Genomic DNA, 288,358 nt, shown 5'->3' on the forward strand with positions numbered 1-288,358 from the left:
ACCGCAGCCCGGTGCAGCCGCCGGACGCCCGGCACGCCTTCTACCCCATCCCGGAGCAGACGCTTCAGGCCTCGCTTCAGGAGCTCAAGCTGGAGCTGAAGGACGACCTCAAGAACCTGAACGTTCGCATGTCCACGCTGGAGGCGCAACTCTCAGAGGCGTTGAAGTTCCTCAAGGCGAGGAAATCAAGTCCCGGCTCTCCGCAGCATCTTTTTGACATTTCTAGACCTGCTTCACCGGAGCTGGACAAAGAGGACATCTTCTCTTGAAGCATGGAGGACTCATCATTAGGCATCGGTTGACGATTATCTCAGCTGGAATCTGGTAATATCCGCATTACCTGGATTGCTGAGGCTGCACTGGGCGCACCATTTATAGATTAGGCATCAGTGAGGTCTTCAGGACGCACTAGCCTTTATCGTAGGAGCGTACCTGTCAGTTAACACGGGAACGCCGTGTTGTGAAGTTACGGTTATAGTCCAGATTTAGGTGTCATAACACTGAACACCTGAAGGTTACACACAAAAACTGACAGCTACATGTTTGTATATAAATTTGGTTTATTTTTCCATTGCACTATAATGGGAAAATAGCTCAAGTGGTTGGATTTTTTAAGAATCTAAAATCTGAATTCAGTTCAGATTTTGAGATGCGGTTGCGTCCCTTTGGGGAAGGCTCCAGTAGAAACAAGCATGATCCACTGGTGTGTTAGTGAATCATATTGTATGAGCTTCTTTGCATGTCACATAAAAACGGACGCGTGCCTCAAATTGCAGATGGCGCATACGTGATCAATCGAGGCTGCACGACTGCACTCATTTTCATTATCTCACAGCGACAGTGAAAAAGGACAGTCTTTGCAAACGTTGAAACAGTGTCAGAGTAATTTCCTCCAGCAATTGATGAACTCTCTTATTATATCATCTGCCACAGTCATTATGAATTATACAACAGATAACTCTGGCCAAGCAATCTGATTTTCGACAACATCTTTCAAACAGAGCTTATCATCTCCATAAACCATGTTTAGATGTGCTCGATGAAAAATTGAATGCAGTCTTAAATAGTGTGGCGGCACTTTTCCAGCTTTGCTGATATCTACTATTTGTTATTCTCGTATGAACACCACAGCCACATACTTGATACATATATGTATGCTGTTCGACAGCTGTGCATTTTTTTAGCTTGCAGATGCAGATGGTGTGGATTATGGCTGCCCCCCCCCATATGAACATAATAAGGAATGCTCTTTTGCATCATTTCTGGTGTAAAATAAAACAGGCTGCCTTAAAACGACAGCAGCTTAGTTCTTGGAAAGACATCTTGATATGTGGGCTGATTTTAATGGCCACTTGTTTACACCAGTTAGCATGCATGATTTAATGTGTGTGTCTGTCCTCATGCTCACTTGACAAAAAAAAAAAAATCCCCCCACTTGACCACATGAGATACAAGATGATTATTCATAAGGGGCAAAGATCAAAGATGTTTTTTTTTGTTTGGCACACACGTTCGTGCTAAGTGTTTACAATGCTGCTGATTTCATTTAGGGCCCTGTTTTATTATTTTATTTATTTATTTATTTAATATTTGGAGGCAATAACTACTTCCTGGTCTTCAAAACCTTAGACATTACATACATTATTTCCTCAGTGATTGAAATTATTTCTTTGGCCATAAAATGTTGTGACAGATTTCACAAATCAAAACTTTACAGAGCCGAAGTTGATGTCCTCAAATTAGGCTACTCAACTGTCGGACCACCACTAACTTCATATATGATGAAGACATATAGCATCAAATCCTCACTTGAGGAGCGTCCACCAGCAAATGTTAGCTGCTGAGTCTTTTGTTTGTTTGTTTGTTAATTTTTAAGGATCAACTGAAGTTGTTGCTGATTTATTTTGAATTTTTGAGAGAATGTATCAAACCAAAACCTGTTAATACATTAAAATATACCTGATCAGCAGAATTATGTTCAGAAACCATTAGACAATGAAGATGTTGTATTTCAAATGTCATGACTTTATTTTGAAAATGTAATTTTTATCAACATTGTTCCCAATTTCAGTTTCACCACAAAGCAAAACATCCCATTTAAAGAGAATATGTTTCAAAGAGGATTGTTTCAGATGTTATACTGACAATCACCTCTGATTATAAACCAAAACTGTTCAACTTTAACCTGCCAAATTAAATAGAAAACCAAAATAGATCACTGTTAGTTATGTGATATCACTGTATTGTCACAGTGGCCAAAATAAAATCATTCATTCAGTCATTACACAACCCTAACTCCGAAGTAAAGCAGAGCCATGAGTTCTGTTATCGAGCAATAGAAATGTTTATTTAGCTGTTACAAAAAGTTGTTGAAAAGTAACAACAGCTTAATAATATTCACTGAATATGACTAATGATCAGCAGTTTTTGCAGTATCACAAAGTAATGATGAGTTATGCTGATTTGTGATAATGAAGTGCAAAATATATTAATAGCAATCAGTATTCTAATATAAATAGTAGTTATTCTAGTTTTTAACTGTGCCCCAGTAGAAACAGGAGCTCTGCTGCTTCTTGCCTGGATCTATTTTTAGTATACAGTAAAAGTATTCTTTTACATGGCAAAAACCAATAACCCACTATTCTATATTATTTATTATTCATATGGATAATTTATGTTCCCAGCATGCCCTCCTTTTCTTATCAGGACAAAAGACAAGCTAAGAGGAAAAAGACACTGAGGTTTTTCTTTCTTTTCTCTTTTTTTTTCTTCTGCAGCACAATCTCAAGCCTCCATTTCCATCAAAAATTCAGCCGACTAAAAATAAATGGGCATGTCATCACAGAAGTGAGAACTCCTTTGGGTTACAGCCACTGTTTGACGGTCTTTTATGGGTCTGCTAAAATCATGTTGCTGCGACTCTTATCACAGAGAATTCATAAATCTCATGTTTGTGCTCAGAAATCAGGAGGAGAGAAGAAAGAGGTACGACATTAACACAGGGATTTAGTTATGAAAGTGAAAAGAAAGGATCTATGACAGTCTTTTATCAGAGCTACCAGATCAAAGTAGATTGTCTAGATAGCTTATAAAGTTATTACATTATTATTACATGATTGCTTCTCTCCAGTTATGACTGAAGACACTGAGTTCAGGTACAAAGTCATAGCTGTGTTAAAATAATAGCTCATGAGTGATAACATTTTACCTGATATAACGTTCACCACATGACACAGTGGAGATTTACCTTCTGTAACTGTGGGTTTAGGTTTTACACAATTAAACTAATGAAAAACTTGAACTCATGACATCTGAGCCAAATTTCCTCCAAGTATATTCCAGTATAATATTCCAGTAATCATATCTGAGGTGAAATGTTAAATGGCGCATTTGCCACCAAGCTAAAGGCCAAATGTGTGGCATGATACAGTAATATCATGAAACACCCAAGCTATTTTTAAAAAAAACTTAGTATCCCATTATCACAGTATACAGTATATGAATTCCCTATGAACAAACAGAACAAATAATTTTATTTAGATTTTTGTATTATTATTATTTAAGGATTTTAAGTCCCATTCTGAATCACAAAAGTTTGTAAAGTATGACAGTCCAGATTGACCATAACTAGTTTACAAGATCTACTATGTTACTTTTTAATGTAAACTAACCTGCACGTGAGACACTTAAACCACTATACAGCCCTATCTTTATCACCTACAAGTACAGAAAGTAACACAATTATTCATGTACATGTTTACTGAAAAAAGAAATATACTAAGACTAGAGACAACAGGAAACAGCTAGCGGAAATGCTATTCAGCATCAGACTTACCGGTACTTAAAAATAAGTAATGCTGAACTCAGCCCATTTTGTCATTTACCTAACCGTAGCCTCCAATCTGCCCCAAAGACAAAAATGACAAAAAGACAATGGCCAAACCCCTGTCATTTGAAAATCATTGACTTACCAAAATGTTTTAAACTTTTAATAAAATCAACAATGCATAACAATGTCCCATAATGAGGTGCTGACTGTCATAGCTACTGCTTTTTCATTATTTATGTGATTCAATCATTCTAACCCCACAAAGAAAGTAATATTTATTTTATAAATTGTATTTTTTTTCTTTCTCAGGTCACTTATGGTTGCATATTTTCATTTTACCCACAATAAACAGCTGGTTCATTTCACCAATGACACAAATGAATGACAGAAACAAGGATGTTTGTGTATTTTAAACATTAATTTTGAATGACTTATGAAGTCTGTCTTTTGTAGGAAGTTCTTTAATCTTTCATGATGTAAGTGTGCTACTTTTCTTTATTTATTTTTTTTACCTTAATGGGAACAGAAGCATATTTTAGTATTTGCACAGTAAAAATCAATAAGAAAAAATGAATTCTGTTCCAGCTAAAAATCTGATTTTAAGTCCAACTAGACAGATGAAGCAGATGGAGACGGTGCTTTCACTTCCACCTCTCTCAAGAATGTGTGATTGTTTTACCAGCACCATAAATATGCGGCACTAAAAATGGGATGTATGTGCACTCTAAAATTCAGAGACAAGATCCTTGAGAGCAATGTGAATCTAGACTGTGCTGTAACATTTATAAACACAGAAAGTCCTGAGAGTGACAAAAATAAGGACCAGTGAGAAGAAAGACCTTTATCGTAGTGCACTACAGTACCACTTCATATTATTAAAGCCATCACCATCACCTCTGATTGCTATGGAGACGCATGCAGCACTGTGCCTATAACATTTTGCCCCGTACACACACACACACAAAGTAAAATTACCGTCGCTGCTTTGATTTGAACACAGAACTATTTTTGTGGTCAGCTCTCGACAGCTGCCTGGTTATGAAGCCCGACACACAAACATATATGTCTATGTACATGTACTGTATATGCACAGATTATATTGCAATGTTTAGATTCTTAAGAGAGAGAAGAGTTCGGTGTAAGGTTCATGTAATATGCACATGCGTCCATGTTCACACGTCATGTGATGAGAAATGTAACTATTTCAAGCACAATGGGAACTTTGTTATCAACTGTGACATACAGTACTGTGCTATTCATAATAAATATTTTATACGTATACTGTAGCCTGTCTGTTCTCTGTAGGCGCCGGGCGGGCGTGCTGCCTCCACTGTGACCTCGGAGAGTTGTCTTGTCAGTCTCACAGCGTGATGATAAGGACGCCTCTCCCTCTCCCTTCTGAGAAAGTGTTAGTCAGCAGGTGTTTTTCTCCTCGGCTGATCGTCTTACGTCAGATAAACCTCACAGTTTTGTGCTCATTTAAGAGGATTTCTCCATGACCCCCGCTCACACTGATCCTACTTAGTGCCACAGATGTGATAATCCCAAGAACAGACATCAGCTAATGGAAGCAGATCCTCAGAGTCCAGATTATGCACTACTTTTATTGTTTACCGACAACACATCTCGCACTATAATACGACATGTGAGCGGCAGTCCTGTTCACAGAAGATGGACGACTGATAGAGAACAATCAGCTGTTGCTGCAGGAGAGATTGGTTAGTGATAAATATCAGTGATAACACCTCCGACTTAAAATTCACTCATTCTTAAACTAATCTTCCTGGAGGCCTCAAGCTGTGTGATTTCCTTATTGTGCACTATGAATATTGAAGAGGATCAAATTGTTCCTGCAACATCAAACTTTCTAAGCTCAAAAGACACACAAAAAAAGCTCAGATAAGCTTTTTAAAGCAGCTTTATGTTAATTCCCACAACACAGTTTTACCTTTTAAAGCTGCTGACGAACCAGTAAAACCTGACAAAGTCAATTATTTGAGGCAGATGCCAACACTTTTAGGAATTCATCACCTTTAACTAAACTTAAAGAAACTAGACTGCTACTCATTGGTTTCATGTCTGGAAGTTAACAGCTTTTTCTTCAGGCTTCGTATTAGATTAACAGACAAGATCAACTGGATGATCTTTACTGAAGCTGCAAATAATGGTTTTTATATTGTCAGTTAGGATCCAGATTATTTTCCCAGTAAAGTATTTGGAATATGAATTTCCATCAATTTCATCATCTGGATTTGGAAAACAAAAACAAAGAGACTTGGGAAATCCTCACAGACTCAACACAACCTTTACTTCAAAAATAATTTTAATGAGATATCAATAATCAAAATAACTGCTGAATAATTTTCTGTCAGTTGACTGATTTTGTTATTTGGTAAAAAAAAAAAAAAAACCCAGCTGATGACAATGAACTTATACACTTAACTCATACCTACTACGTTTATTTAACTCTTAACAAAAGCCATTATATTCTATATTTTTCATGTGGTCAACAAATCCAATGAAAAGATCAAATACCAAATAGCTGAAACCTTCAGTCAGTCATTATTTAACACAGTCCTGCTGCTGTAACTTCTCACCAGTAAAACATGTATTCATCCGCCATTCAAAACAGTCCTGGATAAACAAACAATTTACTACTATTTCATTTCCTTTCATTTCATTTATGCTAAACAGCAAACCGACCAGCTGTTTAAGGAAACAACCACCTTTTATGAAAAAAAAGTATATATTATTTCATTATTTTCTTAAAGATTAATGTTTGTTTTTGCAAATTGATTTGAGGCTGAGAAGTCAGAAGTCAGAAATCATTTAGAAACAGACCAACACATTATTGATTTTAGTTTGTTTGATTTGTTCTTGGGATTTGTAGAAGAATATATAACAAGATTGGATTTTACACAAACTTCTCTGCAACTCTGATAAAAAAAACTTTTTTTTTTTTTGGTACTTTCTGAAAACTTTAAATTCCTGGAGGAGTTTTATGATTTTGTTCGAGACTGAAGGAGTTTGTCAATCAGTGGGCAGTGAACAGTTTGACTCCTTCAACATGTCTAAAAAAAACTCTGCACAGTTGAGTATGTATCAGACATCGGCTGAATAAAAAGACTGTACATGGTTTCAGGACATAAATAAAGTTGGTGCACTGTGGCTAAGGATGACTCATTTCATCATGCCCAGCATCTATAATAAAATGGATGTGGAGAGAGAGACTTTTGAGATCTTGAAACTTCACATAAAAAGTTTAAATCCAGACATGGCAACTGACTTTCACTGGATTTGGTAAATGTTGTTGGTATTACAACAGCATATTAGCGAAAAATGTCAAACATATTGTGTGATTTAAAAAAAATTCTTGCTCCACAATTAATTTTCCTCTAATTTCCAGTGTAAAAGTGTTGACTTGAAATCTGCAGGGTATAGGTGCTCTACATCTTCTAATGTTAGTGTCATTCTACAGGGAAATAAAGACATTGATCGGGTTCCAGCCGCTCCACTCAGGCCTCAGTGTCTATTGACAACCTCTGAATACGCAACCGTTTCTGTGGCGAGCTGGAGGAGGATGGTAAATGTGAAATTAGCATTTCTCCAGCTCACCGCACCACTGAGCAATACCTTATCAGAGCCACATAGCTGTGACGGAGTCAGAGGTCCATATTTGGCCCTCACGGTTTCTATATAACAGTGATTCACTGCAGCTTAAACGTGCCTCAACACAGCCGAGGCAAAAACATGACTTACATTGGCAACCGCTGTACATTTACAGTATTATTTTCAATATATTACAATGTATGTGCATTTAAATTTACCATAAAAAAGTCTAAAGTTTAAATCTGAGTGTGAGGACAGATTTGGCCCCGGTCCTGCAGCAGGTTGTGAAAACAAAAAAAAATGGCTGCTCAGCTGCACTTGAGCCAGGTGAGGACGGTGGGTGGTGAACACAAGGCAGTGGACTCAGCAGGTCGTGGTTCTGGATGTCCGGCATTCTCACTCTGTCACAAAGTCAAGGTGACTCACGGCGGGGGAGAAGTCCACTCCAGTCCGATCTGAGCGAAGCAGTAGAGGAAGGCCAGCATCGGTGGAGCCATGGTGGACCAGCCTGGAAGTACAAGAGAAAACCGATGAACTCGAAGACTTGAATTCTTATACAAGAGCTGCAGAGATACAGAGAGTAAGAATTTGGTCAGTTCTCTCTTCTCTGCTCTACTGCGTTACGGTTATTTTCTGTTTTCTATTTATAGCAGCTTCTTCGAGGGCCGAGCAGCCAGGTAAGGACAGCTGTCTACTCTGCACCTCCTCCACAACTGGCTTGGCTCCAGATTATCTCAGTAACCTGCACCTGCACCCACAATGCTTTTCAATGGTCTATTCTTTTCTATTCATGTCAGAATCTCATTCACGTACTGTACACACACACACACACACACACACACACACACACACACACACACACGCTGCTTTATGCACAGCTGTACTGTCAGTTTCCTGTGAAGGTGACGTGTGTTGAGGCTTGCAGTGCCGTATTTTAATGATAAATATTTTTATGGTAAACCGATGTGAAGTTTTGTTTTGTGTGGTTTGGCAAATTATATTTTGTATTCTTTAAAAACAGCCTTTATGATGTTTCCAGTCAATTAAGGTAATTATTTATCTACTATAATATGAAATGAATCATCTTCAAGCTCACTTTTGAAATATTATGTAAATGCAAATTAATGATTCATAGCATTTTAGCCCGGGGCTCTGCATGCACCATGAGCCACGTCCCAGTGTTTTGTCTTTGCAGGTATGTACATTTCATTAACACCCTCAGCGTGAAACATATTTTCTATCCAGTCATCCAGCCGCTGCAGAACACAAGCAAACACCACCAGCCAAATGTTATTAAGAGGCAAAACTACTAATTACCAAGCCTCAGTAAAGAGATGGAGAGTGGAAAAAAACTTGAAGCCTATTTCCTCCAGTTGCATGTTACTGTGGCTCTAATCAAACCGGGCTGTAATTAAACCGGTTTCTTTAGCCACTTGATTAGCAGAGTGTGTCGAGTTCAAATGAAGTGAAAAAGGCCGCGGGCAGAGCGGCGACTCAAGACTAAATACAAAGCTGATTAGTGATCAGAAGGAGCGCGCTGCTCAGCCAAGTAGAGACTGACAACTTGTAAGGTTCAGCTCTGATATTATAAGACAGATGGAAACAAAGGAGAACTCTCTGGTTTGACCAAGTGTGACCTTTTTTTTTTCTTTTAGCTCTGCAAGTGAGATCGCTCGAGGAGAGGAAACTTTAGAAACTTTCTTTCTTTGGGTCAAGAAGTTTCTCAATATTTGATGGTACTGGTTGATATTCAAGTGGCCAAGCAATGAATCCTGCTGACATGAGATTTACTGGTAATGATTGTTACAGTATCAGTTGCCATGATAATCCTGTAGTAAAAGTATAATATTGTGACAGCCTTATAATATAACTCACATATCAGCACCAGACTTACAAGACATATCAGTACATTTTAAAATAGAAAGAGGCTTAAAGTAAGTAAAACAGTTACTTCTGATGAAGAAACATTGTCAGACATGACTTTTAGACTAAGAGGACAGAGCCAAAAGTGGAAAACATAACACTGAAAGTACTTCTTTAGTTTATTGATTATATATTTGGTCTAGAAAACATCAGAAAACAATGAAGAATCAAGACAAGATGCTACTTTCTAATATCTTCGAGCCCAAGACCATGTCTTCAGCTCTTGCTATATCAGAAATATCCAAAACCCAAAGTTATTTGGTTTAATACAACCTTATACTTGAATAACGGAGAAATGGGAGAAATAACCATAAATATTTGTTATTTTTTGCCTAATAATGGAGATAACATTAACTTGATTATCAAAAAAGCTGCAGCTTAATTTATTTATGGTAAACTAATCGATTGCTTCTTCATTAATCACCTCAGCTCTGAGTGGCTTCATATATTAAGTAAAAGTACCGAGTGATGACAAATAGTTTGGAGTTTTAAGTGACTTCTTAATTTCAAGCATAACGATGAAAATTAGACAGGACGATCACAACATTTTTTATTACCGACACTATAATTTAATGCGATGACTCATATTGTTAAATGAATATGAGGCAAAGTGTCTTCTGCTCTGTTGCAGCCTCAGGACTGCGACTTCAGAGTGATCTTACCGAGGGGCAATCAGGTGGCCACTTACACTTAGCTCCTCAATAAACATATACGGCTATAGACACACAGTGTGATTAGGAATTTGTTTTTCAGCAGAGAGGTCAGAGTGCAATTACACTACTGCCTGCACTTGTAAAAATCCCAGACAGGCTGATTTAAAAGCATTGATTTCATGCTAATGAAGCAAACCGCGACTCCCCCCCGGTGATTTATTACACAGACATCACAGACATAAAGAATAGCTTCAGGCATTTCTGGAGGATCCATTATTTCTCAATTTAAAGTACAAAAACACAATAACTCAGTGAAAGTGAGAAAATTATGAAGTGGTTTGTTCAGATCCATGTATAACCACGTTAGGTGTTTATTTTTAGCACTTTAATGTTCATCGTAAAAAGCAAACTCAGATTCGCTGTTAAGACTTTTTTAGTTCTTACTCTGAATAATTCACAGCAGAAATGTTTCTTTCAAACACCCTGTTCTTATTTATAGGTTTCTTTTAACTTATTTACACCACGTCTACAGTATTGTGTGTATGAAAGGGGTCAGGAGTGTGAGAAGAAGCACTATGTTTCACGCCGTTTGCTGTGAGCCCTGCCAGGCCTCCAACAAATGATCACTGTCACAATGAAGCTGAACTAGTGACTGGGATACGACCTTCGTCAGGCAGCTAAGACTCAACCCCGTCAGTTAATCTGAAGGGAACATGCCCTCCTCTGAAGAGCAAATTGAGAAAAGGCTAAAACGAAGACAGTAGAGAACAGACAGTGTGAGACGAGCAACAAGTTTAAATGTGTCTCTCTTATTCAGAAGAGACTGAACCTTTCCAGACATATAATACTAATCTAATTTAAATGAAAGAGGTGAATCTTTTCATATTAACAATATATAAAAAATGATCTTTGAAGAGGAGCACCATGTTTTAGCTTCATGGCCTCACAACTTTTGGTTCTGTCTCATGGCTCTCATTAACCCCGTTTCCTGCAGCAGGCAGACGCTTTCAACATTAAAAAAAAAAAAAAAAAAAAGCTTTGATACACCCACTGTGCTCAACCTGCCCTGCAGCAAACAGCACACAGACAGAGTTAGCACCTCGCTGCCTGGTGATGACCACGGTGGAGCATTTAGCAGATATTTCCCTCAGCATTTGGTGGAGACAGAAACCAAAAAAAAAAAAAAAACCAAGCTGCCCTGTGTCAGCTCAGTGGTAAACAGGCATCTGTTTGCTAAGATTGTAACACTCGTACCAACTTTATAAAGATGTCGGTGCTGTGTTTACAGCTTGTAAACACAACACTTGTTGTTGATTTGCTGCCTCTAAGTAGCAAAATCTCAAGTACAGCTGCTTTTAAATAACAAAACAAAACATTAACCCGTGCATTCTCATTCAGCATGAATGAACAGCTCTTATTAATAAATCATATGAGTTATATGATGTTGTATCGACTGTGGTGAAGTGAAGCTCTGGCTGCTTATCATGTGTGGACAGACTTGTGGAGAATCTGCCATCTTGCTTTAGGTACTAAATGAGCCAAATAAAGACACGGGGAGCAAAACAGGGACTGGCACCACCATGAAGCAGATGTCTCTCTATTTGGGAGAGTTTGCCCAAACAGATGCATAAAATGCTCCAGTATGACCACAGCCTCACCCATCCACTGAGGGTACAGCTATATATATACACAAACCTACTGAACAGCGGCATTTTTAATCGCTGTATTATATTTTATTTATGATTTTACTTTCAGTCTATGTCAGCTGGCCTCTCTGTTGCTTTAGACGGGCTACGTTTAGCCGGAGGACAGGCTGTGATGTCCGTAATGACTGATGCTCCACACCGTTTTAAAAAAAAAAACCCAGCTGAAACAATCCTGCAAAATAAAAGGCACGCACAAATCATATTGAGTGAGTGAGTGCTGTGGAAGGCAATTTACCTTGAATGAAGACACGCTTCCAGAAGACTCTGCCAACATGTATCCCCCCAAGAAACACAAGATTAGAGAGGATGAGCATGGCGGTGGAGAAGGCAGAGAGGAAGGCAATGGAGCGCCTTTTCATCGCCGGAGAGAAATTCTGCTCCTGGAAAAATCGGTAAATAAAGAAGTAAAATGCAGGAGGACCACGAGAGGTTTTCAACGTAAATCAGAGACACAATGAACTCAAAGCACCTGACTCTAACGACCTGTGTGACCATAAACTAGGAGGATGACACTGTACCATCAGATTTGATTTCTATTTTGGTGGAGCCAAGGCCAAAAAGCATGAAGAGCCTGGAGGAATCTATTATTGATGTATTGGAACGAGACTCAGATCAGTGTTTTTGTGAGTGTGGCAGTTTCTGTAGATGTAGAGATGGGAATCCTCAATCCAGAGCTGGTTCCTGTAAAAAGAACCACTTCCAAAATATCTCAAACTATCTAGAGCTTACAGCTTACCTGTTGCAGAGAAAATCGATCAGGAATCGTTAAGGGAATTGCTAAAGAATCGGACCGATAAGCCAAATCCATAATGTAATTGGTATCAATATCACCATCCCCATCCCTAATTAGATGTGTTATTAGATCTGTTTAAATGTGCCTCTGGGTATTCTCTCTTATTAAATCAGATTATATGACCCCATCATGTCCACTCATCTTTATGAACCTCCCGTCAAATGTATTCTGCACTGGGTAGATGTTGGATTTCACTCTTACCACGATGGGGTGGATAAAGGGTGAAGCAAAAAGAGACTTCAGCCCGTTTTCCACCAGAATCCCAGCCCAATTCATCAGGGCCCAGTACTGTAGGTAGTCATGGCCGCCGTGCCACAGACAGACGAATCCAAACGCAAGACCGGTGGATAACATCTTGTAAAGAGGGCCGTGTCGCGAGCCTCCCAGCGGCACGTAGATGTATCTGAAACATGAAAAAAAATAAGCTATTAGAGCAAGTGTTTCAAGCTTTCAGGGTCAGAGAGGCAGACACTCTCTCTATATCCAAGTTCAGGCTTAAAACCTTCCTGCCCTGAAGCATTTTATAGCTACGCTGCTATAGGCTTAGACTGCTTGTCTGTATACAACATCTATTGCACTTCTGCCCTTCCTGGGTGAGGGATCCCTCCTCTGTCGCTCACCCTGAGGTTTCTCCAATTTTTTCCCTGTTAAAGGGGTTTTCCTGGGAGTTTTTCCTCAGTCGATGTGAGGGTCTAAGGGCAGAGGATGTTTTTATGATGCTGTGTAAAACCCTTTGAGACAAATAAAACTGCCTTGCCTTGCCTTTCAGGAAGTTTAGAGTCAAAGAAAAATGACAAAGAAATGACAGACAGACAATTTAGTGATTTCATTATCTGGCTGCAGCCACTACTGAATGGTGCAGATGTAAAACAAAAGAGCACTGAAAATGGCGCCACAATGGCACCAGTGAATTGCAAAGAACACCTGTCGCAGAAATGATCATGTCACGTTCATTGATTTTCAATCAAAGAAAACGTTGCTCTGACGTCCAGTGGAAACAAAAATTGAGGCAGTCTTGTTTAAAATGCTGCAACTGGGTAGATGATTCGAAAGTGGTTCCTTTGACGTGAACAAAATACTCCTGACACATGTTTTAGATACTTTCTTGTTTTTGCATTTTAACCCATAAACTGAGGACAGACAGTGAAGTGAAATTAATATTTGATCCTAAAAAACTAAATTCAACCATATAGCTCATGTGATTTTACACTGTTGTACATAAATGAGATTATATTGTACGTGGTGTAAATATAGCAGCTGTGTACTCATGCAACAACCAGCCCACTTGATGTGAATATAATTAGTAAAGAATCAGGCGCACGTTGTGAAGAAGAAATGGTCTCAGATATTGTGAGAAACTCCATCGGTCCCGGAGGGGTCGACAGTCTCAATACGTTACATCAGTCCAACGCACGGACACACGAAACAAACATCACATCACATTCTATCTAAGTGTTGCTGAGCTGGGAACTAATTATCTCAGCCACCCTGTGGCTAATCAATGTTCCTGAAAGATGAGCCAGCATTTTCTGAGCCTTAAATAGAGTGGCCAGCTTGTCCATACTGGAAGATGAAAGTAGGTGCAAGAGCAGATGGAGAGGCACCAGAGCAGACTGAATACCTAAACATACTGAGCATCTATCCATCTGGTCAGATCATCTAAATGCAGATGGATTGGAAACAGATGTTAATCAAAATATGATAATTTTGAGACATTACATTAATACCTGCCTGCTGCAAACTGATGATGCAGACAACAACAAGAGGGTTTTATAGAGTGACAAATATGAACTAGACTGTCAGGCAGCTATTATTGTTGCTGTTATCCAATCCATTTTATTTATAAAGCACAATTTTAAAAACACATAAAGGTTTCCAAAGCGCTGTACAGTAACATAAAAACCATAAAACATAATAAAAAGACAAAATACTAAAGACAAAAGACACAATAAAACATAATAAATAGACTGTCCTCCCCAAATAAAATATCTGTGCACATACTGTAAAATCAACAACCTACGTGGTGTGAAAAGCCAAAGAAAAGAGGTGGGTAGAGTTTTAAAATTAGACAGTGAGGAGGCTGTTATACAGACAGACTGTTCACATGATCTCTGTAAGTGCAATGAGAACCAGAGTTGATTGCTCACCTTTACCCAACCCTTTCCATGCACCTATTTACTTATTTACAACTAATACATCCTAGTATTTGGGATCACACACAAAACTCAAACTGCAATAACTTAACCAAAAAAACACTGAGAGCTCTTATTGGCCTGTAACTGTATATATGTGAGTGTGGTGTGCAGGAAGGGGAAAGCGTAGTGGAATGGCAAAGAATGAGCCACTTAGCTGCCCAGGGAGACGGGGTGTCAGTGAGTTATGTGGAGCACATCATTTAACACCTACGCACTCATCTAGCCCTCTTCAGACAATTTCAACAGAATTTCAGAACTGCATTAAAACCTCTTTAAAAGCTCTTTCACAAGAAGGAACGCCGGGGCATTGTGTCATGGGTATCATTTCGCATCTGCAGCGGGATAATTGCAAGTGATGCCATTAAGCAGGGGAGAAAACAATTTCCAATAAACACAGATTAAAATAGAAAGTTGCATTTGCAATTTAAATTCTGGGATCTTGAGCAAATTAATTGGAGCCACAGCCACTGTCTGCTATCCGCCGTATTTCATTTTAAACTCGTCTGCAGCGTTTGAAAAAGGACATGTATAACACAGAACTAAAGAAAACAACCAGACACAACACAAACGCTAATTAGCGAACAATAACTAAGACGGGGGGAACATTTTCACAGAATATCACAGTAATCTCTGACAACCGTGCAACTGTAGCGCAAATGTAGCAACCCACGTCTATCAAGCCAAGCATAAACTCTCAATAGGCTGCATTCAGCCAAGTGTGCATCATTAGCAGACAAACTAATAGTGTGCGTTGTCCAAACTACAAGTGAGCAGACACATAATGCTCCCATTACGTATGCACATATTAAACAAGAAGGCATTTCTCTGGGGTGCGGCAGCAGTAACACAACACAGGAACTATTCAGCAACAACATGCAAGCTCATAATCATGAGAAAGCCTACATGCAAATGCACCGTCCTCGTCTATTATGATGACACAGCTGGAGAATGGCACCTTTTTCTCTTTTTTTTTTAAAGGATATTCAACCGACAAGTTCAATGCCCCACAGGAAACGAGCTCTTCACAATAAGTGCGCAACAGTATGATTAAACACACTAGTTAAGACAGAGAAACAGAGAGACAGACGGACACATAGATAGATAGATAGATAGATAGATAGATAGATAGATAGATAGATAGATAGATAGATAGATAGATAGATAGATAGATAGATAGATAGATAGATAGATAGATAGATAGATAGACAGATAGATAGACAGACAGACAGACAGACAGACAGAATTTGATTTTTATTAGATGACAGCTCTCACTTTTTAGTTCACATTAACATCTGAATTAGTCGGTCCACTGCTCATGAAGTGCCTCTTACCTGATGAGCCATCGATACAGCCCCTCGTCAAAGTGCCTGAGAGTGAACAAAAACGAATATTTGAGTCACAAATTTACATAATAATAATAATGATATAGCATTAACACCTGAGCTCTGGGCTTCAGAGAAACTGAGGAATGTGTCTTGTCTTCTTCCGTATGACGCATGTGTGTTTGCGTGGCTGCTCTTAGTCATTAAGAAGATTAGAAAAGCTGTTTTTCTTTCTTTTCTTTTTTTTCCTGCTCTCCTGGTGTCTATAAACTGGAGCTGTTAGCTCAGTGATGCCGGTGGACAGCTTTATGCATTCCATCAATGTTGTCAACATTGGCCAACTCAGCACACACAGGCCGGATTGGAGTGCATCAGTGTCAGCATATTGGTCGAGCTAGTCCACTACAGGCGATGCATTTTAACTGCAAAACCAAAAACACAGCCGTCCAGCCCAAGCTTTTTTTGGTATGCTTGGGATTTAAGGCAGCTTAATGTTTTTTACATTCAGGAGCAGAGTTATACTCTACACCCCCTTCCAATTGTACACTTTTATCACACCGTTTTATTATACATGTTAGGAGGTTTGCATTTAATTGCATATTTGTTCTGTTTAACCTAATGTTCACCACTGTATCAGGTACAGTACATAAACGCTAAAATTAATGCAGGCCAACACAACTCCTCCAATAAATCCTGTCTTCATGAAGGTTTTAATGTTCAGTTTGTGCTTAGGTGTTAATACAACTTTACATTAGTTTTACTTTTGAATCTAAATTATTTAATTGCCCTTTGTAAAGCACAAGAGAAATCAATAAACATTATTATTTTTTAAGGTTGCAGTCTGTGCTGCTGTTGAACTGGATTATAGAGGGAAGCAGTTGTTTTATTCAGCCTCCCCTCAGTGATATAAATAGGGTGGACAAAATAATAGAAACACCTGTCAGCATAATCCAATTCAGTTAAACGGCCCCACAACATGCAGTCTCCAGAATGATTACACAGCTGGATCAAGACAGTAAACACAAATGGTCTTAAACACAAACTGGACATTATAACCTTCATGAATGTGGAATTTATCACAGGACTGTATAACATTTGGCTAAGTGTAGCTATAAAACCTGACAACTAAGTGTATTTATAGCTTATTTGGAGCTGAAAGTCTATTTCTTTGTCCGGAAGTGTTGTGCGCCCTGGAGGACTTCAACAACACTAAAGTGGCCAAACAAATGGCACTATAACACAAAACATTCACTGCTGTGTACAGTATATACCTGAAATGTAAGCAGAAACATTGTGGTCTTTAGACTGTTTTATATATGAAGTCCTGCTGATTAAGCTGCTTTATTCCTGTGTAACAAAAACTGCAGCGGGTGTGTTTATTAACCTGAGCAATTGTGACCCCTTCAGCATGAACTGAGCATAGGTTTTTTCCCCCTTCTGCTGTGTAACAAAAGTATAAAATTGGGTTAATAAAGGAAGGAGTCCTCATGACAAATCATTTCACATTGTGGTGGGTGTGAAGGAAATAACTCATCAAGACATGTTTGTGAGAGAAAAGGAATACAAACTGAACCATTACAGAACCTGAATAATAAAATATCTTTCCTGTTTTATGTTGGACTGTTGGACTGTATAATTTACTCAGATGGGGAATTTTCAGTATTTAAAACTGGTACACAGGGCATTTTAGTTTTGGTGATTTTAAAATGCAGACTTTTTTGTTCTGTTTTGTTTTCTCATTTATCTCAGGACAGCTGCTGCAAATCTGTTTTTATTTAGAGGAGGAAAAAAAAAATACTGCAAACTCAGCCTCTGTGAACAAACCATTTCAGCCCCAGTGTCTAAGAATGATATAATGTTCCTGCTGCTGAGGTGACCTATTGCTCTGATTGCCAGTAATAACAGAAGATGAGACAATTCACCATGCCCAGTCTGAATCTGATTGCCGAAGCACAGTGTGCACTCGAGGCACTTCACATTACATGCACCTTTTCCTCATGGATAGCAGCGATGCTAGTTGCACCATTCGCTGGACTGTTAAGGAATTCTATTTGTATAATACTAAATTTAAGGCATCTATGTGATTTATGTGAGCTTCCACTGTGTGATCTCACCTCCACATCCCTGTGAAACTGTACATGATGCTGACACAAGAGGGAAGCTTTGGGGGAAGTAGTTTATCCAAAGTAGCCAGCATGGAGGGAAGGCCAAAGAGAACCAGGTACTTCACATAGAAGAACTGGACGAGGGCCAGGGCCAGGCCACCTGTGAAGCAGGGGAAAGGAGGTTTTCAAACAAATTTCTCATTTTCATGATTAAGGCGAGTTTTTATGGACCGCATCAGCCACTTGAATAAATTACCAACACCTCCTGAAAACTCTAAGAGACGGAGCACTTCACAGCACACATGAGAAAAACTGGATTATGAAGCAAGAGCAATGAGTAAACCAGTAATCACCATATTTGATGGGAGTTTGAGAACCGACTAAATCCTGTGGGGGCAACATGATTTTAAATTCTGCATCTTGAAAACATGTTGAGTGGCAGGGAAACATTAAAGCTGAAATTATTCTGTGCATGAAAGCCAAAAATACCATCCAGCCTTAAGACTTACCCAAGGCCCAGGGAGGGAGAATTTCTAAATAGGTCTCATTAGACTGGATGGAGTGCATGTACATTACATGGATCATGTATTCTGCAATGCACCACCACAGTATGATCCGTGCCGATCTGAGGAACACGTAACGAGAAGCAGATTTGTCCCTGTCAGTCTCCTCGGTAGACCTCCGCATCTGCAGGTGGAGAAAGGGGAGAGCATGTTGTTAACAGGTGCTTCCCTACCAAAAAAAACCAAACCAAATCTACCAAAAGTACAAAGATTATACCAAAAAATCTCAAATGGCTCTCCTTACCTGCTCGGTGTAGTCTTTGTATGTGACAATGGGTCCATTGTAGAAAAAAGGATGATAGAAGGTGTATGAAAACAACCAACAGAGCTGCACAACTCCACCATGGTCTGATGGGCACCAGCAGTGCTCCAGGCTGAAGCTGATGAAGCGAAGTCCACAGACAGCAACACTGAAGAGCAGCAGATAGTATTCCTCCTCGGTCTTGTACCAGCTTCTCTGTGAAATTCAGTCAGAAGGCCAATTATTTTTAAAACATCCCTGGGACTTCATATATAAATAGTGTCAGTCCGACTCTAAATATAGATTTGCTTTTGAAATTATTCTTAACCTAATAAAAAAAAACCCATTAGCAGCTCCCCTAACACTGATAAACATATGCTTAAGCTGAAGGTTAATGAGGCCTGCTTGACAAGCTTGGGAGTCGTGCAGAGGTCTGTCAGGTCTGTGTCACTTCGTCTACTCTAACTATTGTGACTGGAGCACAGTTTCCAGGCTGCAACTCTTGCCTGATGTGTCAAATACTGTGCAGGGTGTTTTTTTTTAAGAGATGTAAAAGTAAAAGTAGTGCAATACCAAGAGCCAGTTTGCATTATAGTCAATCAATGAAGAAATGAATAGATTTAAGGAGCAATAATATTTTCTGGTCTGTAATTAATTATGTTCAACATTGTGTTGTATTGAATAAAAAGCAATTCAACAAAATCTCACTTTGTAGATGTTGTTATTTCATTATCACTGCAACAGGCTATGAGGACTGTTTTCCTTCCTGTTTTCACACTCTGAAAGGAAGATACTGAGCTTATTCCTCAGAAAATAGAAATGAACTGATAGATATGTATGATTTTCAAGTGATTTAATGTGAAGAATAATGTGGCTGAGTGGGCTTTACGTACCTTAAGTATCTTGCACCCTCTTGTGTTCTTTGTAAGCATTACATTTGATGGTAAATGGTAAAATATGATTGAACTGTGACTCTCATACAACATCACATAAATATTGGTGGCCTTCATCATATCATCACCATATTTTCCTCACCATATCACCATATTTTCCTTGGATTAAATGACAGCTTTATTGTTTTATTGTTTAGCATCGTGTAAGTTTAATGATTTTATAAGTGCAGAGATATGATAAGTAGCCAGAGAAACTTGTATTTTGTTGTTGACGCAGTAAAAGTGATTTGCTTATTTGCATTATTTCTGTTCCTATATATACACACACACACCCATAGAGATGCTGGCCATGCAATAAACCCACCTGCACGTCTTGAAATGGTTGGATCTGAATCGTAGAGAGCAGCAGCAAGTTACAAGCCCATGACAAAGCAGGTTTGCGCAACTGGGCCACTGAAAAGGACAGGCCCAGATGTACCAGCAGAACCGTCACACCTTTAACCCCCAACACACTGGTGGCTGCTAAGAGGCCATATACCGCGAGTGCCGGCACCCTAAGCTGTTGGGGAAACATGAAAAAATGTGTTGGACGGAAACATCTCTCACATAATCCACTTAACAGCTACAGCACTGAGGCAGCTGCTGCTTCCTACCTTGGGGTAAAAGATGTTGGTCAATCTTGATATGATGCCATGACCGGTCAGGGTCCACAGTAAAGACTTCTTCGCCCAGTCAGTCCAGAAACTCCACTCAAAGTCTAATGGGTCCTAATAAAAACAAGTTGCCTGACTTTAAAAACACACTTGAGGCTGGTTCAATAGGCTCTAATTTATGAATGAAAGGTGCAACATAAAGTTGGTTCAGATGGGCCTTACCCTTTTAAAACCCCTAAGAAGGCCTTTTTCCAGCTGGAACCCTCTCTCTAACCCTGCTTCATGCTCTGAGGTACAACAAAAAAGGAACTAACTTAAGTTTTTATGCATTTCCATCTCAATTTACTCACATATTAATTTAACAAATAGCCTATTAATGTCTGTCAATCTATATCTTACCTTTGGAGAACCTGTGCAGCTGGTAGAAAGAGTACAGATGTGAGCCAAAGGACAGTATCCAATAAGCAAGGATCTCTGTCCAGGGCAGGGGAGCCAACTGGGCCTTGGATTTTGATGTCATCAGGATAAATCACTGTGCTATAGTGCACCTGAAATACAGCGATTAAGAGATATGTAGTTAGGTATTCAAATGAATAAGTATCAGTGGTACTGTACTGTTCGTTAAAAAAATTAAATACAAATATTTTTCTTTTTTCTTTAGAAAATCTGAGAACACACATCTGTACAAATTGAGAGAGTAAACATGTATTAAAATACTTGAAACACAGTGTAAACAAGCTAGGCGATGTTGCCAGGTTGGGCAGGTTTCTTAAATTGATAGGCTATATTTGGTTGTTAAACTTGTTGTGAGAATTGTTATTGTTGGGCAACTTTCGTACAATTAAGACTTTTTCCACATTTGAAAAGTCAGCAAATATACTGTGGGGTTTAAACTTAAAAGTGAATCAAATATTGTAACTACTGTGTGGTATAAAAGGGAGGTCAACAGCTGCAGCGGTTCAGGTAAGATACTTTATCAACCCCTAGCGCCCGATGTCAGTCATTTCTTTCATCAACTCAGAGTCTTATGTCAGTCAACGTGAACACACAACTCGTTTTAGATTCAATGTGATCTATACTTATCAGTATAACTTTAATTTTTTGCACGAAACTTACGTTCATTAGCAAAAAGGCGCAGCTCATGATAAAAGCAGAACTTGCCTGAGAATCAACACGTTTTAATGTTTTCTTCAGTATTTTAAGTAATTCAACCATAGTTACCAGTGCAGTCAATGGTCTGTAGCAATCAGGGACAACCAATAACGGATTCGGCTAACTTAGTTTTCCAAAAAATGTTGAAGAATATCGCTTAAAAACAAGACGAGTAGGTCGGCACTGCGGTCAAACTGGGTTACTTTCTATCAGTCAAATGTGGCAACCCTGCCGAGCGGACGGGCTAGGTGAAGTAAAGCCAAACAAACTCAGGTAACGTTACTTTACATCCTCTCGACATGGATAATATAAGACTACTAAAGTCATTTCGGCGTATGTGTGTGTGTGTGTGTGTGTGTGTGTGTATACGCTTTCGTGTTGATTTGGCCATTGACATTTTGTTTTATTTCCCCACATTAATGAGTTACCTGAAAACTTAAGCTTTCCTTTTCCTTTTCCTAGTTGAAGCACATTTAGCTAACGTTAGCTAAGTTACACACATGCTAATCATTGAAACGAGTTGCAGTGTTACCTAATAATACTGGGCTGCTGGTGTTCATTGCGTCGCTGTAAGTTGGAGACTGCACTGTCTGTCTGTCTGACAGGAACATACCGCTAACTACACACTCCTGTTTCCAACATTCAAAGGGACTGGACTCTCCTTCTTTTCCCTGCATCACTGTGGCATATTTTCCCCATCAGGGTATGATCGCCCCCAACTGTACCGGAGTGGCTCGTCAGCTTATGCCAGGAAAAAATACTGTGTTTTTTTGTATACTTTTACCTTAAACTGTGATTATAATAATATTACATATACCGAGCTCTCAGACAAATGATTGCTTTTACTTTTGGTAGCCTACCATGATGCACTTTTAAGTAGGAGTAACTGTCCTTTTTAGCATCTTTGATATTCACTGACTGAGATGATACTCATGTAAATACTTACCTTGATATTTAACAGAAAACATAATGACTGGTTTACCCCTATCATTTTTGACTTCACAATACCATATTATTAACAAGACACATCTTATGTCATAGGCTATATGCTGCATTAATTTCTCATATTCTGCACTGTATAGTGTACATTTTTATAAACTATTAGTCAACACTATTAAGATTTCTGGAATTTGGTAAAGAAACAAACACAGGAAAATTAAAGCAGAAGTAAGCGATCCGGTCGTTTTGGCTAATTTCTTGTCAGCAGATGGAGTTAGCAGCCCCCGCCCTCGTCATGGATCTATTGGTCCTCGTCCCTACATCACCACATTCACGCGCATCCCTTGGCTGCACACACAGCCCTTCATGCCGTTCTCTCTCCTCATTGGATAAAGGTTGTAGGATACAAGGAAAGTTTTCTCCTCGGCTTACAGCAGAGCAGAGTGACTGACAGACACTCTATATAAGTGATTGCTGTCGGAAGTTAAGACTTACATTAACACAAATATTCCGCTTACTTCTGCTTTAACTGGTAAGGATTTTCACACTCAAAAAAAAAGAAAAAAGATTTCCCCTGACAATTTAATCACTCATCTAGAGGGTTGTTACAGTTTTATTGTGGATAAACTGTTGGTTACTGAAACAGCAATTGACTCTATGCATGCATCCTCAATCAGGCAGGTCTGTAGCATTTCCATTGCTCAACAAAAGATTGGAGATTCTTATCAACAAAATAAGGCACTAGGAAATAACAAATATGGTAACAAGTTGACATGAAGACATGTTGTTCAACAGTAATTGGCATAAATCAATCCTTCATACATGATTCATTCTTTCCTCATTGACAAAATTTGCAACTTCTCACAAAAACAATAACTTCTCAGACAGATTAAAGGAGGGTTTATACTCCACTAATGAACTTAACAAATAAACTTTTTATGTTTCATCTCTCCATAACATCTAATCTTGTTTCTTTGCCTTACAACCAGATACAGAGCAAGAACATGACCACATTTCATGTATGATTTCAATTATTCACACAAAGATTCAAATTCATCAGCATGACAGTAACGTGTAAGCTCATCTATGGTGTTTATGTGTGCATGCCAAAGTGTATGCATGCATTCATGCTTGCGTGTGTGTGTATATGCACAGTGAGTGAGTGATCACAGTATGAATATTTTTTCACAGCTCGTCGGTCTCTCCATCGAAGGGCACAACATCATTTTCCATGTGAATGCTGCTGGGCTCGCTGCTGCCCACCCAGCCAATAGGAGTGCGGTTGAAGGAAGGCCGGCAGCCGATCTCATGCTGGTACACCACCGCAGGTTCAGGCTCCTCTTTGGTCTCCTCCTTTTCTGGCAGCTGGAATTTCAGGAACTGTTTGGCTTTCTCAAAGCCACCAAAGGGCATGGCAGTCCTGGCAAAGCAAGGTGAGAGAGTTATTAAAGGAATAGTTCAACATTTTGGCAAAGTGGCCCATTGCCATAATCCCTATAGTTTTAGGAGTCGGTTCGTTACCTTTAATTGTTGGTGCAAGCTGTTTTTAGAACAGCGGAGCAGAGCCGCGAGCTGCTCAGAGCTACGCTACAGCGGCTCATGGGATTTCTTGGTTTCCCTCATCAAACTCATCAAATACACAATCCAACAACTCCAAAACGCTCTGGTGGACAAGTGGTGACCTGCACATTCACCACGCTATGAGATAATAACAGAACGTTACCAGACAGAGTTGTTTTAGAGGTAAATTCATGCAAAACTGCTGATGCGCGTTCCCATTGGGGGCAGTTTTTCGGCAAGCAGTCTCTTCATTTGCCTCTAAAACAACTCCTTCTCATAACGTTCTGTTATTATCTCATAGCGTGGTGAATGTGCAGGTCACAACTTGTCCACCAGAGTGTTTTGGAGTTCAATCAAAAAACATGCATGGAGTGCTGCATGGGTATCAGTTGTCTTTGTCTCTTGTCTCTACCTCTGGTGCTCTTCAGTGTGAGGATCCAAATATTAGATAGTAGCAGGAACTGAGGCACTCAGAGTAGGAAGGTGATTTTAAAAAGCCTTTAGTGTTTTGGAGTTGTTGGATTGTGTATTTGATGAGTTTGATCAGGGAAACCAAGAAATCCCATGAGCCTCTGTAGCGTAGCTCTGAGCAGCTCGTGGCCCTGCTCCGCCGTTCTAAAAATAGCTTGCACCGACAATTAAAGGTAACGAACCTACTCCTAGAACAAGAGGGATCATGGCTATGGGCCAATTTGCCAAAATGTTGAACTATCCCTTTAAAGCCATTTTTTGTCACGAAGCACCAACAAGGTCAGGTCTTAAAGGAAGTACCTGTTGAAGCTTTTGTAGTGAGGGTGATCTTTGTGCATGGCGGGACCAGGCATTCCACCTTTCAGAGTGGCTATCAGAGCCTCATCGCCCTTCATGGCCTTCTCCCAGGGTGACACGTATATCTTCACATGAATATGCTTCTTAGATGCATCATCTGTTCCACCTCCTGTGAATGCAACATACACAGCTACATGTAGAGGATATCATGCAATATTTTTGGATCAACATTTTGGAGAAAAATGTTTGTTTCATTTATCAGTTTATTTATAACATATTTTTATTGCCTGAGAGTGGTATATACGGTACCACTTATAAAATACCGCTCTCAGGTCATTAAATGTGTAATTAGAACTGGCAGCTAGTTTAGTTTACTGCAGATCAGCACATAGACTGGAAACATGGAGAAAGAGCTAGCCTGGCTCCGTCCTAAAGAAAAAAAAAGTGCACCTACTACCATTCTTTCAAAGTTCACAAATTAACCGATTATAACTTTAACGTGTCCTGTTACAGGAGTTATGTGCCCGACTATTTCTTTACCATGTTATGTGGCTTCTTGGTGTCTCTGCTGTGCAAATTAAACAAACAGGATATAATGTTTCAATTTTTCCACATTTTCTGCAGCGCGGGAAGGTTGATTTTGTGACTGTGCCAGGTTAGTGCTTACCAGTCCTTATGCTAAGCTAACTGGCTACTGGTGGTGGTGGTTTCTTGGTTGCTGTACATATCTAGGGGCTGTATTCATTTTCCAGTCTTAACTCTTGGCAAGAAAGTGAAAGCCTGTTGTACAAAATGTCTGTTTTTGAATGTTTGTTACTTGTAAGTTGTCATTTTATTGTACAAGAAGCAGAATAAGCATTCCACTCATCCTCATCAACTTATATTAAAGTGACTAGAAATGTATTTATTTAATCATATCTTCATGTGTGAACATGATTTTCAACATTTTGAATGTTAATTTATTTGAACATAAATCCTTTCTTGTGAATGTGTATTTAAATAATTTCTGCAGAAAAGACACTGGGCCATAAAACAGAATCGCTCTAAAATGAAAAGTGATACCAACCTTTTAGTGGAGTCCAGCCTTCTTCTCCATGATGTCCACCTTTCCCATGTTCACCTCCACCCACTCCTCCTGCACCTCCTGCACCTCCTGCACCTCCCGCTCCTCCCGCTCCTCCTGCTCCTGCACCTTTGCTTCCAGGCTTTGGAGGAGGCACAGGGGCTCCTCCAGCAGTCTGTAACCCTATGAAATTCAGTCCACCCTGCTTGCTAACAAAGTGCCCACCAAGGTTTATCATCTCACCGCCCATCTGACCTCCCATGAACTGCTGGAGGTTGTCCTGAAAGAAAGAAGTGTGATTAAAAATAACCAATCATCCCACAAAAAGAGCATTCATCTGTATCTATAGAAATAAGTGATTGGATTTTGTTTTTTCCTCCAAGAACTCTCACCATTGACTCACTGCTGAAGACATCTGGGTTATTCTCATGGATGAATTTCTCCACTCTCTGCTGCCTCATCTTGAACATCTTGGAGCCTCGGTTCTTCATCAGGGAGAGCTCCTCCAGCATGATGTCTTTGGGAGTCCTGATCTTTGTTCCCAGATCGAACTCAGATGCCTCGGGCTCCGACTCGTACTCTAGGTAAGAAAACACCCAAACAATTTGTTTTCATCTTTTACATTTCATGAACTTTCACGTGGTCAATTAGTCAGGAAGATGACCAATCACCGGCACGTACAGAAATAATTTGTTTATATTATTCAGATTCTAAGTAGTAACAAAAAGAAGTGAAACCCAGGAAATGATTCTGTAATGTTGCTGTTGTTTTGTGTTATGTTTTACACTTATGTTTTAATTGCACTGCAGACATAATAGTGTTTATCCTGAAAGGTTAGTACCCGCCTACAGTAACTATCACCTATCATCCCTTTATTTATACAAGCTGTGTTTATACGAAACGGCTGTGCTGAGTGGAGTATCCTAGCCATATGGAAATTTGATTTCACATTCATGCAAGCCTTACCATCCTGAGTGATATGTGATAGGTCAGTAATGATCTTGGAGGGCTTTTTCCGCTTGTTTACGGGGGCAGGTGTTCCCAGAGGCATGTCTGAAAGGCCAGGAGAGGATAATGAGGAAAATAAAATCCAGGGATAGAAGCATAATATGAAAGTCAACCTCTTTGTCTCAAGACAAAAACAAACAAAGCATTTTGAATGTTTAGTGCAAAATAATACCAAACCCAGAGGAGAAATTGAAAGCAAACTGATAAAAGTGAAGTACAGTACAGTAAGTGGTGTTTTCAATGCAACAACTGGAGGAGGTTTCGCTTGATGTTGTCAGTTACATAATGTGTTTCACATAACCTTGCACCATTTAGAGGAAGTTTTACTGATAGCAATATGACGAGTATACTGTATATGAAATCTGAAGTCTTTGTAGCCTCAATTTCAGACTGAGGCTCAAATGCACCAGAATCAGTGTTTTTGTTTTAGTTTTCAACCAGCGTGTCAAGAACACTGTTCTCCGTCAGCACTTAGCGCCATCAACAACCCCTGAAAGTGAAGCCACGGGACCTGAATGTAACACACAGGCAGCACGAGCCCTGCTCATTTTTCAAGTTCAAGGGGGGATGTCAGTGCCCTCGGATTCCCCGCATTCTCCAGTGAAACAGATGTCTGCCTCAAAGGAAATATATAGCTCAATGCATGTTTCTGTTTTGTTTGGGGGCAACAAGAGCCGTCCACAGACTGAGTCAACATAAACAGAAGCACGCTGTGGGCAGAAATCGGTGATCAATGTACCCCCGTGCTTTTCTACTGCAGTAAAAGCGTAGGCCTCAAGATCATAAAATAGCATTTGGCATTATTCATATCATCTGATCATATTCCCCAATCTGCAGCCTTCATGGGAACATGTTGGCGGGGGAAAGTGGGTGTAATACTTTGCTCTGTCTCATCTTTCAAGATAAATCACTGTGAAAGCATATTTGCATTAATAACCACCATTTTTCACCCCCCTTGTTTCGGATATGCATCTGGTTCTTACAATATCCTTATATTACAGTGTTTTATGTGTCTACGTGCATATTAGCAGCTCCAGCTCCCAATCGTTTCTTTAATTCCCAGGCAAGTGGCAAAACATCACATCTCATCTACTGCCTGTAACTCAACCCACTGGTGCTATTTTTAAAAGCCATTTGGAGCCAAGACATTTTAGCGACATGTAATGGCGTCATTCGACTATCAAATGGGCTTGAGACAACCCTTAAGGACACAATACACACCTCCAGAAAACAGTTCTGAGTGTATGTTTGAAGCGCTCTCAAAAACATGAATGGGGTCCAGAGTAGTTGAGGATGTTAACAAGGAAGATTTCAGCACCACTTTAGTTAGTGGTTAGATAATCACAAGCTTAGGGACTACTTGTGCTCAGATTTAACAACCTCCTGTCAGGCTTTGGTAACACTATATAAAATCTCTGTAACGCCCACAGAGAGGGGTGGTCAGCACATTCACCATTCCTTAGGTCATTTTAGGATGTACTGTACCAAGAAAATCTAAAAGCAGTTAAGTGACTCCTAGATCATTTTTTGGTAGAATCAACAGTATTCTCATCAAAAGCAAAGTTGTAATCAGTTTTTTTGAATTGCCGAGGTCTTCCTCTGTTATTTGTTTTCTGCTTCTCAATGCACAGAAATAATGAGTGGGAATTTGTTGCACATGTTTATTCCTGCTTCCCAGATTTAATTCCCAAACTGCTGCTTGATTAGTACAATAAAGCACATCGATGGGATGCAGATCCACTCACCGGGTTTTTGTTGTAATCCTTGTTGGAGAAAGAGACCCTATAAATACCAAACAGAGAAGTGGAGACCCAGGGCTCAATTCTGGTGATCTCGATCACAAGTTTACAAATCCCCTCAGTGCCTCTGACCCTACGTATGGCTGGACCCAGGTCCCGAGAAGTGCAAAAGCCACCCTACACTCAGATGGCAGATCTTCCAGAGGGTTGGGGGTGTGGGTGGCAGTAATGTTGGTGTCAAGACGGGAGGAGGAGGTGGTGGTTTAGCTTAGGAGTATGAATAGGGATGGGGGGGGGGCGTTAAGGCGGGGGGAAAAGTCTCTGTTGGCCAGCTGAAAGTGCTGATGGTGATATTAAGGGAACAAAATCATTCTCACAGATGGGTCAGAAGCCTATATTTAGTAGCAAAGAACGCGAAGAACAGAACTCAGCTATAAGATAACCTCAAAGGACTGGGGTGTGTTTGGGGTACACAGAGAGACTGATAGAGAAGGAGGGAAAAGTATATACAAGTCGACAGCGAATGTCTATGGTTAAGTACATGTGTATGTATTACGGCCAAGTTGGTGTTTCAGAGAGAGGGTTAGCTCCTTTACTCCCTACAATTACTCTAACCTGACACTTAATTGTCACATTTTCAGTTTGTCCGGATCATCATGTGACAGGATGTCATGATGGACAGAGCTGTCAGACATTCGATCTTCGCTTGGCTGAAACAGTTTGTGAAAACACTTGTTGAGAACATTTAAAAGCTAACACACATTATTGTAGTCCGAATGCATGGAAACAATTTAAGTGTACATATTTATTGTAAGAGAAGTTAACTTGTCTGAGATTCATGGTCATTGCGAAGCACACTCATTCCAATTGAGACATTGCAGTGCAAACCATAAATGTCGCTGCACTGTAGAAAATGTCTGGGAATCACTTAAATAATTTGAATTCATTATCTCAGAACAAAATCTTATTGCAAATTATCAGGACTTAATGAAATAATTCAAAATCAGAAACACAATACAACCCAAAACAACACAGAGGTCATGTAGCTATGTTTCGCTTTCTTTTCATTTGTATGAATGGAAAATAATATAATAATAATAATAATGATATTATAACCATTGATGTGATGTTAATTTCTAACTTATTTAGTTTTGCATATTTAGTCACTTTTTTGGTCTTAAATATGGTCAATTGTCCAACATTGGTGGCTTTTTTGTATGATCAGTACTCAGCTTGTATTGTATGTTTTTACTCTTGGGTCCTGTGGTGTCTTGTTTAAAGGAAAAACAAACCTTTTTTGTTTAGGTACCCACAGTAAACGCACTAGATGTTCCACTCTACCTCAAAATTCTTTTAACTCACATATACACTATTTACTACTGTACACTAATCTTCGTGTTTTCTGTATCATTTTAATATAATGTTTTTGTGAAGTAGTCTGGAACTGCAGTTTATAATTATTAAGATTATTGTTATTGGTTTTGACACATCTCCACACATCGCTAGGCTAATTAAATACTTTTTTAGGAATTAAGTGCTGACCAAATTTTACAATAAAGAATAAACTGATGAATATTATAGGAAGATTTGATTTAATATAATAATAAATTTTATTTATAGGCACCTTTCTGGACACTCAAGGTCACCGTACATTGGGTAAAAACAGTGCAACACAAACAATAAGAACAATGGGGAGTAAACAAAATGATGATGATGGAAAAAAAATCAGTTTACATGTACCATGAAACTACTGTACATGGTGGTTTCATTACAGCTTCAAATAGAAACTTTCCAGCGGCTGAAAGTGCATTTTTATTTTTTTGATTTGATCTTTTTTAAGCCGTTAAATTAAGAGCAGTATTTTAATAAGAGAAGCAGCCTGGCAAAATGTCACTTTCACTATGAATAGTCCTCTGTTTGGATATTAACAGTCCTATAAATAGGCGCCCTGTGAGAGTGAAGGTTTGAAACAAAATGCCCCCCTGACAGCAACACTCAGTCCAACGTAGACACCACAGCACCCCTCAGTGGCAGATGTTTCTGTTGACAAGAAAATCCCCAATATTTCCATGTGTAATAACTCCTCATGGGCTAACTCAGTAGGCCTATATCAGTGCATCTCAATCACCACTTAAGGAATTCTAAAAAAAAAAAAAAAAAAAAAAAAGATTCTTAATTTTAATTTAGGGCTAGTGAAAATGTAATCACTCTGTGTTTTGGTTATGGTAACTTAGCCATTGATAGATACTTGTGTCAGTGAACACGAGAGTCTCTCTATTTACCTTGTGACCTCCCTATGACTCAGTGATTCATGATTGTTGAAAATCACGTCCTAAAATTGCACTGTCCCCATCTTCAACTGAAGTAATTTAAGTAGAGATTATGGTGGTGATGTGATATGCATTTGTTCAGATTAACGTTTTCATTTTCTTCAGTCATATTGGCCTGGATTTTACCCCATTTGATACAAAAATTGTGAATAATCTGATTTCCTTTCCATTTTGCACAATTAAGTTGTTGTTGTTTTTTTTATATAAATTTACCTCTCTCCTTCTCTGACATTTTAATGGCAGGAATTTCTTGCATTTAAGTGCACATAACTTTTATTTTCAATCATTTCCCTTCTAGTAATGCTCTTCCTTTTATCTTATCCCTACATTTGTATTCATTAATGTCTCATTAGTATGATTTTCTCTGTCTCTTAACTGCTGAAATGCCTTAAATAAGACACTGACAACAACCCTGATGTATCAATGAGTACTCTAGACTCCTTGTTATGAAATATTCTTTAAATCTCTCTGTTGTAATTCATTTGATTACATCATTTAAAATAATTGGTTAATCAAACCAGGCTCTAACCCAACCTTACCAGGTTAGTCTAGAGTGTGTGTATGTGTGTGTGTGTCTTATTAAGCATTTCCTTCTTTTGAAAGAGTGAAACATATTTTTATTAAAACTAATGTACAATCACAGTTATTTCACCACTCATTTATTAATATTATAATTTCATACATGCAGGTAATGTACTGTACATGAAAAAAGAAGAGCAGGAACACACGGTCAACAACAGGTGGCAGTGTAAAGTCAGAGATGTCAGACAACTGGAGAACTTTCAAAACTAATTTTATTCTTCAAAAATGTATTGTCTCCTATGTATAAACTTCTACTCAGCAGTAACAACAAACATTTTCACACTTATTTAACCCAGCTACACTCAGAAATATATATTTATCATATCTTACACCCCAGCATAACTATATCCACAACCTAGATTTTTTCGGAGCCATAATACTGTGAAAACAAGAAAAAGCTGTAAGAGAGCTGTAAATATTTTGAAAAGTGTAAAAAAAAAAAAAAAAAAGAAATAACAAAAGTTTCTCACCAAGACTTCCACAAATGAAATATTCAGTCTTTATTTCTTACCTGTTTCCATTAACATACTCAATCTTTCAATGTAGATCATTAAATATGTTTGGCCTTCTTCCATTTTGAATGGAGACACTATCTTAACGTCTATGCTTCTTTCTATCAGCTTTTTAAGCTTTTCCAATGAACTTCAGGTGCTACACTTTCTACCATCCTTTCATTTCTACTGACTGTGGGATTTCAGACATTATGTAATCGGTCTCAGTTTTACTACATCTGATCATGACGCTTTTTGTCTTTTGGGCTATGATCTAAAATGTTCCAACTGAGATCCTGTTCAATAATTTGGCCTTCCTGCATCTGGCCCATACCCCCCTCCACAGCCACTGTCATTCCTTGAACCCTTTTTTTAGAAATGCTGGTGCCACTTGATTTGGCAACTTTCCCCTGCACCCCTTCAGATTAAACCACAGTTACACAAAACAAAATACACATTCCTTCTTCTGTGTTATTTGTTTAATAAAAGTTAAAGAATTTACATATATCTGCAAAGATCACACTGATACTAAGGAGGCTCTGGTGTGCCTAAGGGGCAATTGGAAGCTGTGATACCCAGTGACAAGTGTACATTCAGTGACAGCCCGGGCACTTGTTGAATGTGACCCATGCTAAAAAGATAGCATTTCTCTCTGGCTATAGTGAGCACAGGTATTTGGCACAACCTCACTAACACCTCACAAGAGAAAACCCTGTCCTCACATATAATGCCACATTGAGCCCTGGTGTTTAAAAGCATTTTACAATTTTCAACTGGTCATGCATCATTATAACTACTAGAGATTAGGACATCATGGATTTTTGTCTTGGCAATGGTACAGAGTGGGTACAAAAACATTTTGTGCACATTATTTAGTTGTACAAGTACTGAATAACAAAATACATGTCCAGAGATCAAAGGCTTTATCCACTTCCACCTGTCAACATGGTTTAATCCTATGGTCAGGACCATGACTATTTATTTTCAACATCTTTCAGACACTTCAAGTTTCAAAGAATAATTCAGTACAGGCTCTGTTTAGATGGTGTTTCTGCTAAATTAGTAGAAAGAGATCTCCAGTAGCCTTACACAAACCTCCCCCAGGACAGGCATATAGTGGACTATACAGCATACGTTATGTGCTAATGTATTCCCTATCATGATTAATATTATATGTTAGCATCCTTAATTTCACTCGGCTTAGTGTGTGAGTATGTGTTGGTAGTAAGATGAATGTGATAAGCAGAATTTTGAACAGCAAGTAGATATGAATTCAGTTCAATTTAATCATAGCCATTTTTTTTTTTATTTATAGAAATCATAATTCAGGTTTTGGGAAATAGTGATAGGCAATTCTGTAATTAATTAACCAAAGTAATGTCCTTAAAATGCTTGCTTTTTGTTCAGCCAACCACCCCAAACCCAAAGATATTCAATTTACAATGGCCTTTGAATAGTAGAAAATTTTCACATTTGATGTATTGGAGCTAGTGAATATTCAACCTTTTTTGCTAAACAAGAATCCAACCAACAAAACTGTTGATTAGTATTTTGTCAATAATCAGCTAGTTATGCTGGCACTAACTTAATAGCATATGAAGATGTCCAAGGGTGGTTGTGACTGATTCACTAATGTTCACATTGCACCTGGTCTCCAGACGCGGGGCTGGATGCCTCCCTTGGTGGCAACAAAACGTGGTTTGGGTGCTTGAACTGTATTGGTTTTAACTGGGGGCAAAGATGCGAGGATACTGAGCTCTGGAGCACTCTGGAACTGCTTGGCTTTCTGGAGCCCAGTATTGTAGGATACTGGAGTGTAAGGTGTAGGGACTGCAGGGGGCACAGCGTTTGGGATAGGGGTGGCCAAAAACTTTGGCAGGCTAGGCAGTCCAGCTTGTTGGGAGGGAGGTGAGACTGGGGTTGGGCCACTGAATGGTGCTGGTGGCAAGAAAGGAGCCTGGCTTGGAGTGAAATGGACAGTAGGTGGGGAGGTCATGTTGGAGTGAGTTATACGGTCTCCAAGGGTTGTGGCCGAGCGAGGTGCAATGACTTTGGGAGCCAAAGTGGGAGCTGACCTGGGTGTTGGTGTGGAGAATCGCTTGATCTCATAGACACGGGCTGTTTTGATTGGGACCTGCCTGGGTGAGGTTAATGAGCTTCCTACCATTGTTACTGGGTAATCATGCTGATGCCTCTGGGTCTGGTAAGAAGGCATGGCTGATAGATTAGCAGTACTTCCCCCATAGTTGAACATAGCAGAGTTGAGCTGGTAGGGCTGCCTTCTCATGAAATCCAGAGCTTTGATGCCCTCCCTTTGGGAGCCTCCACTGCCCCTGCTGTCAGGCTTGCTTACATCTCTCTGAGGCCCTATAGGGATAGAGGGGCCTAGGAGGGGGTTGTACCCTATAGGTGGAGGGGCACGGACGTTCGGGGAGTATTTCCACTGAGACTGAAGGGACGGACTGAGGGAAGAGTCATAGGGTTGGGCTACATTATGTGATGCCACTTCCTGCTGGTATGGGGTCTCAGGTGGGGTGTCCACAACATACATACCCATGCGGCTCTGCCTTCGGGCAAACAACTCTGCCCCCTTGCCCCCTGCTTGAATGATCTGTGGGACTTCATGGATGACCCGCGGCTTCGGTGCCACAGGAGGAGGCATCCTACCCATGCCAGCCTCACCCCTTTCTTCCTCTGGAGCATCATAGGTAGCCTCAGCAGGTGGTTGGCCATGTTTGTATCGAGTGGATCTTTCATCCAGATTCTGGACCATACATAATAGGTCAGGATTGGGGGAATTCTTTTTGACATCTGGCACATTGAACATAGGTTTGACTTTGCCACTACGCCGCCGGGCGTCAAGCAAGATTCCTGTGCGCCCTAGTGTACCAGGAACAGGGGTTGGAGCTACAGCTTCTGGCTGAGTGACCACTGACACTTGTGCTACAGGTGCCATGGAAAAATGAGGTTGAGGTGGCTGAGCAACCGGCACTTGAAGTGGACGCACTGGAGCATTTGGGTCAGCTGAACCAGGAATTTGAGATACAGGAGGTACAGGGGCTGGAACTATTGGTGCTTGTGGAGATGGCATGGGTGGCATTGACAATGGGGGCACAGCTGAAAATGGAGCCTGGTGAACAGTAGCTATTGGTGGTGCTGGCTGCATTGTTTCTACAGAGGTAAAGATGGCTGGAGGATGACAGGTAACTGGAGTTTCTAGCGTTGGAGCGAAGGGACCTTGAGGTACAGTGGATGGTAGGGACCGGACTAATGGAGGACCAGGGGTTAGGTGTGATATAGCTGGTGTAGCATTGTTAGCTAGTTCAGAGGCAATGGAAAACGGTGGTGGTGCAACAGCTGCTGAGGCAGGACGCTGTGCCGTTTTTGTGACTGATGGACGGAACGTTACAGGGGCAGTCGCAGCTCTGATGCTGATGAAGCCAGGAGTGAAAGGACGTGCTGTTCTGTTTAGAACATTACTAGAAGGTTGATCTGGTAATGGTGTTTCAGCTGGTGACGCAAGACTGGTCAGAACAGTCACTGAAGCAGTAGCTGGTTTGGGTGCCACAGGTGGAGGTGACATCATCATGCTAGCTGTGCTAACTGCAGAGTGGGATAGATCCCCATTAGACACCCCATGGGCACCAACAGCAACTAGACCTGGACCCTGGGAGAGTTCTTGCTGTATCGTTATAGGCCCAGGTGGTATAATCTGCTGAGGTTGGACACTTGATTGCATCTGTGGTTGTATTTCTGAATGCGTCTGGTGTATCTGAGTCTGCTCTTGGACTTGAGACTGTGGAGGACTCTGTGGCTGTGCTGCCTCCACCTTCTTGGCATGCTCAGCTGCTCTCTTTCTCTGCTGCTCAAACAATTGGGCACCCTTGCCTGCAGTTTCACTCAACCCTGGACTTGGAGCATCCTCTGCCCCATCACCACGCCCCTCGCCTCCTGCAGTTGCCCTTTTCTCCAGCATATCCAAGTAGTCACTGTCCCAGGTTGGGTCAGGAACTGAAGAGAACCCATCTTCATCAAACTCTGACTCACTGCCAGGGAATACCCCATCTTCCTCCTGTGAGTCCTGACATCTGTCCTCATCCACACTACCAAAGCTAGTGAGGGTGTACTTCTTAGAGCGCTGCCGCCTCTTTTTGAACATCAGTACTCCCTTTGAGTGAGGGTTGGGAGCGTCAGTCAGCAGGGATGCAATTGTCCGACACTTGGTTTTGGCTTCCTTCACATGCTTGTCTTGCACTGTATCTCCTCGGTTCAGTTCTGCAGGGTATGAAAGCCATAGCTATTAGGAATGGAATAGTACAACATTGTTTGAAATAACCACTTTAACCTTTATACCAAGAACTGACTGACTCAGATGTGAAGATCTAAACCTGTCCTGACCACAATGCTTTCAAATAGCATCTATCTCTTAACTCGCCACAGGAGCGCTTCTGGGAAAATTCCAGGCAAGCCTTCAGCTTCTCACATTAGCTGGGCTGAAGGATAAATTTGCACATTGTTAGGCTTGCATATTGTGACATTTAAGTTAACTGAAAATATTTGCAAGCTTGTGGAAAGTTGCATGTTTTAGGTGGCTGGAAGGAGAACATCAAAGGGTAGCCACAAAATATCCTTTAACTTGTTATGGTATTAGCCAGATTATCAAAGGCAGCCTAATTCTGTTGCCCAAATATGCGCTGCCATGTGAAGAGAGTTCTCAATTTGTCTGTGACAGGCCTCCTAAGTAGGACGTTACAATGTTAAACCTGCACTCAGTGGCAAGGAGGATTTACGAGAGTAAATTTATTTAAGTTCTTAAAACAGCCTGTTGACTTCAAATAGCCCAGCTCTTTGCTTTCCGTGGCCCTATTATGGATGATGGGCTGGATGACAAGTTGTAGAAAAGGAAGTGAGTGTGACTGCTCTCTGTCTAATAACTGTATCATTGCAGTTTTTGACATAAAGACTTGACTGGCTGATTTTTCAGGCTGTAGTAACTATAAACTATACATTATGGCATGGCAAACACTGTGAAAGATCAGCTTCAGTTTCTGACATAAATATGCAATCTATCTTCTACTGCAAATCCAGAGACTGTTCCCTTTTATATCTGCGACTAACCACCTTTTCTTCCACCTCAAGTGAAGAACATTATATCAAATGTTGCAAAACATATACTTTTGTCTTTAATATTTGATAAATTACCAAAAGAGCAGAACGAGGAACAGCCAGAGAGAGTAGAAAAGGAGAGAGGGACAGTGTAAAAGAGTATCCATGCTTTGCTACTTGATACCTAAAAGCAGCTGTAGATGCTTTTCAGTGCTCCCAGACTGATCACTGGGGTTTTCACACGCATAACTGGAGGTAAATATAGTAAACCATACCAGCCATGCTCAACACACTTAGCAAAGGTTGACACCTACTGTACACTAGGCTTGGTTTGGTTAGATATAGTGGCTGGCCAGATTGAGGGACTTGGACATTTACTCACACACACTTCACTTTATGTTTTAGTCATTAACAGGCATAAAAACGTACTAAGCTGTTTTTACTCATCTTATCTGTATGTTGTAGATACGTTTTGTATTTTCAAACAGGGAGTTTGTTACAAAATCAACTTTACTGTTACAACTTTTGGAGTTTGAGAGTTTTGTGATTCTCGAATCAACTAGTAACATTTTTCGGGAATGTGTTGAGGACCTATGTGAAGTCCCATAGACTGTTCCCCCTATCTGTACTTACTGGCTTGCTTGGCTTTTTCCATGTAGGTTGTTGTAAGCTCCTCGTCAATGGGTTTATTCACAGGACCCACCATAGGCACAAGCTGACTGCGGGAGCCCAGCATCAGCGCTTCCTTTGCCCTCTCAGGGGATACCAGTGGCACGTTGGCTGGCTCTAGAAAGCCACTGTCCTCTTCTTGCCCTCCATCGCGTGGCCCCTGGTCATCTGCTGAGGAGATGATGGAGGAGGTCTCAGTGGATGTCTGGGATGACCACAATCCCGAAGCAGGAGGCTGATATATCACCTCCCTCCTTGCCACGCCTGTTAGCCCCGCTCCTCCATCTCCATTTCCCCCACGTGCATCCAATAAAGGGGGGTAAATGTGTGCATCTGGAGCGCTGTCGTAGCCACTCATCTCTGATGTCTCACCACCCTCAGGGGAGGCTCGCCCTGTTGGTTTCCCAGGGGTAGAGTTGCTTGGGCTTCGGCGTTTCTGTCGGCGCTGCCTCTCATAGCCTGCCACATCTGCATCGCTGTCAGTCTCACCATAGTAAGCCTCACTGCCAGGTGGGGATGTTAAGCCACTAGTTACAGAGGAGCGGCTACGGTGGACCTCACGTACAGGTGCATGGTGGGAATGGGTGGGAGACATGGCACGCAGAGCAGCACGGTACTCTTTGTCTATACGGGGAGATGGGGCACGGGTCACAAGCACCACAGACTGGAAACCAGCAGGTGCCCTGCAAACAAGTAGAGACTTGATAAAGGCCTTTGGATGTGATATTAGAAGTAATTCCCAAAATCTGAATTTCAACTGTATGTGAGGTCTTATCATAAGCAGCCCACAATGTTAACTCTAATGTGTGTGATGTTTTGGGAATATACTATTATAGACAGTAATCCCAGTTTCAAACAAATGCAAGTGTGTATTTTTGCAGTTAGGTGTAAATTTCAATTGAATCTCTTGCAAAATATGATTTTTCCCAGTATGTTCATCTTTCACAACACTATAATAATTTTGTTCTTCTGACCTTTTGACCCGGATATGTAATATCCCAGAGGAGCTGTCAATGAGGTTCATGGCCTGGGCATGGGAGAGTGTTCCACATGGCTGTTCGTTGATGGAGATCAGCTCATCAGCTTCCCGCAACCCAGCCCTGCATGCCTTGCTGCGTTTACGCACCTAAACAAGGAAGGAAAGTTCAATTTAAAATGTTTTCGTATCAGATTTTGAAAGTTGGATGTTCAAACTTCACAGGCTCAAGTCAAATCTGAATGACATTCAAAGGCAAGTTTCAAAGCAGTCTCAAGTCTATAGCTCTGATATGAAGAGGTAAGATATAGTAGATCCAAATGTCAACATCAGCCTCTCTGTCCAGATTTTTTATTATTTCCTTCAGAATTGCATGTTAAGCTTTTTGCAACTGCGGGAATGGAAAATAAAAGCCGGACAGAACTGTCCCTCTGTCTTCTCTTGGTTTGTGATAGTGACTGACAGAGTAGATTTAGTCCTGACAGCTTGGTCTTGCTGCGGACACATGCCACATATTGCAGCTCAAGTGGGGTACTCGTGCACACTTTAACAGGGAAATGCCAGCCAGCAGCCATCTTCATTTGGTGCTTTGCTATTTGCGCCTGAGGTCAGTCAGGAGCATGGCGTTCTGCCCACCCTGAATTTCCTCGGATTTATGCTAGCCATGTCAACAAGTCCCATAAAAATTCAAAGCAGGTGTTTGTAAAAACAAATGGACAATGAACTGCAGCGTTGACTGCTCTCTATGCTGTGCTATGCTATCTACTGCTGTCTATGGAATGATTATTGTATGTTAAATTTCAGAGATAAGGAGGTGTTGCTTTGGTTGGCCTAATTAGCTTTATTTCCAGCTATTCTGGTTTGCCTGTAATGAAATCCCACTTCCCCATTTAGCTAAGCCCTTCAAAGTGGCCTGTGCCTGCCAGTATATCAGTTATTCAATCAGTCAGTCACCTTGTGGTTGCAAGTCATAACAGTTATAATACCCTTACATGCCTGCACACACATATACAGGACACTGTCTGATACAAAAATATACATAAAGTCTTATAAATAAACACACGCAAGGCACAAACCCAGCTCTGACACACCGGCTCTTTCAATGTAGCCCTGAACAGCTCCACCTGTTAGGGACGGTACAGTTTGAGGCCTGACAAGATTACGCCTTCCTGCTCTCAGGGGTGAAGGAGCATGCTGTTTTGGATGGTCAGACAGAAACAGCTGTCCAACACCGTGAAGGTGTCCTGTGGCTCTCTTGTGTACATACCACTACATTTTGCATAAGTCAACTACAAGAAGGATTAACATTTTAAAGAACCCACATTCATTTTGAGTTAAGTGCTGTTCTGTGAATACAGTGTGTAATCTTTAGCATATTTTCAAATAAACAAACCAAGCAAAGGGGAATCTTTAGGATAGGCTGTTACCATAACAGAGGTACATCATTTAAATACAATGTTTTTCTTGAATATTTGCGAGGTATGTATGATGAGCTGAAAGATACAGGAAGAAGGTGCATGACACGTTGCAAAATTCTTTCTGTTGAACAATCTTCTTCAATCACACTGACCAACCAGAGGGACAGTCTTTATAAGCTCCAGGTTATGTGGACATCTCCCAACAAAGTTGCTGAGTTTGGGAGGGATATGTCGGAAAAAAAGAAACTTAATGGAACTTCACAGTATTATAAACTATTTAAATAGGTTAAATGAACTATTTCAAACTATTTGAGGGAAGATTCTTTTGAAAATCAGACGCTGGTTTTATTCATGCACAATTTCTGTGGTCCCTAAACAGGAACAATGTGAGGTACGACAGAGGTCCAGCGATCACTGTTGCCTTTGCATTTGAGAGGAAAGGGGACAGATTTATATCTTCCCCCTTAAGCAGCAGCATACTTAGTAGTCCATGTACAAAAATAGCATATGAGGTAAATTTTGAGTGCAGAGCTGAAACGCACACCTTGGCTGACCCCGTGACCTCCTACTTCTCAATCAAAAATAGCCAGCTGGAAAAGGAGTTTTGCCCAGTCAACAATTATTTCAAGTGTGTGTGGGTATGTATTATTGTATGATGTGTGTAGATGTGTGCATGCATAATGTGTGTGCAGGTGTGTGAAAACCTGAGCTATCATATCCAAGAATTAGATCTCTGCATAGCTCTGTAAGATTTATTAGGAGAGAAAGTTGGCACAAGTCCCCTTGAACAGGAAAAATAAGGTTTGTAGAGCGAAGTCACAGATGGTGATGATGAAACTGATGGATACAAACAGCAAAGGATCAATATGAAATCACAGAGTATGATTGTTTTTTTGTTAGTTTTGTTGTTTTTCTCTTTCGAACCATTTTCCATTTCATCTCTCAGGTACTATTTTTTGCATGCTGTTTAATCCTTTTATCCAGTATATATTCAACTTTGGCTAAGAGATGGCTAGACTTGGAGATCTCAGATTCAAATCTGGAAAGCTTCAGGGGTGCCAAATGTGGACACCACTTTCTTGTCCAGGAGGAATTTGCTCTAGTCCTAAACCTCCCTTTAAACTTTAAACAATAGTATTGATATGTAATTGTAATATTTTCTTTCATTGAACTTTATTTAGGAAGGTGTAAATAAATATTAACAAACACAACACATCAACTTCTCACACCTATGTGACTTGGGTCGCAGCCAGAGTGATTTCGGCCACTGAACTAAATCACATTATAAACACATATCACATTCATTGCTCACCTGTGTGGTTTCTACAATTACTAATGTGTTTCTACAAATAAATCTCAAGTTACCTGCCAGCTCACATGACCAGGCATGGCTGGAGTGATTTCTTAACTTAAATTATGACGCAGTGGAAACATGGTAGCCCAACAGCATAAAATGAGATCATGGTCACAGGTGAATGATGTGTAGTATCCACAATCCCACTCCACAGTGTACACATTTAACTGGCCGAGACATTACTGAAGTATAGTGTCAGTGAGTTATTTCATAAGCTGTTTGTTTAATTTTCCAGTCAGTGCCACTCAAGGTTCAGTAGCATTCATTAGAAGAATATGTGACAGGGTTGCCCTACATTCCCAGTTGAACTTGAAGTGTAAAGTTCATCCAATCAATCATCACAGTACTTCTGCATTAAGAGTGTTCTCAAACAAGAGGATGACTCATAGACACATCACATCACAAACCAACCACCATGGCAGCCAATATTCCGATTCAACTTTCCATCAACTTTCCATTTCCCTTAAATCTCCTTCAAATACATCTTAGCTGATGTTTCCCTCTTCATAAGCGAGACTGTTGAATCTAATATGATTTTCTACTTTCCATTTTTAACTCAGCAAACCTCAAGCTGACTGCTTCTGTCCAACCTGCTGAGTGACCCGTCTTACCTTGGCCACCTGGAGCGGCTTCTGATGTTCCACGCCTCCCTGGAGACGAAAGCCCCATGGCGCTCCACCGGACAATGTAATTATCACTTCCTCTGCAACCATTGTGCTTCTCTGTCTGTTTTTTCTTTTTCTTAAAAACTTTTCTTCTTATTCTTCTTGGTTATTCTTGGTTATTTTCCACTCCTCTTTGGTTTTTAATATTTTGTCTGGGGGGCCCTCAGTGCAATGGCCCCATGGTCAGCGGTCAGGGCCCCCTCAGAGAGCTCTGACCTACTCTTTGCCTGCCACACTGTCCGGGTGCTGACTTCTCTCTGAATCCAGCTCCAAGGCCGACGCTCACACCTGAACACACAAACACGCACTCGCACACACTTCTGCACACCCACCCATACCCAGAGCGGGCCAACTATCGTATCCAAGGGAGGGAGAAAGAGAGAGGGGAAGAGAAATATGATGGGACGGGGGTCTGTGTCTGCTTACACTGAGGAATGCCTGCCTCAAATGAGTGAGGGGAGGATCCAAGGCAACACTTGTCCTGTCACTCAGACCTATGCCACTGGGTCGCTGATAGCCCCTCCAAAAATAGGACACCGCCACCAGCACCTCTGCTGCTTTGCCTGCTTCCCTGCAGACCTGGGGAAAGTTAACATTCAGAACATCCAAATGGCACTGTTTCATCTCTGGCTTTACAGCGCTGAGGTCATTAGTAACCTTTAGTTGGGTGACAGGCACGCTCCCTTGGCTGAGATTCGCCACGCTAGGACATTCCAGTTGTAACAAGTTACATTTTGAATACCTTTTTAATTTGCACATCGTAGACAATGAGTAGAATGATTTTGGTGCCGTTTTTTTTTTTCAACTGCTGAGGCTGCTGTGTGTCGTGTCAGGTCATCTGGATCTCGAGACATTCTAGGCTGTCATCAGAGTGCCTTTAGGATAAATGCAAGCTCGAGATGACCAGGCTTGCATACCTGCATTGAAATATAGTTGCGAATCCACAGTGTTGACTGAATGACAAATACTTTGAGACACAGAAAGGACCCATGCTTTTTATTGTATAAAAATGATACGAGTGTTGACATGGACAGAAATATATAATATATGATGTATTTCTTTTTGTGGGCAGGATTGATTTACCTTTATGTTACAGTTGGACCCCACATGCTACAGTATGACCCAGCTGGTCCTGGATGTGGTGGCAGCTGTGGAGAGTCTGGATAAAGACATGTAACACACACAGGCTGCACTTGAGCATGACAATGCCAACGTGCTTTGTAAATTTAACCATGTTCATCATCTTATTGTGTTATGTCATTGGTTTTGCAGGTGATTCTGCCAATATTGTGCAGACAGCAGACACAGCTAGACTAGAGCTAGAACCTGAAGGGTCGTGTCTTCATCAAAAATGATGGTTGGGTATGATGTTGGCATAAAATATTGAATAAAAACTTAAATGACAAAAATGATGGTTGGCAGAGGCTCCATAAGCTCCTGTTTGAACTCCTGCTCCATGGAAAGTGCAATAACACCTATAGGATCTATCCTCCCATCCCTCACTGACAGATTTCTATTCACTCCAAATCCTACCCACTGATGGAGAACAAACGCCTGAGATTGAAAACACTGTGAATGCAGAGAGTGAGAATGCTGTGAATGAGATGCTGACCCCTCAGCTGGACAACTCCCTGACACTTAACCTGGACGTGCCAGCAATAGTTGATCTAGATGTGTTTTCCGTCTTTGACCCCACGGTGCCTCCTTTCACATTTAAGCCAGACGGCTGATGAGTCCTCTCCACATCCCAGTAACATAGTTGTGGGGATGACGACCAGTTTTAATGCTCTCATCATTCAACCCTGCTCGCTGATTTATTGGTTGATGATGTAAGTAAATTGATACATTGATTAATTGATGTGTTTTTTTCATATCAATGACCAATGAACTGATTAAAAGATGATTAAATAGCCTAGTTTATAGGACTGTAGCCTAGTAAGGCATTAAACTATCGTTAGACTTCATAATAGGCCGATGCATATTTACAAGTCACCTTAGATGTATATTGAAGGTTAAGTAAAAGAAGAAATGCGCTTAAATAATTCTTTAAAATAGTCTTCAGGGTTGAAAACTTTGGCTTACACTGATGAAACTGTGCCCAGAATCTCCATTGTCATTGAGAAATAATTTTCTACCAACTATAGGCAGTCATCTTTTGTAAAAAATATTACATTCACTTAATTTCTTTACATGAAGAAAATGGATATCTTGAGAAATTCAAAAATGTATCATGTGTCATAAAATAAATTTAAAAAACAGTCCCAATATCATTAAATGCACCCACACACGTCTAAACTGGAACTTGAAACTTGATCTAATGAAAGCACTGAAAAAAAACAGACCCGACAACTATCTGACAAACAAAACAACACAATCTCTAACGCAGTCACAGTGAACATAAGCTTCCTTTGGGGCATTAAGAGGCCTTTAAACCTGTTGATGGAGGCTGCATGATCCCCTCGCTTGAAAAGCCATACTGCAGGAGGTTACCAATGATAGCTGCTCCCTTTGGCAGCCTTGCTCTGCAGCTGTCTCCAGACCTCAGGACAGTAACCAAGATCAGTCCTGGGTCATCAGACACTCAAAAAAAGAAAAGAAAAAAGAAGTCGAGCTCTCTTCCTGGAGACATTTTCAGATCTAATTGAGCCCAGCAGCTAAAGCAAGTGCACAACCACATAGATACAGCTGATCCAGTTTATGTCAGATCTGCAGGGAAAGTGAAGTATTAGCTACATATCATGAATCATGTAGATATAGATGAATTGTGCCAACCGCTCCCCCTAGTGGTTGAAAGTAGGCAAGTTGTTGGCTTTGTGGATCTCATTAGTCTCCATTTACAGTACTTCTCAACACAGATAGTATTTTAATTATTTTTTGGGCACGATGATTCAACTGGTTTCATTTTGCATTTTGTTTTGAATGTTACGCACAACAAGGGGTTCCAGGGTTACTGCATTGCACTACGTGTACAGATCATATTTGTTTTAAGTACTCTAGAAACCACTTTGGACCAGTGTTTATAAAATATTAGGGTTATCTAAACAGACCTAACTTAAGCAAACTCTCTAGAGTCAAGTATGTTACAGTCTTCCCAGTATTGTTGGGAAAGACTTGAAAGACACTTTGACTTTTGTGAGCAGTCAGATACTGTAACGTCCAAGAATCCTCCAAACAAACACACGAGAGGAGAAAAGAAAAATAAGACTTTGGGGGTATTCTGTGACAAAGCTAAACCAGCAGCACAATGCTGTCTTTGCCGTTAGTGACTGTTTCCTTGACATGCTGAGCAAAGGCACTGCACTGCAGAAAGCTGTGGCTTCTGTGGGCAGGCCCGCGAGAAGTCAGCAAGAGGTCTGCTAAGTCACAGAAGTTGGCTGTCTTTCAAGAAAAGTAAAAAGGTCAAAATCCATATGCAGCATCATGGCTGCAGCGTTTTTCCTTTCAGCTGTGGTTCCGTATGTTTGTATTCCATATGCTTTCTATTGTGACGTGGAAACAAATGACTCACTGGTTGCTTGCTTTAATTTAGGAAATGGAGGAAGCTGAGTGTTTTTTCCTGTGGACATGGGTGAACTGTTAAGTGAGGCAACAACTTCGTCCCTCTCATGTTCCCCCTGTTAATTAGTTTGTGTCTGCCTATCTCTCCTCTCAAGGGTTTCTCCCTCCCTGTGTTTTAGTTTTGTCTCATTTCCTTCTCCTTTTCAATCATTTTTACTGTGGAGAGCTGTCGCTGTTTTCACTGTTCTCCCCCTGTCTTTTCTTTTTTTCTATTTAATAACATCTCTGTTGGACAAATTGCCTTCCTAAGAAGAATTTGACAGACAGATTTGTAGTGTAGCAGCAGGCGCAGACCCAGTGCCCTTTAACGGACGGTTCTGTGCCAGCATGGCCGACACTGCCAAGCAGCCATTGCCAGCCCTGCCCCTCCTCCCACAAGCTTGGATGAGGTGAAAATGAGACTGCCATACAAAGAAACATCATGTAAACTGAGCTTTTAAAAAGGGCAGTGCACACAGTAAACAGAATGTGTGTGTTTATATGCAATATATAAAGATATATATACTATATATAAAGTGTAACAAAAGTACATTCACGATGTTGCAAGGATGGTCACTATTTTATGAGTGTAGTTTCTCTCAAGCTGGAATATTTAGACTGTGCACATCAAAAGGGGAAAGTGGGTGTTTTGTAGAGGCAAATGCAAAAATAAAAAATTTACAATGTTTTAATCTTTCTGATTTCACTTCAGTTTTGGGAAATGCATGCAGTACAACATTTTGCAAATTAAAAATGTATTTGTAGAAGTTAATTTGCTTAGATAGAACATATTGTACGAGACATCATCATACTGTACCCTTTTTGGGAAACACGTTTTACATGACCTCTGAGAGTCTCACATTTTTGAAATGTCAAGTGAAAAGGTTGGTTTCCCCTTCTAAGGAGGAATTATTCTGACATTTGACAATATATTTTTAAACTCTAGCTTTTTTCTGTTCCGTCATTTGCCAGATTTCTTCTGGGAATTAATGATGTTATTTAAGCAGACTTTTTTTAGCGTCCATTGGTATGCAAGTGTGCCATCTAGTTCACTTGTGCTTTAAGTTGGTCCAGATCGGAGTGTTTTAATGGTTTGATTCTTCCTCACACTGCCGTGCCATCACCAGGATGTGTTTTTCTTTACTTTATAGGCTGTGTGTCAGCAAAAAGAAGGTAACGCTCTAAAATTCAACCACTTGAATTTTTCTTCACGCTGACAGTTTCTCTCGTTCTGTGCCACCAGGCTGCTTCCCGCTCATTCGCTGAACTCCTGACCCCGGTTTGTGACAGACTGTGCTGCATCTCTCCCAGGACTCCCACCGTCCTGGGAGAGATGAGTCCTGTGTCATCTTCTTCATGACACAGAGGTGGCAGCATGCCAGGTGACCCCGTAACCTCCGTGTGCTGTCAGCAGTAAGTCACTCACACACACACATACACTCACAAACTCACAACAAACAATGGTGCAGGCCATCTGTCTGAAAATTTGTTATACAACAGGTAAGTCTAATCATACTCTGATTGGTCAATGACAAAACCAGACTGATAGCTCCCTTCACTGGTTGCTATGCCGTTAATTTTCTTGTGTGTCATTTACATGCATACGCAAGCACTGAGCTCTGCTGCACATCAGGTGGTGTAATTTGGAAACTAACCTCTGAAAAAACAAACACTGATTATTTTGGAACAGCCTAGTGGAAAACAAATCAGACAGTTGTTGTATCTGGCAACATCAGTGTGTTGGTTTGTGTGTAACTGTGTTTGTGAACAGGTCATTGCCACCATTTCTGTGTGTTAGCATGCCAACTTTTACCAACAAGCACTAAACTGTAAATTTCCTAAAAGTCAAAATATTTTGCTACAGTTATTAACATTCATCCTGTGGAGAGCGTGGATGTCTGAATTAAATGCCATGCAGTCCGTGCAGTAGTTTTGAAGACATGCCATTTAAAAAACAAACATCTGAACCAGCTTCTGGCATTAGAGGAAAGGTTATGGCACCACTAAAGTCAGTAGGATTCATCATTTGAGGATCACACAATGCAGACGTAAGCCCCAGCTCTGTGCCATCCACACAGTGCTGAGACATTTCAGGCTGCACCGGGCGACTGACAATGCCATTCACAGAGAGCCACACTGCTACACCTTAAAAGGAATAAAGGATGTTATCCTCAAGCTCTAAAAAATTATACTAGGCACAGATAGACCACCAACATCTTTATCAATGATTATGTGCTAGCTGTACATTAATGTAAAGACAAAAAATCCCAGCTCCACTTACAATTAGATATCATGCAATAAAAACTTAACAATGCCCATACAGTAACAGTAACAGTATCAACAACATGCATTCCTGTCTACAATGGTTAAAAGTAGAGGACAGAGTCAATGCTGCATTACTTCTCTCAATATGGAAAACATTACAGTTTAAAACACCTTTATATCAATACAATCAGTTAAAACACAATCATGATTCATATACATACGCCACCAGACAGGCAACACAAGGCCGCTTCACGCTTCCTAAACCAAACACCAACTTTCTGAAGCACACAATAGAATACAGATCAATGAAATCATGGAACTCCTTACCACTGCCAATAACTAAACTCACACACAAACTAACATTCAAAAAGCAAATAAAAAAATATCTTGGAATTTCATATCTGTAAAATAACATACGCACACATACACATGCACACACACATACACATAAAGGGTCTTATGTAGCGTAATAGAATCTCTTGTTGTCATCTTCATTTGTTTTACCCTCTTATTTTATTCTTTTTATTTTATTTTATTTTATAACTGCTGTACATCGGAGTTGTCTTACACAGGTTCTTTGATGTGGATGATAATCTGATGGTACAGAATTAATGTAAGATTTTGTTGACTTGTCTTTATGTTGTGATTGCAGATTTATGTTTAAATGTATTGGTTTTAACTGTGGACCCCAGGAAGACTAGCGGCGTTCTAGAGCGCAGCTAATGGGGATCCTAACAAATAAACAAATAAACAAACAAGGTTAATGGGTGTTTTTCACACCTTGTTTGTGACCTTGACTAAGACCTTGGTGGTTGCAGTGATGCCTAATTAATTGTAAGAGTGAAGACTAATTTGATTTTTCCTTTGGGGAAAAAAGCCACTGAACTGGACACACCACACTTTTCATTGCATAAATATTAAAAGAAATAGACATAGAGAGCCTTATTTTGAGAAGAATAGTCCTTTATTATTCCCCCTGTATCAACTCTGCTATTGCTCTGCATGCATTATTTGGTTAATCCTCATGGTGGCACTCTTCACTGACAGTACCGACAGAGTACACAGACACACACATACCCACACTGAGCTTGTGTAATCCCTTACATTTTTGATGAGTCAAAGCCAGCACTCACTCTCCTCAGGGGACACGTCCGATAGGATGGAACAGCCGAACCAAGGAGGTGCTGTTAAGAGGAGGAGGAGGAGGAGGAGGAGGAGGACGAAGAGGGAAAGTTTACCCAAAGTTAGTGAATTGACATAAGGCTACCACCATCAACAGTGTGGGAGGTTTGTTTGATGTGATGAGGCTGAATGCCCCCCTCCGCCTCCCCCTCCCTCAGCCTCCTCTTGTCAATCTATCATTGAGTAAGGTGAGGAGAATAGGGAGTGGATTGAGTTTCTGCCGGCTGGAAGATGATCCTTGAGTATTTCAGGAGCAGCAGAGACAGATCCTCCGTCAGTGTCACCTTCGGGGCTGGGGGTGGGAGTGACGATGTTTCTTTCGAGGTCTCAGAGCCCACGTCTGCCAGTTGTGTTGATGTATTGAAGAGAAAAGGACAAGTTTTAAGCACCAAATCTTAGATTACATCCTCTGTGTGAGTCAAGTTAACTTTCTTGTATGGAGCTCGGCTCTTCTTCACCTGTTGTGTCGATGATGCCCATGCACTGGAACAAATTGACTTAGTCCCTGACCTTTCCCCGAGAGCCACCAGCAGTTTGATAAACACCTTTTGCGGGGTATTTACGCTTCCAGCAAGATAAAGGGCAACATTAGCATTCATCTCTGATGTTTCTGGCCGGCAGGTTTATGTTAGTTCAATATTCATGCTCCCCTTAGGAAATAACTCCTGTGGGAGATATCTGGCTTTTTATCTTCTAAATTCTCACCTAAAAACAAAAATAGGGAGAGATTGTTTGCTGAGATAAAGCTAAACAAGCATTAACTTTAAACATACTTGCATGGTGTTACCAAATATTAGAAGTGACTTAAAGCAGATATCATCGGCACAGCCGTTTCGGCTAATGCTGTGTTCAAGGCATGCTTTTGAAACCGTAAGTTACAGCTTCAAGTCACAACTACGACTTGGTAGCGTTCCAGGTAACCCGTAGCTCGTGTTTTTACCGTCCTGTTGTCTGTGAAAGTTCCCTATAACGGCCACTCGTAACTTCCGACCCGTGAACTCGTACCAGATCGAACTGGTATGACTTCACAGGAAGGAAAAACACAAAGTACGAGTTTCCTTGAACGCACCATGAGTTAGCAGCCCCCGCCCTTGTCAGGCATCAATTGGTCCTCGTGCTACGTCACCACATTCACGCGCATCCCTTGGCTGCACACACAGCCCTTCATGCCGTTCTCTCCCCTCATTGGATAACACTTGTATCCCACAAGGAAAATTTTCTCCTCGGGTTACAGCAGAGCAGAGTGACGGAGAGACTCGTGTTTAGGCTGAAATACTTCATGTAAGTGATTGCTGACGGAAAATAGGACTATTTAGGACTTATATTAACAAAAACATTCCACTGATATCTGCTTTAAGCTATCATTTAACTGCTAGTAAAAAGTTACTGTCATTTCTATTCTAACCTCACTCTTATTATAAATTCATATAGTTACCTTTCTAAAACCTAATACAGGCAACTGTGGGATGGTACTACAGTGCTCCTCAGTGAAAAACTGTTTAACTTATAATAAAACACAAACTTGTCGTTGTTTTGAGTTAGGCAAGAAAGAAAGTATCAATGAGATCATTTCCCATCTGATCATCATCTACTGTACCATGAATATATCCATGCACATGGTGCACTGTTTGAAATATATATTTAAAAAAAATCTCAGACAGGGCCTTTTTAATATAAAAACAGGACTTTTTATTTTTGTGCTTGAAAATGAAAGTCATTTTAAGACACAAACACACACACACATACACACACACACATACACGCACACACTTTGACTCTATCTTGACAGAGTGACTCTAGATCGAGTGAGTCACTTATTCATCGTCATGAATAAATCACACCCACTGCTACTCTCTTCTACTCTGCACCACTGCCTTTACCAAAACACACCCACTCCCACATACACACACAATCACACGTTCACACACAGATTACTATACAAATACACACTGGGCTGTAAGTTGCATTCTTCGCCCTACACAGACACACTGGCCAAATCCCCCCTATTGCACTGTAGAAAGTGAATTTTCCAGGGCTTAGTATTTGTTGATGAGGCAGTACAGCATGTCCTTTTTTTTTACTTACTTGGTTTTTTTTTGGACATTTTGTTCATCTTTCTCTCCTTTTGTCTTATTTTTTTTAAATCAAGCTTTCACTCGTGGCCCTTTAACCTCTGCAAACAGCTCAGAACATACAAAAGAAAACAAAAGCACACAGAGTTTTTACTAATATCATCTTTTCGTGTCCCCTCTGAAATACACAGGCGGTTGAGGAAAGAGCACAATCCCTCACTCTCTGTATTCCTCAAGAAGACATTTGTCACTTTCCATTTTTACAGCCTCCCTCCGTGTCCTCCCCCCTCTTAGCAGTAAAACGGAGTTCATGTCGCCCTGCATTTCCCTGAGGCAAACTGATGGCTACACCCAGAGACCCAGACGCACATACACAGCAAGACAAAGTGACTGCTCCTTTTATGCCACTTTGTTTATGTTGTATTCTCTCATCTTAGACAGTGAAGCTTTTCCTCTTCTCACATGCACATTATTGCTTTCTGCCTCAGTGTTATGCCTCTTTTTGCGCTCCCATTTGTCAGTTTTACTTCTCTTTTTTATTATGTTATGTATTCCTTTTCATATGTTCCCGTTTCCCACCAATCGTTTCATCTAAACCAGTGTATTTCCACCCACCCCCCTACTTGGTTAGCATCATTCTTACCTCATCATCATCCTTCCCTCTCCCACCATACAGTACTGTAGATCTCAATCTCTCCACCATGTGCCTCACTCTCACTGTGGGCAAAAAGCCTGTGAAATTCCCCACAGGGTGAAGCAACACGAGTTTCCTTCTACAACCCTAGGAAATGGACTCATATCTGAGACATTGATTTCCTCTCAGCATTATGGGAAGGAGATGGCAGTGAGGTGAAGGCTAAGAGCCCTGTGGTCGATACGCATTCTCATCACAACACCGGATGTTCGTTCATAGCTGGATTGGTTTCACTGCCCCAGCACGGGCGGTAATGGCCGTCAGGTGACTCTATTAATTGTGCAGTATCATAAAACAAAAAGAAAGATGACAGAGTTGATTTAATTTTCATTAGGGATTTACAGTATGCTTTAAATTACGCAGGACGGGAAAGGCAATGGAAATATTGGCCATAGCAGTCGTAATAGGCGAGACAGTCAGAATGAATAGCAGTCATCACAGTGTTAGTGACGGTAATTGTGATAACTCAACTCAACTCAACTCAAAGTTTATTTCTATAGCACATTTAAAAACAACCTTAGTTGCCCAAAGTGCTGCACAACGTACAAGTGCTAGCAGTATAACTAAAACAACAAAATCATCAAACATAGATTAACAGTAAAATAGGGCAGTAAAAACAGTTACTAAGATAAGATAAACAGTGGTCGTAGCAGCGATGCTAGTTAATACAGATTGCTTCATTACAGCTTGGTTTTAAATGGTTGCTTCTACTTAAATATAAAATTGAATGAATGACTTGTAGTGTCTTCTAGCTGTTTTATAGTATCTCCAGATGACAGATTTCCTCTGCTGACCCAAAACAGTGGTGGTCAAAGGAATTTTGGTTCCTACGTCCAAACCAAAACAAAGTGGGCCAAGTTAAATTTTACTTTTTTTCATCTCTGTTCAAATGGTGAATGAAAGTTAAACTATGGCCAAGGTTTTTATTTATTTATTTAATTTATTTTTTGGGGGGGATACACACAAAAGACAGTGAATTTTGCATAATGTCACCTGTTGTACTTCTTTTCCCTACCAAGACTCCATTGTCAATTTGCATGTCACTTTTTTTTTTTGAGTATATTTTGCTTACCTCAAACATGATAACGTGGCTGCTATCAAAGCACTTCTCTTTCTTCATTGATTCCCAGTGTGTGCGTACAGTATGAGTTGCTCAAGTTTTCCCAGCCACTGTATGAGGCGCCTGGAAGTACCCAGGAATGTAGCAAGGTACTGCAAAGAGGGAAGCCTCTCTCAGTCTGTCTGTCTGTCTCTCTCTCTCTCACACGCACACACACACACACACACACACACCCCTCTAATGTCTTGCCCATCTTGGAGACAGCAGTTTTTCTCCACCCACCACAGCAGCTGGCACCGGCTCGGCCCCATCTCACAAAACCAAGAATAATCCCCCAGAAAAAGATGACAACACAGACTTAATGGACTAGATAAGACTTTTGGACAAGCTCCTCAGACGCACAGATCTGCCCATTTTTCTGCAGCAGTGATCCAGCCTGAGATTTATTGACTGCAGACGAAGCAGAACAGAATATACAGACTTCTATAGATATTAGCCACAGAGTACTGCCGGAGATGATGGGAAGAATCTGCTCGGTGTGTTCCCTGGTGATTGGCTTGACCTTGTTCTGTGGCCTTGGCTGCCTGACTGAAGCATTGTCATTAAATGAAAGTGTCGGCACAGAGGAGGCGGAAGGGCCCAGACCCCCTCACCTTATCTTTATCATGGTGGATGACCAGGGCTACGGAGACATTGGCTACCACGGCTCAGACATTCACACTCCTGTGCTGGACAAGCTGGCAGCAGAGGGGGTCAAACTTGAAAATTATTATGTCCAGCCTATCTGCTCGCCTTCTCGCAGTCAACTCATGACAGGGCGGTGAGTAATTTCTTCTTCATTACATCATTATTCTGATGGGATAATTATTCAGTTTCTGCAGCAGCTCTCATATAATGTAATTATGCATAATATGGATTGGCTTTTTGTCTTTTGCTCTCATTGAGGCTATATTCAGTGGTCGAGCAACATCCACACCAGACCAGAAAGGGAATAAAATGATAGTAGTTGTAGATGTAGATGTAGTTTTACTCCCTGTACTGCTGAAATCTACCAGTAGATTATTTGTTTTACATTAACACTGGAACAAAGTGTACTTTTATACGGTGGCCCAGAGAGCTCAGTGCACTGCAACCTGAGAAAACACAAACATATACATAAATGCCCTGACTCTCCTGTCTCTCTTTTAATCTTTCCATTGATATTCAGGCAAAAAAAATGAAATGAGGAAAGATCCTGCTGGGATGTGCTTGTTATTCAGTAATCTAACTTCAAAAGTCACAAATGGGCATTGAACTTCAAGTCCCAACCAGCCTCATCACTTTTTAGTGTCCCCAGGAAACACTTGAGTTGTGTTGTGATGTTTTGCACCACATGTGTTTTTCAGACTGAGAGAAACATTTTCTGAATTTGCAGCTTGTTTGTGTATTTACATGTGTTTTTGTAAGTTGCTGTGCACTGAGCTCTCATATCCACTGTGAGTTAGGGATGGATAAAGACAGTATTATTGGATTGGATATTATGGATAAGTAGTATTTTCATTCTAAATCCTGTTTTGGAACATTTGATCATGATCGTGTTGGTTTATATAGCAGAGGTTTATATCATTGACGAAGTTTTGCAGACATAATATTGTATGAGCATCCCCCAAGACTGCATTATTTCTTAAACCATCTGTGAAAATTCCCCATTATTGTGATCTTCTCAAGACACTGCTGCTTGTTCACATCTTTTTCTCACACTCTCCTGATCTCACCAGCTACCAAATTCACACTGGACTCCAGCATTCAATCATCCGACCACGTCAGCCCCTCTGCCTGCCCCCAGACATTCCCACCCTTCCAGAGCGTCTGGTCAAAGCTGGATACGCCACCCACATGGTGGGTAAATGGCACCTGGGCTTCTGCAGGTCAGGCTGCCTTCCCACGGGGCGTGGCTTTCAGAGTTTCCTGGGCACACTGACTGGCAGTGGAGACCACTTCTCCTATCAGAGCTGCGATGGGGCTGAAGCCTGTGGATTTGACCTGCATGACGGAGACAGGCCTGCATGGGAGATGGCCGGCAACTACTCCACAATGCTTTACATAGACAGGTGAGTATGGAGGAATACATTCAATCAAACAGATTCATACATAGAGAGACAAACCCTGTGCATATCTTAAAACTGTTCCCTCTGTCCCACCCACCAGAGTGAAGCAGATCCTGAGGAGCCACAATCCCCAAAAACCTCTCTTCCTCTACCTGTCCCTTCAGGCTGCACATACACCCTTGCAAGTACCCCATAATTTCCTGCACCCCTATGATTCCCAGGGTAATCGTATCAGGCGACACTATGCAGCTATGCTGAGCTGCCTGGATGATGGGGTTAGAGAAGTGGTTCAGGAACTGAAGACTAGTGGGCTCTACAACAACTCTGTGCTGATCTACTCCTCTGATAATGGTGGGCAGCCACTTTCTGGAGGGAGTAACTGGCCACTGAGAGGTGGCAAAGGGACCTACTGGGAAGGAGGTATTCGGGCTGTAGGCTTTGTCCATAGTCCCCTCCTGAAGAGGAAAGGTGTAGTCAGCAAAGCACTGATCCATGTTTCTGACTGGTATCCCACGTTATTGGGGCTGGCCGGGGCCCTGCAGTCCCACCGTGGGCTTGATGGCCACGATGTGTGGGGCACGATCAGTGAGGACCTACCCTGTCCTCGCACTGAAATCCTTTTCAACATTGACCCAGTCTCCAGGAAGCCTGGAGAGCCATATGACAAGGCACTGGTGCTCAACGGGTTTGGGATCTGGGACACAGCCGTGAGGGCTGCGATCAGGGCTGGAGACTGGAAGCTACTGACAGGAAATGTTGGTGACGGGGACTGGATACCACCACAGGCTCTTCCCGTCGGTCGGGAACGCTGGCAGAAACTGGAGAAGCGGCGCAACAAGCTAGGGAAGTCGGTTTGGCTGTTTAACGTCAGCGCCGACCCCTATGAGAGGACGGATATGGCTGAGGCTCGTCCAGAGGTTGTAAAGCATCTGCTGACCAGGCTGGCAGAGTACAACCAGACAGCTGTGATGGCCAATAATCCACCCGATGACCCTATGGCTGACCCCGAGCTCCACGGAGGAGTGTGGGGGCCCTGGCTCAGTGTGGAGGGACAGGAGGGGAACAGTGTCGAGGAGGATGGCAGGAAAGAAAAGATGATAAAGATTAGGCACTGCAGAGTGTGCAAATTAAAAGCCCTCTTCAAGAAGGTGGGATCACGACTAGAGAGGAACACCCTGTTCTTCTAAATGTCTTATCTGGCAACATGAACTGGATTGAAAGGTGTCAGTAAGCCTCAAATGAACTAGGTTGTGTCATCTGAACCTAAACCTGCTTTATGTATACAATACCTGTTAACAGATACCCCTTTTCCACTGAGCTAGTTCCAGCGCTAATTCGGAGCCAGAGCCTGACTTAGCACCAGTTCTTTGCTATTCAACCGCCTGAGCACCAACTCCTGGCTCTCCGTACTGGTTCCAGACAAGCACCAACTCCTTACTGGTCTAGAGCCAGGAACCAATTAATCAGTCGTGAGACCATCGATAAAGATGTAGATCGAAGTTATCAATATTTTATTTTGTTTGTCTAACTGCTTTGTAATTGACGCAAGCACAGTCAGAGCTAAGTGGCCGAGCTACAGGTTGTGACTAACAATTGCCTTTAGTCGTCGTTCATTGCGATGACAACAAAGACAAGTCCCCAGTAATAGTTTAGTGTAGTATTTTCCGGCTCTGGATTGCAATAACAGGAGCAGCAACTGCATTGGGAGTGTGGTTTCTTTGGAGGCACACGAGTTGAACCAGCTAAACACTGGCACTAGCATCAGCACCAAAATAGCACCATGTTGTTTTTGATGGAAAAGGGGTAAAAGAGAGGTGAGATGCCATGTATTATTCAAATGAGAGTGTAGTTTGGAAACAGGGTCTCCTGAAAGGTATTCCTAGTTTTGCCCTTTGTTTTACACATTAAGTAAAGTCGTAGTGTGAAAAAGAAAACAGCTTTAGAGAAAAGGTCAGATTATTCTTACTTTCTCACCTCCAAACATTTGGTCAAGCGTGAAGTTGCCACGTTTGTCATATTGTTGTTTTAAAACCTTTGCGGGGAGTAGGAGGTTTCCAACGTTCGATGATCTGAAAAGGACTTTATTTGAAGCATACTGACACCTGAACCGTGAGGAAGTGGAAAGGAAAGAGAGATGGAGACAAAGTAAAATACAGACCAGCAGAGGACCAAGCAGGTCAGATAGACAAGATAGACCCACAATGAAATCCTGAAGGTCGGCCGATAAACAGGCAGCCTGATGGACAAAGCAGACAGGGCTGTGTGGCTGGCTGAGCAAGCTGACTCATTCACTGTCCTGCGGCCAAACTGCAGCAGGGTGACTTTGGTCCATAGTCAGCCCTGCACAGAGAGCAATGTGTGTGTCATTGCGCATGTATGCCTGGGTTCATGAATGGTTTGATTAGTACAGATAGAGAGAGTGCGTGCATGTGGAACTGACGCTCGAAGAGATGGGAAGAGGGAGAAAGTCACAGAGAGTGACCTCTCCACGTCTCCTGTCCTAATCATCCCAGAGACCCTTAAAGGATGACACAAAGACACCCACGGTGGTTGTGTTCGTCAAATGTCACCTTGTCCTTTTGTCCTTAAGGGTTAGATAGACTCACTTCTGCCTTTGAACGACCTCTGACCACCACACAGCATCCAGTCCCTGCAGCTCTGAATAACAAACAAAAGCTCAGAAGCTGATACCATCAGCCTTGTGATATCAAATCCATCTCCTCGACTGTGCTGTAAAATGTCAAATGTGATTGAAAGGATCTTAATAAAATCATAAATGCAAAAATTCAATTTTTTACTGCAGAAACTTCTCATTTTCTTTCTTTTTTATATATTTCTATTTCTAATAAATTTGTTTTCAAGATATTTCTCAGAAAGAACTACAGGGAATACAAAGAGAGTTTTAAGTTGGTATACACTTCCACCTCATTAATTACAAATAATTGCTGGTGTAACTAAAATACTCAGGTCATCAGGTCACCTGAGCGTACGAAAATTACGAAATACGAAATGTGTCAATACAAGTAACAATTCAACATTTGATAATTTACATAAATGAACTTTCACACCAAATGTCTTAAAGAGCCAGACCAAAACCCCATAATTTACCTCTCTGTCTGAATGCATGTATTATAATGTCAGCATTAGCATCATTCTGGACTGGATTAAATTCAGTAACAATGTCCTCACTTGTTTTGGAATATCTGTGACATGACTGCCATACGGTTAAAGAAACATTTTGGTTTCTGCAAATATGACGTGGTGAAAGGAATAGTTGTGGTCTTTTGTGGCTCCAGAGGGAGCTGCTTGGAATCTGATAAAAATAAGTGTATGATGTCATTGGAGAGTGGGACAAGCTACTTCCTGGGTTGGCACTGAACATTGGCAAAAAGACCTAAAATCGTGAGGTGCAGAATCATCAAGTGTGGATGTAATTCCCAGGGATGCTGTGCCTGGGAAGCATTAGTTTGAGCTCATGCTGTCTGATTAGGTGTGATGCTGATGTAGCTTGATAGGAATGGATCCGAGGTGTTGCTGCTCCACCATTGTTGGGTGTGGATTTCAAAGTCTTTTAGTGTCACACAGTAGCAACAAGACTGTATATTTCTCCCCAGTGGCCTGATAATGAATATTCAGCTGTCTTTCTTCACCACGTCTTCCCCCTCTGGTCAGCTCTCATGTTTGCCTCCTCCTCCTCCTCCTACCCCCTCCCTCCCTCCCTCCCTCCAGTTATCCCTCAGCTCTTTGCTCATTCCCTCTGCAACCCCCCCTTGTCTTTCTTTCTCATTTTGTTCCTCATCCCACTCACTTGTTTGTGCTCATTTGAAAGATCGAGTTAGAAGTATTAGCCGTGTTTTGCTCAGAGCTCTGTGGTGTACAGTGGAATAAAAAGAGTGGAGGAGGGAGGAGAGAGTTCCCCAGGGGCTGCAGGGGGCTGTCATGTCTGAAGTGCTTGTAGATCAGATTAAAATGTCTTGTTTAGTGAAAAAGCTTCAGTGCATACGTAACACACATCAACTAGTTAGGAGAATAAAATTAAATTTGGAAAACTTTCGAGTTTACAGGATGAGGATAACAAATCCCATTAAAAAGGGCAAAATCAATAATGCACTACTTTGTCGCAATAATTTTTGACTTCCCTACCCTGTCTCTGCCTCCACTCATTTCTAATGAAGATATAAATCTTTCAACATGGGTCTGAAATATATAGTTACGTTTTCCAAAACAGGCTAAATAATTTCCTCCACCAGCTGAGTGCTGCAGCTTTTAGCAAAACCATCCACAAAGAGAGGGGCTGGTGGTTATACCACACTTGGATTTGTGCATGACCGTTTAGCAAAGACTGTGAGTCTGCAAGGACGTGAGGACCTGAGTGCATTGGTGCAAGATAACAGTTTAAGTATTATTAATGGGTACAGTGCGCACAGTAGGTGGAAGACAAAACAGAAACATTACATCAGAAGCTGCTTGCAATTTACCAACAATACTGCAATTACAAAAGCAGCAAGTGTCTCATTAGTCGTGCACACTTAGTTTAGGTTCTGGGACTTGTTCGGTTGATTAATGTGTTTTCCAGGCAATATGGAGAACACAAAAAGAAGGGAAATATATATTTGCTACAAAAAGTTAAGGGCAATCAATCACAGCAACTGCAGAGTTATTTAATTCTGCATGGATACTATACCGACCTCAGAAATCATGACTTTTCTCAAACACAGAACTGCAAACTCAGCACAGAGGAGCAGCAGTTACAAGATAGAGCTCAACAGAATAAAACAAACTGTCTCTAAACTATCAAGAAACTGAATAACTTTTATAGAACCGTACAAGAAGAGATGTTCAACCATTTGTCAAAATCTCTGTATGTAATTAACTAGAAAACATGTTGGTCTGATGGTCTCCCTAAATACAAAAGAGTTTGCTGTATCATTGAGATTTGACGCCAACATTTTCTAGATACAAGTCCTGCATGCGTATTGAGTTTTCTCAGCTGTTGTTTGGGAATGGAAACTTTTTTTCTGACAGATTTTATTAGAGAACTCATGGGGGGAAGGACAAAGGTCTTGTTGTAATGTAATACAATGGTGTTTTTGGTGTCTTACAAGTCTACTGTATATGTCACAAGTGAATGAGTACAGCGTGTTCTCGTCTGTGGTTCCCCGATGGTGGAATAAGCTACTGAATGTTCTCAGAGCATCTTCAAGGATATCTTGAAGATTGATCTCTTCCAAAAGCCCCTCCTCTCCTAATATACCTCTAACACCACAACATGTCTAACTGACACTTATAATGCACTTCTATACATAATCTCCCTGTGCTTATGAAACAGATGTGGTACTTAAAGTATTCTGCACTGAGCTTTGGTGTAAGTTGTTTTGGTGAGAGGCATCTACTAAACGGGTGAATGTCATTTTGTAACATCTGGTCCTAAAACAGTTCTGCAGCTACATAATCCATGGGTAAATGGCTTTTTTGCTGTTTTGTTTATTTAAGTTTATTCATTATTTGTTCTGGCGTTTGAGTGAACCAAGCCGTGGCTATCTCTTCCATAAGCTCTACAACTTACTCTTTCTTGTACTGCTCTCTAGCTTCTCTTGAAATTCTGTAGATGCCCAAATCACCACCAAACATTTAGTTTCTTCAGCAGACAACGGCAAATTATTTTTCTCCATGTTGTCAGTCCCTGCCTTTCTGCGCCTCCTTCCTCCTCCTCTTTCCTGCTCGTCTTCACAGCCTGGAATACGACATGCCCACTGATGATGCCACGGTTCGCAAGGAAAAAACAACCATGTTTGGGTTGAATTGAGACATAGGTGTAGAGGAAAAATTGTGGGAAAATTAAACAAAGACAGGAGGTGAAATTGTGACAGAAACAAACACAAAACAGGAAGTTCCCAGAGAGGACAGATTAGGACAGTTTCAGTGTTTATATATGGCCACCTGGCTATTGTTTTAAGTTATCTTGTTGCCATGGCTACAGACACAAAAAAGGAGAAGCCCAAACTATTTCTGTGACCTTTGTCTTTATGGGAAATACTGGAAATCAAACAACTGGAGGCTTTCTAATCTCAACGAATATCCATCTGTACAGTTCATGGCTTACACAACATCACTTCGAGGAGCGCTGAAGCTGAAGGCTCTTTGTTCACCTCTGGAGTAGGCGTGCAGGCGCATAGAAAAACCTCACACCATCCACACTGGACTCCAGTGATGTGATCTGATGAGACTGCTTTGGGTTAACAGCAGCGATGTTGCTCAGAGACCTTCAGAGTCTCGTACATTTGAGAAACCGGTGAAGACAATGGTTAGATGCCCACACATCTGATTCCCAGTACACTGCGATGGCCTGCAGAAATAAGGCACCGTCAGATAATATAAATCATGGAGGAGGTGTCACACAAACACACACACACACACATTCACAAACACACACACACAATGGTATCCAGTACATGTATGTGGGAGGGAGCTGTCATATCCACTGTTGGATAACCAGTTGAAGGTAAGGCTAACTTCACATCTGAGTACTCTTTGATGAAGTCGTGATGTTAAACACAATAGGCTCATGATACTGTTTCAAATATAACTTTTTATTTTCCTGTGATGGACACTGTTCCACGCTGGGTGAGCGCAGCACTTTCTCAACACTCACTCAGTGAGACAGAGCGATATCAACGACTCAATGGGGACACATTCACCAGAGTCTCTTGCACCATAAATTGCAGCCCATTAAGCACTGAAATAGCCCTGATGTACTATTAAATGCTTACTTGGGACAATGGGACAATTTAGTAATTTACAAAAAAGCGTTATAGATCTACTCTAATGTGCTGTACATGGCAGACTGCGTTCCCATAGGAGACTCTTAAGGTTAAAACCTGACAAAAGATTTACTTGAAGGAGCTGTCTCAGTGCCGATAAGGAGCTTTGACCCCTGGGTGTTTGTGCTAAGGAATGACAGTGGTCACTCCCTGAGATAAACACACACATATCAGAAAACATTAAGAGTCCTGTGATGTGACTGCTCAGTGTGAGGGAGGGGAGGCTCTTCAAAGACATGCCGAGCAGCCATGAGTCAAGTTGAAAACGTTCTTGTTGAATGAGTCACTCCCTTTTGGTCCCACAGCACTGATGTTACTGTGTCATCACCACAATGAGGTTTAGCTTTTGGAGCATATTGCACATTGTAGGATTATTTTAAATACCCCACCCTGTCATGCTATGTACTATAATAGTATTTGTCATTTTTTATTGTCATTTCTCCCCGGCTTTGCATCGACTGTATTTCAGAAAACTCACTGTAGTCCCAGGCAATGGATAGATTAAGCCTGGCTTTACAATGTCAGGATTGGCTTTCCAAAGTTTTAAAATGAAAACTACATAAGTGAGGGTCCCCCATGTTTAATTTGAAGTATCTTTTACTTTGCACTTCTGATATCCACGGCAAACAATACAGGTCAGATGGGGAAAGATGAATATATCTACACATTTCCTGTAGTGAGTGAATATGGGCTCAAGAAGATTTTTCTTTGATTTGTAAATGGAGGATCTCTTTAAAAAGTTACGAGTGTAAAACTGGCTATACAGTATGGTGGGGGATGGTCTTATTATCCATCTGATGCATGCTGATGATGAGTTTGCTTAATCTATGGTGTGAAGTATGACATTGAATTGAACTCTGAAAAGTGTGTTGTCATGATTGATAAAACCGGGGAGGATCAGAGGGAAATTTCCCTTCATGATTTAAGGCAGAGCAAGAGCTAAATGTAGTGAACAAAGTAAAATATTTGGGTCATGTTATCATGGAAAATTTTAATGGGACTGTTTATGTAACCTGTCTTCGACTTTGGGAAGATTTATACAATACAATGTGCACTGTTGTGTCATCGTAACCCCTTTTGCAGTTTATAAACCATTCTTTGACTAAGGTGGTAAAGGAGTAGATGTTTGTCTCTCTCCTTACGTTATGTATGCGCCCAGGGTTAACAGCTAGGGTTAGCCTCAGGGGGTTAGGATTTAGCTGCCTAGACCCAAACAAGGACAATTTCTTCTGCCCTCAAATTGAGCTCGTTTCCAAAATTTGCTTTGACCTTTCTGACTCTTCCCAGGAATTTCCAGTGTTGACCCAACAAGTTTTTTGTCAGACATGTTACACCACGTCCATTCTCCAACTCTCTAACCTCTCCTTTTGAAATAAGTTTAGATGCTTGTATGCTCCAATATCCACCTTTAAAAAACAACTTTTACTTCCATTAAAAACTGCAATTCTTTATTTATATGAAAAGTTAAAATGTATTATTTATATACCGTATGTTTTGACAGTAAAGTAATCAAACTTGAAAATGAGTCTAGAAATAATGGAAATAAACAAAAAACTGTCCGTCACAGTTGAAAAAAATGTCAAGAATCCAAACGACAGTTCACTTTCTCTTTTCACTCTAGTCTCACTCCCTAACCTACTTGTTTAGGATGTGAGGAGTTACATGATATGGCTTGGAGGTGGCAAGATGATAAACATTAGGCCACATAAAAATATCTTTGGTTTCAGAAAATGATCTTCTGTTATAAGCAGATAAGTACGTGCAGGTTAGAGGGGAAACCAGTTCCTGTTGACTTTGCTCAGAACTCATGGAGATATCCAACTTGCGACAAAGATTGCGAGCAGATATTACTTTGTTTTAAGAGGTCACGAGTCTGACATTTTGGAAACTGCTGCATGCTCCACACACGGCTGTTACCACCCACCCTTCAAACCTGCCGCTGTACAGCCTGTTCAAGACTCATCTGACAAACACATCACAGGGAAACACAGCAATTCAGCAATTACCACGACGGTACCTCTGCACCCTCACTAATTAGGCTTTCATATAAGAGTGGCTCCCTGTAATTATGGCAGAAACTGGTTGCACTGCTCCTGTGCTCACTGCAAACACTCATTAATCGCCAGCAATGCTCTCTAAACACTGCTCCAGATATTCACTCACTGTTTAGAGGCATGGCAGAGAGAATAAGAAGAGAAAGGACAATCACATGCTTGTGTTGGATATGTGAAATACACTGTGATTTAGTGCTGAGAGAGGTAGAGATGATACTCAAGAACAGTTTTATTAAGGAAATTCCTGTCTGTTTCATCTTTCACTAATATTGGCAATAGGAGGCAGATAGTGGAAGTGTTGAGAAAAGGAGGTGGTAAGGTTACATACTTGGACAGACAAGAAGACAGAAATGGCAGGAAGACAATAGCTACATAGCAGAATTAATGATTTGGCAAACGAGAGGACGGACATCTTTCTATTTATAGCGACGGGAGCTTAATGACTGAACTGAGAACAGCTGTGGATGAAGGTGGCTAATCATCAGATGAGTGGCAGTGGTGGCAAAACTTCATGTGTTTGCACAGATATGTTTTGAGTTTATCATATCATTGATAACATTTATGAGTTATACTGTAAAGTCTTAAATTCTGCCAGTGTAACTAATAATAACTTTATTTGTGGTGAGCTATCTGCCTATGCTTCTTAAGGTTTTCTGGTAAACATTGTTGTAATGTTTGATGAATTGTTGCTGCCTCTTGTCAGTCAGCGGACAAGCAGTGTGGAGGAATATTAAATGGTTTTTATGGACATTTTTGTGTCAGGCCCTATTACTCTGGTATAAAGATTTTGTTGGACTATGAACCGGCCTCCCGGGTCACCAGATGCACTGAGGAATAAAAAACTACTCCGGGGGCGGCGTTTAGCTCACTTGGTAGCACTGCCGCCCCATGTTGAGGCTACAGTCCTCACTGCAGGGCGGCCCCAGTTCGAATCCCGCATCGGGCAGCCCATTCCTGCATGTCATTCCCCCTCTCTGCCTCCCCATTTCCTATCTCTCTCTTGACTGTGCTATTGATTAAAGATAAAAAGCCCCCCAAAATATACTTAAAATAAATAAATAAATAAATAAAACTACTTCGGAGTATTATGAGGGTGAGTCACTAATGACTGAATTTCATTTTTTGGTGAACTATTCCTTTAATGTATGAAAAGTGCCATACAAATAAAAGTTGATGTGATTTGAAAATTAGTCAGGGCCTGCAGCCTTCCGGAATACAACATAAAGAGAATTGTAAACATAAGCTATGATGTCACAACCTGGAACTGACTTCAAAGGGGAAAAAAACGTGATGTCATGATGATGTCACAATAAAGTTAGAACTTCACAGGCTATTTATTGTTGTAGTTCAGACAAACGGTGTAATTTTCACAGCATTCGTTGATCGTTCTTCACACGTAAGTAAGACTACTGACACGTCATGGCTGAACAAAAAATCACTTGGGCACAAATTGTACAAGCTGCCCCTCAGGGTTGTCCAAACACTGAGAGACAACAAACTCCCACAAGTCCAAGCAAGGAGCATCTTGGAGGGCAAGCTTCCATTAAAAAAATGTCCAGCAAACGCAAAATAAAATGGGTAAAACTGGACCTCACTGACTGCCAGGGCCAACAACATCAGGCCAGAGCAGGTGTTCAAGGTCAGCTAAACAAGCCCATACCCCACCTTGAGAAATCTGCAGAAAATGTGGTGGAATTGAAATACAAGCTGAAACAGCAAGAGACTCAAACCCAGCAACTGATTCAGGAGAAAAAGGAAAAACCTCAGGCCAGAGCAGAAGTTCCAGGTCAGCTTAACGGGCACAAATCTGCAGAACAACACGTGCAGAACCCAGAAAAGGTGGTGGAATTGAAAGACAAGGTGCAACAGCAAGAGACTCAAACCCAGCAACTGATTCAGGAGAAAAGGGACCTCTGCTGCAAGGTCAGTAAGACCGAAAGAGATGAAATCTCTCAAGAAGAGACAATCAAGAACCTCAAAGCAGAGTTTGCCAATAATACAGTCTCCTGGATGAAGGTGATAGAAATCACAGAGGCTAAGAGGGAAGAACTGGAGACAAGGAACAAGCAACTGGAAATGCAGGCAGAGGAGTCCCAAGAAAGGTTAAAGGAGATGATGGAGAATGTCAAACAGAGGGACATTCAGATCCAGGAGCTCAAGGACTCTAATGAGACTCTGTCACACACGCTCACTAAGACCTCAGATCAGCTGAGGAGCCAAGAGCATGACAATGGTCTTGAAGAAGAGTTGCTGTCTGAGCTTGCGGATATAGAAGACTCCTGGATAACGAAAGTTAAAGAATTGGAGAAGGTGAAAAAAGACCTACAGAAGGAGACACAGGCCCTGAAGGACCAGAACAAGAAACTCCTGGCAGAAAACCAACTCCGTAAGGACGTGCAGAAAGAACTTCAGGGAGACAATAAAGTTCTCAAGAAGGAGAAGCTACTACTACTGGCAGAGAACCATGTCCTAAAAGAAGATGAGAAGAAGCTGCAGGCAGAGAACACAAGCCTGGTGGAAATGGAGAAGAACCTGCAGGCAGAGAAACAAGTCCATGGGGAGGAGGAGAAAAAACTGCAGTCAGAAAACCATCTCCTGAAGAAGGAAATTAAGAAGCTTCAAACAGAGAAGCTAATCCTGAAGCAAGTGTCTGAAAAACAGCAGGAAAAGAACCAACTTCTTCAGGATGAGAAGAAACAACTGCATGCAAAGACCCAAGTCCTGAGGAAGGACAAAAGAAACCTCCAGGCAGAAAACAATGTTCTGCAAGTAGAGAAAAAAACCTTGCAGGCCACCAACAACATGTTGCAGGTGGAGCAGCAAAACCTGCAAACAGAGAATAATGTGTTACATGTGGACAACACCAAGCTGCAGGCCGTCAACAGCATGCTCCAGACAGAGAAGGAGAACCTGCAGGTAGAAAACAATGTTCTGCAACTAGAAAACAAAACCCTGCAGGCCACCAACAACATGTCACAGGTGGAGCAGCAAAACTTGCAAACAGAGAACAACATCTTGCATGTGGACAACACCAAGCTGCAGGCCGCCAACAGCATGCTTCAGGCAGAGAAGGAGAACCTTCAGGTGGAAAACAATGTTCTGCAAGTAGAGAACAAAACCCTGAAGGGCAACAACAACATGTTGCGGGTGGAACAGCAAAACCTGCAAACAGAGAATAATGTGTTACATGTGGACAACCACAGGCTGCAGACCGCCAACAGTGTTCTCCAGACAGAGAAGGAGAACTTGCAAGTAGAAAACAAAACCTTGCAGGCCACCAACAACATGTCACAGGTGGAGCAACAAAACTTGCAAACAGAGAACAACATGTTGCATGTGGACAACACCAAGCTGCAGGCCACCAACAGCGTGCTTCAGGTAGAGAAGGAGAACCTTCAGGTGGAAAACAAGACTCTGCAAGTAGAAAACAAAACCCTGAGGGGCAACAACAACATGTTGCAGGTCGAGCAGCAAAACCTGCAAACAGAGAAGAACGTGTTGCATGTGGACAACAACGAGCTTCAGGCCGCCAACAGTGTTCTCCAGACAGAGAAGGAGAACCTTCAGGTGGAAAACAAGACTCTGCAACTAGAAAACAAAACCCTGAAGGGCAACAACAACATGTTGCAGGTCGAGCAGCAAAACATGCAAACAGAGAAGAACGTGTTGCATGTGAACAACAACAACCTCGTAGAAGACAACAACAAGCTTCAGGTGGAGAAGAATAATCTCCAACTCAACATCAATGTGCTGCAATTGGAGAAAAAACACCTGCAAGAAGACAAAAACATGCTGGAGGTGGAGAAGAAAAACCTCCAAGAAGAAAACAACATGCTGCAGAAAGAAAACCAAGAACTCCAGACAGAAAAGCAAGAAGTGGAGGAGCTCCTGTTGAAAAAGCAGAAGAAGAAGAGACGCTTCTGTTTCTGGAGAAAGACCAACGTGGAGCAGGAAAGGGGAAAAGAAGAGGAGAATGATGAGAATCAGGTGGTGGAGGGAGCTGCATGTTGTGAGACTCAGGTCGGACAACAGTAGCTCCACTCATCTCCTCTCTTCACCCCACACTTTCCTCTTCTCTATCTATCTATCTATCTATCTATCTATCTATCTATCTATCTATCTATCTATCTATCTATCTATCTATCTATCTATCTATCTATCTATCTATCTATCTATCTATCTATCTCTTGCTCTATCTATCTATCTATCTATCTATCTATCTATCTATCTATCTATCTATCTATCTATCTATCTATCTATCTATCTATCTATCTATCTATCTATCTATCTCTATCTATCTATCTATCTATCTATCTATCTATCTATCTATCTATCTATCTCTGTCCTCATCAAAAAATAAAAATGAAAAAAATGAAAATTCTGCATGCATGAGCCTCTGAATAATGATATACAGAATAACTGTAGATTATATTGCAAGCCTGAGATTCTGAACATTTCTTGGGCGTTTCTTCATGTTGTCAGCATTGCTTCTACCTGTTGGTAGGTGACTCACTGCTCATCCTCCCCCTTCCTTCCTGTAAGATGCTACTTCCTGTGCGCCAGTGCGGGAATGTCGTTGGTCGTAAAATGACAGCCACAGGTATGCAGTTTACTATTGTGTGACAATAAAAAAGATATTTAAGTATCAGTAATGACAAATCAGAAACAACAAACATTGGTTATTTTCTCCTCAAAAATTATTCAAATCAATCAATCAATTATCAAAATAGTTTCTGGTTGTCTTTTTGATTGACTTGAGAAACTGTCTAAACAGGTCTAAAAATAAAGAAAAACTAATATTTATCATTATTCTTGATATGAGGATGTTCAGTTAAGAATATAAAGTGTAGGTGACTCTTAAACGAGAACAGAATAATAATATTTTTGTCACAGAATATGGTTTATGGTTTAAAGTCAGAGAAAACAACAACACAAGGTGTGAATCATTATTGTCAATTGGTGCCACATTTGAGGAGTTCCTCTTTTCTGAAAGGCCCAGTTTAGGAAATGAAAACCATAACACTGTGGGCATGCAGCTCGCTGCTTTGTGCCAATATTAAAATATTGCGGCATCACATCCCACTACATGGCTCGGTCCCTCAAAGATGCTGCTCATATCAACTGGTCTGGTGTCAGCTTTACCTTTACGACCATGAGGTAGGGATGTGAGGGGGAGGTAGTGAAAACTGAATCTGGATCTGTGGCTCCCAGCAGAGCTAAAAAGATCTCGCGTGGCTTGCATCCCACCTCTACCTCTCCTGCCAGAGAGGAGAAAGTAGAAGGAGGTCTCACTCTTACCACAATTTCTGGTCTCAGAAAAAATAAGGGGAACAAAGACGGGTGTGATCTATGGATGTAGTATGTTTTTTGTTTTACAGACAGGCCTTCATTTTTTATTTTTTTTTTATCTATCCTTTTTTTAAAAATCCAACTGACCAGCACAGGGCCTAATGAATAAAATATTGAAACAATAGCCTACTGAACAACCGTGATTTTACAAATAATGAATGGCCGTTGTAATAATGCAGGGATTTAACAGCCAGCCTGGTGTATTTTGGACTGACATTCAGAATTTCAAATTATTAATAAATTAAATAATAATTAATAAATTATGGTTTCAAATGTATGATTTTAATGGAGAAAAAAAATCATTTGATTACTGGTAATGAAAACAATTGTTGGTTGCAGCCTTGTGGTTCCTCTCTAATAACACCAAATTTTCAGGTTTCATAGGCTATAACCAAAGCCACATACATTATGGATATTTGAGTCCCACACATAGCTGATATTGTGCTTTGGTAGCACAAATGTGTAACTAATTTTTGATTAATTAGATTATGTGGAGCTGATTGATATACCGACTGAGATTTTGGGGCTCCAGGGGGTGCAGTAGGCTGAGTTGTGGGAGGCGCTGGAGTCAATCCCTGTGTGGGGTGGGGTAAACCCTGGACAGGTGTGGGCCACTTTTTCTTAATGGAAATTGATTGTGAGAATTTTATTGATAATATAGTGAGAATCTGAATCAGAGTCTGTTTTATTTCTGGCGAAACATGTACAGATGTGCAAAGAAACTGGCTCCAGTCCATCATTCTAATAATCATACACAAAGCTAGAAGCACGGACAACATTATTGTATTTTGACTCTGTGGTGTGTCTCTCGTGTTTTAATGACACTGTCAATTTAAATTCAAATTTTGAGCTCTTATTTACTAAAAAGAAAAAAAACAACAACACAGTGACACGTCTTCTCAATAGAGGATCTTTGTTACTACAGCTCCGCTCCCCTCTCTCCTCCTCCTCCCCCTTCTCTCTCTGTCCCTCGCTCTCTCTCTCTCCCCTCCCACTCTCTGCTCCTCGCTCTGAGCGCGAGCCTCTCTTCCCCCTCTCTCCTCTCTCTCTCTCTCGCTCTCTCACTCTCCCTCCCTCCCTCACTCCCTCTTGTCTTCACGAGTTCTCCTCCCGAAAACCCTGCGTGCGCGAGGCGGCCACTGAAGCGCGAGGCGATTCCTCCCCTCTCCCCTTCACTCCGGTCAACATGGCTACAGTTGTAACCTCGACCAGATTCACAGACGAATATCAGCTGTACGAGGAACTCGGAAAGTAAGCGACCGTCACCAGCAGCAGCAGCAGTAGTGGTGCTGCTGCTGCTGCTGCTGCTCTTGTTGCATTCAGCCTGTGTATGTGTGTGTGTGTGTGTTTGCACGTTTCTCGCCTCTGTGCTGCTGCCATTGTGCGCGTTTACTTCAGTGTTACACGGCAGGAGGAGGGAGAGAGGGGGGGCTGTCAAAAACAAAACAAAACAAACACACAAAAAAGACAGGGAACCTCCGGAGCGACAATAATCTGCAGAGCAGGTTCATGTTCATGTTAAGGCAGGAGGCTCGTGGTTAATCCTCAACGCTGTTTCTCCAGAGGTGTGCGTGTGTGTGTGTATGTGTGTGTATATGGATGTATGTGAATGTGTGTACCATCGCGGATCGAAAATGTGTGAAGCAGCCAGTCGCTCATTTTGAGCAACTTGTTTTGTCAATTTATCTGCAAGGCTGCACGCGTCGAAAAAGTCGTTTGCATTTACCCCGTTGCCTAGTGGCATCTCCAGGCTCCTGTTCAATCATTCAGCTCTGTTGTGCATTTGTAAGCAGACTGCAGGGGCTTACTGTATATGTCAAAGCCAAACAGGGGGAGAGAGGAAGAGAGAGACAGAGAGAGAGAAGGAAAATGCTCATTGTGTCAATGCACCATTGATGTATTGAGGATTTAAAACAACCTAAAGCACCCAGAGGTTACAGTGCAGATCATCTCATCTGTGGCTAATAAGAGGCTGCTTCTCCACCTACCAATAGGCTACAACCGAATTTAAAGGAGGCATCTGCACTAAAATAAAAAAGCAGCCGAGCAGGGAAAGACACAGATTAAATGTTAATTCTGCCTCTCAGCTGCTTCACCCCGCTCACGTTTCTCCCCTGTGAGCTAATGACCGCGGGTCCTTTCATAATAAAAAGCAGCCATCTCCTCCTCCTCCTCTTCTCCCCTCTGTCATGCACTAGTAGCCAGGACCTTCTCCTCACATCTCAAACACGACATATCACACTGTTTTTAATTATGCATGCGACTTCCTTTCCCCTCTCCTCAGGTGTGTGTGTGATTGGTGCATGCCCTCACCAGCAGTGTGTGACAGGTTCACCTGCACAGCCCTGCGCTTTAGCTGTCACACACATTGATGTGAGTGTGATGGAGAGCTTTGTTAACGTTTGAAGTGGTGTCACTGATCCATTTCTTTTTTTTTTGTCTTTTTTTTTGTCTGTGGTTATCGATTTCTCCCACTCCAGAGGTGCCTTCTCCATCGTCCGCCGATGCGTCAAGAAGTCCACCGGCCAGGAGTATGCTGCTAAAATTATTAACACAAAGAAGCTCTCAGCCAGAGGTGAGTGCTGATGCAGATACCCCCATTGTCATTGTGTGTGTGTGTGTGTGTGTGTGTGTGGCTCACTTGCCGTGTTACGCTTTCCAGTCAAGGAGTTAACATGAATTTATGCAAACTGAAAGCTGACAAGAGTAAGCTGCTGTCCACGCTGCTCACACTGGAGTCGGTTTCAGCTGCAGGCTCATGTTGGTTTATTTCCTTAAGAGCAGCGAGCCAGGCGTTCGGTCCCATCCTTGTCAGCGGAGAGATTCCTGAAAAGCTGGAGGCCACTTGGCAGAGCTGTGATGCTGCTGCTGCTGCTGCTGCGGTTTGAGTCGTGCAGTGAGGTTCAGTGGGCTTTGGCAGTTGTCTGCAACCATTTTTGGTTTGTTATGGTTACTGCTGGTCTCTCGCAAAAAGGACTGTGTGTGTACCACCTTGACCTTTTTGAGTCTAAAATGTTCTCTGCCTGGTATTAGAGCACGATCGCTCTGGGCTACAGCAGTGGAAACCAGGGAGAATAGCAACGTAGGTCAGAGGTCAGACGATCAGACGGCCAGGCATCCATGTTTAGTGGAAGTAGAAGTACTGTAAGAAGTAATCCTGATTCAGAGGAAGAAAATGACTGTAGTTGTGGTTTAGGTCGTACAGACTGAGTAAGAGGATGTGACGTCTCATCTTCCGTTCTTGTAAGAAGACGTAATGTCACACAACGTGGACAGAGTTACTCACTTCAGTGACTCAATGCAGAGTTAAAACACAAGTGGAGTAAAATTCTGTCTAAGTTTTGCTGTGCAGTGATGCGTTAACACTAATTAAAGCTGTCACTATTTTAAGAATCACGTTCCATCTGAATTCAGATTGACACGTAATTTATCCAAATTAATTTGAACGCAACCTGTCTCGCCTGTCCTGAAATGCAAGGACACTGATGGAAGGTGAAGACGACAGCATCAGATGATAATTATCAACTTGTAGACTTGCTTGTCAGTCTGTGCTATCCCAGTGGAGGAAAGTAACAAGTGCATTCACTCAGGTACAGATTTTAGGTGCTCGTTGGATAGTTAAAAGGGACCATGTAGTGAAGTAGTTTTTACACCTCTACATTGATGTGACTGTTGTAATCACTAGTTACCTTGTAAATGAATATAGTATATTACAGAAATATGATGCTTTGTTATAGAACAGAAGCTGCAGATCTGAAGATATTGCCAGATATTGCCAAATAATCAGATACATTTTTGTGCGAAATGTCAAATATTTCAAGGTGGCAGCGTCGTAAATGTGAAGTTTTTAATCATTTTGATATTTGGGCTATGAAGTGTCACTTTGGGTGATTGGTTTGCCGTAGCATTTTTCACTGTTTTCAGAGTTTAAAATCCATATAACACTGACAGGGGTTACTTCACTGCAGCGAATACTTTTTACTTTAAACACAACTTCCCGATTTATAGTTGTTTTTTGCAGTGGGCTGGATTGATGTTGATTTTTTTGTTTTTCTTGGACACTTCATTACTTATCAGGTGTTTTTAAGTGGAATTATGTTGAGTAACATTTCACATGCTTTTACTTGTGTTGTTTCGTGTTATGTGTCATGTCCAAAAGGATGCGGTTCAGCTAATCTGGATAAACTTGTTGCCGTTGTCGATTATCCAACAACAGTTCATGTTTCTTGTTGAACTGTTGTACCTGGCTGTGGTAATGACGAATGATGATAACGACGTGTTCCTGATCTCAGTTCTCCAGCGCAATATTGCTGTAAGGAAAGAAGAACCTATGAAAATAAAGACCCAAAGCTGTAATAACCTTGGTTTACCCTTTGAATCAATGTGTTCAGCCTGCCTGTGTGTGTGGGTCTGTGTGTGTTTGTGTGTGTTTACATGTTGAAACGCCACCACCTGTGCTTCAGCATTTGTGACAAATGAGTTGTTGTCATCCCTCTGCCTGTTGCTCTGAGCGTCTCGTCGTCTTTTCCTCTTCCCATTGTTGCCAAATCCAGGCGTTTTTGGCTCTGTTGACTGTTCGCTGTGTCACATGTGTTTGTGTTTGTCTATGTATTTCATCGATTCCCTCGCTGTGTGAGGCTTCGTGCTCTGGTGTGTGTGTGTGTGTTCGTGTGTGCGTGTGTGAGAGAGAGAGTCTGCTGCGTGTGGCTGTGTGTTTGTCCAAGTAGCCGTCAGACCAGACCGGGCCACCAAAGGGTGAGTGATGATGTGAGCTGCAGATCAGGGCCAGCTCTGGACTGACTGGGCTGCTCTTTTCCCAGGGGATGGAGGCTGAGTTTCTGTCTCCCCCCTCCCTCTCCCTCCCTCTCCCTCCCTCCCCCTCTCCCTCCAACACCCCCACTCTTTTCATTTTCCTTCCTTTTTGTGTTATGTTCTCCTGCCTCCCGTTCCCTCCCTCCCATCTCTGTAAACAAAAGATTGATTTGAGCAAAGATCTTAAAAACCCTTCTCACCAGGCGATCTGATCTTGTATGTGTGTGTGTGTGTGTGTGTGTGTGTGTGTGTTGTGTTGAGGGCTGTGTTGGCAGTGGTCCGGAGCTAGTAACCCAGCAACAGCAGGGGTGAAACTCTTCATCCCAGAGGCTGTCTGGCAGAGAGACCGCTTTCTCTGTGTGTGTGTGTATGTATGTGAGTGAGTGTGTGTGTGTGTGTGTGTGTGTGAGTTGTGGTGACAATTATCACGAACACACAAACACATATGCGACTGCTCTTTTCTCACTTAAAGCATAAACACAGTTGCACACATTTTTCTCTCACCTACCTAATGGATCTCACACTTAACTGCCTGCGTACAGCACAAGTCTTCAGTTTATAGTTTCACATTGTCATGCACACATAAACACACACACTAGCCTCTATGTGTGTGTGTACGTGTGTGTGTGTGTGTGTGTGTGTGTCTCTCTCTTCCAGTGCGCAGTGCCCTTAATCAGAGCTGAAATGCTCTGGCACTGCTAGTGTGTTTTTCTCAACACAAGAAACATGTTCTCCTTGCTACACACATACACGCCATGCTTACAGAGCTGAACGAAAGGCAAGAAGAGAGAAGTGGTGTGTACACCGTCACAGAGACGGGCGTCCTGGTGTTGAAGTATGATTCTGCTTTATTTCGACCGAGGCCTTCGTGTCTTAAGGTCGTGTTAACAATCTACTCGCCGAGTTAATTGCTGAGATGTGGGAGCGCGACAACGCTGCTCACGAGTTGTCAGACAAGTTAAGGACGACAAAGCCCTGGGCTAGCCAGATGGATGTGAAGATGAAAACAAGAGGCGAAACAATGCAGTTATTACCCAGAGTGTGTCTGTCGTACACACATCCATCACAGTTCACACACTGACTGACTGTTTCAGTTTCAGCTCTGAAGTTTAACATGAACACAGATTTTTCAGTCGGCGTTATGTGTCTCCACTCTGTTGACCAAACAACTACTGTAATCTTTTAGTCAGTGGATTTATTGAAAGATTATCTTTCGTTGCAGCAACATTGCAGTATTCCCAGACTTCAACATTTAAAGTACAATGTTTGGGTTGTGATAATCACGCATTGAATTCCTTTTAACATGTGATTAATGGAAAGTGCACCATGTTGACACTTGCAAGCTAAACGGTGTCTGCAACATTTCCCACTTGGACATCACTGTCATGTTATTATCTGAGTATATTTTTTACGCCAAATGCAGTGAGGCCTTTGAGAGTTTCAGGACAATAAATAATATATTTAAGTATATTAACATAAAGCAGCATATTAGTCTGTTATTAAACACTTGATTTTGAATTAATAACAAAAAAGGTGCAATTCATTTGGGATGAATCATGACTAACTATATGTGTATGGGCACTCCTTTTTATGCTGATATAATCCCAATTTACAGCCAAGATAACCCAGTCAACATAATCACAGTCATGTCTTCATCAACAGACATGTACAGTAGAGCATATTGTCTCCATGTGCACATTAACATGAATGCATCAGGGCTGTCAGCACACACACACACCCACACACACACACACAGTGCTGCTACTAAGCTGCCGGACGTCTTCACAGTTGTGTGTTAGAAAATCCACACACGCTACATGTTCAGTGTGATCTCTGCTTGTGTGGCTCCTGTCGGTGTTTGCAAACACCCAACGAACAGTGTATCAGCTTTGGTGGTTTGATGTCTGGGGAACTTTTGAGTATTGCTTGTACTTATGAGGTGCGTGTATACGTGTGTGTATATTATGCGTGTGTGTATGTGTGTGTGTGTGCAGAGAACAGGGGATTAAGCCCTGTTCTCTCTGGCTCAGGGAGGGCACATTGGCTGGCGGTGAGGTCAGCGATTATGGCTGGGTCGTGTGGCGTCACATGCATGCGCACAGCCGCTCAGACAGATACTCACACATTCACACGTGGTCTGTCGCTTCTGCTGACATTCACACACACGTGTGCGTCGAGTCGACACAGACCCACATCCTTCATCATCACACATTGTGTAGAGATGGGAGTTTCTTCAGCTTCTTTCTCTTTTTAACGATCTATTTTCTCACCATGAACCTTCAAAGCGTTTTATCAGATCAGTTTATAAATGCTTTGAAAAAAAAGATGTCTTTCTCAAGGAGATAAAAATAAAAGGTCACATATTCCCTTGACCTTAAGGAAATGGATAAAGAATGGTAACATGCATCAGCAACTAAGGCCAGAACAATGTCGTATGCACACACAGCCTAAGGTCAGTTAGCTTAGCTTAACATAAAGACTGGAAACAGTGGGAAACAGGCAGCCTGAATCTGCCAGTAACAAATCCACCTTATAGCCTCTATTATTCTTATTTATTAGACAATTTTTATCGAGAGAACTCATCGACAAACATTTAAACAAGAGAATGACTAAAGAAAAACAACAATACACAGGTTGCAAGGATGTTTCTGCATACTTAAGATTGTAAAAGCATTCAAGGGTGAACCTGTGCATTATCATATAGTGATTCAAAAAATAATAAATAGTGGTCTTTGCAGAAAAGGACTCATAGCGAGTTGCATTCATTTTTTATGAACAAGCCCCCCCCCCCCAAAAAAAAATAAATAAATAAAAAACACAGACCCTGGAAGCCCGAGTACTGTAATACAGTATTTCACAAGATAAGCGGCTTTGACTGTAGCATCAGTTTACAGAACTAGATAACGACAATTTGTGTTAGCCCCAAGGCAGCAGCGAGTACCTGATAAAAATCGTGGGAAGCAGAAGTTAAGAAGGGAAGTGTGCTCATAAGCTGTTGTTGCTATTTCTTTGGTGGTGGAGGGCTCTGTGCGCGCTGATGAGAGGGGGAGATAGAGGGGTCTCTGCTCTCGGTGGCTTTTTGTGATTAGCCACGACTTCTGTGCATCCTGAGCCGAGGCCCTGAATCCGTTTTTTTTTTTGCACCGAGGCAAAGAAGCAGAAGTCAGTGGTGAGACTCTAAAAGCACAACATAAAATGGAGATTAGAAGATATTTTCATATCTCCTCTCTGACAGAGGCTTCAGTACAGTGAAGCCTCATCTCATTTTCTAAAAACCAAACCCTGCGTGTATAAGGAAGTCGGCTTTAGCTTTAGTTTTTTTTTTTTTTTTTTTTTGCCCCGCTCAGCTTTCGTCTGCTGTTTTCCATTTATGGAGCTCACTGCCATCACCAGTCTTCTGCTTTTACAGTGTCCACTGATGATGCTGCACTAAATTAAAAAAAAGGGCCATTTCAGACATGCAGCCTTTTCCTTTAATAGTTGGTCTCATATCTGAATTATACTCAGTCACTTTCACTTCTTCTTACCAGCTCAGATCTAGTCTGGGTTTTCATAGCTCCTCTATCGTGTCGGAAATCTAAATTAAAAACTGTCTCATCAGGGGTAAATTAAACATGAGCGAGTGAAAAATGCTTGTTTTGCACCATCTTCCAAAATCATTATGGTAAATGTATTATCTAAGTTTTCATTTCTCATCTATAAATCTATAATTTGTAGCGGATATTGTTGGGATTGTAAACATTCAACACTCAGTCACTGTGGGCTGAAATTCCTCAAAAAAAAAATTGGCGATTGCAAAACAGGTATATCAGATCTGACAGGTAAAGGCACATGATGTGACATCACTGACTGCAGGGGGATGTGGCCTGAGGAGCAAAATGCTCCAGTGTCGCAGCAGTTAAGGGCTATATTGGCTATGAAATGGATAATATAGATTTCAGTTTCCAGCAGAATCAAACTGTGTGAGGCTGTAACCTGCTCCAAAGCCCAAGATTTTTCAGAATAAAGTGCAAAATAGCAACAAGAAAGAGTAAATGTGTCTCAGGTACAGTCACGAAGGTCAGGAGAATGGACAGCTATACATTTTATAGTGGAAAATATTTATATTTTATAATTATTTGGTTGTAAATTTGTACTTTTCTGAACTGAATTCACTATTTTCAACGTTAACTATCAATTCAGTAGCTTGTGTATGCAACCCCTTTGGACATAGAGACACAAAAAAGACAAGAAACGATGCTGTTGGTGTCTTCTGTTTGACCTTGTTTTGGGTCTCTGTGCCTCCAGGGGTCTATTTCCTCATAATCCCTCTGTGCTGCTTGTGTCTCACAAACACAGGTGTTGCATCACTGAAATGACTCCACACAAGTGAGAGCAGGTCGTGAACCTGTTTTTGGTTTTAGTTGCAGGATTCACTTTTGCAGATTTGAATCATTTCTGTCAGCTGTTTGTAACTGACAGGTATTAGTCTTTAAAGGTGCCATCATGATTAGTAATAATCGTCTTAAAGCGAAGTGAAGGGGACTGTTTATAGAGGCGTGTTGCTGCAGGTGAGAGTCAGATGATGAAATACGCTCTGACGCGTAAATCCATGAGTAAGGCTGCTCTGCACTTTACAGGACGACGAGACAGGTTTTACAACTCGGGACTTTATTACAGTGACAGTCACTGTATCGCCTGTCCCACCGTGGCGAGGTTAATCACTTAATGGAGTATTTATTTTATTGATTATTTCATATTGGAGTATGTATGTTTTTCAGTGATGAATTCATCATTTCCAGTGCTTCGTTTGACTGTTGCCAAACCAGCAAATACAGTATTTACACATTCACATATATTTTTCTATTTTCACAATGACTGAAATGACTGAAATCAAAACGGTTCGCAATACAATTTTGATCGACAGTCAGTTGATTGGCTTAATCACAGGCCCAATTAAATCATGTTGGAACTGCCTTTTTGTTTCTGTGTTTCAGTTACTGTATGCTCTCATCCAAAGTAACCCTCAGCCAGGTGACGTTTGGTGATCGATCTGCAACAAATCAATAGACCACTGTTTTAGTGATTTTCTCAAGCAACAAATGGCGACGTCAGGTTTATTGTTTTTCTTAATTGAATGTGACAAGTCAACTTTTGGTGTTGTTATTATTTTACTCTAACTAATAACATGTTTCTATGTCATGTATATTTTAAACTTTGCTGTATCACCCAGCCTTAATTAGTGGCTGTATGGGTCATCAATTATTCATATTCTCAGTGGCCTGTTCTGGGTGAGTGCACAGACAAAGGGCAGTGAATGCACCGTCTGTAACCCAGAGAGTTTAGGGTCACTCTGCACCCACAGGTGACTTTAACCTAACACCCTGTCTCTACACTGGGGGGGTGGGGGGTACACACAATGCGAGTAGAGCAGCAGCTTCGGGATGCGTTCAGGCGCTGTAGTGAATGTAGGTCACGCAACATTTCGGCAGTGCTCGGAGCAGGGTTGCGTTTTTTTTCTTCACCTGATTGTGCGTCGTCTCTTTGCATCAGATGCACGCGAGAGAGAGAGAGAGACGCACGGCAGAGAAATGTAGCGCTAAAAGGAAACAGTGAAGTGTATCATCTTATTTTTAGCCACAATTACGTGTCACGTATTGTGTCGAACTGTAAAGTGAGTGTATTTTTACACTGTTATTAGGTAAGGCCTTGTGATGTCAGAGAGAGAGAGAGGCTGGCGGCACTTGTCCCACTGTTGAATTATTGAGGTGCAAGGCTGCTCTGCTCTCACTGAGCCTGGACACAAAAGCTGAGGAGTGGAGGAGTGGACCCTCACACTCGCCTCCTTTTATTCATCCCATTTTCTTCCCCTCTCTCCCTCAGCGACCACCCCATCCCCTTTTTTTTGTCTCCTCTTGGATTCTTTCACCACCCCTTTCTAGTCATTTCCTCCCCTTCGCTCCGCAAGGCTGCTGCTGCCGCATCGCAGGCCACGCATGCAGGCAGACGATGTGTGTGTGTGTGTGTGTGTTCAGGCTTTTGGTGGTGGGCTCGTAGTGCACTCGCTGGAGGCTGATTGGCGGAGGGCAGATAAACGTAGCAGCACTGCGCGGTGAATGTTTAATGGGACCAACTGTGAATATTTGATGAGAGGGAGAGAGTCAGAGTCATATGGAAAGAGAGCGAAGATGTAGATATGGAAAGGAAGAGTTCTCCTCTCCTCTCCTCTCCTCTCTGGGTGATAATGGTCCAAAGCAGAACCGGTGCATTGTAACACATGTGTGTACGGTGGCGCCGAGTCTTCCCACAGCATGCAAACCTTATTTTCTTATCAGCACTTGATACTGTGTGTGTGTGTGTGTGTAGTGAGACTCTCCTCCTGTCATATTCATCTTGCCCTCTTTTTCTCTCTCGTCTGTTCATCGTTATCCCCCCCTGTCCGAGGCATATGGCATCATGGGGAAGCCAAGTTGAATAAAATTTTTATTTGCCATATAGTGCTGGATGAGGACAGAGGGACGATCAGGGTTTAATTTGTTACTAGAAGCTGAATGTACAACTTAGTGTCTGGCTGCACCTGACAATATGAAATCAGAAAAAAACATGTAAATAATAATAACAGTCGCTTTCTTAATTTATTGTTTGGTCGCTACAGTGCCAGAAAACTGTATTGCAACTACATGTGCATGCAGGTTCATCTGAGTTTGTGTGTGTGTGTGAATGACAACTTGATCAGCTGCTGTAACGTCATTATGTGTGAGTCACGGAGCTGATGGTGTCTATATGTGTCTGTTCATGTACAACAGATGAAGAAAGACGTTACTTGAAACTATACTGACTATATATGGTCCACAGACTGGAGTGAGCGGATGCTAATGCTAATGTTCCCACCGTTGTCTGGCTCCAACACTTGTGCAAGAAAGTTTCCTCTCTTCTTGAATCTTGATTGATTAGACTCTCAAATTCTTATCATTAAAGTCGAGCACAAACACAGACGGCTCTCTGAATGTCTTTGTTTTATGGACTGATGGTGTTACATTTGAGAAACTGTAATGTGCTTTTTCATTATTTCCTGACAGCTTGCAGACTAAACAATTATTGTAATGGACAGAAGAAATGTCAGTGAAAATAATTTGAAGTTCCAGCGACCAAGACCATATCGTCAGATGTGTCTTGATTCAATTTACTATGATGTAGGATTGAAAAGAGAAGCTGGAACCATTGGTATTTATGCATAAAAGGATCGATTATTTGATTGATCGACCAATACTTGCACAATACAGACTCATATTCATGTATTTTGTTTGTGGTAGTGCAGCTCAGATTCAGCACCAGAGGTGGTTGTATAAGATTTCACACATTCACGCAGGTATCGGGCTCATACTGTATTCATCTGTGAGACGGCCGCAGTAATTACACTTAACAGTTAAATAAGTTACCAACAGTAAAATAATACAGTTTCCTAAATAGAGAGGGATTTTATTGAGATTATTTATTGCGACAGTTGGAAGATTGAGAAGGCAATAAAGCAGGGAGCACACATGGGAGAGGCAGCCAGCAATAATGTGTGTGCGTGACTGTGTGTCCTTGTGTGTGTGTGTGTGAGTGTGAGAGACGATGAGATCACATCACGCAGTAAGAGCTCGCACAAAAGTCTCCAAAATGTATTCTTTCTTTGATTTTCTGCCAGTCTCATAAAAGTTCACATCTGCACCAATACTGTGCTCATCATGTGATCGACATGTGAAGTTAATATTTATATGAAAAAAAGCCACGTTTTTTTTTAACTAAAGAGATTGATTGAGTGGCTTTAGTACAGTAAAGAAACTATATAACATTAATCATCTACCATGATTGTTTTTTTTATTTAATTACTTGATGAATCGTTTCATCTGTTCAATATAAGAACATTAAAAATGCCATTATAATCTCAAACCAAGGTGATGATGCCTTCAAATGTCTTGTTGTTTCTGTCAATCCAAAATCCAAACACGATCAGTTCACTATCGCAAGTCAGAGTGGCTAAAATAACATGAAACAGTTTACATATTTGCTTCAAAGTTGCTGAAATTATTAAGACTCTGATTAGTTATCACTGTGGTGGAAACTATGATGTAGTCTGATTCTTTGTAGTCTGTTAGAATGATTAGTGATGATAACCTATTGAACCCTGGTATGTTAAACCTTCTGTTTGAGGTGAAGATGACAGGATGAACTCATGATAACCCCGTGAGATTGTAGCTACTTTATCGTACATTCCTGTAGGAAAACAATGTTTATTGCACCAGGATTACTCTTTCACCTGGAGGTATCTTGACCTGTGACTGTGGATAAGATCGCCAGACCACTGGTCAGGGGACAGGGTTGAGCATGTCTTACTTTGGTCTTGTTTTTTGACTCCCAACAGCAGACCTAAAAATCTCTGCATTATCAGAATAACTCATACATGCAGCTGTAAATTTGAACATGAATTAAAACTAAATCTATCATCATAAGATGTAAACCTCAATTTATGGTCTTTAAATTTGACTGTTTTCTGTACAGATCTTTTCTTTTATCCTTTATCTCTTAGCAAGTCAAATTATTTTACATTTTTATGATAGTCAAAGTAAACACATTAATAAAGTCCTGAAAAGTCAAAACCATTAGCTCTGCCTGACCGTTTGTGTGTGTGTCTCCATGCTCTTCAGACATGCCCGTGGATAGCCTAATCTATTCCTGATCACACACTCACTCTCGTGCTGTCAATCAAGCAGTGCATCTCCATGGTAACGGCTACCTTGCATGCATTCTGCTCTTCACACCTGACAGCCAAGATTACATAAACCTGGTCAGCGTATTCAGCCCGTGTCATTTACAATGAGTAGTAACACAGTGCTGGTCGGACGCACCTATTGAAAGCACTCAGTCCTCCAGCCTGAGGAAACCTGACTGTCAATCACACAAATTGATGTTTTTTTTTCTCCACAAAATGTGTCTCTGAAAGATGTGACTCTTATTGTTTGCTTTGGTCTTGAGGACTTTAATCTGACGGGAACCACTGACGTAAAAAGTTACATGTCAGGGATTTAACTCAAGAGTAAATGTTTTCGCACTGAAGAACTGTTTAACTGGAGATATCTCTTTGCACATCATTTTTGTTCAGCAAATTCAATTACTTGTCCAGAGCATTACCCACAATGCAACATTAGCACCAAAATCTTAAAGGGAGATTCTGGTGTTTGAGTGTTTGTTTGAGTGTACTGTGGCCTGAAGCCACCAATCTTAAACAGAGATCAGATAAGAAAGAAAACGACACCAGTTATTTTATTAAAGTCTCCCAAAACTACATGTTAACGGTCAAATGACAGCGCCCTCTAGAGGACGTATTGGTTTTAACAGTCGCAAAAGAGGAAGTCCGGTGATATAGTGGATCCTGCTCTAAACCAACAGTCAGTATTGGGTCTTTTTGTTAAAGTTGTTGTTGTTAACTGCAAACACATTGTGTGAAGTGAAGCTCCTATTTGAATCCATACAGTAGCATTGTCTTGTAATGAAGATAATTATTTACGCTCACAGATGCTCAGTGTAGTATAAACAGAGCCACAGGCTGTCGTCCTGTCGTTCACATCCTTTTCTGTTTTGGATGTTATAAATGATAACGTTATAATGGCTGGAGTCAGTCCGTCTCTCAATGCTTTCCTACCGTGTCTCAGTTCAGTTCAATTTCAGTTTTATTTGAGTAGCTAGCACCAAAAGATAATACACATCATGTCAAAGCACTTAACAGGGTAATGTCAAGACCTCACTACAACAAGTAACGTTACACTGGTTCCCTGAACACTTGGATCTTTAAAAACAGATGAATAGTTATTAAACTGTGCATTCGCTTGGAGCGAGTTTCTGTGTTAGCTGTAGATCAATACACTCTATACTGCTCCGAACTGTATGTTGATGTTAATAAGATGGAGTTAGTAGGAATTACATTTCACCGACACTGTAGCGAGTGTGAACGTGCACCGACCTGTTAACAGTGTCAGATATTAGACTTCAGACATATAAACAACACTCATTAGCAGGGTGTTGTTGTTAGTTTTATCGTGGGATTATTATTATTATTATAATAATAAAACAAACTACATCATCCTCAACTGTTTCTGACCTGTTATCAGCCTTTCTGAACCACGAGGGAGGAGACAGAGCGAACCATGGATATATGAAACCCTTTTAGTTGTGGGAACAAGATAAAATTAAGTCAACTTGAAAGTATTGAAAATAGAATAAGCCCCTGCGCAGAGCGGAGGCTTTGAATACTTCAGCCTGTTATGGTTGCCTGAATGTTTTCATTTATTTTGATACCGCAGCAGCATACTTCATTGTCACGAGATGCATATTTCCAAACACTGCTCTTTCTGCATCATTTTACTTCTTTCACCAGGTTGATCTCTAGCTCTCGTTTCACTCAATGATCTCCTTTTTCTTAAAAAGAATGTCCATTAATCATTTCATTGGTGGGTGATAGAGATTATTTTATTTTACAAGATGCAAAACCAGGAAACCACACTGACTTCTAAATTTTGCTTTAATTGCAAAGAAACACACATATGTAGACACACGCACACGCTGACAAACGCACACAGAACGCAGTGATGTGTGTCAATATTTGCTCACCTTTTGTTGTCATTATCTCCATTTACACTAAGGTTTCTTTACACAAGGCTGCTGTTTTCCCAAGTGGAGGATGTTTAACCAACCACACACAAATGCACACACACACCCATTGTTGACGGCACACATACACACTCAGTTTATTGTTCTCTCCTCTGTGTGATGTGATGCTACGTCTGCTTCACCTGAACGATTGACACCTGCCTTCGGGCTCTTGGCAAAGTTAAAATCGTTTGATAATCCTCGCTGAAAAGCTGCTCTGCAGTTCGTAGTATCCCAATAAATCCAATTGGTGTTGATTGTGCCGCTGCATGACTTGGTTGAAGTATGTGCTTGTGTTGACTGGCGCACCACCAGCACAGTTGGTACGTTTGTGTCTGCCTCCAAGGTAACAATCAAAACAGCCTTTCATAATAAAAGCCTGCTCACAGTGAGGGTCCTGTTCAGAGCCGGCTGCCTTGACACACTTTTGTGAAAATGTGGGCAGTGATGCAGGTTTTTGTGGAGGCTCCACTTGATCACCAGTGAATTGTAATTACAAAACTAGCTGCAACAACATTGGAGCTTGATGTCATTGCTTTTTCCAGATCTTTTTTTTTTTTTTTTTTAAACTGACAGCATTATATATTTTTTTTTCCTTTTTATTGATTTTAAATTAGTCACATTTTTGCATGGATGTTGTCATGTATTGAGTTGACCCAGAAACATAACAATTGAAACATCCTGTTGGTCGTTGTGTCAAGGTAGACTGTGCAAATATTTGTCCAGCTCAAAATCATTTAATAATACCCGGCTGCCTCCAGCGTCAGCAGCTGAGGTAATATTTATGAATGGACGTATACAGTAAATAAAGTGTTGTTTTGAAGAGTTACTACCATAGATTTGCACCTTAACTCATTCACTGCCAGAGTTTTTTCCCTCAGTGTACAGCCAGGATTTCTACTACGTTTCAAACAGCCACAGAATATGTTGTGCTATGACTAAAATGACACAGAATATCTCAAATGAAAGGGGAGACTCTCTACTTTTACCAGGAAAAAAAGTGAGTTCATAGCATGTTCCACTTTTTAGTTATCCTCATTTGAATACAGCATGTTTTCTCCAAATTCAGCATTCTGGAAAAACAGGTTTAAATTTTCATTTTCAAGCAGAACTCTCTTTTGAACCATTTATTTTTGACTATTTTTGACTTTGCGATGATTCTCTCTGTGTCTGTCTGAATGTCTCTCTCTCAAATGACCTAAATAGGTTAATCTTTTTTTATTGGTGAGATGGTGGATCAAAGAAAAAAATGCCTTTAATAAAGGTCAAGGTGCGTTCACTTTGTTTTGATATTGTGAATACCTAAGACTTTGATTTCATAGAGTTCATAGGTTTGATGAGACACTTGTTTGCTATGGATATGTGATAGCGTGATCTGAATGAGTTAAGCTTTGGAGTAATTGTGATGGTTAAATGACTTGTTATGGTGAGAATGGAAGCTCTCTGCCTTCCACCTTGCATCTCGCGAGAAACATGCATGGACCGCTTTACGGCACTACAACACGAACACGCCTGGTAATCCGTAATCTCTTGTTAAAGTTACCCTCCTTGGTAGACATTGCTCCACAGAAGCTGGCCTTCCTGCCAACTTTGTAGAAAACAAATGCACATGGCCAGGGGCTGTAAGTTTTTACGACAGTGAAAATATGCACTCAGAAACTGTAGGGGGAGCTCTGTAGGGAATAAAATACGACCAAAACAGCGAAAAAAGTGGCTGACTTGCATAGTTCCCCTTTAATCACTGGAAAGTGGCCATGATATAATATACATGTAAGTATAAATAATCCTCTCCAACCTGTGCAGCAGCTCAGGCAGCACAAAGCGTTATAATCCTGCCCAAACAGCGTCTGATCCCGTGTATTCACGTTGCTCTTTGGCACATATATCAAACTTGCTCCACAAGCTTCTACATAAACACCGAACATCGGTGACTTTGCACGATATGAATCGCAAGAGAGATCCTGGCAAATGTGCAATAACATCCATTATTTGCTCTCTAGGAGGATTAAGTTCCTCATTCAACTACGACCGCTGCTCAGCTGTCAGACGCCGTCTACGTCAGCTGTCACTCTTTACACAGCTTTACAGGCTGCATTAAAACATTTTGTTGTAACTGCGGATACGTGTTTGTGTGTGTGTGTCTCCTCATGTCTTACCATGAGGACTGGCGGTCTCCACACAATGGAGGTCATTGTCCCTCCTTTGTGGGAATAACGACGAGATAAGTCTGTGTGTGTGTGTGTGTGTGTGTGTGTGTGTGTGTCTGTGTGTGTGTGTGTGTCTCCCTGGAACAGCCGCTCATCGGTGATTAGTTATCACAAAACGAGGATCAAGGCTGCACTCTGACACATCAAGGCTGGAAACCCAAGGCTGTGTTATTCATGTGCTGGAATAAAGGTGCCAGTGTTTGGCCCCAGATCTATTCTTGGTACAAATTTTAGATGTTGTCATGACACATCTTTTTAAAAACATTCCTTCGTTTAGTGGTGGAGTTAAAGCGACCAGCAACAGGGGCCGGGCTAACAGCGCTAACGCAGAGAAGTGCTTTGAAAATGCACTTCATGACACGAGGCGGCGAGTGAACTGGCAGACAAGTTCAGATAAATCTAATTTACCTTTAATCTCGTGTTGTATTTGCTCAGCCACGGTGCAGGATAGCTGAGATAAGAGCGGCAGAAAACAGGACCTGCAGCAATTTAAAGAAACCACCAGTGGCACCTGTTTATATTGAGCCGTGTTATTACTTTTGGGGAGGAGGTGGGTCGGTGTTTTCACCTCCGCTGAGTGAGAGGAGCGACAAACTTTCACAGGCTTCACAAGCTTTCTGTTTTCCATCCATTATTTTGTGAGAACAGTGACACTAAGAACATTAGTCTGGGGTCACTGGACAAAAATGATGAGATGATGATGCAGCACTAATGCCCAGGATTTTCTCACTTCAAATTTAATGAAAAGCGAAGGTTAAAAAAAGGATTCTGTCACAATACCGCAACACTCCTATGGAAAATATTCTCCCTCTGTGGTGCAGAGGTGTTTGTCTGTTGATCGAGTGGTTTGGAGGATTTTCCATTAAACCTGGTTCATGATCCTCAAAGGATGAATCTTTATGAGCTTGGTCATTCTCTTTTCTTCCAGTGCCTACAAAAGGCAGTCTCTAATTGTCAAAGACTTGAGGTCACTTTAATTTACCTTGAAAACTGAGGTCCAAAAATATACTGAGCTCCAGTATTGTTAGCATGTTTGTAGAGTTTTCTGCCAAGACAGTCTTGAGATTTTGACTTTTGGAGAGCTTACAAAGTTTGGGACTGCGGTCTGGGTCTTTTTTCAGGTGCAAACACCCAATAAGAGCTTATTTTCCACTGTGTGACCTGGTTAACATTGAGCTGAAGCTAAAGATTCAACAGTCAGCATTTTAAGATTAATTCACTTTTGGATTCAAGGACAAAATTTGGATGAATTACGCAACTATTTCTATCCCTTTCCTCAAACATCAACTACATTTTGCATTGAAATTTGAACAATTTGAACTCTGGGGATTCACAGCGGGCTCATCTTAATCACTCCACATATTTTGAGTTTCGGCGCCTACTAACTCCCTGAATCCTCCTGTCAGGAGTCACAATTAAACTGTCCTCAGTAGTGTATCAGTAATTTAAGGATCTAAACTTAATAAGTCTCTGTTTTCCCCTTCGGAAGAGAACAACCTTGAAGTGTGGGAATACTCTGTGGATTAGTTTTGTGGCTCCTTCCAGCTTGGGCTTGTTTAATCCACCGTTTGTACTTAAATATCCCATAACAACAATGACATCAGCTACATTAGCTATAGCATACCTACAGGTCAGCAGTAAATTACACGGTGTGTATGTGCAGCCTGTCGCCGTTCGTTGCAACAATGAGATCTGTCCATTGTAAACAGTTTACCTTCCAGAGAGGGAGCTAAAGAAAGAAACCCAGTTTAGGATTCATGAATCCTCAGATGTAGAGCCATACCATACATTAAAGTGTTTGACAGACTGTGTATAGCTTTATGATGTGTATTGTTAAGACCCAGATGCTATAAAGCAAAGTTGGATCACCAACCAGGAAAAGTACAGTCGAGGTCAATCTTGGTTCACACAGTTTAGTCAAAAGGTGTAATCCTACTATCCACAGTCTGTGGATTGATGGATTTACTGTCACTGATTGACATGATGTGGATAAGAGGTCAGAAAATTGTCTGAAAACCAAAGATATTTTGTGTTATGGTGACAAAAACCAAAACCTAAATGCCATTTTTCCTATTAATTTAATTGACTTATAATTCCCTATCAATTGATTTCGATGCAACATATTGAGGAGCACGAAGGTTACAGAGCACAAAGGGAGAAGATGTTGACAAAGAGACTCTGAATTTAAAATGAACCAAATAAAAGTACATCATCTATCCATGCATGTTTCAGAAACATCATGTTCTTTTGTCTCCTGTCTGTGAAGGGACGGGAACAACAGGACTGCAGAGTAAAGAAGAAAAACAAAAAACAAACCAGTGCAGAATATTAATGATTCACATGATACTGTGCATATAGTATCCTCAAGCCAGCATCTCCTTTAAGAGATTACAGGATTTTCTAAAGTCTGACACTTGAGACAAAATCCAGAGAACTGCCTCTGTGGTTGTTGTTGTTGTTGTTATGGCGCCAGCGAAATTATGCTGAATCAGACAGCTATTATCAGTTCCTGTTTGCAAATGGATGCACAGTCGGCTCTCTCTGGATTAATATTATACAGAATAAAAAACATGATTAAGGTTCTGAAGATCTGTCTTCATTTTATACGACTACTAAGTGGGTGTATGGACATCTATCAGTGATGGACATCAGAGATAATAATGATCTTGGAGAGCGTTAGCAACACTCAATATAAACCTGTTTATTGTGTCTGCGCGGTCAGACTTGACTACTTAGGGTTTTAAAGTGCTTTAATTGCCTGAGCTGTCTGTCAGAGTCTCTGCTGCAGCTCCAGCCGCTCACTGTGTCGATATGGGAGACGACTGAGCAGATCAAACTACAATAATTACTTAACTTACCTTTTAGTTTTTAACACCCCAGCCCAGCCTGGCATGCACCTGTCCCTCTCACCTCGTCGTGTCTAATCTTTCTCTCACGTCTCTCCATCCAGTTCAGTTTGAAACCTGTCTGCACACGAGTAATTTGACTATTATTCATTGTAAGTTGATATTTTGATTGTTGACATGTGCCATGCTGACATGTCAATCATACACAAAGGTTCATCTGAGTAAGCATAACTTCATTAATAGAGCTTAACTACTTTCATATTACTCTTGGACGTAATGAGCTGCACACGCCCTAATCTTTTGATTCAGTGCATGAACCACAAAGGTCACCGAGTTTAAGTAGTTCGTGCATGTAGTTCAACAGTAGAGAAAATGAAGCCGAAGACAGAAAAGATTACATGTTGAACATTTTCAAAATAAAACCTAATTTCCTTGTTTCCAAAACTGTGAGGTCATCATCATCATCATCTAACTGAATGTCCTTTTTAAAGCTTCATTTATTGGCTCAACTGAACACAGACTGTCTCTTTAAACATGCAGAACATAATGCAGAGCAGAGTGAAAAACAAAATGAGGGGGGAGAAGGATACACAGTGTGTCACTACATGTTTTGGTTGAGTTACTCTGATATCTCTCAGCCCCCGACACACACAAACACACACAGACATAAAGGCAGTAGACACACACACACCATGCTGCTGTTTCTCATCTGAAATGTTAAGGGGCTGTGACTAAGCAGGTCTTATTCTCATAATCATGAGTTTGACTTGAGCTACAGTGAATTTAAACATGCAAACACACAACCTGTGTTCAGATGTGAATTTGAAACAGTGGGAGCAGCTACAGGGTTTGAACTTGAATGACAGTATTATGGGAATAATAATATGAGCTGTGCATTCAAAGCCAAGCAGGTCGGCCTCATTATTATCATTAGCAGTTGAAGCTTTTCGATTGTTTGCATTATAGTGCGACTCTGGAGGAATCAGGAAAAACAAGAGGAACAGGTTAATCTAGACACTGAATATGTAACCTGCTGAGAAATGCTGCAGCTTTTCATAACATCATGAGATTCAGTGTTAGCATTGCATCATGTGGTAAATATTGTGAAATCTTGTGATATTCATGAGCGTATTGTGTCCACCAACTTGAAAATACTATCTAGCTGGGGGGGCTGATTTTGTGTCCCACTCCCAAAAAAATTCCAGTCCACAGAGATATATATATTTCTAATGTGCTATTAGGGTCGGTTGTCAGGGTGAAGAGTACCTAGATTTTAAACATCTGGCTTTCCTGAAACAAAAAGTCAAAATGAAAAAAAAGATGTATATAGAGAAGATAAAGGATGAACAAGTTGGTAGCTGAGGAAAAGAGGAGGGGAGCGAGGGACCAACAACAGTGTCAGCAGCAGCCAAATTTGAACTAGACGCTATTAACTCTGCACCAACCACAACCTCCTAAAACACCAAGACAGAAAAGAAACAGGACGAAGGAGAGCGCCACCGTCAGGCAGGGAGGAACAACACAACACAAGCACAACATACCACACAACATTCCACACAAATATTTATCAAGTATGACTCAGAGTCATAACACTTGTTATAATGTAGGTGAACACATGTTTTACACAACATTGTGGTTTTCCGTGCACTGGTGTGCAGCTGTTTATCTGTATCAGAGTCAGATTATACTTTATTATCCTCAAAGAGAAATTAGTTTTGGGTTACTCACATGCAGCACATCACATCACTGTCTCCATGATACAAAGACGAGAATAAAGACACTAAATCATGACTAAAACTTGTACATATTCACTGATAACATTGCACAACCCTGTGACCTTAAGCTACTTTATTTAAAATGCTTTATTAATGTGGGTATAAATGTAATGTTTCCTTGCGGGTAGGAGGTTTCTACACGCACCTCAGGAATTTAAACCTATAATTGGACATGTTTTTAGCTCGCTCATATAGTTAGATTCCTTTCCTTAGACAGATCAGTTCGTCCTCCACCTTAATCCAGATTCAAATATCTATCAGTATCTCTGAGATCGACTGGTGTGGATTTCCTCTTGAGGATGAGTCCTGCTGACTTTTCCTTTAGCTCCACCATGAGGTCATGTCTCCCATCTACTCCACTGTGATCCAGTCTGCCCAGTGAACACAGATCAAACTCCCAGTAAGACACCAAACAACTCACAGCAGCAGAGCAGTGTCGAAAGTCTGAAAAATAAATAATCAAATTGTTGCCACATGTACTGTATATGTGAGCTTTAATACCATATTTGGTATTATCTCCATTGTCACCAGACATTATCAACAACACTATATTGATTTCCCATCACTCCTCATTACGTTCACATCATCACACTGTCATCTCTGAGGAGGCGACGTGAGCCTCGGCTCTGTCCCAGTGACACCACACTGACCTCTCTCAGCGACGGGACGTCAGTCTGGAGCCACTTGTTGATGGAGGAAGTGTTGGCTGGAAGGGAAGGAGAGAAGGATCGCATAAAAATAATCATCGTCAGAAACTCTCCTCCTCTCTAATTTTCCCGTACACCTCCATCTGTCGGCGTTTCTCTTTCTCTGTTTCTCTTACTCTTTGTCTCTCACTTTTTCTGTCTCATTGTGTCTCTGTCTCTGTGCTTGGTGGTGCAGGGCAGGCCAGGTCAGTGTGATTCAGGGCTGTAAGCCGGAGGAGGATTGGATCTATTTATAGTCTTGTCTGTTCTGGGCCACACTGACCCGAAGTCTCTGTCTGTTTTTCTTTGTGTCTGCCTGTCGGTTTCTGTCAGTCTGTCATTCATTTATCTCATATCTCCTGGTCTCCCCTTTATCTGATCTTCCCCACAGATACATTATCTCCCGGTGTTTAACAACCTCGGCCTCACTGTTGTAGCCAGATGCTCACACTCAAACTCATGTCATCTCTCCACACAGTGATCATCCAGTTTTTACCTTTTTTCTTGTGTGCAAATCCTTTATCAGTCAATTTTATTTATTGTCCTAAACAACGATCCTGAGAAGAGCTTCAGGAGTGCAGATATGTGATTTGTTTACTTGATTAATCTGCAAAGTGAGTCATTTCTCCACGAAATGTCAAAAATGATGACAGATGCGAAAAGATACTTCAGCTCGCAGAGATGATTGTAAACAAATCAGTGAATCTTAAGTAGTTTAACTTGATAAATGATTCAATTACATGGTTTGAAAATAGATAATCATGTTTCTGTGGAAAATATTCTGTTGTAACTGTACAGTATGTACAGTACGAACGTTTCTCAGCCATAAAAACTCGAATATATCGTACCTAGTATTGTTGGTACGTATGAATAGGCTGTTCATTCTGTTTTCATTTTGTTTGTTTTGATCTATTGAATTCATTTTATGAGGAGAGAGCGATGAAAAGTTGGAGGTACGAGTGTACAGGACGACAGTTTCTCACTGAGGAAGGGGAGAGTAGATCATCATGTACACATTAGAACATTATACATTATATTTTCTTAATATATTGGATGTATTTGCTGATGTCATTACTCTGTATGTTAACAGAGTATCGTCTCTTATTGGTATCATGACTGGATCTGTGAGTTCACTATCGTTTGGTCAGAGACACACCCAGTTACTTTCATCCAGTGTGTTTGTTCCAGAGAAAAGTGTCCAGAAGTGGTTTGTGTAGTTCCTTTGTGTCTTTGTGTGTGTGTGTGTGTGCAGTGAGCAAGCAGGGCTGAGAGCCATGCTTTTAGCGATGCTCACAGCGCCGTTTTCATTGACATGACTGCAGTGTCGCTAAAGGCTTCAAATGGAATCACTATGTTATTTAATGGCTTAGCTCGAATGAAAAAAGACATGACACACACACGCAGAGATGCACTCTAATACAATACACCACTTGAAATGTAAGAACATGTCAAAAAACAAAAACACCACTGTGACCAGAAGTGCATGCGAAACAAATCTCTGCCCTTCACCTCCCAGTCACACCGACAAACACACACACACAGATTAGGTTTGACATTTTAGTATGTTGTTTATCTGTTTTGCACCACACAGGGTCACAGATGCCTCTTTTATCTAATAGCATTAGTGGATGACACTTCATCTCCACCCATAAACACACATGCACATGACACGCACACAGTGTATCACTTGTAATACCTGTGAACAGATGTAAGAGGTGATTCATAGCGAATAAACCTCAAAGCGCAACAGTCATTAAAAGTTATTTCTGTTGGGTGCGTGCGCGAACACGTCGGCGTGCGATGAAAGGGTCAGACTGGGTCGTCCATAAAACTCTCTCAGACTGTGAGCATGAATAAACAGATATACTGTAGTGCTTGTCATTTTAAATAGTGCGCCATAAAAAAATCAATTGCATGCACTCAAGCGGACGGTTGAAAATAAAATTAGAAACTGTACTTGCACTGTAGCGCATGATTAATCTTGAATTCTTGAGTAATTATTTCTCCAGCTACGCAAATATTATTGCAGATATTGTCATGACGACCGCTGCGCACCTCAGATTCACCTGCACTGTGTCGACTTCAACAATCTGGGCAGTGTGTTGTGTTGGTAGCAGCTGAGCATGAGCGGTCTGATGATAAAAACTGTTTTGCCCTGTGTGTGTGTGTGTGTGTGTGTGTGTGACATCATCACGCTGATATCCAGCTATTCTTAGGGCGCCGATTGCTGATGATGAAGAACAGCTCGTTGCAGCCGTGGTCGTCGTTGACCCGGGCTGCTCGCCGGCCTTGGAGGAGAAGATGAAGAGACTTTGATCTGCAGACTGACACACTGATGATAGTTATAATCTTGACAATGTCTGTCAAGCCTCTGACGTGCAGACTGCAGACTGTGAATGAACACTTTGCTAAACTGATAAAAAGTGCCAAGTTTGAAATACTTGGTGTTTGGTTCGCCTGATGTGATTTCGGTGCAGTCGGCAGAAGAATCAAAAAATCAAATCAAATAAACTTTATTTGTCCCACCAGGGGAAATTTGGGCAAGGGAGTTATGACAGCTGCCATGTACATGTAAAACATCCATACACAGTACATAACATACAATAAAACAGTAACAAAGGCAAACAAATCCAAGAAAAGAGAAAGAAAGAAAGTGCGGGGTGCAATAGAGTAAAATACTTGTGATACAAATTCAAATAAAAACATACTAAAAAACTAAAAGAAAGAGCAAGGGATGTTGGTATAAGCCAGCAGGTGGACAGGCAAACCGGATGTAATTGATATATAAGAGGCAAGATGAACTCCTAATTCAGCAACAAAGACCAAAACGCCGCAACAATGACCAGAGTGTGACACCAAAGTGTAAAGAGTAACATTTGGCTCTGTATATGTGTGTGTGTGTGGCTCCTGCATTAGCTGTAAAGTCGTCTCGGCCTGTTTCCCTGCAGGCTGAAGTTAATTGATGAACACGGGGGGTTATAGATCGTTTTACAAATACTGGATGTGGGCTGAAAGAAGCCATCCATCAATCTGTCCGTCCATCCATCCATCCATCCATCCATCCATCCGTCCGTCCGTCCATCTGTCCGTCCATCCATCCAAGATGAGATAGTAATAAGGGGAGGGCTGGATGGATAAATGAATATGATGATGTGCCACGCCATCGGTCATCACTCAATCCAATTGGGCTAAGTGCTGTGTGTTGTTCTCCCTGGAGCAGACGCTACGATATCACAGCATCTCTCCGGAAAGCTATAAAAGGGGCGTGTGTGTGTGTGTGTGTGTTGGTGGGTGGAGACGGTATTGGCAGCCCATGTGTTCCTCCTTCCACTATTGATGGTGCCATTAAACATCAGACACACACACCAGCTCTTTCTCTATGTGGTTCATTTAGACTGTTGTATTCCACTTTAGATGGTCAGAACTGTTTTAGTTTGATGATCGGTCACTTTTTCAGTCTGGGTCCGAAACATTATTATTTTGTTTGTGGGATTTACACTTACACACCCTGCAGCCTCATACGTCGAAGCTTTCCAATCCCGTCTGCTGTCTCCAAACTGGATAAATGACATTTTAAATTTGCTTTCATACACTCCCTGTCTGGAAAGTTAGATGTACTGTAGACTGAGGTTACCGCTTATTAAGATTCACTGTATTTCCTGTAGTTGAACAATATGTGTTGAGGAGAGGGGTGGCAGGGATATATTGATACAGCACAGGGTATCACAGTATTTTATGTGGCTGTTTTGTATTGAGGCCAAGTATTGATCTTTTACTTTATATAAATTGCAAATACAAATGGAAGTTTTTGGCACTTGAATACTAGAGCTACTTTGTCTGACTGTGTTCAGTCTGTCTGCTTGGACAATCTCATTTGCAGGAATAGAAAATGATTTAAGAGAGACAAACAGACCAGAGAACTTTATCTAATTAGATAAAACAGACGTTGACAAAGTTTTTCGTACAAGACAGTGGAACAATAAATCCCGCTCTATCACAATATGTGATTACAATACACCTGATATGACTAAATTATAGCAAAATAGCATTGGGAACTGGACTGAACTGGGGATTTCTGTCACAGTGTTAATCAAAGGTGATATTTGATGTTCACTTTGCTGATCGTATTATTGAGTATCCAGCTGCGGAGATACATTATCATATGGGATTGAATGGATATTGCCACAACAATTTTGAGAACAGTTTCACTCTAATTACATTCAGTCTAGTATATTGGGCTCTGTCACGTCTAATTCAGCTCCTTTCAATTGGTTCTGTTCCTCACTTCCAATCTCTCTCTCCTGGTGCTGTTGGTTTTATACAGAGCCTGCAGTTCCCCCCTCTGTATTTGACACTGAGCGGCTTCTGTTAAGCTGTAGTCAGTTTCTCTTGTTTCCATTCTTTCTCTACACAGTTTGTCCTTTTTGAAGCCTGTATTTATTCTCTCATCTTTCTATTGAAACTCCTCAGTCAGCTTCTAGTGTTTCTAAGCAGCCAGCTGCCAACACTGTCTGCCATCACAAGCATAATAAAGCCATCATCTCAGGCCAGCGTTGCAAAATAGTCCTATTTTTGCAGGCAGATCCAACTTCTAAGAATACAAGCAGCCAAAATAGCCCATTATGGCTGTGAGAGGGAGGTTGAGGAATGTCTGCACCAGGCTTTGATTCCTCATCCTCTGAACACTCTGGTCAGATTAAAGCTCCTATGTGTCCGTAGGATCTGAACAAAAGCGCGGATACTGAAGTGAACAGGAAAAGGCCGGCAGCATGTACACTTGTCTGTACAGGGCTATATAGACACATGCAGGATACAAGCTGCAGCTGATTGGCTTAGCCCTGTGGGTCAAAGGTCCAGGGGTCAGACTCGGGGTGGTGGTTTATCCCTCTGTGTGTTTTCCTGCAGGAGCTTGTTTTGGCAGCGATTTATAGGAAATCGATGCATCAACCTTTAAATCTCCAATCAAGACGTGACTTTTACACCCACACGTTCCACCTTTGGTTCAGCGACAGTGAGTGTGTGGACACGTAATGGCTGTATTTTTTTATTATTTTTTTTCGTCTTTCTTTGCTCCACTTAGATCTGACTGAGCCTGCTGAGCCTGCATGGATAGTATTGTACTTTTATAGCAATGTGTGACGTTAATGAAGTTGTAATCATTCACAGAAAGCTCAGGGAGAGGTCGAAGGATACAGGAAGCATCAAGAAGAACAAGAAGTCCACATGAGAAACAAGCTCATGTACAAATTTTAAAAGTCCAGCGTGCACCAGTTCTCATAAATGGGGATATATATCAATATCAATATAAACTGAATAGCTTAGATTAGTTTTATACCTTATTTGAGTTATCTTTAGTTTGTTTTTTCAATGCATTTATTTTATTGTTGACAATTAAAGATGAAAATGTATTAAAGTTTGTTTTATCTATTGTCCAAAAAAAAAAAATCTGGACAAGGAGCTTCATCTAGTTTCAAATTTGATTTAAAAAAAAAAGTTTTTAAAACTTAACAACCTCTTGCATGTAAGTTCCTTTAATTTACATTTGAATTATTCACCAATAACATCGGTGCTGATTGACGTCCTCCTGCCCTCATTGTTCTCGTCATCAAACTTCTCTCAGCAGTTACATCAAAACGTTTCATCCTGGATGAACACTGAGGTTTATTGAATTAAGAGAGGTCACTGGTGACAGTTCAGTATGGCTGCCCTCATTATAGCCGGTGCTATTAAGCTGTCGTGTGTTTAAAATGCTTCTTAGGCACACAAGACCGCAAATTACATATTTACATTGTAGTCATGGAATTGAGTTTCCATTGCCTTTTAAAGGCCCCTCCGTGTTTACTGTGGAGGAAGGAAGTATTTCCTATTCTCTTTTCCTGCCTGTGTTTTTCCAGCCAGTCCGGGGAGGGTGGTGTGAACAAGCTGATCATAGCCTTTCTCTAACCTCTCAGTCACCTCAATCTGATCAGCCAAGTTCATTGATCACACACAAGTCAATTAGTTTCCTCTCTAAGTGTGGGAGTTCCCTTTTTTTTGCCCGCCACTGTGTTCACAGACGAAGCTGCACAATCGACAGCCATTACTTGAGTTTGCTGACTCACTGGAGCTGAACTTCCTCCTGACTCTAGACTCTCTTTTCTTCTTCTCTTCTGTGCCCTTCTCCTTTTTCTTTTCTTCTCTCATTTCCAGAAAGTGACTGAAATAAAACACAAATCATCAGCGGCCTGTTTCGATTCGATCAGCCACAGTTTTTTTTTTTAGGGTTCATCTGAGGACATGAGAAGATTAAATAATTACTCCAGAACTAATGACTCAGACACATCATGACATTTCCTTTGCTCCCTTCCACTTTGGATGGCATTTGAGTTATTTTAATGATTTAATTTATCACCCCTGATTCATTTGTACCTGTGGCGTTTTAATCAGCAGAGGAAAAAGAAAGGCTACTAATGTTTGCCATCATCTTGACACCACGGTGCTGCCTAAAGCCTTGGACGGGACGGGGATGGATGGATTAGGGATGTCAAGTGCTTCTCCCTCTCTTTCTCTCTTTCTCTCTTTCTCTCTGTCACACGCACACACACACACCAAAAAGAACAACAACAACATCCACAACACACACACGCCCACGTAAGCGGCCCATCTGTCCTCTGAGGCCAGCAGCTGGTGGGAGGCATGGGACGGTCCAGTCCGAACTTGACCTCTGACACCTGGGGACAGGCCATGCCATGCACTGTATCGACGTACTGTAACAGGCCTACAATCTGTCTTTCTGAATATAAAGCTGCACACACACACACACATGGATGTCCTCCCCATCGCCATTAGAATCATTAACTGGACACTGATTATATTAAGGCCGGACCCACAAGACTAATTTCACTAAGTGCAAAAAAGCTTGTGCTAGAGGTTTTTATGTGTGTGTATGTGTGTGTGTATAGTATATAGCTGTCCGTCTGCTGTCTGTTTGTGCAAGCTCATCATAATTGACAGCCGCTGGCCTCCTGGCTCGTCTGGTTCACTGTGTGTCTCACATTCATGACGTCCTGTCACAGTTTGAAACTCTTCGCCGTCTCTTTCAGTTCAAGTCCGTTTGATTCACGGCTCCAAACGGCAAGTTTTGTTGCTCTGAGTGGAGGAGGAGGAGATGGGAGAGAAAGTGAATTAAGTGTGTTTGTGTGTTTATGTGTCTGCAGCCGCACCGTTAAAAGAATTTTTTTAATCAGTTCACACAGTGACTGGTGCTGGTGTCTCTGAAATCCTCTGAAAACAAGATATCAAGTTTTAACCATTGCAAAAGTCTTTACTTTAGAAAAAACTAGACAAATTATTTATTATTTATTAGCACTTAAATATTGAACATGCGTTAAAAGGTTATGTAGAAAGAGCTGTTTTCATGCTATGTTGTAAAAGTGATACTGAACAGCATGAGCTACAGTGATGTAACTCTGTTGTTGTTATTGTGGTAAACTTGTGCCTCAATGGGTCTTATTGTGTGTCGACAGACTCACCAGAGTGGGTTTATACCTGTGTATGACGTGTTTTCCTGATGTTTTGGACATAATTTGTTCTCGTCCTGGTGCTGACCTCCTCTCCTCTCTTTTCTGCTCTTTCTTTTTTCTCCTCAGATCATCAGAAACTGGAGCGAGAGGCCAGAATCTGTCGTCTGCTGAAACATCCAAACATAGGTGAGTCACCTGAGAGAGAGCGAACAGACTAATGGATCAGTGGAACAGGGGTATTTAGTTGAGAACATTGGGGGGAAATCATTTTGTTTTTGAGGTAAAAATATACTGTTATTGCAGCAGATTTCTCTTGTTTGATATAAGTGAGGCTGAGGTGAACTGGCTTTACTCCATTATTGTTTGGAGAGCCACAGATCACACTGCTGTAAAACTAATGACAGTAATTGTTGTAGTCTTATTTAGTCATGTGTTTTGCTTTATAATTTTGCTCAAAACTGTGCCTGAAAACCTCAAAGAACATGATTACGACTATTTTTTGAAAAAACTAAAGTACTGTAAACACCAAGTTTGTTGCATTTAATACTTTGACTTTGACGTACTATATCCCAAAGGAAATTAAAATATCCAGTTGCACAGACATACATATAATATAAAGGCATAGACAAGCAATCTATCACAGATGAGAAAAATAAGAAAAATATACACTATAAACATTATATATGTTATAAAACTATGTACATACAGTAACATATGTTATGTTAACGCTGTGGTCTCTGATTGGTCAAGATTAGTTTTAACCACAATGATTCATGCAAGTGAAGGTATGTTTTTGAGCAGTAGCCGACATTGTGTACAGTGAGAGATAGACGGGAAAGTCGGACTCGAACCTACTGACTTGTTGGTTATGACTAAATCCATGTGGTATGCATTCTATCAGATGATCCAGCGACGACCATTTAGGATTACCTGTATTTGTAGATTTAGTATGATTAACTTAAACGTGAACAGTTGTGTCTTTTTTCTGTTTTTTTTTTTTAGTTTTATCTCACTTTGCAGTTTAATGCTGTCACTTAGGCAAATGACCTCGGTTCATAGGCAAATCCGCCAGTTAGCCGATGTGTCATGGAGTAGGACATTTGCATGGTGCGACTGGCCGACGGCCAACGAGGTGAAGTGAGTCTGAGCGCCAGCCGCCAGGACATGCACAGTCAGCTGGTCGCATTAATAAGATCAACGCTGTGTTTACTTTCTGTGCTCCATGTGCATGTCTGTGTGTGTGTGTGTGTGTGTGTGTGTAGCTGGATTGTTAATGGTCACTAGATATTTACCTCAATTTGCACAGTATCCCTCCCGTCAGGTTTGTCGGTGCAGGGCAGACTGATGTGGCTTTTTTCCCCCTGACACGTCTGTTTTTTATTTGACTTTTATTTTGAAGTGTGAAAACACTGTATCAGCATCAGCGTCTCAGAGGTTTGTCTGCGAGCTGATGTCCGTCATATTCTGCAAACTTGGATTCATATGAAAATGGCCCCTATCAGAAACAAAAACCATTGGCATTGGAGTCACCTGTTAATTCATGTCTCCTAAGTAGCAACAGTGGATCTCTATGGTTGGGTCAACATTGTTTTGTCTCGTCTATCTCCTTATATTGACCCAGGAAACAGCATGAGAACATAAATTAGAATTTGTGGCAGTGAAATGCACAACGCTGAATCACAATGAGTTTGAAGATACGCTAGAATAATTTTACGAGAATGAAATCACATAAAAAGTAATTGAATAGCAGGCGTTTATAAAACCATACTCTTGTCTAAATGAAGGTCACAGTAATTCAGAGATACTTGTCAGCTCGGTGTAAACAGAGATCTCTCTACCTGTTAATTCGATTTACTAAAGGCCAGTTTTTTTCAAAATGTCAGACTTTTAAAAACACACCCCCACCCTCGAGATTCTTTGTATTTCTTATGTCTGAAATCCAGACAATGGGCGGTGGCCCCCATGGTGAGGAAGGAAATGTTGTGGCTCCTTGTGGCTGAGCTGCCAAGTGTCTTATCACAGTAGAGACACACACAGAGAGAATATGATAACAGCATAATAGGCAGTCTATTGGTATCTCTTTCTTCTTCATACCACCTGATTCCTGCTTTGTCATCATCCTCTTCTTTGTCCTCCTCTTCTTCCTCCTCCTCCTCCTCCTCCTCCTCCCATGGCTGCTCTTTTTTTATTATCCCATCTTCAGGGCGAGTGCTTGTCAAGTTTTCTTTTTTCTCTAAGTCATCTGAAGGAGACAGAGTAATATGAGACATTTTCAGGTCTAAATTCAACATCTTCACCTCCCTTGACACAAGCAGCTTTTTAATCCACCAGTGAAGAGGAGGTTTCAGCTGCTGGTTAAAGTTTTTTCTTTTGTTGGCATCCACCTCTCACCCCCCTCTGATGCCTCCTGCTTGATTCTTGTGCTTCGGTAACACAGAGAAATTAACAACATCACATCAGTTATAGATGATCAGAGCATGGAAACTGCTCAGTCAGCTTCGTTGCCAACCGTCCAGGTGGCGCTCACTCGGCTTCAGTGGCTCGCTGTCGAGTGCTGTGGAGTGGAGACGATGTCAGACAGCCAGGCAGGGAGAAATGCTGCTTCTGCTGGAAATCTCATCTCTCTGGTGGATGTATCACCTGACCCCATGTCTGTGTGTGGGTGTGTGTGTGTGTGTGTGTGTGTGTGTGTTAGATGAACACCACTGCACACACACACAAGGGAAACTCCTGTCCGGTGAGAGATAATTGACTTTATTTATTCATCTCTAACTGTGGATGCTGTGTCTGTGTTTCCTTCTGCCTCAATAGTACGACTCCATGACAGCATCTCAGAGGAAGGTTTCCACTACCTGGTCTTTGACCTGTAAGTAACACTCACACACACACTCTCACGCACACACACACACACACACACACACACACACACAGAGGTCGTAGGTTCAGGCTGGACTTCTCCAAGATAAATTGCTTCACCTACTGTAAGCAAGAAGGAAGAAGAAATTGTTTTCCCTTTTTATTTCCCATGACGGATACTACTCACAGCTCTACAGTGTATTATCAGCTTTTCCACTGAGCCGCCCTAAAGGGAAGGATTAGTACTATTTTCACACGTGTGTGTCTGTGTGTGTGTGTGTAATGTAAATATCACTCACCTTTCACTATGTTTACTCCTTACTCCTTGTGTTGTGTCTGTTAAAATCTAAGTGGTGTGAGGTCCTTGCAGTGTTGCCCTAGTTTGTCATAGTTGCTGTCATCAATACCCAGTCATACTCACAATACACAGTTATCCTCTGCCTGTAAGAATGTGTTTTATGTTATACCACTTTATTATTGTTGGTAAAGACAGTCTTTAATGTAAGTTAAAGTTGGGTTCATTCTTAATGTGTTGATGATAGCCGATGCCAACCGTTAGCAATCTGAATGTATTTTTCCGTAGACACTTGCATGAAGCTAACGTATCGATTTCTTATTTCATTGTGTACTTGTATACTTGTGTGTTTTCTGTACACAAAATTGTTGTGTATGTAAGTGTGTATGTATCTGTATGTTTAGTTTTATAGTTTTTTAAGAAAAGCTCTATAACAGAGGACCCAAAGCAACATTTCTGACACTGCTGTCTGCTTGTTCAGCTTCATCAGTTTACAGTTTAGGTTTCACAGTGTACATTAGAAATGATCAGAGTTACACTGACAACAGTTATCAGCAGCTGTTTAATGATCAAACATGATTAAAGGCATGAGACAATGGACAAAATCATGGACCGGAGGATTCAGAGCTGCGACTGTGAGAGACACTGAACACAGGAGACACAGACACATGAACACACAGTGTGTTGTGTTGGATCTATTAGACTTCTTACATCAACAAAAAACCTTAATCAAAATCCTGCAGTTTTACCATCCGAGACACCAGAGTCGCTGTCAGGTGTATGATATATGATATTCTCTGCAGCATTTTTTTATTCCTTCCGTTCATTTGTCTCCAGAAAACAGTAATAACACTCGTTTTTGTTTGTGTGTGTCTGTGTGTGTGTTGCAGCGTCACTGGCGGGGAGCTGTTTGAGGACATCGTTGCTAGAGAGTATTACAGCGAGGCAGATGCCAGGTACAGTATGTCATCCTGCTGACTTGTGAGCGTGTTGTGTCGTCCATCTTAGTCAGTTTTCCCGCAGACTACAGATTCAATGGCCTCTATGGTAAAAAAAAAATAAAAAAAAATCACTCTGCCGAAGCAGAAAAGTTTGGTTATAAGCACAACATGTTTTGCCGTTTAAATCTGTGTTAATGTACTTTGTGCTTTGACAGCAGAGGAAATGGTTTCTGCAGTTCTCTGAGGTTGTTTTCGGTGCACACACAGTATACACTTTCTCTTTGACTATGTGACGCTGGGTTTTTAGATTTAATGTCATTAATAAATAATGACAATCCTAAGTCTTCAAACCTTATTTCAAAATTGCAGTTGGTTTTTGCACTGCAGCGCACTACAACACACAAAATCCTCCTCTGCTCGTGTCCTTTTCTTTGTATCTCCCCTCAGTCAGAACATGATTTATATAATCTGTCATCTCTTTGATTTGTACCAGGTGAGACGTCATGACGTGATTCGAGTTCATAACCCAACAGATCAAATATAAAACAATGCTTCATCTCACACGGGAACTAGATACAAGCCGGGTCGGGTCAGGCTGGGGCGTGGCCATGTAGACAGTCTCAGTCTCGGGTCAAACCTCATGTGCATGTGAGGATTCAGCTTCAAACACTGTCTTTCTTTCTTTCTTTCTTTCTTTCTTTCTTTCTTTCTTTCTTTCTTTCTTTCTTTCTTTCTTTTTAACTCTAACTGGGGCCATCATGCACACATGAAAGCTGAAGCGTGGGCACACAAAACTTTCATGTTTTCACTGCCGAAAGCCCAGCGAGACCCCATGTCTGACAGACCACGACCACATCCGCAGGTTGTTTGTCTGGATGTCATTTTAATATCTTCTCGTAATTGGACGCGGCAGAATGAAATCATGTTGTTGGACTCATCAAATATACAGTAGGTGCAGCCAGATGAAGCCACATATAAGATACAAGAGAGCTTTATTGTCATGTGAGCAGTGTACAAGTACACAGTGAGATGAAACTGTGTTTCTCCAGGACAATGATGCTGCGTGAGAAATTAAAAACAAACATTAAACAAACAGCACCAGCAGCATTAAAAACAGAGATGGTGCAAATGGCTTTAGAAACAGTGCAGCTGACTCATCTACATCAGTGCTGTTTTGTTATTTGTGTAGCAATAGATATTATTTAGTTGTCACAATAATTGATTACATTTCTAGCCATATACAGTAATATAGATAGAAAGGCTAGATCACAAAACAAGTCTGGGCTGTCTAGTGGATGGACACTTATATTTGGGATTAATTACCCTCTGATATTGATCTGTAGGTATGTATCTAATACCAGACTCAATTTTCAGCCATAAATAAATGGAGGACAGACAGAAGAAGGAAACTTAGGTCAGATATGAGGTGAAGAGTATTGAGACTGGGTGTGAGGAAAAGAATATGGCAGGAGCAGGGTTGTGTGGTGGGCACTGTATTAGCTGCAGAATTGGGGGCGGCAGATAAAATGGGGTTAGTGAAATGCTGAAATGAGTATGTGTAGAGGAGATACGCAGAACAAAATGTGGAGTCCAGATTTAGCCTAATTTGGACACAACGCCAGGGGCTTTTCTTTTGATTCTGTCTTACAGAGAGAGAGGGGGGAGAGAGAGTTAGAGAGAGAGAGAGAGAGAGGACTCCACTCCCCCAAAATCTGTCTGTTCACACCACCCTGCTGCTGACCCCAGCTTCACCTTCACTTATGTCAAGCTCAATTTAATTTAAAAGAAATAGTAGTCGTTTTTACTGTGAATCAGACCAGCAGAAATGCTGATATGCAAGTGCAGGACATGCTTACGTAAGATGCCCCACACTGCCTCAACAACACACACACACAGACACACACACACACACACCCATCCCACTCCACTTCCTTCCACACATCCAGTCACATAAAAATGCACCAAACTTTATTCCCATGTGCACCACTTATCCTCCCATCCAGCACTACGCAGATCGCAAATGGAAATCAGAGTGAGGTTTCACAAATGATTGTTGCTCGTAGACGACTACAGGCACATTTACAACTCCCACCACGGGACTCAATCAATCGATCAATCAGAGTGTTTTGATTGGAGAGGAAATGAACCTGATCGCAAACAAACCCAAAACAGAAAGCCATTCATCGTTTGTTGTTTCAAGTGGCCACACCGGGCAGTGAAGAGACAGCGCACAGCTTCAGATGGTCTCACCTTAAAGGAGCTGTGTTGTTGATATGAAAAGAGACACACTAATTGACACAAAAGTGTTTTGGGGGAGGGGATTTCCTTATTCTTTTGGTCAAATAATGTTGTAGCTGAAGTTTAAAATATTTATCATTTTATGGCCTATTTATGATGAGCTGACTGGTATTGACCTGTTGTGGTGACCAGATACAGTAAAATGCTAACAGCACAGCACTTAGTCTTATTTTGTCTTATTTCCATCTTGTTTTTCATTCTCTGACCCTTTTACTCATATTTCCATCTTCTCGTTCGTAATTCCTCTCACTGTTGTTCACCTCGCTGGGCACAGTTTGGTAGAAGTTGATTTTGAGAGTCTCATGAGTCTTTTGTTTGTTTTTTTGTTTCCTCCTAAGAATTCAGTAATTTCACCCAAAATATCTGTAGTATCTCACTTTAAAAACATCAGAGCTGAAATATGTTAGTCGATTAGCCAATCAATTTTCACACTAATCCAATGTGTGTGTTTTCTGTCGGTGGAAACTGAACGTATTTTACATTTCATGAGACAAAATGGGACATTTAAAGACGTCACCTCGGGCTCAGAGGCTGAAACTGGACTGACGGACGGTTTTCATTATTTTCTAACGTTTTATTAACCAAACAGCAAATCGATTCAAATCAAGAAAAATGGCAAGGCTGACAATAATCATTAGCACTAACAGCCCTTTAAAACGCACACACATAAGAGCATTACTGAGTTTAGTGTGACTTATTGGTTTTTATATTATTTAAAATGATAGTTTTTGTAGCGTTGCTTCAGTGTGAAGCTCATTGGACTGACAGATGTGTCTCCTCTTGTCTCCTGCAGCCACTGCATCAACCAGATCCTGGAGAGCGTCAGCCACATCCACCAGCATGACATTGTGCACAGGGACCTCAAGGTGAGTCATCGTGTACCCCTGCTGCATATAGGGGGACCTTTATTTGCTCTGTAACAGACTTAGTTGGATTCACATGAGTCTCTATAACATTGAAATTCATCGGTGGAGAGACTCACAACAGCACACACACGCTCACAGACGTCATGCTGTGACGTTAAAACCAACTTAAGGGATGAGCGTCATCCTAGCCCATCACCTGCTTTCTCCCCTCTTCATTTCTCTCCTCCAATCTTTTTCTAACATCTATACCCCCCTCCCCTATTTTCATCTGCTCCCCCTCTCCCCTCCCTCCTCCCTCCTCTCTCCTCTCTCCTCTCCCCCTCCCTCCCTCCCTCCCTCCTGCACTGCTGAGGTGTGACGAAAGCAGACCAGCTGCTATTAATAGCGGGTCGGTGGGTGAGATGACGGCCAGTGACGATTTCCCTTGCAGCGAGATCGTTCACCCCCAGCAGAAATCAACAGCACTCTGGCCTCCTCAGCTGGGTTATTTTAATTTTAATAATACATTAAATGAAGAGGGCAAATTGACCTGAGGTTTTAAACACCTGGATAATTGCACCACATTTGTTTTACTGCCAACCCTAGGTCCTAAACTTTAATAGTTAACTTATAATCTGGTCTTTTAGTAGCAACCCTGACCCTTTTTATGTGAAGGAGCAGAATTAAGCCATTACTCTGGGGTAAGTAGACAAGTGTAATCGGAAAATAAACAATCTGTTTTTGTGTGTGAGTGGTGTAAATGGACTTGTGTTGCTTTGCATTGATTTTTTTTACCTTGTATATTGATCGTTGTATCAAATGAACATGGAGAGTTTCAGAAAGACAATAATGATGATAGATGACGAGGGCAGACGACAGAAAAATCCATTACGTTAGATTACATTACGTTAATGTACAGCTCTTATCATGTGTTAAAACTGCATCTGTGCATCATTACTGCAGTTTGTTCTCAAACAGTTTGACTAAACAATATCATCAACTGCATTATAAAAACTGCAACAAAATATTGTCCAGCCCCCTCAAAATGATCTTTTCAGTGTAGTTGCCAAAGTTTTCCAAAAAAAAAATTCAAATATGTGAGGATGGGGTCACTAGATTTTGTCAAACAATGGTCAAACATCAAGGTCACTTTGACCTCACTGTTCAAGTTTTTGGCCAAAACTGGAGAATTCAGATGCCAATTATGACAAAATACAAATATTACCTTTTTATTAAATCCATACAGAGCAGTAACTCAAGTTCCCTCCTCCTTAAACCTGCTGTAAATGTGCTCAATTAACAGTTTGTGTCTAATCTTTCCCTCAAGCCCACATCCAGCAGCATCAGCATTAGCATTAGTCGGCTGTTTTCAGCAAAAAAAGACCCTCAGTTGCTAAAAATAGTGAGATTAATGGACTTGGTTTCATCAGGTGGCCACAAACAATTAATGCTAATGTTGCTCTGTTGCTTTGTGAGGACTGTAAATATGCTGCTACCTGCATCCATCACAACTTTGTAGCCAATACTATTTCAGTAATGTGTTAGTTGCCTAAAAATAAGATGTAAGATCTTAGTTTCTCTGAGACTTTAATAAGGGATGTCAGTATCGGATAATAATAATAAATAAACATAAATATAAACAATAAGAAGAAGAAATGGTGCCGCAGAGATGAGTGACCCAACGCACGTACACACACACACACACACACACACACACACACATCACATCACATTTTCGCCTGCCTGTCATCTGGGGAGGGCGACTCATTGAAGGGAAAACAAGAATTGGAGAGAGAGAGAGAGAGTTGAACGCTGTTGGCTGGTGGCAGGCTGGGTTGTCATGGTAACTGTAGGGTGAGGTCACCCGGCTGCTGCAGCGCCAGCGTAGGGACTCATTATGCCACCTCCCATCTATCTATCTCTATCTGTCTCCCTCCCTCCCTCTCTCTCTGTTGTCCTGTTGCTTCATCTCCAGCTCTTCAGTCCCCACTCTCTCAGCTCTGAACAAGAGAGGGGAGGGAGATGGAAGGAGGGATGGAGAGATGGAGGGATGTATGTATGATAACTAGATGGGGAGAGAGTGAGCAGAACTGACAGATGAGATGAAGCAGACTAAGAGCAGAAAGACAGTTGGTGCAAGTGTCAGACATCCATCCGTCTGTCCGCATTTGAGTCGATGAGCATGGCTACCACTGCAAAAAAACTTTCACCCTCAAGACACACTGACACACACACACACACATTCCTACCAGCGCCGCCACATTGAAACATAGACGCTATTTATTTACACTTGGTATTATTACTGTGCTGTTATTTACTGATCACAGGCCTCTTTGCATTAACACCTGGCTTTAATAAGAGTCTTAATGTGATAGGGCTGGGTATTGTTGAGAATCTCACGATTCGATTCGATTTCGATTCATTAGGTCACGATTCGATTCGATATCGATTCGATTCGATATTGATTGAAATGCTTCGATATCGATTCAGTATCAAGCAGAAATACACAAATAAGAGTACCAGATTTTTTTTTTTTTAATAATTATTTGTTTAGTTTCATGCCTTATGAACAGCCATAGTATAACTCATAGCATAACAAAATATGACACTGCTTTAACACTGAACTACAGTGCAGCTAAATTTAAATTAGGCTATGTGATACTTTCCTCTTGGAAAATAACTCATAACATTTTGAGTAATAAAACAATACAAAACAATATTAGCCTATTAATAATAGTTGACTGCACAACTGAAAATATTGTAGCGACCCCGCAGTAATGTTCTTGTTATGATGTTTAAGTTCTGTGATTTCTGACTGACTGTCAATGTGTATGGTACGGGCAGGTGGGATGAGAAACTGAGGGGCTGGGGTGAGTGTGAGGAAGACAGAGTCCTGTCTGTGTGTAGGTGAGTGAGTGAGGAGGAGCAGAGGAAGAAGTGAGAGCCAGTCCCTCCAGGAATTCGCGATGTTGCGATCGCAACAATTAACGCAAATTCAGCCAATCCCCGCGAATTTTTGCGATCTTGCAATTTTGTACAATCACCGCAACTTTTCCGCAAATTGGACCAATTGTCGGTGCTTTCCGCGAGTTACACAGCAGAGAGTGCGAGTCTGGACGGAGCGGTGGTTGAAAGTGAGTCCACGGAGGAACGGCGGGGCTGGGCTGACGGCAAGAAACTTGATACAACGTGCACAAAGTGATAAGTAAAGGAACACAAGCTGAGTTGAACGTGTTGAGTGTGTGAGCTGTCCTGCTTGACCACCCGAGGCTGTGTCAACCCCGAGGGGGAATCCAGTGAGTGCGCCACTGCAGGGCCGGAGTGGAGCAGCCGGCGGCCAGGTGCCCCTTCCCCCATCCTAAGGCCCTGGCCCTGGACTTGAGTAGCCACCCTCCCCTTTTTATTCAAAAACTGGACTGTTTTAATAAAACAGTTCTTTTACCACGATTTTTAAACAGACATTTTAATTAAAAGTAAAACAACTTTCAACTCTATATAATTTTCCTGTGCCTTTCTTAACAAGTGGAAAATTGCTGGTATAACATGACATAACATAACACATCACATTAATTTGTGACATTTCAAAATTTTCAATTTTCCTTTGATTTTTAATTATTCAGAACAAAACTGCAACTTTTTTTTGCAACTTTCGCTGTCTCCCGCAATTTAATCGCAACAAAAGGGCTTAAAACATCGCAACATTCACCGCAATTTTTTCAAAATGTGGCCGCAAATTCAGGCATTTTAGGCCGCAACAATCACAAAAAAAGCCCGCGAAATCCTGGAGGGACTGGAGAGCAGCTTCAGGGTTTCCCGCAGCGCTTTCCTGTTAAGGCGGCCGCCTTAACAACAAAGAGCTGCCGCCTAAACTAACGTCTTAAAAAAAAAAAAAGTAGCGATATTCGCCGCCGCCGCCGCCCCCCGTCGGACGATGGCCGCATCCTCTCACACACATACACACCACAGAGAAGCACGCATGCATAACAGCAGCGCGTGTTGAAAGCGAAAGTTAATACGGCACGGCGCGGTGCGTCCCTCCCCCGACGATCGATCCCCGCTGCTGCTGCTACTCACTCCCCGTTATGGTTTGGTCTAGTGCGGCCCCCGTCCGTACAGCGCGAATCACACGAGGGTGTTGCTCGCAGCGCCCCCACTGGCCAGGGGCTTGAATCGATTCAGAAGATTGCTGAATCGATATTGAATTGCAGAGAAAAGAATTGCAATGCATTGCTGAATCGATATTTTTACCCAGCCCTATAATGTGATCAGGTGTCAGTGTACAAATGGTGGACGTGTCAATGAAAACTCCCAAGGTGAAAGATGAGAGTCGTGGGACAGATGGAGACAGCCAAAGGCCTCTCAGCTTTGCTATCCAGGCTAACATTACTTATATTTAATGAAGGTTAATTACTGTCAGTGGAGCGCTAGCTTGCCCATCGTATGACCCTCTTCTCGCACATTGTAGCTCTCCCTTAATATCCTGTTCCATTCGTCTTTGCCGATGAAGATGACGACCGTGCCTCTTTGACGAGCAGCTCGAGATAACAGAAAAAAAAGGAGGTTGATTATCTGATTGTTCAGCACATTTCTGCTCTCAAAAAACAAACAAAGTCAGGCTGTATCAGTTCTAATTGCAGTGGTTTGTGCATTGATTTACAACCAGTATTATCATACAATCATGTGCACGCTGGACACTGCAGAGGTGCGGTTCATACGGTTTAAAGTGTTGACAGATTGTTCAGGGAAAATCTGCTAATTCAGGGAAACAGAGAAAGGGTGAAAATCATTGTTGTCATTGTACAAAGAAAAAAAAGGTCAGTTCTGAGCTCTGTATTATGAATAAAAACCTAAAACAAGTAAATGTGAACCAGCTGTGCAGAGATAGTCAGTAACCTCACATCAGATTACACTTGACCTGACCCGTTCCCTCCGTCTCCTCTCCCTAAGTGAGAGCAGCTATGATGTAATGAGGGAAATGAGGAAGCAGTTAAAACACTGTTAGCATGTGCTTATCTCCGCCAAGTCCTGGCTTCTTGCACGACAAGTGTGATCAGAGGGACGGAGTCAAAATTCAAAATGTTAAATCTTGTGACAGCTCCGTCGCCTGCTTCACCAGTTCATGCCTCATTACGACTGTAGATGTCATTGTGCTCCTGCAGCTCGTCCAGTCATGCACACAGACAGGACATTTCCTGAAGGAGGGTTCATGCTTGTCTCCTTTGCTCTTGATTAACTGTATTTTTTCCACTTCTTGCTCCTAAATGTGCTGCAGTTTATTTTGTACCATGCAAAAAAACTACACAGTTTTTCCACAGATACATTAAAAACCCATTCTTGCTACATAAGTGATTAATTTAGACCCCTTTTCTGTCTAAAATGAAGTATTTTACTTATTTAAATAATAATTCATGAAAAATATTGAAAGTGGTGGTTATTCCTGATCTGAATGAAAACATTTCATGCTATATACTGTAATCCTGCCTGTCTGTGTGTTACAGCCCGAGAACCTGCTCCTTGCCAGTAAGATGAAGGGAGCAGCGGTGAAGCTTGCAGACTTCGGTCTGGCCATCGAGGTGCAGGGCGACCAACAGGCCTGGTTTGGTAAGAACACTTTTTATATTTAACCCTATGTTAAATCTTATTCTCTGTATCGTTTCCATCATGTAAACATTCAGCAGCTTTATTGCTTTAGGATATAAAGCATTAAAGTAGCAGCAAGCCAGTGAGCTAGGCACATTGTGCCAGTAATATACTCTTTTTAATTAATCAACAAAAGAAGAACAGTGTGTTTAAATCCTAATAGTGTTTCTACAGATAAATAAATATAAGGAACATACTGTCCCAAATGATTGCAACTATGTGTTGTTTTAAGTTTTATTACAATATTGCTGTGAATATTAATTCTACATTTGATAAATAGGATGGTGCTGTGGTGGGTAGAGACGAGGAGACATGTGGAGGTGCTGCTCATTTATCTCTGTCCAAAACACACTGTTCGAGGCTGTTTGTGTGTTTGTGTTTGCAGGCTTTGCAGGAACTCCAGGATATCTGTCTCCAGAGGTGTTGAGAAAGGACCCGTACGGCAAGCCGGTGGACATATGGGCATGTGGTCAGTTAGCCAGATGATTTGTTTGGATGTTTGCTGTTCTTGATATCATATGCTCACTCATTAATTTGGGTGTTTGTGTGTGTGTGTGTGTGTGTGTGTGTGTGTGTGTGTGTGTCAGGTGTGATCCTGTACATCTTACTAGTGGGCTACCCTCCCTTCTGGGACGAGGACCAACACAAACTGTACCAACAAATCAAGGCCGGTGCATATGACGTGAGTTCCTCCCCTTTATGTTCCTGTAGTCACCTTCGTGTGTTTGTGTTTTTGTTGTTGTAGCAAGTCATGAATAAGTCTTTAATTGTGTAACACAAAAAGCCGGAGAATGGACAGAGACAGAATCACTATTCCTTCAGGTTTATTTTATGTCGAGACAGTGGTTGCAAATCCAGATAGATAGTATAAGTGTGGAAAAAACAGCTGGTATTTTCTGTAACCTACTAAAATTAGCATTTTTACAACAATAATAGCATCAATACAAAACTGGGGTCATGTCATAATCACCACTCTGCTGCTTTTGGTCAACTGAAATAATATTTTCATATACAATTAAATACTTATACTGATATTTCCCAAAATTTACCTGTAGATGGAGGGCTGCTTTTCAGAAAAACATTTCTGAAAATACTGTAGTGTTTAATTCATGGTAGCTTAAGATGATTTGGGAAAAAGGGAAAAAAGTGTTGTTGTTTTTTTGCCATGATTCTTGCTCAGAAAATGAACATTGTTTTGAATTTAAGACACAAGGTAAAACATGGAGGAAGTTTAGAGTTTGCTTTTACTGGGGAACAGAGGAAATTAGAAATAAAGGCCTGGTCCGCCTGCCGCTTGAGGTAGATAAAGGCCACTTGAGAATTTATGGTAGTCATTTGATCTATTATTAATATAAAAAACATTAATCAGTGCAGCTTTAATAAAATGCCCCAGCTCATATTTTGCAGGCTCATCCCAGGCCGGCTGACTGTGCATGTTATTTTGCAAATTTTCAAAACATGGATCCATGAAGACGAAGGTTTTAGATCAGGAGAGTCTGTAAAGGAGAGCTCCACCTGTGTTCATCAGACTTTAATTCTAATAAATAAAATGTGTTTCCTGTTTGAAATGTAATTCATGTGAATTAACAAGCCCCAACTCGAGTCCTGCAGGACACCCTCACTCCAAATCTGGTCCAATAACACATTGTGAATTCAGCTGTGCAAGTCACTCAGAAATTAAATCTTAGGTTTTAATTGCTTTCTACTTGTTATTGCATAATTTTCATCTTCACCGCAACAGAAAAAGTGATACACCAGGAGAGTGCAGTTGGCTTATTTATCAGATCTTGTCATAGTCCTCTGGGAGATAGGAATTTATTACCCGTATTAATTTCCATAATTGGAAGCAACCACATCTAATGAATGTGCATAATATGAACACTGATATGAACCGACTGTGACAAGCACTTGTAATAATGCTCACTTTGTGAATGTCAACATTGTCATGCAAATACCTTGAATCACACTTTTTTTTGTGTTTTGCCATTATGTCAGCAACTGACAGCTGACATTTAAATGTTTTGAAGCAAAATGTCACTGGACAACTCACTTTGGTTTTTAGTAGTAAACACGTTCCCTGGCACTTCATGGTGGTACTTGGATGGAGGGATGAGGGAGGTGGGTTTGGCTGAGTGACAGCTTGTCTGCTACCACTGAACAGCCTCATGCTCTGACTTATTCACCACAGATTGAAGTGTGATAGTGTTTTTCAATCCATTCTGTGTCTAGCATTTGAAATTGAGACTAGATTTCCTCTCAGAAATATTGAGGGTGCCATAGGAGCAATCAAACCCACGGCCTTTAGATCAAGAGTTGCATATAGTAATAGACAGAGCTAAACAAACAGACATATCATCTCTCTCTCTCTGAACACTGATATGAAGGAGCTGTCAACCTGTGCTTGTGTGTGTGTATGTGAGTGTGTGTTTGTTGGGTTGTGACCTGCTCCACCAGGTGGTTAGCAGGTCTGTTTCAAGTTTCACTTTGCTATATAGGTCACATACCCTACACACAAACACACAGGTACAGTATAGTACAGTAAAGATGTTTGACTCATGTCATCTGATCGTGTCAGCCAATAGTAAGTAGAGGACATGGTGGCTGCCTGTCATGAGGCGTGTTTTAAGTGTGTATTACTGTAAGTGTATTTATAAAATGATAATCGGCAACATTTCCTACAGTCGCACCACCCTTTATGCTGCGGCAGTGCATTCTGTACTTTTTGCAGGTGGGATTTTCCAGTGTAATGTAATAACAATAAATGATACCAACTTTATTTGCAAAGCACTTTTCAAAATAAAGTTGATAAGTGTTTATATCAAAAACTGAAATGTTGCCAAACTGCCAGCGTTTTGCCAACAGAGCTGTTAGCAAAATGCCGGCAGGGTCTGGTCGGGTTTCAAAAAGACTTCATATAAATGGATGGGAGAAAGTCAGAAGTTGATAAACTGCAGAGATATCAGTTAATCAATGAATTGGTCTCAGCTGTGGCTCTGGTAACTTGAGGGGTTACCAGGACGATAGAGGCCCCCCAGGCAGAGGCAGGCAGAAACGCGGAGAAAGAGGGTGATTTTCTGTTGCGGCGATGGTGTCACATTTGAGTTTACTGTGACAAAACAGTCACTCCTATCAGAACAAGAAACAGTCCATGAGTGTCCAGAGAGCTTCCCGAACACGTTGATATGTTTTTGGTGTTTCCAGAGTACATATTTTGGAAACCTTCACAAGCTAAACGAAAGAGTCATTTTTGCTGTTCTCTGAAATCAGCTCAAAATTTTGTATTGGAGTTAAGGGGCAGCTGGATGGGACTGGCCTCTCTCTGAGGCTCATAGTTCAAATTCTGTAAGTCTCTCTGCTTTTCTGAGCCCATTGTGGGAGAGATAAGTTTGTCTACACCTGTGGAAAAAATCATGTTCACATTCCATGCAATACACACCCATTATAATCTCAAAATGTCTCCGAAAATGATCAATATCATTGATTTTTACATGAACATTTAGGTACATTTTTGTGTGTATGCATGTGTGTTAAAATGTTAATGAATGAAAGCTTATGAACAGTAACATGCATTCTCTACATTTATCTCCCTCTGTCAGTTTCCCTCTCCTGAGTGGGACACGGTGACCCCTGAGGCCAAGAATCTGATCAATCAGATGTTAACGATTAACCCTGCCAAAAGGATCACTGCCGACCAGGCCATCAAGCATCCCTGGGTCTGCGTAAGTCACACTTTAACATCAAGAGAAACCGTTTGCAGCCTGTAAAATACTGATGAATTGTTCGAACAAGCTTCAAACAGATGATAATGATGATGACTCACGCATTTTTCACTCTTTGTATTGTTAAGCAGTCATATATTGACATACTGTAGAGAAAAAACTTTGGCAGGACACTGTGACCAGGAGCTCACACTCCCACGGATAAAATAGTAAATCATGTTAAGCAGCTCATTTTTGGCAGACAGCAGTTCAAAGCAAGGGCACAATGTGGTTCAGTAGTAGTTGTTTTAAAATGATGTACAACTAAACACAGAGGCAAAACCTTAGATGACATCATATATGGTTTGAATGAAACACATTTACTAAAGCAGGTGTTATGGTAAAGCTATAATAGGGGATGTGTGGTTGGTGTTGTCGTTGGTATTGATCCCATACCAGGGCTGGGATTGCCAATATTATCTAATTGATATGGATAGCTTTTATTGTTAGAAACACCTAAGGTATCATGTAAGAGATGGCACAGCTAATGAGGAAACAATGCATTATTAATGTCTGCCTAATTTGCCAAACATGGAGGAATTTTTTTAAACTATTCTCTATTAATTAAGACTGGGGACATTCATTTGAAAACAAGACACTTTTCTGCAGCACATATCTAAATAATGCAGAGCTAAGACAAGTGTTTTATGTGATAAATCTTTTTTTTTTGTGGTATTGATCCTACTGGTGTTAAATCAATACTCAAAAAAACCTGTATTGGCAGCATCAATATTTTGATGGTCGATCCTCTGACCTCAGGGTGCAGTAATTAACCACTGAGGTGTCCTTATAGAGAAAATAATAGAGCCTTTTGTGTCCTTGTCTATTATTTTGATATATCAGGACTCTTTTTATTTAGAGTCGGTTGTATTGAAGTGAAATAGTGAATCACCACCAACATGGACATTAAACTACACTGATGTCAGGTTTATCTACAGTGTTGTTTTCTCTCCTCTACGTCGTACAGCAACGCTCCACCGTGGCCTCCATGATGCACCGCCAAGAGACCGTGGAGTGTCTCCGCAAGTTCAACGCCAGGAGGAAACTTAAAGTGAGTGAGGACACAGTTACACATAAATAGACACACACACACACACGAAACAAATCCTTATAATGTTGCTTGTTTTCTGTGTCTCTGTAGGGAGCTATCCTCACGACGATGCTGGTGTCCAGGAACTTTTCAGGTGAGTTTCAGCATTGATACAACACAGTTTGATTCGGCCCAGTGCTGCTGATAGTTCATACAATACAAAGAAGCTCCTACATTTGTGCCTTAACAAGTCTGTTTTATCTTTATATCTAATTGTTGTAAACACTTTTTTTCCTGATCTTCGAGGTAAAATGATTCATATCGCTTCTGCTCTGCTGCTATACTTCCTGTCTGCGCCTGCGATCTTCTTTTCGTTGGCCTGAATCTAGTTCCCTCAACCGCACATTTTTATTCCTGCTCAGATTTACTTGTCAGCCCTGTCTGCAGGTTTGTTTTCGCACTTCAGGGGTTTGGCTTGGATTTCCTCTTTGTAAGCAGTTTGGTCACCGAAACATAGTGCACTTTTGATTGAACAGCCTATTTGCGGGCTGGACCTTGGCCCCAGCAAGTTAATGCATTAATGCTACTGGCCCTGTGTTTATATGCTCTCATGTAAGTAAAGCAGCTCTCGTGGATAATGGCCAGCGGCTCTCTGCCGGTCAAGATTGATCTGGACTGGGGAAGGCAGACGGGCCGGACCTCTGAATTGCTTCATGCATAGCTGTAGGCGTGTTTATCAAGTCAATGTCCATGGAAATGAGATTAATAATTTCAGGGTGGAGGTATTTTAGTAGTGCTGAGAAGATTTCCCGTCTGTTGCTTTGCTTTAATCTAATGAAAATAAAAAGGCGTTTGCAACCGAGGAACTCTTATCTTTAAAGTTAAACTGTTGTGAGTGGTGGGCAGCTCAATGGCTGACACAGGATCAGTTCTTATGCTCGATACTGAAACACTCTCTGGAAACATCATGTTTTGCCGTTCTTGCCTTAAAAACTGTCAAGTCTAATCAACTTAAAGAGACCAAGAGACACAAATAAGGCTGACAGGCTTTAGTGAGCCTCTTGTCCCACCGCTGTCGCCACATTGAATCCCTCTCTGTCCAATAGTGGGACGGCAGCACACCAGCCCTGCCGCTACTACCAGCACGGCCGCAATGGCGCAGGAAGGTACGTCTGCTAGAAGGGGCGGGGGCGGCGCTGGAGTCGGCCACTGCCAGCGTTGTGCCCGGGCTATTGGCATGTGTCCTGGGCTGCTTGAACCCCAACCACCCACCCACACCCACCTACCTACCCCCACCCCCACCTGCTGCCTGCTGCCTGCACACTGATGGATCCCCTTGTGATTGGTGGTCATTGCACTGGGTCATCGTTTAAACACAAATATTTAAATGGAAACCGTAAATAGAAGCTGAGCTCTTGACCTGCTGCGTGTCCTGATAATAATAATCCTCTAATGAACGGAGCTGCTCTCCAGGACTGGCTGTTTAATTTCCTGTTTTGAATGGCAACAGCATTGACCCTTTGACCTCATTCTGGCTATTGCAGCTGCCGCCGCCGAGCCAAGCTGCGTTCACACATCTCTGCATTAAGACCGCTGGCTGCATATCTTCTCCTTTTGCAGCATTAACTATTTTAACCTTGTAATATATTACAAACATAAATCCACACCCCAGCAATCGACCTTCGTATCGCTCCCAGTTTTTTCTCCTCTGAATTGGTTTGTATCCACAGTACGTGGCTGATGCCCAGTCGATGCCTGCCTGTGCTCGCTGCAACCTTCCCTCCGCATGGCTCTGGCACTGACGGCCAGCCGAGCATGTGTATGATGAGCGTTACAGAACCGAATGCCAACCTGCATGGGAAGCTGGATAAACAGAATGCACAGTGTCTATTTTTCTTTTTGCTCCTCTTCTTCTTCTCCTGCCTGCCCCATTGTTTTTGTGTGAACAGACGAAAGCAAAAGCAAAAAAAAAAAAAAAAAAAGCAACAAAAAAACAACCTAACGCAGTCAGTATGCTTCAGACAACTCACACGTCACGATCATCAAACAAAAACAAACATCTAAAACTGATATAATCCAAAATATTTCCCTTTTTTCACAGTAACATTAATACTATCGCCTCCTAGGGGAGGTTGTATATGAAAACTGTGATCTTTGATTTAATTGAAATGTTGTGCAGCGTCTTTCTCTTGATAGAACTTCTGTGTCCTGTGGTACAGTTTTAAAGAGAACAGGATGTGTCATATATACTGTACGTAGGCTATATTTTATCTTACCACATGGGCCCTGTGTCTTATTAATAATATTTTATATAACGGTCTTTTATGTAATAACAGCCTTAATGGAAACTTGAGAGTTCTTGAGATTCCCTCCAGCACGCACACACACACACACACACACACACACACACATACACACACACACATACACACACTCCCCATTTTATCCCCATTTATATGATTTAACCCTTGACACCGGCCTCTGTAACCCTGATGGTCCAGAACAGACCAGTTTGTTTGAAGCATGCTGAAAACCTTCACAGGTAAATGTCAGTCACATGGCAGGGCAGGCTGCTCGCTTAAAGGCCACACGCACACAGGAATCAGGGTTCGATCAGGTGGATCCTGTGTCGACACGCTGTGAATGATGCGTTTATCTTTGTGTTCGATCCCAAGTGTCTCTGTGTTGTTAGTTTTGTTACGCAGAGGATTGTCCCGAGCTTAAAGGTCTCCGCTCACTTTAAACTGACTGTGTGGGAATGCAACACTTTGTAAGATGAAGACTTTGAAGTGGCTGCTGCATGCCAGACATGTTGATAAGACACTGTTGTCGCATGAACCCACCGCCCATGTGAATATGACTAACGAACGCCTTTGAACACAAAGTGAGAGCTTGACAGCTGTTTCCAGCTCAGATGTTAACATGCAGATATTAAATCCATTAATGTTTTTCTCGTCCTCTCCATTGCCCTCCTTCCGACTTTGTAAATGGAAGGTAAGGGGGAGAGGAAGTTGTTATATAGTGGGAATATGTTTGTGTCTGTTTAGTTTAAGTCTACTAGAAGTCTTCAGAAAGTATTAATATACTTTTTACACACTTGATTGTGCAATTGATTTAATTTTAAGTGGATCAAATTGCTGTACATCTACACTCAGTGAGCCATGATTACAAAGTGAAACTTGGCTTTGTTTATCTTTGAGATATGCATCCAGAGTCCACATTAGCTGTGTTCATTACAGGTGCTCACTCACTCACTCAATCAATCAATCAATCATTGGTTCGATCACAAAGCATCCACCTCTTTCTTCTACAAAGTACTATTTCAGTGGCTAAAATACTTAAGTTAATGAGAGATTACTGAGAAGTTAATGAGTTTTTGATTTATAAAAATGTTGCAACATGCTTTCATGTTTTTGTTTTGTTATTGTGAGTTATTGAGTCTTAATTGATCAGGAAAAATGGCAGTTTTATCCATTTAAAATAAAATCTACAACAAAAAGTGAAGCAGTGTGAACACTGTGTGAAGTGACTGTATATACTGTAATGTGTGTCTGCATGAATGCATGTGAACTGTTTTGTTTGGTTTCCTGGTTGGTGTTGTTTGTAGGATGTTTGTGGTCAGGTTTTCAGGTGCATGCCCAACATCTAAGTCATCTGAAAACTAGAATAAATAATAACATCTTTACTGACACATTGATTTCAATAAGAAACATATAGAATTGGTTGTTTTTGTTTTAGATGTGTAGATTAGATTAATGAATAAAGAGAGACAGATTGACCCACTATCTTATTGGGTTAACCTATTTTATGGTCAGTTTGACCTACTCTCATCATTACCATATAACCTCAGGTTTAACCTACAATATGATCATTTGACATAATCCAGAAATATTTTATAGTTGTTGTTTTTTTACTCCAAATTTGGGCTCTGTATCAAAACCAGTTTGAATATAAGAGGTTAAAAAAAGTGCATACCCCAGTCAGAGTCATTTTAGATTCATGGTAGATTTTTCCATTTCCATGTTTTCTATTCATATTTCGGAATAATAATGTCCCATTATTTTTATTTCACCTGATGATGAGAAAAAATATGATTGTTCCTCGTACATCATTTACTTTTCTGCGTCTGTGGTCCTTATCGTCTCCTCTCTCTTTTCTTTCAGCATGCAAAACCTTACTAAACAAAAAGTCGGACGGAGTGAAGGTAAGTTTTCTGACCCAGTGTGGGTTTTTTTTATTATATTTTTCACTTTACTGTTTCTGTCTTTCTTACTCTTCCTTTCTTCTGTCGTCTCCCTTTTGGTCTGTCACCCAACTGTGTGATAACATATATTGATGGTGTTATGAGCATATGGAAGAGCCGTATGTTATTTAAGTTAAATTAACTTTGTAATCTGCTGCCCTGTAGCTTTTTGAGGTCTGTTAAATGTGCTTTAAAGATTTTGTTGCATTTTGAAAAGGATTGATCACAAAATCAAGCAGGTGTTCGTTCATATTTGAGAGTTAATAACTAAAGGTGAATGAAGATTGAAGAGTAAAATCTTAATAATCAAGAATAATACACTTTTAAAATGTTGTTTGTTTCCTTACCACCAGTTTTTCCTGTGATTCGCAGCGATCTGAGCCACCATCGTGTCGTGGTGCTCACTTTGTCAGCGTCAGTGCATGCAGTGAAGTGCCATGATCAACAAGGCCCAAAAAAATAAAAGTCCAATTACATACAGTAACCTATATAATAACTAACCCAAAGAAAAATACATTATACAGATAAACTGCACAACCCGTTATTTTAATATTTTAAATTTTAATACATTGTTTTTCCAGCTGAAACTTTCTTTCTTTTTTTTTCTTTTTTTCTGGGGCCCTCTTCTTAGTATCCCTCTGTCTCATCTTGTTCCTGTGTAAGCTTTGTGCAGCTGTTTTCTTTTTCTCTCTTTCTGGGATCAATCTGGCAGCTTCAGTCTTTTACTATTTTGATTAGTTCCTTATTTCCCCAATGACCCCTTATTTTATTTTATTTTTTTCCTCCTCCTCTTCATTGCTGTCTGTCAGAAAAGGAAGTCCAGCTCGAGTGTTTGTTTGATGGTGAGCTCGGTCTCTGTCATTTTCATTCCTTTTTCCTTCTTTGTCTCTCTCTTCTTGTTTCCGAGTCGTTTCCCCCCTCTAGTCCTCCTCCCCTTGCTCTCGCCGTTTAATTTCTTTTCTCTTTTTTTTGCCTTTTGGACAGAGATGCTTGAGGCGTCGTCTATGACAGTTTTGTCTTGTCCGGTTTGTGTTGGATTTCGCAGCTTCATCCAACATCTCTGCATCCCCTTCTGCCATGAGCGCCACCAAACCATTTGAACCCCTGACAAATAACAAACACACACACACATACACACTCATCCCCTTCCAGTTATCCTCGTCTGACCCATCTGCCTATGAATAAATCAGGCATTATGACCCTGACCATCATAGGAGATTTACCCGCTGTACACATCAATATACAGTCATTCCCTCTCTTTTCAGTCATGGTACATTTAATGTACTGTCATTATTTTTCATTTGAGTGATTTATTTATTTTTCTCCTCTCCTGCTAAGAAATAAAACAGCTGTCTTGGTCACCTGCAGATAATCACCAACCATTTAAATAGAGGCAGTTCAGGCATAACAGACTTAATATTAGAAGTGGTGCTTATAAAGTAATGAAGTAAAAAAAAATGCAATTACTGTACAGTTGGAGATGGTGCCTTTTAAATCCCCTTAAGTTCTCCTCTTACCAACACAGTTCAGTTATGTGTCAAACTATGGAGGAACATTTTTGACAGTAAAAATGTATTAAAGATAAATTTATGCACAGCAAGTCAAGATTACACTGAGTGCTTTTATTGGGCAATAAAGTAAAATATGTAGATTTTTTTTAAAAAGATTACTCTTAATATTTCAGTAATTTGTTTTCAAAATAAAATAGATGCTTTCTATCTTGATAGAAATCTTGCTGAAATATAGGCCAATAAATAATGTTGTAGGGTATTTGATTTAATGAATGAGTTTCAGTACTGATACCGACAGGATGTTTTTTAGATGACTCATTGATAAAATGAGCCAAACCTGAATGAAAACAGTATTTTCTGAGTCAATAACTGTAACAAAAGGAACAAATCAAGAACATTTTACTTCTTAAAAGTCGTATTATTTCTGATCCTGTAACATCACATTTCAAAAAGCTGCAGATCGACCTTCATCTCTTTTCCATCCCTGGAAAACGGTGTAAAATGGGTGAAGTGTAGTTTTCCTGGTTGGTCTCAGGGTTGCACATTAGTTTTTCTGTTAGAAGATGTTCCTAGTCGGCCACGGAGGCTGCCAAAGTACTTTTTTATAGTCACACTGGGGCATTCGCTCATCTCAGAGTCGTAGAAAAACAGCAGGAAAACCTCCCTGCATTTTCCTCTTAATCTTTCATTGACGTAATCCCTTCGTCCACACCTCTTTAAATTTCTGGGAATACTGATTTACGTTCGAGAAGCTTCTCTTTCCCCTCCAGTTTTCCTGAGGCTAAAGGGAGAGTCCAGCTCCAACTTTGTTTTCCTGTTTGCATCACACATTCAAGACAATCTACACATCTGTTGTGCAACGGAGCCACTGGATCAGTTTGCAACAACAGAAACAAAATCAGTAATGAAGCAATAGAAAATCTGGCCTCTCCATCCTCTCCTTCATTTTCATGAAGTTTGGAGACCCAGAATAAAAAACAATAATGTTACAGCGGCTGCAGATCCTGACATTTAGTTGCCAGGATGGGTCAAGCTTAAATAAAAAACAACAACACTAGATGCTACATTTCCCACAATGCAGTACCATCTCTCTGAGGAGTTTTCAGTTGAAAATGACATCCTCCAAACCTGAGCCACAGAGGAGAGAAGTTGTTAAAACTGTAAAAACACGTCCACAGCTTCAGATGAACTTAAAATCTACGACTTTCATTACACGAGTTGAATTCCTGAGAGTGCAGCCACTGAACCTGACAGTAAACTTGTTATTTGGTTCAATTAAACTTTATGCTTTTTATATTGTGTCGCAGGGTGCACGACTGCAATTGAGAGAGAAACGTTCACTCTGTGAAATATATTGTCGCCACTGTAGGAGACTATTGAGATGTTTTTTAAAAAAAAATCTAACTCAGGATTCTGAAAATGAGTTTACTTCATATAGGAACAGTCTTGAAAACACTTTTGCTCATCAAATCTTTTTGGTTTATGGACTTTTTTTTTTATGGACGAGCCAACATTTGATTGAGGTTTTGACAAAGTCTTCAAGATGCAGTCAAAGCTATGAACAGGGTCTGTTGAAGAGTTTAACGCTGACATGCTTTTGTGGGTTAAAACAGGCTTTAGGTTAAAATTAGAATAGCAACATACAGTACATATCGTACCTCCATGCACACACACACACACACACACACACTCCACAATTAGGCATAAACCTTGCATCAAGGCCTTTCACTGCATGCACAGACCTGGACTGGTGACCATATTTATAATACTCTGAATCTGTAACACATTTTTTGGCTGCGTTGCCACTTATTGGTGTAATTAAATATGTAATGTTTCTCAAAAGTGCTGCAAAAAATCATTTAAGATCAAATCTGAAAGTTTGTTCGTTGTCTTAAAATGCATGTGCTGACTAACTGTTCTGTATTTTTACTTTTTTTTTTTCTAAATGTTTTGCAAATTGGAACAACTGCAAACCCAAATAGTCCTTTAGTTATTCAATACATAGGTTTATAATAGTGATAAAATGTAGTTTCTACAGTAGAAGTTCCTGATGATCAACAGAAGAAATTACTTTGAAGCTACGTACTCAACAGACCTACAGGAGACTACGACAACAACATTTGGCCTTTAAAAAGCACAAGGCAGTGAGTGAGGTGCAGATTGATACAAGATAATTAGAAGAATCTGTTTAGCATTGAACTGCTGCACATACGTTATGCACGTTATGCAGCTTTGAATCGCACTCACTTAGAATATGTACAGTAATGACACTGGCCATTTATTGGCTGTGTTCTTCCACCTAAGATTCCCACAGGGTGGTTTTATGGTTTAGAGCCAGCGAGAGCAGTGGGAGTCATTCTGTGTTGTGTTTCTTTGCCCCAGTCGCAGGGAAACAACAGTAAAAACAGTGTAGTAAGCAGCAGCAGCACCAAAGACAGCAGCATGTCATCTTCAGCACCAATGGTACCTCATCTCTATATTTGGTTTCCCCTCACCTTGCTTTCTACGGCATCATTTCATTGTTCCCATCTTTTTTAATGTTTAGTTCTGTGTCGTCACCTTTCTGTCACGTCCCACGTTCGAGTAAAACCTTCTTCTCTGCACTCCGATCTCTCGCTCGTCCTCCATCCTCTGCCTCTCTGCTTCAGTTCTGAACACAAACTATGATGTTGGCGGTGGATTTGATGACTCTAAAAATTGAACCACTGGCTTGTTTCATTTGAGCGTCTCCCCCGGCTCACATTTTACCCAGATCTCCTGTGGACACCCCCGTGTGTGTGTGTGTGTGTGTGTGTTTATATATATATAGACACGTTTACACAGTGCACAACATCGACAGGTAGACAAATGACTTTCATTTTGCTGTACAGCAGCAGACACTTCAATCTAGCTCAGCCACGTCCTGGTGACTCCTTTATGTGTTTCGACTGCGTCACCTGAGCTTTCTTGATGGTTTGCCTTTGAAGATGTGCAGGGTTATTGCAATTTGTTAGAAAGCAGAGCTCAAAAACTCAAATGGCTGAACCTGTACTACATCAAAAGAAAAGAACGGGGCTCGCGTTTACAAAGTGTTCGTCAATATGTGAACTGTAAACGTTGAGGACTTCTGGGTAAAACAGGAGCTGGCGTGGACAGGTAATAGAGAGCTCATTATATGTATGAGGATGCAGCCCCTGTGTTCATATATGTAATTGAATGAAAGTCAAACAAAAGGTGCTTGTTTTTACCTTTAGCCTCCATTGCCCCTCCCCCTTCAGTCTGTGTGTTAAGCTAAGCTAACACACTGCTCCAAACAAACTCTACAGACTTGATAGCAGTATTAATCTTCTCTTTTTCTACACTCCAAATTCTACATGGCACCTTTTTCCACTGATGAGTCTTGCACTCAGAAGCCAGATACTAAACTTTCAAAATTGGGACCGAGGCATTGAGCTAAGTAAAACAATTCCTCAGACTGCGATCAGATTTTCCAGTCTAAACTCCCCCATAGCTGGGCTGGTCTGCAGTTCAGGGGTAAAGACCATGAACGACAGCATCCTGCCGTGTCTCAACTGTAGAGACTAAAGGCATAAAATACGCCCAAAACTATTAAATTAACCCGTAATCCAATGTGTCATCAATGGGGCTGCATGTTCTAAGGTGGTAGTGCTTGGATGTTGGGTCCAGTGTCGATCGGGATCAGGATCCTGATTGTGTGACTGACTGATTAAACCACCACACTGTGGGTTTGTTTTCCAAACAGTGTCGTACTTGGAGCTCTTGAATTGTGCTCAATGCTTCTGTGTGTGCAGGGTCAAGGGTGAGGATGAGGAGTGGCTACACAAACACACAGTCACCACGTCTAATGCAGTGATTACACCATGTAGGAATCACATACTGTAGTCATAACTCTGAATAACTCACTATGTTGACTACAAATCCTTCTAGTAATGATTATTTACTCACTAGCTATAGTAATCTAGCTGAGGATTTTCTTTTATTAGCATTTAGTCATTTTCCTTACATTTATAATGTGGTCGATATCATTAAAAGTTAACAAATCAGCGTGGTAAGATTTATTTATGAAGTCTTCAGCTGAATCAGGGAATTTATGTGACAACCATCAGTCTTTCCCTTCAATGTGATGCACACATGTCTCTGCTGAGTGAACTGGGTGTTCTTTTAAAGTGACAGCTGCACCTCCAAAACGCGAAAAAATGGGAATATATTGGCCTCAGTTTACAATTTTATTTCCTCTGCAGACACATTTCAGTGAACAGGCGTTCATCCCTCTGTAGTGCAGGCAATAAAATGGTAAACTGAGTGCATATTATTGTTGTTTTTGGAGTGTTTGCTGCAGTAGTACAGAAATGCATCAGTATTCACTGACTTTCTTCACTTTATACTTGAGGTAATGCATGTCTCTTTGGAGACTTTTAATTATTTAAGGCCATATTGGATATATCAGAGCTTCCAAGTTAAGTACCATAACTTCCAGGTGACATGAAAACACCATCAGCACCAGCACTCGCACTTCCATGAACCTGCAGTCACTCACAGACTCCTCCTTCTCCTCCTCCTCAGCCATGGCCCTGAGTGGGTGAATATGTGCTTAGCTGTGTTCACGGCTGTTTTGATGCATTTTGGAGACTCTAAAATGATCCTGTAGCCCACAGTGGTTGAATGGGGTCCAGACTCACGCTGAGCGCCTTGACTTCTACAGTCATCGATCTAATCACCATAAATGCTCCACAGCCTCTGTTTCGTAGCTCCCTGTGCTTTGTTTCGGTGTGCGCACACGTGTCGTATCTTTGTGGTCATGGAATATGTTGATATTCCCTGGCGCTCCCACCCTCGTTCCTCCCCTCTCCCCTCCATCCCATCCCTGCATGTTAAAGTGTTTCCTACCTCCCCCCAGGAAGCCCAGACAACTGTTGTACACAACCCAGCTGACGGCACCAAGGTAAGCCGTTCCTTCTGCCACCAGTAGCCACCAGCCACTAGCCACTACTAATGCTCAGGTAACTTGTGGGATTTTCTCTAAATATACCTCATACATGACCCAATAAAAATAAACACAAATAAAAGAGCATTATTTTGCCTCCTGATGCGACAGTAGCAAGCCACTGGAATAAATGTAAACTTTCCATGTTTTATTAGAACCAATTGATGAATGAATGAATGAAAAAACTAAATTTGAGCCAATATCTGTAGAAGCCATGAGAGCTTTAGTCCTCAGTTCTTATCTGGTTGGACCAATCAGCAGCCTTTGACACAGTGAACCACAGCGTCCTGGTATTTGTACTTTCTTGGTTTGAATCCTATCTCACTGGGCCACTCCTTCAATGTGTCATGGCAAAAACAAACATCCGTATCACATCCTCTATCGACAGGGGTGCCCCAAGGTTCAATACTGGGGCCCCTTCCCTTTGCAAAAAACACTTCAACTTATTGGGTGAAGTTATTCGGTTGCATTGATTCTCATATATTTTCTACGCAGATGACAGCCAACTGTACCTGTTGATCTGAATTGATTACACAGTTAAAGTATATAGTTATTCCAGTGGTACCCTTCAGGATTCATACAACATCAGAGCTGATTTCTCATGTATATTTAAGAGAAAATCCTACACTGCCTCTAACAGCAGCACAAGCACTATACTATACCTTTAAATCCTCATCTAAGGCCTTTTACTAAAACAGGAAGCAGCCCCCACTCTACTAGCACTGCCGTGTTAGTGCACAAGCTTGTGTAATAGTAGAATGATTATGAAATGCCCATGCTCTTACACAATTGTCTTTACATTGACACTTCTCTCACAATACGTTGCCTCACTGGCTTGCTAACTCTTTTCACAAGCAGTTACATGCTGACATGCACTTGCACACTCCTCCCTATTAAAACTAACTAACAGGATCTCAAAACGCTCACACAAACACACTTTGTTGCTTCGATGTGTGTGTGGCTCTCTGCGCTTCCCTTTCGCTGCTGTCCTGGCTGGTTTGTGCTCCTGGGAGGGAGTCGTCCACCCGTTCATTTGTCCGTCAGGTTGTCTGTGTGTCCATACGGCCAAAGCTTCCCAATCCTGTCTTACTTAAACGATTTAAAAAAAAAAAATTGTCTTGCTCTTTCTCTTTTTGCCTCCCTTTATCCATCTCTGTCTCTCTCTTGGTCCACCCGCTCCTCTGTCCATCTCTCCTTTCATTCTGTTTGACAGGGCTCCACGGAGAGCTGTAATAACACAGAAGAGGAGGAGATGAAAGGTAGGAAAGGTACTTGTCAAACTTTCACCTACTCTGCATGCCTCTTTTTCTTCACTTTATATCTGCAGATCAGATAGAAAAGTATTACAACAGATCTAAAAATGACTTTTTTCCTCTTTATACTCGGAAGTAATGCATGTCTGCTGACTGGAAAGAGGTTTCAGGGAGTCCAGCAAGTCCAGGGAAAGCAAATGTGGCTCAAACTGTCTTATGTAAACTCTTCCCTGCATGTATGGGGAAACATACAGTGCTGCTTCCATTGTTGTCTCTGTGCAAGTAACAACATGGTGGTGTGTTGTTAGTTGGCTCATCCCGTTCAATTGTGAGGATCTCTTGGAGACACGAAGCAGAATGAGATTAATCGTACAAGCAAGGATGCACTGTTCTTACAGTATTTACATCCAGATCTGCACAGGCTTAGATACAGCATCCCTTTAATATGACACATCTAAGGCTCACCATCGGCCCGACCATATGTGGGTACCTCTGCCTCATTTTGATTGTCAGTGTGTGTCAGTGTGCATGCCAGCACCACACACACACACCACCTAAGCCTTTAATTAGTCATCTGCAGCTCAGGGAAGACACCTCACTGTTTTCAGTTGAATGAAGTAGGACAGAGCTACGTGCAGCTTTCGAGCAAACAGTTAATCCAGTTACTTGAGCAGCTTTACATTAGGTTTACCAGCACTCGGTCTTATAGTGGATGGTCACTGACGTGCAATTGAGAGGCTGTTGTTCCTGTTTCTCCTCTGTCTTTCTCTGTGTGCTCTTAGTTCATGTCGCTTTAGATGAAAGTGAAAAGGATTGAATGTAACTTCTGCTGTCTTCTTTCGAACACAAAACACTTTGAAGATGCATCAGCTCATCCATGTGCACCATCAGGGTTTCTAAGAGGCTATAAGTCAACAACTGCAACGTTTTATGAAGCAAATATATTGCTAAGTGTTCACTAGTTCCAGCTTGATGAGTGTTGTGATTCGCTGCTTTTCAATCAATCATTGAATCAAAATTAAACGTCATGGATTTTCATGGAAGTTAGAAGATAACATCTTCATAAAATCTAAATATTAATATAGATAGATGAACATATGGACTCTCTGCCCATTTGCATCAGTTTGTAATTGTATTTTTGTCTTGTGATTGGGGGGCGGCAGTGTCTGTCTCTGAATCTACTACTAGCACAGACAGTGCAGTGTTAAGCCAGTGCAGCACTATTGAGGAACGCACTCCAACCCTGTCTCCTCCTCAGTGCCCACCACTCACCTGTAAGTTGGCAGCAGTTTGCCTGGTTTTACTCTCAGCTCTGACCTTTGTGTCCTCCTGGCCTTTCCTCTTATCAGCAACAGATGTTCAGCAAACAAATCTTCCCTTCAAGCAAAACACGTCATGTTGATGGTAGAATAAAAAATAAAAAATAAAAGCCTCAACATGAAAAAAGGGAAAAATCTGACCTCTTCACTTTTACTCTTCCCCTCCTGTGCTGCCATCTACTGGCGTCCAGGCCTGGTTGCAGATTACTCTTCCTCTGTGTCCTCTAAAACTGAGTGTCTCCTCATTTCCTGCAATCACTAAACACTTGATATACACCGATCAGCCATAACTGATTTAGCCATATAAACATTTATTAACAGTTTTTATTGTTGTGATTGATTGGTGTATATCCACGGCCTGTTTTAAGACTCATTCATAATCATTAGTATTTTGATATGAAACTTAATGTGTAGTTTTACCTGTTATATCAGATTTATGTACTTTGTGCAGGATAAATTATATTAAATGTCTTGTAAATGGATGTAAACAGGCTCCTCGGCTTCTAAGCTTTGCTAAATATAACTTTATTTCACTGGGATGACTTGTACCTGCGTGCAGCTGGGCCCCTGCAGGAGGCTGTTAGCAGCCCCACAGTCCCTGTAGCTCAGACCAGTCCAGCTCAGAGCTCCTGTCCTCAACCAGAGTCGCCTCTGACGCCGCTCACAGGCGGCGGCGGTGGCAGCAGCAGCCTGCAGCAGAGTAAGTGTCAGGCAGGTCGTGTGGTGCTTGTGCAAAGGCTCCTGAAGCAGTGTTCATATGGTCTGCTTGAACGTCTGTGGCTGTGTCACCTGATAAATCGGCGTCTTTTGAAGACTCTATGAACACGGTCAGATGCAGGTGTGTGTCGCTCTCCAGGCTCAGCAGCTGCACATGAGTGAAAAAAAAAAAGTTGTTCATCCAGGTGTGAACCCTGGAGTGTGTTTGCAGTTTGTGCTTCTCTGGTGTTGTGTACGTCAGTTTTCTTGACTCCTGATTCTCACTCTCACGGTTTCTGGTGTATTTGGTGCAGATATGACTTTAAACTGGACTTTTTTCCCATTGGTGGATTGTAGTGGTTTGGATTTGTGTGTGTCGGTCAAGACGAGTGTTTCCTTTTTTCTTTCCTCACTCACGTGGAGTGGAGTGTGTAGTGTGTATTGTACAGTCCGACTTCAAATGTCACTGTCATTATTTCGGCAGCCTCCCATGTGATGAGCTTATTTCAAATGTCAAAGGTTTTCAGCCTTGTAAAGACAGTGAGAGTCAGTGAAGGCATCGGTGGTATTTGCATGTTCAACCTCCAAATGATCTCTGACTTAAACCTCCTCCGGTCATCCCTCCTCCGCCTCCTCCTCCCCCTCTGTCTGTCCTTCCCTTTCTCTTCAGCTCGTAAACAGGAGATAATCAAGATGACAGAGCAACTGATCGAAGCCATCAACAACGGGGATTTTGAAGCTTACACGTAAGTTTGTGAAACATTTACCACAAAGAAACTTTTATTCTTATTCAACACACACATCACTTCACTTTAGGTTCAGCTCTAGGACAAAAGCTCAAAGTCATGTCACCTGTTCTGCATCATTTAGCTCACATCACACTTCACCTGCAGGATAAATGCAGATTCAACACATTTCAGTAACAGAAAAAAGCCAGTGTGTTTATTTTTGGTTGTGTTTTGCTTTGACAGAAGAATCTGTGACCCTGGACTCACTTCTTTTGAGCCAGAAGCTCTTGGAAACCTGGTGGAGGGCATGGACTTCCACAAGTTCTACTTTGAGAATCGTATGTGCAGTTTTGTGTGCAGATTTGTAAAACAATCTTAAGTACTGGTGGTTGTCCTTGAATTTACAGACACACTGTGACACAGTTCAGTTATTGTGTGTGATAATATGAGTTCAAGAAACAGGTAAAATCTGCATTGGGACAAATTATTAGGTCAAATCTAGACAAAATGGTTCTTGAGGAAGAGAGGAGTGAATCATGTGCATATTTTGCTGAGAAATCATTAAATTGATTATCAGATGTATGAATTAATCATCGCAGATTTCCTTTCATCCATTGAGAAATCGATTATATACGTACGTATAGGGGCGGCAGAGATAAGAAATGTTCATAAATTTCAAAGACATAGTATATGAAAAGGATGCATTTAATGTCAATTTGAGATGTCAACACGTGTTGCCAATAGCAGTTATAATATGTCCAAGTGTAGTTAATTATTTTAGTCCAGTAACAAACGGCTGACCTTTACTTCTCTATGATCTCTACGATATCGGTCCCACAGTGCTGAGTAAAAACAGTAAGCCGGTGCACACCACCATCCTCAACCCTCACGTGCATCTGATCGGTGAGGACGCCGCCTGCATCGCCTACATCCGCCTGACGCAGTACATGGACACCCAGGGCCGGCCGCGCTCCTGTCAGTCGGAGGAGACGCGCGTGTGGCATCGCCGCGACGCCAAATGGCTCAACGTGCACTTCCACTGCTCAGGAGCGCCGGCTGCACCGCTGCAGTGAACCCAGCACCTCAGGCCCAGGTGAGGTGGCGACACTTAAAGCTTGAAAGGATAATAACAGTTTTATGCCGCTTGTGAGGTTTTTATTGTGTAGCATTTTCTCTTTTTAAAGCCGTGACACGCAGCTTGTAGCCTTGACGCTTTATTGTCGTCTCTCCGTCCGCACACTCAGTGCTGCTTTAAATCTGAGACAACAAGTTCACTGAAGGTGAAACAGTCAAGTGTCTGTAATAAAAGACAAATAGACCACAAACAAAGCTACTGCAGATCCTACTGTGGTTACACTTTATAATAACTACACATTATGAAGTCTTAGTTATGTATTTTATCATCTGCTAAGCATTCTTCCTACTTTGATACTAATCAGTAAGTAATTTATAAACAGTTATAATTATTCAACATTGGATTAATAAGACCATCTATAATAAAACATTTGCTAACAGACATTAAGAATTAGTTCAAGTCTAAATTGCTGCACAGTATGTTAAGTGCTGCATAAATGTATGTCTAAATAGTTTATTCTTATTCCTGATTGATGTAAGACTTAGGTTATAAATGTTGAATGCATCATTTATTTAGTATGAAAATACCCCAATCATTAAACCCAGTATAGATGAGCTAATTAATGGAGAGTTAAACATTTCTAACCATGTTTATAACTTACATTAATCAGTATCAATGTAGGTTCAATGCTTTATAAATTATGAATTAAGTTTTGAATAATGTTTAAAAGTGTGTACCCATGAGTTTATAAGCTTTAAATTTTTTCCCCCCTTTTTTTTAAGATAATTTGAAATCCAGTTTTCAGATTTTTTTGTGGACTCTAGGTCCATATAAATGACATCAAGTCAACCTTTTCTTCTACATGTGAAATTATTCTTCATGACACATGTTTGAGGTTTTTGTGAATGAAACTTGCTCAACACAATCAGAGCAGAGCAGCTTTGGGGACACCGATTAGGCTAATGATCAAGAACACAACTCTCCATGGACAGAGGAGACTCATCAGGCTGAAAACAACGCTGCACATCATTAAGTCTGAGTTAAAGCCGACTCGCACACTAACCCCTCGTTCTTCTTCCTCCCTCAGCTTTGCCTGATCTCTAAAGCTGTTTGGAGCATTTACTCTCCGTGGTTGGATTGGTACCTGGATCCTGGCCGGGGACGAGGCTGCTTGGAAAGTTGTAAAAACACAAAAGAGGGGGAAAATTACATTACAATAATAAAACAAAAACAAACCAACCAAACAAAAATCAAAAACAAACAAAAAAAAAACATATATCAAAAGCTCGACTGAATGACTGACCAACACCAATCCAGTCCAACCTTAGCTAGATGATGTTGGGGCTCGGCTGACGTCGCCCCCCTCTTTGCAGGTGGTGCATGCTTCTGGTGGCAACACAGGGGTGGTGCTGACCTGGTCCTTCTCTCCCATGGCCTTTATTTCCCCATCTTTGTTTTTTGTCTGCTGTCTGGAAAAGTATTAACATGTTTTTAAAATATAAATATATATATATAGATATATATATAACAACAGAAAAACAAGTACACTTCACACATATAGCTACGGGGGGGGGTTGGGTGGTGAATAAGTGGGAAACTTGCAGCAGCAACAGCAGAATGTCGACTTTAATAGAAGTATTGTTTGTTTTACAGTTAACAGGTAAATGTAGGTGGGTTTCTGGGAACAGGAGTAACTAATATCAACATAATATCAGAGTAAACGCCCGTTTTAAGTGTCAGGTCTGAGCATCTGCACACAACGTTTTAAAAAGGGGGTTGAAGACCATGTGATATGTTACTGAAGGGACCTTTATTTTTATTTTGTGTCTTTTTGTATTATGTGTTATTAAGCTGTTTGATTTTTATCTCCTGAATGATGTATTTTAAAGTATTTTGTGTTGAAAAAGAATCATTTTTAATCGAAAAGCGGGATTTTATTTAACAGAGTTGTGTATACATAGATATTTATATTGAGGTTAAAAAAAAGGGGGAGGGAGGGGTTGTGATTTTCTTTCAGGGTGAAGGGAGGGGGAGCTCAGCATGAGAGTGTGGGGTGTTTTCTTTTTTTCTGCGTTGAGGTCCCGAGGTGTAAATACAAACACATACCATGCATGCACATGCACATGCACACGCCATGCATGCTCATGCATACACACACACACACACACATGAACACAAACACACACTCAAGGTCACAGTGCTCCAGACCTTAAGGGTTGAGCCTCTCTTGAGCTTTAGACACAAACGTCCAGGCCAGCTCATCCTGAAGTTGCAGAGGGCGTCCACCTTGTCTGCCCTGCAGTGTTTGCAGTAGAACATTAGGAGGCGCCATCGGTCCAAGTCTAAAGCTCCTCACATCTGTGAACTACCTATTGTTAAAAGCACGGGGGGAAAAAAACCACCCTCACGTCGACTTTTCACTTTACTTTGAATCCATTTTGGTGTGAAGCTTGTTTTTTATGTGAACTGTCTAATGGCCTGTACTGTTTCTGCACAGACACTTAAGACTCGATGCTGTTTTGCGTTCGCTCTTCTGAGGGAGTGAACCTTTCTGCAACTTCAGGGTTACGCTCGCCAGAACCTTTTCCCCTCCCACCCCCCCTCCACCCCGCCCCTACCTCTGCCCGTTTACTTCCATCATTCCTGCCTCTCACTCTCTGCACATCTGTTACTCTTGTGACCTTCTCTAACCAGCCCCATCGCTGTCTCTAGTAGCACCATACCGTGTGTGACGATGACGATGAAGATCACGATGATGATGTCACCCTTATGCCTGTCTCTTGTTTGATTGTGTTCTTTAAAAAGTTGTGTATATTGTCCGTCTTGGCTTGCTGTACTTCTGTGTGAAGTCCTGGCACTAGTGTTAAAAAAAAAAAGCATGAAAATTTTTAAAAAGGGAATGCAGCTGAGGGATTGGACACAAAAAAGAAGAAGATGAAAAAAAGAGGCATCATGGGAAGTGGGCTCTGCCAGCTCAAGGGTTGTGGGACCTTCGCTGATGGCAATCAATGGATTTTCAGTCCCTTTTGTCCCAGTTTCTGTTGTAAATGTCGTAGCTGTTAGTGTTTTGATGTTTGGATTCTTATCAGTTGTTTAAGCCAGAACTATAAAAAAAAAAATGGGGGGTTGAAACTGACAGAGGCTTCGACTGCCACAACCCTTGTGTTTTCTTTTTTTGGTTTGTTTGTTCCCTCACACACTGATTAACACACAAACGTGGGGCAAAAAAAACACTTAATTACTCTTCGGTGGCTGATTTAAATATTGAAATCCACAACATCATACAGTATAAGCACATGAGGTCAGTGACTCTCCCTTTAAGGAGGACAAAACCATATCTCTGTGTCAGTGGTTGAAACTTTGCAGCACTGTGTGTGTTTTTTTGTTTTTTTTCCACTGTGTCGTATAAAACTTTGTGAGTGTGTGTGACTTTGTACCGGCGGAGGGACGAGGCCTTTAGTGGCGTCTCTGCTAGTATAGTATCTGTGGTGGCAGAAAAACCACACTTTAATGCTTCGAATCATCACATATCATGTCTACGTATACATACGTGCACTGACACAGTCGAGCAGATTTTGAAATATTGTTGTGAATCCCCCGGCCCCCATCCTACTGTATCGACCACCTGTGCTTCTCTCTCTGAGTGCTGTGACATATCTGACATGCCATGAAAACTGTGCCCCCCTCCCTCTCCTCCTCAGTACCCACACACCCCCACACACACACTTTTGCACCATGACGATGATGCGTTGTTAAAAAACCAGTACTGAAACTATGTGATGTTTTTTATGGCTCTAAGTAGTTCTGTTTGTGCTGTGGCCGCCGGCCCCCGTTGTCTGTCTGTTGATGCCACCGATCTGATCTCATCTGATCTGATAAGACAAGATGCTTTTTTCTTTCATTGTGTTAGAGTGTGTGTCGCCACAGTCCTGGTAAATGTTTGAATCAAAGAGTTGAAACTGATCTGAAGGAAACGACAGATGCAAACTCCTTCTGCCAAAGTATTTGATCAAAGTTAAAATCAGCAGTTTTGTTAAATATGAAGCTGAACAGCAGAAACCAGCGTTGCAACATAGATTTAAGTCACTTCTTTCTCATACAGTATGCCACTTGTTTCTTTGTAGTTTCTATTTCACAGATTGATCTTTGTTCAAAACATATTTTTTACGCTTTAAAAAACAAATAATTAGTTCCAGTATCCTGTTGAAGTTTTATCCTGAAGTACACCTTGCTCATAAAATTGAATCCTCTTATTGTGAAGTGCAGGGAGGCAAAGAAACAACATAATCATTGTGACATTTTATCACTGAAAGTTCAGATTTAAGTGCAGCTGCATTCGCATATCAGATTTTATTTTTTTTTTACTCCAGGTATTTTTCTCTCTTCAGGTTAAAAGAAAATACATTTGCAGAATTAGGTGTGTGAGGTTTTCCATCCTGGGAAAAAAAAAAAAAAATTATCTCCTGGATATCAACTGAAATCACATAAATTCATTGAAAATTAAACCCATGTCTCTGAGATCCAGGGTACTGTAATATATTGCATTTTTGAAATATAGTAATATATCAAATGTTAGCTTCTCTGTTGTTTTTACGACACAAGACCAAATATAAAGTTTATACATAAGGCAGCAGCTGGCTACAAGAGAAGGATCAGTCTCAAGTTGTTTTCTGATGTTTAGCTTCATATAAATTTGAATTTTAAACTTTATAGAGATGTTTGAAAAACGAAAAGCAAAAAGCTGCGTAGTTCATCTACTTTGGCAAATGTCTAATATATCAGAATAAAAACATGACCTGACTGGAGTGATGGAACCAAAAGATTCTTGAGATGCTTAAAACAAAACAATGACAAAGGAAAATCAAACACCACAATCTTCAACAACAGCAACACTATATATGCAGTTTTACAAATGGAAGAAATATGCATGTCTACTTTCTGGTAATTTTTCACTGTTTACTTGATAAAGAAATGGAAATCTATGTTACTTGCATCCTCAAGGTTATGAAATGGCTCTGTCTGACGAAATCAAGTGATGTTATCTCACATTAAAATGCATAAAAGATTAGTCAAAGCCTTAGCTTGTGTGTGCCCCTTTATGAGTCAGTTTATTGCATTGTAACCTTATACTGAAGGGGCTACATATGTCTACTCTTTGAGTTTCAATTGGATGCTGGATTTTTGCATGACCATACAGTTAATAAAAATCATACATTTAAAACTATCAAGTGTTTGTTTGGCTGGTTGTTCTTCATATTGTTATTATTGGAAACTTAAAGCATATTTAATAAAATAGCATTTCAATACTGTCGTCCACTTCTCTCTTGTTGCAGCTTCATACACAAACACGTTTGGTTTTTTAGAAGTCGATACTCTGCAACTGAAATAGTCCTGGGTGATAATTCACTGCAGTTAAATTGTTCATGAACTTTCAGATTTACTGTATAATTTTAATATTTAAACCTACAGTGTTTAAATGTTGAGTATATACATTTAAATCCTTTTTAATTAATCATTTCTTGCCACAGGGGGGCAACTGACCTTTTGCATGGTCTGTTCTAGCTGCAGTACCGACAGTTGCCTCTAAGGGACGCCACAGACCAGACAAATCAACCTGAAGCTGAGTAGCACAACTATTTCAAGCACCATTTATGAGATACTGTTGAAGAAGCAGTGGAAATAGCTTTTTCCAGGACTAAAATATGTTTAAAATGTAATTTCATAACTACAGTCAGATGCTTTTATGTACTTTTTGATTCCACCTCTTCATATGTTACAATATCCAGTCCTACTGAGGGGACAAAATGCAATGCAATATTCTCAATTTGTGTAAAAACTTTAATTCAACAGTTTATCTTGAGTACATTAGGTTAGAGGTGTGTTAAAGTAGCCCCTTCCCCTACATACAGTAGGGGCCAGACTTACAGACCAACACCTACGTTGTCTAACTCTGTGGCTCAGGGCCCATTTGAAATGTTGGTGGCCGACGTCCAGCTCCTTAACAGGGAGGGCGCAAAATAATGCCAGGATGCAATTTGTGAAAGTAGATTTTGTTTTAGAACATTTAAAAACCTGAATTATATTTATATCTTTTTGACAAAATCACAGTTTTGAAAATGAAGCTCAAATACAAGTCTTTTATGGTCATTTTGTGATCAGATCTTGTTTTACCATCATCACCAATTCATATCTTTTTGTTAATTTTATACATCACGTGCATGATCTTTCTTTTCTTTCTTTATCTGTGGTCAAATTGCACAGTTTAGATCATTTGGAGAAATGTCTGCTCTATTCCAGCTGTAAATGGATTTATCATATCTTTAAGTGCACTTCTCCTAATGAAACATCCCAGTGCTTAATGCAGTGCAATCTTGAAAAGGGAAGATCAATCAGAACCACCATGTTCTTCTACCACCTGGACATTAGGTCTGTAGCTCGGCATCAAACAGAAACGAGGAGAGAACACAGTAAGTCTTGATGAGTTTTAATTACATCAAATGGATTTATGTAAAAGTGGAAAAGGAGGAAAACACTGGGTCTCGTCACCACCATCATGTTCAACGTCACAGCAACAGAAATGTGCACATGTTCTGTATGTAGCGGGCAGGTTGCAGGTCACCTATACTCCAGTCGGTCAAGATTTATAAACAGGAAGTAGATACATGATATTGTGAGGAAGTTATGCTGCTAATGAACTGTGTTGATTTTCTTTATAGAGCAGGATAAGAAGCTAAAGATGTGATGACTTGTTCCATGAGCTACTGTATGATGATATAATATTACTGAAGCTAAGATGAAGTGTGTAACGTCTGTTTCATATAGGTGACCTGAACACTCCCAGGATGACTCTCTCTCTCTCTCGCTCTCATCACACATCAAGCTTCACTCCTGATTGGCAGGCAACTGGTGCCAGTCACACAGCTGTAATGGCTTCCAGTCCCGAGTCCTTTTGGCATCCCCCACTCAACACTGTCCTCCTCTTTGATTGGACAAAGGGAAGTGGGGGTGATTGGCTGATTGATTGCTCCATGCAAATGGTGATTCTTCAGTCTGACAGGAGGTTCAGAAATGGTTGTGCTGACATGCGTTGACAATGGTTAAGAAGAGTCTGACTGAATGTCTTTTTTTTTTTTTTGCTTGTGCATGCTGCCCGTTTACAAAATCAATGATTGTTTTTGTTTTTTTTCCCATGATCATGGCGTCGGGCAGAAGAAGGTCCGGCTTGATCTGAAGTTGCACAGAAGAGGTCCAAAATGGAGTCACCAGTCTGGTTAGAGATCGCCCTTTTGGCTGCTGTGTGAACATTGGCACTTCAATCTTAGTCCGTAGAGACTAGTGCACATAGGAGTCCGTCACACTGAAGGACACGTGGCAGTGCAATCTGCCACAGCAGTCTTTATAGAAAAAAAAAACTGTCACCACAACATTTTCTTGTATTTTTCTGTTGTTTCCTTGATTCAAGGAAGAAAAACAAAACAGAGAAGGAAGCCACTTTTCTCTACTCAAGTGTCCTGGGTTTAAAAAAATAAAAAACAAAGAGGGAAGAAAAGGAAAGTGGGGATATACAATCTTTTCTCACTGTAGACGGTCTCAGCAGATTAACTCTACTAGGCTTCAGACACACAGCTCCAAGGCCACCTTTATCTCTGTGTCCCCGGCGAGCAAAGAGGAGTGGAAAGAGTAAGAGAAGAAAGAAAAGAAGAAGACAGGTTAGAAAAATTAAGAAGCCAAGTTGGATGGAAGAAAAAAAAAGAAGACAAAGGAAAAAAGGGAGGGAGAAGAAGGTTAGAAGTCAGAAACAGTGTCAGTGATGAACAAGAGGAGACGACGACGGCAGCCTGCGTCTTATACTGTACATGCATTCTCAGGGGAAGGAGGAAGAAGAGGAAGAGAAAGAGGAGGAAGAGGAAGAGGAAGAGGAGGAGGAGGAGGAGGAGGAGGAAGAAGAGGAAGAGGGGAAGGATTTCAGTGCTACACCAAAGCCATGCAGCAACAATAAGCAGCCTGGGAACGGTAAAGAGCCGGAGCTCAGCGGTCACCTCTACCACCATCACAATAAGCATCACGGAGCAGCGACACGGTGGTGCTGGAGCCGCCGGGGTGGTGGGGGGGCAGGGGGGTTGAGACGGGGGCACAAATGTTCATCCACTCGGAGCAAGGTGGTAAAATGGCCCATATGCCATGCAGACCAGGTCCCATCAGGCTCAGTGAACAGGCGTTTGTCACCACGGGGACAGTGGGGGCGACGGACAGGACAGTGAGGGAGTGAGGGAGGATAAGGGGGGGGGGTAACAGTTTAGAGAAGCAGGGGAAGCAAGTGCATGGCAGGATGGACGACATCTGTTACACCATGTTTTAGGTTCCCATGGAGACAAGACCGAACAGCCCCTCCCCTCCCCTCCCCTCCATCCCACCCCTCCTTCTTCCTCCCACTCGAGCAGCACTCACTCACCACGCGCTCACAGCATGGTAGCAGACAGACGAGGGTGTGGGGTGTGGGGGGGGGGGGCAGGGTTTAGCAGCTTTGCTGCGGCTCCCCGCTCCTGCTTTTAGACTTTCTGCCCTCCTCATCTGTAGGACAAAGGCAACGTTCATGTTACATCTGCAGACAGCGACAAGAACACTTTCATTTTACTGTACACCTGCATTAACTGTAGATGGAGATAAATACAATAGAGCAAGTTCAAACGAGGAACTACATGAGTACAAAAGCAGAAATAAATAAGGATCTAGATGCAGACAGTTCGACTAATATTGGCACATGAAGCAGTGCTCGTCTTTGATTATAACTTAATGATTAATCTGTACAAGATCTTGTCAATCTAAAATACATCATCAAATATTATCCATTCTCATGTTGGGGCATGTTGAGATGGGTAAATAAAAGTTTCCAGATACGAAAAGAAATGATGTTAGCTTCATTCACAAAACAATCTGACCACTGCAAACTCTTATCAACTTTCTCTAATGACTCTCTCTTTCAATAACTCTGCCTAAAACTAAAATATATCAATCACTCTGACCATAATATTCCACCACCTCCACTCTCAACTTTCACTTCACCAACTAAATCCTCTCCTCAGATCATTCTGGGAATGAAGCTTCATCATTTTTGTCACCAACCCACCACAGAGCAAAAGCCCCAGTTAATATGTAAAAGAAAAATACAGAAAAGGGTGTAAAAAATGTATGAAAACAAACACAATACACACCGTCAATAGAAACCAAAAGAGGATAAAAAATAAACATTTTGATCACGGAAATCAAAATGAGCGTTTCAGGTCGAACCAAGACAGAACAAAGCCATGCAGTTATAACGCAGCAGTGAAAAGATTCTCCTGTAAACTAAAACGTCATGATAAACATTAAGTGACCAGTGGATCTATTATCTGACATATTGAAAGACTTTACTGTCCCACAATGCTTTGCTCCTCAACAGAAACAGGTATTTCTGCTTTTTTTTAATGGCTCAATCTCCCAACATTTCTGCTTCTGTAGCTCGTTTGCGATTGAAGCTAGAAACAGAAATATGTAGTCTTAAGTGTGATGTACAAATCCACAACAGCAGATAATAGTCTAGTGTTAGCCAGTGAAACAATATAATGTGGAAACAATAATGGACGGAAGAACAAAGTTAACCAAAGTCCGACCTTAGAGAACAGAACGGGACAGAAAAAAAAGTCAGAACAGGGAAAAACAAAACCGAACATAAAACCAAAAACAGCAAAATCACCAGTCAGCACCATGGCAAACAGAAAAGCATGAAACCAATACACCACGAGGAGATAAGACAGTGCTCTGATCAATACATGCAGAGGAGGATCCGTCCGTTCATTGGTCTTTAAGTCAAGTCTTATATATATATATATATAAAAGTATCAATCAGCAGGCCAGAACCTCCCCGTCTCTCACACACACCCGTACTCATACCACAGGGACTGGTTTTCCTCTGCGCTCAGCGACTGGTCCGGATCATTCACATGATTGGGGTCGACTGCTGGGCCGGACCTCACCTGGCCGTTCGATTGGCTCTGGCTCTGGTTTTGGGTGGGTTTATTTGCGACAGGTGGGCCGCTGATGTTGCTGACTAAGGTGGGGTTGAGAGACAGGAAGGGGAGGTTTTTGCCTGCTGACTCGCTGCTAAAAATGGAGTCCATGAACACCGACTCTACAGTGAAGGAGGGGCCGAGGAAAGACTCGAGGGTGGAGAGGTCGGGGTCGTCCAGGCTAGAATGGCAGGGTAAGCTGAGGGACTTGGGTAAGGGGGCGGTGGCGGTGGCGAGGAGGGGTCCCGTTAGGTTGGTGCTGTACTCACTGGGTGTGGGCTGGGAGCGGAGCCCGGCCTTGGTGGTGGAGGAAGAAGCAGCGACGGGAGGAGAGGCGTCGACGGACACGGGCTGCCGGCTGTCCTTGGAGAGCAGGTCGTGGATGCTGGTGCGCCGCGTGGTTCCCTCGGCCGTGGAGATGACGCTGCTCGCCCGCGGCAGAGTGGCCGAGGCCGAGGCCGAGTCCAGACGCTCCGACACCGACGTGGCTTTGCCCTGCGACGACAGGCTGGAGCGGACCGGGACCGAGCCCCTCACCCGGGTGCTCTCCGCCTTCCGGAGCGTCGGGCGACCGGGTTGTCCCGACGACCTCGGCGGGCGGTCGGAGCTGACCAGAGTCGCCTTCCCGCTGGCCGAGCGCAGGATCCCTCGGCCCTTTGTGGAGGTGGTGCGCTCTTTCTGCACGTGTTCGGACGAGGTGGGGAGGCGAGGAGAGTCCACGGTGAGGTTCTCCTGGCTGCCGGACTACAGAGGACACAGACACAGATCATCAGTCAAATTCCCACCAGTAGGGCGCAATAGCGATATGACAAGCTAGTAACACTTTATAATAAGTATATACTATTAAGCATTAGTTAAACATTAATAAATACTGAATTCTTCATTTATAACGCATGAATACTCATTAGTATGTAGTTTATAAATACAGTTAGTGCTTATCAATGATGAGTAAAACATTGTTAACTGTGTTCATAAACTACATACTAATGAGTATTCATGCATTATAAATAATTGATTCAGTATTTCATGCTTAACTAATGCTTAATAGTGTGTACTTATTATAAAGTGTTACAGACAAGCTGACTTGGACCGCTGTGGCCAGCTGTGGCCAGCTGTGGCCAGCTGTGGCCAGCTGTGGTCACTGGTCACAGGAACTATTACAATGTTTCCATTTCGTGGTGTCAGCGCCTCTGTTTTTTGTTTTGTTTTTTCTCACTATTTTTTGTTTTCATTCACTCATATGCAGATTGAGAGTGAGTGAGCGTGAGAGAAACACCGGGCGCACATCCGATTTCACATTTGCCTATTGGCAAAAATGAGTTGGTTACAAATGAAGAGAGGAAAAACATGGAGAATATAGGTCTATATATAAAAGTCTTTGTCCCAGGAGTGATGAGGAACTGTCACTGTCAGTTGTCATAAATTGGATATAAACACTAATCACTAAAAATTCTCCCATGTCCAAGGTGGGGAATGACTGAAAAAGTTTGAGAACCAGTGAGTTATCATATCTTTTGTTTTTAGTACAACCCAGTCAACTTAACCTGCTGGCTTTAATCCAACAGACACATTACAGCAACACATCAGCTCTAACTGAGTTAGAGGCCTCACCTCTGCAGGATCGATACCCTCGTCCAGGAACTGCTGCAGGGAAAGCACCTCGTTGCCGGGCGATCCCGTCTTCCTGATCTGGGTCTGGCCCGGGCTGCCGGCGGCGGCGGCGGCAGCGGCAGACGGGTCGAGTGACCTGCGCAGCTGCAGGGGGCTCTGGTGGGAGGAGCGTGAGGAGGTGGGCTGCTGCACGGGGCTGCTGCCGCTGCTGGACCAAACCTCCTGGTCTAGGCTCAGGCTGAACTCCCCGCTGCTCTCGCTGTGAGGTCGGCTCAGGCTGCCGTTCAACGTGCCTGTGGGAGCGGGAAGCAGAGATTAGATCCACAGAGGAGCTGATCAAACCTCAACACATTGTTAGTCCACACAATAGTTAATCAGGTTATTTAAACTGAAATGTTTTTGAAAAATATTCTTTTACTGCTTGAAATCTAAGCTCATCATCATCTGATTCATCATTGAACAGAAAATGAGACGAGACAAAGACTTTAGGGGTTAGGTTGATAAAAGCCCAACAAGCTGAGAAATGTTAATGTCCCATGCTGAATATTTTTTTATTTTTTAATCATTTTTAGACCATACTGATGTAAAAGTGCCCCTTTCACTGTTAAATTATCATTCTAGTCTATTCCTTCAGAAAACAACAGAAATGGATAAAATCAATTTGCTAAAACACAAGGTAACATGATTAAATGTCTTTATTTGTCTGACTCGCTTTACTATTATGTAAATATGCACTCATGAGAACATATAACAGAATTTTGTATTTAAAAAAATGTCTTAAATGATTACCGTAATCTTTTTTTTTTTTAAAGAGGGCAATTTATTTCCTTTTCATTGACTAATCAATGGACCAGCTATTGTAGCAGCTCTAAGTGATTATTTTCTCTCCCACAGGAGGGAAAAGTCTGAGCCACAGAGCACCTTAAACCTTAAAGTCGGTCTGAGTAAAGACATGAAAGGCGAAGATAAAGGGAACAAAGGAGGAACGGCAGGAAGAGGTGAGTTAGAGGGAGAGAGGGGAGGGTTAAAGGAAGGAGGTGCGTACCTTTGCCCTCCAGAGGAGAGATGAGGTGGGAGTTATTGTTACTATTACTACTGATGGTCCTGTTGCTATGGAGACTGGTGGGTCTGGTGGCTGGGCAAGGGACGAGAGGGAAGAGACGTGCACACACACACAGTTAGGTTTCATATATATACACATACATGGATCCTCACCAACGTGCACTAACACAAAGAATAGCACGTAGGCGCACGCTAACAGTCTGAGAGCACGGCTCCTGCTGGGGCAGCAGATGGCACATGCCAGGCAGAGGGACAGGCCGGGTGGCTCAGTGCCAGGCTGCATCCCCAACATGTCCAGTTAGTAAACACAAACTACTGACAGAGAGGGCCAGGACCAACCCACCTAAAGGAAAAAAGGAGGGGAAAGGGGAACTAATAGAGACAATACTGAATAACAGAAAGAGACAATAGAGTGGAGGTAGAATAGTAGTAAAATAAAATTGGCATGCCTTTGATCCGGTGCAAGACTGAGTGGGAGGCAGAGGGGAGAAGGAGAAAGTGAGAAGGAGGAAAAAGAAAGGGAGTGGTGACAATGTGACCTTGCTCTTCCCGTGTGTGTTTAGTGGGGGACAGTTTCGGCTGGAAACCAGGGACCGTGACAGCATTTCAAACTGGTTTTCAGGACACGGCTGACACCAGATTAGAATTTAAAATGAATCTTTCCACCAGTGATTCCACCAGTATTAAAAGGTTTCTGCTTGTTATGTCTAGGAAACCAGCCCCTTGTTTGTTGGCCCCAAGGTGAGATTTGGTGCCAAGTAGTTGTCACTTACTACAGATGCTACAGGGCACTCTGCACATAATGCTCAGCTCAACAGGGGAAGGAGACAGAGCCAAAGCACTGCTGTGCACCTGCAGGCCTGGTAACACACACACACACACACACATCCAGTATGAACAATGCAACACGCCCTAGTTGAGACACATCACGTCTGAAGGAAATATCACACTATATTCATTAACACTGCACGCATACAGTAGCAACACATGAGCAAAGTTTAAAATCCATCCATGTTTTGTTTTTTTAATAGAGAGATGGAAACATAAATCTAAAAGTGAAAAAATGTGTCCGGCAAAAGTTAATTGTAAAATCAATACGTGTCTGAAACTTCCATTAAGAATTTAACATATAGGAACAGACGATCTCTAGACGATGACCTAATGGCTGATACATTATAAGTAACGTCCGGTGTGCGAGAGTGGAAAGCGGTTTCCTCCGGCCATTATAGAGAAGTACCGGAAAAATGGGTGTGACGGCACTGCAGTGGATTTTATAAAGTGCATGCTGGGAACTCATCAGCTAAGTAGAACCCAGGTTGGGCACTAATAAAGCTACACTGACGTCCTGTGGAACCGGTCTAATGATACTTCAGGGAGTATAGGTTATGTACATGTCTCGGAGGGTCGGTGGATACAAAACGCATTTAAAGCGGTTAAAAAATATTTAAAATACTATTCTTGTCAGATATCAGGTTGTTGAACTAGGAATGTGTGTCAGTCGTTTTGTGGCCATTTAACAACTGGGTCATCCCCATCAGAGTGGCAGAGAAGTGATGAATAGTTGGCCGGCCGCAGATTAACTGCCCTGGATAACACCCTAAAGCCTGGAATAGAGTCAATCCTACTTTCAATGGAGGCTGATCTCTCTCTTTTGCGCTCTGCTAAAATTGCTTTTCCGACTGTAGATCAGGCTTAATCGAAGTGCAGGAAGGCAGCCCAAAGATTAGCGGTGTGGGAGTGTTGAGGACGTGACCTGCTCTTTTGGGGCTTTTCAGTCTTCTCTTATCCCTCGTTTGAGAGGTCTAAACATCCCCGGCTGCTGCAAGCCCCCTTTCCCCTGTCGTTTGACACAGTCCACAGTTTGATATAAAGTCTTACCTTGACTCTTTGGGTCGTCTGAGGAGCCGGCAACATCCTCGCAGGAGGCGTTACCTGTTGGCAGACGGGGGGAGAGAAAAAAAAGCAGCTGTAGCATCTCTGACACCATTTTCATCCACTTCATACAAACAACCGGCATCTATCAGCACTCCTCTGACCTTTGACCTGAAGCCGCAGCTTGGCCCTGCTGTGCCCCGCGCTGGGCAGGGTGAGGGCGGCGCAGTCGATGGCGTTGGTGGAGAAGGCGAGCTCCTTCATGCGCTGCCCGCCGCGCCTGCTGCTGACCGTCATGCCGCCATCTCCGGCCTCGGCGCCGTCGAGGTTCTCGATGCTGCCGGCCCACTGGGCTGCATGACCGCCGGCCACCGCCATGGTCTGCAGCAGGTCGTTCATGGCTGATGGACGGACGGAGGAATAGAAAAGAGACATGAGGACTGGAACAGTTCATGCTTTTTTTTCTTTTGTTACATCCTATCTCATCTCCAAGCAGGACCTTTAACTTATCATCATGTATTATCATTATATCATGTGCATTTTGCATGAATAGACTGAGACATTGTGACTTGTGGAAGCAAAATACCTCAGCTATATATTTATTTATTTAGTGGCTCCAGGTTGTCACAAATTGTTTCAGCCTGGAGAACTACCAGTGGTTTGCAAACATCTTACTCACTGTGCCTTAATGTGGAAGCATCATTAAGGAAAAAGGCTCAATTCTCCCATTTAGAGGGTTAATATAGCAGAGAATTGCCCTTTGTGTTGAGGCCCTGCTCAACATTACTAATAGGTCTATCTAAATGCAACGACGTCGTTACATGCAGGCAGTACTATTAAAAAAGACGACGATTATCTTAAGTGCATAAAGATGGCGGCTGCAGTGTCATCCCTCATTACTGCACCATCTCAGCCTGATGCATCATCCTCAAGAGGCCACTGTCTTTATGCACTTAGTTGACTGAGTTGTATGCGATGGTAGCGAGAGGCATGAGGGCATGCAGAGCTGCACCGAGCAGCAGCAGCGGCAGCGGCAGCACTGTACAACAAAAGATCAGAGCAGGAATCATAGCGCGGCGGTGAGTCCATGTCAGCAGAATAAGATCTGAAATGCAGCACGCTGACGGAGGAAAAGATAGAGTGACAGAGTGAGAGAAAGAAAGAGAGAGTTAAGGCTCCATTTCAAGTCCTCCATGGTGAGTGTGAGCAGCGATGATCAGGCAGTTGGTGATAATATTTTTTGTAATGCCATGCTGTAATCAAAGATGGTAGCAAGCACAGCACAGGCGCATGAAAGGCAAACCCGCAGTCTCTTTCGCCTGAACACACACACACGCACATAAAGACGCACTCAAACACAGCCTTTCATTCAGTTTACACAAATAAAATCAAACCACAGAGCACATGACAAAGCTGCCCGCTAAGTTGCCCATTGCATACTGTAGTGATTCCCACAATCACCAAACTGAAACATGATAGATGACGCAAAAATCGATGAAAATCAAACTGCATGACGAGAGACAGATACAGAGAAAGAGAAAACTCCTGACTTCTTCTGTTATTCCTGTTCTTTAGCACATCTTTGTTTGTGAGGTTTGTGTTATTCATTTACTCATCAGTTACAGTTAGTAGAGAAGAGGAAAAGTGACACTGCACTCATGAATGCTAAGAGGAGATACTCTACAGGAGGGAGTGGAGGGAGGCGGCAGACGCAGGGGGTGACGGAAGGAGTTGGGGTCACTAGGAAAATATGATAAGGACAAGTCACTGATGTCAGCAGGAGCAGCGTGGGGCTGAGGCGACTATACCACAAAATATAAACTTGAATTTCTGGTGGATCTTTAGCAGACATCTCGAAAAAGGGCTTCAGATGTCAAAAAACTGTGAAATCTAAAGTAATCCTGAATGAATGGCTGTAGGTTTGATGGGTTGAGACTGAAACCTGACACTGCCATGCTGTCGCTGCCACACACCCACACACACACACACTGCAGCCGCCCTGAGATCAGTGACTTTTCCTTCTTTGTTTCTCCTAGCGTGACAATGACGGGGGGGGGAGCAGGCGGAGGAAGGCTAGCGTGGCGGCTATCGGAGGTCTTACACATGGAGCGCCGGTAGATGGCTTTGGCCTTGTCTTTGTCCTTGGATCTGTTCCTCATGAAAGGCAACCTTTTTATAGCTGTCAGAGCGCAGCCAAGAGAGAGAGGGATAGACAGACGGACAGACAGACAGACAGACAGACAGGGGGAGAGAGAGCGACAGAACAATCCCGGGAGGGAGGTGGAGGAAAAGAAAACAAAAGAAAAAGGAGGGCAGAACAGAAGGATGCGGTTAACGTTTTTTATTCACAGAGAGCCAGGGGGAGAGATGCAGAGAGAGAGCTGAGCCCCTGGACAGACACTGTGCTGGACAACGACAACATGACTTAGATTGGTGAATTATGTTATTACAAAGTCTCTTTGATTGTGATAAAACTGTATTTCAGTCCATAAAAATGCACCTCATCCATTTATTATTATTTCTTGTTATTTACTGTGAACACTGTTAGAAATAGTATATTAGCAAAGCTGGTACAAGTTGATGAGGCTGAAACACAGTCTCTCACTTTTTGAACATTTTAGAGAGACCGTGTTCAGCTCCTTTGTTGTTTTTACCAGCTTTATTAATAAATGTGTCAATGAATGTTTTAAAAGCTTGTTAAAGTGCTTTTGGGTGAACTGAAATAACTTCCACGTACTTCAAAACCTGAGTATTACTTTTAAGGGCAGACTTCTGTACAAAAATACGTTATGCAAACAAAGAACAGAAACACATTATGCAAATACACACACACCCACTCGCTCTATCACCACACACAAACGCTCTCATGTTAATGGTCATGAGTGTTGTATTTTACATACCAACGGACTTCATAGAGCATTACACACATTACACAACAACACAAGAGTCAACACATCACCACACCTAGATGGGACACAGAGGACGATGTGTATTAAAGGGTGCAATCAGGAGAGTGAAAAGGTCGAAGGGCAGGTTAACAGCATCTGGGAGGACGGCAACGATCCCAAAACAGACATTTCCAAGAGGCAAAAAAAAAAAGTGGTTCATCATGCCATCACTGTGTGTACATGACACCAACTGAACCAAAGATGATTCAAAGTGTCTCTTCATTTCTCTCCTAACATTTAACTTTAAATGGAAAAACCTTAATGCATTAAATTCTGTGTTTAAATGCACTGGCTTATTATATTTGACTAGATTAACTTCTACATTATACCCAGTAATTCTTATATTTTGCAGATAATAAAACATGCAGACCTACTACATGCTGGTTTTACTGAGTAAACCTAAGTGCCCGTGTACAGTTAAAATAAGTACCAGTGAATATAACCTATATAAACCTGACTTTAACACACTTGAGTGGAAGTGAGCTAATTCATTGCACCTTTTAATAGCTACGATGCTACGTCGAAGGGCGTTTCTATCTTCTTTTACAGGTGAACTGCACAGATCAGCAGGTTGACATGTCTGTAACTGCGGGCTAATGAGCCCTTCGCCTATATGGGGGGGGGGGGGTCGGCCTTAAGAGTGAACTGCACCTGGTTCAACACATACCAATACTACACATCAGTAGCCCCTCAGACAAGGTCATAGATAACAAGCGCTATCTGTTGTTTCAAACCATCTACTCTTTGAACCAGGCCTGTGGTCGGGGGGAGTCAACCTCGTGGTGCTGCACAGCTCAACCCGTAACCTCTAGGACATCTGAGTGTGACACGGACAATGGACTCACGAAAACATGCCCTGAGAGACGTGACAGCCGGGTCACAAACCCCGCCCACCCTCCCCTTCCGCAGCATACCATTGGTGGACCCCTGCCCTTGGGCATGGGGCTGCTGCCCTCTCCTCCCTTCGCAGAGAGAGAGAGAGATAAAGAAGCAAAGGAACAGTTAAGGGAGAAAAGACTCATTCTTGCACTCAGGCACACACACACACTCACACACACACTCACAGCCTCCATATGTGCTTTGCATCATGGTTGAAACTGCAGCTATACTGGTTTTGAATCTTGGTTAATCATCTGTGCGTTTATGCGTTTCATTTCTACTCACTGCTGCTCCTCTTGTGCGTGAGCGTGTCGTCCAGCGAGTTGGAGCCGGAGCCGACGGACGAGCTGTCCTGGCTGTCCTGGGGAAACGTCAGGAAACCGTCGCCGTACTCCGAGCGAGACGGAGTGAGCGTGAGAGAACGCATTCGCTCTCTGCTCTTTGGCTTGATCAGCTTCTTCATCTTCAGGGTGATCCAGTTACCGCGCCTGCAGAGGAGAGACGGGGACGCGGAGACAATCAGCAGGCATCAGCTGAATGTATTTGATGTCTGATTCGTTCCATTTGTGTAACATTACTTTGAGGCTTCATTACAGCCTCTCAGTCCTCTCATGGATGTTGCAGTATGTGGCTTTAAAGCTCTGCAGACCATAAATATTTGATTCATCTCTTCCTGGGGCTGCAGGGTGAGTGTTTTCTACCAAACGCCCCGCTTCAGAGATCAGAGTCAACAAGCAAACATTTTTTACAGCATAGTTTTTGCATGTTTCACTCTGATTCACCACTGTTAATGTAACTTAATGTAACCTGATGATGTTTACCTGCGTGGAGGCGAGGGGTCGTAGAACTTGTACTGGTCCATGATCTTCTCCTCCAGCTTCTCCTTCTGTCTCCTCAGCTCATTCAGCTTATCTCTGAATGGACAGAGACGAGAGAAGAGACAATAAGACAAGCTGATCAGTTCTGAACATTTCATTAAAACAACAGACACTAGGATTGTAGGATTGTTTTACATGTATTGTCTTTGCTCGACGTGGAACAGGTCTTTGCTCTCCATGGTCTGCTCCAGTAGTGTGCGATTCTGTAACATCAGAGTCTGAATCTGGTCCAAAAGGTGACGATTCTCCTCCTCCAGGTTTCCTTTCAACTGGCTCAACAACTAACACACACACACACACAGATATATTAAAGAGATACCGTAACACCTGGCTCAAATAAAAATATGATACATTAAAGGAATCGACTTTCCACAACACAGCTGGCTTAAGACGTTGTTTATAAAAATATCAGACATTAAAGGGAAGGTAACCAATCAAAGACAGTTGGCACATGAGAAGAGAAGAGAAGAGAAGAGAAGAGAAGAGAAGAGAAGAGAAGAGAAGAGAAGAGAAGAGAAGAGAAGAGAAGAGAAGAGAAGAGAAGAGAAGAGAAGAGAAGAGAAGAGAAGAGAGGAGAAGAGAAGAGGTCTCTCCTCACTTCACACTGGTTGGTGAGCTTGGTGGAGGTGATGTCCAGCTGCTGGTACTGCTCCTTCAGCTTAGAGAACTCGGCCTCCAGCTTGGTCTGGTCCAGCTTGGCGCTGTTCAACTGGCTCTTTATGTTCTTGTGATCCACCTGGAGACCGTCGTTGTCCCTCACCAGCTGACGATAGGTGGTGTTGAGTCTGAGGAAGAGAGCAGAGCAGAGGGACGTCACGCCTCAATATGAAGACATGCTTGTGTTTAAAAAGGATGCTACAGATTAAAACAACAGAGTTTAAAACGCTGCTGACCGGTCGTTTTCCTCTTTGAGCAGTTTGTACTGGTCAGCTGTCGCCTGGTGTGTCTGGTTCTCCAGCGCCATCTTCTCCTGTTGCTCCTTCAGATTTTTCTCCAGGTCCTCCAGCTCCCCCTTCCTCTGCAGGAGCTGTTTGTATCTGTGTGCATAAAAATATGTAGATGTTACAAATACAGCAGGCAGTGGATTTTTTTTACCCCAAATTGTTTAGATGTAGTTTGTCAGAATAGTTCTTGTAATGATCGTTGTATTTATTTTCCTGTTCCTGTGTGATAACATGCAAATCGGTCAAACAGTGCATAAAGGCATGTAGCTCACTTGTCTTCCAGGTCCCTGTGCTGCTGCTCCAGGCTCTTGTGGTTAGTCTTCAGGCCACCGTGTTTCCCGATCAGGGCCTCGTACTCGGACGCCTGCCTTTCATGGAGCGCCGCCAGCTTCTCGTGGTCGCGGAGGAGCAGCTCGTAGGTGGATCTCAGCTCCTCCTTCTCCTTCAGCGCTCCCTCGCGCTCGCCCTCCACGCAGCTCTGCTGACTCTGCAGCTGAGCATTCTGGGCCATGAGGGCCGCGCTCCGCGAGCTCAGGGTCGAGTTCTCCACCTACAGGAGAGGGATGGAGGAGATACATTTATTAAAAAGGTGAGGGAGGGGAAGAGGAAAGCAAGAAAATGGATTGTGAAAACAATGAATGAAGATGAATAAAAAGGAGAGAAGTAACAGAAAAGGAAAAAGGGGAAGTATCCTTTTTACTATGATCTCTGGGGAGCACTTTGCTCCGACTCCACCAGATCAAAGGTTATTTCTGTTTCCACCTAGAGGGGGCACTATGTCTCTATTTGGTTTGTCCTGCACTTTTTGCTGTAATCTTCATCTACAAAACACCAGCAGAGAAACTGTTTCCTTTCATGTTTCCTTTGTGGTCACTGTGGTTTCCTTGTTTCAAATCCCTCTTCAATCGGGTCTAGTGTTTGTATTCACACACACACAAACACAAACACACAGAGAGAAACACAGACACACACGCTTACTTCTGTCCAGGTGCTGACACACTTTCTGTACCTTCTAACCTCCTGCACACACAGACACACACACACACACACCTGCCTCATATTCTTGCGTAAAGACTTCACACATCAAGCCACAGACACAAACACCAACAGCGACAGCTAGAAGCCAGTGGATGGTCGGTGTAAATCCTGTCGCGCCGTAAGCAGGGTTTGAATCGCTGCCAGACAGAGAGTACAAATCTAAATCCATTCCAGGGAGCTAAGCAGCCTTACAAGGCGACGGCACTAAACAGACAATATAGACAGAGAGGGCCAGACAGAGCTACATTTCTCATCAATACGTATATGATTGTTTTTTATACAGTGCATACTTCAAGAATCATTTCATCTTTGTTAGTACAGAGTCATACAGGTAAAAATCAGAGCTTGTTGAACAAACTCCTCAGACAAACCTCTAGAAGTTTAAATCACTGCTTTTTGGACTCTTTATATTATGCATAAAGTGTTGGGATGTGTTGTGGACAGTGTTGTTACTTTCAAAAAGTAATAAGTTAGAGTTACAAGTTGCTTTCTCAAAAAAGTAACTGTGTTTGTAACTTAATTACTACATTATAAAAGGAAGAAATTACCAGGAAAAGAAACTATTGCGTCCCTTTTTAAAAAAAAATTAAATGTTCAAATATGTCAAATTACTTGGACTCGCCCAACCTAACCCCCAAACCATAACCCTAACCTCCCGCTTATCTGGAACTAACCAACTCACCCATGAACAGCTTTTTTCCAACTAGTTGATGGACTGAAAAAAATGTGTATATAATGTACACTTTAACAGGTGTATTATTTTGTGACAGGACTTCTTGAGTCAAGTAAACGCGAGTAACGGCGCATTTTATTGTCAGTAACGGCGTGATAACAGGGGAAACAGTAACTCCCGTTATACCCATCACTGGTGGCGGATGTGTAGGGATGTGTAGGGATGTGTAGGGATGTGTATGGGATGTGTAGGGGATGTGTAGGGTTGTGTATGGGATGTGTATGGGATGTGTAGGGGGGATTACCTGCAGCTTGGCGTTCTGTGTCTGTAGTGTTGTGTTGTTCTCCTGTAAAGACGCCGTCTGTCTCTGCACTGCCACTATCTGCGCCTGCAGGTTGGAGCTTTGAGTCTCCAGTTGTTTGAGCTGGCTCCTCAGGGCCGCCTTCTCAGCCTGCAGCGTGGCATTCTGGGAAAAATACACACACATGATATCATGATGTGTGTGTGTGCGTGAGTGAATGTGTGTGTTGTGTCTTTACAAAAGCCAAATGAAAACACCTCACGTTCTTGGCACCATGTTAACTTACATTCCTCTCCACCTCGATGAGCCTGTCTTTGACTTTCAGCAGTTCCCTGGTGGCTTCGTGACTCTCCTTCTCCCATTTACTGACAGACTTAGGGTCCTCCCCTCCTCTAGGGGGCGAGCTCTGCACCATCCTCTCCTCCTCCTCCCTCTGACGCAGCGCCTCATAGTTTTTCTTCACCTGCGGAGAGTAAGAAAATGACAACGACATTTACTTTGCGCGTAAATTGCGACATCCATGAAATTTACGATCTTGTTTCGACTGGAAAAAAGGTACAGCAGGAGAAATGGTGAAGTTACAGCAGTTTACAGTTTCTCAGGTGGAAATCAAAAGTTCATCTGCAGACACTTCAATTTCCCACTCAACCTTTAAGCTTTGGAGCGGATATGTCAGCAAGTTCAAAAAACACCAACGCGCCTCCTAAAGGACAGCAGACATCCTCCACTCCACTCCAGCTCTTTCACTGCCTCTTCATGAATAGATAAACGGGCGATAGAAGTGGAAGAGTGGATGAATGAATAATGGATCGGCTTGGAGAAGCTCTCAGTGTTTTCAATGTTTCTAGTGTTGTAGGGGGCCGATTGGTGTGTTGGCGTTGTGGGTGTTTCTAGGGATGTGTTTTTATACCCAGTCTTCTCAGTTGTGGTATTGCTAAGCATCTGTATGCAACACTGCGTTTTAATGCTTATTAATGTGGATTTTTTTCTTTTGTGTTGCATACCGTCTTGAGTTCCTGGCGAAGTTGCTGGTTGAGATTGGACGACTCCTGCAGCCTGGCCTCCAAAGCGGCGATCTTCTCCTCTTTGATCTCCAAAGATGATTTCAGAGTCGACTCCAGTTTGGTTTCCAGGAGCTTAAACCTGAGAACAAAGGTTCAGTGAGTTCAGAGTGTGTGTTTGAGTGTGACCACACAACTGCAATACTAAACAGGTAAAGTACCCTCATAGGCCACAGTACGACAGTCAAGTGACATACGGGCAATAGTGTAGCAGGTGGGGAAGAACCTTGCTCAGATACCTCCCACAGGATAATTTTGCATTAATCAGATTCATTAAAACTACAGCACCTGATCTGGAGTCCCACTTGCCCTGATCATTTTTATTTGAAACATTTTAAGACCCATTACATGATTGTAAACACAGTGACTCCTGTATGTGTCTGAGAACAACGATACCTGTCGTCTGAGCTCTCGTCGTGCAGCAGCCTCTCCTTGTTCAGACCAATCTTCTCCAACTCGTGGGTCAGTTTCTCCAGATCGTTGTTCATCTGCTGAGTCCGCAGCTTCTCACTCACAAGCTCCTAAACACACATAAACACTCAGATTATCATCAGTGTTCGGCTTCATTTACAATGATTTTACTTCCAACAAACACTTAGAGGCAAATTATTCCAACATAAACAGAATCTAAAACAATATAATAATAGATGATTTCTCTATAAATTTGATTGATGCAGAAGTTTGAGACCAAACAACATCTGCAGACGTCTGACACTGTAATGGCTCTGCTCACCTCTCTGAGTGTGATGAGGGTCTTCTTATCGATGGAGGATTGTTTGACCAGCTCTTTGTTCTCTCGCTCCAGGTCTTTGACTCTGGTGCAAGAATCCCTAAAGAAGATCATCTCCTTGCCCATGGTTCGGTTCTCTTTCTCCAAGGAGGAGATCCGCTGGTTGCTGTCGTCCAGCTTGGAGTCACGGATCTCGGCCTGCTGCCTCAGCCGCTTGTTCTCCTTCTCCAGAAGCTTCTTGTCCTTCTCCAGCTGGGAGCTTTCCTGCTCTAGACTCTTGTTCTGGGGAATAACGGGACGTAATGGAGAGCAGACGGATAAAACATCATTTGATGGGATTACTCTTAGACTAAATGCCGTGTAAATAACATGTTTGGCTAAAAGTGGACACAGATTAACTCACAAGGGCCAAAAATCAATTTTCACAAATAATCTGGGATGATCCAACTCTGCCGGGGAACATGCTCTAATTTTATCAGGACGAACTAAAAGAGTGGGCGAGCTTCTCAAGTGACAGATAACAGATACATCTTCACTTATTTTAGTGCTCTCAATTCTTCAGACTGTTATATCACAACACTACCTTCAGTCTGCCTCAACTGCTGTTTTTGGGTCACTCTGACTGGCCCCATTCTGCCAGGCAGAATCACTCCATCCCACAAAAAAACTCACTGAAGCTGTGTCAGTAAAACACCTCCAGCTATTCCATTGGACAGCGCACCAGTTCTGCTCTAGAGTGCCATCCAAAAATGCTAATTTCTTTGCACTGACTCAAAGCATTTTTCAAGCTCCCACATTTTAGCACATGTGAGTTTTGCTATTGAATGAATCCATGTGAAACTGTTTTCTTTGGGTTCCTACCTCCTGCTCCAGCTGCTCCAGGCGTTTACTGGAGATCTTCAGCTCCTCCAGGTTGCGTTGCAGGGTTTGATTCTCAGTCTCCACCTCTTGCAGCTCTACCTCCAGCTGCTGGATCTTCTTGCTGCTGTTCTCCAAAGCCTTCTGCAGGCGCTGGTTCTCTGTATCTAGGCCCTGGTAGCTCACCTGGGAGATGAATAGGCACATTAGGATATTAAAAGCTTCCATGAACTAGTTGTGCTGCTCCCTGATGTCGCAAGAAAGTTCCTCCACAACTTACCTGTTGACAGTTGACAGACAACTCATTGAACTTAAAGGTCATAGCTACCACTTTTTCGTCAAAACGATTAATTTTTCAAAAATAATACATCCACAGAACGTCTAGAGGGGTGCAGAATAAAATGATTAATTTTACAGTTTCTTTTTAATGGTATATAAATAATTGTTTTATAAATTTTAACGGATCCAAAATATATAAATTTTTACATCTGGTTACGTTGGCAACCTTGGAGCGTGAGCGGGCGAGTGTGAGTGCGACACTTACTGGCCGGGAGGAATTAAACTTGTAGCCAACACCTTTAATGTAATGTGTAAGGTGCCTTTAATCAGCACCAATGGTGGTACGGTTTTCTACAGGTGCATCTCAATAAATTACAATATCATGGAAAAGTTTATTCATGCGAGTAGTTCAGTTCAAAAAGTAAAACTAATACATTATATAGATTCGTTACACACAGAATGAAACCTTTCATGTCTTTATTTTTAAAATGTCTTTTATGATTTTTTATGGCTTACATTTTATGAAGAACTACTAAAATTCAGTATCTCAAATAATTTGAATATTACAAAAGACCAAATTAAAAAAAGCATTTTTTAATACGGAAACGTCGGTGAAAAGTATGTCCATCTATATGCACTCAATACTTGGTTGGGTTTATTTGACTTGAACTAGTGGAAATTGGCCTTTCCATGATATTCTAATTTACTGAGATGCATCTGTATGTACGGCTCACTATGGTTGCATGGCTGTTATCTGTGTATCGCTGCTGTCCAGTCACTTTAACACGGACAGCCCTGAAGTCTTACCTCTAATCTCTCCGTCTTCTTGGACGAGGCTTTGAGCAGTTCCAGGCTGCGCTTCATCTGGCTCCTCTCACTCTCCAGCTCCCTGTTCTCAGCCTCCAGCTGAGCAGCCTTCGCCCCCGCTGACCTGAAGCTCTCGGCCGTGCGCCGCAGCTCCAGGTTCTCCTGCTCCAGCTGGGAGTTCTCCTTTTCCAGAGCCTCCAGCTGGAACGCCATGTTCTTCATAGCATCCAGCTTCTTCTTCAGACGACGGCCCTCGGTTTCCAGCTCTGTGTTCTCCTTCTCCAGAGACGACACCTACACACACAATAAGTGATGGTGATGGTGATGGCAGCCTAAAGACTCTAACTACACTATTACATGCCGCTGTCACAGCTTCAGATACATTATTTGATAATGCTTTAATGTTTAATAAGGGCTCATTACAAATTGAAGACATATCATCCCAATTTTAACTAGTTTCAGTAGAAATGTTCACAAATAGTGAATGAGACAGAGAGACAAAAGACCACATTAACTTCAAAGATTCTTTTCTTCCAATGCAGAAAATGAATGATTGATTTGGGGGAGATCATGGCCTACCATGCATCAAAAAACTGAAATGCAGAAGTTATTAACTATGAATACTGATAGTTGAAGATATTTCTCCCTGACGATGAAACAGATAATATCATACTGTAGAAAGTGAACGTGCCACCTACCTAACTACATTTTCAACATTACAGCTAAATTCACTTAAATGATTTGTATTTTGACTCTTATTTCATAACTTATTTGACAATATGAAACAAAAGGTATTGAAGTTGAATCATGTGGGGAGTCACTGACTGACACACAGCAGGCAGACATGCTGGCATGTCAAAAAAGAAAACAAGGCAGAAAACAAAATGCACCGCACCTTTTCACAGGTGATTCCCAGATTGGCCACTTTCTTCTGCAGGCTGTCGTTGTCCCTCTCCAGCTTCTGCATGAGAATCTCCAGCTCCTCGGCTCTCTCACCTCTCTCCTTCATCACCTCAAGCTCTTTACCTGCAGACAAAAAGACACATATTCTTACAAACGACCAATTTGTTGATGCTGTGAATTCAGAATTAACAAACAAGCAAAATACTAAATCAAAAAGGACAGATGGAGAAATAGTCCATCCCAAATCCCAAAAACTCTTAGACGACATGTCACTCACGTAGTTGTTTCCTCTCAAACTCCATCTTGTTGAGTTTGGCCGTTGTCTCACAGATGGATTCGTGGAGAATGCGATTCTCTTTCTCCACGTCCTTGACCCGCGCCTCAGCACCGACCTGGCAGCGCTGACGCAGAGACGACACCGTCTGGCCCAGGTGCTTGTTCTCCTGCTCCAGGCCCTTCAGCTGCAAACAAGAGTTTTAAGGACTTAGCTTGTGTTTGATATACTGTAAATGATTTTGAATTCAATTTTACTCAGGCAAGATGCCTCACGTCTTTCGTTTGTGGACACTCAAAATCCTATGCTTTCTGGCTTTTTATTTAAAGCAGATAACAGCGGCACGGCCGTTTCGGCTAATGCTGTGTTCAAGGCAGGCTTTTGAAACCGTAAGTTACAGCTTCAAGTCACAACTACGACTTGGTAGCGTTCCAGGTAACCCGTAGCTCGTGTTTTTACCGTCCTGTTGTCTGTGAAAGTTCCCTATAACGGCCACTCGTAACTTCCGACCCGTGAACTCGTACCAGATCGAACTGGTATGACTTCACAGGAAGGAAAAACACAAAGTACGAGTTTCCTTGAACGCACCACGAGTTAGCAGCCCCCGCCCTTGTCAGGCATCAATTGGTCCTCGTGCTACGTCACCACATTCACGCGCATCCCTTGGCTGCACACACAGCCCTTCATGCCGTTCTCTCCCCTCATTGGATAACACTTGTATCCCACAAGGAAAATTTTCTCCTCGGGTTACAGCAGAGCAGAGTGACGGAGAGACTCGTGTTTAGGCTGAAATACTTCATGTAAGTGATTGCTGACGGAAAATAGGACTATTTAGGACTTATATTAACAAAAACATTCCACTGATATCTGCTTTAAGGAGTCAAACTTAATATAACAAGATACAAGACTTAAGTTTCTGCTTCTGCTTCATTTAGTTGAATTATATAGTATATATATTTTTCCACAACTCTGAAAACTTAAAAAGATATCCAGAAGGACTGGTAATGATCTGGAGAAACACAAAAGACACAAGAGACTTAACAAAACTGCAGTTTGTTTGAATCTTATGCTCATTATGTTTACAGTTGGAAAAGCCCATAGTTATGTGTGAGTACAGTTGTGTTTTCTCTCTGTGCATCATCAAGGCCGGATTTTACAGATCAGATGGTTAAACTAATCATAGCTGTCAGATTTGGGTCTAACAGCCATGAAGTCCCTGCAGACACACAGCAAACAACTGCATCTGGGCCAGAGCAGCAGAAAACTGTGCAGTCAATAAAACATAGTGGTAGTTTCACTTAATAGGGTTTGTGAGGCCAGGCACGAATCAATTGCACAAAGATTGCTCTGAAGAAAACTCGGCATAGACTTTGGTAAATTACACAGCTTAGTCATGTTATTTTCTCGGAGCTTCCTGGACTGAGAATCAATGACGGTTTTTGTGGGGGAGCAGCTTGTATGACGCACACAACTCGGTTTGTCTGAATGTGTTGGTGTATCTGGCCATATGCTTGTGAAGTACGGAGACTGCAATGTTAACTATGTAGCACATTAAAAAAGCACATGAACGCTTAATGTGATTACGGTCTCACAAAGACAGTCTCTACAAAATATTAGATTAACTGCTCTTGCAAACTCAAACTTAACGGGCCTCATCAGTCAGCCATGTATCTAGTAATGTGTCATTGAGGAAAAACAGCACAAAAGCAGTTATCCCTGACAAGATTTGTGACTGTGTGTGTGTGTACCTGTCTTTCAGAGTTTTCTCTGAGTGTTTCGAGAGTCTTCTCCAGTAAAGCTTTCTCCTTCATTAGGTCAGTGCTGAGCGACTCAGCGCTGCGGAGCGACTCTCTGTCTGCCTCCAGCTCAGTCTGCAGCTGCTCCACCTGCACACAAAGGAATCAGCATTTTAACATGTCATATTCTATTCTCTTGATGGGGTTTTAATGCTTCGGTTAGTGTTTACCGAGATGATTGATGTTGGCTCAGCAATTACTGTCAAGTTGCATGTGTCTCATTTAAGAATTTTATTCCCATTGGTTACAAATATCAAGATGCATCATGCATGACAGCCTATGCTATGATAATTATTGTGGGCAGAGATAATATTATGAGTTACTATGTGTTTTTCAAGCAGTGCTGGAGACTACCAGTGGCTATATTCACTTTTTTTTTTTTTTTGTTTTTAAACATTTTTTGGCTCCAGACCTCAGGACACTGACTCACTTTGGATTTGCTCTTTGTGAGAGAAAAACACAATTTCATGCATTTTTATTCCGAGGGAGAGAGAGAGGCTTATGTTTCTGAAAATAGCTGAGAGTCTTCTCTTAGCGAGGGGCGTTTGAGTGTCAAGGACTGGAAAAGAAAAAGCAAGGGGCTGCCTGGATTTACAGCTTGGCTTTCATCCTCCTATCCACCCTTCTCTATACGCTCTCCTTCTCTGTCTTTTTTATTTCCCAGTGCCACTGTGTGAAAAGGTCTAAAAGCCAAGTGTTAGGGTGATATATTATGGGGGGTGTTGGGCCAATATGCTAATCTCAGTGGTGACCCTGATAAGGGGAGGAGAAGGAAACTGCAAAATGTCCCAAGAGACACAGTGTGCTCAGTGTATGTGTAGTATAACACATAATGATAGATCTCTCATGCTCTTTTTATTTTTAAAACATCACAGTTCAAGCCTACAGATGAAAACTCTTACATCTTTTATTATCCTATTATTCAATTAGTAGCTTTGACATTTGCTACTTGTGATTCTCATTATGCATAACCTATTTTTCAGGCAATCTGACGCCTGGACTCATATTTTCCTTGAAAAAAAAAACTGCATAACTAAAGGATGATTAATGAAATTACTATTTTTCATTATTGCAAGAACATGTGGTAAGATGGGCATCTGCCCACGAACATGTGAAATAGCAAAAATAATATACTATATAGTATTTAAACCTAGGGATGTCACGATTACTTATTTTCACAATTAATCACGGTATTAAACGCCACAATTAATTGATCGTAAAGATTCCTAAATCATATTGGTAGATGTGCGCCAAAGTAAAGAAAAATGCACAGATACTGGTCCATTTATCTAACGTAACACTTAATTGGTAGGAATTTAAATGTTAGCGTGTCATTTGTAATAAAAAAATAAAATAAAATAATCGTGATAATCGTAATACAGTACCGTGTTTATTTTTCTGACAATAATCGTACCAAGAAAATCTATAATCGTGACATCCCTATTTGAACCATCTGTAATGAAAACTGAATTTTCCAGCGGTCATGACCCCTCCTCTCCTCCCCAGACTAACCCTCTGAAGACAGCACTGGAAATCATTTTTTCCACTGTGATATTCTGATCCATGACGGTCCACGATGTAAATATTTAAACCAGTTTGAAGATTTCATACTTAACTTGTGAAAGCACTGAAGAGATGAGGAAATGTTAGAAGAGCACAGTCATTTATGTGTGTGATGAGCCATTGAGTCATTAAATGAGTCACACTCATAGAAAATAGGAAATGACTTTGAACTGTCAATTACTGCAGCCCTCACTTCTTACTCAGCCAGAGAGAAATCTTTACATGTAATGGGTAATTACATACTTTGTGGTTCAGCTTCTGGTTTTCTTGAGTGACTTTCGACAGCTTCGTGGCGCTGTCCTGACTGGCTGCTCCTCTGAGCTCCTCCACAGTCTTCAGGAGCGTCTGGTTGTCTTTCTCCAGCTTCAGCAGGCGGCTGGAGGTCAGCTCATTCACCTCCTCACCCAGAGACTTCTGAGGGGCTGCGTCAACGAGAGCAAGGAAACACGGTTAGCACATCAGTTTTTAAATTTCTATTTAAAAAAAAGAAAGAAAAAGGTTGATATGGCTGGTATTATAATAAATCCATTAAAAATTAAAATTAATACAAAGCCCCTATGGTCCAACTTTACAGGTCTTAATGCTTTTAAAGTGCCATTTTAACAAACAACCCCTCCTGCCCATGCAAAGTCTTTATCCAGATCCCTGGCCTGTTAAACCTCTTAACAGCTTTTTTAATCCAAACACACAGATTATCCTCCTGGAGCCACTGAATATTAATTACAGGCCTTAACCAAGTGGAAAGAAAACTCAGTGGCGGCTGGCAAATGCACCGAGGCCGTGGAGGTGAAGCCAGGGCCGAGAGCCAGTGGTCTGTTGGCTTTCTGAAGCCCCCGACCTGGTCGACTCGGCTCAGGTAACAGTCGTTACATGGTGTTTTAACTCAACCTCACATTCTTTACCTCCCTCGTTGTGCGCCGTTTTTTATTTATTTTAAATTCGCTCTAGATGCCAGTCAACATACAGAGAGATTCAATGGTTTTCTGGTTTTAATAAGCTCCTTGACTCTGTCTCATCTCACCCTCAGCCAGCTCTGGGGTCTTGGAAAGTTGCTCCAGTTCCCAGCCCAGGTGCAGAGACTCATCCATGCTCTGTTTCTGGGCCATCTCGAGCACCAGGTTCTCCTCCAACAGCTCCTCCATGCGCTTCCGATCCATGTCCCGCTCCTGAAAATAACAAATAAACAAATGTTATACACATGCAACAATTGGTAAACTGACTATCCAGGACCGACTTATCCATAAATCCATCATCTCACCATTTCCAGGTCGTGGATCTTGGATTTGAGCTGCAGATTCTCTTTTTCTAGCTGGTGCAGTTTGTCAGACCGGGTCCTGCTTGCATCCAGCTGTTCCTCCAGCATGGACTTAGTCTCCAGCAGGATCTGGTTGTCCTCTTTCAGCTCCTGCAGAAATCAGCACGTCAGTGGAGAGGTTGAACAACAAAACATAACCTCTGCACAATTAAGAGATGTTTATGTGTCAAGTAAGAGCCAGATCATGTGCTTTTGTCGTGTGTGCGGTCGTGTACCTCGATTCTGGCCTTGTAAAACTCAATGTCGTGGAGTCTCTCCTTGTATCGGCTCAGCTCGCTCTCCAGTTTGTCCACACGGATCGCTTTCTCTCGGAGCGCGTCCAGCTCGTCACGGTAGGCCCGAGCCGACCGAGCATCAGACATCAGCTGGTAGCTCTACAGGAGGTGACAGCCAAACAAAAGAGCATGAATAAGAAGTGTTTGAAACAAATAACAAACTAGGATCTAAGTGTATCAAAATATACAGATAGTTTTCTTCTCACAAGTCAATGTGTTCACCCATTTTGCAGACTTACGGCTATTTACATTATCTAGGGTCAGCGCACACACACACACAGCCGTGAACTCATGGACCTTGTTTAGACCATCCAGCCTGTTGGCCTGTCAGTCGGCACGACGCCCACTCCAAATCAAAAGCCATGTGAGGCTGTTGCTAGGCTAAAGATAGCTCTAATAGCCCCTAATGAGCTAAGTCACCAGCTAGCTGATTAAAGCCTGGCAGCATCGCAGAAACAAAGTACTTAGAGGAGAGAAGAGCAGGTGAAGGGAATATGAACGTTCAACTTGTTGCGTTACCTCTTGCTGAAGCCTCTTGAGCTCAACCTCCATGTTCTCAAGCTCCTGTCTGGTGTCCAAAAGCTGCTCACTCTTCTCCTCTCTGAAATAAAAAAAAGATGGAAAGGTTAGTTAGATGGAAAGGCAGAATAGAAAAGGCCAGAGGATGTGACCTAGAAAGAGGACAGACAGACATAACGTACATACAGACAGACAGACAGACAGACAGACAGACAGACAGACAGACAGACAGACAGACAGACAGACAGACATAACGTACATACAGACAGACAGACAGACAGACAGACAGACAGACAGACAGACAGACATGACAGACAGACAGACAGACAGACAGACAGACAGAGCCAGGAGGAAGAAGTGAAAGATGCAGATTTCACTGCAGCAAAAAGCAAGGAAATTATGTTTTTTTGTGTCACTGACAGAACCAGTTAACATGAAACCAAGCATCAAAGATCTTCTCACAAGTTCTTTGAAGTGAGTGTGTGACTTTATTAGCATGGACTTTCCTTTAGGGCTATTTCCATTTCAAGGTTTGTGGCTAAATCATTTAATGGCAGCAACTTATTGACACAGTTGCAGAGATTAGACAGCTTCACCATCTTCATTTTAATCTCAGTTCAGCAGCTCCAGCAGCATGGCAGTTTGTTTTTTTTTACAGCATAATACAGCACATAAAAAGCTTTGTAGGTTTAAGCAACATATTTGACAGGACCAACCTGAGGAGTGAACTGATGACTCAACTAAAAATATTCAAAACCTATCCTAATGTCATTATTTGGAGGTCAAAGGCTCTGTATTCAAATGATCAATTTCACTGTCTTAACAATTTTGATGGGCTAGTAGCTGATAGAGAAGCGTCTTAATTTAAACACTATTGTTAGCACGGACACACAAAATAAGCAACATCATCCCAAATAAACATAATATGCCTTTGTTCCTCCTCACATGCTGCCTCAAAGACCCAAAAACCCAGTTTGTTAAATGAAGTCAAGTAAAAATAGCCTATTGTGTCTGTCTGGTGTGTTTGTGCTTTGGTGGTCAGGACACAATGACTTTTCTTGTGTCTTGTGAATGTGGTTGCTAATAAACAACAACTCCCTTCTGCTTGACATCACACAACAACATGGGAGGCGGTTAAAGACAGCTGAAGAATATATGGCGCCGTGTGACTGTGTCAGCAGTAGCAGGAGTAAACATATGCAAATCTGCCCCTAAGGCTCCAACCCCTCTTCCTTTATTCAGATGAAAATACCACAACAGATAAGATTAGAGAGAAGAAAGTTTGACTTTCTGGTGGTGCAAGTGGAAAAAAAACTCTGAATCCATTTTCTCATTCCTCCTCCCTCCGCAGCAGCGTCCTGCTATCTGCTGTCTAAGACACACTCCTGTATCATTTCAGTAGCACTGACGCAGGGCAGCCTGACATCTGCTGTCCCACTGAATTTATGTGTGTGTGCAAATTCTCAGCTCTCCTGCCATAGAGGGAGAATGTGTCACTCTGCTTTGAAGGAAAACGACTGCATTCCTGAGATGCTGTTCCTCAGTGTGTGTGTGTGTGTGTGTGTGTGTGTGTGTGTGTGTGTGTGTTTGCATGAAACCGCTCCACTGAACATCTGATGGCCTATTTGATTACAGTTCTCTGGAGCCGCGGCGGGATGCATCTGAATAAGGAAAAGGCATCCCACTCGTTTCGTCCTCTCATTTATCTCCTTTCCTCCCACTGCTGACGTTATTTGGGAAGTCGTCTGCACCCATTTCTGTTTTTGTTTCATCAGTTAACCCCCCCCCCCCCTCTCTCCCTCTCCACCTCTCACAGATTCTCCCTGTCACCCCACAACCCTCCCTCCCTCCCCCAAATCACAAACACCTGTCAAGTCTTGCATGGCAGATTAGCTTTGGGCTCATATTATGGATGCAGCTGGCTCTGGTTTTTATGTTAATGGTTTAGCACTCGTTGCATCTGCGCAGGTGTTTTTGTACAGACTCAAACACTTGTATGTACTTCTATATTTAAAAGACAACAATAGTTTGCACCGCAACTGCTGTCAGTCTAGAACAAAATGTGCACATTATGTTTGGTTGGAACATCCCATGTGTTTCATCTCACTGAGTTAGTTAGAATTTGTTGTGGTTAATGATCCACTGTACTGACATTCAAGATGTCCTGGCTGGTTGAACTGCAACTCAGAAAGACTTTACATGAGTAAAAGCACACGGGTAATGATTTCCAATTGCTACAGACTTTGTTTCGATGAATTTACTAAAAAGGATGCAAAGCGGGAAGAAAAGCATTTTCACTGACCAGTTGTGTTGTTGTTTTGTGTCAAATAAAACCTGTTTACAGGTGAATCTAAATTCATCTTTTAGATCTTTTAAATCTAATCAAGGACTTCTAGAAGTAGATAAGTGGAAATAGTACAAAATAAATGTTTAGTCTAGTAAACGGGTAAAGGCTTCCTGTAGAATAACAGCCCTAAATATTACTCCTAATGTGTTTTCATAGGTACAAACTCAGTGAGTGTTTGAGCTGGAACAGGAGGGGGAAAAGCAGCCAAGCCGCAGTAGCTTTAACAGACACATTAACAAACAGAGCACTGTGGGAACACTGCGCCGTACCCCCCGGCTCTGACCTGCTCTCTTTCAGACGCACAAACACAGGACCACACAGTAGACGCTCACATCTACGTATTTATGCAGAGTCAATATCTGTGCATGTGCAGGCGGCGCTCGCAGACGACAAACATACTAGTCTAATGGCCCAGAAGAGAAAATGCAGTCATGTGACCAGATTAACATGGACCCACTTTTTTGTCCCTTGTTTGGTCCATCACATGAGGAAAAAAACCCCTCTGTCACAGACGCCACAGCAACAAGTAAACAATACCATAGCAACCAGGAAACAAAACAACTCACTGGCCTGTTGGCTGCTGCTCTTTAGCAGCACTTCTAAGGTCTAACTGAAGAAATCGTCATAATGTAGGTCAGAGAAGTGTGAGGGAGATGTCTACAGTGATGAATGTTGTGCTCTTTCAGTACCAGAAATCCCATGAATGGCTTCAGGTTCACTCGAGGGGAGGCGCTTTTCAGTCCTTTCATGTGACCAAGCAGCCGATGACCTGAGTGTCCATTCTGAGTAACAACCACTTGTTAAAAAAACATAATTTAGCCTCTCAGTTCGCCCTCAGCGGACCATTGTCTATTTGACAAAAGAGACAGGACAAATTACAAAGACTAAATGATTAACCCAAATGTGGCCTAAATTCTTCTCCACATCAGCAAGGTACAAATATTATAGAGATTAACCCTTAAGGGTCTGAGCCTATTTTGTTTTTGCCATTATATACCAAATTAAAAAATGTTTAAAGCAGAAGTAAGTGATATATTTGTGTTAATATAAGTCTTAAATAGTTATATCTTCCGACAGCAATCACTTACATAGAGTGTTTGGACCGAAACACGGGTCTGTCAGTCCCTCTGCTCTGCTCTGAGCCGAGGAGAAAACATTTATCGTATCCTACAGTTTTTATCCAATGAGGAGAGAGAACGGCATGCAGGGCTGTGTGTGCAGCCAAGGGACGCCGTGAATGTGGCGACGTAGGGACGAGGACTGTTATGGTGTGTTCAAGGAAACTCGTAGACTCGTGTTTTTCCGTCCTGTGAAGTTGTATCAGTTTGATCTGGTACGAGTTCACGGGTCGGAAGTTACGAGTGGCAGAATAACACGAGTGGGTTGCCTGGAACGCTACAAAGTCGTAAGTTGTGACTTGAAGCTGTAATTTACGATTTCAAAAGCCTGCCTCGAACGCAGCATTAGCGAAAACGACCGGATCGCTTACTTCTGCTTTAACATGTCCATACATGGTATCTTTTTTTTTCAGCGCAACTTCATCTATATGATCTGGTAATTTCAATTCAATTTCAATTCAATTTATTTGAGGTGGGACAGTGCATGTTCATGAACGAAACATAAAATCGTAAACAAGCCAGATTGTAGCCACAGGCTAATTTCCATCCAAATATAGTTTCCATCAAGCCCACAATGACAAAAATTTGCTGCATTATCTTTGTTGATTTCTCAGCACTTTTAAAAAAGACCAATGAGAGACGAGTCAGACATAACCAGTGGACATCATCCATAAGAAAACACTTCTAAAGTCACTGTAACAGGAGGTACAAAGCTTGGTCAGAGAACAAAAACAATGTCCAATTTATTTTGTGTGGATAAAATAGTAAAAATGTGGTGCCCCTCGTTCACAAAATTGGGCTCATAAAGTCATAACCTTGATTACTTTGCATTGCTTTATCTCAAAGAACCAGTCAATAACAATCTGGGCTTGCAGTTCACACCAAACATACAACAGTAAGAGCAAAGTAGAAATAGGAACTTAAGCAGCAAACAAGATCGGGAGTGATAGCTGCTGTCTTGCTTCATCCAGTGACCTCTTTGGATGTTGTTCTGGATCATGTTTTGTGGTAGCTACTGAGATTCAATCAGGTTTGTTTACATTTCCTGTTTCTTCTCCATTTGCTTCCCCCTTTGACCGAATTAAGTAATTACTTATTGAGCTGATAAAGCCGGGGCACTTACAGTTCCTGTCGCAGCCGTCTGATCTTGGCCTTGGCATCTGCCAGCTCCACGGAGAGATGTTGTCGGCTCTCAGTCCTCCTCATGCTGGGGGAGTCGCCGGGGGACTGCGTCGCACAGGGAGCCAGCGGAGACAACTGCACACAGTCTCTCTCCTGGGTTAACTCCACTATAGTCTGGATGAAAGGAGATAAAATGTTGGGTCAGGTCATGGGATTTTGGGCTGTTTGGATAAACAGAAATGCAGGACATGAAGGCAAAGGCTCTGAAGTGGAGGTCAAACCCAGGGCTCAGGGAAAAAAATAAACACGCCGCAAAAACCATTAAAATAAATCATCTCGAATCTGTATTTAGCAGAATCTGAACAGAAGTAACCAGGAACTACTTTCTAAAGCTACAGTTAAATTAAGATACTTGGTTTAGAGCAGAATGGGGTTCGATAATGGGACCAGACTGGACTCCAAAAAAAACCACAGGCAATGGGGCAAAAAGTGCATCCAGAGTCCCACACACAGCCTATTTTGATCTAGTGCCCGTGACAGGAAATGGGATTTTAATTGAGAGCGGCTGGACTACACAGTGATAATCTGGAGGCTATTAGAACCTCCGACACACACACACACACACACACACACACACACACACACACAAAGATCTGCAATCAGTAGTGGGCATCTGTACCCTATGGGTTGGAAACTCAATTAATGACGCATATACTCCAAGGGCAAAACACACACACATATGTGCATGTGCACAACACACACACACACACACACACACACAAACTCCATCCATGAGACAGTTAACAGTTTCAACCCTTCCTTCCTGAGGCTGCTCTCTTGTGGTAATGGCAAAAAAAAGCCCCAAAAAAGTTTCCACATAACTCTCCTAAACACAGCCGCTCATTTTCACTGGCAATGTTCTGTTTGTAAAGAAGGTGTAACAGACACCACAAACACACATCTGTACGTTACAACATCCCCCAGGACTAAAAAGAGAAATGCAGAAAATAAACACACACATTTACTGTACCACACTCTCCTTGGTGGGATCTGCTCTGATCTTACTTTGTTGTTCTGCTTACGTCGCTTGGTAATAAAAAACAATCCTTGACGAGGCACAATAAATCTATGTATGTCATGTGTGTACGTTTGTCATTCTGTCATTACCTCCAGCTGTGTGTCTCTTTCATCCACCAGGCGTTTGAGGTGGAACGCCAGGTTTCTGGAGAGGTTGTCCAGATCCTCAGGAGGCATTTCCCCACTTTCCAGCCACTGCAGGTCCACGACGTTCTCCTGGTTGTGAGTCACCTACAATCACAACCGTCCCATTGTTTATAAGACTTTGCAGATCACGTTATGGAACCAAAAAGGAGGTCAAAGAAGTTAAACATGTTAATTCTCTCCAGTTTTGTTTACTATGCAGGACAAATACCTCTTGGATGTGGGATGCTATGGCAGCTTTGCTGCCAAAATCCAAGATCTGGATACGCTCAATGTACTCTTCCTTCTTCTCGCACTGTAAACAGAGAGGGGGAAGGGTGGAAAAGAGAGGAGAAGAGCCGTTAAAGAGTTAAAGGTTTAGGTGGATGTGGGATCAAGTAGAGGTTAGTAGATCAGCGGTGCAGACACAAAGCAGAAGTTCATCTGATAGACACAGTTCCAGGAAATCAGCAGTTGTATTTAGGTAAGAAATCAAGTCTTCAAACACAAGTTTATCTTCTGGATCAGACAAAGATCATTTTCCTCTCTTTCTGGCAGAAGATGAGTTCAGAACAAGACCGCAGGGCCCATTACTTTGTGCTAATTCTTATTCAGCAACAGGTGCAGCGGGCTCGAAGCAGACACAGAATTAAGTCAGAATTGCTCCCATTAACTCAACTATGGTGTATTTTTGCAAACAATGGAGTTGGTGAAAGGTCAGTGTTCTTGTTTGAAATGCAGTGAGTAAGAGCTGAATAGGGGGCTTTGTCACGAGACAGGAAAAGGTCTGCTATGTACATTCATAACACACAGTATTAGCTGTATGATGAAGTTAGACTTAATTCATTTTATCAGAAGGGAGCAAGTGGCAGCCGTTAAAGGAGGTCAAGACTTCTTCCGAAATTAGATTTCTAGGTTTGAAATTGAATTGCTACAGAATGACCCCCTGAAAATAATACAATTTCACTCTCACTCTCTCCAAGAGTGATTGGCATCTATTATGAATTTCATAGTTCTCGCTCCTTAAAACCTGAATTATATATGCGTGTGTGAAGTGTGCAAGTGTTTCAATGGAGTAAACTCCTCCTCTTACCTGAACAGCACAGCCCAGCAGCAGCAGCAGCAGCTTCTTCATCTCATCCAGGCCTTGCTCTAGAAAACACAAAAAAGACATGCCTGTGTCAAACAACAACAAATAAACCACCAACTGCCAATTAATCATCATTGTAATTCTGTCTGGTTCCTGTTTCTGTCTTGTCTGACATTGTGTTTAACTGGTTGTGACTCAAGGAGAAGTAAAACACATGGGGCTGACTAATCCGTTCTGCTGAAAGACGTTTCGCTCGTGGCTTTAACTCAAACAGTTCATTACATCAGAGACCTGATGATTGATGGAGGATGATGACTGATAGATGATTACATTTGAGATACATTAGTTTCTTTGTGCTTTATGATAATAAACATTGCATTTTTTCAGTTAGTTAAAAAAATGTTTTGCACTATTATCAAAGTCATCTGCTCTATTTTTCCTCATTAAAAGATGTCAGAACAATTAGTACGACATGGCTGGGGGCGGGGGAGGGTGGCACCTTTTCCTCATTTTACGGCAGACGAAAATTTCCATCCATCCCGTTTATTTCCAATGAGCTAATTCTTTACGTTTGTTACAATTTCCCCCTATTAAACCTCCGACCTCTAGTTACAATACCACAGTGTTTTCCACAGCGTAGTGGGCTGGCAGGATGAACTTCCAGCCCTCTTCCACATGTCAGGACATATTGTCAGAAACTACAGAAACCCAAAAAACAGCTGCTACCCCAATGCTCCACAGGCCTGAGCTCATCTGTGGGATTTGAGGCTGAGCAACAGTAAACCAGGTGGTGCATGAGTGTGTTTCACTGACTAAGTGGTATGGTATACGCAATTTGTTGTGTATTCTGTGTCGATGACTGTGCGCTTCCCCTATTTCTAGCTGTGTATGTGTGTGTGTGTATGTGTGATAAGCCAGCTCATCATGTGGTCCAGGGGGTAGTGAGTGCTAACACTGTCCGGCTCTAATAACAATAAATCCAGATTAGTGACAGCATGCTTTCTGTGGAGGGTGGTCTGTTTTCCTCTCAGTTTAATGGGCCAATCATCACAGCAGGAACAGTTTAATCGCAGTCATACAGAAAGACAACGCATTTACCATTTGTGTCTCTTTCCAAATAATTTACAATGATAATAATAATAAAAAATCTAATCGAATGAGAAAATTACAAAAAACATCTTCATAGTTATTGCAAATTTTAGCATCATCTCCCAAAAATGAATTTGCTGGAGAGAGAGAGAGGAATGTGATTGTCTGCGTAAAGCATCAATATAGAGAGTGACAAACAAACCACCCATCAGTTCCTATGGGAGTGGCTCAGTGCGTCAAACACAATGTGTCTCATTGTGTGAGAGATTCTGTGAAATTGATGGAAGGAGCCCAACAATCAGATCAATGCCCCTCGCTCTCATTCCCCTTGAATCAATAGAGACACACAAAGTCAGTGTATTATTGAGCAACAGAGACCTCCCTCTGGTCACGGCGTGGCAGGTTAGACCTTCACCTTTTAAGATGGGAGATCAGGATTATTCTCATCATCATGACAGTTAATAATTGGATACAGGCCCAAGCCGGGGCGAGTGCTAGTGCTTGAATTAGGTTTGTGAACAAGTCAACACTGATGCGTTGTAGAAACCTGTTGTGTTGGACACCATGAATATGTAGAAAACATATCGGTAACACTTTAGGACACACTATTAAGCATTAGTTAAGCATTAATAAATACTGGTTTCTTCATTTATAATGCATGAATACTCATTAGTATGTAGTTTATAATACAGTTAGTGCTTATCATTGATGAGTAAAAGATCTAATCTAATAACTGTGTTTATGAATTACATACTAATGAGTATTCATGTGTTCTAAATGATGAATTTAATGCTTAATGTACTTATTATAAAGTGTTACCAACATATCATATATCAGAAGGTCTGGATGAGACCCGTGCTTCTTCTCTCTCAAGCTCTCTCTTCATTCGTTACTCAAGTAGCTCTGTTACATAATGTGTGAGCAAGAGTGCAACACTTTGAATGCCTTCAGGAGAGCCTGTCTCACACATTATGTCCCGAAATGATCACATCTCGCCCCCTCCTCTCTGTGACAGCAGCGTTTCCACCTTTTCATTGAGAGAGGCTGTTCTGACCCTTCTGCCTTCCACTATAAATAACAGACAACACCTATACAAACTAGTTTTTTTTTGTCCAGTCCTTCAGCAGCTGGAGCTACCTTACTAATGATGTGCATAAATGACATGGCTTTCTGAAATCTTGAAATCCTTAAAATGATTAAATATGTTTTTATTACTTCTGGGAAATATTTTGTCACCCATGAACTTCAACACATGTTAAAAGTGAATATTGTGCTTTGCTTAGTCAGTCTCTCAATACTTGAGAAAAATACTAAATGTCTGAATTCATCAGCAGCAGCTACATTTATGATATAAAGAGAAATATTACAGACATGAAGAATATATGAGTAAATCTGAGCCTCGAAGGGTGACAGGCTGATAAAACATAATTCTCACTGCTGCAAGGGCTTACCAGTTCTCTATTAGCCATAGGAGCCCATTCTAGTCAGGGAAAGGATTTAGCTCAGCAAATCTACTGGAGCAACGAAGGAAAGATAAGGGACCTCATAGGATAAATAATTTATAAAGCTGGAGTGGGAGAACAAGAAGGAGAAACGGTAAGGGGGAGAGATGAAAGGCAGAGAGACAAAAGAGGGAAAGCACCACGGAGTATACGCAACACAAACACAAGGGAAGAAGAATATAGAAATAGAGAAACCAAGAGAGAGAACAAGAGCGGGCAGGAGGGAGGCAAGGTTGAAAATAGACAATAGAAATCTCCCTGAAGCAGCAGCAGCAGCAGCAGCGAAGGAGGTGCTACCCATCTCTCTACCAGCCTCATCTTCCCTCTATCCCTGTCTTCCTTCCCTCTAACATACACACTCACTCTATCGATAAATGTATTCTCTGCAACATACATCCACCCTTCCTTCCTTCCTTCCTTCCTCTCGTCCTTCCCTCAGCATTGTTACGAATCATCTGCGTCTCTTATGAGTTTGCATTCACTCATCTAGGCTTCCTTTTTCACCTCCTTTCCTCCCTCCCTGTGTTATCCTCTTAGCAGGAAACCAGAGGTCAGAGGGACAGTGACTAACCCTTCTTCCTGCGATGCCATTGTTAATTTGTCTGTGCGGATATGAGTAAATAAGAAGGGAGGGAAAAAAAAAAGAATGTGCGCTTGCGTGCGTGTCTGTGCAATCCTCTGCCACGACGAATGGAGTCATGCAGGCTCCACTGACTCGCATGTCGGTGATAAAACTAGTAAAGGCAATCTGATATTGCTTTGACAGCACGCCACAGTGTGTTTGACCATTTCACTGGATCACAGAGGACAGAGATGCCTGAACCTTATTTTCAGGGCAGTTGTGCTTTATAAGACAAGATGATGCAGCGTCAAGTGACATCAAAGACAAACAGCCTGCAGCCGAGGTCAGAGTCATGAGCTCAGCTGCCTGCGACGCACGCAAACCCAGTCTGAGGGGGCTCCGCTCGGCACAGTGACCGCTGCACATGCTCGGCTGTACATAACCATAAAGAAGAAACATTATAGAAGAATACAAGAAACTGTTTCAAAGTTAACCCAGATCTTGTAGGTCTACATCCCAGTCATACGCACACACAATTCTGTCTATTGTTTCTTATGGAGACACAGGACACCACAACACTATGAAAGCAGACTGTGTAAACACACCAGACATTCGCCGACACACAGAACACTGTTTAACTCTTCTAGTAAAAATAGTAGGCCTGACTTTTTTCTGAACCACACATGCACACACACACACGCACCCACACAGACACACACACATACACACACACGCGCACACACATAGACGCGCCTGTCAAGCCCCTCGTTTTATGTTTTCTGTCAGCTGTCAAGTGAACAACAGTTGTCTCGCCTGTTGTTGCTACTGCTCTATTAATTTCTGCTTATGACTTGGTGTAGTCATCTAAAACCATCTTTTGTCTTCAATATGTTTGGCTTTATTTATTCAGAAAACCTGTATCAATAATAAAACATAAATAAATCTGGATTGCATGTAGGATTTTTAAGTGGCAGGCTGTCAACTGTGCAATGTTTTCCTTCAGTAGCACAGAGAGGATATGACTTTTTTCTGCTCAGTCATGGTATATTTATTGCTCCGTATTCATTATGAACTGCAGATGCAGACTGTATTCACTCAAAGATAACTACAGACGGCGTGCAGCTACATCAGGGAACAGTTTGAGGGGTGGCAGCGAGCACTGATAGTCATAAACACATTTTGAGGGCAAAGACTTTGCAGAAAATCCACAGGCTTTATGACAGACCAGACAAAGGCAGCACTATGTTTTTGTTTGTTTGTGTGTGTCTGTGTGTGTTCATGTGTGCGCCGCCGACATGTGCATGCAAGCATACTCGCTAAACACTACTTGCATGCAGAAATGAGTGTGTGTGTGTCTGTGCATCTCACTGAGCGTGTATATACAAGGCAGACTGGGGTAAATCAGAGCCTGGGGCGCTGGGTGGGTGGGTGGGTGGGTGGGTGGGTGTGGTGGTGGTGGTGGTGAGGGGGGTACTACAGTGCATTCCCACTGTTCAGTGTTGTGAAGACACCCCTCCCCCATCCACTGCCTAAACACACACACGTGCGTGCACTCACACACACGCAGAGTCGTCCCCTGCCCCCTAATGAGAGCATAATAAAAGCCACATGGCCAATGACTTTCAGCTGGCGGCCGCTGAGCCACAGAGCCAGACTGCACAGCCACCGCTGCTCTGACTGGCTGAATGGCTGACTTACTGACTGATTATCTGACAAGCTAGAGGGTAAAGGGCAAAGGAAACCCTGAGGAATGCAGTCTAATACTTTTTTTTTTTTTTTTTGGCCTGCTCTGGTCCACTTGCTCCGAGCTGCCCTCTTCTCTTGTCTGCAGCACCGACTTTAAAATTCACTTAGCAACCCGCCTCAGCCGTGTTTAAGGTCATTGTGTGAGGCTTGTGTGAGATTTTCAGGGCGCTGCACATACAGTAGATCTTCACAAACGCACTGTTGTGAAAGTGTCTGGTGGGATAAACAGACAGTCAAACAGTAGACAGTTCTGTTACTCAATGACTCTGTCTTAGCTTCAAAATAACTTTAAGGGATAGTTCAACATTTTGGCAAATTGGCCCATTTCCATAATCTCTATAGTCATAGCAGTAGGTTCGTTACCTTTAATTTTCGGTGCAAGCTATTTTTAGAACGGCGGAGCAGAGCCGCGAGCTGCTCAGAGCTACGCTATGGAGGCTCATGGGATTTTTTGGTATCCCTCATCAAATACCCCAAGTTGTGACCTGCACATTCACCAGCCGTGAGATGGAGTTGTTTTCGAGGTAAATGCAGAGACTACTTGCCGAAAAGCTGCCCCCGACGGGAACGCACATCAGTGGTTTTGCATGAATTTACCTTGAAAACAACTCTGTCTGGTAACGTTCTGTTATTATTTCATAGCGTGGTGAATGTGCAGGTCACAACTTGTCCACGAGAGCGTTTTGGAGTTGTTGGATTGTGTATTTGATGAGTTTGATGAAGGAAACCAAGAAATACCATTCGCCTCCGTAGCGTAGCTCTGAGCAGCTCGCGGCTCTGCTCCACCATTCTAAAAATAACTTGCACCAAGAATTAAAGGTAACAAACCTGCTGACTATAGGGATTATGGCAATGGGCCAATTTGCCAAATGGTTGAACTATCCCTTTAACTTTATTAACAATTAGGAGAAGCACCACTGACTGGAAGCTGTTTAGTAACTGAAGTTATAATAGTAGTTGTGAAGTTGACAGTTGTATAAATGTTTACGATAACTGGAGTACTACAACATATTTATAATGCAATAAACCAAAAACTAAAGCAGTGTTTGTTTTAAAGTGATGAAACCTGTCGTCACCGTTACTTTGGCAGAGCGGTGGTTGGTTTTATCCCTTAGGTAAATCAACAACCAAGTAATCCTTGCATGAAACAGAAACACAAATGTGTGCTCACTCTCTGCAGCTCCTTTTGTTCGTCTGTTTACCCGTCATGCCAGTGGGGGCAGAGGAAAATTAAAAGAGGTAACTGTGACCACTGAAAAGTGATGAAAACCGCAACACAACAGTGGAAAGCCTGTGGCGAAAGAGTGACAAAGGCAGCGGAGGGAGGAGAGGCTGTTTTGTCTGCTTAAAAAAACAAAAAAAAACATATATCTTTCAATGAGCTCTGCAGCTGTGCCTGGAAACAATTCACTCTGAAGAGCTAATAATTACATCTGCTCAGATGTACATTAAGGCAACAAACATTTGTGTGGATCTTTGTGTGTTTTCCAAAAGCAAAAAACAACCATTGCAGTGTGTTTCTAGTGGTTTTAGCAAAGGTTTTGCAGTGGGGGGGAACCATTGTGCCAATAACTGATTCATGTGGGCTGGAAAGTAAAAGTTTGCTCGACACATGGTTCTCCTTTTGTCCACACGAACCTTTTATTTCCACAAATAGCACACCATGATCGTACATGATGATCTGCTAATGGTTATCTTCTCTGCTCAGAGGCTTCATCATGGTTACATTGGCATATCAAGTAGCACTTGGAGGTGCACGGGTCAAGCAGCTCAAAAATGTTTTCCTGAAATGCCTGACCCTGCACTTTTGATGCTAGGCCACTCAGATATATCAAATAACATTACTGGGTTCAGAAGGTCAATGCTTTGCTGCAAAATGATTAAATTGGGTTTTGAATTTAACACTTCGAGTAATAAAAGACAGCAGGTGTGGGAAGAAATTAGAAACTTGGGTTTTGTCCCTTTAACAAACTCATCAATCTCCCATCACCTCAACAATAAAATATGAATTTTCCCCTTTAACTCTGCCATCATGTCCAACTTGTAGCGGCATGCATTATATTTGAAACACACAGCTACTTACTGAGTACATTGTGAAACAAAGAAAAGAGGTGTATGTAAAAATTACACGTACAGCTTGTGATCAAGTCGCTCGAAATGAAAAACAAAACAAAACAATGGACAATTAAAACATGTCTATTGTTGACTCTAATGAAGTTAGAGCTGGTATTGTTTTTTGGACACTTACCAGAGAGAGGGTTTCGGCCCAGTACCAGCACGTCTGGTAAAGGCATCATCACCAGTTGCTGGAGAGTCTCCTGTCACACAAAGAAAAGAAATATAAAATCAAGGTCAGAGGGACAGAGTTGAAGCACTAACAGTTTTTACAAGCGACTGCTGAAATAATTGTAATTCCCAGAGTGCGACTAAACCTTTCCATGTACAGTGTCTATTTTAGCCAAGAAAGCAGAGGTTTCTAGAGCAGGGCAGCATCCCAGAGAGTTATGAGCATTACAGTAAGAATACACTATAACGACAGTCCCCAGGGCTCTGACATGAGACTGTAATATCATCTCCAATCAAAGACGGTAACAGAGTCTACCAGGCCTGAGGTGCAGCGTGGGCAAGGTGTTCACTTCCAAAGATTGACGACAGCCAAGGGACACCAGCCGTATCAATCTTCTGTGGTGGACAGCAGAGGTGGTCTCATGTGTATTAGTGGTGTTATCTGATGTGTTTGGGTGTGAGTGTGCTGCGTCTATGATAATGCATGTGATGGTGGTATTTATGTGGGTTAAATTGCTGGTGTGGGTTATTATGCCGTGAGCCCCCACCCCCCATCTCTCCATTCACATGTCAATCATGAAAACTAAAATGAAACCATGAGCTGCAAGTCACAACACTCAGACAGACATGATGCACATGCGCACACATGTTGAAGTTTTTATTTGAGTTGAAACATTTCATGTTACGGCAATTTGCAATAATAGACCACAACACACAAACTATCAGCATTAACAAATTACTCACATTTACATTTTCACATAGTCCAAATGTTTGCCCTAGCTGTGACGCCAAGTGCATTCACTTCACTTTGTCTAGTGATGCTGCATCATAAATTGTACATGTCGGCTGTGACTCAACAACAGCCTGCCAAAAATATTTTCATGGTCCTAACCTTTAAAGCAGTATAAACCAAGTCCAAACCACAGTTGTGTTAAAAGACAGGGCCAGTTTTCTTTAAGCAGAAAGGACATGAAGTTAGGATAACATGAATATTTCATATCTACCTGATGGCAGTGAACAATCTGAACTCGTCTGACCCGACGCTTCAACTATGCTATGCAGGTTACTGCTGAAGTCATGACAAAGAGGCTTATATAAGTAAGGGGTTTTGGAGAAGCCCCCCCTACCCCACTGTAACCATCTGCCCTATACATATTGCATTACCTCATGGAAACCTGACATCACTGGATGGTTTTGATTGGTTCAAAATAGAGCCACATCTGTGCAGCTTTCTTAAAATAATCAAGGTGACCAAGATGTGATTAATTAAAAACTGAAGCCTTAACATAGCTTCCACATATTTCTAGCCTGGCTGCCTCAGAATCACACTGTGGAAGCAAAAAGTGCAGCAGGGACATAAAAAATAAAATCCCTGCGACTTGCCACTGCTAAGTCCGGGTCAAGGAGAGGACACTGCATTCACAAGCACATTCTTTACACATCACAGGCTTATATACAAGCAACATAATATATCTGTCACTAGATTCAGCACCTGGCTTTGGACAAATGAGCTCCAGATTGAGTGTGACCTGCCCCTGCCATGATGATTTAAACCATAATATACTATACGTTTGATAATATACATGGCATCAGTGCAACTATGTAAAGACCTGAGATCTGTGACCCTGTCATTCCCATTAATTATACACCATTTACTATACTATGCATCATACATAAATGATATTTTACGCAGGTTAACTATACATCAATGCACCCGTTTGAAAATGCTTTGCTTTCTTACACCTTGATCTGATAAAATGTTATTACTGTTCTTTCTTACAACACTTTAATACTGTAATCCATACCTGCCTCTCAACACAATGCGCTTGTGTTTGAGGAACCAACACGTCATTGTTTCTCCACGCCAAGGGAAATTTATTCAGTTCAGTTGCAAACACAATTTCAGCTCCATCCGCCTTATCAGAGCCTGCAGCACAGGCAGCTCTGATGCCTGTGGTCGTCTGAACCTTTGTTGGCTGTTTGATTTGATGCAGAGACAGAAAACCGCTGGTTTACAGAGTGAGATGTGGAGAACAGGGCGACAGATGGCCAGTGCATCACTCACATCTGGTTTCAAACAGATAATAACAACACAGACATACAGACAAAGAATCTGAAATAATATAAAATATACTGTAGTGCAAAGTATTTCTATTATTTACCCCCACCTGGGTTTAATTAAAGGTGGGTCGAGTTTTGAGACTTAATCCATGAAATGTATGTGGTGGAAACCTGGCAGGGTATGAATCATGGTGCTTCTCCATTAGGACTATAACGTGATACTGCTCATTAAGATGCTCATTATCAGACCCACTTCAATAAATTAGCTCATCTTTAAAAAAGAAATAGGCCTATTCCCACTTACTCTATTCAAGAGGAGACCCAGATCATGATGGATCTAGGCTTTAAACTCCAGACATGCCCTGAGAGGCCTCCATGACCTGAGGTGAAGGTCAAAGTTTGGGCTGCAGTGACGGTCAGTCATGGTGATTAGGTTAGGGGCATGGTTGCCATGGTTTCTTGTCAGCGGTGATAAGAGCACTGACCCCAATTGCCCTGTCTGTCTATCTATCTCTCTGTCAACGCTGGTGTATGAGGCATGCAGAGAAAGAGGTTGTGGTGCATTATGATGCCATCCTTCAAAAGAAATAACAAGGCCACACATGTCCAAACATGTCAACTAAAAACGTACGAGCCGATTACCTTTATACACTACGACAAATAATGTAAATACCAGCAAAATGTTTAATGAATGCAAAGAGAGAATAATATAATGACAAAAGCAACACTGATAATGATGATACACTGCGATGGTAATAACAATCATGACTAATATCAAGCAGCTCCAGTCCAGAAATGACCACAGACTGAGACAGATTGACTCACCAAGCGTCAGACAGAATAATCAGCATCGCTCAGACAGCCACAGTTGGTGTCTCACAGAGAGGCATTTGGTGCGCCTGACAGCCAATTCACCATGTAGAACTTGTGGAGAACACTCGAAGCAAAAATCTGCCAAGACTAAAAAGGGCAAAGGGACCAGAATCTGCATCTACGGAGGAAACCGTGAAGCTCTCAGACATTCTGGGACATCTCCCAAGTCGTTTCTCTGCAGCATTCAGACAGAAGCGTATCGGCCCGATTCCTTTGTGGTTTTATGAAATGCCACACGCTCGGGGCGCTGGCTTAGGAAAACATGGACCATCAGTGTTCATGTAACACCTTGGATTTGTGACGCTGTGAACTTTTTAATACACAGACTCAAAAATCACGGCATACAGAGCCCAGATCAGTGTTGTCTTGGTGCTCATTGTGTGTTTTTTTTTCGCTTCATAGTAAATGATGAGTCACCACAAAGAGCTTTTCTCACTCTCTCCATAGCCACCTGTCCCACCACTGACCACTGCTCACCGCTAACTCGCCCTCACACCTGTCCCTCTCAATGGCAGCATGTGTTTGCTGTGCAAGCACAACATTTCAGGCTGTCACACTTTTCATAGCACCTAAACAAACAGTAATTATACCTCCATTCATGGGTGTGCATTGCAGGTACAGGCCCACACTGCTGGGATTCAAGTCTTAGGCTTTAAAGTTAACATCCCAGGTGGCACATTTTTGACATACGGTAATTATAAAAATCTGAGTATATCTGGTAAGTATTAGACAGTAATCGATTACAAAAGTTATTTTACATATCAATGACAAAATTTGGTCATCTGTGTATGGAGCAGCGGCCAAAATTTGCCCAAATTATTCCTGATTGGACGGTGGGGGTTTGGTGCTTATCAGTTGTGCAATTCGAAAAAAAAAAGTCGTAAGTCCAGCCGCCTGATGGTCACTTTAAATGAACACAACAACATCCATATATCACTTCCAAAACAAACACATTGTGTAGTTTTGGCCCACTTGCTCGGGCCCAAAATGATTCATTTAAACAGGTTTCCTCTCAGTTTAAAAGCTCGCAGTGGAACGATTGGTGCAACACTATACCTATTCAGTTCCACTTTTCCTTCCTGTCCTTCCCTTCACAAAGGGGTCCTCTGAGCTGCTCTTGTTCCTCAGCGTTTCTCTGATCTTCCACGAGAGCTTCCTGTGATGCATTTACTCCTTTACTTTGAATCTGTAGTCCGTATAACATTAAATTGCAGTTAAAAGACAGACTGCAGCGCTATAGGACCTAATGCACAAGAGATGTTTGATAGATGCCGAGAGTAGTAACCACACAGTTTCCTTCCTGGAGAGCCTGGCACAGTCACAGCTTCATCCCTCTCTCCCCCGATGAGCACAAAGTGGTGTAAAATGTCTATATTTTGTGCCATATGGAGAGCGAAATGAAATCACCACTTACAAAACGACATGGTTCTGACTGCCCAAGGAGCCAGAAATAGCCATTAGATGGAGGTTGTCAACAAGAACAAGAGCTGCAAACTAAGGCACTCAAGTCCAAACCAACTTTATTTCCATCTTGCTAAAAAGTGGAGCATGTGGTGCCACCTTAAATATAACGCTGGTCAAATGCACTGTATTTTTTGAGGGATGTGGGTAATAACATGCTTTGAGGATTAGCTGCAGGCTATTAACAAAGCTAAACTACAGTAGCCTAACATGCTTCTTGGATTAACTGGCAAAGGCTTAGCTCTCATACATAAAACATGACGGACACTGCAGGAGGAAGAGGGACCAGCCACCACACTGAGCGTGTCATGGCGATGTGCTTCCAACACTGAGACGCGTGCACGTGCGCACAAATGCTAACACATATTTCAAATGGAAATGCTATGGCTGTGACAGCACAGGCGTCCTTGGCTTGGTCACTTTTTTGTCGCTCTTCACTTTTCACTATCTCAATCACGACACATAGGGAATAGGCCAGTCAATTAAATGTTCAAAAAAGCCAATATTCACGCAGAGAGGGGAGTGAGTGATGAGGCAGAAGAAATGGTGGGGGAGGACGGAGGAAGAAAAAAATACAAATGGAGAAGGGGGGAAAGTGAGAAAGAGAGAGAGAGATGCAGCTTTGATCCCATCACTTCTCACTCCAAGCACGCAGGGCTGAGCTGCCTCCTCCTCCTCCTCCTCTCTTCCTCCCCTTCTCAACATCTTTCCTTCACCTCCTCCTCCCCCCTTACCCCCTCCCTTTTCCTGACACTGTATTGCTGTATTATTGATTCCAGCACGATTCACAGCTCCTCATACACTGGCTCATTTTTCCATCCCCACAGAGACATTTTAAACAGACGAGGTCTTGGTGAAAGGTGGAGCTCGTCAAACACAACGGAATTTACTCACTCATAATGTTTTGTCTGTATGAAAACAACGTGCAAAAAGATGTGCCTTTGTGTACACGGCAGCTGAGTGATGATATCTTCAAGAAAAGCTCTGCTGTTTCAGACTGTTGACAACTGAAAATACTTTCCTTGCTACAGCAGATTTCAAGCAGACACATATGGATGGGGCTTTGCATCCAACTCTATTGTCTTAACCTGAATGTGGCTGAATGGACATCTGCTGAGAATAGAGATAATGTTCATCTGGTTGAGACAGTAGACCACACACACACACACACACACACCATACAGACGCAATACATGGCAAGGGCCGTGTTCACATAAATGGCGCATGATCTCTATGAGTAGGTAAGCATGTGTGTGTGTGTGTGTACACGCCTCTATTAAATTGGTGTCAGTGGAAAGGTTATAAGGCTGCTGTGTTTCTGTCTCACAGGAGCTCTGTCTGTTAAAGTAGCGCTCCCCACACACACACACACACACACACACACACACACACACACACACACACACACACACACACACACACACACACACACACACACACACACACACACACACACACACACACACACACACACACACACACACACACACACACACACACACACACACACACACACACACACACACACACACACACACACACACACACCTACAACTCCTTCCCATCTATCCACCAAAGCACAAGTTCCGCTACCGGCACAGCTTTAACAGGGGACTAATTGTACTGCTGCTGCTCTGTGTGTGTGTGTGTGTGTGTGTGTGTGTGTGTGTGTGTGTGTGTGTGTGTGTGTGTGTGTGTGTGTGTGTGTGTGTGTGTGTGCGTGAGTACAAATTCTGCCTGAGCACTGAATCACGCCCATTCTGCAGACATGCAGCGTTACCATAGAAACGAGGAGATGGGTTTACTCTCCCAATGCTTGTGAGACTGACGCTCCGTACAGTACATGTTCAAACTCACATGCACGCACGCACACACACGTACGTACACACACACACACAAACGTAAGCCCTCTCCTGGGTACGGCACTGCGGACTTCTCTCCTGCTGAAAAACTGCAGAGATTATTATGAACTTGAAAAGGTTATTACCACCAACAATGGGAAGGAGCATGCTTCCTCTTCCTCTCACATTGAACACACACACACACACCACAGAGAGAAACCTTTTAACACCAGATCTCACAACATCCCCGTGAGCTGAATCAATGCTAATAAAGCTTTCCCTGCTGTTTAGAACATAATAGCTCACTAGATGAGTGACTGAATCCTTTTTTTTTCTTCCTCGACTCAAACTCTAGTATGAACATTGTAAAAGGAAAAACAACAATGATCTCAAGGGTCTATCGATGAAAGCCAAACATGAGCAGCTAATTCAGGGTTAAATTAACAAGGGTAACTCAAAATGTTTATAAAGCTAAGAGCACTTAGCATGTCTTTTAATCTAGAGTCTATTGATGATCTGCACAAAGAAGATAAAAAAGAACAGCCTCAATGACTACGCAGTGTTAAATCTCCTCAATGAAACATCGTTATCGAATGTTAAATGGCATTTAACTGGAAAAATAGAAAGAAAATAAAGACAGTGTGCTTGGACTACTAATTAATTACATCAACAGTTTCTCTCGACAGTAAACTCCACTGGAAACGGCAGCAGTTGGGGTCTACTGTTGACCAGATGGACAGATCATCTATTACATGAGGAGGAGGAGAGAACGAGCCATTAGTAGCCCGTTTCTTTTGTTCTGTTCTGTTATCTATCGGCTAGAGTGCTTTTTACAACCACCGAGCCCCGAGGCTGAACGAGTGGACGGGTTGATCCTCCTGCTCGTCTCAAAGGTGGGAGGCAGGTGGGCTGGGGAGGGAGCAACACCTCCGCCCCCGTCCCACCACCACCACCACCACCACCACTACCCCAGGGCTCGGCTCAGCACACACACACACACACACATTTCACTGTGAGCAATTAAAGTTTCTTGCAAATTGTTGTGATTCAAATGAAGCTTGATTGTTTCAGGTGATATATTGTTTTCAATCCAGTTTAATTTGCTTGAAAGGTTTGTAGCAATAAAGTTGCTGAGCAGCTGCAGTGATTGTTCTGTGCACTGACAATTTAGAGAAAATGGGCCTCCCTTTATTCCACCATGTTGTGGCATAAAAGGTGCGACTACTTAACTACTACCGTTTAAATTCATTCAATCACTTGATATTTTTTTAACTTTTAAGGCCGTATTTTATTTTTTCAACCACACAGCAATGACTGCAGACACCACACACACGCTCTGGTTCAGCGATGGAAAACAAAATACGCAGCTTCCAGCTTCCCCTTAATTCACCATTTCTGCTAGCAGCTAAAAATAGCTCACTTCAAGCATATGGGAACCTACTCTACATCATAACTGCCACATTTCCCCTTCACACACACCCACACACACACACACACACAAAAGTCCTAAGTTCTTGCAGACATGTATGAATACTTACATGGCAGTGTGTTATTTTGGTGAACCAAACTTCCAGGTCCCACTTTTGGCTGTGACTGGTAAGAGACTCTGGGTGTAAAACCTTCACATGATGAAGGCTGTTACTGAATAAGTGAACAGGCGCTTAGAACAGGTGGCTGATGGGAAAGCAATATGCAATACTTGAATGACATTTAGTACAACTCTTCCCTTGTTGCTTCAGATCAGAAAAAACTAGAACATACAACCGTGTTTACAATTTATCATATCAATGACAGGAATGTGCAAACAGAAACCTCTGCCACATATTTACTACTGTAACTGTTACCAAATCAGTTTCGCTTGAATGAGATTAGCTACTTACAAAGCACAGGTATGGTTTTAGGAACAGAACAAAAAAGGCTCAAAAAGCTTGAATTTTATTTTATGGCTGTAACCAGACAGATTAATCTAATTCCCCTCTGAATGGATTTGTATTCCTTTATACGACTCCATAAAGACATGTTGGCTGCCTGCTGCATGGGTGATATGTTTAAGAATTAAGCTAGTTAGCTAGCTGCTACTTAATCATCAACAAGGCATTCATGTGAGTCTGCATGACGACACACATTTAGCCTCAAGCTCCAAGCACATGCCCTAATAAACTGATTTGCTCATGACTGATGCTCAAAGGGCGAGAAAGACGGCGAGTCAAAGGGGAATTCCAGACATTAAAAAAAACATATGCGAAAATATATGTCTGGATATTTTGCACAAAAGTTTTTGTTGAAGGCAATAAAAAATAATCGCTGACTTGAGGCAACAGCTGTAATAACAAGCATTACAAACGATTTTTTCCAGTTCGTCGAGTCAAAAACAAAAAACAGCCTTCCACGGCTGCAGCATGCTGCAGCAAACTGTGTGTGCATGAATGCACGTGAATAAGGGTGAGTGTGCACTGCACACACTGACACACTGTGTGTGTCCATGTTTCAGCTTGGTTTTGACAAGGCAACACAGTGAGGCAGTCATGTCATCATAAAGCTTTAACCTTTATGCTAATTCAAGTTTAATGCTAGTAGAAGGGATGTGGAGTCTGTGGCTGACAAATATTTGCCTGGATTTCAGTCTCAAAACCTGAATTCTCATTGAATAAACTGAAATATCAAGTGAGAATAAATGATGTTCAAATTTTCTTGCTGAACGAGCTTTGAAACTCTCAATTTTCTCATTCTGGTGTGATGAATATTTCATAGAGATGCTGACACACAAGCCTAACAGCATATCCTACATTACCTTGTTTCAGAGTTTTGCTAAAGAACCTTGCAAAGCTTTGGGGCCAGGCCTGCTCAGCATGAATGGTGGCCTCTGTTACCCTATAAACAGTCAAAACAGAGCTCCCAGCCTTCAAGCCACACCCCAAACCAAAGCAGTGGCAAAGAGAGGACAGGGCCGCTCTTATTTCCAAGAGTAACATTTTGGGCTTTTTTTTTTGAAGAGGGAAGAGAAATGTTACTTTGAACTGCAAACCAATGCAAATCAGTCTGCAATAAAACAAACTGACATTGAAGAGCTTCCACTGGAGCCTACAGATTTTTAAAAAACCATCCAACTTAAGTACCAGTAGACATCTTATTTGGAGAAGAAAAGGACATTACCCCTCCCAGCAGTTTGAATGGATGGTTCTGACACTGAATGGCACCAGATGTTCTCAGAGTCTGATTTTCATAAACCAGGATAAAGGGATTCACTTAGCAAGCTTTGAGAAAAGCCAGTAAAAAGCACAAAGAATTTAGTTCAGTTGGCTGCAGCTCTATATTACACCCCCCTTAAGAATGCCAAACCAAGGCCACTAAATTAAAAAGAGGCCCAGCGTATATTTGGACTGACCACCGCAGAAATGAAACCGTCCTTGGACACTGCCGTACGGAAATGACAGAGCAACCGGAAAAGTTAATATCCCACTCTGAAAGCTGAAATGCGATAATTATATAACGACGATTACGCGAAATATGTCACAACATTCATCTTGTCTGCTGCTGCTTTGCAACCTTGAAATACCTACACAGTACAACTACATTCTCATGGACAAGTACAAACGCGTGTACAGCTGTTCAACATATCGTGAAATCAAAGTCTGAAGCCTGTCTAGACGTTGACCAACTCCTACACAATCTACTGCACCAGAGAGAGGCTTTCCACACTCACACACACACAAATATGCACACTTGAACACACTCCTTATATGCAACTCCAGCCCAGCTCAGAGCTCACACTATGAAAGGAAAACCATTAATATTGAATGTCTTTTCCTGCACCATTTCACTTTTCACAACTTCTGCACACAAAGTCAATCTGCACACATTGCCCATATGGAACATGACACACAGATATACACACACTGGCTGCTAGGATTACATCTCATATGGGACTGAGAGGGGACAGGGAGGGGGAGTGGAGAAGAGGTTCCCTGATAAGGGATGGGGGGAGGAGAGGGTAAGGTCTGTCTGCCTCTGATGGTTCAAAAAGGTTAATGAATTAGTTTTCGCTTGACACCAGAGGATCATTTGGAGAGTCGGCGGCGAGTGCTCAAATTCAATAAAGTCTTCCCCTCCTTCTTCCTCCACTCAGGCACTCTGAATGAAATATAGTGCTTTTATAGAGGAGACTCACATCTACGGGGATCAGTTCATGAGTGTTAAAAAAGCATCACTGCACTGCCTTCAGTATGATCTACTTTATGTGTTTAGATTTAGCTCGTGCTGTTGCATTACTTTTAGGTTTTCTGAACATTAACATGTTGACATACATTGATATCGATACCTAGAAAGTGGTTTCTTTACCGATTCTGATATAAGATTACTGGGGAAATTTAATTAAGAGACTGAGGTGAGATCAATTTATTGAATCAAACGGAAGCAACGAACCATATAAGGCTTTCCACTCGCTCCAAGTCCTCTTTCAAAGTGCTGAGTAGTACAGTCAATTGAAAAAAACCTGCTAAATCCATTAGACCTGAATGGTTTTGTCTTCATCCATGACACTGGAAATAGGAAACCGGTGAGCAACAAACCTGACAGGAAAAGGAGACCAAAGCCAGAAAAGCATATAATCAAAGTCAGTTTTATTCTACATTACAGAAACTAGAGCAGAGGCTGAGTCTGAGTAGGTACGGTGTGATTATTTAGACACTGATACATTTTGTGCTGTTTTGGAGTTGGATTCCAGCACAATTGATTTGGGACAGTGAGGTTGAATAGCTGAGCTTCATCATCTATCTCTTCAAAAGTGGACATATTAAGCTCCTCAGAAATAAAGCTGACAGTCAGTGCTTACTGCTTTAATCTTGAAGTCACTGTTTCATTTCTAATCCAAAGAGCTGCAGTCCTGAGCCAAAACAACAATAAATGCATTACTTATTTTTACTTATATTCATCAACTGCATCGCATACGAGTATGAATCTGTGTGCATGTTACAACACAAATAAATGCAGGTCTGCTTCACAGCCCTCATGTTTGTTTTGTCTGATGTATTGAATGATAACCAATCTGTCCATCTCATCAACTCAAACGTGTCCCGCACTTCCTGCTTTCTTGTGTTCTTTGTTTCAGTGTCTTGGCCTATATATGATATGACCATTACTAATTCAAGCAAGATACACATTATCCACCCTCTTTACACTTTAAGTGGTTCTCATTTTACAGCTGTAATTGTTGCAGCTGCAGCTAAAAAGTCTCAACGCATGAAAGAGCCAAGATAATTCAAAGAGCAAACAATCAAGCAGCCTGAACCAAATAAGTGAAGTCTACTCATGACTTTTTATCCAGCTTCAAATCTTTATACATCAAGAACTGGTAGCATTGTAATGAGGTGTTGATTATTGTGTCTTTTATATAAAACATGCATTAAATGTCCACTTAAACAGACAAGTCCATCTCTTCGCCACCCGAGTGACTTTCAGCGGTGAGTTAAGCTCCTAAAAGGCCATCAAAGAGGGCAGACAGACACACAGCAAGGACAGCAGGGATTTGAACCTGTAGGTGGTCCCTGTGAGGCAAAGCCTGCAGACACAAGTGGCTGAACAATAGTGAGCAGGAGGTCAACGGAGCGATGCAGGGACAAACAGAGGAGATTAAAGAAACACCACCGTAGACGAACAAGAGACTGTTGGCTTACAATGTCCAGCCCCAAAGCTAAAACAACTCAGATTAACCAGCTCACTGCTGGTTCAATGCCCCCAGAGCAAACAAATGAGCTAATTCACTCATAACACATCTCACAAAAATTGTGCTTATGTCCCTACTTGCCACCAAGGCTGACTCAACTTTAAAGGGGAACTATGCAAGTCTGGTAACTCCTCTGTTTTGCTAACCCTCCTCTTGGCCATGTGCATTTGTTTACAACGAAGCAGGTGAGAAATCAATCAATAGAGTGGTAGATAATGTTATACATCATATACAATCTTACAACGTGTATATTTGTGTAGTTTAATCAGTCATAGACAAGAGATTATGGGTTACTGGGTGCGCAGTAAGACGCAATAAGTGACATGCACATGGAAGGCAGAGAGCCTCCATTGTCCCTCAAAACAAGTTAAGTCATATTAAACCATCACAATTACTCCAAAGCTGTTTAATTGAGGTAAAAATGTAGCACAGTTAAGGTACAAATCCTGCATAGTTCCTCTTTAAGATATATTTATCAAAACTCAAAAATGATGATTATAAGTAATTGAAAGGAAACAGGAACACATCCATTCCAAGTTGGCAGTGTTGGTAGCACAAATATGCTGGACGCTGGACAACAATACAGACAATGTCCGGTGGTTAATCGAGTCACCCAGGAGCCTCCAGTAATGTCCTTAACCCCTCCTGTCATCCCATCATCCACAGACTCTGTTGGTCACTACTTAACCCCAGCAGCCACTGACACAACCACTGACTCAGACAGATAATTCTGTGTGCGGTGTTTGAGGCGGCCTAATGGAGCTTTTGTAAGCTTATAAAGTCAAAGTCGACACAATAGGCTGATTGTTTAAATAAGATGACCCAGGAGTGATTAACAGGATGTTTAGAACCACCACGGCAAAACCAGATCTCACCAGATTTCAATTACCCACTCAAAAGATGCTATAAACTTCACTTCAAACATGAACACAAAGATTTCTTTATTTTTTATATTTCTTGATTCAAATGCCACCATTTATGTGACAAGTAAGTGCCTTTACATCGTCTCTGCACAGCCACAGCCACAGCCCCTGAGGATATGGGTCAAAGCCCTGAGTCCTCCTATGTGTGGGAAATCTCTGTGTCCCTGTCAGTGTGACTGTTTGGGCCATGATGATTACATTTCTGAACTCACTGCACTGTCGCAACAGCATGCTGGGTCACGCTCCTCTCCTGGTTACCACAAACACACTTGAGGCCCCTGTTGCAGCATTTGTACTGTATCATATTCTCTCTTCTCCGCATCGCTTCAATTTGCCAAGATAATGGATTTCGCAATTGGCGTCAACACACAGTAAATAAGTGACATGGTATTTCAGTAATACAGCATGACAGCAGACTGCAACAGGGAACATCTGAAGCCAAGGAATTGCACAACTGTGGAGAATGAGAATCAGATATATTGTTAATCTTGAGCCCTGACATTTCAAACTAACCTGACCGTAAGGATTACATATGGTGAGATAATGTCACATTGGTAACACACCGTCGAAGGGATTGCGACAACATGAATAATTTAGAGAACATGGGACCTTTTCCTGTCAAGTCCAGCCAGGCTTTGGTTCAGCCATTTTGCCAAGACTTGCTGAAATCAGTCACAGTTCAGTGTTTCGGGTCATGTTCAGAACAGTATTTCACATTTGCTTATATCATATAAGAACATGCCTCGATCCAGCTGATGAGGTCTGAAGTTGACACCTGGTAATGCTGTTCACTCTCACTTCTGATATCATCCGTGAGAAACTGTGAGCACAGCTAAGTGTGATAAAATACTAATTTGCACTCAGCCATGTAAACAGACGGACTACAAATTGAGAATATATTGACTTCTCGCCGTGTGTATAGGCTGCAAACGCTTATCTCAGCAGTTTGAGGCAGGGGAATCAACTGTGAAACGTGTCGTATGTGCAAACTGCAAAGTAGTCAAGGGATCATCCAGGATTTGCACAAGCAGTAGTGCAAGTACAAATATTTTCCTGACTACGAGTGCTTCAGTGCTTCAGTCCCACCATTATTTACAGCTGGTGATGGGATTGCCAAATATGCGTTACTGGATCTCGAGGCTTCTTTTCATCTTTCCTCCATATTTAAACTCCCTGCATACTTCCTCATGCAGTTTCTCGTCAGCTCATTAGAATAATAGGAAGTCCTTTTGGTTTGCGTACTGATTAACTGTGGTGGGAACACAAACTGACATGTTGCAGGGCCAGATGAGATGATATCGTGCTAAGCAGCAAACACAGCGTCAACATGAGATAAGATTTCACTACATGTGACTTGGTGTGTTCCTATCACTGTCAAATCTCTCTGACTAAAGCTTCTATCAGGCTTGTTGATGAAAAAACAAGAAATTATGTGAGTTCAGTTGCATTTTGTAGTTTTGGTTTGAAGACGGATGCATTCTTCAAGATCATCAACAGGGAAATAGTGCACAAGAGATAAAAAGGAAAATCAGTGAAGCAAAAATAAAATAAAATACCAGACATTCAACAGAGGCAGAACCACATCAGTGGTTCTGCCAGAAGTGCTTCACATTCCTGGTTTCTCTGTATATTCATCGGGGCCTCTCTGACATCTGGATGATACCACATCACATATGCAGTCACACACATACACACGTCTGCAAATATACTATATCTGTGCTTATACTGCCAAGTCTTCATGGAGCATGTGCTTGTGTGGAAGCCCAGTGAATTTTTTGTAACCTGTGAGGTAAAAACCCACCGTCTGAATACAGACCACCCCATCATGGGCAAAAGGGAACATAGGACCAGAGTGTACATGGTTATTTAGAACCTCCCTTCAACCCAAACCACAGCTGAACAAGGTTATACAAGATATTCATCATGGTTTTATCCATGCCAGTATGTCCAGTTTCTTTTTCAGCAGATAACTGCAAGATAATAGAGAGATTGGAAATTGGAGATTGTTGAACAACGTTAACTCTCATCTTACCTGATAATAGGATTTAATCTGCCTGATGAGAATGGAGAGGTTCTGGATGCGCAGCGTGGGGTCATTGTTGACTTTCTTGTTGGTCCTCTGCACCGTGGCCTTAGGATTTCTGTCAGGGGAGGAAAAAATGGCATCATGTTATTTTACAGCTCTTTGTAGCACAGATAAATGTCAGCACGAGATGTGATTTTACAGTGCGGGTCACTGGCTTGTTTTCACTTTGACACCGTGTTGATTTGTGGAGGGAAAACGTGTGTGTGTGTGTGACTAAAAACATTAGCAGCACAGTGACAATGGGACCTTGTTTAAGCGCCAGAACCACTTTAAACAAACCACAGATTCAAATACAGAGCTGGATAAAAAGGCTGTCGTTACATCTGGTGGTAAAATTCACACATATTTTCATACATGAAACACTGACAAAGTCTACAACGAACGCACCAACTGAGAATCGTTCCATTAGCACGTTAAAGGGAGCTAACATTCATCAGAGCTTAAAAACAGGGTCGCTAACTCTCTGATGATCTCCATTTCTTCTCACCTGTCTGAATCTAAGTGAAGTAATACCTTCATAGCGTTTTACAGAATACAGATGCTGTGTGTGTGTTTTTCTGTGCTGCCCAAGGGATTTTAAAAAAGGAGCACGCATGACAACTGCTGTTATCACGGGTGTCAACATGTTTTAAAGGAGCATCATAGACATTCCACACTAACACTGTCCCACCTCCCCAGCTGCTGTTATCTACAACAAACTACTATTAGCATATCTATTGAAATTACCTTTAGAAAATCAAACCTCATTCACTGGCAAATACATTAGCGTGATTAAAAAAATGATGTCCTAGCAAATTGAGGTGCCTGTCTCTGTGTATCGTTGGAAAGCTCGACATGACAACTGTCAGTTTCATGGACGGTACCAAGCATCCATCCATACAATCGTTAACTAATTTAAAGTTAACATACCAGGGCTCCTAACGGAAGTATTGATTAAAGGGTTGTTCAAATGGTAGTTTTGCATAAATAAATTAAAGGTTAAACGAAGTAATAATATGCAAGGACTGTGGCTGTAATGTGGTATTTACTGACCCACCCCCAAGGGAAATTCCTATTTCCTGGACTCGACAGAACAGAGGTGGTGACAAAGGAGCAACCATAGAGCTGATAAAGTGACACTTTAAAGAACAGACACTTGTTGTCATACTTGAAATATCTCCAGTATGTGAGGCAGTAGGACTAGACTTTCACTTGTATTTCAACTCTTTCCTTTGTCCAGCAGCATTACTAGAGAGAAAAGCAGTCAGTTCAAAAGTAATGGTATACATTAATTTCATTTATTTGTTATGCAGCTTAAATGATGTGCCTGGTTCGCTGTTAACAGGCAACACAGGAAGAAGACTGAATGCGCCTCAGCAACCCTATAACCTCCAGCAGATCCTCTAATTCTCGATGATATCATCATGTATTAGATATGATTATAGAATTATAGTGATTATTTCATAAACCCTGACAGCGTCCAAGCTGCCACAGATGGAGAGAGACCTGGTTCTCTCTTCATTTGAGATAAATAAATCAATAAAATAATAACTGTTTAAGAATTCACAGTATCCTACTTCCAGCTGACATGCTCACGACGTCAGTTATTAACAGTCAGTCAATCATTAGATCCAAAAAACCCAATACTAAATTCATATTCAATTGTAATGCAACACAGCTTGTACATACTATTGAAACAGTATGTGTCCACTTCACTGTTCATACCGGCATTAAAATGTATTTGTGGAAATAATCAATACTGTAATTTGTCCTGGCACACTGGGAGCAGCATGTTTTGACAATATCATCCTTCTCGCTGCCTTGTGGGGAACCCAAGAGAGAGAAATAGTAACATCTCATCCACGCTGCATCCACAAGCTATCTCTGTAATTAATTTATGATACATTGGAGATTGTCTAGGAAAACAACACTGCGTGTGCTCTTGATATTTTCAGAGTCTTACATCGACACTGTTACAGAGCAGCTCCCTTTTTCATGATAGACACTTCAGACTTCAAAGCATACATCCCATGACCTATATATGAGGGTCAACATGCCCCAAGTAGGGGGGAGGAGAGTACTGGCTGCTTGTGAATGTATGCATGCATGCATGCATGCATGTGGTGTGTAGCGCCTGTGTAGTCATGCATTTGTATGCATGTCTGCATATGTGCTCTTTTACTCCAGAATAGCACAACCATATCTGTGTCTGTGCAGCTCGATTAAGTTGAATTCTGAAATACCACAACGGCAGTACGTGATCGAGATTTACTATTATGTATGAGAGAGGAGGTTAAAGGTGAAGGATCCTTTATCTTCCTCAAGGACATCCAGTCTGGTGGATGGTAGCAGTCACCAGGGACTTCTGGTTGAATAGCATCTTCTTAATCATTATACTGTGCTGCTGCTCCATTTCTTCTAAGACCAATAAACATACATCTGTTTCACATGATCCAAACCATACGGACACGCTTTATTCCCAAAATATACATTCCCAAATCCCAACTATTAATTTATTTATTTAAGACAAAAAAAGAACTCAAGAACTTACTGGAATACTGCTTTAAGTAGCTTAACCCTTAAAACCAAATTTTAATAAAGAAAAAGTGTATTACAAAACATCAAGAAAAAATAGAGAGGATTTCTATTCTCAAATGAAACAGCTGATCAACTGGCTGCAGTGTGGATGTGTTAATTGGTCTTTTAATCACACACTGACACACAAAACCAGGCTAATCAAAAGGACACAGAGTTCTTTTAAATAGTGGTCTAAATGAACAGTCATGTGACATCCCCCATCTCACCCCCACCCCCCTTCCTTAACACACCCAGCCCCTTTCGGGGGTACATAGTAGGGGGTCTATTTAACCCATTAATTAAAAAGCACAGAGGAGGCTGTAATCCTGTCAGGGCGAGGAGGGTGATACGGTGAATGAGACGTGTGTGAGAGAAAAAAAAAAAAAAAGAGGCTGAAAGAAAAAGGAAACAGTGAGGGGGAAAAAGGTTTCCCATTCACACATTCCATCACCGTCGGAGTCAGCCGAGAACATGGCTGCCACAACAACACAACTACACGCTACACAATTCATCCCTCGTTTCTCTGGCTCCGTCTCTGACTCCGCAGCATCGGACGCACGAGACAGGGACCATGCAACCCCCCACGGTGGACGAGCAGGCGAGTTAATACGGGGACTTAAAACGGCATCGAGGGTCAAAAACCCCACTTATTGCCTCGCTGCCTGTTCCTGCTGATACAGTAAACCTAAGACTTTAAATAGACAAATAGATTAAGGATAGACGAGCAGAAGGCCAGCTAAACAGCCGGCAAGGCAGACAAAACTAGTCAGCGAGTCAGCCAGACCCATCGGTCAATAAGCCGATGTCGTCGATATAGGCGCTGCAGCCTTATGTGGAGCCTGAGGCCACTGAGCTTTCTCCTCTCATCTCCTGGCTTTGATTGGCTGGCTAGGTTAGGGAGTAGTGTTAACCTATATATGACAGGCTACATTACAGTCAGCATGGGCAGCCAGGCACATGCCCCTACACACACACAAAACCACACACACACTCTCACATACACACACAAGAAAGCAAGCTAAATGCACACACACGAGAGAAAAATGCAGGCTACATTTGGCCACGTGCTGGGGATAGAGCTTATGAGCTGCACTGTCCAAACACAGCGGGGGAGTGTGTGTGTGAGACTGAGACAGACAGAGACACACACACACACACAGACACACACACACACACACACACACATATACGCATGCACATGGCCAAACAGCTTCAATAAGAGGAATCTCAGGAGGATGAGCTCTGATTAGCAGCCATGCTAATGTTAGCAGTTCAGTTAAGGATAATGCTGTGTGTGTGTTTCTGTAACAAACAGGCCGACACCAACAACCACTCACAACACAAACATCAAAACTAACTCAATTACACACCCAAACCCAATAACCATTTACATTTACAACAATTTCCCCTTAAGGATCAGAGGCTAATGAGAAAACAAGCTAACATACTGAATGAATTTATAGGAACTTATTGAGCTAAATATTGCCATGCCAGCCCACGAGTGTGCCCTTTACATCGGCTGCATTGAATCAGGAGCCACATAATAGTGCCCAGATGTCAAAGCAGTACAAGGGCAATCTGGCTCTGCAAATCAAATTGTACTCGCAGTGCAGCCTCGGCTTTGATTAAATGGTTATACGACAGTTACAATAACTGGAATTCTGCTTTAACCTTATTATGATTAAAATAATCTTGTTATACTGGGGATCATGTTAGGAAACTGGGCGCCTCTCGGAAATGGAAGCTTCCAAGTAGAAAAAGCACAAACATGCAACAAATGTCAAGGTAATGAAGAACAAAAATGATGACGTTATAACACCATTATGTTACAGTGGCATCATCCAAATGTGGTTGGTAAACACATTTTATCCTTGAGTCTTACTTTGTAATAACTCCATGGCATGTCAATATACTGTACTGTCCTCAGAATGAATGCATTGTATTTTCTCACCAGCCCAGCTTTCTGACCGCTGGTATGTGGCTCATCACCCTGTTTCCTTGTCTTGTCTTTTCATGGACTTGTTTCTCTCCTGTCTTTGTCATTCTGTTTCCATGGGGCCTCTTCCCATTCCTCTCCTTCACTACTGTATCCATAGGGAGTGCAGTTAAATCCACTGCTGTCACGCTGGATGTAAACAGTTAAATCACTTTGAACTGGAGTGCAAACCTGGAATCTGAATTTACCATCTTGAATAATGTCTTAAATAGGGATGCAAATTATCGAGTAATTCATTAATCGATAGTTGATAGACCTTATCGATCGATGATCGATTAATTGATAAGCGGCGATTTTCCTGAGAACCTAAATTTAAGGGGAAAATTCCTTATGGACTTTACACTAGTATTTGTTGATTTATTTTAAGAGCACAGCACAATGAAAATGTTTAAGTAGCACGTTATTTGGGACAGAGAGCTCTGAGGTTGAAGTCCTATCATAATGAGATGAGATGAGGTGAGAGAGCTGCGTTTCCATTACAGATTTTCGCAAAATAAAAGCGATATTTCTGAAACTTCGAAAAAGTGCAATTGCCATTTGCGGGTGTTTCCATTGAAAGGTATTTTGCGAATGAGCCGTAATGCGTCTTGCGTTTCTATGGTGACGGCACAGCGATCTCAGCTGCCGACAGCTGTTGCTGTTATTGTTATTAACAAAGACGAAAACAGCGCTTGATTGCTGAAAGGCAAAGCCCGTGTGGCGCTGCAGCGGCCACAAATAAGGACGCACTCACACGGGCCAGTTGTTCTGTACTGTGCTGAAGCCCGAACCCCCCCCCCCCCCCCTGTCCCCCGCTGGCCCGCACTCACACCACCTCCAACCCAAGCTGCTCAAGCACGGCTGCCTCCGTTGATATAGAGGGATTAATTGTTTACCAACACAGCGGATGTGCGCTTTAACCTGACTGCAGAAAGAACGGAGCCTTTTAACACCAGCGGTGATGAGGCGCTGTCGCGCTGACAACAATATTGTGTCCACACACCCGTACTGGTTTATGTGACTTAAGGTGACATGTCGGCGCAGGAGGGAGTGGGAGTGTGGATGCGAGCCAGTCTCCTTCAACCATGCAGGGAAAAGGGGAATGATAGGAAAGGTTTTTCTAATTTATTGAGAAACAATGCCCAGGTCAGCAATGCATGACAATAAACATGTGGTTCATTTGTCCCCTCAAGTTACATAAACCAACACAGCTTGGACACACGCGCTGTTCTCCGCGGCACCGCAACGAGCGCTTTTTTTTTTCTTTTCTTTTTTTTTTTTTTAAATTAAGCTCCGGTAGCGACCGGCTAAACTACGGTAGGATACTGTAAACCAGCGCGGATCCGGTGTGTTTATCAAAGCTTGGTCACCGTGCTGAGGCACCGGGTCGGTTTGAGCTGCGTTCAGGCTGCATTACAACTCCTCAGGCAGCTCCGTGTCGGCGGCTTTTTGACTCGTTACTCACCGGTCGTCTGTGTGTTAGCGATGGTACAGCCTGAGTCCCGTATAGCTACAACAGGTAACAGTGTTGTCTCTTTTCACCTCCTCTCCCTCTCTCCCTTGTGTGCTGCAGTGCGCAGCGCTGCACACGTTTACACAGAGATCCGCTACATTATGTCGGCTTTGCTTGTTTACATTTCACAGTAAAACTCCCATTGAAAAGGAACGATTAATTGCAAGTAATTTAATTTAATCGATTAAATTCTTATCGACAATTAATCGATAGTCGATTAATTGTTTGCATCCCTAGTCTTAAAGTATTTTAGAATGAGTCATGAGGTGAATGTACAGTAGTATGGTTTAAAAAGCCTTTGAGTACATCGTGCTATAGTGACCTGCTCTGCCGCTCTGAGTTCCTCGGTCACCGATTAATTCTGCTTTGTTGCTAATTCTCAATGTTAAGCTTCTGTTAATGAAACTCAACACTTCCTGCAGATGTTTCACAGCAAAAGTCTTTTGAAGGAACAGAAGGGATTACGTCTCCTGTGCCACTGCAGGGCTTGTAAAATGAAACAGATGGAGGAAGTGTTGGGTTTGCATTAACAGCAAACAGCGGCAGCAGCAGCGAATCAACATACAGAACGGGGCCAGATCAGACAAATTTGATAAAGCCAGAGAGAGGGGGAATTAGAAACAAACACAGTTTTGTGTAATGATTTTGTCTCAAATAAATGCCTTATTCTCTTTTAAGCGCAAGTAACTAACCATTTAAGAATTTACAGTATTCTGGCACGGCCTTACGTTAACAACACAAGCACAGCACATCCAAACAAATGTGAAAATTTGGTTTCAAATGGCTGTTTTCCTGACAAAGAAACATCTTCAGAATAAATTTCGTTATAAGACAGCCCCGCTCGACTTTGAATCACTAGAGCTGAAAAAATAGGAGCAGGTCCTAAACCCGTCCCTGCGGGGTTGACATGTCCTTGGCTCTGAGGTTTTGAGTGCCTCGTATTAACACTGTCTTGTTAAAGTTCTGTCCTCTCAAGGTCACAGCTGCTGCTTCCTGTCCGACTTCATACACATCCTCCTGCTAGACCCACACAAAGATGATAACAAGAGCCGTCAGATTAATGTCTGATTCTACACTTTGATGTCAGAGGTGTGGACGTCAATGTCCAAGGAGCAGCGGAGGAGGGAGGGGACCCGAACAGACTGACAGCCCAGGAGCAGCTCGGCCAGCTTCCTTTCTCCAGTCCAGCTGGAATCCCAACTATGTCTGCTGTAACTAGCTCTAGAAACAACCAACAAAGGCTTCAAAATGCTGCTCAAAGAAAACAGAGGAGAGGCAAGAGGAGAGGAGAAGAGAGGAGAGGAGGGAGGGCAGGAGAGGAGGGAGGGCAGGAGAGGTGAGGCGTGGACAGAACAGCAGACACAGAGATGAAGACACAAAAGAGCCAAGCAGGAGGAAGACTAGACGAGAGATGATGAGAAAAAAGATGGTTGGCAGGGAGGGAGGAGTGCTGCAGTGGAGAAATAAAGAACAGAGAGAGACAAAAACAAAGCAAGGAATCATCTTAGTCAAATGACATAGTATTAACCATATTTTATCGGTTCGATTTAAGATCATCCATCCATTTCTTCTGCTTGATTAGACGTAAAAGAGATCCAGAAATATAACTCAGTATGGTTTCATATCTTTCATTAATGCATTAAACTGCCTCAGCCTCCGTTATCATCTAAGCTCCTCAAACAGCCAGGAGTTTCAAATGCAGTCAAAAAGATGGTTGTCAGATTGTGATAAGCAACAGTTGTCGGGGCCAGCTCAAACATCTCTTTGTTATTCAGCCATATCTAGATTCTGCCTGTTATAATAAAACATCACCAGATGGTAGTCGAATCACATATAGCATAATATAACGTAGCCTCTGTCAATGTGTTACAATAACAGGAGTGAATCAAACGACTTGGTTCAACAAAGGAAAATAGTCATCTGGCATCTAAGTCCAGGGCTTAAATAAACACATCTTTGAAACTACAACTCCTTTATAAACTCACTATTTAAGCTCTGACTGTGTTGATGTGGAAATGACGTATTGAAAAGCCAATTCTGTCATGAAAGGAAGTGATGACAAGAATAGCAAAACCTACATCCTGTGTGCATATATATCTACAGTAGTGGATTTAATCTAATGTGGCCTTGAGACCTTCAAATCTGCATCTGCAGTCAGTATTAATAGATCCATATTCACTGACTCATAGGTCTGCCTCTCTCTGACAGACAACCCCCTGGCGAGGACCACTGACTGCATGCTGCTGCTGTAGGAGCAAATGTGAGGATGAAAATGCTGGATGGAGACAGTTAGTTACCTTCACCTCATTTATACTCTTATCCTCAGTGTGCACAGCCATTCACACACATTAATACACACACTCACACACACATGGATCTGCCTGAACAGAGACATCCCCATTCAGTACGTGCATAACAACATTCTTTTCATACTACACATGTTTTACTTCTCCATACTGCCACTTTTGCTCACTCTGATTAGAAAACGATTTGTTTTTGACTGCTTTTATGTGTTTGGCTCTATGATTATGCAGTGCAGGAAAGTAACAAGTTAATAAAAGCCTGCTTGCTGTACGAGAAAATCAAGTGTCACTCACAACAGGCCGTAGAGGACAAAGTATAAAATTGGCAGCAAAGCAAAGAATTCGACTGGACAGTTGTCACTCTGACAGAAATTTAATTGGCCCCCACTTGCAGGGCGGGAAAACTAATTGGTTTGACAGCACCGAGGAGGCAATCTAATTGGCTAGGTAATGTCAGTCACAAGAGGGCTGGGGGTTGGGGGGTGCCATCTGGGTGTCAGCAAACCGTTAGATAATCCTGGGGTCTCTCTTCTTCTTTTTTTCCCCCCCTTCCCCTCCCCATGCGCTCTCCCATGCTGTCCTCCATGACAACTGCTGCCAGTCTGTCTCCTATGTCTTTTGCTCAGTGTCAGACAAGAGACATTCACACAGCAACACTGTGGCTTACACCGCAACAGCTGGCATCACCAGTAAAAATGTGAAAAGCTCAAGTTTCCTCCGTCTGAGTACTGTATAGCTTATCGGAAAGAGAGAGAAAAATACTTTCAAGTAGAATTTAACCATGGTGTGTGCACAAAAGACTGTACAGAATATTATTGTGCAACTTCAGTAGTATCAGTGATGAACTCTTGTGTTTTTTTGTGTGTGTTTTTTCGTTGTGAGAAAACAGCAGCTATTAGCTTGAGGCTACTACCAGCAGAGACTGGTTCAGTCACAAGCAGCGTAATCTCAACTACACATTTCAGAACAGAGGAGAAAACAATATGCGTAAGCGAGAGTGTGTTTGTGTGAGCCCAAGATTGGGAACAAATACAAACCCCATTAATTATCGCACCAGAGTTGTTCAAAGAAGTTGGAAAAGTCACCTGTGGTTTCTAAGCTTCTTTTAATGAGAGTAACAGTGTAATGCAGAGACGAAGGGAGGGAGGGAGCGAAGGAGGCATTACAGAACAGCCACTTAATTCTTCCAGTCAACATACAGCTTAGAATGTGACCAAAGTTTGGATAATGAACTGTTTCATCTCTCTAAAACTCCCTGCAGCAGCGTTAATCTTCAGATGCATGAGCTGTAACATACATTTTAGCCAACGATAGAGTCTGTTTTAGTGAAATGAGCCAACTGGAGGTGAACATGCAGTGGTGGCAAAGTGGGAGAGGCGAACAAAGCGCAGTCTCACCGACACAACACAACATCTGACCAGTTACTGTACTGAAGGCCTTCTGTGTGGGAGGGTGGCTGGGCTAGACAACTACCAACAGCTGCCTCCGTCCAAAAACAAATGCTCACCCAAAAAAAAAAGACCCACAGATAACACATACTCCCACTCAGACACAGAGACCCTGCAGAAAAGTGCACATACACACACACATACACAACACACACAAACATAAACACACAAAGCTGGCTGTGACTGGCAATCCCCAACATCCTGTCAGGCGATCACTAAGCCAGTCACAGTTCATTTCAGCTCAACGCTGGCTGTTCTCTTCAGCAACACTCAATCCAACCAAAGAAAATTCACATCCAGCTCCTTCCATTTTTTTTTTTACAGACGGAAATCCCACAGGGTACCTGGTCAAACATCCTCAACATCTCAATATGTAGAGCTGTGGAGCTGTGGAGAGAAATGCCATGTGGCTTGGAAAACCAATGGCACAACCTTGTCTTTTGCATAACGTTCCTCTTGTATTTTGCTATTTATCCATCTTTTTGCTGTCTCGCTCACTCTTCCATCCCTTCCCCCCCCCCATCATATCCTTCCGGTTGCTTTCCACCATATGAAGTCCCATAGGGGGGAAAATTCTCTAAAAATACTGCTGACATGTTCCCGAATTTGAAGAGGCGGTATGTGGGAAAGGAAAAAAAAAGACGCCCTTGTACAACTGAACCTGCGCCGGCCTCACCTAAACACTTTCTGTTTTGAGGGATTCCTCTGAGAGTCTAGAAGCAGCCAGAGGGTGAAAAAAAAACAAGCATGGTGTGGAAAGAGATGGGAGCTGGTAGTTGAAATCTGAAGGTAGGCAGCCTCACTGAGCTGCAGGAGGTCGAGGACAGAGGAAGACAGAGGAGAGTGGGAGGAAGAGGACACCAACCAGAGACAGGAAACAGCCAGTTAATCAGCTCCTCATGCAACACAACTGCAGCTTAATCCTTTCTCCTTCTTAAAACTACTCACACTGGCTACTGAAGTCAACTCTGCATACTGTATATAGAAATGGAAAGAACCACTTTGGGGAGTGGACCTGCTGCTTCTATTTATTCTTACAATTTTGCCATGAGAGCCCGAAGGGAAGAACTTGTCCCATTAAAGTGCAACACAGCAGAATCTCTTGAGAAGTGAAAATCAGTCCCACTGGAGGCGAGCTCGGTTGAATGCTCTTTAGACAGGCGAGCAGGAGGGATAAATGCTGACAGCGGAGAGTGTAGCATTAGTGGAAAATATGAAAAAATGTTTGGCTGGCAGGAAGCAGCAGACTGGAGCCAGACAAAGAAAAAGGAAAATCATCTTCGGTCATGCTATATACGGTATGTTGGGACTGTGACTGGAAAGATGGACAGATTTAACATCTAATGCTTCATCCTCCTCCAGCAGCCACCACCTCATCTCACCATATGAAAGGATCTGTCACAGCATCTTTTACCCCCTTTTAATGAAATAAAGTCAAACAGATGCTGCACCACTGCCTCTTCACTTATATGGCTCCTTCTACTCCTCGTTTTAATCTACTGCACAGCAGGAAATGTGAGCGCTGCAGCTTCCAGGGGCGGGGTATCTCTCTCCCCCCACCACCACCACCACCACCACACCTCCCCATGTCGGCTGCAGATGACAGCGAAGGGTAAGGGATGAACAAAAACAGAGTAATGGGAAGTTGTGGTTGCTAGTGCTCGCTGCCTCCCTTCCATCACGGGATGCTTGCAGACGATCTGCACAGCTCCAGAGGATCCTAACAATAGCTGTCTGCCATGATTTCTGACAGTGTGACCCATCATTGCCCCCAATACAAGGTCCCTTTGTGCGTAGCCTACATTCACTTCAATTCAATTTCAAGTGCTGGACTGAGGCTAGAGTCCTTGAAGAATTGCTTAATTTACTCATGTTGGGGAAAGAGGGAGGAGGGTGACCCCACAAATTGCCCCTGGGTGAGTATGATCTTAACCCACCTCCACCCACACCTATACACTGTGCAAAAACATGCATTTACTTCACATGTATTTATAAAGTGGCCTCTGTGATTATGATTTTGAGGCATTCGTGGGGCGTTTGAGGACCTAAAGAACATCGGCTTGCCCTCAATTTACCCAATCCTGTTACACAGTGGTAGCCAATGCAGAGGACAGATGGGTTTGGCCTGGAACATTTCTGAATGTGTGTCAGATTACTTACATCTCAAGCATGATCTCGTTCAGGTAAATCCCGTCCACTAATTCAACATATTCCGATAATTTGGTGCCATCAGTCACTGTGGACTGGCCGACTGTCTTCACCTGGGAAAATAAACGGGACAATGCAAAATAGGCGTTAGGATAGGAATCAATAAACACTTAAAAAGAAAAGCTTTCGCAGGTCAGAGGTGTTTAATTAGTGAGCTTTGAATAGCTAATTAGGATCTTTACCCAGCAGACAAGAGGCGTGAGCATGAACTGCTCCAGCAAAGGGGTGAAAACCTCGCTTTCCATATTTTTCCAGGGGGAAACTGGCGCCGTTTATTTCAGCAGATATGGGGGAAAAAAGACGCACTCCTTCTTTGGAGAATTGTGTGTCTGTTCAGACTCCACTCATGTAGCTGATTCAATTAAATCGACGCTCATTTTGGCTGAAGGCCACTCAAACACGTCCGGGGTGAGGAAAAAAAAGAAAAAGAGGAGAGAGAAGGAGAGAGAGACGTTAATCCACAATCTTCTCGACACGACCCAGCTGTTTCAGATGCCAACGACCGGGTTTGACTGCCTCATGTAGAAAAAAAAAAAGATAAAGGACAAGGAATCACATTTTCTGTTAAATTAAAAACAAAAAAAATGTACTCAGCGACTGAATGAACACAGGCTACATGAGATCCTGGAGATTCTAACGTTAAAGGGGAAAATATTCCTCCACCGCGACTGAATGAAAGAAGATATCCAGTGTAGAGAGAAAAAAGAGAGAGAAAAAATCCAGAGGTTTTAAAATCCTTGTTTTCCAAATTCAGTCGGCTTTCTCCTCCTTATTTATTGTAAAGTCATTTCTAGCCGGTGACTTCTTGTCTCCTCCCGTCTGCCTCCGTTCAAATGCTGCATGCTACTGACTGAGCAGCAGAGAGCGGACAGGATGACTGGAGGACACCGGAGCACCGCCTCCCTCCCTCCCTCTCTCTCTCTGCTGCCTCTCCTGTGTGCATCTCCCTCCGCCCTCCCTAATGCTCTGAAAGAGAAAAATAGGGCATTGATCAAAGCATCCATTTCTAGTTAGATTTCCTGCTGAAGTTCCCCAGAAAACATTTGTTTATCTGATGCAATTAAATAATTGGAAGAGCTCTCCTGGAGAAAAAAAAAATCAGAGTGATGCAGATATAAGGAGATGTTATAGTTAAATAAGTGATAAACTGATTGTTTTTTTTGTTTTTTGTTTTTAAATTGGGTTATGTTTTTATTTGGAAAGTAGAAATACAGAGACACCCATGCTTTACCTTTTGTCTGCATTTACACCCAGCACACTGTGCATTGCAGCAGTGAGGCAAGTTGGCTACTGACACCTGGTGGGTGCAGAGAGACTACTGTAAATGTATAGTAAAGGACCAGTCTGTGCTTTATCAAGCTGCTGTTTAAAAATTACCTCCCATTAAAAAGTAGTTGCCTTGATGCACTTCCCTTGTGTGGGTGATGCATTATTTGCAGTCGCATATCACATTCAGGCTGTAAAATTACAATGTACAATTATTGATCACTGATTGATCTGTTGTTTACTTCCTTAATTGCTTGTATGGTCTGTAAAACATGAGAGAACAGTGAAAAAATACACATCATTATAATGTTTTGGTATTCAAACAGTCTAAATATCCAAAATATTCAATTTAGTAATGTAAATCTATATTATGTAATTTAGTTATTGCAATTAACAGTTTGTCGCTTCATTTCAAACAGCAGATGTTACCTCAGGCTGGAAGATTTACTGATTTTCTGTGTTTTATATAATTGTAAATATACTATCTTTGGGTTTTCATGATGGAGAGAGAGAAAACACGATTTTCCAAGAGGTTACCTTGGGCTTCAAGAGACTGTGATTGGCTTTTTGCAATTGCAATAACTGACAGTTTTACATTATTAAACTAAGATTTAAGAGATCTTAAAATATTAAAATGCTCAATAAATGAGCTGTAAATGGGACTTGTTGGGATATGTGCAGTTGTAGTGACCACAAATTTGAACCAAGAAATGCATAGTGACCTTAACATCAGAAACCAGTAGGGTATTCATTCCAGCTGTATCAGCAGTAAGGTATAGTGACTGAAAGATTAGTGCAGACCCTGGTGAATCACTCTAAAGGGAGGTGACACCTAATCAACAACTGATGAATGGCTCAGTCAGTGTGATTAGGCAGCAAAGGTTGTGTGGCCAAACGGCCAATTAAAACAAAATCACTGATTTGGGAACCTGGCTCACCTCCCAGGAACCTGGTTAGAATAAATGAATTATTGTATATTCCCTTAAAACGTCTACTAAGCACATCTCAGCAGCAGCAAAAGCTCTGGATGAGCAGAGGATCTTATTTGCATCCAGAGTAACGGTCACTGTTGTCAGAGCTCCAGCTCCAGGCGGTACAGTATGAAAGCCTGACTAGACCTGTTGTGTCTTGTCTTCTGCAAAACAGGTTTGACTACAGGGATGTGAGCTGAGCGAGAGCACATCAGGAGGTTGTATGTGCATAGTGCACCTTTTTGAAAATCCAATGCATATAGTGTGTTTTATTTTTTTATACTTATACTGTATCCAGACATTAATCTACTTAAATAAGGCTCTACTTTTAACCAAACAACTCTGTTTAGGCTATTATAGGCTATTTAGATATTGCATCAAGAACAAGCTTGGTAAAAGTCAGATATGTTTAAGTCTAACAGTATCCTTGGCTACCTATTCCAGAGCCAATATTGCAATTTACTTGTTCTATATTTATCAATTCATTTTCCTCTATCGTAGCCTATTCCTCTATTGCACTAACTCTTCATTCCTTGGAAGATTTTTTTAATCTAAATGTTTCAAACACTCATCTTCTCTGCACCATCAGGGCTGGGTGGGTGTGTGTTGTTTTGACAGCGGTCTGGCCACTTGAGTACACAGCCCCACATCTGTCATCATATTATGATTTAAATGTGGCCACATCTGGATTGGTAGAGATGCATAAATATGACAACACTTTTTTTCTCCCCCCCAGTCCCACATACTTCAAATCACAGAGAAGAGACCAAATTTGGCAGAAAATGTCCTGTTCATGTAGGAACTCATTGTCTAGATGAGGAAGCTAAATTAGAAAAAACAGGTTTAAGAGCCTTTTATTGTTTTAAACTCTGTTCCTAAGTCATTCTTTTGTCCATTGCTCCCACAAAGATTCAATTTCTCTTTGGAAATCAGCAAAAAATTATCCAATTTTGATTACATAAAAAAAAATAAAAAAGGGGAATTTGCCGCAGAGTCTATTCAAGCCAAATCTTTTCATTTCTGAGGCAACCCACACACATCTCTGCTAACCCTCTCACCCCAGCAGACGATTAAACATTGACGCAGATAATGAAAACCTTTCACGGCTCGTGTAGTGCCTGCTTACCCACATAGCGGCCTGAGCGCAATTATGTTCTGCTCAATTACTGTGGAGGATTAGATGAATATTTTGTATAGCTCGGTGTGCCATTGATTGTGTGTTAGCGTTTTGTTTGTGTTGGTGTGGGATTCATTAACCTTGGACTGAACAGGGTGCTCCTGCCCGTTTCATCAAAATCTATTATTCATGATGCTTTTAAGTTTTGTTCACAAAGCAGCATCCACCTCCGCCCGATGACTCAGTGATTGTGTGTGGACCCACAGCAGCATTCCTCATACACACAAACAAACCACCAACTACCTCTGTTGGCTATAATGCTACAGAACCTACATACAGTGGCAAAACATGGACATTTTTTTCCTACTTGATTTTAAGGCTCTCTCTCTCTCTCTGAACAACTGGATGACCTTACAGCTCTTCTCACAGTTAAACTCTCTCAACTGCAGTTTCCTGTTAGTTATTTCATAGGAATTTACAAGTCACCACAAACATTTTGATTTGGAGCCGAGTTGATCTCGTGTGGTCTTGAATGCACGGTGGGCTGAGTAATGCCCGGCAGAACCGTCTGAGTAGTTACCATTTTCTCTTTTTCCCTCAAGTAACACATAGCTACTATAGCATGGATTGGATTCCCACGGTAAATATGGCTTGATAGGAAGATGGAAAATTGTAGTTTTATTTAGTGGAGAGTTTAGATCCCTCATGCTCGAAACTAAACACTTTGAGTAAAACTCCACATTTAATGAGGTTAATGAAGTTTTGTTGAAAATAGTTAGAAAAAAGGTTACAAACCTGTAAAAAGCATATGAATATTGAATGGGTACATTTTTACAGTTTGAATATTATTTGATATTGTGGAACAGAGCACTGTAAGGTAACACTTTCCTATGAGACATTAGTAAAGTATTTCTGATTCTTGAGGAACATTGATAATTTTACAATATTTCATATCAATCAGAAATCAGTGTTTACACAAAATGCCAGAAGTGACCACAGTCACGAGGATACTCTTGATAATGTTACTTTTCACGATGAATTTAATAGTCATCTGGTCAGTATGATATTAATCTGTGGTAAGTTTCTCTACAGACATATGACTTTACACAGACAGATACCATCAGACATGTGACAATAATGGCAAAACTCCATGGAAATTACAGTACAACAAACACACCTTCAACAACATCATCAAACATTACTTGGGCCTTTCTAGATTGACAAAATTATTTAAAGGTTTGACCTTTATGTTCCCAGTGGAGGTCACTCCATCCTCTCCCTCACTGTTTGTCACTGTCATGCTGCAGAGGGAAATCAATGTCCAACACTCAAATCTCCAGATGACATGATTAAGACCCATGTGGCCTAGTCAAAGCCTAATTGCAATACATTACAGGCCAATGAAGATGCATAAAAAGTGTTTTCTTTCATAGAGACAAAAATCCTGCATTACTCTTTACTATAGCAGCAGTTTTTTTTCTCTAGCCTATAGCTGTCAGATTTTCGGCAAGGTCTAATTTTAATAATATCTTAACAGCTCTACATTTGTCATTTGTATGTCATGCCATGATTTCTAATATGCCGAGCCTCAAATTTCTGGTTCGTCTTGGTCTATATTGTGTCTGTATTGTTTCATTGCTATATTACAAGGTCATTTTAGCCCATCAGGAACCACATCAGTCAGAGGTCCTCAAGATGAGTCTTAATGACCTCTCTGGATTCAAGGCTTGAGACTAAAAAGTAATCAGCTCTCTGCAGTCCAGGCCCTCCAGGCTCCATATTACTCTATCTGCTCTATGTCTGAGAGGGTTTTTAGATCTACAACTCTGCAGGGAGCCAATATATGGAAATGCAGAGGCCAGGGTGGTAATGAAACAAATTTTACTTCCACAGTATGCTGCATGAAAGATGTTTATTTTAAGACTAAACTCAAATAAGCATTGATTTAGTTTTGCGCATGGATGGTTTTTATTGGTGCTGTTTGCAGATTATTCTCCCTGATGAAATTATTTTTCATGTTTTAAACATCAGCTCTACACCACACTTTCCTTCTGGTGACTACAGTAACTGCTGTAGACAGCTGAATCTGCTTAACTGTCCTTATTGTATGACAAATGTGACACCATAATGGTAATATCAAGGCCCTCAGTAAGTGCCTTTGCGTTGCCTTTGTGTCACATTTTGTTTATGTGTCTGAAATGACTGAATCCGACAGTGGTTTTGGTTGATTAGCACTGCATTAACATGTTGTTTATGCATGTGTCACACAGGCTTAGACACTTACCCAATCATCTATAAATCTTTATATCCAGGCAGTCCAGGGTTTTCTAATCTGCATCAAATCAATAGACTGATCCTTTTCATTTATTATGGAAGCTCCATACTGAAAAATCTAACCTTCAATTAACTGTATGAGTATGAAGAGCCGATGGAGAGTCGGTGCTGCACATATATAAGAGCAATTTTTAAGTAATTAAACATTACTTGAGTATTTTCTCAATATTCTACTGTGCAGTAGCCTACACAACCATTTTGTTGCACTGAGCACTTTCATATTCAGTATTTTAAGCAAATTTTCCTTATTTTACTTACATGAATGCCATTTTCAACTGGAAGTTTTAATTGAAATGGTGTGTTTTTTCCAGTATTCACAGTATATTTACTTTTACTTGAATACATTACTATCATTGCGTACATCTATATGATACTGCACTTTAACTAAAGCTACAACTCTCCTCAGCTTTGTTCTGATGAAGGATAAAACCTCTTTTTTTAACTTTATTTTTAAGAGGTTTTACAATATGGAAAAAAGAGAAGAAAAAAAAGAACATAAAAAAGGCACAGATGGAGGAAATAAAATACACAGGGGGAAAATGAATCAATATGACGTGTACATTTTAAGAGATAGGGCTAGGTCCAGGAGGATAAAACCTCTTTAAAGATCTCATGCTTATGTTTTGAAACGATGCCTCGCCACTTCAAGCGGTACAGAGCTGTCTAAACGATGGTTCCCTCAAGCTGATGCACGTCCGTGTCAGTCGGAGGAGAGTGGATCCAATTACTGTCTCTGCGTGGTCGGAGAGGCACCGTGTGTGAAATGTTCCCTTCACCGCAGAAGAAGAATGAACGCAAGGAATTTCAGCATTGAGGACAAATGAGGCCATGCCCAGTGCTGCACTCATTTCAGCCAAAAAAAAGAAAAAAAAGTCAAAAAAAATGTGTCACAAGTTTCCACATGAAAAAAAAGTCGTCAGTGAAGCTCTCACTGGATGTTTAGGATGACAGATAATCTCCCATTAAAGTCACAGCCAGGTCTGGTTGCCAAGGCCCCAGTAAACCTCAGTTGTCAACTCACTCTGAAAATCCTGTGGATTCTGCATGTGTATGTGTGTGTGTGTGTGTGTGTAAGAGATCAGTGCAGGCTTTCCTGTGTCACCTCCTGAACTAAACCTCTTTAGACCTGAAATGACCCAGGCACACACACACACACACACACACACACACACACACACACACACACACACACACATGAAAACACACACACACGTACATGCATACACACATTTTCAGAAAATTGCAACACTGACAACATAGACATTTAAATAAAGTTTTATCTTTTCATTTTTGTTTCGTCATCAGTTTACTGGATCCATATACCTTAAAGGTCACAGAGGTGTCTGTAGGATTAGTAGACGCAGGCTGATATATAGATTGACAGATGGTCAATAGTCAGATGACGTATTGATTTCTATTTGACCAACTGATATTTGTTATTTAAGTGAAACATCTTCAAGAAAAGCAAAACATCACCCACCCCTGAGCCGTCTATGATCCTTGTTGACTACCAGAGAACACTAGCTGGTCCATTACGCACTAATAGCTCAAGGCTGTGATGGTAATAATGACATCTCACTGTGTCCCGGAGCCATGGAAACAAGATAATACCAAGAGAAACACTTCGTAATAATGGGAATGTGTAGTTGTGTGTGTGCACTTGTGTGAAATCCTGATATTCTCCCCTGCAATTAGTGCGCAAGTGTGTGCATGTGTGAAAGTAATCCAGAGAGTGTGAGAGATGCTGTTAACACTGATCTGTTGCCATAACAACTGCAGCAGCCCTGCTGTTAGCGTGTTGGCTCACTGACTGACTGGAGGGCTGTGACTGTCTGGCTGGTGAACTAACTTCAAGACTGCAAGGTCACTGATTTACTGACTATAGTGTTGACAAATGAATGGAGTGGTTGAAACACATTGTAATTTTCTGCATAATTTCATTTAAAAAGCAAAGCTACTCCTGCAGAGTTGTGTTTTTCTGCTGCATTAGTTCATAATTTGCATTTTCTAACTCTTAATGTGGGAGTCCAATTAAATAGAGTGATGCAATTCCACAGTTTCACTTATCACTTCTGTTACTGAATCAATATTTTAATGGCAAAGACAATTGTTGATTCTTCACAAAGTCAGTGCCCCTTGAGCTCAAGACATGACCTACAAACCTGTATAGTTACAACTGCTTTCAAATGATCTCACTGTATTTACTTTTGTGTATGTGATTATAATTTATTAATAAACTCCATGCACAGCGGCTGTTGGTGTGTTTTCTTCACTTACTGCTGCAGTTTATGGGTTTTTAGCTTTCTTTCATACACAGCTGATGTTTATGTGTCTACTGGTACTCAAGTTGTGCAAATGTGCAATATGTATCTGGGGGAACAGTTAGGCAAATGAGAGGAAATTAAATTGAGAGAATTGAAAAATGGGCTTTGTGAGGCCTGTGTGGTGTGGGCCTACACTTTAGGCTTGGTTGTGAGTGAACCTCACTTTTTTGGGGGATGACAACAGCAGAAGAAAAATAAACTGGGGAACAAAGAAATGTCATACCTGTAAGAGTCTGGGTGATCTTGTGAGCAGGAAATGGAAAAAACCTTAACATCACACAGCCACCTGAGTGTATGGACTGTCTACATACAGGGATTGGGCAGAGAGCTAAATGCATCATGGCCGCAGATCCTCTCCTAGTCATCTCGCCGGTCTCCTCTCCAGCTGACTTTCCTGAGGAAACTTCACTTTCCCAGAAAAGTGGTTAATAGGCGGGTGCATATATGAAAAAAACCCACCTAACCCTAAAAAAATTCTAACAAAAGGTTTCTCAGCTGTTTTTTTTATAGTATTAGATGTCCTTAATAACATACTAAAAGTTTACCAAAATTTGGCCACTAGAAAGGTGTTATTTTCAAGATGGCGTCCAAGATGGATAGGAAGCCTGAGGAGACACCACAGGTGAATAGGGTAAAATTTTTAACTAACAGATATCACCATGAAACTTCCCAAGTTTATCACTTACATTAAGACAAATATTTTTTGTATTACAAGTTTAGTCAAATTGTATGTTTAAATATGTAAATTAGGCAATATCTCATTAAATATGCGCTAATTTGCATATCCGAAATCTGAACAATGGATAAAAGCCACTTTCAAAATTTTTGTTTTATTTTGTTGACATACTAGAGTCAGAAGTTTTTACAGAGGGGATTTTGGATATCTCTCTTTATCACTCTGTAAATGAGAAAATACTAGCAGCCCTAAAAATTCAAATATCGTCGTGTTTTTAGGAGTAAAATGTTGTATGAGAGCCCGAAATCTCCACTTCAGCAGCACTTACAGACACCAAACCTTCCAGTTTGATCCCTTTCTATATTCTGAAAGTTTTTACAGAGGGGATTGTTGATATATCATTCATAGCCTGATTTATACAACATTTTACTCCTAAAAACACGACCAACTTGAATTTTTAGGGCTGGTGACAGTATTTTCTCATTTACAGAGTGATAAAGAGAGATATCCAAAATCCCCTCTGTAAAAACTTCTGACTCTAGTATGTCAACAAAATAAAACAAGAATTTTGAAAGTGGCTTTTATCCATTGTTCAGATTTCGGATATGCAAATTAGCGCATATTTAATGAGATATTGCCTAATTTACATATTTAAACATACAATTTGACAAAACTTGTAATACAAAAAATATTTGACTTAATGGAAGTGATAAACTTGGGAAGTTTCATGGTGATATCTGTTAGTTAAAAATTTTACCCTATTCACCTGTGGTGTCTCCTCATGCTTCCTATCCATCTTGGACGCCATCTTGAAAATAACACCTTTCTAGTGGTCAAATTTTGGTAAACTTTTAGTATGTTATTGAGGACATCTAATACTATAAAAAAAACAACTGAGAAACCTTTTGTTAGAATTTTTTTAGGGTCAAGTCATATTTGCACCTGACTATAAAGAAAACAGCTCTTGAGGCTTCATGTCACCACAGTGACACCTACTGGTCACAATGTAAGATGGGAAAATAAAAACCTTTGACAAGTGGCTTTTGCGACATAGGCCTACATTTACACTAATTACTTCAATGCATTAAATGCATTAAATGTCTTCTAAGAAATTTAAGTGTAGTAATGTGGAAAATGATTTGGAAACTTTCACATTTCTCTTCTTTCACATTTTTATTTTCATTTAGAATAAAATAAATTAAATAAACTTCTCAGTTGTGCTCGGACCAAGATGATTTTGTTGGACACTGTTTCATTCACTTCTGGTTGCGCCTGAACAAAGTTTTTAATTTTTTTTTTTTTTTTTTGCAGTATATGTTTTCTCAAGGGCTTCTTTAAATGTACTTGTTTGCATTTCAATAATCCAGTTTGTTTAGTGTAATTAGATGTTTTCATGTAGATGACAGAACCCACCGTAGGCCATGTGCATGATTAAGCCCCATACCTTATAAGGGCCAAATTGGGACTTTTAAAGTGTAAAAATAATTCTGGAATTGGTTATTGTAAATCATTCTTTGTAAACCTGTAAAATAAATCAAGTTTGTGCACATGACAATTGATGAAATATAAATTCTTAGATGTGACAGTGGCAAGACATTTCTTACATTTATCACATTTATTTTTTGCACTTGTTTATATTTTTCTATATTGACAGGTTTTTACATGCACGCATTGTTTATGAAAAATATAATATTGAGACAAATACTATGGTATGGGTAAAAGAGCTACACTTTAAGCGGAACTATTGCATCGAGAGAAACGGACATCTTTTGATGTTACACCTTCAACCCTGTCGGTCCAATCAGAAGTCGCGGCTCCGCAACGTCATTCCGTACACGTGACGAACTGTCATGGAAGCCCCCATGCGTATTTCTAAATTGTAAAAGGCACCCGGATCGTAGTTTTTCCCCACTTGTTTGCCCAGATATGAGGTACCTGCTCCGGCTGGGGCCTCTGTGCGCCCGCCTGCACGTCCGCTCGTGTCACCACAGCGTTTACAGCAGCCACGCACACTCACGCAGAGTGGGAGTGGACCTTGGAGAAAAGTGAGTTGACTTTCCCAGCTTCTGTTCTCTGTATCAGTGGCCTGTCGGTTCACGACCAGGACCAGAGTGTGTTACCTTACCTGTGTGATGATGTGTACGTAGCTTTGGTGTCCTCTTTTTCCTTCGTGCACACCTTGTGTTGTGTTAGTGTAGTTGTATTGCAAAGGTTTGGACACACCTGGGCCAATTTACACCCACTCAGAGCTTTGTAAACACACTTGAAAAGATATCACAGCTTTTACAGCAGCCAATAGTCTTTCTGTTCTTGATTTAGGATTTTTTTTTACCCACTCTTCCTTCAGATCACTTAAATTTTAATACATTTTAAACATGTCAGCTTTGTAAGATAGACAGATTATCTTCTTCTAGGGCAATTTCAGTTGTTCAGAAGCACTAACAATAATGGTTATTAGTAAACAGTAATAGTTCAATAGGCCTACTAGAATGATGTGGAGAGGGAAGTTGGTAGTGAAGTATTTTATGAAAAATTGATTGAAGATATGATTTTGCCTTTAGATCTGCGATGGATCATTGTGTTGTGATCTTTTTATTTTTCTAGGAAACTTGAAATATCTTCGGGGAAGTTTGCCAGGTTTGCTGATGGAGCTGCTGTCGTACAGGTAAAAAAAAAAGAAAAGAAAAAAAATGTGTTTACAAGTGTAATTAGCTACTCATACTTTATTTACGAATAATCCTCTACTTCCCCTTCTGTTGCCTAAAAATGTAACAAAGATGGCTTCCTTGTGAAAAGTGTAGTGTAGGGTTTAAGTGAGCAGTCATTGATGTTCACTTAACTTTTTTTTAAAATAACCTGTTGTGTCTGTGTTTCTGTTTGAAGCTGGGCGATACCTCTGTGATGGTGACCGCTGTGAGCAAAATCAAACCCTCTCCATCTCAGTTCATGCCTCTTGTGGTACGTTATCCTTGAGTTTATTCGTCTGTTTCAGGCAATCATATAAGTCACATAGAAGATATAAAGTGTTAATCCAGCCAGCTAGAAAATAAGAGTGTTTTTTCTTTGTTTTTGTTTTTTGATGACGCTGCACAAACTCATGTCCATCCAGTCTATTTGGTGCCTGAATGTCCACATTGATTGACAGGTGGACTACAAACAGAAAGCAGCCGCTGCAGGTCGAATCCCCACCAACTACTTGAGGCGAGAGCTGGGCACCACCGACAATGAGATCCTCACCAGCAGACTAATAGGTGAACTCCATGTGTGTCTGTGGTGCTGCAGGTCTGTAGTACTGATGTTGTACTGTGACTCACTGTATTTTATGTTTCTGACCCTCAGACAGGTCCATTCGACCACTGTTTCCTCCTGGCTACTTTTATGACACTCAGGTCAGTTCAGGTTGAGAGTGTTTTCATCTCGTTGTGATAATATCTTGGTCCAGTTTTGACATCCGAACAATTATGTTGTTATGTTATTTATTTAATGTGTGTTATTGTGTGATTTCATGTGGTATTTTATGTGGTTTTATGTGGTGAAGCCAAAGACAAATTTCCACATTGTGGACAATATAGATATTGAATGTTATGTTATAAATGTGACTATGTATTTTCCCCCTAAAGATCCTTTGCAATCTGCTGGCAGTGGATGGTGTGAATGATCCAGATGTGCTGGCTATTAATGCAGGTGAGTTAAATCTCAGTGTCTGTGTTTTCAGCAGAGTTTAGCTTTACAGATTGTTTACTAAAACAATATGTTCTTCCATTAAAGCTTCAGCTGCTCTGGCTCTGTCTGACATCCCCTGGAACGGACCAATAGGTGAGGAGCACACAACAGTTTTTAAACCTCTTCACATGTTTTGATTCACTGACTTTATGTCCTGGTTGTGCAATGTAAACTCCTGGGATGTTGTCTGATTGTGTCTGTGTGTATTTACAGGTGCTGTGCGTGTGGGCCTGGTCGATGGAGAGCTGCTCATCAACCCCACCAGAGCAGAGATGAGTTCCAGCAGCCTGAACCTGATTGTGGCTGGAGCGCCCAGCAGTCAAGTGGGTGAGTTGGCAAACACTATAAAAACTCCTAGTTAGAAACTCAGGTGTTTAATTACTCACCAGAAACATAGTGATTTTGAAATGACACTTGTGCATAACACATCATAATCCTTTAAAGGGATAGTTCAACATTTTGGAAAATTGGCCCATTGCCATAACCCCTATAGTTTCAGGAGTAGGTTCGCTACTTTTATCAGTGTCAGTGCAAGCTATTTTTAGAACGGCGGAGCAGAGCCGCGAGCTGCTCAGAGCTACGCTGCAGAGGCTAATGGGATTTATTAGTTTCCCTCATCAAACTCATCAAATACACAATCCAACAACTCCAAAACGCTCTCATGGACAAGTTGTGACCTGCACATTCACCACGCTATGAGATAATAACAGAACGTTATGAGACAGAGTTGTTTTAGAGGTAAATTCATGCAAAACCGCTGATGCACATTCCCGTTGGGGCAGTTTTTCAGCAAGCAGTCTCTGCATTTGCCTCGAAGACAACTCTGTCTCGTAACGTTCTGTTATTATCTCATAACTTGGTGAATGTGCAGGTCACAACTTGTCCACGAGAGCGTTTTGTAATTGTTGGATTGTGTATTTGATGAGTTTGATGAGGGAAACCAAGAAATTCCATGATCATTTATAGATCTTGAGATCTGGATCCTTCAGTATCCAGCATTTGCAACCTTCAGCTAAACTTCACAGCTTATTGATCTAACATCTGCTCTGTCTGTGGCTCTCTGTCTTCTAGTGATGATTGAGGCGTCAGCTGAGAACGTGCTGCAGCAGGACTTCTGCCACGCGGTGAAGGTGGGAGTCAAACACACGCAGCAGATCATTCTGGCCATCCAGCAGCTGGCACGAGAACAGAAGGTCACCAAGCGCAACCCCGTCAAGATGTTCGCAGCCCCGGCAGACATGGTGGAACATGTTCGACAGTAAGACCAACGACAAAACAGTTTTCCTTTGTTTCAGAGTGACAAAGATGGTATAAATGTGATTCAGGGGAGTGTATGATTTAAATACAGCACTAACGTTATATAAATTAGATGATGATGATGATGATTTCCATTTAGTCTGAGGATTTCTTAACACTGAATAACAAAAATAGGATTCATATTGTTTTAAATGTGAAGTAACAGTTTTTAATTGTCTCTTTTGCAGATTAGCTTCTGAGAGGATCTACGCTGTTTTCACTAATTACACATATGATAAGGTATCTGATTTGACCACTTTTGAATGCATTGTGAAGTCAAATTATTATATTATCATTAATTTTGTATGTTATTTATGAGAATGCTAAAGTTTTTTCAGAAACTTGATTAAAAATGATATTATTTCTTCAGATTTCTAGAGATGAAGCTGTTAATAAAATTCGACTAGAAACAGAGGAGGACCTAAAAGGTTGGTTCATGCTCATTATTTGTGTTGCATTTAAAAATAATGTTGCAGCTTTTTCTTGAGAGTGTGTTGTGGACTTATCTGTCGGATCAACAATATCAACTCAACTTCTCTCTCATGTAGAAAAGTTCCCTCAGGCTGAGCCCTTTGAAGTTATTGAATCCTTCAACACAGTGAGCAAAGAAATCTTCCGCAATTTAGTGCTTAATGAATACAGGAGGTAAGAATCTGTATAGACACACAATATGCTTTGTGTAAGTGATGCAAACAATATATAATATCAATGTTTTCTTTTGTGTGTGCATGTTTTAAGGTGTGATGGGAGGGAACTGACGGCTTTAAGGAACATTTCCTGTGACGTAGACCTGTTTAAGCCGCTCCATGGCTCTGCTCTGTTTCAGCGAGGACAAACACAGGTGTGTGAAGAGCACAAAGATCAAATCTGAGATTTCTGAAGCAGTTCTTACTAACTAACTAAAATATTGCATCTTTTACACTTGATGAAATTAGTTTTTTGTTCTGTTTCCTTGGTCAAGACGTCACATGTGCTTGTTGTGCTTTTCCCTGCAGGTGCTGTGCAGTGTCACATTTGATTCCCTGGAGTCCAGTGTCAAAGCAGATATTATCACCACAGCTCTGAGGTAAAACAATCATTCATTTGTCCTGTTCAACAAACCCACCCTACATTATCCACACAGACTAAAGTATTAAAATGATCTAATTCATTTCTTTTATTGTCTTTTTTTTCTGCAGTGGCATCAAAGACAAAAACTTCATGCTTCATTATGAAGTGAGTTAAATCCACTTTTTTTTCATTCATTAAGTGTCACAAATTATTAGATATAATTCTGTATCATGTCAAGTTTGATTTAAAATTATTTTTGCCTTTCATTTCAGTTCCCTCCATATGCAACCAATGAAATTGGAAAGGTGGGAGGCCTCAACAGGAGAGAGCTCGGTCATGGTTTGTATAAAAAGTTAAACCTTCTCATGGTGTTCAGTGTCTGCTCACCACATCTCTACATTAAGAACGTCATGGGCAGAGACTGAGTGGATAAACTGTGTTTTCCAGGGGCCCTGGCCGAGAAGGCTCTGAGACCGATCATTCCTAAAGACTTCCCGTTCACCATCAGGGTCAGTGCTGAGGTGTTGGAGTCCAACGGTGAGTGTGGTGACACAGTTTTTTTTAAATACAGTCATCAACCGGTAGAGGAACAACGTCTGAAAGTCTGCTGCTGTTTTTTCTACCTCTCTCTGTTTCAGGATCCTCTTCAATGGCCTCAGCATGTGGAGGCAGCCTCGCACTAATGGATGCAGGTACCAGAGCGGGAATGCATGAGATGGTTCTCATAGTCCTGTTGATATCAGTAGTAAAACTGTTCAAATGTCCTGTTGTTATTACTTGGTATGAATTTATGTTTTAATAAACAATCAATCCTATCTTGGTTTTAAAAAAAAAAATCCATATGTACTATAGCTACAATTGACAATATTTTAAACCTCTTGATTTTCACTAGTGGTCTTAAATACTTCCCAGTGTCCTTTGCAATGCAAATAAATTTGAATGCTTTACCGTAGAGAATTTACTATACAACTCTAAATGGCTTTTCTTATCTAATTTAATGCAGCGGTGTGATAACACCTTGCTTCTGTGTCCACATTTGTGTCTCCCAGGTGTCCCCATCTCCTCCGCTGTGGCAGGTGTGGCCGTCGGTCTCATCTCCAAGGCCAACCCAGAGAAACCTGCTGACATCCAAGACTACAGATTGTTAACTGATATTCTGGTACATATCAAAAATAACTTGTGTGCGACCAATCATTTATCACCACCATGTTGAATAAAAAGTAACCCTAACCCTATAATATTAGAGATGTAGAATAAGAGCTAATTGTTGTTTTCTACACAGGGAATAGAGGATTACCTTGGAGACATGGACTTCAAACTGGCAGGGACACACAAGGGCATCACTGCTTTACAGGTACTTGTATCTGCTAACTTTTTTTTGGCTCGCTGTGACTGAAATGGGGCAGGAAGCTAAATAATTTACACAAACAGATAAAAATCTTCCATCCGCCCCGTTTCCAGTGTTGTGTAAATATTAAACAGTTCTGTGTGAAACAGCATGAGCCTGAAAAGTGCTTACCGTACTTTGGAAGCTGCCCAAACTGTTAGATCACCTGTTTTCTTTTCACATCATTCAACCTCCAGGCTGATGTGAAGATACCAGGTTTGCCTCTAAAGGTGGTCATGGAGGCTATACAACAGGCCACAGGTAAAACACACATAACAGTGAAGTTGAACATTTTATACTAATGAGTAATCTGTGTGTATTTTATGTTAATTTGATGGCCTTTGTTTTAATATTATGTTTCAGTGGCAAAGAGGGAAATCTTGGGCATCATGAACAAATGTATAGCAAAACCTAGAGAGACAAGGAAAGAGAATGGACCTCTTGTCGGTAGGTGTTGTTTCAGTATAATTAAACATATGCTCTTTATTTTAAAAAAGGAGTTTAACAGATCATAATCTGATGTACATGAGTGTTGTTCTGCTTTCAGAAAATGTCCGGGTGCCTGTTTCTAGACGAGCTCGCTTTGTTGGTCCAGGAGGTTACAACCTTCGCAGGCTACAAGCTCAAACAGGTAAAACTCAACTCATTAATCAGAAACCCAACCAGGACTGTGAAGCCTTTAGTGGTTCAGACATGACACTAACCAGGGAACAACTTCAAATCAAATTCACCCTTTCTACACATTTTGTTTTTCTTCTTCAGGTGTGACAATAAGTCAGGTGGACGAGGAGACGTTCTCTGTGTTCGCTCCGTCACCAGGAGCCATGAACGAAGCTCAAGACTTCATCAATGAGATCTGCAAAGATGATGTAAGCCTCACACTCATAATACAAAAAATCCTAAATCTATACTGTACTGTGTGTATGTGTGTTTTCAGTTGCATGTTTGGATGCACATTTCCAAATTCATGTCTGCTCTTCCAAGTGGTACATTGACTTAAATCTGTTTATATTTCTATCTTTTGTTCTGCAGCAAGAACAGCAGCTGGAGTTTGGTGCCATCTACACAGCCACCATCACTGAAATAAGGTAAATAAATATTCACTGTAAACGGGGACATTTTGTGCATGTTCCTAGTAACATTGAGAAATTAAATCAGATTTTTTTAGTGTTGAAACGTCTTCTAAGTGCTTTTCCTCTGCTCCTTCAGGGACATCGGTGTGATGGTGAAACTTTACCCCAACATGAGCGCTGTCCTGCTGCACAACTCACAGCTGGACCACAAACGGGTCAGTAAATTTGACAGTTTGTTTCAAGGTTTGAAATTGAGATTTTTTTTTTTTTTCAATAGGACATACATATTAATGAACATTTCCATGTAAATATGCATGAGATTGTAGCCGAGGCTAATTTCCATCTCTAGTCCCACTGGCAGGTTGGTGTTCATAGAAAAAGGCAACAATAAGATAAATGTTACTGAAGAAGGAGATAAAAAACAAACACAAAGGCAATAAAATGATTAAATACAGGCGAGACATCTTCTATGTTCAGGAGTTAGTAAAATGTTAAACTGCTACTAGTGCTAGTTGAAGTTAAAGCTCATTGTTTTGTGTTTCTGTCCTTCAGATCAAACACCCAAGTGCTTTAGGTTTAGAGGTGGGCCAGCAAATACAGGTATGTATACAATAACCAGAAGCTGTATTGTTAAGTGCATCCTGGGCTGCTTGTGTGTAACTGGAGTTCTTCTATCAACAGGTCAAATACTTTGGACGGGACCCAACAGACGGGAGAATGAGACTTTCACGTAAGGTGCTCCAGTCTCCGGCTGCAACTGTTGTCAAGACACTAAGTGAGAAACAGAGCATCTCCATGGGTTCAAGCAACAGCCACACAACCGGCAGTGACTTGTGACACATAAAGTCCTGATGAGAAATCTGCCAAAAACCCAGAGAGCATCAGATTCTGCCACAGACTGAACCAGTGTTGTACATAAAGAGAGTTACCCAGTTGCTGTGGGTATGGACGTGATCAAACTGCACTGGACTGAGCTGCATCTCATCAAATACAGTGTCCTGCTTCCAGTGGATGTGCACAAACTGAGAGGAAAACCCCTAAATAACAACGAGCAACTGACACAAGTTCAGATGTAAAAAAGGTGTTGTATTTTTTAAGTACCTACTTTTATGGTGTCTTGCTTTCACATTTTCCACCCCAGCCGCCATTGACAGCATCAACATATAAGACGGTTAGATTTTCTACTAGTTTACCCCCGACACAGTCACCTAACAGTACAATCCAAGGATGGTTTTGTTATTCAGATGTGTGGTAACACTGCCTCTTGTGGTATGTGACTTCCATATTTGGTCTCCACTCTGCCAGGATCAAGATAAGGACAAAGAAAGCAAAGTGGAAGATACTGTATGTCTAATTATTGTTTTTTATATTTACTCGTATTCATTAGCAGTATATGTGATCCATCTGTAAATAAAAAAAGAAATACTGGTTGCTTTGTTGTGTTTAAATTTACAGCTGCTCATAGTAAAAACATACCATGCACACATGTATGAAATGAAAATGCAACACAATACACACAGGTTTACTCCAAAATGAATAATTAAACATGATTAATTGTTCCCCATGGCACTTAAAGCCCCTGTAAATGTGCCTGTCTCCAAGGCTCACAGAAGGGGTGGGGCCAGACACAAGACCCTCATCCTCAGATCAAAGACCCCTGAAGACAATGGCTTAACATGCGCAGGGTTTAGCCTGTGGGTGACTGAAATTAATCAGACGGTGATGAGACAGTTTCCTACACTAATGACGTGTATAACCCCGTGGCTCAGGAAATTTGGGAAATACCCATCTACCCAGGAGCTGGTGGCCCTTAGTGATTCATGTGGTAGACTGTTTACTAAGATAAATGGCAATCAGCCAGGCATTATAGAGATATTTATAACTCTGCCTTAGGGCAGGGAAGTACATTTTGTAACAAATAACCCTAAAATAATATGTAAATTGGCAACATATAAAGATGCCACCTCTATGTTGAGTGTAAAAATGTAATATTGTCTATTGGGAGTTTATGCAGTCAGTTAGCAGTTCATCTAGTTAAAACTAATGCAGTCTAATATAACAATATTGCAATAAATAGCCTAATTCTGTAAAAAGGTTAAAAATGTTAATTTGTATTAACATAATTTTAGAAGGGGGTTGATTGAGCTGTATAATAATATTGGAGGATGGTATTTTCAGTGCAGTTGATATTTAGCCCCTCTTCTTGATATAAACAGGGTGGGCAAAACCATAATCTGTCTGTATCAACCCCTTTATAGAACAGGGTAAAAACTGAACAGTCATGGAGGTGGGGTAATATTTGAATTATTGATTTTTTTTTTTTTAATTGTGTGTGTGTGTGTGTATCTGTTACTGGTCCAATAGGCTAATGCTGCAAAAAGTTTAATCTAATGCTTAAGATAGTTGGTTAGGAATGACTTGAAATCAATGAGAAGAAATGTGCTATTTTTTGTTTAATTTATTCAAACACCACATGTGTCTATTATTTTATTATTATAAAATATTAAATACTGTAGTATATTAATACACTGTTATTATCAATATATTCATACAAATTATATAACATAATAGGATATTATTATTTTATGATTATTATTACAGCAGTTTCTTGTAAAGATTTTCGTTGTCCAGGTGACTTTACAATGACAGTAAAGCTCTTGAATCTTGAATCACATGTGTCTTTTATTTTGATTAATAAGTTAGTAAAGCTAATTCCTTAAAAAAGAAAAAAACTGCATCAGTTTTGTGTACATCTGCATGTTAACAGCTGCTGTTGCCGTTACCTCTCCCGCCTGTAGGTGGCGCAGCGAGCTCGTGGCGCTGCGGCTCTGTCATTGGACGACAGCGCTCGAAGGGGGAGGGAGGGGGGAGACCCCGCAGCAGTGAGCGCTTGATTGACGTCGAGGAAGAAAAAGAACACAAGATCGGATTACAAGATGGCGGTCTGTGGACGTTAGCAAAGGAGGCCGCCGTTGGAGTTGTTGTGCTCTGTGTTAAATTTACAGTTTGATATTAAGCCTCCTGTTGAGTTGTTTCCCACATCGTAAACGTAATGTTTTTATGAGATAGCTACTGGTGTGTTTTATCGCTATTGAGAACTTAACTTAGACGTGCATGTTTTGTAACATGCGGGTGGAAACAAAGTTAACAGGTCGAGGGTAGGAAAACAGTGAGACGGGGGTGAGGTGATAGCTTGTTAGCAACCAGCTAGCCTGCTAGCTCCGACTCGGTTAAACCATGTCGGACACTCGGCGGCGGGTGAAAGTATATACCCTGAACGAAGACCGGCAGTGGGACGATCGGGGTACCGGACACGTTTCGTCAAGTTTTGTTGAACGGCTTAAGGGAATATCGTTGTTAGTTCAGGCCGAGTCGGACGGTAAGTGCTCAGTTAGCCTAGCCGCACTGACGTTACGTCGGCTAACTTTAGCATGCTAACCCTCCTTAGCATGCTTCAATTGGCCACTATGCTTACTCTGTTAACTTATTGGGCTTGTTTTGTTTTTGTAAATTTGCTGCACCATTGGGGGGTCAATTTCGCCTCCAACCAATATAACCTTTGTGTTTGTACACAAAGCAATAATTTATTGAATAGCTGGTGCTAGCAAGTTCGTTCGTTCGTTAAGCAGGCGACGTGATCTCTGTAGCATGGGGGGCCTCAAAGTCTAGTCATAACCGTACAAAACTTGTTATTGCTCATAATGGTAAACCGGTATGTGGCCATACTCATACGGCAAAAATGATTAAGTACCCGGAATTGGCGTTTGATGGAAAAGCTTTAACTTTGTATTTTTGCGTCATTGTTCTCTATCTGCTAAGCGTGAAATGAAATGCTCTCTGCTCATGCACGATAGATTCACCAAGGAATCGGTTAAGTAATCATTTGGCAATCTTTGCTTTGAATGTTTACAGCTGTTTGAAAGTTGAGTTACCCTTATCTTTGTGTTTTTTAGGGTCACTACTATTGGAGTCGAAGATAAGCCCGAATACTGCATATCAGAAACAACAGGTAAGGATAGACTATCTGAGTCTGGATCAGCCACAAAAGGCATGCATGCACTACATACCCGGTGGATTGGAGTGACACGTAAATTCAACAATGAGACTTAATTTCTGGACAGTTGTTGCTGCGGTGATGAAGTGCAAATAATGGAAAATCCAGGTCTATGGTGATTGTATAACTGGAACACGAGGAATGCGCAGATCACATCATAAGTAATTACAGTTCTATCAGATTGCTTTAATTCAGACAGATCTTTTACAGCTATTTATCACATAGCACAAAATACCAGATCAAAAATGAATGTTCAGATATTGAAGACAGAGTGGTCTAATCCAGCGTTTAAATGAGTTATTTCCATGCTCTTACATGTCTGTGGCATTAGATTTTTTTGTTTAGTTTATAAACAAAGTATTGCTCTTTTTGAAGTGTGCTTAAAGTATGTAATAGGGTGCATGTGAGTGTCCTGCAATAACTTTGAAACATTTCTTTTTGCATAGTTGTTGATGTTTCTTTGCCCTTTTTTTTTTTTACCAGGACACACTGATTGTCTGGTCAGAAGCAGACAACTATGACCTTGCCCTCAGTTTCCAAGAAAAGGCTGGCTGTGATGAGATCTGGGAGAAGATTTGTCAGGTAAGGAGTATCCAATTTTACCATATTTGTGATTTTGTTTATCACACAGTTAGGCGAGATGGTCATTGTTCAGAAGGTAGAGTGCACTGGCGCCTGGTTCCTTGGTTGGCTGTTTGACCCCCTGCTACCTTGACCTCAGGTTGCATCAGGGAATTTAGCTAACATGTAGCCATATAAAATATGTGCAGGGGATGCTGCTGTGGGGATCCATCCATACTTGTTTAATTCTTAATTTCATTATCTACTGGCTATTTATTGCCTAGGTTCAAGGCAAAGACCCTGCCCTGGACATCACCCAGGACCCCATCGATGAGTCAGAGGAGGAGCGCTTTGAGGAGATACCAGAAACAAGTCACCTAGTAGAGCTGCCTCCTTGCGAGCTCAGCCGACTGGAGGAGATCGCCGACCTGGTTACCTCCGTCCTGTCTTCGCCCATACGGAGGGAAAAACTCGCCCTGGCCTTGATGAGTGAAGGTTACATCAAGAAACTCCTGGGTCTCTTCAGAGTATGTGAGGATCTGGACAACAGAGAGGGCCTACATCACCTTTACGAGATTGTCCGGGGTGTGTTGTTCCTCAATAAAGCGGCACTCTTTGAAGTGATGTTCTCTGACGACTGTATCATGGATGTGGTTGGCTGCCTTGAGTACGACCCAGCGCTGGTTCAGCCTAAACGGCACAGGGAATTCTTGACCAAGACGGCAAAGTTTAAGGAGGTGATCCCTATCACGGACTCTGAGCTCCGGCAGAAGATCCACCAGACCTACCGGGTGCAGTACATCCAGGACATCATCCTGCCCACGCCATCTCTGTTCGAGGAGAACTTCCTGTCCACACTCACCTCCTTCATCTTCTTCAACAAGGTGGAGATCGTCAGTATGTTGCAGGTGAGGCAGTTTGGCTGTTGCCTAATTTTTCACTGTCCTGTCTCTGACTGACACTTGTTTGACAAAACAACTCATAGGTACTGATACTGATAAATGACTGATGTTACACCATTGGAAAAAAGAAATTGTGATAATCTACCTATAAATGTCTTCATACACAACGCAGCTCAGGAGAATTATGGTAGTTTTTGTTCACAGGTGTAAAATGAAAAAAATGAGTGTAAAGATTTGAAATGGGATGATTCAGTCTAATGAGAGAAGTGGAGTCATGATTTCACTGTGTTGGCCTGTGTTGGATGTTTCAGAAAAACTGTTATACGTTTGCATTTCTCCTTTTTGTTTGGGATTTTTTTCCTTCACTGTCATGATGTCTTAACCCTGTTTTTCTTGTGTCACAGGAGGACGAGAAGTTCCTAACAGAGGTCTTTGCACAGCTCACAGATGAAGCCACGGAGGACAGTAAAAGGAGAGAGCTTGTGAGTAAAACAATTGTCCAAATATTTTACTTTGTAAAATGTAGAAACCTGATGCTTGGACTTTATTTTCATGTATTCGTGGCTGTGAGAGTGAGATGTGTCCGGTGTTAAGTTCTTGTTATATGGATTTATATGGATTCATTTGGCCGTGTGTAATGCTATTTCCTCTACAGTGGTTAAATATTCATTGACTTGTTGTACTATTGGTATAATGAATTTGATGTGAATTATCTCCTTGTCTACTGGATTGTCATGCTACAATATTGGCAGTTTTATTCATTCAACACTTCAAACTCTCACTGAGGGTAAATAAGGATATAATTCAATTTCCAAGCATTTACTATCTATTCAGTTTGGGGAAACCTTTGCATCCTAAATCAGACTGTTTCAGAGTGAACTAGAAATCAATTTTACACTGTAAAATACCATAAATCAATCAAAGGACAATGCTTTGGTTTTTGACTTTTAACATCTCACATCAACCCGTCCATCTGTTTTTCCTCCTCAGGTGAACTTTGTCAAGGAATTCTGTGCTTTTTCACAAACGTTGCAGCCACAGAACAGAGATGCTTTTTTCAAAACTCTGGCAAATCTGGGCATTTTACCTGCTCTTGAAATAGTCATGGTATGTTTTATAATTATATGAAACAGTTATTCTGTTCTCCAAGAATATTTGATCAGGGTAAAAGGGTTGTGTGAGTGTTAAAACTCTGCGTTTCTTTGTGTGTATCAGGGAATGGATGACCTACAGGTGAGGGCAGCAGCTACAGACATCTTCTCTTACCTGGTGGAATTCAGCCCCTCCATGGTCAGGGAGTTTGTCATGCAGGAACCACAGCAAACGGATGACGTAAGCATCTTAACATCACTGTCAACACGCACGCAGCCACTTCATAGATTACATTATATGTTTTTACATGTTCTAAAAATGTCCCATGTAGCTCAGTAGGACATTTATACACAAAAGAAGTGAAGCTTGTTCAGGAAATCTACAATCATTTCCTCCTCTTCCTTCCCCCTGGTTGAGTTTCTCTTTCATTGTGAGTGTATGATTGGACCAAAGCTGCATTATGTTGACTGTATCTTCTGTTGTGTGTTTGTGTGTGTGTTTCAGGATGTTCTGCTGATAAATGTCGTGATCAAGCAGATGATTTGTGACTCCGACCCAGAGCTAGGAGGAGCTGTCCAGTTGATGGGCCTGCTCAGGACGCTCATCGACCCTGAGAACATGCTGGCTTCCACCAATGTAAAACATACACACACATGCACAATATTTTAAGTTTAAACCTGTCACACAGTTTTGTAATGATGGTTATGAATTTGCAACCATACAAGAATAGCTTGAATACCTTTCCTGCCTACAGCTGAACCACATTTGACACCTTTTTTTGTTGTTTCCTTTTAGAAAACTGAGAAGACAGAGTTTCTGAGTTTCTTCTACAAGTACTGCATGCACGTCCTGACTGCTCCTCTGTTGGCCAACACTGCACATGACAAGAACTCGAAAGGTAACTTATTAAAAGAGACTTACAATGAACAGGAGTTTTTAAAATTGGAAGATGGTGGAGTATTTGACGATTATTCTGTCTGGGTCTTTCAGATCTGCAAGAGGGATCAACTAAGATCAACCCCGTCTGTCCAGGTGGGCCATCAATGTGTAGCTCAAAAAACAACAGCTCCTCAAGAGAGTTGTTCTTGAGTAGTCAATGTGTAATGGGAATTGGGGAATATTTGCCTTATGCATTTGTAATGTCCTGTTGTGAAGTAGCTGTGTTGTTTTTGTGTAGACAACTTCCAGACAGCTCAGCTGCTGGCTCTGATCCTGGAGCTTCTGACCTTCTGTGTGGAGCACCACACCTACCACATCAAGACCTACATCATGAACAAAGACCTACTCAGGAGAGTGCTGGTGCTCATGAACTCAAAGCACACCTTCCTTGCTCTTTGTGAGTACCCACACATTCACCTCTCTGTGCTCTCTTGTCTTCTCTAAATGCTCTGTTGTTTGTAAATCTACTTTCTGAATTCTGCCATAAACTGTGGATCTGCTCTATAATCTAATACACTGTAGATTTTAAAACAAACACAGCTGCCTGGTTACACAGTTGTCTTTTTTTTTTTTGTCCAAGGTGCCTTGCGTTTCATGCGCAGGATCATTGGTCTGAAAGATGAGTACTACAACCGCTACATCATCAAAGGGAACCTGTTTGAGCCTGTCATTAATGCCCTGCTGGACAACGGCACCCGGTACAACCTCCTCAACTCAGCCATCATAGAGCTCTTTGAGTTCATCAAAGTGGTGCGTAGACACACAGATGATCCCTGGATTCAAAAGCATTATTTTGCATTGTTTGCACACGGCATTGAAAGTGAATTGTGACCCAATTCTTCTGTTTCCAGGAGGACATCAAGTCCCTCATCGCTCACATTGTGGACAACTTCTACAAAGCACTTGAATCCATTGAGTACGTCCAGACTTTCAAGGGGCTGAAAGGCCGGTACGAGCAGGAAAAAGACCGGCAGAGCCAGAGACTCAATAGGTCAGCAGACTGAATGAACTCAAAGGGCAAATGAGTGTGGTGGCGATCTTTATAGATATTCCCAGTTCACTCACTCCCTCGCGCAGTTTCATCACGTCTTTCCGTGGAAAACTGTGTCTCAATAAAGCTGCTGTTCTTCCTCCAGATATCGCAGAGATGCGCGGTCTATGGACGAGGACGAGGAGTTGTGGTTCAACGATGACGACGACGATGACGATGGAGAGGCTGTGGAGAAGAGGATGGAGGAAGACTTCTCCGACAGCTACGGCAAGTACATGGAAGCCAAAAAAGGTAAGCTGCACTCTTCTTTACTGTATGTGTCTTTCTGAAATCCTTTTCCTTAGATCACGACCGCCCATTCAGGATTGATAAGTTATATTGTCTCTTACAACAGGAGCTGCCAACGGAGCCAATGGTGCCAACAACAATGGGAAAGCTGCTGTAATCCCACCTTCCTCACCAGCCGTCACTCCAAACAACAGCTCAGCTTCCTCTGTCAAAACAGTTGCTCTTCCAGCCACACCAGTAGTGAAGGTAATGCATCCCTACAGAATGTGTACAGTCCAATATCTGTTTGTCTTCGTCCAGTTTATATTAGACTCACTTGTGCCAGCCACTGTTAACTTGTCATAGCTCTCAAGATTTAGAAACTGCAAAAACTGTTTATTTGAGGTGTGTGAAGACTGAAATATATGTATTTCATCATAGAAACAGAACTGTGTGTCTAGTTTTGTCTCTTTGGTAAAGCTGCTCTTCAACACAGACATTTACTGGCCTCATAAATGTAAATGATGCTTAATGAGCAACTACCAATAAGTGTGTGTGTTGTTGTTTCTCTCAGACTGCTCTGGTCGGTTTGGTGGACTACCCCGACGACGAGGACGAAGAGGAAGAGGACGAGGAGGAAGAGCAGTCTCCGAGGAAGCGGCCCCGCCTGAGCTCTTAAAAGGCTAACTGTCCTCTATTTGGTCGTGGTGGATGGACACTGAGTCCCTCCCATCCTCCCTCCTCTGGTCGTCTCATTGGTCCTTGGCCTGCCTGTGCCACCCGTCAGTCTCACTGAGGAGACGGGCAAAGACGAGCTCCCACCTCACTCAGTCCCTCCCGATCCCTGCTCCTCTCTCCCTCAGCAGGAGGAGAGGGAGAGCTTCTCTTTTACTGGAAAGAAAGACAGATTACTCTGTGCTCTCAGCCCCGTTGATTTTACCTCTTCCCCGTAACGACACCCTCCTCCAGGAGATCCCAAAAAAATCTCCTCTCTTCCTCCTGACGTTTGCAAACGTATCCCTTTTTTCTTTTATCACACCTCCCTGCTCTCCCAGTGCCCACCTCCTTCTGAACATCTTTTTATTATTATTTTTTATTTCTGTTCTTCCTGAACAAAATTCTCCTCCTCATCCTCCATCCTACGTACAGACCGGAGAGGCTGTGGTGGAAATCGGTGCCAAGGCGGTTCCCAACTCTGCTCTGTTGCTATAGCAACAGCAGCAAGGAAGCTGCGGTACTACAGCAACCCCACAGGAACCCCTCACACGTCCTCATTTGAACTCTCCCTTCTCATCCTTCTCGAACCCGAACCAAGTGAGCTCCAGAGAGAGAGAGAGAGAGAAAGAGGAAGCCAGAACACAACCAGCCAGTGTACGAACTGTTCAGCAGGCCAGTCAGGCTAGCAGGACTAGCCGTCGTAGATAGAGAAAGCTTGACTGGCTGAAGCAGTGTGTGTGCGCTGCCCTGCCACAGGACTGTTCACTCTTGTTGGGGATAGAGGGATCTAGGCAACGTGGAAGAATCAAACAAAACTTCGAGAGACAAGGGAGGTGACAAATGACAAAATGTACTAGGATGAAAACTCAGCAGTAACGAGGCTTAGATCCAGAGGAGCAGGACTCAAACCTTCAAAAAGCCATGGCATCTGACTGGCCAAGGCACACACGAGAAAAAACACAACACACAACGTCTCACACACAGACACACACACAAACACACAGGACTGCGTTAGCCAGAAATCCTGTTATTTCATGACTTTGTTAAAAAGTACTGTACAGATGTTTTTTTTTTCTTTTTAATCATTTGCCCCTGATATGATTTTGAAAGGGGAGAGAGATACCTACCTACCTGTGTATTTTTTTTGTTGTTGTTGCACAAAAAGGTGGGGTCACTGTTCGCCCTTTCAGTCCAGTTCATTTGATTCAATGTAAAATGCTGGTTTTAAAAATAACATATTAAAACTGCAGTAAAGTCATTTTTGCAGCCAACATTTTGAGGATGTCTTGAGTTTTGTATTATAGTGGATTCCACATTTTAGTGGCCCCCCGTTATGATGGACATGTCGTAGCCCAGAGCTGTCGGTGTGCTGATCAGTAGACTTAATGCACACGTTTGTTTCAGGAGGCTCAAGGCGTGGCGCTCTCCTCTCAGACAGATCTCAGGTTCAGAGCTCAGCTGCCCAATGAACGACACTGCTAGCTGGTGAAACATCTCACCTTCATTACTGAATGCAGAAGGATTTGGGTGAGTCAAAGGGCGGTCGAGGGCTTTTGATTCCCGTTTGAAGGACATCACTAATCAGGTCTGTCTCAAAATTGTGGATTGAAATATGTTGAAGGAAAACCTTTTTTTATTTTCAGTTTTTAATTCAGATTTGATAAATGGATCGATGACCTGTTATTTTTTATTAGTTATGATAAATATGATTTTTAACCCCAGAGTTGATGCAGTGCAGTTTTTAAATCACGTGACATTGGTCAGGTGTTGTTGTGTCTCTTCTGACGCAGCACAGGTTTGGCAATGAGACATTTCAGTGTCAGGTCGTAACATTTAGTTCCGTAAAATTTAGATCCGACTTTTCTCTACAACATTTGAATCAAATCCCAAACAGCACAAGTAAAACGATTCTTCTTGCCAATGTGCTTTTCAGGAGTTCAGCAGTACGTGAGCAGTTAATTGTCTTTCCTCCTGTCTGTCAGTGTCGCCAAACAACATGACTGTTTCTGCGCTCCCTTGATGAATTTGTACCAAGTGCATTTACTACCACTATCCATTCTTAACATTTGTATGAATTTGATAAGTTTTGAAATTAAATGTGACCCTGACATTGAAATTGTGAATCGAGCTTTGTTTCAATATATCAATATGATTTGGCAATTGGAGCTACAAAATTTCTGATTCTCAGCTGAGCTCAGTTGAGTTCAGATGGTTGTATTTGATCAAATGACACAAATTTAACCGTTCCTAAAATAGTTTTATGATTATTCTGCCAATGGAAATTATTCCACAGAATGAACCTGATTTTTTTTTTTGGCCTTTTTTGGTGTTGGAAAGAAAATGACTCATACACATCATATCCTGTACACAGTAATGTGTTAAAAACACATTTAAAAAGTTTCCAGATGAATCCTCTGAGACCAGGTACGCACTGACTGAGCACTTGACAACAGACCAGAGTCCAGATCATTTCTATAAAATGTGATTTATTAAACAGCATACCTGATGACAATAATTACATAGAAACTGGTGCATCCTGTTTGCTTGAAGTAAAGACTGCAGAAGAAGATAAATACAGCATTCCTCCATGGAAAGCGACACATTGTCGTCTTGGCCCCTTTAAGAACACATTGCAGTGTGCTCATCATGACAATTTCACATCCATGCGGTTTCCACAGCGCTCTCTGACTAGGATGAGCTGCTACAGTGTTTTCCCTCTGGGAATGCTAACGACAGCGGAAAACAGGAACGTACACTCGAGCTAGCTAATATTCACTTCAACATAGGACAGTTGTTTCCCATGCCAATAAAGCCCCTTTACGTTGAGTTGAATTGCAAACTCTCCCAAATCGAGTCTTTGCTCACATAATGCTTTATTCTCTGACACACGTCTGTGCCCAATGATTAGTCTGTTTCACATCACGTGATATTAACAAACATTTCTTGTTCCAGCGTGGGAATTTTTTTTAAAGTCCATAAATTCAGCACTTTTCATTTGGGCATTTCATGGTGTAATTAAAGTAAATCTCATCCACTTAGTGGTAAATGCAGTGATTTGTGGACACAGGCCCGGTGCATCTGGTAATAAAGTGTCTGGGTTTTCCACTGAATCCTTTCTATATTAGCAGCATATTGTCTGACTGGTCTGTGTCTGTGTGTGTGTGTGTGTGTGTGTGTGTTGCGTGACATTTTCTGATCTTGTTGTAGCTATCTAACAGGGATCATAGAACACTTGAGCGGTCTGTTACAAGCGCAGACTGCCTCACACAGGTGCATCCAAAATATGAAAGAAGATGCACCGGCGTCCTTTGCACACAGCTATGACAAGAACTCAGCAGAAGGAAGATCTCATTTGTTTTCGTTTCTTTGGGGAAAGAAAAAAATCCCTGACCTGTGTCACGGAGGAAGGGTATAAAGGAAGCCATGTGTTTGATTAACAGAGTATTGACATTAACAAGAATACTGCAGATGGAGGGGAAGTTACTTCTTGATCACTTCTTCTTTCAGCTTGTCAGCCAGATGTTTTCTCTTCTGCAGCTTCTTCCTCTCCTCAGCAGATATCTCCTGTGCAAAGAGACAAGACCAGTCAGTCAGCCAGGTTAACAACCTGATAGAAAATATAATAAGCAACCACCACTGAGGGTTAAAACAAAAATGGTGAAAAGTGCAGAAGACTGACTAAAATACAGCACAGCACAGATACAAACTAAACTAAATTAAAGCAGCTGGTTGGAAAATTCAGCTTTGTTACATCTGTTTTTCAGGGTTTGAAATAAAAATGATCAATAATTAATTCAAGACCGTAAACAACATGTTTTCAGTGGATGTGATGATGACACCTCATTTTCTTCACTTTTTGGCTTTAATAAAAAAGGCAATGAAGCTGAATAAAAGAGCTCAGGCTGCAGACTGTTCCTACCACTGAGGACTTGCTGTTGTTGTTTATGTATGTGTATGTGTATGTGTGTGTGTAAGACTGAGAACAACAGAAACAAAAGGGGAGAGCGCACTACACAGCAAAGCCAGAACAACACATGGGGTCACCTTCTGTTTGGAGGAGTTGGCAGAGTGTTGTGTCGGAGGAGCAGGAGAAGAGAGAGGAGGGGTACAGGCCCCGTTCCTCTGGGACTGCCCCTCCTGACAGGCAGCACCAGGCCAGATAAAGACAGGGCGACATTCAGAACAAGAACCCAATAAACAAAAGTCAGGAAATAAAAATAAAATAAAACCAGGAGAAAAACTGGTTGAAATAAAGGATGAAATGAGAACTAAAATTTAAATCCAAAGGTGCGGGCACAATGTGACGACAGTGACCTGACTTTTAATAACATCTCAATGTCATTACACTTATTGTCCTATAGGATCCTTTGACTGGAGGAACTGTTTCAGCAGATATTCAAGTGTCCTGACCTCTGACCTCTGACTTTTTTGTGAATGGAAGGATGAGAGCAGGAGGAGGCAGGCTGTGTTTACCGGGGTGGTGGTGGTGGTCGGTGCTGGTGTGGGGCTGGTGGTTGTCTCCTCTGCTGTGGACGTCTGCTTGGTTTTCTGCTGCTCTTTCTTCAGCGCATGCAGCTTGTCTCTCTGCTGACGGAGATATGCTGCCCTCTGCTGGAGCTGCTCCTGCTGTGACACCGACAACTCCTGCAGGGGGGAGGAGGAGGAGGAGGAGGAGGAGGAGGGGGTGAGGAGCGCAAATACAGCTCAAACCATAGAGAGGCAAACACTGAGTCCTACTCAGTTAATTATGCCCCCAAAAAGTAAAGAATTAATTTATAACCACAACTGAATATATTACAAAATAACAACAGCAATGTGGGAGCTATTAGCCATCCATATTTTCTACCGTTTCTCTTTGAATGTAGGAAAAACATGACATCGCACCCATTCATTCATTCATTTCCTTGTTTGTGAATTAATTCAGTGTCTTACAACAGGATGTGTCACTTGTTGTCTATGTGTTTAATGTGTTCAAGACAAAACACACAAAAAATGTAAGACATTACATTTTTTAAATAATTTAAACTGTTTTATAATCTGGTCTCTGATGAACAGCCAGGTTTATCATACACTACTCACAAAAAGTTAGGGATGTTCGACCTTCGGGTGAAATTTATGGAAAAATGTACAAAGCTCATGCTACAGTGATATTATATCATAAAAGAAGGGCATTTAAGTAGAAGTGTGGTATGGTAATTTCTTCATCTCAAACAATGTATTGAGACCAAAGCTAACAACAGTGGTGGGTGTACCGCAACAGAAAAATGTCAATATCTTGTCATGTGACCAAGGACGTCCACTTCTCTGACGACACTGTGACACTCTAAGGTCAGTGGACACGTCCCTCTGACAACATCCCATCGTTTGAAGCCTCAACATGTCCCAGGTACAGTTGATGGATTGTTATGTGTCGTCTTGGTCTCATGATGTCAAAATGTAAACAGCAAGATGAAGAGGATCGTTTCAATACAAACTGTCATTGAACTAGAACATTTAGTGGTTGAATCATGGATCAGACACTTGTTATTGTTTTTGCAATTAATCACCTTGTGAGAACAGCATATTATGTTGTTATAAGTACTGAAACATTGAACAGCTGCACTGGTGCATTCAAAAGTTTAGAGAAGGTAAAATTAAGTTCACCTGTAAAGGTTTTAGTGCATTTTATGTGCATTCTGAAATTTCGTCCGCAAGCCAAATATCCCTAACTTTCTGTGAGTAGTGTTGTATGTAATACGACAGTCACACAGAGTATGTAACAGTGCAGCGTAAGCAGCAGGCTCACTGACTCACAGTATAGGGCTTAGAGAAGCCAGCCTCCCTGTGTGCCTCCTCCAGCCACGTCTCAGCTACAGTCCTGCTGCTGCTGCTGCTGCTGCTGCTCTGGTCCTTGGGGAGAGGACTGTTGCTGGCCGAGGGCTCGCCGGGCTTCACCGGAGCTCTCACTGCTGGAAGGACTCTGGACTCCACACTGTGACTGCCACAGTCTGAGCACACATGTACACGAACGAAACAGTTGAGACGTTTGTAGCTTTTGTCAGTTGACACTAATTATATAAACATATGCAAATAGTTGAGTAAATACAAATAATTAAGCCTAACTATTGTTTTGAAACCCAAGATTTAAATAAAACTCCTTCACTCATTCACCTGGTGTGGGTTTAGCTGCCGTCTTGCTTTTAGAAGCACTTTTCTCATCTCCAGCTCCATGGGCAGCCTTCTTCCCCTCCTCTTTTCTGACAGAGTTACTTTTGACCTGTAGGAAATGACCCACATGCATTAATGTTATGTACATACGCCATGTACAGATGACACAAACTGTGTCAAATCCAGCTTCACTACTGCAGCATGCAAACAATGGAAGGCAGAAGCTACAACACCACAGAGCCCTTGGATTGTAGACAATGGACCTGATTCTTTTTGCATCTTTTGCCGACACCTGACTGTGACACTGGATGGAGGATCTGGATGGTTGAACATCTCTGAACATCTAAATTAAATGTTTTACACCATATTGTTCACAGTTTCTTCTATGCAACACCGTCCTAGTCATCCTACAGTCAGCAAACTGTTTTTAAAACCACTGACACAACACACACACTCTAATGTACAGCCTTTAAAACTACAAAGCTACTACATGACCAACCCAGTACACAGGCTATACAACGTTGATCGTTCAGTTACCAGCTTTAATTCAGTGTTTCCGTTCACTAGTGGGGTGAGGTGACCATTACTGCTGCTGTTGCCGCCCTTCCCCCCACCTTTGGCCTTAGCATGGGACAAATAGCACATTGGAGACAGTGTTATTAAAAAAAAAGTCTGGGTCTTGTTGGTGCAGCTTTCATAAAAGAAGCCTCACAGGGTTAATTTGAGATTTCTCTGTCTGGCTGGTCACCAGGTCTAATTTGGCACATGCAGCTCATTGATGCTTTACCTTGGCAGTATTGCTTTGCAGGCTGGGAGAAGAGCTGGTAATCAGAGCTTCTCTGCTCTCGGCCGTTGGCTTATCAGAGCAGCTGCTGGAGGTGGAACCAACCTCTTCCTCAAACAGCAGCCTCCGCGACATTTCCTCATCATATTCTTCTTTTGATTTTCTGTGGACGAAGCAGCGGGAGAGACAAGAGACCGTTTCCCCAGGAATTATTGCATATATACACAGGTATTAGCCCAAGAGAAAGTAATTCCTTTGCAAAGCCTGTCACTGGTCCAGCCACAGAGCTTTCAGAAGCCCCTTCTACGGAGTATGTTTAGGAGGCCAGGTGTGATAATAGCCTTGTTAATCTACAGTTAAACAGGCTCTATTGTCCACTCAGCTTTTGGCAAATGGCACGCATGGACTAGATACTGAAATAAGAACATCAGGGATTTCCACGTTCCATATCCGAGCTCGCTCACAGGCATCACCAGGGAATCACACACAGATCCTTTAATTTAATTTATCTAACAACTTTAATTGCCTTAGGCGAGACTTCCGCAAAGCATTTACCACGAGGTACGGACAGGTGTGTAGAGAGAGACCATGTGAAAAGAGCAAGAAAAGGATGAATTATTGTTTCATTTTTCCAAGAAAAGCTGCACAGGATCATTATGATCCCAGTTTAATGAAACTGATGAACAAAGATCACCTAAGGTATGTCACTAATAAAAAGATATCGAGTCATGTTGTATCATTAATATGTTTACTATTGTTTTTCTTAGTTGTATGCTGAGAAATTACACTGTGACAATAATGAAAAAGTGAACGTTTTTGTTACTTTTCAGCATTTTGATCACAGTCATTTCAGCTGTCACTGTGACTGTGCTTTGTCAGAGATCCTATAAAGATCTTTTATTATAGCATCCAAAAGGGCTGATTGAGGTATTGATTACACAGCAACACATTTGGACTGTCAATCAAACCCAGAACTGATACCGGCCCGTCTTACTCTAATGGCTCTTTAACCACAGCACAGCAGGCGTCAAGAGATGAATCCAACTCAACCATTCAGTCAGGTCAGTACAGACTGAAAGCTGCTGACTCACCTCAGACTGGTCTGTTAAATTAAATATTTATAAGCATTACAGTCTGTTATCATCAAAGCTGCATTCAGGGACTAAGGGGGAAAAAATCAGGAAACGCTTCCTTCATGATGCAACCAGGCACTTGTTGGGGAGTTGGCTGCACAGAGCATTGCATGGACAATATGTGTTTTCAGAAAATTTAAGTCAGAAGACAATAAGCAAACATGAAAATAACCAGCTGTCAGAGTAAACGGTTTTTCCACTTTGATTTTCCAATTTATTGAAATTGGGGTGAATGTACTGGTGATCTGGAGGCAGGACATGCTGGATAATGCAATGCTGATAATCTGTCAAGGCACCCTGGTAAGACAAAGGGGATGAAAATACTATTTTCTCAGTTGCTTGTTTAGTGTCTATCCCTCCAACCTAAATTAGCTGGACCGTAAGGAGCTTAACCGCGGCCCGATTACACTCAGTATGTTCTACTTGGTGAGGCTACCGCTAGCAAAATCCCATTAGAGAGCAGCAGTGGCAGCTTCTAGAAACTTGGGCACATGCAGGTAATGGGCACCAAAAGAAAACGTGGACAATGACATACCAGAGCAGTTTAATGGAGAATAAAACTACGGTAAGATGAAATCAAATGATACCTGTATAATTCATTAGTAAAAAGAAAATACATAAATACACATGTATCAACCTAAACTGCAAGGTGTTTTGAGGACTAACATGTCCATCAATGTCATAAGATATCAAAGAAATTTAAAGCCACAGTTAAGACTCTAACTTTAATTCCTATGTGGGAGCGAGAGTGATGCAGAGAGGGAGAGAACAAGCGACTTACTTGAGAACCTCTTCCAAGATTTTCATCTCTCGCTGCTGCAACTCTGTCATCACATCCACACCATCAGTCAGACACTCGGGGAGAGCCCCTGCACACATGAACAAGACAAACATCGTACCTGTAGCTGCATAAATTGCTTTTTCCTGTTTAGTTTAGTTCATTTATTTGTGCGTTTGATATTTTAAAAAAGGAAGAAAAGAAACAAACAACAACAAAAGAAGAAAGACACACTGGTGGGAAGAAGAGACCTGCAAAGGCTTGTACGAAGAACCAACCCAACACTAAAACTAAAAACCAACTGTATATGTTTGCCACCTAAAAAAGTTACAGATTATAGTTTACAGCCATAAATATATTGAAAAAAAAAAAAGGGTACGTGGTTACCGAACAGAGAACAAAAATAAAGTGTGTTTAGGTGAATGTATGTGTGTCAATCAAGCCTACCGTTTGTCTCTTTAATGACCCTGAGGGCTTGAAGCTGCAGCTCCATATTCTTCTGGACCATGAGTGAACGAAACATTTGGAAGTCATCTGTGGCCAGGACGGGCAGGAACACCGACTGAACAACGACAACAACAGCATGAGACCACGACAAAATAACAGCACCCACAAGCTAATGATTAAAGACCAACATTAGAGTAAGGCAGGGAGAGGCATCTCAGACAGAGCTACAGTATACTCCATGTGAGTGCCCATGTAGGTACATGTGCTTCATATTGTTGCCAGTTTATTTAAACATTAGATACTGTTACAGCATGTTACTATTATGGGACAGGTGTTCACATGAGATTATATAAATCTGAGAAATTAACTATAAATTATAAATATCAATTTGTTTTTATAAGCGTATTATTGCCCTCTTAGCCACTAACAGATCTCAATAAAATGTACGGTATGGCAGCATGATAGACACTTGACTCCAGTCCCTTCAAAAATTAAGCTATGTTTATAAACAGAAAGGTACTTAGGCCTAATCTTTCACATGAGCTTCCTGTCTGTGTGCAAAGCTCTGGGCCCCATCTGAGCAAGGAGCGTCTTACTGACCCACCTATAATACACGCTCATCGCTCTTAGTGCAATCGAACTGGGTCACTAGCTTCTCAGCATCCATGCTCAGCTTCTCTCTTTCTCATCCTTATTATTCGTCTTCTCCTTTTATCAGCCTGTCTTATCCCACCCTGTCTGTGCCTGAAGCTCCAAACCCACAGTAGATCCTGTTTCTGAGTAATTTAATCTCAGAGAAGATGCAGGCAGCCACAGAAGACCTCTGCTCTCCATCAGTGACTCTAAACCACATTTTCACTGATGATACAACAATGGGCCTTCTCATGTTTGCTTTTACAAAGTAGCTGATCTGATAGAAAAAAGGCAAACTGGATACTTGAGCAAGCATAATATCAGACTGACTGTTATTCAAAAGACAATGGTAAACCATGTTATTAATTTCAATGTGAAAATCAAATAATAATAATTTGTTGTGTTCTCTATTTTTCTGTCACGTAAACCAAACCAACAAAAAATGAGATTATAGCTGTAGTCCAAACTCATACTGCCTGTGTACGACTGAGCAGTCTAGTTATAGTCTATAATAGAACAACTCAATTTGCTGCTACTGTATTGCATTACTTCTTCTATTTTCTAGGCTGCCTGCCTTCAGGATACAAAAATCCTAGTGAACAGTGCCTAAAAAAACCCTGCTAAATCACAACACTGCACAAGTTAGCAACAATTAAAATAACAACAAAACAAAACAAAAATGGTCTGCCATACAGACGACTACAATAACATCAGCAAAAGTATATTATATAAAGTTTTAAGTCCAGTCATGATTGTTTTGTTTAAAATATGCATGGGTGGACTAAAGCAGCAGGAAAAATACTCCTCATCTTTGTTTTAGAAGATTTTCACCTGCTCTGCTGATTTATCTCAGTGGTAATTAATGAGATCCAAGTGTCCTGAGGGTTGCAATGAAATCCAAATGTCCATTTCTGCCAATCTGGCACAGCCACGTTACTGATCAGTGCCAAGGAAAATCCAAGGATAGACAGTAGAATTTTAAACTGTAGCTAATAATCCTATTGCATACTATTTGATGCACTCCATGTGTAGTTGTGTACACTAACTTAGTGCAATTGTTTCCATGTGCCCAGTTTCACCTAAAGAACAAACTCCAGTAGGAGTAGGATGGAGAGGGTTACATTTTCAGGCCGGTTGTCAATCATTACAAAACAGCGGTATCTAGTCTGCAACATTTGGCTAAAACATTAACACTGGCCTGGCATGAGCAGGAGTATTACATGTCAAGTTTTATGCACAGTTGTAGAACTATTATTGATTCAAGATACATGTGTGTGTTTATAGCTGGGTTACAGACAAACTTCTGATGAAAATCAGTGTCTGGGGCCTGATCTGTAACATTTGCGCTCCACTTTCTGAAATAGCTGGTATTTTGTATGAATTTAGTTCAGGATAAAACATATTTGTAGGTTGCAGTACTGTACTTAAGCCCTTGCAACATCATCTCAACATTATCTTAAAGAAGAAGTAAGCGGAATGTTTGTGTTAATATATAAGTCTTAAATAGTTATATCTTCCGACAGCAATCACTTATATAGAGTGTTTGGTCTGAAACACGGGTCTGTCAGTCACTCTGCTCTGCTGTAAACCGAGGAGAAAACTTTCCTTGTATCCTACAACCTTTATCCAATGAGGAGAGAGAACGGCATAAAGGGGCGGTCCTCTCTGTGTGTGCAGCCAAGGGATGCGCGTGAATGTGGTGACGTAGGGACGAGGGCGGGGACAGCTAACTCCATCGGCTGACAAGAAGTTAGCCAAAATGACCGGATCGCTTACTTCTGCTTTAATATCATGGAGTCATTATGTTTTTTTTTTTTTGTTTTTTTAAAGTATATTTTTTGGGCTTTTATTGCCTTTAATTGATAGTGCAGTCGAGAGAGAGACAGGAAATGGGGAGGCAGAGAGTGGGGGAATGACACGCAGGAAAGGGCCGTCTGACGCGGGACTCGAACCAGGGCCGCCTGCACCGAAAGACTGAGCCTTAACATGGGGCGGCAGCTCTACCCAGTGAGCTAAACGCCGCCCGAGTCATTATGTTTTTATGTGAAAAAAATAAAACAGCAGTACACTGAGAACGGCCTTAACCCATAGAAAATCTATAGCAAGTTCTTAGACATATTTGGATGGAAATATGGATAAGGAAGAGACAGAAACTAGCTTTGTTTTGGCACCAGATAAAATAACAACAACATATCTGGCTTATATAAGCAAATGCCACCCTTGGTTCTCCATTCAGGTTAACTGGCAGGGTGACAGTGGTGTGCAATCAGGGATACCTGCAGAGTTTTAGACTTGGCAAAGGGAGAGGTGCATGCATCCAGAAACTGCTGCTCATTGATGCCAACCTCCTGCATGTAATTCTCTAACAGCTTCTCCACCTACAAAAGAAAAGCAGCTTACATCATTCCAGTTTGATGAATCAGCAATACAAAACTGTTCATGATGAGTAACACTGATGAGGCAGTGTATTAAAACATGAAGCGTCTTTGGACATGCAAATTGTGATACTTCCATTTAACATATTTGACTATTGCAGGTAAACGGCTGTACTCACCAGTTTCTTATACTGCTGATGGATTTCTGTGTATGATAACTTATTTTCATCTTCGTCATCAAAAACTGGAAAAAGGCCAAATTAAAACAGCATTCATAATATGTGTTGTAACACAGCTAACAGACTAAACTTTGAAGCATTACTTTCATTTCATTTCGTCATAATACAACTCAGCGCATTTAACACACTTTGGATCCAACATTACATAAAACATAGGAGACAATTAGAAACTATAGTAAACTATAACACTATAGCACCCAGAGGAAATGGGAGCATGACATGTAAATAATGTATTTCCATAGTGGTGTTTCCCAGTGTTATTTACTTCCATAGTATATTGTTAAAACATTTTATACTGTGATTATGGCATGCTACCTTTACTCTCTTGTATCACTTGTGGATAAATATGGAAACAAATGTTCTCAAGTTTTGCGTGACACTAAAAGAGGATAATAAGTGCGTTGTCATGTTATCAGACGGTCAAGTATCAGACATTATAAAATAACTACGTCAATGTAAACAACGTAGTCTCAAGTTAGCATTAGCTTAGCCTCCGCGCTAACAGTCCAGGTGGGGCTTTAAACGTACTATGCAGCCAGATATCCAGGACTTAAAGTTATCCTGTTTTGTTTTGTTTTTTCTTTTACCTGTGCATTTGTTCTCCATGAAATCCGTGACAGGAATGACCCACTCCGGACTTCCCAGGTAGCCAACGATGCTCTCTACGACCCATTCACTGTCATCCTCAGCCATGTTGGCTGCTGCTGGGTCACGTTAGCAACAACAACAGCGGCCGCACAGCGAACAACTTCTTCGTCTTCAGGTCGGCACGTCCAGCTCCGGCGGCTCCGCTACAGCAGCACGAACACACACGGCCCGAAGAGACGGGAAAAGACATTTGGTTTCACAAACTAGTCCCCCATTGCGCGCCTCGGTGGACCGTTTGCCCCCCACCCCCTGCCCACTCTTGACTGGACGGTTCCCCGAGGAGAAATGCGCACTCATGAATTTGCAGTCGAGAGCGGTGGTGGTGGTGACGCCTAATCGGTTGCTTAGGTAACCGTTACGTCAGTGCGCTACGCTGCGCTGCGCTGCTGCTCGTGTACAGACAGGTACGAGCCAGAACCTGAGGATCACTGTTGCTATCTTAAACACTGACTATACAGGTAATATACAGTGGCTATTAGGCTAATGCCAACACTGGTGTGTAACATAAGCATGAAATATTTAATAAGGTTTCATCCTACATCAGAACAACGCTGGGGAGAGTTGTAGCTACAGTTAATAAACTGTAATACTGTAAAAGCACACCTACAAATAAAACCTCCAATTGAAAAAGATAGGCTATTCATGCAAGTAAAATATTTGCTTAAAATACTGAATATGAAAATGCTCACAGTAGAATATCAAGAAAATACTCAAGTAATGTTTAGTTACTTCAAAATTGCTCTTCTTTGAGTAGCTACAACACTGACTCTCAGTCAGCTCCTTCAGAGCTTCCATAATAAATGAAAAGGATCAGTCTATTGATTTGATGCAGATTAGAAAACCCTGAGCACTCTGTTGTTTTCTTTTAATTTATTTATTCCTATACATTTAAATATAGGAATTTCATATTTATTGTGTTTGTGTAGCCTTGTTTTATGCTCTTTTTCTTTTAATCTATTTAAATCCCTTTGAGAGCACCTTACAGCAGTTGCTTTAAAAAAAGGTGACTGTACAATGACAATAAAGCTCTTGAATCTTGAATCTTTATCATGGCCAACACACACCTTTATTAGAAAAAAATTAAATAAAGGTGGCCTATTAACATGAACTCCAAAAATGCCACGGCGGTGGGTCCTTCTGTCAACATGGGAATCAAACCATCAGTCTTAACATCAAGAGTCACACATTTCACAGACAGAGCATTTGTCTGCTGTGTGCATTTGTGCATATCTACAACCAGCACACACCTCTATTTTCCATGAGGCCTTATATGGCACGTTACAGCCTTTATATGAATGAAAACAGACACATACACAGAAACTATTAGCTAAGAGTAGGTAGTATTTTTTATTAAGAGTAAAAATGTAGTGATCAGATAATTCATTATGTGCATTAACAAGGATGTTCAATAAATATACATTCCCTCTGTATTTTTAAAGGTATATAAGATTTCATTTATATCATCTCTTCAAAGGCTCACAGCTACTGTGCACAGGTCATAAAGGCAGGGCATGCAAGCAGCAGAGCAGTCATGCCGAAAAACTTCAACAGAATAAAGGTAGGCAACGTTAAAAAGCTTTTACAGTGAGCGTTATCTCAGACCCTGTCTACTTTCCATTTGGACTTCAAGAAAACAATCACAGTTTTCTTTACTGTAACTGGAAGGATACACACATGGTCAGGTCATACAGTCAACATTGTTTTTTTTTTGTCTTTTTTGTCATTTGCATTCAGCAAACTGTATATTCTTGCTGATTTCAAACCTTTCAATAGGTCTCCATTGAAAAGATGACGTTAAAGGTGTAGTGCTGGTCCATGCTAACTGGAAAATTGTCACAGGTTTTTCATGATCAAATATAGTTCACAAGCAAATAAACAAGTAAAATACATGAAGACCTCGGTAACAGGTTACATTAGCAGGATTCCTGTGCCGGTACAATAATCATACACAATAGCAGCATAAAGTAGTGAATCTGACTTCAGACAAGCTGTCAGATTACAAGCAGTGCAGCGCGGGGAAGTCATGTTTTACAAGAAAATATATGGACGCTATTTATTGAGACAAAGCTCTTCAAGTTCTGTTCTCTGTGTATGGACAAACTGTTCTACAAATGACACAGGTGATTGTGTTGCTTTGTACAAGCGTTAGTTTATGGATGGATCAGTGGTTGTGTCAGGGCATATATACAGCAGCAACAAAATAAGTCCAAGAAATTTATATTTCTTTTCATGTTAGAATGTTTTACACTTCACTGTTTCATTAACTTTAATTGATCCCGTGGTCCTGTGTTTTTGTTGTGTTTTATTATTGTTGTTTTATACCATATATAAAAGGCAATATAGTTTATATGAACTTAAATATAAACAACTGTAAACATTTATCAAGGCTGATTTTATTTTTTTAATTATCATCTCTTATCGCAACAATTAATTGAGCTCTCGCTCTTGTTATGCTCATGACATCCTCTAGATGGCAGAAGTCTTCCACCAGATAACAATTGTCAAAGGGTGTGTTTCTGACTGGCAAGTGTTTGATCCCTCTGATTCAGCTGCATGAATCCTGTCTTCACACATATGGAACATGTGATGACAGGACTTAGTGTGTGTATACTGGCTCATATTTGACCTATAGCACAAATACTGTGGTGCACACAATACATACTGTGCTCTGAAAAGTGGTTATGACTAATACCTGATTATTTTGGTATATAGGGCGGCAACAAACATTAAAGGTTTAGCTGTCCCTCAATATTTTTAGTCAGTCAATCACTCTCAAGTCCATATAAGGTGTAAAAATACTGATCACAATTTCTCAGCACCGATGTTGACAATTTCAAATGTCTTGTTGGGTCTGATTATGAGTCTAAAAACCCGTAATTATGTGGTTCATCAACTGATTCCCAGAATAGATGCTTATTAATTTTCTGTTGATTGAAAAATCTATTGATCAACTAATTGTTTTAGCCTTGTATTATTCTACCACAACAACGGTCTGTTTGTCTTTTATAATTACAGCTAAGCTTAGCACACATTCTGATTGTGACAGCTTTGGTTTACCAGCAGAATTAGATTATTTAATTCTTCCTACTAATTGAATTCAGGCAAAAACACTGATTACACTTCTGTGCCGCTTAAAGCACTGACAGTAACACCCTGCAAATTGTTGATGTAGACATCGTTCTGTACGCCCCTGGTAATGTTTCACTGTTTTCCTTGATTAATGGCTTTTTCGAAGGTAAAAACATTTCTACAGTATAAAACCACAACCACTGTTGCTAAAAGTCATAGGAAAAACTGTGTGACATGCAGTCATTCAAAATTCAAAAGTAAGTTGGTACAAGCTTTCAGTTGAGTGTAAATCCTGTATATTAAGCTCTAACTCCACATGGAGATGATACAATAGGCCCTATATATATATATTTAGACACAGGCATGACTTACAGACCACTGTGTCCTTGAGGTTAAACTGCAACTGTCAAGCTCTGTTAAAAATTCATTGTATTGATTTGGCTGACAGCAGAGACCCTGTGGCCCCCCTCAAGGAAAACTGCTCCTTTAGTATTTGTTCAGTCACAACACTTCATTTGGAAGGATACTATAGATACCCATTCAATCCCTCTTTTCTTTTTTCTTTTAGGATTTGTATATTGAAACATCAATGATTATTTATCAGGACCCTTTTGGATCAAAAGTCCCTTTTTCCCCCAGGGGAATTTGCAACAGTTAAAGAATATTGTAATGAAGGCTGTGATTTTTGCAATTATGTTATGTAATGAACACAGTAAAATAGATGTGTATATAAACCATCTAATGACTTCTATAAAATAAGACATTGTAATTTTCATTATCCTGCTGTGCAGATACATTTGACAAGTGAAGTCTTAGGTTGTCTACTAGACTAATTGTAACGTTCATCAATATTAGCAGCAAGTTAAAACAAAAAGAAATATCTCTACAAGAATCACTTAATAAATATCAGTTCCAAATAACAGTTCTTGTGTCCAGTGACATGGATGAAATAAATTATTTTAGCAGGTTCCATTAATTTCATTACACAGATGTAACCATTGTCTCTTAACTAATGGTTCCTGGTTTATTTGGTCTTGGCTAAAGATAAGTTACTGTTGGTAGTTATAGATTAATTCATTTCAATGTACAGTGGCTTATTCAGAATACTGCTGGATAAGCACGACATTATTTACACGAGGCTAAAGTATCCACTATCATTCTGAGTATGTGAGGCAATTCAGAGATCCACAACATGAAAAGCTGTGCGGTAAATCTTTCACTTTGAACGCTACCTACAGCTAGTGTAGCTACATGTGCTCAATTGCCCCCCATCTCTGCATAGGCATGCAGGTGCCATTCCCCCTTTTAAAGGGTGATTAAATAAGACTGCCATAAACAGTTTAAATGACATACCATAGTTATGCAATCAATACGATTTCATCTGCTCCCTTTGCTTGAGTGATCTCAGCAAGGACAGAAAAAAAAACATTTTAAGAGTAGTAAAGTTGTAAGTTACTACAGAATATTAATCAGTATTTGTTCTTCACCAAAACATTTGGTTTTCGTTCTTAAAGAATCAGTCAAAAGTGCCGTACTGCAGAGGAGCGTCCACTTTCCTTCCTGAGTTCTTCCATTGACATCATGTCCCGCAAAACCACATATTACTTAGATTTTCATTTTTTTTTGGTTTTCTACAAAATTACAATAATAAAATGCTACAAAGACCCAGTGATATAAGTCCATTGTCACTGGAAGAGAGCAATTCTCCAATCATCAAAGTGAGAAGGATCCCATCATGCTTTGTGGTCACAGTGATCCATTGGAGATCTCTCTGCTGCCGCTGCTCTCTGCAGACTGACTGGGTGGATCCATTGGATTGTCGGGGTAACCACCCTTGATTTGTACCTGTCTGTTTTCAAGATGACTTATTTTGACGTGTCCCCTCTCTTGGTAACTGTCTATAATTGGCACCAGTCCATGATTGATGCCTTCGTGACTGATTTTACTCAGTCTGTCGTCATGATGCCGTGTTTTCTCCGGTGTCTGCCCATCGTCTTTACGACCGTTCCTCATCGGTGTAGGTCCGTTATCGTGCTGGCCTGCTCTGATAGGCACCGGCCCATTGTCTATGTGGCTGGTTTTTACTGGCACCAGTCTGTTTATCTGGTGCTTGTTGCAAACAGGGATCTTATTGGCCTGTAGGGAGCGGGTATAACGGGAAAACCAGTCCCTTTCAAAGGCAGCCCGCAGCTGCTCCACCACTGTGGCGTTCCTGTCTTCGACACCCTCTGGCTGGCTGATCACCAGGCCTGCTCCTGCATTAAAGGTGAACTCATTCCCCATCCAGTCAAGGTTACCTGTTAGGGCCCAGAGAAGGAAACAAACAAGTGTTTTATGGGGAAAAAAAGTCTCATTGCACAATAAAATAAACAGAAAAGTGTAGCTTAGCTTAGTATAAAGACTGGATGCAAGGAAAAACAGAATGAAAAAATACAGATATCAGTGCTAACTTACTGGCAGTTGAGCATGGTTAACAATAACCAGATGCGATGACTTCCTAAAGTATTTGTCAGATGGATAAACTCTTCCGAGCTGGCACGTAATGCAGGTTGGCATTTGATGCCACAACCTACATCCAATTAAATTTCAATGTCTATTAACAACGGTGTCCCACTGGGGTGTTTGCCAACTGTTGATACGTGATGCAGTTTCACTACAAATTGTAATTAAAAGACTTTTTGTCTGCAGATCAAATATATTGAGGTGTTGTCAGGTATATTTTTCAACTTTGGTGAGAGTCAGACACTTGTTTTCATATGTTTACTGTCTTTATGCTGAAGTAGTAAAACGTCAGAGTGGTAAAGATCCCACAAAACATAAAGAAAAACTGTACCTCCAAAAATCCAGACTTATTTCTTTAACAAAATGAAGTGAGCAGAAGTAAATAGGACACAGTCATAAAGTCCGGTCGATGAGCTCACCTAAATAAATGGCTCGGTCTGTCACCATAAACCTGTTGTGGTTTATTCCCTGGACACTGCCATCCCTCTGCACTCTGGGGTTGAAGAACTTCTACACGAACACACACAAACACACACACACACACATAAAGTGACGCAGTGAGAACTGATAAAGCATATCTTTAGAGCTGTTAATCGTAGTGGCCTTGTACTTACAGCTTCCAGTGAGCAGTTGGCCTGCTCCATACACAGGCTCCTCAGGGACCAGATGAAGTTGAAAGTAAGTGGTTGAGTCTCTTCCCAGCAACTTATCAGCAGACGAACCCGCACCTTCCTCAGGATCAGAGCCTCCCGGATGAGGCCGTCAATACGAGACCAGTACCTTGGCACAGATACAAACACACACACACAAACACACACTCAACTGCTGGAACAAAGCCAGGGGGGCATGTTGGCACACACACAGTTTAATCACTTGAATCAAAGCAAGGCATTCAAACTTTTGATGATAAACGCTTGTCAAATCATTCCAAGGAAATGAAACTCCTGCAGTGAGAGGAGTGGTCCTAACTTGTGTCCGTTGCTGCTGAGGAGGGGCAGGTAGTCGATGATAGAGATGTAAATGAAATGGCGGGCCTCTTGGATGACCCAGGAAATGGCTTCCAGGTCACTGCTACGATCTTTGGGGATGAAAACATCTGGAGAGCTCTGTCAAGAGAAGAGGAAAAGACAATGAGGACAATTAGGATTCAATTAGGTGGTCAATCAGAGTGGCAGACAGGACATTGTTATCTCTCATCATTATTGTCCACCTATAGTACTGGTGGACTTTTACTTTATAGTATCTTTAGAAAAGAGTTTTAACTTCTTAATGATATGTACATGTGAATCTATCATGTGAATCTTAACTTTCTGTGCTGTGTGTACATTTTTTATGTTCACGTATATCAATCTTGCAAAAAACTGACAGATCCAGTCCACGTCAACTGATTTCTGCCGCAGGTAGGATGACATCATCACCATCACTCATCTCCAGGGAGCTGTTGACGATGAGAGATACAGTGTCCCGCAGAGACGCTGCGTATGAAAAATTCACTCTCCCACCAAGCTGACACCGCAGATAGAGATGGCTGCTGTGTCTCTTGTTTTAAAACCTGAACGTACATGTCAAAGTTCCTGATAATTCACAGCAGACGTTCTGATTCGGTGTTGCAGGAGAACCATTTACGGCAATGACAATTTTACACCCATGGGGTACAGATATTTTTTCACTTATTTTTCACAGTCCTGGCACTGTGCTGATATACACAGGTCATGATGTTGAGGTGGGACAAAAAACAGAGAGACCTTCAGCTGCCCATTTACTGCAATGCAAAGATTCCCTGGGAAAAGTGCTCCCTTATTTTAACTTGCATGGGTTTCCAAACTATTTATTGTAGAAACACACACAAAAAAAACATATCAAATTGTTCAGGAAGGCCTCTGGCTGCTCATGGTCTGTTTCTTGTTCTGATAGGAGCTTTTGTTTTGTCACAATAAGCCCAAATGTGAGACCATTGCTGAGGTAGAGAATCACTCACTTTCGCCTGCCTCAGCCTGGGGTCTATCTATCGTCGTAGCAACCTCCTCAAATTGCCGAGGCAACCTCTGAGCCACAGCTGAGACCAATTCATTAATTAAGGAACTCCTGTGATATCTCTGCAGTTCATCAACTCTTTTGCTGATGTTTCAGACCACGTTTCCCATACATTTACATGTAATGGATTTGCACATGGCAATGCAAAAGGCCACATTGTCTCTGGGAGGCAGGGGCCAATAAATAATAATGTCTTCTTCTTCTTACAAGCAGAATGGCCAAATGATCTAAGGTGCAGTGACAAAAGAAGTGCAACTCTGCAACTCTTTTTGTAGAATAATACTAACTTATAGCCTATGTTTATATGTTTTGAAAAGACTAGAATAACAACATCTTGAGGGTCATCTACTTGTCCCTGACATTTCTCTAAAAAAGAAAAAAGACGAGACTTCTGTAACCAAGCAACCTGTTTATTTTGGCAAAACATTATATAAACATCAAGTCGATTTTTATGTTCACCTTCTTTACCAGCGCAACCTGGTGACCTTTTCTTGTATTCCAGGTCTCTGTGTACGGAGGCGAAGTGTGGAGTGCAACTGTGCAAGTTTTTGTTTTGTTTGTTTGTTTTTTGTGGCTGTTTTTGGTACCTACTGTATCTAAAGCAGTTTAGTTTTCTCTCTCTCTTTTGTAAGACTTGGATTTGAGCTCTTCCTTTGGGAGTTTAATAAAAGGGGGAGATCTGGTTTGATACACTGATGAAACAACTTTCACTGACGATGACTCAATTCACCTAAAGCGCAAGTGTATAAATTTTATCGATTAGACCTGTTCTTCTACTGTTATGACATGAGATTGTCTGCTGTGAAAAATTGAATATCACAAATCTAAATGGTTTCAAAACATCAAAATGTTGTGAAAAAATTGAGACGTGTCCCAAAAATCAGACAAATTAAATGATGTTATCTAATATAGTCACTCTCTGGCTTTCTAGCCTAGCTATACATGAACCTGTAAAGGATCACCACAGACAGTGACAGTGACTTACAGAGATGTAGGCCTGAGCCTTGGTGCTGTTGAGAGAAAGTTCCAGAGGCTCGTTCTTGTTGAACAGAGCAAAGAGGCGCTTGGACCAGAAGGAGGGGATGAAGTCTTTATACTGGAGCCCCCAGTAGAGACTGAAGACCCTGTGGAGGTCCAGAGCCAGACAGCTGCAGTTGTACAACAACACACCCAGCTCCTTCCTCTGGAGAGCAAAAACAAACAAAAAACTCTGTGTTAGACCAACATGAGCATGGAGACAGCACAGAGATAATTATCCTGAACATCATCGACATTACTTTCACTGTCTGCTCTCCATCAATATTCCCCTTAAATATCCTTTCCAGGTAATCATAACCGACCTTATTGCTATTCTTTCAACATTTTACACACCCATCCACACAGCAGGCAACTTCCACTACTTGTCCAATTACAGCCCTTTGCCCATCATCACAGCAACAGCAGGGAAGGGTTCTTCTACAGTGGTTCCTCTCTCTGGTCTCATTTTTCTTTCTTTGCTCGCTGGCTGCCCTTCTTTTTTCTTTTTTTTCCAAAGAGGTACTTCTCCATTTCAGCTTCACAGCTTGTATGATATAAATTGCCTCCTTTCTCTCTTATGCGCCCCACACACTTATTCTCTTCCTGCAGTGTTTATGAGAGCAAAGTATCCCTAATAAAGCTCAGATCAAACACCAACATAAACTCTGACTGAGACTGAGAATACAGCTCATAATGTGACTTGTTCAGAAAAACCATAAATAAGGATGCCCTGATAGTCCAGCGATCCAATCCATCTAATTTGACTTTAAACGAGACATTTGGAATTAGAGGAATAATTTCAAAATAAAATACCAATAATTAACAATGGATTTTGACATGTCTAAATTTATATTCATAAAATGTACAGAAAGAAACCCATGCATCCAAATAGTTTTTGACATATCATCTTCCCCTTGTATCTTTGGTGTCTAAATATAGTAGATGAAGCTCCATAACAAACAGGCCTGCACTTCAATGAAGCAAAGATAACCAGCTTTGAAGACAGAGATGAAAGAATGGCCACTGTCTATTTTTAGATGCCACCACCTTACATGCCCTCACTTTATGCTCCCACTCATCCACACTATGACTTTAACGAAGAACAGACACTGAGATGTGTCTGTGCAAATGTGTGGTTTGACGGGGCTCATGACTTTTTCATGACTGCAGTTGTGCATGGTGCAAACCAGCATATACTTAAACCATCCATACATTTAGAAACATGTAAACATCACAACTCGGTTAAAATCAAAGGCAAAGGCTCATATTCAGTATGCTCTATGAAAATTTCAAAATAAATGCTGTATGTTTGAGTCTAAGCCAGTAAAAAATGCTCATCAAAGCACTTCACACCACTGCCTGTTTTGTGTGTGTATATAAATAAGCATGAATGTGCGTCTGTGTGGTGATTTGATGATGTGCGGTTGGATACTGTGGCGAGGGATCTCCAGTCCATGCTGGCACTGCCAATGTAGAGATGTCGCCTGTCGACCACCCAGAAGGAGGAGAGCAGGTTGCCTTTGGTCAGCGCCGTCATGTTCACGTAGTGGACCTCGGCGTCTAGAGACAGAGAGAGAGGGAGAAGGAGGGATGTCAAGAAACAGACAAAAAAAGCATCAAGAAAAAGGTTTAAAATAAAGTGAGTTACATATGCAGAGAGAGAAAAAGAGATCAGAGCAGAGACGGAAAGACACAATGGCAGATTAAAGGAAAGATGAAAGAGTGAGTGAGGAGGACAAATGGGGAGGGGAGAGGAGAGGGAGGCAGTGAACAGACTAAACAGACAGAGCTGAGCTGCTGCAGCATGTTTGAACACAAACAGACACACAGTATGTATAATACAGTGAGAGAGAGCGCTGACTGTGTCTGCTGAGTATCTCCAGCTCTCGCGAGTCGGTCATCCCACTGGAGATCTTCAGCTGGATTCCTTTTGCTTTCAGCCACTGCAGCTTGGACAGCAGAGCCCTGCCCTGAGGCAAACACACCAAACAGACAACACTGTCACATTAAATTCACGCACCATGTGAATAAAAAGACAAGACTCCTGTTTAGTTTGAGGGTTTGGGTTTTTCTTCGATGATATGCCACCATCATTTATGTGCACCCGGTCTCTGTGATGTCCTGTTTGTCATACTATCCACTAACATCCTGCTGAATTTAGAAAAACACATATATCAAACAGCCATAAGGTACTGGGTTACTCTTGTGTAATATTACACATTCAACAGCAGTTATTTATGTGCAAATACCACAGGTTATTTTTGAAGTACGCAGTAGGCAGTGAAACAATGAGGCAATCCAAGGTCTACTTTCAGGTTTCAAGGTGTTTTCCCACAGCTGCAACCAGAAAGTCAGATATATAACTGACTCTTTTCATACAATATGCTGCTGCTGAGCGAGAAAACCATATCTTATTCTAAGGGGATGTAGTAAAAGCTTGAGACAAATGATATGAATTCGATGAACTGGTGACACTGTTGACAGCAGGCAGTTGTTTCATAACATATCCAGTCTCATACAATGACAGCCACATTTGTTTTGGTGTTGTATACAGTAAACTAGGGGTGTAATCATAGACATATTTACAGTAGCTACATTATGGGAAACAGTGTTTCTGAGGCTTGAACTATTATTCTACCTGGATCAGATGAACACAGGCTCCTCCACAGATGTAGATGAGTCACTTCCAAGCCTTTATGTGCATAGTGCCTCTGTGCTCTGGAAATTTTACACTTTACAAAGCAGTGTTGCAGTATGTATGTACTCATTTGGCTTGTATTTATTCCAAAAGAAAGTCGTCCACCTCCTGACACTGATGAGTCAGGCAGGTGTCAGGGTGTTATGCAGAAAACTTTGCAAATTAGAGATGAGTCAGGGAGGTCTGAGCAAACTAAAATACAATTAGATGTCTTAAGGGATCTCATCACCAATCATGCAGGAGTGACATGTGAGGGAAACTCATTGTCTTCCACAGCACAGCACAGCACAGCTCAGGAAACTCAGGAAACGTCTCCTGAGTTCCCTCCACTGCCTATGATTTGAGACGATGCAGAGAACTGACAGTGATGCCTCTCAATGTGCCTAAAATCACTAAAATATCAAGGACACAAACAGGCATGTGGTGCACATGGCTGCTACACCAGAGCACCTCCATGCACCTCCGCCTCTTGTAGTGTTGCCTTTATAGTTTATTAAATTTCCTGGTCAAGCCTCCGTCCTGATGAGATGTATTATTTTTTGGCTACAGTTTGCAGACAGATTGCTGCAGGCTGAGAGGCCATTAGCTCTTCTCTGCTCTGAGGCCTCTGAAGGAGCTTTCCAATCAACAGCCACAGGCTTTCATTGGACCTGACATCTTCTATTTCTTTAAGCAGGAGTCTCTCTCTCTCTGTCTGTGTGTGTGTGTGTGTGTGCATACAGTCTGAGCCTGGCCAAAGCTTAAAGGAAACTGCCAATGACAAACATCAGGTTCAATTCCAAAATGAATAGTTCGCTTCAAGGAGCCTGAAAATGGTCCAGACTGTAGTATTTTACCATCAAGTACAATTTTTAAAAAGATGGTTATTGATTTCCTACTTTGGGGATCATTTGGGGCTTTTCACTTATATCATAGTGTCGTTTGGTCTGCTTTGACCTCATTGACTGTCTTGGCTGAAGGAGAAACATATTTTTAGTTCAATGACTTCTGTCAAAGAACCTGATTCCTTATTGGTGCAGTGTCGGAGGCTTTCACCACCACACAACTCTTGGACACCAAAGTAAGATGAGCTGGGAAAACACATCCTTATAAATTAAACCTGGATCCTAAGTTCTTTTAAGTGTATGGTCCCTTTGTCTTATGGCAGTTGCTGATTTCACAACTGAACAGGTGAAGAGGCAAAATTAACATTAAAGGGATAGTTCACCCTAGAATGATATTTCGCTCATTATCTACTCACCCTCATGTTGACTAAGGGCTGGAAGAAGTTTCAGATTCCTCCGTGGCTTCTCTGAGTTACAGGGGGTCTCGGCATAGCAGTGCATGTCCATATAACGGTTGCAAAGGGACACCGGAGCTCTTCGTAAAAAAACACACAAAAAAAAACATCCAAATACCTCCATGCTGCTCGTATGTAATATAAAGATACATTTTTCACATAACGACAAACATCAGAGAAATGTGAGTATTTAAGAGCATTATATATTGTTTTTTCCTGTCTCATTAGTCATCTCTAACCCCCTCAGCAATAAACTTTTCTACACTTGCATGTGTTATGAACACAAAACTCAACTCAAATTGTATACCACAGGGGATGTTTTGCTGCAGGACAAGGACATTTAATTTTCTACTTTCTTACTTCATACTTTTAATTAAGTCAAATCTTAAACAGAAGGTGGGGGAGTATGCTCACATTGCTGCATTGGCACACTGACTTAAGTAAAGCACTGAGCACTTCTTCTTCTTCTACAACTGATTATTATGTAGAGGAGACAACGAGGTCAGTTCATGCAAAGACACAGAAGAGGAGACAGACAAAAGACAAAAACAGGCACAAAATGTAAATAAACTTCACAACTTTAATAGAGTCAAGTCTCTGTTGGCCCGCTCTGGTTTTACCTGTCTTGCAGCCGGCTGGAAGCTGGATTCATATTCGGAGGAGTTGAGCTGCCACCGCGGAGAAACTATCTCTACGACCCGTCTGGCTCGGTCCAGGAGGTCGTACAGCCCCGCTGAGAGAGGCACGTGGGATGTACCATTGTCCAGGAAGGAGATGTCCTCTGGGATGTTCTCCACCAGCACGGCACTGCAGAAAATGGGGATGAAAAACGGAACAAAGAGGCTTTAAAGGTGCTTTAAACAAGGCTGTTAAAAAGCCCAAAAACGCATCATTAGTCAAGGCTGTGGAGACCTGCTAATAGAAAAACACAGAAGAAATTAAAATGGGGTTCATGGTCTTTCACAAAGCAATTACATGTTTGCAATAGTGGCAGAATCATTATGAGCTTTAATGCGACTGAAAGGAGGTTACACTCCCTCTCTCCTCGGTGAAAACTGCTCCACGACAAATTAGCCAAAAGCCCACTTCTCCCTCTTTCTCTGGCTCGTTAGCTTAATGAGAGAAATCAAGATTTCTACACCACCATGCCTTTAGCATCATTAAATCTTACACAGTTTTCCTCAGGCAAGGTCTGAGAATAAGTGAAGGTTGACGCTCAGAGCTGTCGGCTGTGGAGATTCAATTTCACCCAGTCAGGGAGAGAGGTGGGATGCATTTTTGCTGTACTCCAGTTGGTTTCTCATATACACTACTCCCCATGCTATCACATGGTGCATTTTAATATCATCATCATCAGCAGTCTTGAGTGTTATACTATAGTATCAGCCAGCGTTAGGTCTGAATATTAATAACACGATGAAGTCATGACAAATTGACTTGAAGATACAGAATCACTGCATCCGAGAGATTATCTGCTGAACATTTGGTGCAGTTGGGTATTTCTCTTTAAGATAAACCTGAACCATCAACCAGAGTGTTAAATCCTGTGAGAGATGTTCTCAGTGATAGGTAGGTGTTTTGCTTCTTAATGTTTTGTGTATATCACTGTGAATGTCCCTGCATTTCCTACCATGATGTAATGTCAAGTAGATCTGGCCAACCGAGACTCTCTGCTCTCCCTAATGCATTTCCCCGCTCCCACTTTACCCCACCGGGCTGCCTGAAAATGACAGGGGCATTACCACCGGAGTCAACAAATTAAATTACCCATGGCAGCCCTAGATCTGCAGCCACACAGAACCAGGCTATTAACAAGCTCCAATGCTCACTGCATTCTCCCTGTATCTGGCTCTGACATCGATTTCTGCCAACTGGATTTTTAAGAGACAAATGTGAGAGGGAGGGGTCGGCAAGGGTGAGCAGCTCAGATGTAAATTCTGCAGCACATCTGTGGCCGATCATTAAAGCTCTGGATGAATGCAATTCAAAAAAACTAGCAGAGCCACTCCTGCACACTAAACCATAAGAAATATTATGATAAACAAACACTACAGTTTGGTAATGGTGCCTCAGTTGATAGAGAGAAGACATAATCTAAGAAACATTAGGTGCAGTGCTCATAACTAAGTCAAGGAGAAAGTGTGTGCATGGTGGCAGTGAATTAGGGGAATATGCCAAGTACAATCTTAAAGTTTAGGACTCTTATTAAACATGACATAATCAACACAGTACAAGCATAGCCATTAATCTCATCGACAGGGTGTCATCATGACTGACAGGGGAATTAAATATGCTGTTGCTACCTGAATTAGCAATGTGCTGCAGACCTTATAAAACCTATAAAGTTCAGTCTTTAAACAGGGAAACATCAGAACAGGTCAGCCAGAACAAAAAGTGATGATATTAATCTTTATTATTATCTCAGGATAATGATAAATGGATTGTATTAGACAGTTGTTTTATCCACCCCGCTTGGGGTCAGAAGATATTATAGTAAACTTAACACTGACATATCAACTTATGAGTTTAATGCACTAAACATGTAACTATTAGGATGTTGATAAAATCCATAGAATAATGCACTTTCTTTGTGTGTCTGCTGTTGAATGTTGAAAGTTGTGTGCAGTGGGTTCATCTAATTTATATTCTTTGCTGTACACTGTACTGGACACTGTGTTATGTGACAATGATTATGTAAAAACAAAACTATGAGTTTTGAAATGCCAACACCAACAGGAACTGATCCATTATTAATAAAACAATATCCGTCTCAGATATCTGATACAATTTATTTTTGGCAAGTTAGATCACCTATCAGATCAGGTTCAAAGATTCATGCACATTCATCTCTGGATTGTGTCAGCTACCTAAGAGAGTCCATGAACTGGTGAAAACAAAGTTGTTTTGAAAACTTCTGGCTATAAAACACAGCCGAGTCTGTGCTGGTGGACTCCCCGGTGAGAGCTCTGTAATACCAAATAGATCTTAGCACTCACAGACCAGTCAGAGCACAGGGTCAGCCAAAGTGTGACAGCTCAGGGTCTGGCGAGTGCTTCACTCAAGGGCACGGTGGCGGGAGAATGTGCTGCAGGTGATAATGCACTGGCATCGCTTTGAGAGGCAAGTTGCCAGATGCACAGTATTCCTGGCTAAAGCAAAGCTGGGTCAGGTTCTGGACAGCGGCCAAGGGTCAAACTGTAGGACTCACACCCTCTGGTGACGATAACATGCTAATTCCTGCTCATGAATATGCCGATCGATTCGTTTATTGAAGAGCCACAAGTAAAGCTGGTTCGAATATCGCTGTGGGTTTTTATTCTGGAGGATTCTCTTACATCTGGCACACAGCTTGAAGACTGAACTCAGAGAGGGAGTGAAATTAAGAAGCATGAAAAAACAACAAAAAAAGCGAGAGGAAATTAATACAGTGAAGATTAACGATCATACATATTGAGGAGTATCTGTCTGTGTCCTGAGAAGACAGCAACAACTAGGACAGCTCCAGTAAACAGCTTCCGATGAAGAAAGAAAAAAAACAAAGATGGATGGAAAACAGACAGAAGAGGCGGAGAGAGGTAATCTTATTCTGAATGAAATCCTCTCAGTCCGCTCTAATGGCTTTGAGGTGTGATGAATGGTGATTCAGGGGGTGTTCAAGCTGCCAGACAGAATTTGTTATTAAAAACAAGAGAAAACGGGGACATAGACATCGATCCTGGCCTGCACACGACTCATTGATCCTGCACAGCCACTGGTGTCCACTGCCGGTCCCCTCCACTGTAACCTATCTGCTAACTCATGGGTGTGATTCAGCCCCAGCAGCCGACACCTAAAGTGGTGTAAACTGGATCGAGTGCTACTGCTTATATGAAGCAAGACACAGACACGTAGAGAGAGAGAGTGTGTGTGAATGTCTGGATATAAAATCCCTCACTCTCAGGATGATAATGGATTTCCAGAGATCAGTGAGCGCAGTTGGATCACTCAAATTTAATCTGCTGCGATGAACTCTCCCACCTGGTGTTTTATCCCCCAAATATTTCACACCATTACCGAGCTGTCACGGCTGAGGTGAATTCATGGGTCAAATAAACAGAGAACCTCGTAAAAATCACTGTAACACGTCAGCATCATGTACAGTATGTGTAATAATGCCAATTAGATGCTAATGCTCGTAATACTGTGCGCCTGTTATGGCCCCTTGGAGTAGAAATGAGAGCGGCAGAGTCGACTCTTGACATCTGATATAAATTACCCACTCTCTCATAAGCTGGTGCTGAGCTCTGGGTGAGCACCAACCAGAACATTAATATGTGTATCACAGGACCTGCTGCTGTTCTGCTCCCAGCATGTGATTCATTTTAAAGGCAAATGGTAAAAGTCCAGTGTTTCATCAGGTGCGACCTAAACACTTCTCTCACGAAAAAAAAACAAACACTTACTATGTAAATTTCAATCCACTATCTGAAACTTCAACGCCACTGAAGCCCCCGTGTTTTTAAATAACGTAGCCCGCAAGTACTTAGTTAATTACATTTCTCCTTCTCTGTCACAGCTGGTGTTTCCAGACATGACTGATGGCTGTGACGGACCTGCCTCATCATTTTCCAGACCTCTTAAACTCCTGTGCTGTAGTTAGTTATATACTGATGTACCATATGCTTGCTTGTGCGTGTGTGTGTGCGTTGGCTTTAGCAAAGTTTGAAATGAGGTTTTTGAAGTCTGAAATTGTGTGTGATGTGTCCTCTGCTCCGTCTTGGAGTCCGTTGCACCACTTCCTTTAAAGTTGAAACATATTCCAGTTGTAAGTAAGTGTAGATTTATAATTAGTATTTGCTTAATATTGACCCCAGCTATGCACCATGGGAAACCTAAACTCATTAAAGGGATAATTCAGGTTTTTTAAAGTGGGGTTGTATAAGGTACAAATGGCCCCTACATATAATATCTGCAGTAGACTGCTCTCTGCTCTCCCCCAGTTAGCCATACCAGCACATAGTGTTGGACAGAGATACAGACTACTGTAACATCACCGATGAATTTTACTTTGTTTAGATTGAATATGAATACAAATAGGAATTACTTTATTAATCCCCAAAGGGAAATTCATTTGTCCGTCAGCTGATCTACCATTTGCAGAAGAATTAAAACGTCTGTGAAGGTTCAAAGCAGTAAAATGCAGTACTTACAATTACAAAATAATATTATTCCAGATGCCAAAATGTACCATCACCATGTCTTTGTAATGAGTTGTTCTCTCACATAAGTTCAAGGAAACATGATAAGCAGCAAGAACCACCTCTCCATTTTAAAACAGTGACGAAGGGAAGGCACACCTGGTCAGCTGACTTGTCGATGTGCTCAAAGCTCCACAGGCTCAGAGGTTGAGTTCAGTCTGGTTCTCAGACTGTGCGGCAGCCGCAGATCAATAGCATATCAGCCGTGTGACGCCAGGCAATTACACATGTACATGAGCGATCTCTCAGACTGGCATTTGGATAAAATCAGATATCAGGATATAATCTGCTCTCACTGTGCCACAACTACGAAGCAAGACACAGAGCTGAAAGTGTGAGAGTAATCATGTTGTGCACTGCAGTCAGAGCTGAAGTTGTTCAGCCTCAGGAAGGGAAAAATATAAATCAAATTAATTACATGTCTGCTTTTTCTCCCTGGAAAATGCACGGAGCAACAATCTAGACCTGAGGGAGATGATTTGATTTCTGAGTAGATGCACAGTAGCAGCAACCTCTCTCAGGTCTCCTGTCCTTGAAATGTAAGCATCACTCATTATGCAGATATAAGGGCAATCTACACAACAAAACAACCAGCTGTGTGCGACATGTCTAAATTACAACATCACAAACAAAAAAAAAAGCTGCTGAGTCATTTTGTTGGCAGTTAAGAGGCTTAGAAAGAGCCTTTTTTTCTATCAGTGGGGGAGTGATGTCTGCAGAGCCGTCTGCTGCTGAGATTAGATTATTCAGTGATATAAGAAAAGTCTTGGATTTCACTCGGAGCTAATCACTGGATCATTTTCAAAGTGTGTGAACACTTGATGTAAAAAATGACAAGTACATTTCCTTTGAGGAATTACAACCAACTTTAGGAAATCTGAGTGAGCATGAGCAGGGCTCGCTTCACCCTGTTATAAATGTGCCAGTTTTACTGTAATCTATCACTTTCTAGACGTCGCGCTGGAAATTGCTTTGAGCCAAATACCTTATGAAATCATTAATTATGGTACACTTGAACACCTTATAGTCATTTCAAATGATGCATGTCACATTAAAACTTCATCAGCAACTTTATGGGATATAAATAACAGTGCACGCTTTAAAGCCTGACAGCACACACATCAGAAATTTGTTTGGAGTTCAGTCTGGAGCTGACAAGGCCCCAATCATCCCAGACAGCGAGACAATAACAGCTGATGAATCTATTCATCTTTACCCTGATATCCTCCTCTTCCTCTCCCTCCATATGGTTCACCCTTGCTCCCCATCGTCCCTCCCTCAGACTCGCATTTATCTCTCGTTCTACCCCACCGAGCTCCAGGAGTCCTTCAGAGGAGGAACGGAGTCCAATTCAGCTTCAAAAGTTGCCAGACTGAGAATTCTCTGAAACGCTGTTAAAGGGCTTATTTGAGGAAGATGAGTGAGAGAAACGATGGACAGAGACATAATGAAAGAGAAAGAGGGAAGTAATTCAAGACTGAATGGTAAATTGGATGATAGGAACAGGTTAGGAACTGGAGACAGATCAGCTGAACCACTGCGGACCACCAGGACACACTGCAGTGGTTTCAGGCTTTTTAGTCTTCTCATTCTGAAAACTTACACCGGAGAAACTTGCTATAGTCTGGTATAAAGTAACTTTCAAAACAGCTTGGTCATCATTTCAGGGAAGTGGAGGGGGGTGGGAGGGTGGCTACAATAGGATCAGGTTGAGGGAACAGAGATTTGTTATGTATTTGTGCTATGACAAGAGGTTTACAGCTTCGAAACTGCAGTTTGTATCTGATGTCAGTGAGTCACAGCAGTGCACAGACTGGGATTACAGAAACCTGGGTTTCTTATAGGTATCACAGCAATCACTTTCTACTCTATTTTCTTCAGAAAGGGTATATCTTATTTTATATAGAGTATGGCTTGTGGGAAACACTACAAAATCAGAGTATCTCCAAACAAAGGCTCGGGCGTCCATCAATAATGAACTACTGTGCGTTTGTGGTTGTGTGTTCCTTACTTGCAGTCCCTGCTACAGTTGTCCTCCGTGATCCCATCTTCATCCTCGCCCCAAACGTCCACAGCTGAGAAAATCAGCGCCACCAGCACGGCGAAGCAGCACAACAAGGCGAAGATCACAATGCACTTCTGCTGAGACTGCAAAGAAGGAAGAGGAAAGCAACATTGATTTCCGAGGCGTATTTTCTCCTCTTCAACACTACTGTAAAAAGAAAAGGCCAAAGTGCCTCAACCTTGGCACCCATTAGCTGGGTGCTGTGGTTGACACGTCTCCTGATTTAATGCACACCTCAGCAGGTCATAACATGACACACACAGGAATTTAACACAAACATGTAGAAAGGGCTCTGAATGACCTCGCAAGTTCAGCCTTTCATACACAGAACATGAAGGATGAGGTCAAAGGAAAGTAATGAGAGGCACAGAAAAGAAAGAATGAAAACAACATGGTCAATACTTTTTTTTTTCTTTGACTTTATTTTAGTCAGTAACATTGGATATTTGGATACAATCCAAATGATCCCAGATGTTTGAGAGGGATGTTTGGGTCACTCTGCTCTATGAGAGAGGTGAAGATGTGAAGGAGACAAATTCACAGCTGTTAGTCCTCCACCAGCTGCTGTGGCTTCCAGCTGCTTCAGTTTATCTGCTACTGTGGTGTTTACCTCAATAATAACATACCTATGTGTATTATGCAGAGTATGCTGTGTTAAGCTGATTTAATATACTGTATATTGCAACATGCAATGAATCAATATGAAAAGTGAAAATTTAATCAGGTTACATAGATGAATGTAAACTTGCAGAAATATAAAGGTTTGTATCAGCATTGCATTGTTAATCCAGATGATTAACATGAAAATGTGGTTATAGCTCATGTTTCATGTATTGGTGAGCGATAATATGACAGAAAACACCGGGACTCATCAGCCAAATAATCCTGCTGACTGCAAGAAAAGGAAGTGTTCCTGCTTCTTACTACGACTCTATACACACCCTCTGGGACACTCAGAGGCAAAGAAAGCACAAACTTATACAAAGGTCTCTGTTTGTGTTAGAATAACAAACATTTCTGCAGGACACTCAACAAAGACGTAAGGCAGCAGCAGATAAGTTGAAGAAGTTCTTTTTTTTTTTTTGCATTTACAGCAGTTTAGAAATACCAGAGCCTCCAAAACTGCAGAATATGAAATACTGATTGTTCAAGGTCTCAGGCAGGTAGGTATAGGCAGATATACACTGGAGATATAAACTAAAGATAGGAGAGTAAAATATTAAAATAAAATGCTAAATGCTAGATGAAAAATCGATAAAAGACTAAGAATGACAGCAAAGCACCAGTGAAAGATTTAATTGCATTAAAGCATCAGTTAAAAAAAGAGCTAATAATGGCATAAGATTTAATAACAATAAAATAGCACTAGTCTTAGAAATATTAGTTATGCTGCATGAACAGTTAGTGTTTTGATATTGGCATTTTGGCACTAGGTTTGTTCTGTGTGAACATTTTGTGACTTTGCAGCTGTAGTCCATTCAGAAACAACACTCCCTCACTATGTTGAGGTTGCTGTTGTAAATTTAGTATCATGTAAATATCACTGTTTGTGAAGGGTTCGGACATTTTGACGTGATGTAATTAATAACATTCATTTTATCTGTTTTTCTTGCCATGTCACGTCTGCTGTGAAACGGGCCTATTAAATATCTCTGCTTGGGACCAGTGTATTGATTATTACTTGATACTGCTGTCATTACTGTACTATAATACACATCGGTGTAAAGACAGAGGCTTTCACATTTGTTTTGATCACAACACAACCTTGTGTTCCTGTTTTAAGAAGGTAAACAGTGTGTCATCATCTGTCATTATTACAGCACAGTACAGTAAGTGTATCTGTTGTGAATTGCTGATGAGCAGTAGCATTTGACACAGTTTCTGGGAAACGTTACGCCCCAGCTATTTGTAAAACAATAATAAATGTTTTTCAATCCCTTAAGAAAGGTGCCAGAAAAGCCCAAACTAATTATCCTTTAACACAGCAGATCATTAGCGCAGTCAGCTAGACTCATTATCCCGTGAGACAAATCTCATATCATACATCATTGACCTCTGAGAGCCGTACAAACACAAAGCCTCGATTATTTCAATGTGTTTCTGGCAGCTGAAGACGTTCACGCCCAGAGGTTCTCATGTGGGAATTAAATTAATCCAGCAGGCCAGGCAGTCAATGGAGTGTCCCCCCATGGACCTCAGAGAAAAACTGCCAGGGATATTCAGCTTTATATTCTCATCCTCATCAGTCTGAGCTGATGTCTGACATGGGAATTGTGTTTTCTATGTTGTGGCAGGGCTGGTAGGTGAAGTATTATTCCTTTATGTGCAGCCACAGTCAGCTCATTCTCCTTCAATGCTCATGTTGGTGCAAAAGCTATTCGAAAGTGTGACAGCAGCATGAAGCTTAAAGAGAATGACCTGCTGACCATGAGGCAACTGGTTCACGTTCACAGACTTGATTGGAAAAATGTAGGAGAGGCGGGGTGGAGGGGGGTGAACATTCATCTCTACCTCTCCCCTTCTGTTAGAAACAACTCCAGGCACTTAACAAAAGCATACTCTGCAAACACTCACAGGGTAGATGGAGGTTAAATCAAAGCTGCCACTCGTGCCTCGGCCACTCGTACTGAAATAAAAACAAGCACGGATGATGAAGGGAAACCTGCATGAGAGTCGAGCCCTGCATGCCTCTCATATTTCCAGTGATTTTCTACCAGCTGCTGCATTCGTATGTGGTCAGATGTGTATGAGCATAATGGCAAATATATGAAGAGGTCAGAGTGTGCACTGGGGACAGTGTTACCTGACACTGGAGCACAGTTATGGATCAATACACCTTCAATTACAGGAAGCAGTCTGCCCCACTGTAGCTGCTTAGAAATACAGCACAAAGACTCCGTTTAAATGTTAAATAGTCAAAAATGAAAAGCAGAAAGAAGTCAAGTCTACTAGCTTGTCATTTCTTCACCGCTGGGAGCACCACAGACAGAAAATCATTTCCCTCTATTGTACATGACAGAAAAACATAAACCTGAGCAGGCAAGTCAGGCACTTTTTGCTTACAGTACGTATCTTGTTTAGTAGAGCTGGGTTTTCACAAAAAAATCTAGCCTACAATTTAAATAAATCTTTATTTGAATAACACAATGAGGACAGAAATGTCAGACAAAAGCAAATATTTGTGCAAGAACAAGCTGTTCCTATGCAAACTGGAGGGCAGATTACTCTCAAAATACATTTTTGACGACTACATTAGCAATGGCCCTTCACCTGCAGGGGCGCATGACGTCCGTCCGACTACCCATTTCTCCGACCATACATTTATTTATTTTTGCGTCCATTAGTCCGAACTCCCATTTCTCCGAGTTAAGTAGCCCTAACCCTTAACCTTACCCTAAACCTAACCTTAACACTGTAGAATGGGTAGTCGGAGAAATGAGCCGTCGGACTTATGGGCAGTCGGACTGATGTATGCTCCCCCACCTGCAGTCAGTCAGTCAGCTCTACCCTATGGAAAATCCAGCTAGAACCAGTTCCAAACCCACAGTATATTGGCCAAGTAAAGTTAACAAGATCTTTAGAAGAAGGATTTGCTTTGTTTTGATGAATAGATGAGGTGAAGTCTGCTAACCGCTAGCTTCTCTAGTTGTAGCAACTTTAACGTTAGCAAACAAACAGCCTATTTCTCCAGGCGCAAACTGCATTCAAAAAGCCACTCATAGCCACAAATAAGGCTCAGAACAGCACCACACCTCATCAACAGTACAAACAGGGTCCCAGCACATAATACGAAGTTAAGTAAAGTTATGTTAGCTTTGCCTGATTTCTACTGAATCGAGACGAAAACAACTCACCCACTTTACTCCAGTTATACCTTATGCAGCAACTTTCGGCGTCCAGCGTAGAGTCCAGGCACTGACAAAACACGTCTGAGTCCGACTGGCAGCACAGTTTCAGCGGCCATTGGCAGGCACTGACCATACATGACCACTTGATTCGCCCAGCACCACCGACCGGCATCTCTCCCTCTTTCACCAGTCTTTGTTGTTCTCAAACTGCATAAACTCAGCCGTGTTGTCCCGTCTGTGACCTCTGCTTATCGCCATGGTTACATGATTACAGGTTACATTGGCTTGGAAGCGATTACCGCGAGTCGCAGCTCAATGATGAAAATGTGTGATCATTACTCCATGCAATGCAGTCAAAGTTCCTATGTATCTTGTCTATCAGTTTATAAAAGCTATTATCGAGTGTTCACAGGGACATGAACGGAAATTTGGGGCATTTCTAACTTTAGATATTAGGAAATCGCGTAAACAAGCGCGAGATTATAGATGCAACGTCAAATGCGAGATCAGGACGACGTTGTTGCGGGAAGAGTCGACTGCCTGTAACATAGTGAAGCAGACATCACAGAAGGGACAACAACACCGCTGACTTTATGCAGTTTGAGAACAATTGGTTTCATCTGGATGGACGCCCCTATCAGTCTGAGACCGAGTTTACCGGAGACGAGCTGAAGGAAATGGAGGAGAAAAGTGAAAGAGGGAGAGCTGCCAGTGGGGTCTAGGTGCTGCTGGGGGAATCAAGTGGTCAGTGTGTGGTCACTGTCTGCCAGTGGCTGAAACTGAATGTTTGTGCTGCCAGGAGGACTGCATAACGTAACTGGACGGGAGTGGGTGAGTTGTTTTCGTCTCTTTTCAATAGAAACCAGGCAAAGCTAACGATGTTTGATGTCTCGTATTATGTGCTAGGACCCAGTTACTGTTGATGACGTTTGGTGCTGTTCTGAGCATTATTTGTGGCTATGAGTGGCTTTTTAATCGTGGAGTGGAGAAAATAGACTTGCTAAAGTTGCTACAACTAGAGAAGCTGTGGGAGCTGGTGGTGAAATACCTCTGTATACCCTTGCTGTATGCACTGACACCGCAACTCAGTATCATTATCAACACAGTAACTCTACAAATTTGAATCCTGATTGATCATATATAATCAAAATCAACAAGCCTTTGTTTTAAAAGGTATTTTGGCCGTTTACAGTTAAGTTACAGCAACTTAAGTTAGAAAATTCCACTTTTATTCCAGTCTTGAGTGACTTGCAAAATAAGAGTCATAAATAACATGATTTAGAGAGATTGCTCGGCAGCTGTTTTAAAAAGCTCTCCAGAGTCCATCTAGGCTGTGCAAGTTGGGTGGCACCACGCCAGACTCTCTCTCTTATACACGCACGCACGCACACACATTCAAACACGCGCACAGGAACAAACACACACTGCTACCATCTCTGATCGCACATAAACTCTGCAGACAGAGGTGAAGGCCAGGCCAGAGAGGGTGGATGTTTAAATATCCTCAGATCACAGGGAGAAGTTGGAGGCTGAGGCTGTCTGCCCTTTCTCTATGCAACTCTCTGCCAAACTCCCAACTGACACCTTGCTCATCCATCCAAAGATATAAAAAATATCTTCTTCACAGGATGAGAACAGACAGAGTGTTAATTGTCTAAAGTAGGCTTTATTTTTGCTACGTCTTGTGATGTATCCCTCTATAGGTCAGGAAGTAAAGCAGATGCACACTTGAAACACTTCAGTGAGCTGACCATGCATGATCACAAGTCACATGCCCCCCAGCATGGCTTAAAGCAGAATGAGTTTATCCACATTAAAGCCTGAGAAAAGTGTCAGAGGTCTAATTATCCTCTTACGAGCATTTCCTCGTTGTCAAGGCGTGGCGACAACAAGGAGCCATGCTGCTCAGGGGGATAGAGAAGTTTACAGTAGGCTACACCACACTAGCAGTGCAAAAGAAATCTGGGCAAACTATCAACAGCACAATTTGTGTTTAGAGCACAGGCTCACCCTACGTCTGGTGGCAAGATGGTTTTACCACTGATGTAAACACCGAAAAAACAATGTCATGGGAAAATTCACCTGTATCAACTGAGCTCCTCCACCTGAGTTCATATATTGACCCCATGCCAACAGTAATATTGAAGAGGGTTATAAATAAAGTTTAACTTGGCAGCCCTATTTCAAATGTTCTGATGAATTAAGAGGAGTCAGACAAGACATTCTCATATAAATGTAAAAATACCCTACAGATAAGTCTGGTCTGGATTTAAAGTCCTGATCGTATTGGTCAAGAGTTTGCTTTTTTAGATATGTCTACTGTTTTTTGTTTTTAAACAGTAGATTCCTAGATATAGAGATGAAAGATATGGGGTTAAGCTTAACCTTATCATATGTTTTCATCATGAAAAATATGAAAAAGAAAACTTGTAACAGCATCTAAATGTAGGAGAGTAAAAACTCCAATATTTTCTACTTGAATGAAGCATAAAGTACCATAATATGCAAATACTCAAGTATATTGTATACCAGAAAATGTTCTCAAGGACTGTCCATGAGTAAAAGTACTTACTGAAAATAAGTTACTCTGTATCTGAAAATAACTTGTGACAACAATGACCACTCAGGTTGCATGCATAAACGTTTTTAAGACATTTCAAAAGTGTGATCCATCAGACATTTCATTTGTCAAATACTTCAAGTACTGAATACGACGGAAGAGTCTGAGGTTGGCTTAAACTCTTCTCCTATGGTCACTAGCATATGGCTTTTGATGCGCTGATGTCTCTTCAGTTCTGACGAAGCTTTGAAACTCTTCCCACACTGGTCACAAACATACGGCCTTTCTCCAGAGTGGATGCGCTGATGGGCAGTTAATTCCCATAATCTTTTGAACCTCTTCCCACATTGGTCACAAAGATACAGCTTTTCACCAGTGTGGATGCGCTGATGTTCGGTGAGACCGTTTCTAGCAGCAAAACTCTTACCGCACTGGTCACAAACATACGGCCTTTCTCCAATGTGGATGCACTGATGTCTTTTCAAATGTGATAATATTTTGAAACTATTCCCACACTGGTCACAAACATGCGGCCTTTCTCCTGTGTGGATGCGCTGATGTCTTTTCAAATGTGATGACGCTTTGAAACTCTTCCCACACTGGTCACAAACATACGGCCTTGCCCCAGTGTGGATGAGCTGATGGTCTTTCAAATGTGATGATCTTTGGAAACTCTTCCCGCACTGGTCACAAACATGCGGCCTTTCTTCAGTGTGGATGCGCTGATGTTCGGTGAGACTGTTTCTAGCAGTGAAACTCTTCCCACACTGGTGGTCACAGACACTTGGCTTCTTCACGGTGTGGACACACTTTGGCTGATGTGGCCCATGTCCTCCAGTTAAACACCTTTCATCTGCATCTTTAGGTCAAAAACAGATAGTCCACACATCTGCTGGAAACCTGATGTCCAAATAGTGACAGAATCCACACAATGCATACGTAACACACATGTCCACTCCACTCACGCAAACATGAGTTAGAATTTTTTTGTATTTAGTTTTGAAAACACTTCATGAATTGTTGAGGAATTCAGTCGTGTGAAGACACTGAAGACCAGCATCTCTAAGCAGCAGTGAGGAAACATTAAAAAATGTTTTCCAGCAATGTGTGAAGTCCTCAGGGTTAAATCAGGACATGGCTCTGATACAGATGTGCTATATGAGCTTTCAGTAAGTTATTATTTTCACTTATTGTTATCTGGACAGAGCCCTGCATACAGCTGTGTTTATCCATGGATTAAGACCATAGCGTTTGTATACTTTCAAGTGATGTATGTTCACACTACTGCATAGCCTACAGTATGAAGACACTCACACGGTTTACCATCAACTCATTCATCACATTCAAGCAGCACTCTTGGAGTAAAATGAATATTAAATGACTGTGAATCAAGTAAATCTGAGTACACTAAACAGGATAAAACAGGAACCATTTTAGAAATTGCAAATATACTATATATGCATTTTCCTCCACTACACTGCTTCCTCGTGTGATGCGTATACAGAGAATAGATTTAAGTGTTTTTGTAGCAGTGGATTCAAATTAAAATGTATTTCCTTTACAGTAAAAACAAGCTGTACAACATCCAAAGCTGAGCTCATTTCCCTGTGTCCAAGGCCACTGGCACGGCAACAGCATTCATCACCATTGATTGGCTGAAGTCACTCAGTGAAGCTGACTGTACATCCTGGATTTGTCTCTGTGTCGCTTTTGATAAAGATAAAATCTGCAATTCCTAACAAGATAATATTACACTGCGTTCTCCTATGGCTGCTATGAGTTATGTACAGTGTATAAATATACTATGTCTATAGACAGACAATACAATACAGCCAGGCAGTAGCTCTATGTGTCCCTGTGTGCAGTTTATTTATGTACAGTAGCTTATGAACAATGAGTGACAGTAAGCGAGCAATATCAGACAGGCTGCTGTCATGCTGTCTTACTGCTGAGGTGGCAAGTTTCTGTGTGTGTGTGTGTGTGTGTGTGTGTGTGTGTGTGTGTGTGTGTGTGTGTGTATGTATGCTTGGAACACACTCCAATAAACTGTCTGGTTGCTCTCACTTGCCATCTCTCCTTAGCTCTCCTGAGATATAGTTCATAATGTTTACAGTCTGAGTGTGTGTCTGTGTCCATGCATCTCCACTGTCTCTGTTTCTCTTTTCAGCGTATTAACTCTATCCTTATCATTGCAGGTATCACAAATACAAATATAGGGTATATAGGCCCAATCCCTCAGCAGAATGAAATGTCCCTGTCCAGTTGCTCCTGCTGTAAGCAAAAAAATTGACAATTTGGGAAATGGCTTGTTTGCTTTTTGGCAGCCGGTTGGATGACAAGATTTATATTACTCACATACACTATTATTAGCTTACTGCCAGGAGGCCTTTATCTTATTTTAAAGAATAGTAGCAAATGGAAAACAGCTAGCTAAGCAGAACATGTCAAAAAAAAAAGTACAGGAGTATAAAAATATATAAAATTGTAAGATGTACATACAAGAAAAGTGTTAATTTACACAAAAACCAAAAAAGGGAAAATGACAAGTTCCCTTGTTATCTGCTGGATTTTTCTTGTCACAGACTTTGTTACATCAGTCTAATCTTATATTAAAGTTTTCCTTTTTCCATCACTTCACAAATACTGTGGGTTTAGTCATGTTATAAAACTTTTCACTTTTCACCTCGTCCCCAGTCGCAGCGACAGCCTCCACTGCTGGATATTGAGGTTTAGACTGAAGCACCTTCTGATCCACTTCCTCTAATGCAGGCTCCAGAAAGCTGCCAGTTGTGACACAGGTTTGTAAGCCGCATTTAATTAAAAGTGAAAAGTGAATAAATTATCTCGACTTGTTTGACTTCTGCTTCTAAAATCTCAGATTCTCAGACTGTAGCCTATTTAATGCAAGTATTACTGTAAATCCTCATCTGATCCTTATGTAAGTGATAAAGTAGCTTCTCCTGCAACCACTTCAGTGAGGAGACCTTGAGAGGTTTTGATCCTGAGCCAATTTTTTTTTCTTTTTTCTATAAGCTACTTTCTATTATTAGACCAGGATGGGTTAAAAGACACAAGTCTCCTTCATGGCATTATACTGTATCATAAGTCTTTTTTACTGGTCGTGATCAAGGTGAAGTCGAGGTTTCACTCCAGGCTGCGTGGAGGAGATGGGTCTCAGGGAAGTTCACTATGATTTTAAGGAGAGTGAACTGGTGCTATATAGGATATTGACTGATTAAAAAGCTTTCAGTGTTTACATACACACAAGATGTAGGAGTTCAAAATGAAAGATTGAGCAAAAGACAGGAGGAAACACGTCAGTCACTCTGCCTGTGAGAGAAAGGCTGAGTATGCACACAGGTGATAGACACAGAAAGCAACACAGACTGACAAGGGACTTTGTGATGACATTGGTGCAATGTAGAAAATGCATTTGTGAATGTGTGTGTGTGTGTGTGCGTGTGTGTGTGTGTGTGTGTGTGTGTGTGTGTGTGTGTGTGTGTGTGTGTGTGTGTGTGTGTGTGTGTGTGTGGATGTGATGTCCAGTGGTCAAATTCATGTGAATGATGCATGGTGAACCTTTACTTTGAACACAGCTTCAAAGGCAACTGAAAGTATTGACGAGCAGCGTCAGGAGTGAGTTCAGTTTGTTTAGGGAAGATCCACCTTGGTATAACTTCACAGACTTTTACTATGACCCCTAACAGTGTGGTGTGTATTTGGGATTTGATTGTCTGAAATCTGTTTTGCACAGACACCTTTTGTTTCATTCTGACCTGCGGTCGATGAGGAGAGTTGTTTTCCTTTTGTGTTTTCTTTCACAGCTTCATTGCTTCACAATTGCAGCATATTGACTTCTTTGTTAACCAAGATTGTACTTTTAGCTTTTACACGTTGAAAACTACTGAGACAAACTAAAAGATGACAGTGTGCCGCTGCACCCTTGCCATCATTGTTTTGTCATTTTTCTGCCACTGCTTTCTTTGGCTTTATGGAAAGTGACACTGAGTGCTCCTCTCCAGAGAGACAGTCAGCTCTTAGTCTCTGTGTCTGTCGGGGTCTCCTGAGTGAAACCAGGGCTGCAAGTGCTCTGCCAGCCGGATGAGTAACTCAAGCACAATCACGGCCGCTTCATAAGGATGTGACTTTGTCATAATAGGAGTCTAAAGTTTATGAAAAATATCAGCCATCCAGGGGAATATGGTAAAGGTCACCTGGACATGCATCAAGTCCTTCAGAGAGTTTAATATTTGGAACAACTGAGGATGAAGTGTTTGGATGAGCAGGAAATCTCTTTAAGACTACAAAGCAAATCCAGTGCGGTTGAATTACAGAGTGCAGTAGCTGGTTGGCCCAGGGCCCTTTTTCCACCTCTGGTTAATTTGAAGAAGCAGTGATGATCTCAGTTTGACGCCACTGGTCAAATAAAATGACCAGATCCTTGGCGCTTGGTTTGTAGTGGCTGGAAACCCCGAGCTACAGGTCTTTGAAGATTTTCCATTATCATTCTATTTGACAGCTCTGTCTTGTCCTGTGCATTTATGGATCTGCTCACTGTTGTGTTGATGACATAACCTTCACTTATTGAACCGACAACATCTAACATATTTGTACTTATAACAATGTCACTGGAGTAATTCAATGTTATCTCAAAGAAAAGTGACAGCTGTTGTCCGTCCGTTGACTGTAAAAGGGGAATCAAGGCTGAGCACTTTCAAAGTCACGGTCTAAAAGCCACGCGTCAGAAGTTTTGGAAATGGAAGCAGCGTCTTAGAAATAGCGATCTCACAAATAGCCCCTTTCATGAGTCAAATATGAGACAAATTAAAGGAAAAACCATCTGAGGAAAGTGTTGGGCCACCATGAACAGCATCAATGCAATTTTATCTTCAAACTCATCAGATTATCCAGTGACCTTTTGTGTCTGTATGGAGGCATCTGCATTTGTTATGCTCTGCTACTTATTCATTATTCATAGGTTTTTCTGTATTTTATCATGTCCCTTCATTTTGCCTTTATTATTGCTCTTGCTTTGCTTTATGGTAATTATACACTGTGCCATATTGTTTTTTCTTTTTGATCTTGCAAGCTCAGATGTGGATAAAAAACACCCAAGGGTCCAGATGGTCCACTGCTTTAATGGCATTAAAATGGGTGATGAGATGCTTTTATGGACCATAATTGTGCACGGATTCTTTTTTCTTACAGATTTTCTATACATGCTCTTATCCTGATGGTGCCATTATACTTTCTTTAATAAGTCCCTTAGTAAATGTATAAGTAAACATCCACATTTTTCATTTTCTGCCTCTGTACAGCCATGTGTGTTTAAAAGCCTTTGCTAATAGAAACAGTGTTTGGCTTCACGCCAGCTTCTGTCTCTTCTACTTTCAGTCTGAGAACATAGAACATCATTGGTACCGATCAATACAGCAGGAACATCATCCATCTTTAAGACAGGTACACACACAGGACAAGGGTGTGATGTGGAATAATAGACAGGCAAGCATTTACACAGTTTACACATATACACAGTTTCCCTTTGTGTTTGTCCTCTGCAAATATTCCTCTTTCCTATAATAATGATAATTCAGTTGGTGCAATTATTAATCTGAATCTCATCCCTGTAGTCCTTCTTTGCATTCATCACTCTCCTCATCAACGCTGTAGCTCTCAGCTGCTGCTGCTGCTCTTTGCAAACATTTACCACAGAGATGAACTCCTACTCTGTGCACTGGGTATGCTCGCTCTATCAGGGAATCATTTCATGGTTGAATGTCTAAGGAGAAAACCTAAAATCATATAACACTCTTAAACCAACATGTGGGTGAACACTGTGACCTGAATTATTAATATTCTCTCTCCTTGTACCTCTGTTTTGGTCTCCTCTAACCACTGAGCGAGACATGGGACTATTTAAATGCTAAACTCTGTTTATCGGCTCGTTGCTAACTTTGTTAATGTGCAGTTTAGTGCTGAGAAAGCAGAAGACAGATGGCTTTTAAAGCCTTTTTGATCAGAACAGCTTTCTGCTGTGTCACGGTCTGCTCCCCGGTTCCCTGTGGCCCCGGCCTCCAGCCCCTGCTCGCTTTCCCATGTTTGTCCCTTCATCTCTTCTCTCACCCCAAGTCTTATTAGCAATCACCAGAGTTTCCCTGCCCACTCAAACACCTGTTCCTGGTTTTCTCATCACCTCAGTCAACACATGTATTGTAGCTGCCATTTCCACCCGATCATCTCCTCATGGTGCTGCTGCATACTTTTCCCTTGTGTTCCTTTTATCACGTCTCTCTGTCTACCTGTGCTCCCGGCTGCCAGCTTCTTCATCGTGTTTTGCCTGTAAGCCTGAATTTCACTCCTAAAGCGCTGAAACAGTTTGGGTCTGTTCTTTCTGTGCAGCTCCAGCAGTTGTGACATCTGTGACTGAAACCAAACGCTGTGAGAGTGAACCAAGACAGTAAAGCTGCAGCTGCAGGCCTGACAGTTTAACAACGAACTGTAACTCACTGAAACAACTGCCTGCAGGGAAATGTGGAGTTGGGTGATAATTCTCTGTGGGATAATCACTGTGAGCAACTCTTTTCACATTACACAAAGTCACAGCCTTTGTTAATGTAAAAGTACTGATTAGAGCAGCTTTACAGTATAAACCGAGGCTGAAACTTTTTTAATAAAAGCAATTAGGGGGGAATTTCTAATTGCATGCTGCGTCAAGTCACCACAGTTAACACACTGTAACTCAGCTTCTGATCTCCACACACAAACTCTTTTCCCATTTCTTGCTGTTGACACTGTTATATTTCATGATGGATATAAAGTGTTTGTTTTTTCCTCCCTCGATTTTAATTTATGTGACAAATGACTTTGTAAATTAAATGACTTTTTGCACAGCGTGAACCTGCTTCATTTCTATTTTCTTGCACCTCTGAGGCTGATAAATAAAGTTGTTCTAAATTGAATTGCTTCTCCACCAATTAAAGACTCTATTCCTCTGTAGAAGCTGAAGGCAAGACCATCCATCACTCGTAAAGGCAGTCTGGGGATGAGGGAGGTGGAGCTGCGGTTCCAATCTCCCTCAGATTTACTCTGTCAGTCTGGTGCACCCTCACACCTTCACTCTTTAAAAGAAAACTCATCAATCCCTGCTCTGCTGGGAGCTGTGCTCCTGCTCCCATCTCGCAAACTGTTCATTTCATCTCTCTATCCGCATCCTCCATCCCTGGATCTATTCCCACTTGGGAACTTGTCTGCACTGAAGGTTATCACATTGGATTGTTCAGAAGCCTGCTGAAATTATCCATCAACCAGTTTAATCCACTATGTCATGTTTTGACAAGGGAGGCTGGAATACAGACACTGTATAGCTTATGTGTGCAGAGAAACTCTCTGTAGCAATGAAAACTGTAATTTATGATTCAATTGCAGCAACACTGGTCGCAGGAAGGTGTCCTCCCTCGACAGTCAGCTTGGACCAGAGAGTTATCGGTGTCTGAAGAGACTGTGACTGATGTAGCTCTCTATCCTGAGAACACTACAACTGATGGGTGTCTACAGCATCTGATTGGACGTTGGACTTGTCCCAGCCAATCAGGACTGATAAATGGGTGTGATAAGTGATTTAGAAACTCAGTCATGTCCCACTTACAGCTTACATCGATCTTCATTTGTCAAATCATTCAACTCAACATTGAAAACTGACACTGACTGACACTTCTGTTAATGAAAGTGACTGTGGTACAGGTAAAAGTTTAGGAGAAAACCAAAAAGCACAAGTACTAACATTCAAGCTGCCAATGCAAACATCATCTTTTGATGAGGCAATGAAGTTTGTCCCTTCCTCGCTGTAGCATTTGACCTTTTCTACGACCTTTTCAATAACTGACTTATAGAAAGGTCAGTGCTGACCTCTGAAGCCAAACGTCAGCGCCAGTCTTGAAGCTGACCTACCAAAAATGACACACACATTTCTTAAACGCTACAAGTGTTTGTGTGTGTGTGTGTGGGACAGGGAGACAGTCAGACAGATGTGTGAGACAAAGACAGAGGGGGAAATGATGAGACTGATTCACACAGAAAGGATCAAAGCTCGACAAGATGATGAATTTGAAGCTACAGGCAGAGCGTGTAGTGCGCTACTGTGAAATCCAGACACCTATTGATTCTTAAACCCTCTGAGAAAAAAAGAATTACAGCCATGCACAGGTTTTAGTGAGTGTGAATTTATGTGTTCTCACCTTTCCAAGGGTTGAAAACACGGTGGAGGCAGTTTGGTGTTTATGTGTGTTCGCTTTTGTGTGTTTCGAGTGTGTTTATGTGTAAGCATCTGACTTGAATGATTTGAAGGCACGAGCAACGCTTTGGGTAAAATACTGCAACGTTTTATGGGACCCTCTATAGAGAGTGGCCCTTTGACTTTCACCGGGTAAGAAACAATTGTGTCCAAGTGAACAGAGAAAACTAAGATGACATACAAACTAAAAGGAAAATCTGTCTCTAATGGAGTCACCTCAGAAAGTTGTCAGCAGTTACAGTCTGTAGTACTCTCCTCAGCTGTAACATTTCAACACTGTTGGTGTGTGACTACATATGTGTAAAACTAATGACATTCCCATTAGCCTATTGCAGATTTACATTAAAGCAAAAGTAAGAGTTAGCGAGTCCCCGCCCTCGTCCCTACGTCACCACATTCCCGCGCATCCCTTGGCTGCACACACAGAGAGGACCGCCCCTTTATGCCGTTCTCTCTCCTCATTGGATAAAGGTTGTAGGATACAACAAGGAACGTTTTCTCCTCGGCTTACAGCAGAGCAGAGTGACTTCGTGTTTCAGACCAAACACTTTATATGAGTGATTGCCGTCGGAAGATATAACTATTTAAGACTTATATTAACACAAACATTCTGCTTACTTCTGCTTTAAATTGTCATCTTATTAGAAACACCTCTAATGAAGACTCCTCCTCCTTCGTTGAGGTTTCAGGGTTCAATTTGCTTGAAAGAAGAAGATTGATTCAAGTTTTGGGGCAGAAATTTGAACTGTTGTTGTAGACCTATTACATCATACACGGGTGCGTCTGTTTATTCCACCCTCTCTGATTTGAATGGGGTGGACAAAATAATAGGAACACATCTACAGAACATAACACAGTTCTTTTCACCCCAGCTATTTAACTTGCTTTTCCGCCCTGAGCTTGATTGTGTTGTAACCTCTGTTAATCACAGGTCCAATCGTAGATCCATGCCCAACAATCCTTTAACCAATAGCTAAGGAGTCAAACAGGGGTTGAAACATAATTGCAAGTGACATCCAGATTGTCATGGGAGAGAAGGATAAGAGCATCTCAAGTTTATGTAGTAGAGCTATCATGGTAAACATTACACCTCCTAAAACATATTGTCATGCTGATGTTATCATTTCAACTCAAAGCACCACTTTAGTACAGCTTCATATAGGACAGGATAGCATCACAGTAGCTTGTTCTGTGACAACAACTGAGGAGACTTATCAGTCCTTCACTGTAGGACAGTCTGTCCTGTTGGACACTGATACATTTGCTTTTGCTCGATGTTGCTGTTCACCTCAAGCAGAGTGCATGACAGGAGTTATATTGTGTTTACGGCTCCGACAGTTCATCAGCTCTGTGTCGGCAGGGATGCTGACGCTCACTGGGAGGAGCTGGCACAGCAGCTCAGTGGCAGAGTTAACACAGGACAGGGAGCTGGCTTTACAACGTTTGTCTGCTCTGACTGGTTGCCCACTGCCCGTTTATTTGATATCTGAACTTTGTAAACATCCTGTTACTTGACCAGCTGCGTCGATGTTTCTATATTTAGGTCCTCGCTCCTGTTGCCACTGACCCAGTTTCTCACAAAGCTACTGTAGTACTGTTTAATCACAAACAGTACTTCCTTTGACTCTTTGCCCCCTGCTCCTAATTTATTTATCTTTCACTTCCTGTTAAGACATCATGCCTTGGCTATGCCCTTCAGGGCCTGTAATTTCCTGTCAGACTGTTTATCATATTACAGGTTTTATGAGTTATTCCATGATGTAACCACATTAAATAAAAAGTTTGACATTTTGGTAATGACATTTTTACATCTTATTATTGTAGTAGCTCTTAGTTTAACTTAGTATAAAAGCAGAAAACAAGGGGAAACAGCTACCGTAGCCTACAAAAATATCTAAAGCTCTTGATTAAAACTGCTTATAAATTTGGCACTTTACTCTCAGCAGTTTCAGTGTATCAGCTAATTCCATTGAAAATGACAAATCCAGACTATCCAGGGCATTGCATCTGTTATCCTTTGAGGGAGGAAAAAAGGTGTGCCACACATCCAATGGATTTTGGGGTTAAAGCTCATTATCTCAAAACCTGTTCAAACAAAACAAAAACCATTATGAATATCTCAGCACCACTATTTTTGGGTGAGCCGAAGCTTTAAAACTCAGGCGGTGGTGACATTTCACCCACCTTGTGCTATGAAGAGCTCCACTGAGTCTGAGTGACCTTTACTTTGCCATGAAAATGTTGCACAATCAGAGCAAGGCTGTTACTCATCTCCCAAGAAGTCTTTGCACCTTCATTATTTCAGCTTATACACCAAGGCCTTGAAGATGTCTGTGCGAACAATGGCCATTTGTTATAAACCATCTCTTATATAAGACTCTGCACTCTGAAACTCCTGTTGTGTGCTGATTATTAGTAAAATGTCACTGCCATCCCTTTTTACAACCATTACAACCTCCTCTTCTCCTGTCTCTCTCCTCTTGCCTCCCTCTCTTGCAAACAGTTGGGCCCATTGATCCCAGCTGGGCTCTCCAAATCAATACATCAATTACCTTCCCATTAAAATGACACGAGAGCCCTGCTGACCATGATGAGACCTGGGCCCACTGTTAACCCACCCAATCAACCTCCAGTCAACCTTATAGCCAAGCTTTCCTCTCGGTCCACTCTTCAGACACACACAGCCGTTCCGCATCCATTGTCTGAGCCTAACTATGCTTCTGTCAGCTCTGACACTTAACTGTTTAGAAATATGCAGAGCACGACTGTTTTCCCGGCTCTTGCTGCTTCAGCAATAAGACCAAGGAAAATATGTGTGAGGAGTTTATCTCTGCTTCTTTAGAGCCTTTAAGAGTCTGAGCTGTTGAGAGTAAAGTTTAAGAAAAGCCAAACTACATCCACTCTGCTTAATCCGTGTTTGCTGACTGTTTGAGACGGAAACAGGATTGACGAATAATTTGAAAGCAAATCAGTATTGAACAGCTGTCTGCTTCTGCCAAGAAGGTCAATTAATCAATCAGACTGTTTTCACATAGTTATTTGACTTTGGTTTAACAATAATGTTGGTTGTAGTTACTATAATAACAGGTGATTATTTTATTGTGGACTTGAAATGTTATATATTTTTTCTTACTTTTATTGTATTCTTCCTATTTTGTAGTTTTTCTTTTGTATTTGTTTGTTGTTGTTTTTTTTTTAGTGTTTCTTCCTGTAGATCTTGAGACATATAGGAGTTGATTTATTTGATATATTTTATAACTTTTAAGATGTAATTGTCATATACATAATGTCATATCATGTCATACACAACTGAACTATACTGTAGGTTGTCTCTTCACCCTGTTTGCACCATCACCCACACGTGCACCTGTGTAAGTTTTTAATTATATTTAATCTGATTTAATCAGTTCACACTCCACAGTATTTTATCATCCCGGTGTCTGTGGTTCCACTCTTTATTGCTTTTACTGTTTTTTTCTTGAAAGGCACCTTTTAAACTCTTTAAAAAAGTTATTTAATGCAAACGTATTAATTTTATGCATTGGCTTTTATTCATATTCATCATTATTATTTTGCAGAGTAGACTCCCCTACCTAATTCTATTTAATACACACACACACACACACACACACACACACACACACACACACACACACACACACACACACACACACACACACACACAGCCCTTTTATTACCTCTATTGCACAAACAGAGCTGATCCTCCAAGCTTCCAGTAACATAACTTTGGGGTCACACTTACAATATGCTACTGTACTGCTGGTGTAGCGATACATGAGATTTTTTTTTTTTTTTTTTGGCTACACTGCAGCGACCACATTGTTCTCGTCTTGCAAAAAAAAGCAGATGTTATTGCAGATGTCTTCATTTTTCCCCACACTTCCGACCAGCCATGGCTTCCTGCTCTCTTATGCAAATCTATAATAGAGACCGTATCCTATTGCCACGGCTCACGACACAACCAGCTATCACGAGTGCATGTGTTGGGTGTGTGTGTGCGCGTGTGTGGTGGAATCAGCAGAATGTTCAATTACACTGGCTCAGCTGGTGTATATAGACAGAGAGCTTGGTTTACTGAGTTCCCCCACCTTCCACCCCACACACACACACACATACACATGCCCACTCAAGCACACACACTGTTTCTGAGCCAAAAGTGTTTCATTAAAGCTCTGCCAGTGGAGCTGCTTGGGCTTGATCCCCTGACAAGCCACAGGCCTTGGCGAAATTACCACTATGGCAGGAAACAAAGAAAGACAGTGGGAGAGAGAGAAAGAGCAAGAGAGAGAGAGAGAGAGAGGCACATGAATCGATCGACAGTAAAGGCTCAGCTTTATGTTTCCTCTTGTTTAATTTAATTTGACTGGACTGAGACCGAGGACATTACCAGCAGCGTTAAAAACAGGAAATCACCAACACATCAAAACAAGCAGTGTGTTGTGGATGTGAGTTTTATGAAACTCTTTTGATTATGGAAGAAGTTGATAAGAAGGGAACAAAAACACACTGAACAGGTGCATTCACAAATACACACAAACACAAGTGCACTCATTACACTCATTACAAAAAAAAAATTGATTACATTTTATTCAGGACATGCAATCAAGGTCAGAGTTCTTTTTTTAATAGCTGAATAAAGTTATCACCTTGGGGACAAAGAGATGAACCGCTCTCCTGAAGGGGATTCGGCACAGTATCTGCAGTGCAGCTAAAATACAGCTGAGCAGCTCTTCACCATGACTCGAAGCCCCTATGGCTTTAATGTACAACTTACAGCCGTTACAGCAGTTTTCCTCTCTTCTTTTGTCTATGCATGTGTGCGTCTGTACTTTTGGGGTAACGTGTGTGTGTACATAACTGCAATACAGTGTATATGTGTCTATCAAACACAAATTAAAACCTTGCACCGGCTCCCTGACAACGTGTCAGCTGACAGGAACAGTCCGGGAGTGTTTATTGGTCCTGGTGTGAGTTGCTTGTATGTCTGGGTGTCTGTGGAGAGCTGTCGGCCTGTCAACCCTACACTCACTCTTTCTGTGTGTGTGTGTGTGTGTGTGTGTGTGTGTGTGTGTGTGTGTGTGTGTGAGGATGGAGAAGTTCCAAATGCCTCTTTCATTGATTGTTGGCATCAGATTAGAAAACTGACCTTTTAATATGACGTTATCATCACAGTTTAGCTCTTCTGATACGTTGGCTGCCTGATTGGTTGATTGGTCCATCAATTTGAGACTGATGTATCGCAACAAGCATTAGATTGATTTCCATGGAGTACAAACATTCATGGTGCCCTGGGGATGAACCCTAACCACTTTACTGATCCAGATTTGTCCATTTCTCTAAGTTGTGACAAAACACAGCAACGAAGTGAATGATATACCAAATTATTAAAATTATTATTATATAGCATTGTCACTGTGAATACCTAAACATCCATCTGTGTTCGTACAGAGAGGTGAGGTGGAATAAAGACAAAATATTACCATCTTGAACATACACAGCAGGATGTTTCAGTATACTAAATTAAATATCATTTAGATAAGCACATAAGGATTTTTCAGTATAAGTCCCTGTTGATAGTGTGAGGAATGTCCTAAGATGCAAAGCAGCTGTCAGGTTAGGGTTAGCAATGTTGCTAATGTTAATCTGCTGTTGTGTAGAAAACCTGCACCCAAGTTTACAAAAGGCATTTGCCTCTGAAATGAAAAATGACCCAAACTTCTTGACCTGCAGGTTAAAACTTATCTAACTCTTCTGCTGATACAATACAGGAAAGAATAAAACTCAAACAGCACAAAGCAGCGAGCATGGCTGTAGACGTTAAAATGTTACCACAAAACAAGTGAAAAACTGAGGAGGTATTTGTCACTGTCATTTAGTGTAGCACAGTCTGTACTAGATGCTGATACATTTTCTTTTGCTTTTTAATTTTTTTTTTTTTTACCTTGAGCAGAGTTCATAACAGGAATTTTTATTTCGTATGTCCCTGACAGTCTGTCAGCTTTCTGGTGTTTCTGGCCTCCTTCCCTCACGCTCGCACTGGGCCTGCTGATGCTCACATAACGAGTTGGCACATCAGCAAGTTTAGCGGCAGAGACAACACCCGAACAGGGAGCTAACTTTAAAATCACCAGTGTTTTCTGCACTGATAATAACCCTCCCACATAAACTGTAATCTCCTGCACATTCTCTGTGGGACTGCCAAGCTCCTTCCATGTGGCCATTAAAAAAATATGAGTTCAATTTTTCATAGCATGTAAAATTGCGTTGCCCCTGGGAGACAAAGGCAAGGTCATTTGTTTTAATTTCCTTTCTCTTTATTAATAAGTTACCCAGAGAAGGAAGGCTCCACGGCTGACTGACAGCAGTGGTCTGATTAGGAAATGTTATGTAGTAAAATTATTGCTACTCATGCTCAAAACTACTCGATCTAAAAGGTTGAAATTTAATCTTTTTCTAGTCCCACTACTAGTTACAGTTTCTTACACTGTCATGATTAAAGGAATAGTTCACCAAAAAATGAAATTCACCCTCACGCTGATGAATACTTTTTATTTCTCAATGTGCATCTGTTGAGACCTACAGTGAGAGGGCGGTTCTTAGTGCAACAAAAATTTTATATGAGAGTCAATAGCGCCCAACACAATAACGGCCATAAAACTACACAAAAACCTTGTAATATTCCTCCGTCCACTGCAATTCAAGTGTCCTGAAGCAATATCTGGATTCATCAGCATGAGGCTGAGTTTGGTGAACTAT

At 41.5% G+C, this 288,358-nt stretch overlaps 12 protein-coding genes across 58 annotated transcripts in view; 6 read left to right on the top strand and 6 right to left on the bottom strand.

Moving 5' to 3' along the window:
• Positions 1-1,544, top strand: part of kcnh1a (potassium voltage-gated channel, subfamily H (eag-related), member 1a) — a 41,354-nt gene extending 39,810 nt beyond the window's left edge. For all 4 annotated transcript variants that reach the window (XM_085799521.1, XM_085799524.1, XM_085799523.1 and 1 more), the window contains one exon: positions 1-1,544. This exon is cut by the window's left edge and continues 604 nt beyond it. In XM_085799521.1, coding sequence (XP_085655647.1) covers positions 1-269 — 269 coding nt within the window. In that variant the 3' untranslated portion in view covers positions 270-1,544.
• A 5,520-nt stretch (positions 1,545-7,064) lies between these two features.
• On the bottom strand, positions 7,065-22,294 carry hhat (hedgehog acyltransferase). The gene is made up of 12 exons (XM_085799526.1): positions 22,170-22,294; positions 20,885-21,033; positions 20,708-20,772; positions 20,486-20,599; positions 20,197-20,391; positions 18,943-19,155; positions 18,645-18,822; positions 18,145-18,295; positions 16,040-16,075; positions 12,715-12,916; positions 11,956-12,100; positions 7,065-7,946 (listed from the first exon to the last, which is right to left on the bottom strand). The coding sequence occupies exons 2-12, from the start codon at positions 21,003-21,005 to the stop codon at positions 7,861-7,863; spliced, it is 1,506 nt and encodes a 501-aa protein (XP_085655652.1). The 5' UTR covers positions 21,006-21,033; positions 22,170-22,294; the 3' UTR covers positions 7,065-7,860.
• Positions 22,295-23,142: 848 nt separating this feature from the next.
• On the bottom strand, positions 23,143-28,881 carry myoz1a (myozenin 1a). 2 transcript variants are annotated; one of them, XM_085799528.1, is made up of 6 exons: positions 28,721-28,881; positions 26,934-27,020; positions 26,360-26,547; positions 25,971-26,247; positions 24,908-25,070; positions 23,143-23,996 (listed from the first exon to the last, which is right to left on the bottom strand). In XM_085799528.1, exons 2-6 carry the CDS (start codon positions 27,016-27,018, stop codon positions 23,762-23,764), a joined length of 948 nt encoding a protein of 315 aa, XP_085655654.1. In that variant the 5' UTR covers positions 27,019-27,020; positions 28,721-28,881; the 3' UTR covers positions 23,143-23,761. The 2 variants fall into 2 exon arrangements, with proteins under 2 accessions (XP_085655654.1, XP_085655653.1); XM_085799527.1 differs by having other exon boundaries at positions 24,908-25,073.
• A 2,805-nt stretch (positions 28,882-31,686) lies between these two features.
• On the bottom strand, positions 31,687-42,725 carry synpo2la (synaptopodin 2-like a). Its single transcript, XM_085799529.1, has 4 exons — positions 42,252-42,725; positions 38,867-39,018; positions 37,857-38,575; positions 31,687-36,392 (listed from the first exon to the last, which is right to left on the bottom strand). Exons 1-4 carry the CDS (start codon positions 42,351-42,353, stop codon positions 33,754-33,756), a joined length of 3,612 nt encoding a protein of 1,203 aa, XP_085655655.1. The 5' UTR covers positions 42,354-42,725; the 3' UTR covers positions 31,687-33,753.
• Positions 42,726-53,183: 10,458 nt separating this feature from the next.
• On the top strand, positions 53,184-56,630 carry LOC146973238 (arylsulfatase I). Of its 2 annotated transcripts, XM_085799532.1 has the most exons (4): positions 53,201-53,264; positions 53,403-53,935; positions 54,873-55,205; positions 55,303-56,630. In XM_085799532.1, the coding sequence occupies exons 2-4, from the start codon at positions 53,631-53,633 to the stop codon at positions 56,387-56,389; spliced, it is 1,725 nt and encodes a 574-aa protein (XP_085655658.1). In that variant the 5' UTR covers positions 53,201-53,264; positions 53,403-53,630; the 3' UTR covers positions 56,390-56,630. The 2 variants fall into 2 exon arrangements, with proteins under 2 accessions (XP_085655656.1, XP_085655658.1); XM_085799530.1 differs by having other exon boundaries at positions 53,184-53,935.
• Positions 56,631-65,628: 8,998 nt separating this feature from the next.
• On the top strand, positions 65,629-68,211 carry LOC146973239 (uncharacterized). The gene is made up of 2 exons (XM_085799209.1): positions 65,629-67,217; positions 67,281-68,211. Exons 1-2 carry the CDS (start codon positions 65,629-65,631, stop codon positions 68,110-68,112), a joined length of 2,421 nt encoding a protein of 806 aa, XP_085655335.1. The 3' UTR covers positions 68,113-68,211.
• Positions 68,212-70,425: 2,214 nt separating this feature from the next.
• camk2g2 (calcium/calmodulin-dependent protein kinase (CaM kinase) II gamma 2) lies at positions 70,426-134,899 on the top strand. Of its 26 annotated transcripts, XM_085799533.1 has the most exons (23): positions 70,448-70,677; positions 71,907-72,001; positions 100,049-100,108; positions 102,734-102,788; positions 103,964-104,029; positions 107,106-107,178; positions 112,656-112,758; positions 113,183-113,266; positions 113,385-113,479; positions 116,394-116,516; positions 117,523-117,606; positions 117,697-117,739; positions 118,692-118,751; positions 121,749-121,789; positions 125,722-125,802; positions 128,237-128,281; positions 129,537-129,582; positions 130,740-130,850; positions 131,455-131,595; positions 132,262-132,337; positions 132,563-132,657; positions 133,160-133,412; positions 134,482-134,623. In XM_085799533.1, exons 1-22 carry the CDS (start codon positions 70,613-70,615, stop codon positions 133,390-133,392), a joined length of 1,875 nt encoding a protein of 624 aa, XP_085655659.1. In that variant the 5' UTR covers positions 70,448-70,612; the 3' UTR covers positions 133,393-133,412; positions 134,482-134,623. The 26 variants fall into 26 exon arrangements, with proteins under 26 accessions (XP_085655665.1, XP_085655663.1, XP_085655684.1 ...); XM_085799534.1 differs by lacking the exon at positions 131,455-131,595 and having other exon boundaries at positions 129,537-129,591; XM_085799535.1 differs by lacking the exon at positions 131,455-131,595.
• A 4,965-nt stretch (positions 134,900-139,864) lies between these two features.
• Positions 139,865-207,906, bottom strand: ccdc88ab (coiled-coil and HOOK domain protein 88ab). Of its 12 annotated transcripts, XR_015037732.1 has the most exons (39): positions 207,241-207,906; positions 207,011-207,111; positions 195,002-195,110; positions 180,051-180,120; positions 172,907-172,965; positions 172,046-172,129; positions 171,781-171,921; positions 170,615-170,787; positions 166,027-166,108; positions 165,448-165,606; positions 165,176-165,322; positions 164,939-165,083; positions 164,161-164,339; positions 162,307-162,444; positions 160,562-160,745; positions 160,277-160,407; positions 159,382-159,675; positions 158,299-158,481; positions 157,441-157,719; positions 157,104-157,228; positions 156,651-156,789; positions 155,933-156,109; positions 155,650-155,811; positions 153,907-154,184; positions 153,584-153,727; positions 153,289-153,475; positions 152,826-152,971; positions 152,634-152,726; positions 152,098-152,300; positions 151,848-151,895; positions 150,087-150,164; positions 148,150-148,386; positions 147,992-148,045; positions 146,887-146,973; positions 146,097-146,186; positions 145,052-145,344; positions 143,710-144,184; positions 141,847-141,965; positions 139,865-141,040 (listed from the first exon to the last, which is right to left on the bottom strand). XR_015037732.1 is itself a non-coding variant. In XM_085799566.1 (38 exons), exons 1-38 carry the CDS (start codon positions 207,301-207,303, stop codon positions 141,009-141,011), a joined length of 5,769 nt encoding a protein of 1,922 aa, XP_085655692.1. In that variant the 5' UTR covers positions 207,304-207,906; the 3' UTR covers positions 140,773-141,008. The 12 variants fall into 12 exon arrangements, 4 of the variants coding, with proteins under 4 accessions (XP_085655692.1, XP_085655688.1, XP_085655689.1 ...); XR_015037733.1 differs by lacking the exon at positions 146,887-146,973; XM_085799566.1 differs by lacking the exon at positions 141,847-141,965 and having other exon boundaries at positions 140,773-141,040.
• Positions 207,907-217,579: 9,673 nt separating this feature from the next.
• Positions 217,580-225,698, top strand: pnpt1 (polyribonucleotide nucleotidyltransferase 1). Its single transcript, XM_085799567.1, has 28 exons — positions 217,580-217,791; positions 218,351-218,411; positions 218,630-218,704; positions 218,892-218,997; positions 219,086-219,135; positions 219,367-219,430; positions 219,515-219,562; positions 219,683-219,796; positions 220,541-220,727; positions 220,954-221,005; positions 221,136-221,193; positions 221,314-221,410; positions 221,504-221,606; positions 221,761-221,831; positions 221,944-221,980; positions 222,088-222,154; positions 222,263-222,352; positions 222,454-222,507; positions 222,865-222,974; positions 223,098-223,169; positions 223,400-223,463; positions 223,566-223,649; positions 223,750-223,833; positions 223,965-224,071; positions 224,235-224,290; positions 224,412-224,490; positions 224,828-224,875; positions 224,957-225,698. Exons 1-28 carry the CDS (start codon positions 217,673-217,675, stop codon positions 225,110-225,112), a joined length of 2,313 nt encoding a protein of 770 aa, XP_085655693.1. The 5' UTR covers positions 217,580-217,672; the 3' UTR covers positions 225,113-225,698.
• A 1,497-nt stretch (positions 225,699-227,195) lies between these two features.
• Positions 227,196-235,069, top strand: ppp4r3b (protein phosphatase 4, regulatory subunit 3B). Its single transcript, XM_085799568.1, has 16 exons — positions 227,196-227,654; positions 228,229-228,284; positions 228,813-228,911; positions 229,175-229,798; positions 230,197-230,274; positions 230,783-230,899; positions 231,008-231,124; positions 231,389-231,520; positions 231,680-231,782; positions 231,875-231,916; positions 232,062-232,220; positions 232,404-232,573; positions 232,675-232,814; positions 232,960-233,105; positions 233,209-233,348; positions 233,656-235,069. Exons 1-16 carry the CDS (start codon positions 227,513-227,515, stop codon positions 233,758-233,760), a joined length of 2,370 nt encoding a protein of 789 aa, XP_085655694.1. The 5' UTR covers positions 227,196-227,512; the 3' UTR covers positions 233,761-235,069.
• Positions 235,070-235,478: 409 nt separating this feature from the next.
• Positions 235,479-247,300, bottom strand: cfap36 (cilia and flagella associated protein 36). 5 transcript variants are annotated; one of them, XM_085799570.1, is made up of 12 exons: positions 246,922-247,300; positions 246,275-246,339; positions 245,997-246,098; positions 243,088-243,202; positions 242,644-242,731; positions 240,733-240,892; positions 240,483-240,566; positions 239,949-240,054; positions 239,592-239,785; positions 238,272-238,442; positions 237,843-237,932; positions 237,042-237,362 (listed from the first exon to the last, which is right to left on the bottom strand). In XM_085799570.1, exons 1-12 carry the CDS (start codon positions 247,025-247,027, stop codon positions 237,279-237,281), a joined length of 1,365 nt encoding a protein of 454 aa, XP_085655696.1. In that variant the 5' UTR covers positions 247,028-247,300; the 3' UTR covers positions 237,042-237,278. The 5 variants fall into 5 exon arrangements, with proteins under 5 accessions (XP_085655699.1, XP_085655697.1, XP_085655698.1 ...); XM_085799569.1 differs by having other exon boundaries at positions 237,843-237,935; XM_085799571.1 differs by lacking the exon at positions 240,483-240,566 and having other exon boundaries at positions 236,265-237,362; positions 237,843-237,935.
• Positions 247,301-251,641: 4,341 nt separating this feature from the next.
• Positions 251,642-288,358, bottom strand: part of LOC146973245 (inactive phospholipase D5) — a 54,591-nt gene continuing 17,874 nt past the window's right edge. For both annotated transcript variants that reach the window (XM_085799575.1, XM_085799576.1), the window contains exons 2-10: positions 266,830-266,966; positions 260,202-260,388; positions 257,466-257,574; positions 257,037-257,164; positions 255,573-255,770; positions 253,523-253,659; positions 253,168-253,333; positions 252,973-253,063; positions 251,642-252,348 (exon numbers count right to left, since the gene is read on the bottom strand). In XM_085799575.1, the coding sequence (XP_085655701.1) occupies positions 251,798-252,348; positions 252,973-253,063; positions 253,168-253,333; positions 253,523-253,659; positions 255,573-255,770; positions 257,037-257,164; positions 257,466-257,574; positions 260,202-260,388; positions 266,830-266,966 (1,704 nt within the window). In that variant the 3' untranslated portion in view covers positions 251,642-251,797. The remainder of the gene's footprint in view (positions 252,349-252,972; positions 253,064-253,167; positions 253,334-253,522; positions 253,660-255,572; positions 255,771-257,036; positions 257,165-257,465; positions 257,575-260,201; positions 260,389-266,829; positions 266,967-288,358) is intronic.

Source organism: Trachurus japonicus, chromosome 15 (genome assembly GCF_045865225.1).
Source record: "Trachurus japonicus isolate A0001 chromosome 15, Traja_1.0".
NCBI lineage: Eukaryota > Metazoa > Chordata > Actinopteri > Carangiformes > Carangidae > Trachurus > Trachurus japonicus.

Bases quoted from the DNA above. Each gene is read 5' to 3' on its own strand.
- LOC146973238 (XM_085799530.1), top strand. From the start codon at position 53,631: ATGATGGGAAGAATCTGCTCGGTGTGTTCCCTGGTGATTGGCTTGACC. The intron at 53,936-54,872 runs GTGAGTAATTTC...TGATCTCACCAG, and splicing joins AGTCAACTCATGACAGGGCG to CTACCAAATTCACACTGGAC. The intron at 55,206-55,302 runs GTGAGTATGGAG...CCCACCCACCAG, and splicing joins ACAATGCTTTACATAGACAG to AGTGAAGCAGATCCTGAGGA.
- camk2g2 (XM_085799533.1), top strand. From the start codon at position 70,613: ATGGCTACAGTTGTAACCTCGACCAGATTCACAGACGAATATCAGCTG. The intron at 70,678-71,906 runs GTAAGCGACCGT...CTCCCACTCCAG, and splicing joins CTGTACGAGGAACTCGGAAA to AGGTGCCTTCTCCATCGTCC. The intron at 131,596-132,261 runs GTAAGTGTCAGG...CTTTCTCTTCAG, and splicing joins CAGCAGCAGCCTGCAGCAGA to CTCGTAAACAGGAGATAATC.
- pnpt1 (XM_085799567.1), top strand. From the start codon at position 217,673: ATGAGGTACCTGCTCCGGCTGGGGCCTCTGTGCGCCCGCCTGCACGTC. The intron at 221,411-221,503 runs GTAAGAATCTGT...GCATGTTTTAAG, and splicing joins GTGCTTAATGAATACAGGAG to GTGTGATGGGAGGGAACTGA. The intron at 223,464-223,565 runs GTAAAACACACA...ATTATGTTTCAG, and splicing joins GGCTATACAACAGGCCACAG to TGGCAAAGAGGGAAATCTTG.
- synpo2la (XM_085799529.1), bottom strand. From the start codon at position 42,353: ATGGTTGCAGAGGAAGTGATAATTACATTGTCCGGTGGAGCGCCATGG. The intron at 39,019-42,251 runs GTAAGACGGGTC...TTCCTTGTTTAG, and splicing joins AGCCGCTCCAGGTGGCCAAG to GTGCGTAAACGCAGCAAGGC. The intron at 38,576-38,866 runs GTCAGAAGAACA...ACTTGTTTGCAG, and splicing joins TTACATATCCGGGTCAAAAG to GGCACCTGCTGGTTTCCAGT.
- cfap36 (XM_085799569.1), bottom strand. From the start codon at position 247,027: ATGGCTGAGGATGACAGTGAATGGGTCGTAGAGAGCATCGTTGGCTAC. The intron at 246,340-246,921 runs GTAAAAGAAAAA...GCCTTTTTCCAG, and splicing joins CATGGAGAACAAATGCACAG to TTTTTGATGACGAAGATGAA. The intron at 237,363-237,842 runs GTGACCCCATGT...CTCTTTGCACAG, and splicing joins CCAACTCCTCCAAACAGAAG to GAGATATCTGCTGAGGAGAG.
- LOC146973239 (XM_085799209.1), top strand. From the start codon at position 65,629: ATGTCCAGCAAACGCAAAATAAAATGGGTAAAACTGGACCTCACTGAC. The intron at 67,218-67,280 runs GTTGCGGGTGGA...GGACAACCACAG, and splicing joins CTGAAGGGCAACAACAACAT to GCTGCAGACCGCCAACAGTG.
- hhat (XM_085799526.1), bottom strand. From the start codon at position 21,005: ATGACATCAAAATCCAAGGCCCAGTTGGCTCCCCTGCCCTGGACAGAG. The intron at 20,392-20,485 runs GTAGGAAGCAGC...TTTCCCCAACAG, and splicing joins CCAACATCTTTTACCCCAAG to CTTAGGGTGCCGGCACTCGC. The intron at 19,156-20,196 runs GTGGGTTTATTG...TGAATTTCACAG, and splicing joins AACCATTTCAAGACGTGCAG to AGAAGCTGGTACAAGACCGA.
- myoz1a (XM_085799527.1), bottom strand. From the start codon at position 27,018: ATGCCTCTGGGAACACCTGCCCCCGTAAACAAGCGGAAAAAGCCCTCC. The intron at 26,248-26,359 runs GTGAGAGTTCTT...TCTTTCTTTCAG, and splicing joins TCTTCAGCAGTGAGTCAATG to GACAACCTCCAGCAGTTCAT. The intron at 23,997-24,907 runs GTACTTCCTTTA...TTGCTTTGCCAG, and splicing joins CACTACAAAAGCTTCAACAG to GACTGCCATGCCCTTTGGTG.
- ppp4r3b (XM_085799568.1), top strand. From the start codon at position 227,513: ATGTCGGACACTCGGCGGCGGGTGAAAGTATATACCCTGAACGAAGAC. The intron at 231,125-231,388 runs GTAAGCATCTTA...TGTGTGTTTCAG, and splicing joins AACCACAGCAAACGGATGAC to GATGTTCTGCTGATAAATGT. The intron at 231,521-231,679 runs GTAAAACATACA...GTTTCCTTTTAG, and splicing joins ACATGCTGGCTTCCACCAAT to AAAACTGAGAAGACAGAGTT.
- ccdc88ab (XM_085799562.1), bottom strand. From the start codon at position 207,303: ATGGAAAGCGAGGTTTTCACCCCTTTGCTGGAGCAGTTCATGCTCACG. The intron at 165,084-165,175 runs GTGAGATGATGG...TGTTATTTTCAG, and splicing joins AGATCCACGACCTGGAAATG to GAGCGGGACATGGATCGGAA. The intron at 152,972-153,288 runs GTGAGGAGAGAC...TGTGTGTGTTAG, and splicing joins AGCTCACCAACCAGTGTGAA to TTGTTGAGCCAGTTGAAAGG.